Below are 206937 nucleotides of genomic sequence, written 5' to 3' on the forward strand. Positions count from 1 at the left end.
ACCCCATAGCTGGGCAGGGAGCAGGGTAACCACTCCCCCTGAAGCCCCTTTTGGCTCTCACCCCTCCCTCCTAGCCAAAGGTGGTGCTGCAGGGACTTGTGGCTTGGCGGGAATCAGATGACCTGGTCTCCTATCTCACACTCAAATACCTAAGTGAATGAAAGCTGTGAGTACTGTTGTAACAAGGGCTCCAGGGCAGGAGAGAGGCAGGTGCCTGAGCATGAGCATTCTGTCACGTGGCTTGGCAGGAACCTGCGGAAAGAAGTGAAAGCGAGACCACATGCTCACAGTGTCCTTTCTGTTAATACGGCTGAAATCTTCCACAGCCTCAGGAGAGGAACACGGACTTGTCTAAGGAAAACAACAGGCTGCCGAGAAATCAGCCCTAAGGGTAACACTGAACCTGGCGCTCTTCCGGCCACCACACAGGAGGCGACGCCTGGGAAAGAAGAATGCGCGGCTCCTGTCTGAAGACGTCTCTGTTAGTCCAGCCACCTGGTGTCACTTGTATCTGCGAACATTTCCTGATTCTTCATATTTTGTGTTAAAAAATGTATTTTGTGGCTGTGCCGCTGGCGGGCCAAGTGACAGGTTTCCAGCGAGGGCCGCCCATCGATGGTCTTTGTTCAAGGCTAATCCCAATTTTAGCTTCAACACTTCATCCTGCAGCTCTTTGGCCTTGTGGGAGACAAGGAGGGGGAGACGTTAGAAAGGCTGGCAGGACTTAGGGCGTCCATATGTCTCTGGCTCAGATTCCACGTGGGGCCCAGGCCGTGTGGGAGTGAGCAGAGCCAGCCCCGCTCCCCTGGGGCCCCTGCAAGCCACATCATGGCATGGTCTCCCCTGCAATGAGGCCCGGCAGCCTATTTCCAGCCAGCTCCCAGGCCTTCCACCTCATGAGGACACCACCCTCTGCAGGCACACACGTGGCCACTCATCCTGGTGTCCCCACAGCCCCACCCAGGTGTCCTGTGCAGACGCAGGTCAATGGATGAACAGAGACTCGGCATCATCCTGTGGACAAAGGGAAGGCTGGTGCCACACCCTGGGCAGTGTGTTGGAAAGCATCACCACAGCCATGACCACACCTGAAAGCCATAACTGCCCTGGGAAGCAGTTGGGGCCACAGTTGCCACCTCCGCCCCACAGACACAGAAGCCATGGATCAGGGATTCCTACAGAAGGAACTTGCCAAGCCTGAAACCAGAGGCAGGCTTTCTGTTCCAAACCCCATGGTCCATGGCCAATCCCCTGGGCAGAATAAGGTGAGGCTGAGAAAGGCACTGCAGGGGGGCCTCAGGTGGAGAAACTGAGGAGGGGCTCTTCCTGTTCCTGCCCCTCCAGCCCTCTGCAGAATCCCAACTTCCCCACTCCAAGCACAGGAGCCCTGGGCTACCCGGCTTTCCTCTCCCTCCCCAGCTTGCCTCACTGGGGGCACAGGTTGGATACGATCTCCAGTGCAGGTCCCGGGAGACCCCTGCAGCCTCCCCCCCAATACAGACAAATCACAACAGGTCCCTGGAGAGCACTGCACCCCGCCCCCCATACAGCCGTAATGACAGCAGGTCCCCAGAGACCCCTGCAGCTTTCCCCCCACCCCATACAGCCATAATCACAGCAGGTCCCCAGAGACCCCTGCAGCTTCCTCCCACCCCATACAGCCATAATCACAGCAGGTCCCCAGAGACCCCTGCAGCTTCCCCCCACCCCATACAGCCATAATCACAGCAGGTCCCCAGAGACCCCTGCAGCCTCCCCCTCCATATCACAATTGTGGCCTAGAGCAGCACTCACGGCTTCTGGCTCTGTGACTTGGTCAATATTACTTGTCACTGACCCAGTAAATAGTCATTGATAACGTTTTTCACTTCCCATAGAAACCTGTATTCCCTGTAGGATTCATAACTGCCTCCTTTAAAAATGTTTACTTTGTTTTCTATATCTGTCATTATATCCTCTCAAACTGTAAAACCTCTCTCAACATCCTCCTCCACTGGCCAAGTCCTCAGACTGACCTGGTCTCCCTGGGGAGACCCCCGACAGGCTCCTCTCACAGCAGCGGGTGGCCAGGGGCTTCTGGGTCAGCTCCCTTTCCTCCAGAACTCTTACCTTCCTCTCTCAGCATCTACTCCCTTGTTTTGATAGAACAAGTTCTACAGTGGCTTCTGGAGAAAGACTCTCTAGATGGGAAGCAGCATTTTGAGTCCTTGCATGTCTGAAAACGTCTTATTGTGTGCTGGCCCCTGACCCTGCACTCGTAGGACCAAATCCCAGTGCCTGCTGAGGGCAGTGCCATCACCGAGACCAGCTCCCTCCCAGTGCCTGGTTCTGTGTGGGCCTGTCTCCCCGCCCTCCCTGGAATCTCGGGGGGTCTGTCCTGCTCTGGTTCAGGATGCTGAGCCATGGTGCCGGCACGTGTGGGCCCTTCTGGCAGGAAGTACACTGGTTCCTTCGGGAAGAGCCCTCCTGCACCCTCTCCCTCCATCTGCTCTCGCCTCTCCTGCTGGAACCTGCCAGATGCTTTGCTCTGCTTGGGTCGTCCTCTAACTTCCTTTCCTCTTGTCTCATCCCTGTTTCCCATCTCCCCTTCCTGGGGAATTTATGCATCTACTAATTTAATTTTTAAAAATTTTTGCCACATTTTAAACTTTGCTTTGGGAGTTCTGGGTGATCTGAGTGTTCACTTTCTAAAACAGCCGCTGGGTTTCATGGCAGCAGCCTTGTCTGTTCCCGTGGGGGGATTTTAATTCTGGCTTGTCATGTTTAAGTGTCCCCTAATGTCCGCATCCGTCTGAAGCTCACTCCCAGCCAGCTAGCTTTGGCCTCTCCCTCACCTTGGGGCTTCCCTCAGTAGTTGAGCAACCACTCATGACTGAGGCCCTGGAGCGAGGCTGAGATTGGGGTGTTGGTGGAGAGCTGCTGGCTGCTCAGTGCAGGCCGGGGCTGTCTGGGGGACACCCAGGTGGCTTCTGTCTTGGTTGGTTGATATCTCAGACAGCACCACGGAGCTGGCTGGCCCTCCTGGTCGGTTGTGCACCTGATCTTCTGCAGGCCTCTTTAGGTCATACGTGGCCGCTGTCACCACCACGGTGCCTGGTTGGTCAGCTTCTCTAGAGGCAGCCCTGTCTCCTGCTGGGTAGGCTGGAGGAGTCAGTGGGCTGGGCGGAGTAGGGAAGCAGGCCCAGGGCCCTATCAAGACCTGTACAGACTCCACTTCATTTTTCTTTTTTTTTTTTTGGAAACAAGAGTTTCGCTCTTGTTGCCCAGGCTGGAGTGCAATGGTGCCATCTCAGCTTACTGCAACCTCTGCCTCCCAGGTTCAAGTGATTCTCCTGCCTTTGCCTCCCGAGTAGCTGGGATTACAGGCGGCGCCAACGTGCCCAACTAATTGTTTGTATTTTTAGTAGAGACGGGGTTTCACCATGTTGGCCAGGCTGGTCTCGAACTCCTGACCTCAGGTGATCCACCCACCTCAGCCTGCTAAAGTGCTGGGACTGCAGGCCTGCGCCACCGCGCCCCAGCCTCCGCTTCCAATCCCTCTGTGGTTGGTTTTGTCTTCCTGTGCTCTGGGGCTGCATCACCTTGCATCTTTGCTGGCATTTTGTTCGGCAGGCCCTTCACGTTGCACCACTAGGGGGCTTCCTTCATGCAAAATCGCCCGGGCCTCCGTGTGTGAGGACAGGGCTCGCCTGCCAGCCTCCAGACGACAGCAACTTAGACCAGGTGGAGCAGTGTGTCTGAGAGGACAGCACCCGCACCAGAGACAGACTACTGCACACTGGCTCTGCAGCCCTGGCCCACGGCCTCCACCTGCACCCGCACCAGGGACAGACTACTGCACACTGGCTCTGCAGCCCTGGCCCATGACCTCCACCTGAGGGCTGAGGTGGCTGCCCCTGCTCTGGCCATCATGTTTGCATTCCAGCCAGGAAGGGAGAGGACAAAGCTCAGGAAGTCCACGCTCATCTGCTCACATCCTGCCGGCCGGAATAGAGCTACAGGCCCACGTCTGGCTGCAAGGGAGGTAGAGAAATGTGGCCATTTGTGGGGCAGCCTGTGCCCAGCTGAGACGTGAGGCTCTATTATTACAGGAAAGACCATGGGGAGCCTCCTGACAAGAGGGCAGGCTCCTCTCCGTTTTCTCGTCCTGAGGAGCGAAGGTCGTTTTTGCTCCCTCTCCTGTCATTCTGGTGGCTTCTGGGCAGAGTGGAGACAAGTCTATGTGCAGAACGGGCCGTGTTGACCTGCAAGGGCCACGTCTGGTCTGTTGGCTGGTTTGTTTTCAGCATCTCTTTTTCATCCCTCTAGGCTTTCTTCTCTCTCTCCCCTGACCCGTCCATCCTGGCCCTCTAATCAAACGCAAGCTCCTGGCTCATAGGCTGGACTCCAGCCCCACCTACTTCCCCCATTTGGCATCCCCTTCTCCCACAGGCCAGGCTCCAGGGCGCACGGGGTGGTGGGGGGTGCTCCCGACGCACACCATGTCACCGAGGACTCCTCACTAGCGCTACGCCATGCACGGCACTGCGCAGAGGCCTTGAAGGAAACACGAGGGGCCGGGGAAGAAGCCAGCAGAACGAGACTCTCTGCTTCTAGAGGCATAGTGTGAACTTAGATGGTTGTCTGCCTGGAACATGCCAACTGTCTCAGGCACGTGCGTGCCCGCCTCCATACAGGCTGGCGGGCTGCACAGCCACGGAGCCAGGACTGGTCTCTAATGCTGCTGCAGGGTTTGCTCAGGCCCTACCTGGGGGCCCCAGCTCTAAGGAAAGTCACACTCTTCCGGCAAAGCCCGAGGCTTCACCTGCAGGGAGGGCCAGCATGATCCTCTCGCCAGGATTATACAAATAGGTTCCCTACTGAGTCTAAAGAACACAGCACTTTCTTTTTTGCTAGTGGGCCTGTGTAGACAGCAGAAAAAGGGAGGGTCATTTGAAATGGACTGAGCCTACAGGAGATCCAGGTGCTCAGAAGGCAAATTTCAGAAAAAACTATAATTAAGATTGTTTCCTAAAAATGAGGCCATCAGGTGGCACAGACGCCTGCCACACTGTTCTGGACTGTCTCAGAGGGTCCCTTCTCCCTTGCCCTGCCCACCCACCTGGTCCTCTGTGAGAGGCAGTGGGACAGAGGAGAAGGATGGCTGGAGCTTATGGACAGCCAACACCACCTGTCTCAACACAGTTCACCTCCAGGGCTAGGATCAGCTGCTTCCCAACTCATTCTTGGGAGTTTTAAAACCCCTTCCTCTGGCTCTCCCAGCCAGGACTGAAACGAAGGGAACCGCCCCATGGGCATCCCCAGGGCTCAAGCGCTGCAGGAGCCTGTCATGGAAAGTTAGCGGGTGTTCATGTCCCTGTCTCCTGGGCAGGGTGACACAGCACATCCCTCCCTGCATCTTGGCAGTAACTTGGAGTTGGCACATGACAGGAGCCAGTGCTGGTGACCTGAACCCTTCATCAAGAACTTCACGTGAATTTTTTTTAATCACAGAAAAACACGAGACAAGTATTAAAGCACAACGTGAATTTGTGGCAATTCATGTCCCCAAGAAGACAGTGCAGCATTTGGACCTTGGCTTTGCATTCAGACATACCCAGGTTGGATGGAAAGCTCCACCATTCACAGTGTCACCGTGGGGCCAGTTACGGCACTTCTGTGAGTCTTATTTTCTGACCTGTGAAATGGGTGGCAGTGCCTTCCTCCTAAGGTGGCATGAAAGTCAATGAAGAGACAGGCGTGGCCTGGGGTAGGCATTTGAGATCAACTGCCACAGTGTCCTTCTGGCTCATTCTCTTTTGCCTCACGGCCCCCCTCCTCTGCGTGTAACCAGGGCAGGGGAGCACAGGAGAACCGTGGGGGACACAAGAGCCAGCTCTCAGGTTTCAGATTTCTAAGCAGACTTTAAAAAACCAGGACTTGATTTTTTTAGAGCAGCCTTCATCCCACACCGGAGTGGTACACCTGATGCACGCACATGGACATAGTTTCCACCACCCAGAGTCCACAGTCGACACGCGGGCTCACGTGTGGGGTGGCACAGTCCGTGGGGCTTAGACAGACGCATCACCACGTGGATCCAACAATACAGCATCACGGAGAGTAGTTTTACTGCCCTAAAACCCTTTGTGTTCTGCTGATTCACCCCTCAGTATCCTACTACCCCCACCCGGTCACCACGATCCCTTCACCATCTGCATCTGTGTATGGCCTTTTCATGCTGGCGTGTCAGCTCCCCTGTGTCTTCTCATTGCTGATGGCTCGTTTCCCTCCAGTGCTAAGCAATGTTCCGCTGTCTGGATGTTCCAGTTTATCCAGTCACCTGCGGAAGGACATCTTGGGTGCCTCCAAGTTTTGGCAATTATGAAAAAAGCTGCTATCTCTATGTGCAGGTTTTGGTGTAGACGTAAGTTTTCATTTCCTTTGGGTAAACACCAAGGAGTGTGATTACTGGATTGTAAGAGAGTGTGATTTATTTTGTAAGAAACTGTCAAACTGTCTTCCAAAGTGGATGCACCATTTTATATTCCCAGCAATTAATGAGCATTCCTGTTGCTCCACATCCTCACCAGCATTTGGTGGTGAGTGTTTTGGATTTTTTGTGTGGTGAATCTCCTTGTCTTAACTTGCATTTCTGATGACACACAACGTGAAGCTTCTTTTCACATGCTGATCTGCCATCCATGCATCTTCTTTGATGAGGTGTCTCTGCAGATTCTTGGCCCATTTTTTAATTGGCTTGTTTGCTCCTTTTTGTTGAGTTTTTCAGAGTTCTCGGTATATTTTAGATAACAGTCCTCTATCGGGTGTATCTTTTCCAAATATTGTCTCCCAGTCTGTGGCCTGTCTTATCCTCTTGGCAGTGTCTTACATAGAACAGAAGTTTTTGATTTTAATGAAACCCGGCGTATCAATTATTTCTGTCACGGATCTTGCTTTGGTGTTGTATTTAAACATCATCACCATACCCAAGGTCACTTAGGTTTTCTCCTATGTTATCTTGTAAAAGTTGTACAGTAACACATTCTACGTTTAGGTCTATGATCCATTTTGAATTAATTTTTGTGAAGGGTGTGAGGTCTATGTCTAAATTCTTTTTTGTTTTTGGCAGTTGTTCCAGTACCATCTGTTGAAGACTATGCTTTCTCCACTGAGTTGCTTTTGTTCCTCTGTCAAATCAGTTAACTATATTTGTGTGGGTCTATTTTGGGGCTCTCTATTCTATTTGTCTATTCTTTGGACAATATCACACTGCTATTGTAGCTCTAGAGTCTTCAAGTTGGAGGGTGTCAGTCCTCTGACTTGCTTTTCCATCAGTACTGTGTTGGATATTCTACGTCTCATCCTCTCCATCTATGCTTTAGAAACAGTTTGTCAATATCCACAAAACAATTTGCTAAGATGATGATTGGGAATGCATATGAAACCTAAAGTTAGGAAGAACTGACTACCAACAATACTGAGTCTTCCTGTCCATGAACATGGACTATCTGTCCATTTATTTAGTTATTTATTTCATTGTTTTGTACTTTTCCTCACATGGATTTTGTATACATTTTGTTAGATTTTTTTACTTAGTACCTTTTTTTGGTGCTAATTTAAATGTTACATTTTTAATCTTAAATTCCACTTGTTAATTGCTGGTTCATAGGAAGGTGACTGACTTATGTATATTAACCTTGTATCCTGTAACCTTTTCTATAATCACTTATTAGTTCCAGGAAATTTTTGTCAATTCTTTGGGATTTCCTCCATATATAATCATGTCATCTGAGAACAAAGACAGTTTTATTTCTTGTTTCCCAGTCTGTATACCTTTTATTTCCTTCTCTTGTCTTTTTTTTTTTTTTTTTTTTTTTTGAGATGGAGTCTCACTCTGTCGCCCAGGCTGGAGTGCAGTGGCCGGATCTCAGCTCACTGCAAGCTCTGCTTCCCGGGTTTACGCCATTCTCCTGCCTCAGCCTCTTGAGTAGCTGGGACTACAGGCGCCCGCCACCTTGCCCGGCTAGTTTTTTGTATTTTTTAGTAGAGATGGGGGTTTCACCATGTTAGCCAGGGTGGTCTCGATCTCCTGACCTCGTGATCCGCCTGTCTTGGCCTCCCAAAGTGCTGGGATTACAGGCTTGAGCCACCGCACCCGGCCTTGCCTTCTTGAACTAGCTAAGAATTCCAGCATGAGACTGAAAAGCAGTAGTGAGAGGGAATACATTTGCCTTGCTCCTGATCTTAGTGGAAAAGCTTCTAGTTTCTCGCCATTAAGAATAATGTTAGCTGTGGGTCTTTTCTGGATGTTCTTTAACAAGTTGAGGAAGTTCCCAGCTTATCCTAGTTTGCTGAGAGTTTTCATCATGATAGGTGTTATATTTTGTCAGATGCTTTTTCTGCATCTATTGATAAAACCACCTGATTTTTCTTGTTTAGCTTACTGATGTGATGAATTGCATTAACTGATTTTTGAATGTTGGACTAGGGTGTGTGATTGCTTTTATATATTGCTGGATTTGATTTCTGAATGTTGATAATTTTTGCATCTATGTTCATGAGTGATACTGGTCTATAGTTTTCCTTTCTTGTAATATCTTTGTATGGTTTTGGTATTAGAGTAATGCTGGCCTCAGAGAATGAGTTAAAATGTTTTCTCTCTGTTTCTATCTTCTGGAAGAGATTATACAGAATTGGTATAGTTTCTTCCTTAAACCTTAAATGTCTGATAGAATTCACCAGTGAACCCATCTGGGCCTGTGATTTCTGTTTTGGAAGGTAATTAATTATTGATTAAATTCCTGTAAATGATACAAGCATATTCAAATTGTTTATTTCTTTTTTTTTTTTTTTTTTTTTTTTGAGCGGAGTCTCGCTCTGTAGCCCAGGCCGGAGTGCAGTGGCCGGATCTCAGCTCACTGCAAGCTCCGCCTCCCGGGTTCCCGCCATTCTCTGGCCTCAGCCTCCCGAGTAGCTGGGACTACAGGCGCCCGCCACCTCGCCCGGCTAGTTTTTTGTATTTCTTAGTAGAGACGGGGTTTCACCGTGTTAGCCAGGATGGTCTCGATCTCCTGACCTCGTGATCCGCCCGTCTCGGCCTCCCAAAGTGCTGGGATTACAGGCTTGAGCCACCGCGCCCGGCCAAATTGTTTATTTCTTCTGTAAGTTTTGGCAGACGTTGTCTTTCAAGGGATTCCTGTATTTCACTAAATGTAACAAATCTGTGGCTAGAGTTGTTCATAATACCAAATCGACTTTTGTGTCCATAACGTGAAGTGATGGGTTGAGACACAGATGTTCTGAAGCCCTAAGAGGCAAGGTTTGGGTGTCCAAGGACAAGGTCATACTCATAAACGACAGATTCAGAGAGAATAAGAGTTTATCTAAAGGCAGATATGAACTCCCTGGGCTGAGAGGAAGAGAGTCTCAGATGAGGGGTCCGGGTCAGGCTGGGTGGGGTCTCCACGAAGTGGCTCCACATCCTGCCCTCACACCTCGTTTCTCCCATCTCTGGCTCTAGGAGAGAAGGAAACAGTGGAAATGGTGGGAATGGAGCCTGCAGATGGGGTGTGGGGACAGGAAGGCCAGGGCTGCTTCCTTCCCCGTGACAGTGCTGCTTGCTCTGGGGGCAGCCCGGATGCAGCCCGCACCAGCCTGACCTGTGTTCGGGCATGGTACACTGACCTGAAAGACGCCACCAGCCAGGGGCCTTGGGTAGCCCGAGAAGACAGGCCAGTGTTCTTATGGCTGTAAGAAGGGTGGGGACACGGGTATCCAGGTTCACTGCCAGGGAGGGCAGCTGTGTCCTTCTATAGCTGGCTGGGCTGGCCATGGAGCAATTCGGGTAGCAAAGCACTTTCCTTCACTCCTGTGTGTCTCCCATGGCCCAGGACACTCCAAGTACCAGGAAGTGGGCCTCAGCGTATGCTGAGTCAATAAACACCATTGGCAGTGGCTGAGAGGATGTTCACATTCTAAACATACAGGAGACACTTCTGTGAGCAGTTCTGGTCAGCAGGCTCCTGGTCAGGAGGCCTTGGATCCCCATGAATACTGGCCTCCCGACATAGACACTGAGCCTGTCAGCCATGGTCCAGGTGGCCTCAGCCAGGCCCCTCTCTGCAGTGGCACCCCTCATGGCCCAGCCCTGGGCCCAGAGCCTGGTTCAGCTGGGTGCAAAACCTCCAGCAAGGACCCCACAGACATGTGCAGAGGACGGGTTCCTGGTCCCTGTCAGCACGCCACCACTCCTGTCATCAGATGCCCAGTGCTGAGATGCCAAGGTCCGTCTGCCATGTGGCCTGGCACATTTGAGGGCTCAGCCCCTCAGCTGAAATGTTTTCCTTCTCACGTGACCAACTGTAATTCTGGGAATTTTCATACCCTGATAAGACACATTCCACACAGTCCCATGGTTTTAGAGAGCGCATGCTCTGAAGAGGCACAATGAGTTCCCTTCATTTTTAACAAAACAATGTTTTAGGCTGGGCGCAGTGGCCCAGCACTTTGGGAGGCCAAGGCAGGTGGATCACTTGAGACCAGGAGTACGAGACAAGGCTGGCCACCATAGCAAAGCCCCATCTCTATTAAAAATACAAAAATTAGCCTGGTGTGGTGGCGTACATACACTCGTAATCCCAGCTACTCAGGAGGCTGAGGCAGGAGAATCTCTTGAACCTGGGAGGCGGAGGCTGCAGTGAGCTGAGATTGTGCCACCGCACTCCAGCCTGGGTGACAGAACAAGACTCCATCTCAAAAAAATAAAAAACAAACAAAACAAAACAAAACAAAAACCCCACAATTTTTAAACAGAACCAAGAAATCCTTACAATTTCCAGATCCTCGGCAGCCTTCCTCATCTCCTCCAGTGGGGCTGGGCCATGGAATCTTCGCTCATGCATTTGGTGGATGTGCTGTTTTATCTTCTTTTCTAAATCTCCCACCTGGAGGGTACTGAGAAACAAAGGGCAATGAGGGAAATGACTTGACACATTTACTTTCATCCTAGCAACTCCCACCATAACCAGGGAGAAAGCGTGTTCCTTTCTTCCCAGACCAAACAGCGGTCCTGAGGCTCCCGCACAGCAGGGCCAGTTACTGTGGAGCTACCCTGGGCCTCCCTGGCACCCACTCTCCTCCAGACTCATGCCTGGGGCCTGGGCTGCCTCTCCCATCCCTTCTTCAGTAGTTCAGAAGCTGCCAGAACACACACTATTCTTATTTAAAAACCTCACATTGATTTAAGATATGACACATTTAGGATACTGCACACTGCGCCACATGAAGGGAAAAGCAGGTTTTTGTTCTCACATGGAATACACGGTTTTCCTAAATCCTTAAATAGATGAACAGAAAAGTGTATTCAGTTATGATTTTAAACATGTTTTCTCTGTTACTATTGGGGCTCAGGGGCTTGGGGTTCCTTTAATTTTAAAGACAATGACTCAGGGTGGTAGAAAGAGCCAGGGATCTGCTGCAGGTGAGCTGTGGGGTGGCGAGGTCCACTCCAGTCTGCATGAGTGTGGGGCCCCAGGGTGTGGGCATGGATGTAAGTGTGGGCGTGGAGGTAGATGCAAGTGTGGGTGTGGTGTGGGTGTGGGTGCGGGTGCGGGTGCACGTACTGCTGTGAATACAATGGCACACACTCTCACTGGGCCTCCTCGAAGACCCTCTCTCTCCCAGCAGCAGGGTTTGTGCTGGTTTTGCTTTGCTTTTCAGAATAACTATGGAAGAGACAGCATGATGCCCTCTGGAGTCCTACAGAACAGAGCCCCCAGGTCAGGGCACGCTCTGTGTCAGTGTGTCAGACTCCAGCTCTCACTGGGCCCCAGGGTGATGGGGGGTTAGCGGGCCACTGTGGTCTGCTGTGGGCTTTTTAAAGGCCAAAGATGGCAGGTAAACTCCTTGGAGGATGTAAGAGAACATTCAAATGTTTGAGACGAAATGGTTTTAGTCTAAGCCATTTTCACAAGGCTGGGGAGTTAATCCAACCTAGTTGGCCGTGCAGATTTTCCCCAAATACTCTCAGTCTCCAAGAGGAACAAATTCTGCAGGAACAGAGCATGCCCTCTGTCACCCACATCTCATCCCACCTCGCCCTTCCTCCAGGCTTGTTACACCACAGCCGGGGTCCAGGGTATGGTAAACTGAGTAGGGAGCCCCCTGGCAGACGGAGGCTGAGCAGCAGCAGGGCCAGGGGCCAGGCCCGGGGCCTTCCCTTCCAAGCTCAGGCCCCACGGTCTCTTCTGCTCTGGCCTCTGAGTCCACTGAGGCACCTTCAGTGAGAGCCACAGCGAGCCTGGTGCAGGACAGAAGAGAGCGGCCAGGAAAGTATGGGGACACCGGAGAGCAGTGCTCATGCCCCAGGGTCTCCAGTGGTGTCCCTGAGGCCACCCTCGGCTTCCCAGCACGCCTGGGAGGTGTGAGGCAGGGGCCCAACTGAAGAGTCAGCATGAAATGCCTGGACAAGAAGGCGTGTCCACACTGAGGTTCCGTGTCAGCTTGGTCCTCATGCATGGCTCAGAGGAGGTGCAGACAACTAGGGAGCCCAGTGATCATCCCCAAGACGCAGCCACTAACCCAGCTATAGAAGCTGTGACCGCGGAAAATGAAAGGAATGCTGCTGTGAGGTGAGAGGGGTGAACCCCGGACCCCCGAGCTGCTGTGAGGTGAGAGGGGTGAGCCCCTGGGAACCCTGGGCCGCTGCTGTCACCCTCCCAGCGAAGCCCCTCCCCTCCCCTCAAGGCCCAGACAGGGACCCACCCAGGGACCAGCCTCCAGCTTCTGTCCTTGCCTTGTGTCCTGACTCTGCTCTGTCCAGCAGTTGCTGCGGACTGTGTCCTGCCCCGTGAACTTGTCGAGCCACTCAGTGCTCCTCAGCCCCATTTGCTCCATCCATCCCTATTCCCCGCTGCCAAGCGCAAGTCTCTGAGCCCCTACCCTTCCCCTCACATTGGTTCCAGGTGAGCATCAGGCTTCCCAAATATCCCTCCCCGCTCTCCTGAACTCCAGGCCCCTATGTGGCCCGCCAACGATGCCTGATGGGGCTGTGGTTGCCTGCCTCTCCCGGGGACGACAACCTGCCCAGCAGCCTGGCCACCCCCTGGCCAGGGACTCAAAATCAAAATGTCTCAAGTGCTTCCCAACACAGCTTCTCGATTCTGGCTGTTTCCTCCACCGCATGGTGGCTACCTTGCCTGGGTCCCCTTCACCTGGGTCAACGCCTGGCCTCACCGCCTCACCCAACACCCCATGAGGGGAAGGGCTGAGCGGCCCTGAGGGTCAGGTCTAAGGAAGCTGGGGTGGGAAGGAGTGAGATCAGAACTCAGCATGAGAAGACCGAGGGAGGCAGAGGGGGTGCGGTGGGGAGGGCATGGCAGGGACTGCAGCGGGTGGGTCTCGGATTGCGTTTCCCCTTAGTGCCCACAGCAGCACCCACTACAGAGGGCTCGGCAGCACTCTGTATCCTGGTGACCTACAGGAACCATGGCTGGGCGACGGCAGTTCCCTGAGGGCAAGGACCCCATCTTTCAAGCTTACCTGGCTCTCCCTGGAGCCCACCACAGCCTGGAGCCCACCACAGCCTGGAGCCCACCACAGCCTGGAGGTTCAGGGCTCCTCAGTACATGCTCATGAAATAAACAACAGCAGCTGCCCGTGGGTGGCTGGCTGAGCCCTGGAAGGACTGAGCCCCTGTCGCAGTTACCAACCTCATTTCTTGACTTGCTCGTGGCGATTTCTTTTTGCTTGGTTTCATTTTTCTAAGTGGATTCAGTAGCACTTTCCCGTTATCTATCAGATCTGTGGCAGAGGAAATCTTTGATGCCACCTAGGAAAACGCAATGAGATCATTTCTGGAATCCCAGTAAATGCTGTTTTCCCACAAAGCTAACCTGCCAGGTGTGTTAGACTCGTTCCTCGTCATGAAGAGGTGGGTCCGAGGTCGCCCCGGGTAATGGTCTCTGTGTAACGCGGTCATCCCCCCAGGTCTTGGCTAGCTCTCGTGCCCTGCTGGGATCTTGGTTTGGACATCTTTTTGGGGCCTCCCTGACAGCAAAGGCTGGGGTAGGAGGCAAAGATGCAGAGTGAGGGGAACCTGGGGTTGCTCAGAAGGCTGCCCTGCATGCCCTTTTGCCCCCCACACCAGGTTTGCTGCAGTGGCTGGCTTCCTACAGGCGTCCTGAGATGGCCCCTCTCCACAGGGGCCCCAGATCTGTTTCTCCAGCTTCAGTGCCAGAGCCTGGGAGGCCTGGGGGGACCCGACACTCGCTGTGATGTACACCCTAGGCAGGAGGAGGTCAGGACCCCAAGGGCGGTGTGACCAATGCTGCTCGCTGCTGCCTCCAGTGGACACACCTGAGAGCCATGCTGACCCCTCCGGACCTCAGGGAGCTTTGGGCCTGTGTGGGTGCCTGCAGTGTGCAGTGTGCACGTGTGTGTCTGTTGTGTTCCCTGGGACTGTCAGAAACCGTAGGATGACAAAAACAGGTAGGAGGGAACCCTGGCAACAGGGTGGGAGAGAAGAACTTCCAACCAGGGGCTACTGCAACGTGGAGACTTGTAGGATCCGTTTAGCATTTACCGAGATGATGTCTGGAACTCTTCTGCCGTTCTCTCCTCTAAATGAATTTCTAGGCCTGGGCCCTTGTCTGGCCATTAGCTTAACCCTAGTACATGCCTGACACTTAAAAAGTATTTGGCAACCAGAAAGGGTGGAAAGATGGGAGGCAGGGAGGACCAGGGACCACCCACCAACCTTTCCCTATCCCTCCCACCCCACCATAAAGCAAGGCACAGGCTGCAGACACAGCAGAGGAAACTCTTGGCTGACTGAGAGCTGGGACACTTTCAGGTGATCAGGATTCTCCCAAAGATTCTTCCAACAGAAAGAAAAGAACAAATGCTAAATCCTGGCCGGGCACAGTGGCTCACGCCTGTAACGCCAGCACTTTGGGAGGCTGGGGTGGGCGGACTGCTTGAGGTCAGGAGTTCAAAACCAGCCTGGCCAACATGGTGAAACCCCGCCTCTACTAAAAACACAAAAAATTAGCCAGATGTGGTGGTGCATGCCTGTAGTCCTAGCTACTCAGGAGGTTGAGGCAGGAAAATCGCTTGAACCTGGGAGGCAGAGGTTGCAGTAAGCCAAGATTGCGCCACTGCACTCCAGCCTGTCTCAAAAATAAATAAATAAACAAATGCTAAATTCAGTGGGTGTTTTTTTCTTTTAAAATCAGACATTTAATTTTATTTTAAAAGATATTAAAAGTATGTATTTGGAGGGAAGCCCACCCATCCGCACTTTACTCCTACTCTAAAATATAGAGAAGGAAGACTTTTTCAAACATCCAGATCTCGAGTGAGCAAGCAAAGAAGCAAATATAAACATGAACACACAGGCGAAGTCTACAACAGGCTGCCGCTTTGGTGGCATGCAATGGGCTTTGCGCCAGGGTTTATCTGTTGAGTGTCAAACATGCAATTGATCTGAAGCCCAAAATATGGGCTCGAGTCATGGCTGGTTTCAGAGCGACATGAAGAGAAGTGCTTTTTACAAAGCAGGTGACGCCCCAGGCTTTACCCAGCCACAGGGTTTAGCTCTGCAGCCCTTTCTTCAGCTGCAGCCTCAAGGCTCCCACCCCATCGAATGTACTCGGGTGTGACCTCACAGTGACGGATCGGCAAAAGCACATGCAGGGCAGGGGGGCACACCCCAGGACCAGGCTGCAAAGCCAGTGGCCATGATACCCCAGGCCCACCCGGCCCAGCCCAGCCCAGCCCGTGGGTGCCACTGGCCAATGGGATCCACCCAGCAGCGGCCGCCTGGGGCTGTGGCGCCCTCTTGTGTCCTCCTGCCCAGCTGCAGGGAGCTGGGAGGCGGGAGCTTGGGAGCTTGTGCCCCCGGGCCGATGCATGGAACCACTTCCCTGTTACGGACATGGAAATCAGAGTTTTATTTATTTATGCTGGTCTCTCCAACAATACTGAAATACACAGATACACATCTGTGTATATACATGCTTATATGATTGCTTTTATTTCTAAAACATGGACTCCTAAATGTGTTCAAAGAAGAACACGTTCTTAACCTGAAAAGATGCAGTCCGAGCAGCTGGTGGCAGCAGCCTCCATGCCCTATCCAACGCTCCACCACCCCGGCTCCTTCCCACGCTGCTCCACCACCCCGGCTCCTTCCCGGCTGCCTCCACCACGGCTCCTTCCCGCTGCTCCCACCACCCGGCTCCCTTCCACTACTCCACCCGCTCCTTCCACCCTCCACACACTACTCCAACCCCCCTCCCTCCCTCCCCACACTGCTCCACCCCCCTCCCTCCACTGCTCCACCAGCTCCTTCCCGTTCTCCCTCCCTGGCTCCTTCTGCCGACCACAGGCGCCTGCCTCCGTCCTCGTTTTCCTGCCAGACTAAAGCATCTTTCGTATTTCTGTTGGCTTAGTTCCTCTGTGGACTGCCTGCCATACTTTTTGCCCATTTCTTCTACTGGATTCTCAAATTTTTAAAATCAATTAGTAGCCATTCTTTGTATATTGAACCGCGAGCAGTTTATGGCTAAAGATTTTCCCTTGGACTCTGACGACAGCACTCCGGGCCATACCAAGTATCTCACCAGTGCCTGGGGCAGCGCAGGCCCAGAGGGCGGCACAGGGCAGCAGCAGGCCTCTCCGTGCGTTCAGCTGCCTCACCCAGGGCCTTGTGGGGTGTGCAGAACAGCAGCCAGCTACCACGGAGCTCTGCCTGCTGCCACGGCTGAGGGTCTGCCTCTGCAAGAGGTGTGCGCTCCCGCGGGCGGAGCCTGTGCCTGGCCCTTCCCTGCTCAGAGCAGGCCATCGATACTCGCTGACTGAACTGCTCTATCTCATGATGGGTGAGTTTCTAGAAAACCTATTTTTTTCTTTTTTAAGAAACTGCATACACTCTCGCTGTGATGGGCTCACAGGACTCAGAAGCACACACTGTGGCAGCACTGACCCCTCTGCGCCCCCTCCCCGGAGCCACAGCCCCCTCCACAGCCACAGCCCTCCCCGGAGCCACAGGCCCCTCCGCAGCCAGTGGTTTGCTGTACATTCTTCCAGACCAAAGTGAGTTTTTGTGCACTGTCCTGCAAATCGTGCTGTTTTCACTTACAACGATTCTTCAAGACACTTTCAGGCCGGTGGATATGGTCACTGACCACCCTTCTGTCGGCCACAGAGGGAGCTCACGGTCTGGACGTGACGATTTAGCCGTCTCCATCTGTTGGCATTTAAGTTTCCCATAGTTTTGCTATAATTCAGCTCTGAAAGCATTCTTAGTGATGTCTAATTGTGCAAGTATTTTTATTCTGGGAAGTGGCAAAATATGTATTTTTAAACTTTTCCACATATTGGGGAAATTAGGAAAAAGGTGACAGCAAAGATGATGACTGAATGTCCTGTGGGACCAGGGACCTGAGAAGGGTGAGGAGGTGCAGTCCTGGTTTATCCACCGCGTTGGACACCGTGAATTCCTAACTCTGAGCCTTGTTCTGAGGTTATGTAAGATGTCACCATCAGGGAAGCTGGGTGGGGGGAGATGGAAACACTATTTTTGCAACTTTCCTGTAAGTCAAAAACTAGTTCAACACAAAGTTAAAAAAAGGAAACAGTCCTGAACTGTCCCAGCAGTCCACGCCTGCAGGCCCACATGACCACGCGCCCTGCTGTGGGGTGAAGCCTTCGGGGGCCTCACCCCAGCTAAGGGGGCTGCAGAGCCAACCCCTGGCCTTTCAAAGTAACACACAGGGAGCATTTCTTAAAAGAAAGAACCAAAGAAACATCTGTGACCAAATTCAAAGGCACATTTGCCTAACTACGCTCACAGGACAGAGAAGCAAGCCAGGTGCATTCTGGAGGGAGGAGCCGCCAGCTCCCACCACTCTGTGCCCATGGCCCATGCCCGCAGCTCTGTGCCCACTGCCCTGCGCCCACTGTCCTGTGCCCGGCTGGACTAAGACCCCATACAGTCTGGGGATATCCCATGTCCCATAGCTTAGGAGAGCTGGCAATCTTGGCTTCTAGGGAAACTGCCTGCCCCGAGGTCCAGAGACCAAGGGTGAGGAGCCCAGAAAGACCTCTGTAGGGCCCACCTCAACCTCAGCTGCTTTTTATCTTTTGAATCTTTTCCCCCATCTCCTCTTCCCCCTTCCCTCTGAGCTTCTAATTCCTCAGACAAGAGCCAAAAGTCAGTGAGCCGAGAGGCAAGCCCTCAAGGCTGGGACAGGAAGCTGTCCCCTCCGGCTGGGCAGTGAGCAATGGTTCTGGATGCTGCACTCCAACCCAGCCCCACCAGCCAGCAGCCTGCACAAGCAGCTTCCTCCCCAGGTCTGGGCTCATCCTCCACAGACAGGGATGCGTGTGAGCACCCACCCACCCCCGGGACTGGACTAGTGTCCGGTCGCCGCCCATGCCTGCCGTACCATGCTCCTCCGCGGAGGCAGGAGTTTGCTGAGCTCTTCCTTCCTCTTCCTCATCCTCTGGGCTCGCTCTCTCCACTCCTGCAGTGCCCTTTTCTCTCTGGAGAAAGGGAAGGTTAATGTCATAAGTTACAGGCAGCTTTGAGCCAAGGCTACAGGATTTCTCTGTCATTTTACAGCTTGTGGTGCACCTGTCTCCAGGGAGCACAGGCTGGGGGTGTGCATGCCCTGGGTGGGAGTCTGAACCACAGCCTCTTCCTCCCGGCACGTCTGGGCAGAGCCGGGAATGCCGGGTTCTATCCCGAAGCTCTATGTGTTGGTGCTGCCAGCACTGACTGACGCTGGGGGCCAGCCCCACCCAGTGACCGAGGAAAAGGCATCACGACCCCTTTCAGGTAAGGGCACCAGCTGGGACTGCCACCGCAAGCACTGCACGACCGGTGGGGGTGCCTGGCTGCAGGTACTTGTCGACATAAGGTCTGTCTGTGGAAGATCTGAATGCTTGTCTCTAGGTCTCTCCCTTCAGACACTTGAGTTTCACTTTTAAAAACAGGCATCTGGCCGAGGCGGGTGGATCACAAGGTCAGGAGATCGATACCATCCTGCCTAACACAGTGAAACCCCATCTCTACTAAAAATACAAAAAATTAGCCAGGTGTAGTAGCAGGCGCCTGTAGTCCCAGCTACTCCGGAGGCTGAGACAGGAGAATCACTGGAACCTGGGAGGCGGAGGTTGCAGTGAGCCAAGATTGCGCCACTGCACTCCAGCCTGGGTGACAGAGCAAGAATCCGTCTCAAAAAATAAAATAAAAATAAAAATAAAATAAAATAAAATAAGACAAAAATAGGCATCTTCAGGCCTCCCCAATCCTGAGCCAGAGTCACATGCTCCTTCCTCACAGCTCGTCGCCTAGGACTGTGAACATCCCAAGTAACGCCCACATCTGTGGCTGGGCTGGGCTCCTCGTGTGTGGCTGGGGTGGAATCAGGTCCCTAAGAGCCATCGCCCAGGCCCAGGGCTCCACCCCCGGAAGGCCACATCTCCAGCATGCAGGACTCCTGTGGTTGGTACCCCCTCTCCATCCTGCCCCCAGATCTGGCCTCCTCTTGTCTCTCCCATCATCATCCTGGATGCCTGAGCCCTAGCCTGGGTTTTCCCCGACACCTCCACCCGACCTCTGCTCTTCCTTCCTTGCGGTCACAGCAGCTCAGCCCTCCTAGGCTCCACCCGGCCTATGGCCCACCTCTGACCACCTTCCTGCTGAGGGCTCCATCCTGAGTTGGTGCTGCCAGGAATCAGAGCCTGGCCGTGTCCTCCCCCGGTGCCACCTCAGGGCACAGGTGGTCTCACCAGCTGCCTCAGGTAAGGCCATGTCCTAACACCTGCCTGAGTGGGTCCCAGGCCCCAACTCCCAGCCCCAGCCAGGTTGGTGCCCCCCATGTCCCCACTCAGCACCGTGTGTGGCACTGGCCCCGCTGCGCTCCTGGACGAGGGCCCCCACTTAGTGTCACTGTCTTCTGGTCATACAAAGGGGTGACGCTGTTCACAGGGTTGATGTGAAGGGGCCGGATCTGCTGGGTCTGGACCCTCCGAACAGGCCTGCGGAGCTGCTCACTAGGAGACTACAGGACACTGGCTCTGGGCTCCAGGCAGGAAAATAAAGAAGAGAGGGTTCACTTGCTCTTTGTATCCAAGAACTTCTCTTCCATGAAGGTGTGGGACGAGCCTGATGTTTGGGGGTGAGAGTGCCCTTTCTGCCCACCGCAGTTGGTGGTGCCCCAAGAGCCTAAGGCAGGGGCTGTGCCTGCGGAAGGTCTCACCACAATCACCTCCATCACAGCCATGGCCAAGAGGGTGCGGGTGAGTGGGACTCCCACAGGCAGCCTCCTGGCATGGCAGGTGATACCTGAGGAGTCAACAGGGCAGGTATCTGGACCGCCCACTTCAGAAAATGGTGCCCTGAAATTGGCAGAGCCGAACAGGAGTGGGACCCGCCTGCAGCAGGGAAGGGCGGTGCCTGCTGGGGCACACAGAGAGGGGAGGGCAGCTGGCATGCTCGATAGGCAGGGCCGATCCTGAGGGGCTCACCTCGCAGTGAGGGACCGGCCCGGCTCTGTAGAGCTACCCCGAGGGACAGTGTGGGGCGACTGATGGGCACCAAAGGAAAGCCTTCCCAGTGCTCCCTGGGCCCCAGCAGCTGTGGCCTGTGGCTGGCAAGACCTGGTCCCACAGTGATGGGCTTTCTGGAGCAGCCCAGACCATACTCCCATGTCCTAGGACAGCCCTAGAGCAGTCAGTCAGCCTCATCCCTGCCCTTCAATATGACAGCCTAGGGCAGGGGACCAGCTCGGAGGGCTTCACCTCACTCATATTTTTACTGAAAAAAAGACAACCAACTACAATGTCTGTCTGGACATCAGGTGACAGCTATGGACAATCACAGAATCTGTGTGCTAAACACAGTCCCTATCACATGGTCCCAAGAGAAAACAGCACACACGCAATGGGGTGGCTTCACGAGGGTTTATTCATGTTGGGGAGGGAGCAGGTGAGCCACAGGGGCAGTGCAGGAGCCCTGTGCCAGTCAGGACCGGGCTGCAGCTATCCGCAGGACAGACCAGGGAAGGAGAGATTGCCGGAACCCAGAAGGAGGGAGAGGCTGGACTCGGCCAGCTCCAGGCAGCTCAGAGAGAAGCTGGGCAAGTAAAGACGAGGCCCTCGCTCTCCTCTTCCTCCTTGGCCTCCTGCTGGGAGCCCCCACTGGCCAAAGCCAACCACCAAGTGAGGGCCACAGGGGTGCTATGGCTGCGGTCCATGCCGGCCGGACTCCTGGGGCCCAGGGATGGGTGGAGCCAGGTGGTCAGTGGAGCTGGAGGACAGAGAAGACACTGAGGACACTGAGCACGTTGGCCGACACGCCTCACAAGGTGGTGGCACTGGTGGCGGTCACAGCAACACAAGAATGAACCTCCCCGACGACTATGGCAGGGCCTGGGACACTCCAGGGAAAGTGAGGAGGAGAGGACTGAGGAAAAACAAGAAACGAGGGAAAAGGACAAGCAAGCAGGCAGGTGTCGTGAGGAAGCCAGGGCAAAGACGGACACAAGGGGGTGACCACAAGCACTGCACCTGCGCCTGCCCCCCACGGAGGCCTCGGGGCTGCAAACAAGGGAGCCCATGCATGCAAGGCCCTGCAGACCATGAGCACCTGCGCCTGCCCCACACGGAGGCCTCGGGGCTGCAAACAAGCGAGCCCATGCACGGCGCTGCAGACCACAGGGGCACGTGCGGCTTGGCTTCCAGGTGAGGAGGAGATGGATCCTGGATCAGCATCAGTGAGGGGAGAACTAACTAAACACTTCCACAAGGGCTGCCATAAAATCACAGCCCAGCCCCAGCTCCAGGTGCACTGGGCCAGCTGCGCGGACCCCCGCCTTGTGTGGACTCACCGTCTCTGCTGCTCCATCAGAGCCTGCTTCTCCCGGAGCTCTCGGAGCGCCGCCGCTCGGCTCTCTTCCAGTCTTTTTGCTCGGATCGCCATTTGGTACGGTGACAAGAGGTCGGGTAAGATGTCCCTGGAGGAGGCCATGTTCCTTCTAAAATTAGAGTATTTTTAGCCGAATGTTTAACAAAACCCTGTGACGGTAACTCATACAACATGTGAAATATAAAAGGAGGGCCTGTGGCTCATCTGCTCATCAGAACAACTACCACAACTAGAAGCTGCAGTCACCCCACAGAGTCCACAGTCTTGACTGTTGATTTCAGGACATGTAATGAAGATGCATGGATGGCAGCACGACATTGTCCCAATGCACCCACTGCCAGCCAACTACTTTCCCGGGATGCTTGACAGTCAGCCTGGGAAATGCACCTGAAGGACATCCAGCCTCGGCAGCTGCACCTGACCTGCTTGAGACCGATGCCACCCCCTGTCTGAGCTGGACAGATGCCCACAGAAGCAGGGGTCCTGGCCAGCAGCTCACCCGGGCTGGAGGATGTGACATGCCTGGAGTTCAGGTGCACGGGGTGACGATACAGGAGGTCGGAATCCTGCTGCTGGGTGATGTGGGGGCAGGGACGGGGCAGGCAAGGCCATCAGAAGGCGCCTGGCCTCCATACACACATTCAGGCAGGGTCAGATACTGGGTCCCGCTTGAGAGAAGCCCGCAGTACAGCAGAGGGGACAGCCAGTAACACCGTGGGGCCTCACGGTGCTCGGGACTCCCTCTCCCTGCCCAAGAGAGGGAGCTGATAGGTGTGCCCTGGTGTTTCCTCCCAGGGAAAACGCCTGGGGAAAACCAGGCCAGAGGTAGGGGCTCTGAGCCCAGGACTGACAGCCAGCCAGGTTCCAGAACATGACACCTCCTCGCCACGACCCTTGCACCAAAGCAGCTTGAGAAACACAATGGGAAGCCCTGCCTGGTCTTCCCTCCAGAACCAACACCTCGCCCAGAGGAGAAAGGCCCATCCCATTCCAGACCTGCCCTGTACAAGCCTCACACCAGCAGCACATCTTGGGAGGCCACAACCAAGCATCATGCCTGGTGGCCACGTCCCAGGAGGCTGGCCCGCACCCCCGCCCCCACACTGCACGACCTCCCACCCTCGCCTTCCCCGTCTGCACGGGAACAGCAGTGACTGTCCCAGCAGAGCAGAGAAGGCAGGCACAGCCTGTGCTATGGGACAGGGGTCACCTGGGCTGTGTGCTGGGCACTGGCCTTTATTTAACTTGCTGCTTTTGGAAGGGCAGGTGGCCCAGGCTCTATGGAACACTAGGTTTCCCCTTGTGGTCTCAGGGTCCGGAGGAGTGTGGAGGAGCTGCCCCAGAGGAAGGCCTGCTGGATGTCAGAATTAGGCTGGGGCAGTGATGCTCTGTCATACTCCAGCTCCATGTCTGATGACTTCAGAATGCTTTTATTCCCTCCCATTATAATTGTGGGATTTCAGGACCAGACCATTATTTACCTACGATTTTTACATAACATTACTTTTCTTGTAAGTATTTTGGACACGAGCACTCAGCCTCATAAACAGGCCCAGGCCACGCGAGTCACCTTGGACTGGGCCTGCTGCTCCCACCATGCCCACTGCTCCCCAGCCAGAGAACACAGAACGGCGCCAGCTTCCCGAGTCCCAGACCCTCAGGAAGGGCCACCATTCCGAGCGTGGACCAGGGCCATAATCTCAGAGCTTCTCCTTAATACCTATGACCCCATGACAACCCGACCAAGTGGGGAAACTGAGGCCCCGATAATGCATGTGACATCACAACCACCCCCGTGGGAAAGCTGAGGCAGAGCAGCTCTCTATGGCTCACTCTGGGCAGAGGCAGCAGAGGGGAAAGACAACGTTCAGGGCCCACCCAACCATGGGGCACGGGCTCCAGGTTGAGGCTTCCTGCCAGAGGCTCCAGGTCTCTGCTCCAACTTCCCAAGCCACCCAAAGCAATCTCCGAAGGCTAGGGTCTAGTATCCAAATCTGACGTATTGATCAAATTGTAAGTACTACTAATAAGCATACCACAATTCACTTGGATTAACTATTATTAGAGTTCCTCACAACAAATAAATAAACGAAGGGAGGAGGGGAGAAAAGAGGATTCTAAGCAGCAGGCCCAGCGTATTCCTGCCCTTTCACCGCGCAACTGTGTGGACTGAGAACATCACGAGTGTGTTGGAGCCTCCGAGGCCTCACTGAAACTGGGAACCTGCCGTGCGTGCTGCCAGGACATCCTACACTTTAATTTGTTAGTAATGCTTCCAAGGTTTGTTTTGTTCTGTTTTGAATGTCCAAACCTACAGGACAGCTGAAAGATCAGCGCCGTGAGCGCTCCATGCCGACGCCTCCAGGAAGGTCTGGTGCCATCGTGCGCCTGCCCATGCTGGCTGCTGCGTGGAGCCTGAGGGCCCACAGACCACCACGGCCTCCCAGAATCTGCACCCCCCTTAAGCCATTGTTGTCCCCTTGGCTATGACAATGTGCCTCTCGAGAATGCATGATCTAGATTCACCAACTGTTATTTTACAGCATTCTCTCTCTAGATATTTATACACACACAGGCACACACATGCACACCACAGATACACACCTCCTATATGTGTAGGCACACGCCCTACCGCACCCATGACTCAGTGTTTCTCTCATGTAGCCTCTGCAGAGCCTGTTCTCCAGGGACCCTCGCCCTGGGTGTGAAAGGAAAATAAAATCTCGGCCCCAAACTCACTGTGCCAAAGGGAAAGGTAAGCTTGGGAAGCGGGCCGCACAATGACTGCCTTCCTTTTGTCCCCAGGCAGCTGCCATTTATTTTCTGCATAACTGACCTTTCCCCCAACTCCTCTCTTTTCACAGGTAAAATGTGGATTCAGTGAGCGCTGATCGAAGCCCCACAGGAATGTGACCACTTGGCTCACCACCTGCCCCCACTTTTACTTTTCTATTCTCCTTCCCCTGCTGCCCATTGTTTCTCCTTTAAACGCTGACGTCCTCAAAGCTCTCTCTGGAGAAAGCACAGGCCATAGATCTTACTGTCACTTGTGTTTCTTTTCCCTGGGCGCATCCTCAACCTTGGCAAACTCAGCTTCTGAATGGACTGGGCTCTGACGCAGACACGCTGGGCTTGATGCAGGTCCCCATTACCCTAAACCCGGGACCGGCACTTGCCGCACGGTAAACAGCGGCAATGTGGAGGGACACTTTAAAAGCTGGACCTGATGTTTTAAAAGATAATTTAAAATAATTGTATGAATTCGCAAAGATCAAGAAAATCCCTGTTGCTTTTAAGTTTTACCTGAAAACGTGTCTTGGCTTTGGCAGTTCTTTCTCACTGTTCAAGGCCGCCTTGAGATTTGGAGGTAATTCCCTCGGTAAGAGCTGATTTCCCAGAGTGTCTGCCTTCACGTGCTCAACAATCTCCTGCCTCAGCTTCCAAAAGCGCCTGATCTCCTCCTCGCTGGGCCACTGCTCTGAGGAGTCAGCAGACTTCCTGAGCTCACTCAGGTCTGGCTTTTCCACAGGCGGGAGAAAGCCGGCCTTCTCTTTCATCACAGCCCCCTCTGGGCCCTGAGCGTTCACAGCTCCTTCGTTAGACGCGTGGTCTCCGGACAACTCCAATCTTGGGCTCGGGAGGTCATGGAGGGTCATCTCTTTAACCGGTGGAGCCTCTAGTAGAGGAAGAAATCGCTTTAGCAGCTACCATCAACGCCATTCCTCTATGACTCACTCAAAGCCAGTGATGGCGCCTCTCTGTGAAGAGCACCTGGGTGGTGGGGGGTGGGGTGCCCAGATCCTCCATGGCCACCATATTCCCTGTCAATCCAAACAATTCCTGTCACCCCACCTGCACCATGCTAGGCTTCTACGCTGCGGCACGCAAAGCAGTTACACGCGGAGGGAATGGAAACAACACTGCCAGAAGCACACCGGGACCCTCCCACGCAGGCCCCGCCGGGCGCACCTGACTTTCCCACGCAGGCCCCGCCAGACACGTGTGACCTTCCCACATAGGCCTTACCACTTTGTAGCGACTTTTTGTATGTGTACACAGGGTAATCTCACCACATTTAATCAACATTTCTGCTTCCCCTCAGATCACTTAGAATCTTTATTTCTAAGTAATGTTTAGCCCATTATGCCTGCTTTTCTTGTTTGGTGATGCTTTTGTTGACTTTCTCAAAACATGACTTCAGGAAGGTGCTCCAGGCACTTCGGGAGCCACTGGGACCTAGTGGCCAGTCTTCTCCCAGCACGTGCCCATCACGACCTGAAGGCTGAGTGAGACCCCAGGTGGCCATCGCAGTGGACACAGGTGCATGGACATCACGCCCCTGGCTGCCACACGCTCCTGACTGCTGCATGCTCAGGGTCTTAAGTTTGAAAGGAAAAGTTTTAAAAAATGGGCAAACGTGCTTCAAAACGTCCTAAGAAGCTGTAAAATTTCCCCTGGGGCACAAGTGACTAGAAACATGCATATTTGAACAATCTGCCTGTGGTTGGGGCCAGAGACAAATCTGAAATTCATGAAAATGTAAGCAGACAGGAAAAATGGGATACCAGCAAAAAGACTTTTTTTTTTTTTTTTTTAAAGATGGAATCTCGCTCTGTCACCCAGGCTGGAGTGCAGTGGCACCATCTTGGCTCACTGCAAGCTCCGCCTCGCAGGTTCACGCCATTCTCCTGCCTCAGTCTCCTGAGTAGCTGGGACTACAGGCGCCGGTCACCACACCCGGCTAATTTTTTGTATTTTTAGTAGAGACAGGGTTTCACCGTGTTAGCCAGGATGGTCTCAATCTCCCGACCTCACGATCCGCCCACCTCAGCCTCCCAAAGTGCTAGGATTACAGGTGTGAGCCACCGCGCCCGGCCAGCAAAAAGAGGTTTTAAAGTAATTGAAAGGGCAAAGTGCTAAAAATGTACATAGTAGCTGAAAAATCACTCCAGGTGCCCCTAAAAACTAATAGAGAAGAGTTAGAAAATATTTATTTTTGACTAGTCACTTAATGTATTTTTTTCAAACTTACAGAAAAGTTGCAAGAACTCTGCTGAGAAGTTGGTGGGCCCTGCACTCCCTCAGCAGCTGCTGCTGCCTGGCCCCCGAGGCTGTCCGCCCCCGTGAGCCTGCCCGCCCCTGCCTCTCTGTCTGGGGGTGCTCCTGCATGTCCTCAAACACTCAAGCGTAACTTCAGACATCCTGCCCTTCCACCCTCAGATGGAGACACTCACACATCACCATAGCGATTCACCAACCAGAAGCGTCCCATCGCTGACTTCTGTCATTCACTGGCTGGCCTTCCTCACGCCTTGATAACTGTCCCAGTAATGTCCTGTATCATATTTGTCCTGGCCCAGGATCCAATTTAGGATGAAGCATCACATCCAGTTTCCTATTCCTTTAGTCTCCTTCAATCAGAATGAACCTTCAACTTCCTTTATCCTGATCCTCCAGCGGAGCCTGTGTCCCCTGAGCCCCCTACGTCCTGGCTCCGGCTGTGCCTGACAGTTCTGCCCCTCCATCCTTATCCCGGCTGTCTCCAGGTCCTGGTCCTACCTCTCCTCTGCCACCCCATGCCCTCAGCTACCTGTCCCCACTCCTGCCAGGTGCCCAGTGCCCTCCACACTTCCAGTCCAGTGGCTAATTTTCTTTTTCTATTCTTATCACAACATCTTGGCAGCGTCAGGGTCAAGGGTGCCAGAGCCAGGCAGCTTCAGTGCGATGCACCAACGGAGGACACTACAACCTGGTTAAAATATGTTTACAAACAACTCAGCAAGCACAGGGCCAACTCCTGATTCTTAATCATTTAAAATAATTTCCAAATGGAGGCCATCTGGGTCAAAAGTGCAAGGTCAGTTATTTACAAAGACCTAATTATTTACACAATTCAATTACGACATATATATAATTATCTCGGCTAATTGTTCCAAACATATGCATTTTTCTTAAGTATCAAAGTACATCACAAATAGTAAAATTTTAAATATTCTGAAAATATTTCAGAATATGCACTTTTTTGGCGAGCCTTCATTATGATTCTCCTTTATCACCATTTAACTTTACTTTTTCCAAGTGTAACTACAATGCATACTCAAGACCAGAACACATCATGAGCATCTGAAAATACCTGGCTGGTCAGTATGTTGAAAGAATGGAACAGGTTAGTGAGCACCCACCGACGAGGTGATTAGATAAAACGTGTCTACAGGGCCATTTTCCTGCCAATTTCCTTGTACCTCGTTAGGAAGGAGGACTATTCCATTGTGCTTATTTTAAAATCACTGTCTAATGGAGCGTCGAGTGTCTAATGGAGCATCGAGTCATTCCTGAAGCAGCTGCCTGTGGGTGGCTTGGAGGTGATAACTGTTTCATTTGATCGATCACAATAAAATTCTACCAAAATCCACTCAAGACAGGATCCATAATGTGCCCAGATTTACAGAACCAAGGAAAAGACACAGAGATGACTGGGTCGGCCTGAGATCAGTGTACACTGTGTCAACTCAGCAGAGGACGCGTGGCTCCCGTACGTCTCAGGATGTTACTAAAGAGAAGACAGGTTCTAACCTGATTTTAAAAAGCTGTAACTTCAACGTTAATGTGATTTGTCGTAAATCACCTCCTACGAACCTTGAGAAGCTGGGTTTCTGGGGAGAGAGTGTTCTACTGCCCACGTCCGCAGGAAGTGCTGGATAGCCACCAATCCCTTTTGCACAATGAGCGGCGGAGGGAATTCCAGAGGGCAGTGTCTTAAGTTCAGTGCTTTCAGCGTGGTCACACTCCCTGCAGTGGAGAAAAAAAAACTGCCAGCATTTTATATACCATTCTTGAAATGAAAATGAGGAACAAATAATAGTAACTTTTCACATTTTAAAATATGATTCTACTCAGTATTTGAGGTACAATGATGTTAACAGAGTCCAAGATCTGCTTTAAAGGTAACTGCAGGAGACAGATTCTACAAATTAAGACCAGGATAGTTACCAAAAAACAAATAAATAAAATCAAACAAACAGAAGCAGCCACAACCACCATCACAATTCTGTAAAATTCAGAATACGAAGTTGCTATATTATCTAAAATGCCCATTTTCAACATAAAACTACAAGACATGCAAAGAAAAGGAAAAGGTACCCTACACGCAGGAAAAGAGCAGACAATGGAAACTGTCTTCGAGGAGGCCCAGATGTTGGGTTTAACAAAGACTTCAAAGTAGCCATTTAAATATGTTCAAGCGAATGAAGAAAATCATGTTTAATTAGAAGAAAACAAAATACAAGGGCTCCACAAATGTGAAATGTCACTAAAAATGGAAATTATTTGAACACTTGGAGGCTGTGGAAATGATGGCCACTGAGAGATAAGGCTCCCATGGTGGGCAGTGGGCTGATGGGGGCTGGGTCACTCCCCAGGCTCGGGGTGAAGTCCTTGGAATGAGGAGCACTGGGGAAGCACTGCAGGGGCCCTAGTCCTGTGGAGTTTCCCAGTTTGGGGGAGCCAGGGTTCAGTGTGAAAGACGGATGCTTAGATTTGGGGTATTTGTTCTGCCTTTCAGTTGAGCTTGCTTTTCACATAGGGTAAGTATTAGGATCTAAAAACTGCAGACGCTTTATTGGCCCTGTCCGTTAATGGGCTCTGCCCTGAGCTCCATGGTCCAGTTGGAAAACAGAGACTAAACTAGAAGCTGCCTATCTAAATGAAATTAGTTTCCTTATCAAATCCTGTGGCAAGTGACTTTGTATTACCTTGTCATCCATTTTTAGTCTTCAAACACACCCAAACTCCTTCTTTAAAAAGCTTAAATTCTCTCTGTTCTTTGAGGTATAAATTTGTTATTCTGTTTTCTCTAAACCTGTGTAAGGGTTCCAGCCATAACTTGTTCCATTTACAAAGGCACAATTTAACCCAACTGTTTTTTTGTGTTTTTTTTTTTTGTTTGTTTTTTTAGGGAGAGGGTCTCACCCTGTCGTCCAGGTTGGAGTACAGTGGTGCAATCAGAGCTCACTGCAGCCTTGAAGTCCCGGGCTCAAGTTAGCCTCCCCCCTCAGCCTCCTAAGTACCTACGAACACAGGCACACACTACTGCACCTGGCTAATTTTATTTTATTTTACTTTTTGTAGAGATGGGGTCTCACTGTGTTACCCAGGCTGGTTTCAAACTCCTGGCTTCAGAGGATCCTCCCGCCTTGGTGCCCCAAGGTGCTGAGATTACAGGCATGAGCCACTATGCATGGTCTCAACTGTTCTTTTCTTTCTTTCTTTTTTTTTTTTTTTTTTTGAGACAGAGTCTCACTCTGTTGCCCAGGCTGGAGTGCAGTGGCCAGATCTCAGCTCACTGCAAGCTCCGCCTCCCGGGTTTACGCCATTCTCCTGCCTCAGCCTCCCGAGTAGCCGGGACTACAGGCGCCCGCCACCGCGCCCGGCTAGTTTTTTGTATTTTTTAGTAGAGACGGGGTTTCACCATGTTAGCCAGGATGGTCTCGATCTCCTGACCTCGTGATCCACCCGTCTCGGCCTCCCAAAGTGCAGGGATTACAGGCTTGAGCCACCACGCCCGGCCTCAACTGTTAAACTGGTGAGTTTTACCCGATTCATGGCTAATAATAAAATCAAAGCTATAAAATCTTAATGTTTTTACTTTTACGTAACCATGTGTATACGTGTCTGTTTTTATACTGTCCACATGGTAGCAACTGACTTATCAATAAACGAGTACTCATAAATTAGTTCTCCAAAATGCTTTTCTGTTTTGTTTTGTTTTTTGAGACGGAGTCTGGCTCTGTTGCCCAGGCTGGAGTGCAGTGGCCGGATCTCAGCTCACTGCAAGCTCCGCCTCCCGGGTTTACGCCATTCTCCTACCTCAGCCTCCCGAGTAGCTGGGACTGCATGCGCCCGCCACCTCGCCCGGCTAGTTTTTTGTATTTTTTAGTAGAGACGGGGTTTCACCGTGTTAGCCAGGATGGTCTCGATCTCCTAACCTAGTGATCCGCCCGTCTCGGCCTCCCAAAGTGCTGGGATTACAGGCTTGAGCCACCGTGCCCGGCCTCCAAAATGCTTTTCAAGTTCATAATAGAAATGCCTTCAGAATTTTAGACATTTTTCCGGGGCTACTAGTCAGACAAATGTATACTGTTTCTGCTAGTTATTTTAAAGTCATAAAACTTGCTTCTGTGATAGTTTATGCTTGTTTGATTTGTCTGTCAGCGTATGCCTTTGGCTTTGAGTGTTTAGATTCTGAGGTCTAAACAAGTGCTCATGATGAGGCCTAGGAACATACATAAGGGGTCAAACTTCGCAGGAAGGCCAGCGAGATGCGGCGGAGACAGCACGCGGGGCCTGCAGAGGTATGTGCTGGGCCTTCGGTTTCTTTACCTGTGTGACTGTGCCTCACACAAGGCTCACATGTCACACCTCCATACGAACAGCACGTGCTATATCAACTGCTCTTGAGAGCTACATTTTCTTAGTCCTAGAAGTAGGAAGGATTTTAAAAATATCTAGCTTACCCTCCTTTGTCATGCCTGATATTTCCATTACAAGGTCTGGTAAGTTCAAAAAATAGCATTTTAAAATCATCTTTCTATTGTTTTATTACTTACCCAGCTCCACAGGTAACATTTTGATAGGATTTCTTTCTAAAAGCAGAGTTTTCAAATGCCTTTAAAGCAAAACAAAACAAAAATATTTAAAAAGCAGAGAATTAAATGACCATCTCCAAAATATACCATCAAGTTTCTTCATTTTTCTTCTCTTTCAGGGGCAACTTCAATACAGATACACTTAAATTCACAACATGGACACACAAGTGGTCTGCTGCCAAACATAAACACAGGTCTAGCCCTGCTCCACTGACACGCGGGACCAGGCAGTCTGTAGGGGTGGCGGTGTCCCTGCTTTGCAGGGTATTGTACACCTCCAGCCTTTCTCCAATAGATGCCAGAGGTACCACCCACCCCCAGGTGTGGCAACCACAAATGTCTCCAGACATTACCGACAGTCTCCTTGGGGGCAAAACCTCCCCCAGTTCAGAACCTCTATTTTAGGCTTTCATACCTTCCAGTTACAACCTCACTGTAAACCAGTCTTTCCTAAGATGTGCTGTGAGGAATCCCAGTGTTTTATGATGCTCTGTGAAAAAAGTTTTCTATGGCCAAAATTGCTTGAGAGACTTCCACTGCACAGTATATCCTGCCCTGCTTGGAGATGAATGATTCGTACACTGGGGACTCTGAGAAGCCTCTACATAAGAAACTCGGCTAAGGCAGCATTTCGGGAAGGCACCTACTTTCATTTAACACCTAGTAACATCCTTACAAAATGCAGCCCAAAATATCTCATGGACGCCTGTCTGTCTAGACAGGAAAGAATGTAAACATTTACTAGTTGAATGATAGAAAAATCCATATATTCTATTAAACTCTATCTCGTACCTTTTACTGTACTATGCTTCTTGGTTTTCACAGTTAATTATGATTATTTTTTGAGACAAGGTCTCCACTCTATTGCCCAGGATGGAGTGCAGTGACATAATCTCGGCTCACTGCAACCTCTGCTCACTGCAACCTCTGCCTCCTGAGCAAACAAAGCAATCCTCCTGCCTCCTTTACTGAGTAGCTTTGAGACTAATAAGTGTGTACCATGCCTGCATACAATGAGCTGAGACTAATGGTGTTATTTTACACACAATGAGCTGAGACTAATGGTGTGTGCCACCCCACGTCTGGCTGAGCTGAGACCCCAATGGCATTGTGCCTACATGTCTGGCTAATGTTAATTATTTTTGTAAGCCACAGAACCTTCCTATGTTGCTCAAGCCAGTTTTGAACTCCTGGACTCAAGTGATCCTCCCGCCTCAGCCTCTCAAAGTGCTGGGATTATAGGTATAAGCCACCATGCCCAACCCTCATTTAAATTATGTTTAATTTTTTTATTACCCTACAGGAAAATCAGATTATTTAAGGTTTAGACAATTTTCTTTCTACTTACTTTCTTGAATTTTCCTGGTTATTTGAATCTTTTTTTTTTTTTTTTTGTGAGATGGAGTCTCATTCTGTGGCCCAGGCTGGAGTGGAGTGGCGTGCTCTTGGCTCACTGAAACCTCTGCCTGCCGGGTTCAAGCAATTCTCCTGCCTCAGCCTCCCGAATAGCTGGGACTACAGGCACATGCCACCATGCCCGGCTAATTTTTTTATACTTTTTTTTTTAGTAGAGATGGAGTTTCACCATGCTGGCCAGGCTGGTCTTGAACTCCTGACCTTGTGATCTGCCCACCTCGGCCTCCCAAAGTGCTGAGATTATAGGCGTGAGTCACCGTGCCCGGCTGTTACTTAAAGTTTTTAAGGAATAAACTTTATGAAGTAAACTTTTCTTCAAGTGCACAAAAGTAGATTATTTCAATGTGGTTCTTTCAGTTCATTGTTTTTGGTTTACTCCCTCTGAATTTTGCTCGTATAAAACCAGCCAACAAGAACAGCATCTGCTCTCTGGAAGGTGAACAGAGGCCTCCAGATGCTGAGGAGAGCAGCAAGGGCAGCGCCATGCCCTCGGCTTCTCCAGCACTAGGGCTTCGTCAAGGCAGAAAGGTTCTGGCCACTCAGGTGCTGCTGGGTGGGGCTGGGTTGGGTTTTGCCTAAGAGGGATTGCAGGGGGTGCATGTTTACTATTAATCTGAAAGTACAGCACGGGTTTTTCTACCTTATGTAATAATATTATTAAAATATTCTGAAAACACTTTAAATGACAAATTTATAAATGTTAATTCCTTAAATACTATCAATAATTCAAAGCGTACCCACTGATTCTTTTGTTTCATTGATTTAAAAATGAATATATAAAAGTAAATGCTGAGTTGGACTTGTTTGCCTAAGGAGGTAAATGAACTGATCCACGCTTCCCACATCTTCTCTCTGCTAGCAAGCTCACACATCCAAGACGGTGAGAAGGGGGCACGCTAACACCGTCACTGTTTTAATTATGTTTCGAGAGGTTTAAGGCTTTAATAAGCCCATAATCACTTTGCATTTCTGAGTAATATGTCTCAGCTCTGCAGCTGATCTAATTGGAATGTTATCATGGGTTACAAATCACAAATAAAAGTGTATCTTCAAAAACATTAGGCAGCCAGCTTTGGCAAAATCAAAGAATTTTCAAATTTTGAGGACTGTATACTTATTTTAGGGAAAAGACGAGTAGTTATGGGAACAGGTCTTAGTGCACTTACATCCTCTGAGTAGCACTTACTCTCCAGAACTGTGTAAGGCTAAAATGATTTGTAGACAAAATAGCACCCAGTGATTCTAAACCCAGAAGACGATGATCACGTGAAGAAGAAATCCTTCCCAAAGCACTCTCAGCCACAGGCTCGGAAACCTCCCGAGGCCGTGAGGACAGGGTGGACAACTGCCCAGAGAGTACCTAGCTCCCATGCAGCTCCCATAACACGAGCAGCTGGCCGGGCTCAGCAGATGCATCAGCTGAGTCCCGGGACATTCTTCTCCTCGAGGTCCATCTGATCCGCCCTGCAGACCCCGGAGTCCCCAGGAGCCCCATGCAGATGCACCGGGTGTGTTTCCACCTGCTCGAGACACCACTTGTCATTAGGTAAGTAGCTTCCTCGCAGAGCCTGAAGGGTGAATGATGCGTGGTTCTCTTCTATTACGTGTGGCAAAATATACTGACTTCTTATAAAACATTTTTAAAACCGGTGTGAAGGGCCTCCTACAAGCCTCTATTCTACTGTCCCACAGAGGCCACCATGGCTCTTGGGAGACACAATTCCTCATGTAGGAACTGGGGGTGCCCTGGACACCCCTTTCCTTCTTGTGGCCCCATACCCACCCGCATCCCACCAGCTCTGAAGTCCCACCAAAGCCCTGCCATGGCCAGCCATGCCCAGGCTGCCCCTCCTGCATGGGCTGCTGCTGTGGCCCCAGCTGGTGACCTGCCCCACCCTTGCCCTGGAGCCCCCCTCTTCACAGAGTGACTATAAGCCAAGTCTGATGCCACCCTCTCTACTCAAACCCTTCTGTGACTTCCTTTCTAAAATAAAATTCACAAAGAGACCCTGGCCTCTGAGCCCCACTGCCCCTCTTTAGAGACTTCCCCCACCAAATAGGCCTCCCTGCCAGCCTGCACCTGCCAGGCACATGCCCACCTCAGGGCTGTGCCCAGACACACTCATATCAGAAGAAGGGCTGAAGCACTGGTCAAAAGAGGTTCGGGCAGCCGGGTGTGGGGGCTCACACCTGTCATCCCAGCACTTTGGGAGGCCGAGGCAGGCAGATCACTTGAGGTCAGGAGTTTGAGACCAACCTGGCCAACATGGCAAAACCCTGTTTCTACTAAAAATACAAAATTTAGCAGGGCACGGTGGCGCACACCTGTAATTCCAGTTCCGAATTGCTTGAACCCAGGAGGCAGAGGTTGTAGTGAGCTGAGATCACGCCACTGCACTCTAGCCTGGGGGAGAGAGCGAGACTCCATCTAAAAAAAAAAAAAAAAGAAAAAAAGAAAAGAAAAGAATAAGAGGTAAGGCGATCATGGCTTCAGAAGGAGAAAAAGCCACGGTGCCAGGGATGTGGACACAGAAGCAGAAGGCTCAGGAAAGAAGGACGTCTCCACAGTGAGAGTAGATTCCTGGCTGATGGGGAAGGGCCAGGCTGAGGAGGGGAAAGGAGGTGTGGCATTTCCACCATGGGCAGGATTACACCCCACAAGTCCACAAGTGGGAATGCAAGGAAACCCTGGGAAGGGAAGTGGTGGGGATGGGCAGGACACCCGGGGCTTGGCTGGGTGCTCCCAGTTTTCCTAAGTGAGAAGAATTTCTCATTATATGCCAAGAACCAATGTGGGTTACACAAGAGCCCTCAGGAGCAAAGGAGCTGGTTTATTTATTTATTTTTTTTGAAACGGACTCTTACTCTGTCGCCCAGACTGGAGTGCAGTGGTGTGATCTCAGCTCACTGCAACCTCTGCCTCCTGGGTTCAAGCAATTCTCTTCCCTCGACCTCCCAAGGAGCTGGGATTACAGGCACCCACCACCATGCCTGGCTAATTTATATATATATATATATATATATTTTTTTTTTTTTTTGTCAGGGTAGATTTATCTTTTTTCCAGGCTGGGGTGCGCCGGTGTGATCTCCGCTCACTGCAAGCTCTGCCTCCTGGGTTCACGCCATTCTCCTGCCTCAGCCTCCCAAGTAGCTGGGACTATAAGCGCCCGCCACCACGCCTGGCTAATTTTTCTGTATTTTTAGTAGAGACAGGGTTTGCCATGTTGGCCAGGATGGTCTTGATCTCCTGACCTCAGGTGATCTGCCCACCTCAGTCTCCCAAAGTGCTGGGGTTACACGCGTGAGCCACCGCGCCTGGCCAAAGTTGCTGGTTTAACTCGTCAGAGGTATTTCTGATTTTCAGGCAGCTTCATACAAGGAGAGTCAGAGCTGGAATCAGCTGTGATAAAAATCACACCGGCCACCCAGCAAAAAGACACTGTGGCTACCAGCATTTGTTGTGGCACCAAATATCCCAAGTTAAGAGTTCTGCATGTCAGGTACATTCAACTGTCGCACCTCTTAGCTGGATTTAAAAATACTATTAAATGTGTCTATTCCGAAATAAAAATTCAATCAAGAGTAAAGGACAAGGATGATTTTAAAATCTGGAAGCATAAACAACTTACCTGTGGGCTCCGATCCCGGAAGGAAGCACCTTAATTCTGTTGTACCGGAGGTCCAGCCAAGTCAGGTTCGGCAGCAACTGAAAGAAATCTTGAGGAATCACACACAGGGAGTTCCTTTGCAGATGCAATTGCTTCCGTGCAAAAGAGAATCAGAGAATGTTTTGTCAACCAACTAATTTTTAAAACATGATATACCCAAAATCCATTTCCAAAAGAACTACTAACCACGTATACTAAGTCAAAAAACAAAAACCCAATCTCTTACCCTCAAAAGACGTAAACAGTAAACACGAGAATCAGAAAGAAAAGAACCAGGGCTCCTTCCAGCGGCCTTCCGAGCGGGGACTGGCTTCCTGAAGAGCCGGCACTCTGTTGCTGACCAAGCACATCACTGTTTCTATCCCAAAGCCTGTGACACGGTCTGAATCCTGGGGCTCCACACTCAGTGTCTCGGCCCTTTCTCCAGTGCCTGCCGCAGCACCTAGCCCTTGGCAGCCCCCGAAACCGCCTGTTTACTGAGCAAATAGCCAGAACCATGTCTGGTCTGGGGGACTCAGCCCAACTCAGTCATTAAGAGGAAACTAAAAGACAGGGACAGAGACGTCTGCTGTGGTGTTGTCTACGATCAGCAGCACACAAAAATAACCTCGGCAAGCATCATTTCAGAAGCAGATCAACACATCAACTCAGTGATGCTTTAAAGTCATTATAAATAAGGGAAGGTGGAAGATGAAATGTATACACATTGATTTTAGCTGTGTAAAATGCATATAACATATATATAATTTTACAGTCACAGTGTGGGAGGATAATAGCTAATTTTTACAATACCATCATTAGTGCTGCTATGTTGTTTATACTCACATTATTATACATATTTATATCTATATCCGTATTTACTGAGGGAGTAGAAACAGATCATTGTTCAGAACAATGATCTCGAAGCCAGACTGCCTGGATTCACATCTACGTTTCAAAATCTATTGGCTGTGTGACTTTGAGCAAGTTCCCGAACCTCTCTGGGCTCCAGTGTCCTCATCTGTGAGAGGGGGCAATGTGGGCAGCACTAAAGAGCAGTGAGTGGATTGGCTGCTGTGATTACGTTGCCTTCTCTATGAAACACACACTGCATATTGCACAGAGCGCCACCGTGCCTCCCCATTCCACCTTCAACACCGTGTCCCTGATCCAAATCATTGACAGATTCCAACTGAAGAAACACTGACTGGAAAAATCACACTCCTCATAAAGGCATTGGAAACAGTGTCTTATCCCTGTGAGGAAATTGCTGGGGTCACTGCTTGCTGGCAGCTGGCTCGGTCTCCAGAAAGCAGCCTGGCGATCACAGATCACCGTGTGTACCGCCACGTACACGGGCATGCAACCTCCACATACAGGCATGCGCATGCCACCGCGTGCTGCCTTTCTCGGGCCTCTGCAGGAGTGGCTTTACGCTTTTTGGTCCTGTCCTTTCCCTCCCAGGGCACGCTGATTCCAGTGCTCAGCTTTGAAACCACGTCGTCCTCAATGCCAGTAAAAGGACCCTCAGAAAGCTAACACTCTTCTTCCTCCCCAGCACCTCTGGAAATGCAGGCACCACCTGCGACTTGGAGCTGGTTATGGTTGAAGGAAATAATGTATACAGTGGTCCATTTCCAAGACAAAGTGCCTTGAATCGGCTTAGGTCAACAAACTACAGAAGAAACAGGATGTACTAGGCCCCTGCTTGGATAGCCACACGCCTGCTTCTCGGCACCCCCCACCCCTTAGTTGCCCTCACCCGAGACCAAAAGGTTTAGTCTAAGATGGTTTTACTGGCCTAAAATATCTCGTTGTCTGTTCTTATCAGCCTGCCCAGCTACTTAGGTCATAAGTCAAATACTGGAAGAGCCCCTGAGCTGACTGGGAGTGCAATGCATTGTGGGCCACAACAAAATGCAGCAGGACAGCCCCAAAGAAAACACCTGCAGCCCCTACCCAACAACCAATAGGCAACATCCAGGAAGGCTGTGACCCCCCCCCCACAGTACTCACCCTATGAGGAAGCGGGGGTGGGACCTTCACCCTCCAGCCCCTACCCAACAACCAATAGGTGAAGTCCGGGAAGACTGTGACCCCCCTGCACAGTACTCACCCTATGAGGAAGCGGGGAAGGAACCTGCACCCTACAGCCCCTACCCAACAACCAATAGACAACATCCAGGAAGACTGTGACCCCCACAGTACTCACCCTATGAGGAAGCGGGGGTGGGACCTTCACCCTCCAGCCCCTACCCAACAACCAATAGGTGAAGTCCAGGAAGGCTGTGACCCCTGCAGTACAGTACTCACCCTATGAGGAAGCGGGAAGGAACCCAAACTACAGCCCTACCCAACAACCAATAGACAACATCCAGGAAGACTGTGACCCCACAGTACTCACACCCTATGAGGAAGCCGGGTGGGATCTTCTACCCTCCAGCCCCACCCAACAACCAATAGGTGAAGTCCAGGAAGGCTGTGACCACCTCCCAACAGTACTCCAGCCTACATAATCATGACAGGACTCCACCCTACACCCCTACCCAAATAAACTACTTAGACAACATCCAGGAAGACTGTGACCCCCATTGCAGCACTCAGCCTATGAGGTGCTGGGTGGACCTGCACCCTGCAGCCCCTACCAACAAACCAAGAAAACACCAGAAGACTGTGACCCCCCACAGCCCAAGGAACCGGGTGGGCAGGACCCGCGCCGCTTAAGGGATAAATGGCTTGTTGTAACTCCTCTGCTGGGTGTGGTTTCGCCCACCAGATAACGCAATCTGCAAAACCGGGCCATTAAAAGTCGATTTCCACTGCTCTCTGGGTCTCTGAGTCCATTCTTTGGGTTTGGACGGGTGAGTTTGTTTCTCACAACCTGGTGGTCTGTACGGGGAAGAAATGACGTCTTTGATCGACACTGGAGGGGCTGGCTTCTCCCCAATGTACCAACCAAGGGGCGCAAAACTCTCTAAGGAGAAGTTAACGGTATGGGGGTAAAGAGGGAGGGATTTCAGGTTCCAATATTTAAGAAAATGTTAATTAGCTTGGGATCAGAACAAATTAAGTGGTTGTTCTTACATGTTCCTGAAGCAGGAACTAACCTCCTTGGTCAAGACCTGATTGTCAGATTAGGTTTAGGATTAGGAATAGAGAAGGGACAAATAAAAGTAATGATGGGCCTTCTAACAGAGGAGGAAGAAAGTAATCCCCTTGTGTGGATTAAGGAAGGCAACGGGGAGGATTAAAAATCACACCCTTACAGATTGAACTAAAACATCCAGGAGAAAGAGAAAGAGTTTGCAGGAAACAATATCCCATACCCACTGAAGGGAGAAAGGGTCTCCAAGCGTAACAGAGGAATGAATTAAAGATGGACTACTGGAACTCTGCATGTCACCATACAACACTCCAATTCTCCCCGTAAAGAAACCGGATGGGTCCTGCAGATTAGCGCAAGATCTAAGAACTATAAATCAAATTGTACAAACTCACCATCCTGTGATGCCTCACCCCTACACCCTTCTTAGTAAAATACCCCATTAACGTAAGTGGTTCGGTGTAGTGGATCTGAAAGATGCATTCCAGGCATGTCCCCTAGACTCTAGGAGTAGGGACCTCTTTGCCTTTGAATGGAAAACCCTGTAACTGGGAGAAAGCAGCAGTACTGTTGGACTGTGCTGCCAAAAGGTTTCACGGAAGCCCCAGACTTATTTGGTCATGTCTCAGAAAAAGTCCTGGAGGAATTCCAACCTTCCAGAGAAACCCAGTTATTACAGTATGTGGATGATCTTCTAATTTCTGGGAAAAGGAGGGACAAGGTATCCGAAGCCACCGCAAGCTTGCTTGATTTCCTAGGGGAAAGGGGGTTGCTTAATTTCCTAGGGGAAAGGGGCTTGTTCTTGTTTCTCCAAGAACAAACTCCAATTTGTAGAAAAAGAAGTTAAATATTTAGGACATCTAATTAGTGAAGGGAAGCGGAGAATAAACCCAGAAAGAGTATTGGGAATAGTGGGTCTGCCCTTGCCTAAGACAAAGAAAGAACTCCAAAAATTTTTAGGTTTAACTGGTTACTGTAGATTATGGATTCATTCATATGCTCAAAAAAACAAAGATTTTGTATCTTAAGTTACTAGAAGACGAACTTCTAGTAACCTTCTAGTAACCTTTGCAATGGTCCCTGGAAGAAATCAAGGCAGTGGAGGATTTAAAGCAAGCTCTCGCTACAGTCCCAGTCCCGGCCTTTCCATCTTTAAAGAAAATGTGTTATCTGTTAATAACAGTAGGCCAGGGCGTGGCCCTTGGGGTGTTCACTCAAATCTGGGGCGGGGAAGAGGCAACTGTTGTTTTTATCTCCAAGCTTCTTGATCCTGTCCCTTGAAGGTGGCCCGAATGTGTGCAAGCAGTAGCTGTCACAGCCCTGCTGATAGAGGAGGGTTGGAAGCTGACCTTCGACTGGGCCCTGGTAGGGAGCACCCCACATCAGGTCAGGCATATATGAAATCAAAGAGCTGGGAGATGGTTGACTAATTCCTGGACATTAAAATATGAAGTCCTATTACTAGAAAAAGATGATTTGGTCTTAATAACAGATACTTGCTTGAATCCAGTCAGTTTCTTATTGAAAGGACAGGAGAATAAGGTGGCATCAGACTGTAACTGTTAGGTATCATAGAATATCAAACTAAAGTCACACCAGACCTTCGAGAAGCTCCCCTACATGATGGAATGAGGCTGTTTGTGGATGGGTCATCCCAAGTGACTAATGGTAAAAGACACAATGGCTATGCTGTCATTGATGCAAACAATCCTCATGTGAAAAAGGTAGATTACCCAACAACTGGTCAGCACAAACCTGTGAATAATATGCTCTTAACCAGGCCCTAAAGCTCCTAGAAGACCAAGAAGGCACTATATATAGTGATTCCAAATACGCCTATGGAGTAGGACATACCTTTGGAAGGATCTGGACAGAGTGGGGCCTGATAAATAGTAAGGGGAAAAAACTGGTACATGGGGAACTGGTCAAGCAAGTTTTAGAAAGCATCCTGCCTCCAGCGGAGATAGCCATGGTTCATGTAAACGGCCGTCAGATAGGAAACAGTATAGAAGCTGTAGGGAACAGGCTTGTGGATGAAGCTTCTAAACAAGCCTCTCTAAAGTAAGAAGTTAGACTGTTTAGCCTAATCCAGATATCCCTAAGGTGGTATTAAGACCCCAATTTTCTAAAGAGGAGGAAGAGCTGGGCAAGATAGGGGCCACTCGGCTGGGCACGGTGGCTCAAGCCTGTAATCCCAGCACTTTGGGAGGCCAAGACGGGCGGATCACGAGGTCAGGAGATCAAGACCATCCTGGCTAACACAGTGAAACCCCGTCTCTACTAAAAAAATACAAAAATGGCCGGGCGAGGTGGCAGCGCCTGTAGTCCCAGCTACTCGGGAGGCTGAGGCCGGAGAATGGCGTGAACCCGGGAGGTGGAGCTTGCAGTGAGCTGAGACCCAGGCTGGTCTCAAACTCCTGTGCTCAAGTGATCCTCCCTCCTCAGCCTCCCAAAGTGCTAGAATTATAAGGCATGAGCTACCATGCCTAGCCAATATTAGTTTTTAAAAATTTTTATGGTCGGGCGCGGTGGCTCAAGCCTGTAATCCCAGCACTTTGGGAGGCCAAAGCAGGCGGATCACGAGGTCAGGAGATCAAGACCATCCTGACCAACACGGTGAAACCCCGTCTCTACTAAGAAATACAAAAAATAGCCGGGCGAGGTGGCAGCGCCTGTAGTCCCAGCTACTCGGGAGGCTGAGGCAGGAGAATGGCGTGAACCCGGGAGGTGGAGCTTGCAGTGAGCTGAGATCCGGCCACTGCACTCCAGCCTGGGCGACAGAGCGAGACTCCATCTCAAAAAAAAAAAAAAAAAAAAAGAACAAGATAGGGGCCACTCAAACTGAGGATGGGAGGTGGGTGCTCTCTGATGGGAGATAAATGATAAACCCATAATGAGAGAACTGATGTCCATACTGCACAAGGAAGTCACTGGGGTCCCAAGACCACGTGTGATGCAATACTCAAGAATTAAGGGTGTATAGGGATTTACACACCTGCTAAACAAGTGTGTGGGGGTTGTGTGACCTGCCAGAGAATAAACAAAAAGGTAGTTCGACTACCAGCTGGGTGCGGAGGCTCATGCCTGTAATCCCAGCACTTTGGGAGGCTGAGGCAGGTGGATCATGAGGTTAGGAGTTTGAGACCAGCCTGCCCAACATAGTGTGAAACTCCATCTTTACTAAAAATACAAAGAATTAGCTGGGCGTGGTGGCAGGTGCCTGTAATCCCAGCTACTCGGGAGGCTGAGGCAGGAGAATCACTTGAACCCGGGAGGCAGAGGTTGCAATGAGCTGAGATTGCACCACTGCACTCCAGTCGGGGCAACAGTGCGAGACTCCATCTCAAAAAAAAAACCAAAAAAAACAAAAGACTACCAGAGGGAGACCTCCTTCAAGTAGATTTTACAGAAATGCCCACAATAGGGAGACGAAAGTATCTGCTGGCAATGGTAAACCACCTCTCCACCTGGGTAGGGGCCTCCCCCTCCCAACTGCCACCACCACGTATGTGGCCAAAATAATCTCACAACAAATTATACCCAGATTTGGCCTGGTAGAAAATATTGATTCAGACAATGGGAGCCACTTTACCTCGAGGGTGCTAAGGGGAATTCTGGAGGGTTTGTACATTAGATGGGTTACCACACCCCTTGGCACCCCGCTTCCTCTGGAAAAGTAGAAAAAAGGAATCGGACTCTCCAAAAGCGTATTTACTAAACTAATCTTAGAAACTAAAGTGCCTTGGACCAGACGTCTCCCCAGAGCAACTCCTGAGGATTAGTACAGCCCCGAGGAAAGGCCTGGGACGGTCCCCTTACGAGTTGTTACATGGACTCCCAGATTTAGGTGGGACTACTGACCTTCCTGCTATGAAAACCAAAGACGAATTTTTAAGAAATTATACACTGGCCATATCCTCCACCCTGTCATCCCTCAGGTTGAAAGGATTTCTGACTCAAACCCTGCCTCATGAGTTCACGGTTCACCACTTCCAGCCTGGCGAAGCTCCGCCCAAGCTGGGAAGGTCCCTACCAAGCTCTCCTGACCACTGAGACAGCCGTACAAACAGCTGGATAGGGGTGGACACATGGCACGCAGTCAAGAGACTGGTAAAAGAACTCCTGGAAGGAAGGGAAAGGGGAAATGGGAAGTGTATCGATCTCCTAAGGAACCCCTAAGCTAACTCTGAGGAAAACCTAGAAGGAAGCCACGAGCAGGCTCTGTCATTGGGGTGGACGTAGTTAGAATTAATCGGTACACAATTATTGGATGGAGCCTGGTAGAAGAATAGCCAATCAAACTAATAGTCAATATAGCTAGAACCTCCACCTCCCGGACCATAAGTTTCGATGCCTGCCAAGTCTTACCTTGTGGGAATTCAGGGAATCAAAGGCAGCTGTCACGAGCAAACAAGTATCTATGTCCTGAAACAGGTCGCTGCGGGGAAAGCCCTGTGCTAGCTGGAATGAGGTCTGGTGGACCACCCAATTTTGAGGCTGGGTGAGCCATTCTTCCAAAACCAAACCCTTAAGGAATAAAATACAGTTATATAAGAGCCCCACACCACCTAACTGTAGAAATTTAGAGTGCAATCCTATATTAATTAACATAAACACCCTAGCTACTCTAGACCAGGAACCTTGGAGGTATGGATCAGGAATAAGTATCTCAGGAAGGGATCCCGTGGAACAGTTAGCTTCCAGGCACGTCACCAACTCTACCCCGAGCCCACCCAGGATTACTATAACTCCCGGTCCCACTACTTCCTTTAACCCACCGGACAATGCCCTAAGAGAGTAAAAATAACGAAGGTCACAGATTTGAGGCAGACTTTAGAAACTGAGACTGGATATGGGATATCAATGCCTGGGCCTAATGGGTCAGATTTTCGGTACTAGCTCTTAATAAGAGCTACTGTTACGCATGTTCTGCTGGGCAGCCTCAGGCACAGGTGGTTCCAGTTCCCCCAGGATGGGATACCAATCCTAATGGAATGCAATGCATATTGGCTTTATACCAGGACAGGGATGCATGGGGAAATGAGATTTGCAAAAGTCTGTCACTGCTCTTCCCGCTTTGTGAAAATTAGACATGAGAGCAATCCCCTCATCCTCCATAGGGAATACAAACCACTTCTCTTGCCTCTCTAGGCAGGGGCCAGAGTTCAATAAGGCTGTGGGAGAACTCTCAACTTGTACCCACATCTTAAACATTACTGGTGAGTCAAACAATGGCAACTACTCGGCTCTTCATACACCCCAGGCTGATGTCTGGTGGTAAGTGGGAAGAGGAACCTCTGTGACCTGTTACTGTCCAAATGGACTGGGACTTGTGCCTCAGTTCAACTGGCCATTCCATTCACCTTGGCATACCATAAGATCCCCAAGAACCCCCATGGCCACCTAAGTCAGAGAGATCTAGCAGATTCTTTTGATCCCAATATTTATATTGACTCAGTAGGAGTCCTAGAGGAGCACCTAACGAACCGAAGACCCGAAACCACGCAGCTGCTGGGCTTGCATCAGCACTCTTCTGGTGGTCAACTATTAATAAAAATGTAGACTGATTAATTGCATCTATTATAATCAACAAAGATTCATCACCTATACTCGAGATGCTCTCAAAGAAGTGGCTGGCCAGTTAGATGCCACCAGCCAAATGGCATGGAAGAACAGACTTGCACTAGACATGATCTTGGCAGAGAAAGGGGCCGTACGCGTCATAATGGGCGGAAAGCATTGCACTTTCATTCCTAACAATACTGCCCCAGATGGAATCATCACAAAAGCATTACAAGAGTTAACAACTTTAGCCAACGAATTGGTGGAAAATGCTGGAATTGATGATTGGCTAGAGAGTTGATTGGCTAGAGAGCTGGTTCGGGAAAACGGAAAGGAATGGTCGCCTCCATTCTGACATCCCTTATAATAGGGGCTGGAGTCCTGAGAGCTACAGGGTGTTGCATTATCCTCCATATTAAAGGGTTAACCCAAAAATTAATTGAAACAGCCATCAACAAACAAATACCCATAACATATCAACTATTATTAGAAACCAAATCAGATCTACTCTGTTATGATGAAGACAGTCAACAGCTTTTGAAATGATGTGAGAAACAAAGGACACAAAAATAAATGTGGAAATGGGACTAACAGGAGTAAAAAGAGAAAGAGGAGGGAATTGAAGGAAATAATGTATACAGTGGTCCATTTCCAAGACAAAGTGCCTTGAATCGGCTTAGGTCAACAAACTACAGAAGAAACAGGATGTACTAGGCCCCCTGCTTGGATAGCCAGCGCCTGCTTCTGGCACCCCCCACCCCTTAGGTGCCTCACCCGAAACAAAGAGAGTTTAGTCTAAGATGGTTACTGGCCTAAAATATCTAGTTTGTCTGTTCTTAACGGCTGCTTGTACTTAGGTCATAAGTCAAATACTGGAAGAGCCCTGAGCTGACTGGGAGTGCAATCCATTTGTGGGCGCCCAACAAAATGCAGCAGGACAACCCAAAGAAACACCTACAGCCCCTGCTTAACAACCAATAAGTGACCTCCAGAAGACTGTGACCCCCAGCTTAGTACCCAGCCTATGAGGCCCAGGCGGGACCTCACCACCCCTGCACCCAGCAACCAATAGGTGAAAGTCGGGAGGCTGTGACCCCCCACAGTACTCAGCCAGGAAGTGGGAGGCGGGACCTCACCCTGCAGCTACCCAACAGCCAATAGGTGAGTCGAGGCTGTGACCACCCCCACAGTACTCAGCCTATGAGGCCCGAGGCGGGACCTGTACCCTGCAGCCCCTACCCAACAACCAATAGGGTGAAGTCCGGAAGGCTGTGACCCCCACAGTACTCAGCCTATGAGGGAGGCCGAGTGAGGACCCCACCAGCACCCTGCAGCCCCTACCCAGCCAATAGGTGAAGTCGGGAAGGCTGTGACCCCCACAGTACTCAGCCTGAGGAAGGTAGGGACCTGCACCCTGCAGCCCCTACAACAACCAATAGGTGTGAAGTCGGGAGGCTGGCCCCCACAGTACTCAGCCTATGAGGCAGTGGGACCTGCACCCTGCAGCCCTACACAACAACCAATAGGGGTGAAGTCCGGAGGAATGGCAGTACTCAGCCTATGAGGCGGGGCAGGGACCTGCACCCAGCCCTACCCAACAACCAACAGGTGAAGTCCGGGAAGGCTGTGACCCCCCCCACAGTACTCAGCCTATGAGGAACTGGGGGCGGGACCTGTGCACTAGGGGATAAGAGGCTTGCTGTAACCGTGCTGGGTGTGCCTGCCCACCAGACACCCAATCTTGCAAAACTGTGTTTAAAAGTCTCATTTCCACTGTTCTCTGAGTCCATTCTTTGGGTTCGTTTCTCACATGGTGAACAGTGAATCGGCTATGTCATAACACAAGTTTCATCTTTCCTATTAGGTCCTGGGAGCCTCATGTGAGGATGGGGGATCTCTGGAAGTGCTGTTTATGACTTCAGTGAGAAAGTCTACCACTCTGATTACCTCATTTAGAGACTTGATGTCATGGTAATAAAATTTAAACTGACATTTGTCTTCTGAAAGCTATAAGCAGTTATCAAGTTTCTTCATTAAGCCTGAAGACCTCTGGAATTTCCTCCTTCTCCCATTATGCATAAAGGTAACAGAAACCTCAGGGCTCTGCTGGATCCGTAATTCAGGGCTGAGGATATCTGTTCATTAAAAGTGACACCTGTGTAACAGGAGCCAGGACAAGGCAGGTCCCCGTGACCAGTGCCTTATCCTAGATGTCAGCAGGAAGGAAAGAGCGAGACCAGTGCTGCCCTGACAGCAAAGACAAGGCAAATGTAGAGTTTATAACTTAAGCAGCCACTAAAAATGTAAATATGTAGCTCTGGTAAAAGCACTCAAAAATGTCAATCTGGCCAGGTGCGGTGGCTTACACCTGTAATTCCAGCACTTTGAGAGGCTGAGACAGGCAGATCACCTGATCTCAGGTGTTCAAGACCATCCTGGGCAACATGGTGAAACCCCATCTCTACTAAAAATACAAAAAGAAAGTCAATCAATATCATAACCGTGTTTCAGACACTGAACTTTCATGTTATTCATTTTTACAATAAATGATGTGAAAATGTGATCGTTCCCACATTCCAGATTAAACCAAATGAGGTTTAAGGAAATTCTGTGAGTCCCAGCAGGGACAGGTGCTGCAGGGGGAACCCTCAACTGTCTAACATCAAAGCTGTGCCCTCACAGAAGCTTTCTCTAGAAATCATAGGGACAAGACAGCATCTACTGCGGACTGACCCGGAGAAGGGCCGGGCACGAAGTAAAACCAGTGTGTAACATGAGCAAAACCATGGGTGAGAACAAAGTTTTTAACTGTTAATGTTGCCTGATTTTCTTTAAGGTTTTGTGTTTTAATTAAGAGATCAAGGGTGTTTGGCAGTAGTTACTACCACAGGTTTTGAGAGGTGAACTGCAAGGAAGAGAACAGACGCCTTCATCTAAATAGATGCACTATTTCCATGGGTTGGTCCCCATCATGAAATTTCCCATTTTGTTGTGATCGGCATATGAAACTATGAGTTAGCCTTTCCTCTATTTCATTTTAGAATTCATCACTTCCAAAGAGAAAGAAGCCTACAAATAAAGCCCGGGGTAGATTCCCATTTCTGCCTCCCAACACAGCCAGAGGAGCAGCCCCACTTACTTGAAGGCTGGGGATTCTAAAGACCTCCTCCAAATGGCACAGACCACTTTCACTCAAGTCTAAAATCGGTGAGGAGGAAAAGATGATGCCTCCAACACACTTGTGAACATCTTTGGAGGGGGTGGCAGGCAAGCTCCTAGTCTGACCAGCACCCTCCTCCAGATCAGCAGCAGCCACAGAGGGAACTGTGTAGGAGCCGCTTCCCTCCATCCGTTCTCTTCCAGGGACAGTAGCTCATCCTCCTTGGTCTGGAGTCACCTGGAGACACAGGAAGGGAAGATGTAGAAACAACTAATTACACTGAGGCAAAACAGAACAGCTATGTGGCAGATCTGCAGTAATTTAACTTGCTTTAAAAGCTGTCATTTTTCATAAGCTGTAGCAAAAATCTGACTTTTAAACATGTAAAAAAAAAAAAAAAGGAATACAAAGAGGTTCAGATTAAAATTCTCTGCTTTCACTTTGTACAATCGAGTTCCAAGATTTAACTCCTGGAAAACGCAAAGGCGCACAATAAATAGAAATGATCATTTTAGGGATATAAACAGATCAGAACACTTCAAAGCCTGTAAATCAACTGTAACGCTTCCATGAAATGATTGGGGGGGGGGAAGTTTGCCCTGTTTCTTATCTCTGGTGTGGTTCTGTGCCTTTTGAAATATGTTTTTAGTTCCTTGAGGCCAGGAAGCCTGTCTTTTGTTTACCATTTTGGCCCAGTGACCAGAACTAAGTCTGGCTAACACCCAGTTAAGCACCGGGGAAAAACCTGTTAAATTAAGAATCTTGAATTTTCGTTGTCCAGCAACACTTTTACTCAGAACTATTGTTCACCAAAACCTCATTCAGCGAGGCACACTTCCACTTGCAATTTCCAAACAATTTATTCGGCAATAAGAATCAACATTGGAATGCACCAGTTCATCTAATTCAAATCACTCAACCGCCCAATGATTGGCACATGTGTGTGTACTTCATTCCCGTTTTAAGGAGGAAGAGGCTGAGGCGTAGATCAGTTAGGGAACTGCTGCAGGGGCGCAGTTAATTGGGAGGTAGCGGCGACACTGAGACCCAGCAGGGTTCGACCCCAGGCGGCCTACATTCCATGGAAGCCTGTGGGCTTTTTCACGGTCAGTTCACTTGTTTTCTCCGGATCACGGAACTTAAAACAGAGGACGGGAGGCTTCAAACCTCGGAACAGGGAAAATATCTTAAAACCAGGAGTGAAACGACAGCCTGGACTTACACAGCGCCCAGGCAGCGCTGGCTCAGTGGGGTTTCCGAGGCTGCCTTCAAGGGATCCCCACGCACGCCCACCCCTGCTCCCTGCCTCTGTTTCCCCATCCGGGCGAGGCAGAGTTGGATCCGACGCTCTGGGCCTCACATTCCAGGCCTGAGGAGCGTGGCCTTTGCCGTCAGCATCGGGGCTGGAGCTACGCGACAGGGCACCAGGGGCCTCGGCACCACCTTCCTGCCACCGCCCGCCTCGAGGGCCCAGGGAGCTGGCCGTGCCCGCCCGTCTCACCTGCCGCTCCCCGGCCCACTGGAGCGCTAGCGAGTCACGCCGCCGAGAGCTGCAGCCCAACGATGGAGGCCACCCAGACAACGCGGTCGCCATGGAGACGCCGGTACCGAAGCCCGCAGGCGCCAACCCGAGCGTGGGTGTGTCCGTGGTGCGCCTGCGCGAGGGGTGTGCTGCGCCTGCGCGCGGGGGTGTGCCTGTTGTGGCGGTTTGTGCCCGTATGCGGGGGCGGGTTGTGGTGCGCCTGCGCGGGGAGGGGGTGCTTGCGCCGGCGGTGGGGAGGTTGTGGTGCGCCTGCGCGGGGGCACGGGTGTGGTGCGCCTGCGCACGCACGCGACCAACGGCAGCATCCGTTTTTCCGCGCCAGCTGCGGCGGAGGGGCGGTGACCGACGGGCAAGTAGAGACCCAGGGGGTTTGGAGGGGCGAGCGGCCTGGCACAGAGGGGAAGGAAGACAGCGGGATGCTGAGTGCTCCACAGAGGGGAAGGAAGACAGCGGGATGCTGAGTGCTGTCTGGGGAGCCGGAGGGCCCGGGGCGGGCGGGGCTGCTCGAGGACAGCCGAGCAGAAAAGAATTGGTGCTGAGGCACCATCTTTGGAGCCGCCCTCGCTGCCTGCTCTTCCCGCTGGGCTCACTCCCCGCTTCTCTCCTGGGGCTTCCTGGAGTCACTTCCCACGTGAGCTGCTTGTCCCCAAATCTTGCCTCAGGGCTTGTTCTCAGGGGAACGCAGACTCAGACCGTCCTCCTTGGAGAAGTAAGGCTCCTCTGCTGAGTCTCCTGCCGTGGACGGAGGAGTGAGGGGGGCGAGGAAACGCAGCGAGTGTCCTGAGGAAGGGTTTTGAGAATTTGTGAGAAGATGAAATGACACGGGCGGAAGGGGAGGTGCTTCGTGGTCATGTGGAACCCTGTAGTCCCGTGCACCTTCATTCCTGGATCCAGCTGTTAATGAAAAGTAGCACCCTCCATCCCGTCCAGAAACACTCTTGAAACCCGGACAGTTTAGCTACAGCCAGCCATAATTTCTTTTTTTTTTTTTGAGATGGAGTCTTGCTCTGTCTCCCAGGCTGGAGTGCAGTAGCGTGATCTCGGCTCACTGCAACCTCCGCCTCCCAGGTTCAAGCAATTCTCCTGCCTCAGCCTCCCCAGTAGCTGGGACTACAGGTGCCCGCCACCACGTCCAGCTAATTTTTGTATTTTTAGTAGAGACGAGGTTTCACCATGTTGGCGAGGCTGGTCTTGATCTCCTGACCTCGTGATCCGCTCGCCTGGGCCTCCCAAAGTGCTGGGATTACAGGTGTGAGCCACTAGGGGCCGGCGTGATTTCACCTTTTTAAGGAAACAACATATATGGAGAAACGACTACCCACTTACGGGAGTTACATTTTATTTTTGTGAAGATCACAATAAGAAATGTTTTCAGGCTGGACACGATGGCTCATGCCTGTAATCTCAGCACTTTGGGAGGCCACGGTGGGAGGATCACTTGTGGCCAGGAGTTTGTGACCAGACTGGGCAACCCAGTCTCTACAAAAAATTAAAAAAAAAAAAAAAAGTGTGGTGGCACACACCTGTAGTTCCAGCTGTGTGGGAGGCTGAGGCAAGAGGATCGCTTGAACCTAGGATTTTGAGGCTGCAGTGAGCTATGATTGTGCCACTGAATGTCAACCTGGGTGACAGAGCGAGACCCTGTCTCAAAAAAAACGTTTTCGTACGTACCCAACTATCGTACCAGTCAGGAAGCTGAAGGCACAACCAGTACCTTCCCAGGAGCGTGGGGAGGCCAACCTCCTGGGCAGAGCAAGGAGAGAATGGGGAGTGGCATGGGTGGTGCCATGAGCAGCAGCGAAAGGGATGGAAGATTTCAGCACAATGCTGTTTCTAACAAGGTTCAGCATTCCAGTATCTCTTTTCACAAATAAAACATTTACCAACAATTTGAGCCTGTTCCCTCTTGCTTGTTATTGTTGCCTCAGGTTTTTGTTTCACATTTTTCATGCTAAATTAATTTTTGTAGTCAGTAGTTAATTGTTTGTACGAGCATGTTTTGCCCTTTTCTGTTCTCAGTGTTTACCCAGGCAGATCACATCCATTGGTAGCCTTTTGGCAAGCATTCTTGGGTGAGCCTCCCAACGTAGGAACAAATAAGTGTTCATTTTGATCTGATTATTGAGTGGCTATAAAGCTGGTGCGGCATGTGGTGGTTTTAGGACCTTCCTCTGGGGCAGCAACTGCTGCTACCCTGCTGAGAAGTTTGCTGCCCATGGCATTGCCACTTCCATGAAGGAAATCTGTCTTCTCTTTTCATGTCTTTGTTCTGAAATTCTGCTGTGGTATTTCTGAGTGTGGGTTGGTTTGGCTGTGCTGCCTGGCGCTGGCCGTCTCTTCTCACCTGAGATAGCAAGGTTCCCGGCCATCTGTCCTCCCGTGGCACCTCTGCACCCTGACGGAATTCTTGTTCTGGGATCTCCTAAAAGGGAATAGGTTGCACCCACTCAGTGTCTTGTCCATCTCTCAAACTGCGCTTCCCAAGGTTGGCCTCTGTGTTCTGGGTTTACGAGCTTCCAGTTTACTAGCTCTCTGTTCGTCCAATTAGTTTGTTTCATCGATTGAGTTTTTAAATGAAACTGCATTGGTCTATATTTCTAATTTTCTTTTTTGTGTCCATTTGTTCTTATTTCTTCCAATTTTTGTTTTATAATGTTTTTAATGTTCATTGCTGTTTTCTTTCTTTATCTACCATGAGAATCCTAAGCACATCTATTTATTTATTTTATTTATTTTTTGAGTTAGGGTCTCAGTCTGTCACCCAGGCTGGAGTGCAGTGGTGTGATCTTGGCTCACTGCAGCCTTTGCCTCCCAGATTCAAGCAATCCTCCCACCTCAATCCCTCAAGTAGCTGAGACTGCAGGCATGTGCCACCATGCTGGGCTAATTTTTGTATTTTTTGTAGAGACAGGGTTTTACCATGTTGCCTAGGCTGGTCTCGAACTCCTGAGCTCAAGCCATCCACCCGCCTCGGCCTCCCAAAGTGCTAGGATTACAGGCGTGAGCCACTGCCAGGCCTGAGCCACTGCCTGGCCTAGACACACTTATTTTAAACTGTGCTCTATTGTTTTCTGGGCTGAATTTACCAGTTGATGCCTGATATCATTATCTGTCTTCTTGGAGTCCTGTGTTTTGAAATCTAGGCTTGCAGGCTTCTGCAAAGGGTTATGTTCTGTTTCCCTGGGTATTCACTGTGTGTCATGCTCTGGCAGGAGCCTCCGTTCAGCCTTTTGGGGTCATGCTTGGGTGCTTGCCTGGCCTTCCCGTTGGGAGCTGTAGATCCAGTCCTGGAGCCAGCAAGAGGCTGGGCCGAGGGCTGTCCTCGTCTCCATCCCCAGATACTGCTGCAGAAGTTGTATGTTTTTCCACATTCCTTTCATGGAAGTGAAACTGCCTTAGAAAATTATAACTGAGGAAATTATGATAGTGAAAGAGATCAGACCTAACCGACTCCATCTTGCTTCTAACTTAAGCTGTCCTTGTTCATTCCTGGGCGTAGGCCGAACTAACGTTGGGAGGGAACTCTGAAACAAAATGGGTAACAGCCCTTTCCCGAAAATACCCGCTTCTTGCCCAGGGACCCGTCTGTCTTTGCAGGACTGACAAATTAGCTACAGTATTAGAAATTACAGGTTAGGGGTCCTGCGACTCTGGCTCCAAGAGTCTAAACCTCCCCAGATTGCTCCTGGGTATAACATCACTATTGTAAAACCCTAGATCAGAGCTTGAGATATTTTGCAAACCCAGCACTCCATAGATCAGCTGACACCACCCAGACCCATAATCTGGCTCCACCGGTTCTGGCGCCCACCCGGGAGTAGAAAACAGCAAGGAAACCTCACTTCAGCCCCCTATGATTCCATCTCCAACCTGACCAGTCAGCACTCCACATGTCCCAAAGCCCCACCCTCCGAATTAGCTTTAAAACTCTGATCCCAGAATGTGCGGGGAGACTGATTGAGTAATAGTAAAACTCCAGTCTCCTGCACAGCCGGCTCTGCTGTGACTCTTTCTCCATTGCAATTCCCCTGTCTTGATAAATCGGCTCTGTCTAGGCAGCAGGCAAGGTGAACCCATAGGGCAGTTACAGAGGCAAGAGACTTCCTCCAGCCCTGGTTTTCAGCGATGCTCTTGGCTGTTCTCCACTACTCTCAGGCACTTTCTGCCCCTCACTCTTCAGGGACAGCCTTCCCAAGCACCTTTCCCTGTTTCTGGGACCAGAGCCCCCACAGGCCCAAAGTCTGGGTCCTGTGAGCTGCTATGTGTTTCCGATTCATTTTTGGTCTATGGACTGTTGTTGGTTTTTAAATTTGTCTTTTAAAAATTATCTATTGTAGGCCAAGCATGATGGCTCACACCTGTAATCCCAGTGCTTTGGGAGGCTGAGGCGGGCGGATCACCTGAGGTCAGGTGTTTGGACCAGCCTGACCAACATGGTGAAACCCCCGTCTCCACTAAAAATACAAAAATTATCTGAGCATGGTGGTGCATACCTGTAGTTCCAGGTACTCGGGAGGCTGAGGCAGGAGAATTGCTTGAACCTGGTAAGCAAAGGTTGCAGTGAGCCGAGAGCTTGCCACTGCACTCCAGCCTGGGTGACAAAGCGAGACTCCGTCTCAAAAAAATTAAAAAAATAAAAATTACCTATTGTAGCCATGGGTGGGGAGAATTGTAGGAGGGCCTCTGTATTAGTTTGTTTTTATGCTGCTGATAAAGACATACCCAAGACTGGAAAGAAAAAGAGGTTTAATGGACTTACAGTTCCACATGGCCGGGGAGGCCTCACAAGCATAGTGGAAGGTAAGGAGGAGCAAGTCACATCTTAAATGGAGGGCAGCAGGCAAAAAGAGAGAGAGCTTGTGCAGGGGACTCACCTTTTTAAAACCATCAGATTTCGTGAGACATGTTCACCATCACGAGAACAGCCTGGGAAAGACCTGCCCCCGTGATTCAGTTACCTCCCGCTGGGTCCTTCCCGTAACGCATGAGAATTCAAGATGAGATTTGAGTGGAGACACAGCCAAACCGTATCAGTCTCTAACCTTGAACTTGCAATACCATCTTGCCTGGAGAAAGTAGTATTTTCCAAAACAGGAAATAAGTCAGTTTTACTCTGCTTTAGTTTTTTATGTAATACCTTATTGTGAAGCTGCCGTAAATTATGTGTGATGTTTTTCGAATAATTAATATTCTTCTACATTGTAAACCAAAAACAAAATTCTAAGTCCCCCAACCAACTGAATGAACCCCTCTTCTCAGTCAAGGGGATTCCAAATAAACCTGAAAAACTAGGTCAGACCATTACAAGCAGTGAAGGATTGGGCATGCTTCATGATACTCCTCTCCTTTGTGGGGGTTAGGCAAACTCACCAGCATTAACATTAAAATAGAGATCTTGGCCGGGTGAGGTGGCTCACGCCCGTAATCCCAGCACTTTGGGAGGCCAAGGCAGGCAGATCACTTGAGGTCAAGAGATCGAGACTAGCCTGGCCAACAAGGGGAAACCCCATCACTACTAACAGTACAAAAATTAGCTGGGCGCGCACCTATAATTCCTGCCACTTGGGAGTCTGAGGCACAAGAATTACTTGAACCCAGCAGATGAGGTTGTAGTGAGCCGACAGTGCACCACTGCACTCCAGCCTGGTGACAGAGTGAAACTGTGTCTCAAAAATAAAAATAAAAGAGATCTTAAGACTGACAGAATAGACTGTAGCAATAAGATACCAACTCCAGCTGACTCTGGCATGATATCACATGGCAGATAAAGAAGGAAAGCAAGATAATTACCCCCAAATTTGTTTCTTTTCCATAACTTGAAATGGTCCTGCAAAGCTGTCTTCTGTGGGGCAGAGATTTGTATCTGTAAAGAATCTGTAACATAACTAGATCTTTACCCTTCCAGGCCTTCCCAATCCTGAAGAGATGAACTGAAAGTCTAGCATCTTTTAAAGATCAACACAGGAAACCGTGTTAGTCCATTTTCACGCTGCTAATAAAGACATACCAGCCGAGTACCGTGGCTCATGCCTGTAATCCCAGCACTTTGTGAAGCCAAGGCAGGCAGATCACGAGGTCAGGAGATTGAGACCATCCTGGCTAACACGGTGAAATCCCATCTCTACTAAAAATACAAAAAAAATAGCCGGGTGTGGTGGCAGACACCTGTAGTCCCAGCTACTTGGGAGACTGAGGCAGGAGAGTGGCATGAGACTCTGTCTAAAAAAAAAAAAAAAAAAAAAGACATACCAAAGACTGGGCGATTTACCAAAGAAAGAGGTTTCATTGGACTTACAGTTCCAACTGGCTGGGGAAGCCTCACAATCATGGCGGAAGGCAAGGAGGAGCAAGTTGCGTCTTACCTGGATGGCAGCAGGCAAGAACTTGTGCAGGGAACTCCTCTTTTTTTTTTTTTTTTTTTTTTGAGACGGACTCTCGCTCTGTCATCCAGGCTGGAGTGCAGTGGCATGATCTCGGCTCACTGCAAGCTCTGTCTCCCGGGTTCAAGCCATTCTGCTTCAGCCTCCCGAGTTGCTGGGACTACAGGCGCCCACCACCACGCCTGGCTAATTTTTTATATTTTTTAGTAGAGACAGGGTTTCACCATGTTAGCCAGGGTGGTCTTGATCTCCTGACCTCGTGAGCCACCTGCCTTGGCCTCCCAAAGTGCTAGGGTTACAGGTGTGAACCAGTGCGCCCGGCCGGGGAACTCCTCATTTTAAAACCATCAGCTCTCATGAGACTTATTCACTGTCATGAGAACATCACGGGAAAGACTTGTTCCCATGATTTGATTACCTCCCACCGGGTCCCTCCCACAACACGTGGGAGTTCAACTTAAGATTTGGGTGGGGACACAGCCAAACCATATCAGAAATGTCAGAATTTACCATCAATTGTCTCTAATGGTAGCCACCAATGAGACTTCATCTACTAATGAGAACCTTGGTCTCCACAACCCTTTATCTTAACCCAGACACTCCTTTCTGTTGATTCATTCCAGGTCTTTAGATAATAATTATTTCAACCAATTGTCAATCAGAAAATCTTTGAATCCACCTATGACCTGTAAGCTTACTCTCCTGCATCTCTCCCCATCCCACTTTCAGTCGTCCCATCTTTCTGACCAAACCAATGTATACCTCACATGCACTGATTGATGTCTTATGTTCCCGTAAAATGTATAAAACCAACTTGCAACCCAACCCCCTTGGGCACATCTCAGGGTCTCTTGAGACTGCCTTGGGCCATAGTCACTTGTATTTAGCTCAGAAATAAACCTCTTGAAGTGTTTGACAGAACTTGATTCTTTGTCAACAACATCAAAAGAAAGGCAGTCTGTTTTTTTAAATGTAAAATATACTTTATAGAAAGTTGAATGTAAGGACAATACACATTTCTATATAAGTTTACAGATTTCAAAATGGCCTAAAATTGTTTTTTGGAAGATGTTCAAAATGCCGCTGGCAGCTGATTCCATTTCTGCTGTGCTGTGCCTGCTAAACCAATCATCATATACAATGTGACAACTGAAATACATTGCTCTTCCTTGAAAAGAGTTCAGACTGCAAAGTGAACATGACCTCTGTTTCCTCATGTAGGTCTTCTGAGAGCACAACACAGGACTGGGATTGTGCCGGGAAGATGTGGAATGGTGTGGAAAGACAAGAAGCTGCAGCCTTCAGGCTGCCATGGAAAAGCTGGGGGTGTGTTCTGTGGCCCATCAGGAGGGGGTGTGTGATGAATTATTAACGAATTTCTCAGATGAGCCAAAGTGGTGAACTTGTCTCAGTACCCAGGGAGACTCAGCCTCGTCCCCAGCTCTTGGCCTCCACTTTCCCAGCGGCTGTGGTTGGAGTGGGTCCCTGGAATTCATCTGTTGGAAATTTGGTCCAGGTGTGGGGGTGTTGGGAGGTGGGGTCTTTAAGGTGTGGTTAGGCCATTAAGAGATTCAGGCTGCTCTTTAGGGACTGGGCTAATTCTTGAGGGAGTGAGTGGGTTCCCACTCTCCCCGGACAGCATTAATTTCCACAAGGTTGGGTTATTATAACATGAGGCCATCCCTCATGTTTTGTCCCACTCCCTCTTCCACTTTCCTTCCGTGTCATGATGCAGGACAAAAGCACCACCAGAAGCTGTTGCCGTGCTCTCGGGCTTCCCAGCCTTCAAAACTGTGAGTGAAGTAAACATCTTTCCTGTATAAAGCATAACCCAGTCTCAGGTATTCTTTATAGCAACAGGAAATGGACTTAGACAGTGGCCTTGAGACTTGGGTGCAAAATGGTTTATCTTCATCCATCACCCCATCCCAAGCCAATTTCATTGCCTGTAAGCCTCTAATCCCCATGCACCCCACCTTCTATCTTAATTCTTTAACTTGAATTCATGTACCTAACATATAGACAGGTTTTGGGGATTCAGACATCGACATCTGTGAGGGCCATTATTCTGTCTACCACAATTAGATCAGCACATCTCTTGGAAAGGAACTATCTATTGGAGGAAATACATTGATGAGGTGCCAGGGTGGGCAACAGTGTGTGAACATTGGTGTTGGCCTAGGCCAGTGAGAACGCTAGGGATGGAGTCTTAAGCCAGCCAGTGATGGCCCTATTCAGTCCATACAGTTAAGAGAGATCAAGGATGAGTGACCAGGAAGCCAAGGGCAAGCGCCCCAGTAATAATCATGATTCCTGGCCCATTTCCAGACTTGAGCCAGGTTTTGGACCCAGAATGCGTTGTGCAAGGAGAAATTGATTTGGTGGAAAATTACATGGTAAGTCTATTGTAAGGGGGAGGAAGAATTCCCAAGAGGTTCAACGAAAACTAAGCAACTGAAAAAGTCATTATTTCAGGAAGGACAAGCAGTAGGACAGGAAATAATCAGTACACAGAATGAAAGGGTGGTGAGTCCTACTCAGGGCAGCACTCAGACCAGGGAAGAGACGTCCTCTTGCCCTGGGCTTTGTGTTTTAGAGGGCCTGCATTTCACAGACACAGAACCAGGTGTCTGTTCTTTTTGGTTTCGTAAAACACTCTGGGATTGAGTAAGTGATCAAATGTGATCAGGAGAGGGACGCATGAACCAAACCGGCCCCTGGGCCAAAGAGAATGGGGCTGAGACATGCACATGTTCGTGGAGAGAGGAGAGAACCACGACCTCCATGCCAGGACACTGGAGGAACAACAGTGGCCACTGCAGATCACCCCAAGTGGGTGTCAGGCAGGAGGGCTTCCCTATCAGGGTGCCGCCTCCCCCTGCTGGGTAGTATGGTCCTGGGAAGGGCTTAGTAATTCCAGGGCTTCTCAGATGCTGGCAACATTTTACTTCCTGTGCTGGTAGTTACACTGGCATGTTTCCATTGTGAAATTTGGTTGAGATGCATGCCCATTACCTGTGTAGTTTCCCACAGGTATGCTATGCAAGAGTTTATACACATCCTTAGGAGAAAATGTCAGGGAATTTTACTTTGTTCTTAGGCTAAGAAAGGATTTCTTAAACAAGATATAAAAATACCATAAAAATAAATATTGATAAATTCACTATACTAGAAATACTCCTGTTCATCAGAAAGATACCACAAAGAAAATTAAGTCAGCCAAAAACTGAGAGAAGGTATTGGCGATTCTTATATCCAGTGAAGATCAGTTCCAAAATCTATAATCCGATAAAGATAGCATTCCTGTGATTCAATAGGGAAGATATAGATACACATTTACAGTAATAGATAAAAAGATATAAACCAATAGCTCACAGTAGAGGATAAATAAATGGCCAATAAAAATATAAAAGATGTTTCACTTTACTAGCCGTCAGAGAAATGCAATTTGATCCAAGATTGTATTTCAGATGAATGAGTCTTAACACTCACTCAGCTGGCACCAGCAAAGCAGCTGCCATGTGTTGGTGTGCTGGTGAAGCCCACGGAACCCGCTGCTGTGTGTTGGTGAGCTGGTGAAGCCCACGGAACCCGCTGCCGTGAGAGGGCGTTTGTCAGTATCTTGGGAGCATCTGGGGACTCCTGTGCAGGGTTGAATTCTCAAGTGCAACAGCCCCACAATTCCCCCTTTGGACTCTTCGGTAGAGAAACAGATGGAGGCATGTGCCAGGACACAGGTGCCAAAATGTGCCCTGCAGGATCATGCATTTAAGCAAAAGCACTGGAAAGGCCAGGACAAGAGAAAGCACAAATACATCACAGTGAAGCCAAACAAGGAAGCATATTACAACCTCAAAATGAATGAACAATAGTTGCTCGCAACAATGAGAAAAAGTCTTAGAAACAGCTCTTTCCAGAAAAAAAAAAGTGGGAGACCTCATACAGTATGGCACATTTTTACGAGGTTTATAAAGCCAAGAAAAACTAGATGGCACATTGCATGTGTGAATTATAAAATTCTAAAACAAGAAAAAATTCCAGGAACGTCCCACAATCCAGGCTGGGGAGGGGGCAGGTAGGGGATGGTGGGGGGTGTGCAGGGTGGGTGCTATTGCCGAACGTGTCCTCCGCTTTCATGCTGATTGAAGGTAAACACAGCCCGTCACCACAGTGGTGAGGGCAGATTGTGATTAGTCATAGCTGTGGCAATGGAGAAGAGTCCAGCGTGACCTGACTCAGCTTGAATCTGCACAGCAGTGACGGGGGGTTTTAAAGGGACAGGAAGGGGTGGGGGTCCACTGGGGCTCAGGAGAGCCGGGGAGGTGAAAACTTAGAGTGGGAAGTGGGTGGGTCCACAGGAGACCTGTCTATAATAGGTTTGTTGACTGCGGTTATGGAAGTGAGGCCCCACCCCTGCAGAGGCTGGGGCATAGGGCCGTATTCTCAGGGGTTGCTGGAGCCAACAAGAGATCCTTTCGGCAGCTTAAGATTTCTCAGGCAGGCATTTGAGGGACTAGGTCACCCTAGGGATGCAGCCTGGAGTTCTTAGAAATGATGTTGGCGTCTGTTCAGTCCTTCGTGGGCCATGTTGAGGCCTGGTGGAGCAGAGGGCCTGGAGGAGCCTGGCTTGTGTGGAGTCAAGGGCAGACTTGATGTTCTAACCCCTGGCTCCTCAGAGTGTGACTATATTTGGAAATAGGGCTCCCTGTCCCCAGGAAGGCCAAGTCCTTGCCGCCATTGTGATTTCTTACAGTCCTGGAGCATCTGGCTGTCCTCACCCTCTGCTGGAATCTGTAAATTATTGGTCCACCTTATCTGTCCATCTTACAATAAATGACATCTCCATACCCTGCCATGGCCTTGGGGTGGGTGCAGTGCACCTCACCGTCCTGGGACTGGCTTGTCGTGTGGTTTGTTTGGCCAATGGGATGTCAGGTGGGAGGGAGCAGAGAGGCCCAACTGGAGAGTGGGATGGAACATGGTGAGGCCCGACTGGTCAAAGGGATGTTGGGGGGATGCCAGCAAGGTGGGCCCTGTATGCCCTCCCACAGCTACCCTCTTGTACCTTTGCATGTTCATGGGAGGCACATGGCGACCTGCTTGTCCCAGAAGAATGAGACACCCATGGAATAGATGTGAGCTGCATCTGTGGCCCAGAGCCAAGGCTGACCAAGCCCAGCCAAGCCCAGCCAATCCCAGCCCACCTGCAGAGTGAGAGATAAATGCTTGGCGTTCATGTTACTAATTTTGGGGTGGTTATGTAGAATTACATTGAGACTAGCCAACTGGAGTCACGTCACCCTCCACATAGCCTGCTGGGACAATGTCTCAGATGACCCAAGGCCAACTCCCCAGAGGGTCCCCAAACTAGTCCCAGGCCAACATGTGCCTTCTGTAAACAGAGCCACTTAACTCACTCTCTGGTCTGTAACCTCTTTAAAAATTCCATCTAAGGGCCAGGCACGGTGGCTTACACCTGTAATCCCAGCACTTTGGGAGGCTGAGGTGTACACATGGCTTGAGTTCAGGAGTTTGAGACCAGCCTGGCCAAGATAGTGAAACCCCATCTCTACTAAAAGTACGAAAAATTAGCTGGGTGTGGTGGCAGGTACCTGTAATCCCAGCTACTGCTGAGGCAGGAGAATCGCTTGAACCTGGGAGGTGGAGGTTGCAGTGAGCCTAGATCGTGCCATTACACTCCAGCCCGGGTGACAATGTGAGACTCCATCTCAAAAAAAAAAAAAAAAAAAGGCCGGGCGCGGTGGCTCAAGCCTGTAATCCCAGCACTTTGGGAGGCCGAGATGGGTGGATGGCGAGGTCAGGAGATCAGGACCATCCTGGCTAACGTGGTGAAACCACGTCTCTACTAAAAAAATACAAAAAAACTAGCCAGTGAGGTGGCGGGCACCTGTAGTCCCAGCTACTTGGGAGGCTGAGGCAGGAGAATGGTGTAAACCCAGGAAGCAGACCTTGCAGTGAGCCGAGATCCGGCCCCTGCACTCCAGCCTGGGCAACAGAGTGAGACTCTGTCTCAAAAAACCAAAACAAAACAAACCAAACAAACACAAAAAAATCCATCTAAGGTGCAATAGATCAGTTTTATATTATGTAAATTATGCCTCAATAGAGATGACAAAAGGAAGGGGGGGGGAAAAACCCTTGGCCACAAGCCATTGTGAAGACAAAATACCAAGATTTTTATTCAATGTGCAGTAAATTTATACCATCCCCACACTCCCACTTTAGGATGAATCCCTCAGCCCCTGCATTCCCACAGCTGTCTGCAGTCCATTCCGCTCTCACCCCAGCCCTAGGGGAGCACGGCCTCTACACATTTGCCTGGACAATGGGGTGCACACTTTAGGTAAATAGAGTCAGGCAATATGTCATCTTTTCATCTGGCTTTATGTAGAATAATTTTGAGGTCCATCCATGTAGTAGAAGGCATCAGTATTTCATTCCTTTTTATTGCTGAATACTATTCTATTGTATGGATATACTATTTGTTTATCTGTTCACCAGATGATGGACATTTGGACTGTCTACAGTTTGGGGCTATAAAATCATGCTGCTATGAATAATCATGCACCTATCTTTGAGGCATATATTTTATTTTTCTTGGGTAGATTCCTGGTAGTGAAATTACTGGGTCATCTGGTAAGATTACGCTTAAATTTAAAATAAATTAACTGTTTTCCAATGTGGCTGTATCATGGCCGGACGTGGTGGCTCAAGCCTGTAATCCCAGCACTTTGGGAGGCCGAGGTGGGCGGATCACCTGAAGTCAGGATTTCGAGACCAGCCTGGCCAACGTGGTGAAACCCGTCTCTACTAAAAATACAAAAATTAGCTGAGTGTGATGACGAGCGCCTGTAATCCCAGCGACCTGGGAGGCTGAGGCAGGAGAATTGCTTTAACCCAGGACGCGGAGGTTGCAGTGAACCAAGATCACGCCACTGCACTCCAGCCTGGGTGAGAAGAGGGAAACTCCATCTCAAAACAAAACAAAATAAAAAACAAATTAGCTGCATCACTTTAGCAAAATATGAACTCCAGTTCTGCCACATCCAAACCTTGGTATTGTCTGTTTTTTTTTTTTTTTTTAAATTATGGCAATCCTAATAAGTGTGTAGTTGTATCTCATGGAGGTTTAAATTTTTATTTACTTTTTCAGAGGTAGCAACAGTGGGCAGGAAGAAGAAAAAATAAACTAAAAGCAATTTTAAAAATTTTATTTGCCCAGTAACTCATAATGTTTATCACATTTTACATGTGTATTAGCCATGTAGCCATTTGTATGTCTTATTTGGTGAAATGTTTTTCTTCCCTTTTTTTTTTCTTGAGACAAGGTCTCGCTCTGTTGCCCAGGCTGGAGTACAGTGGCACGATCTTGGCTCACTGCAACCTCCGCCTCCCAGGTTGAAGCAATTCTCCTGCCTCAACCTCCCAAGTAGCTGGGATTACAGGCGCGTACCACCATGCCTGGTTAATTTGTGTATTTTTAGTAGAGACAGGTTTTCGTATGTTGGCCAGGCTGGTCTTGAACTCCTGACCTCAAGTGATCTGCCCGCCTTGGCCTCCCAAAGTGCTGGGATTATAAGCGTGAGCCACCAAACCTAGCTTTTCAAGTCTTTTACCTACCTTTTTATTAGGTTGTTTTCTTTCTCTCTCTCTTTTTTTTTTTTTTTTTTTTGAGACATAGTTTCCCTCTGTCGTCCAGGCTGGAGTGCAGTGGCGTGATCTTGACTCACTGCAACCTCTGCCTCCCAGGGTAAAGTGATTCTCCTGTCTCAGCCTCCCAAGTAGCTAGGACTACAGGCACCCGCCACCACGCCTGGCTAATTTTTGTATTTAAGTAGAGACTGGGTTTCACCATATTGGCCAGGCTGGTCTTGAACTCCTGACCTTGTGATCTGCCTGCCTTGGCCTCCCAAAGTGCTGGGATTACAGGCGTGAGCCATTGCGCCCAGCACCCCCCTCCCTTTTTTTTTTTTGAGACAGTCTCGCAGGCTGGAGTGCCTTGGTGTGATTTCACCTCACTGCAACCTTTGCCAACCGGGTTTAAGCGATTCTCCTGCTGCAGCCTCCCGAGTAGCCGGAACTACAGGTACGCGCCACCACGCCCAGCTAATTTTTGTATTTCTAGCAGAGACAGGGTTTTACCATGTTGGTCAGGATGGTCTTGATCTCCTGACCTTGTGATCTGCCCACCTTGGCCTCATTTTTAAATTTTTTTAGACAGTGTCTCACTCTGTCATCCAGGCTAGAGTGCGGTGGTGCAATCCTGACTCACTGTAGCCTTGACCTCCTGGGCTCAGGTGATCCTCTAACCTCAGCCTCCCAAACTACAGGCACATACCACCACACCATGCAAAATGTGTGTAGAGTTATCACTGTGTTGCCAGGCTGGTCTTGAACTCCTGAGCTCAAGCGATCTGCCCGGCCAAGAGTCCTATATGTTCTGGGTATAAGTCCTACACCAGAAATACGATTTCCAATCTTTCCCCTTGTCTGTTTTCGTAACTGTATATTTTTGAGCGCCAAAGTTTTTAACTTTAGTGAAGACCAACGAATGAATTTTATGTCTGGTTCGTGCTTTTGGTGTCACACGTGATAATAACTCTTGGCCTAACTGGAGGTCATAGAGATTTTCCCCTGTGTTTACCTCTAGAAATTTTACAGTGTTAGCTCCTACATTGAGGCCTCTGATGCAGTCTGAGTTATTTATGTAAGGGTCTAGGTTTATTGTTCTCGTACAAATTTTCAGTTGTCTCAGTACCTTCAGTTTTCTTTGGGAAGGAGTTGTAAATTACAAATTCAGTTTCTTTTATAGATAAATTATATTTTTCAAATAGTTTCTCCGTTTAATTTGAGTTACAAATGTAATGTACTGGTACATTTTCACAACATCTTAATCTTTTAAGTATCTTTTTTTTTTTTTTGAGATACAGTCTCACTCTGTCGCCAGGCTGGAGTGCAGTGGCACGATCTCGGCTCACTGCAACCTCTGCCTCCCAGCCCAGGTTCAAGTGATTTTCCTAATTTTTGTAGTTTTAGAGACGGGGTTTCATTATGTTGGCCAGGATGGTCTCAGTCTCTTGACCTTGTGATCCACCAGCCTTTGCTTCCCAAATGCTAGGATTACAGGCATGAGCCCCCGCGCCCAGCCTCTGTTAATTATCTTTAGGCTCTGTAGTGATCACCTCTTCTTCCTTTCTCATATTCTCATTCCTCTTTCTCCTTATTCTATAATCCCAGGGCATTACACATGTTAATGACTTTTTAAAGGATCAGTGGCTTGCTTTGTTGAGTTTCCTGATCTTTTAGACAGGATCTCACTGTTGCCCAAGCTGGAGTGCAGTGGTCCGATCATGGTTCACTGCAGCCTCAACCTTCCAGTCTCAAGGGATCCTCCCGCCTCAGCCTCCCGAGTAGCTGGGACTACAGGTGCATGCCACCACGCCTGGCTAAATTTTTTTATCCTTATTTTTTGTAGAGGTTGGGTCTCACTATGTTGCCTAGGCTGGTCTTAGACTTCTGGGCTCAAGCAATCCTCCCACCTCAGCCTCCCAAAGTGTTCGGGTGACAAGCGTGAGTCACCGTGCCTGGCCTTATTTTTTTTTAACTTTTTATAGCTCATCTTTACTCTCTTATCCCATGAATATAACTTCCCATCTCTGCTACATTGGCTTATAATAGTGATTTTTAAGGTATGTAATTTATTTTTTAAATTTATTTTTTACAATTTCTTTTCTTTTTTTCTTTTCTTTTTTTTTTTTTTTTTGAGACAGAATCTTGCCCAGGCTGGAGTGCAGTGGCGCGATCTCGGCTCACTGCAAGCTCCGCCTCCCGGGTTCACACCATTCTCCTGCCTCAGCCTCCCGAGTAGCTGGGACTACAGGCGCCCACCGCCACGCCCGGCTAATTTTTTGCAATTTTAGTAGAGACGAGGTTTCACCGTGTTAGCCAGGATGGTCTCGATCTCCTGACCTAATGATCCGCCCGTCTCGGCCTCCCAAAGTGCTGGGATTACAGGCGTGAGCCACCGTGCCCGGCCACAATTTATTTTCTTTTTAATTGACAAATAAAAATGATATATACTTATGGCATGCAACAAGATGCTTCAGAATATGTATACATTGTGGAATGGTTTTTTTAGCTTCTTAAGACAGAACCTATTTTTTAACATCTCTTATTTTTCTCATATAGGCATTTAACACTAGCTGCATCTCATACATTTTATTAGTTTGGTTTTTATAATCATTCCATTTAAATATTTTTTAATTTCCCGGTGATTCATTATTTGATAATGCATTATTGTTTAATTTCCAAATGTTGGACTATCTTTTATAATTGATGCTTAATTTCATTGTATTCAGACAACACATTATATATTATTATTTCAATCCTTAGAGATTTATTGAAAATTTTCTTTTTGTTTCAGGATATGACTTATCCTGTTTAATATTTCTTGCACACTTAAAAATAATGTGTAATATGCAGTTATTGGTTATTGTGTTCTATAGATGTCGATTAGGCCAAGTTGCTTAAAAGTGCTGCCCAAACTTCTATATCCTTAGTCATTGTGTGTGCGTGTACTCGTTCTATCAGTTCCTGAGGTGCAAGAGTTAAACTCTGCTACCATGACTGTGGTTTGTCTGCTTTTCTCTCTGGTTGTCAAATTTTGCTTTATATAGTTTGAAGTTTTCTTATTAGGCACATACACATTTGGGATTGTTAGGTATTGTTTTTTGTGCTATCTATTTATTTATTTTACTTTAAGTTCTGGGATACATGTGTAGAACATGCAGGTTTGCTACATAGGTATACATGTGCCATGCTGGTTTACTGCACCTATCAACCCATCATCTAGGTTTTAAGCACCACATGCATTAGGTATTTGTCCTAATGCTCTCTGTCCCCCCTGGCCCCCACCGCCCGCCAGGCCTTGGTGTGTGATGTTCCCCTCCCTGTGTCCCTGTGTTCTCATTGTTCAGCTTCCACTTATGAATGAGAACATGCGGTGTTTGGTTTTCTGTTCTTGTGTTAGTTTGCTGAGAATGATGGTTTCCAGCTTCATCCATGTCCCTGCAAAGAACATGAACTTATTCTTTTTTTTTTTTTTTTTTTGAGGTGGAGTTTCGCTCTTATTGCCTAGGCTGGAATACAATGGTGCGATCTCGGCTCACTGCAACTTCTGCCTCTTGGGTTCAAGTTATTCTCCTGCCTCAGCCTCCCAAGTATCTGGGATTATAGGCATGCACCACCATGCCTGGCTAATTTTGTATTTTTAGTAGAGATGGGGTTTTTCCATATTGGTCAGGCTGGTCTTGAACTCCTGACCTCAGGTGATCTGCCTGCCTTGGCCTCCCAAGGTGCTGGGATTACAGGTGTGAGCCACTGTGCCTGGCCAAACTCATTCCTTTTTATGGCTGCATGTTAGGTATTCTTAAAGAATTGATGCTTTTATCATTTGAAATGTTCCTTTTTATCTCTGAAGTCTACTTTATCTGATATAAATATAGCTACATCACCTTTCTTATGTTACTATTTGCATGGTATATCTTTTTTCCATCTTTTTACTTTTAAACTCTTTTTTAGTGTTTAGGTTATAGTTCATCTTTATATTTAAGATGTAGCTTTTAAAATCAGCATGTATATATTAGGGTCTTGCATTTGTATCCAGTCTGATAGTCTCTATCTTCTAATTGAAGTGGGTAGTCATTTACATTTACTGTAATGATTAACTCTACCACTCTGCTCTTTATTTTCCTTGTGTCCCATGTGTTGTTTTCATCTTCTCCTGGTGATTTTAGTTTACGTTGTATCTCCTCTGTTGGCTTGTTACCTGGGCCACTTTTTAAAGGCATTGCTGTGGATCGTGATAGCCACCTTCAGTCTGTCACAGTCAAGCCTGAGCTGTAAAACACCACTTCCAGGGAATGTCAGACAAGCTCGGCAGTGTCATCATCTCTTTGCCCTTTGTAAATTATGCAGTTTTACATCTGCACATGCTATCAGGCAGAGTGTTATTAGTTCTGCTATGAACGGGTGAATTGTCTTTCAACATGAAATTGATTTGCCCCTCCTCTATGTAGATACAAAAGGGCAGAGGGGCAGAGAAGGGCGGGGCCCACGTAAGGTGGCACATCCCGGTGCTGGCTGAGGGCTGACTGCTGGCTGACAGCTGACTCAGGCTGCTGCTCCATTGGTTCCCTGCTTGGCCAGGTAGGATGCCTTCCCATGGGCAGGAGAGAGACTCTGCCTGGGAACTCTTGTGGGAAAGAGGAGGGAGAGGTGGCTTATCCTCCCAGCAGCGGTTTTCCACTGGCCAAAGTTCACTGCATGGGTCTTAAACAACCCCCACTTCAGCAGCCTTTAAGGAAGCCAGAGCCAGCATCTTCCACAGAGCTTATGAGGCCTCTTGACCTGGTTCTTGTCATCTCCTTAGCCTCATCTCTTTCCACTCCCTGCCTCAGTCTCTCCAGCTTAATCAGCCTGGCCTTTCATTCATTCCTTTCTTCTAAAGCATCACATTCCTGCTCACCTCCTGGACTCTACCCATGTTCTGCCTGGAGGGCTGCTCTCCTGCTCCCCCTTGGCTGACGTCTGCCCATCTGTGGGTGTCAGTTCTGCTGTGGCTGCCTTGAGGGGGTATCCCTCATGCTCCATCGGGACTCGCGTCCACTCCCGCTCTTACAGCCCTCAGTGCTCCCCTCTTTGCCTGCTATCCACCGGGTGCCCGTCTCCCTCGCTGAGAGGGGTGCACGCTGCATCTGACCACTCACTGTGTCAGCCGTGCCCACTGCAGTGCCTGGCATGGAGCAGGTGCTTGACAAATGTCTGTCATGTGGCCTGTGTGGCAGGGTCCTTTTCAACCTTAGCGGCTGCCTATGTGTGAATGGTAAACAGCTACGGTGTTTAATGTTGCTCTTCTCAAGGCCAGTGCTTGTTAGCTGCTGTAAGGGTAGGGTGTGTGACTTAACCCTCACCTGGCATGGCCTTAGGTTCTGTTTATAATTTGGTATCTTACTGCCACGAAGAGCCATTCTGTTTGTCTTGTGGTCTCCAGCTTAACATTAATGTTGGTTGGTTGTTGAGTCTAAACCAGGGGGTATCAGGAGACCTATCTGACCTCCCATCCCGCCATCATAGCCAGGAACTCAGGTTTTTTTATTTTTATTTATTTATTTTTTTTGAGACAGAGTCTCACTCTGTTGGCCAGGCTGGAGTGTAGTGGTGTGATCTCGGCTCACTGCAATCTCCATCTCCCCGGTTCAAGTGATTCTCATGTGTCAGCCTCCTGAGTAGCTGGGATTACAGGCGTGTGCCACCACACCTGGCTAAGTTTTGTATTTTTAGTGGAGGTGGGGTTTTGCCATGTTGGCCAGGCTGTTCTCGAACTCCTGACCTCAAGTGAGCCGCCCACTTTGGCCTCCCAAAGTGTTGGGGCTACAGGCGTGAGCCACCGCGTCTGGCCTGGAACTCAGTTTTAAGGTTTTTCTGGAGTTTCCTTGGCCAAGAGCGGGTCAGTCCCATTGGTTGGGGGCTTATGGTTTTAATTTTAGTTTACATAGTGCAGCACTGAGCCACCAAGAAGTCTTGCCAGGCCTTGAAACTACATGGAACTTGCCCTGCTGGATTCGAACTTACTTGGGACTGATGACTCTTATTTATTCCTTCTTATTTCTCCCTTTTGAAATGGGAATATATATCTTATGCCTATCTCATCACTGTACCTTGAAATATATTTTCCGGTTTCACAGTTGCACAGATAAAGAGGAATTTTGCCCAGAATGGATTGAACCGGGGTCTCACCCATGCCTGATTTAGACAACGAGTCTTGGGACTTTTGAGCTGAAAATATTTAGATGAGAGGCTGGGTGCAGTGGCTCACACCTGTAATCCCAGCACTTTAGGAGGCTGAGTGGGGTAGATTGCTTGAGCCCAAGAGTTTGAGATCAGCCTGGGCCACAATGCAAAATCCTTGTCTCTACCAAAAGTACAAAAAAATTAGCCAGGTGTGGGGTCATGGATCTATAGTCCCAGCTACTCGGGAGCCTGAGATGGGAGGATCGCTTGAGCCTGGGAGGTTGAGGCTGCAGTGAGCCATAATAGCGCCACTGCACTCCAGCCTAGGCAACACAGTGAGACTCTGTCTCAAAAAAAAAAATCGGGAGCTGGGATTTTGGACTTAGAGTTGCTGCTGTAATGATTGGGACTTTGGGGCTGTAGGGTGCAGTGAATCCATGCTGCCCATGGATGTGGTGGGTTAAATGGTGGCCCTTTGCCACCAAAGTACATGTCCGTGCAGGCCCTGTGAATGTAACCGTATCTGGAAAGAGGATCTTTGCAGATGTAACTAAGTTAAGGATCTTAAAATGATATCATCCTGAAGTCAGGTGGGCCCTAAGTCCAATGACAAGTGTCCTTAGAGAGGAAGGAAAGGGCGGAGCAGACAGATGAAAAGGCAACGTGATGATGATGGTGGCAGGGGCTGGGGTAGTGGGTCCTTAAACAGAGCTGAGCGGTGAACTCGTGCTCAGCCCTGGCGCACTGCAGTGGGGGCAAGGGCTCCTTCCCAGCGCCTGCAGCCCGTCCTGCATATTCTCCGTCGCTGTGCTCCTTCCTGAGTCACCGGGTGGCCACATGACCTTTAGAATCAATACTGTCACCATAGCAACCAAGTGTCCCTGCACGTGAGCTCCAAGGCCCTGGCCTTCCAGGAATCCTCAGTCCCACGTCCCTTCAGGGCTGAATCTGAGGGCGCCACGGCTGGAACCATCTGTCTTCCATTTCCCGGGAGGGAGGCTGTCCGTGGATTCTCCGCATAGGTGGACACCAGCATCGGAGTCCCATGGGAGCCCATTTCCTGTTTTGGGGGTCAGTTCTGAGATGTGTTTTCCAGCAGGAAACAGCACACAGGAATTGTGTGATCTGAAGAGTTTTAATAAAAGGACTCTTAACAAAGGCGTGGGCAGAGCCACGTGTTAATTTCAGAATGATGACAGAAGATGAAGCACACATTTCGGTGTGACCGAGCTGTGTGCCAGTTATGTGGCAATGGAGGACCCATGTCCAGGGCATGTCCCTCAGGAGGCGTGGCTTTATGGATGTATCACAGACAAACGCACATGAAACCTGGTGTCAGGGACTGCACCTTGTCCCCCAAACCATCCCCAGCCCTTTGCCACATGCCGCGACCACACACTTGCTGTCCTTCAGGACCTTCCTGTCCTTCCACACGAGCCTGTTTCTACCTTAGGGCCAGTGTCCTCCTGCAGCACAGACCCTCCTGTCCTCCCGCACGAGCCTGTTTCTACCTTAGGGCCAGCTCCTGCTGCGGGAACCCAGACTCCTGGCCTCCCTTGGACTACTTGTTCATGCTCTGGCCTCAGCATCAAGGCCACCTGCTCAGAGACTCATGCCAGACCACCCAAGCTAAAGTAGTCCCACGATCATGCACGTGCTGCCCAGCCATGTGCCGTCCTGTGTGCTCCTGCGTGCTAGACGTCAGTGCACTGAATGCATTTATCTGTCACATTGTCACTCGGTCTCCTGTCACTGGAAGGGGCAGACACGGTTGCTGCCCTAATAAAGTTGATGTTCGTTGGCAGCATGGGCACACAGGGGAGCTCAGGAATTCTCTGCTGGCCTCACTGCCCCTTTCCATCCACAGCTGGCTCTGTCCCAGCCTAGGTCCCTCCCAGGGTCCCCCTAGAACTTCAGAGCTACCTCCTGTGAGGCACCAGGGGTTGGCATGCTCTTGGGTGCAGCAACTCCTGACTCCTCCTGTCTCGTGCCTGCACTGTGCACCTCTTAACGCTCAGTCTTGTGCTTGTCTGGACCCTGAGCCATGGCTGGGCAGGGGGTCACCTGGACAGTGCAAGAGTTGTGCCCTGAGCCCACAGGCCCCTGCAGGGCTGATCTGCACTGGCTAAATCTTAGGACCCAGCATTCTTTTGGGAACTTCTGTTTCCCTACAGATCCTGTTTCCTGACTGAGGGGCAGGTGCCTGGCTTGGTGTTTGAGACTCACAGCAGGGTTGGGGTTGGAGGGTCTCTAGTTAAGTGTGCAGATGTCCCCATGAACCCCCTCTGTACCCCCTGCACTCTTGTCTTCTGCAGGGTTTGGTGTCCCTGGGTCAAGAGCCCCTTTGGACCCTCAGTCCAGAGGACTGTCCATCCCTAGCTGCCCAGGCTGGGGAGGCGTCCTGGGCTCTGGCTGTATTCACATTCTCCCGCCTTTTGGGGTCCTGGTTACCTGCAGGTCCTCAGCCTCTCTAACTTCAGAGTCACCTTTCTACCTGCTGTCTGAAGTCCATTAACATGCTTTGCTTTCTCCTGTTCCCTGTTTGGTGGTGGTGGGGACGTTATACCTTTTATTCCTTTTCTGCCACTTTTGGGGGTCAGAGGGAGAGGAGGAGAGGATGTATGTTCAGAGGCTGTGTGTTTTGGGAGGAGCCCTGGGGAGTCTGATGTGTGTGCCGGGTGCACAGGGTTCCAGGCACTGCCCTGCCTCGGTGCCTCTCCTTCCAAACGCTCCTTCACCACTCCTGCCGGGATGGGCACCGAGGGCTTCCTCTGAGGCAGGTGCTGAACCCGCTGCCTCTGTGTGCCTGTGGGAGAATGGCAACTTTGAGAGAGAGCAGAGGACAGAGCTTGGCGGCTGCGGCGGCTGGGAACTGGGCTTTGTGCACTGGAAGTTTAGTCAGAGACCAATGCGTCTGTACTGACCGGGCAGGGAGACCTGCGGTGGCTGGGGGGTCAGGTAACCTAGGTTGTGCTGCCATAAAACTACCCTCTAAATCTCAGTAGTGAAATGCGTGCCATGTGTCCTAGGCGGGTGCGTGTCCAGGCGGGTGCATGTGTTAGGCGGGTGCGTGTCCAGGCGGGTGCATGTGTTAGGCGGGTGCGTGTCCAGGCGGGTGCATGTCTTAGGCGGTGCATGTCCAGGCGGGCGCACGTCCTAGGTGAATGGGCAGTGATTCCATTCACTGCAGTCCCCAAGGGATGGGGGCTCCTGTTGGCCCAGAAGCCGCACAGACTTCCTGTGCTCACATTTCATGCATCAGGCGGTTAGGGCAGTGGCCGTGGGGAAGCAGGCTGAAGGACAGGATAGACAATTGTGCCGGCGGGAGGGGCGGGGGCGGGAGACATCGGCCTTGGAGCCAGGTGGGGGATCCTCTTACCCTCCCGGCGGGCAGCAGGAAATCCCATCCAGGATTTCACCGGGGAGGAAGGGACCCCGTCTTTGTGGCCTGGCTACAGGGCAGAACCTAAGGAGGTAAAGGCTTCCTAAAGTCAAACAGCCCGGTAGCAAAAACCGATTTTTCAGTGACAAGCACCAGGGGCAGGCGGCGAGGCTCCATGCAGAGCCGCGCCTTCTCCAGGGCACTCAAAGGCGCCCAGCGCTTTCCGCGCAGGGTCGGAGGTGCCCGGAGGTCAAGCCGCGCCCCAGGCCTCCGAAATACGCCGAGTGCCGAGGCCCCTGTCGCATCTGGACAAGGGGACCCTGGGCGACTGAGGCACGCGCTCTCAGGCCGGACAGGGGTCGCGAGGACTGGACGCGGGTGCCCGAGAGCGCGGCCGCACGTGCTCAGGGCTCAGCGCCCACTCGGGCGCCCGCGTGTGCGCGCTCGCAGCCAGGCCCGCCCCGCCCCACCCTCTGGCGCAGCGCTGGGGCGCAGCCTGCAGCCTCTTGACCGTGAGTCCGGCCCTGCCCGGCCCATTTCCGCCGCCCGCATCCCCGGCCTGCAGCCCGACCTCACCCTGCGCAAAGGGAAAGGCTGGAGTTTAGGTCTCCTCGTACTGGGCGGCGGAAGCCCGCGCGCCGGCTGTTTTCACGAAGGAGGCCGGGGGAGGGAGGCCCGCGGAGACCGCGAGAAGGTCCAGCCGCCGTGCCGGGCAGAGCCGTCCCCGTGCCAGGGACGCCGACCTCCGGGGCCCCAGGATACCCGTGGGGACGCTCCCTGCCTCCCTCACTCTCGTCCCCGCCGTCTAGTCTGAGCCGCGGTCCCCGTGTCCCGGCGAACCACAACCCCCATTCCTAGACTGGTGGCAGCCACCCAGTCCCGAGCGGCACTCCAGGCGCGAGCCCCGCCCCTGCCCCACCCCCGGCTCGGCTCCGCCCCTGCCACGCCCCGGCGCTCAGCTCCGCCCCTCCCCCGCCCTTTCCAGAAGCCCCGCCCCAGCCCCGCCCCCAGCGCTCGCAGTCTACTGGGCAGGTTCTGCCGCCCAGGAGAGCTCGCGGCGGACGCTGCCGGCCTTGAGCGCTCCTGCTGCCGCCACTCCCGGCCCTGAGGGCCAGCTATGCCCCCGGCTCCGGCTGCAGCGCGCACCGAGGCCCGGCGATGAGGAGTGGCGCGGAGCGCAGGGGCAGCAGCGCCGCGGCGCCCCCGGGCTCGCCGCCCCCCGGCCGTGCGCGCCCCGCCGGCTCCGAAGCACCCTCGGCCCTGCAGCCGCCCGCTGCCGGCCAGCCCCGGGCCCGGGACTCGGGCGATGTCCGCGCGCAGCCGCGCCCCCTGTTTCCTTGGAGCAAGTGGAAGAAGAGGATGGGCTCGTCCATGTCGGCGGCCACCGCGCGGAGGCCGGTGTTTGACGACAAGGAGGACGGTGAGTGCGGGCGCGGGGACGGCGTGGGGGCCGCGCGCTCTCGCGGGGGCGGGCGGGGCGGGGCGGCTTTTTCCCGCGGGGGTTCCCCTAGTGGAACGGCGTCCCGGGGCGCTCCGGCTTCCGGAGAAGCTCGCGCCGGGCGGCTGGGACCCCACGCGGGTCCGGGGCGCCCGCCCAAGTCCTCCGTTTCCAGTGGCGGCGCCGCGGGAGGAGCAGGCTGGGCCCGGGCCCTCGGGGCGAGGGTCTCCCCAGCTGTGGCGGCTCCCGGCTTGCGAGCGCCTCCGCCCACCGCCCGTGGCAGCCAGGCTTTCCGCTTTCCGTGATCCGCTGGGGCCCACGTGCGGCTCGTTTGTACTTTGCAGTTAGGGAGGCGCTCACCTGTGCTGCGGAGTCCGCGTGAGGCTCCTGCCCCACAGGTGGCGGGGCCTGGCCGCTCAGAGGCTCAGTCTCCTTGGTGACCGCGCCGTGTCCATTCTCTGCTCACACATGTGCGCTGGAGGCAGGGCCAAGCCGTTGTGAAGAGACCTGCCCTCCCAGGAACGAGTGCACTGTTCAGTCCTGCAGATAGAGCTGCCAGCCCCGGGGACTGGTGTCTCCTGAGGGACGATGCAGCGGTGGGCGCCGTAGAAAGCAGAGAAGGCAGGTGAGATGACATGGGACAGGCCTACAGGGACACCTCCCGGGGTGCCAAGGGACCCCGGGGACCCCCGACTTAGCACCTGCAGGGAGGTGCGGTGCAGCCTGTGCCTGTGGGCACTGTAATACAGTCACATGCGAACTTATAGCTGTTTTACAGATACCATGCAGATCATTTAAAATGGTACATTGATGACACATTTCATGTTTTTTGACATTTTCTTGAAATACTTGAAATGTGCATTTTTCATTTGTAGACAGCCTGCAGAGGTATGATGGATCCTTTATAATTTTAGAGCACAGCGCTCAGGAGCCCAGGCTATTCATTTGCGATAAATAATTGAAGCATTATGGGAAATTACAATAATACGACCTCAGGCCAGCGTTGGTGAGTGTGGGGCCGTGCACCGGCATTCCTCCCGGAGACAGCACTAGGGATTTCTGTTGTGCTGCCCAGAAGGAGGGCTGAAGGCCCAGCCACACCAGGCCCCGCACGCTCCAGGGTGGCCCGTCACTGTGTCCTGAACTTTGGGACGGCAGAACTCGCGGTGGTGAATGTTTGATAAATGTTTTTGTTTTTAACATAACTATTCAAAGTAAAGAAAGCCCAGAGTGAACTAGGAGCTGATGAGGAGGCAGATTTGCATCTAGTTTCTGGCTGCAGGATGAGAGAACATCTGAGAAACGCATCTGGTTCAGCACTGGCTGGTGTCAGCCAAGAGCTGGCTGCTCTTCTGGGTCTCAGCACCGTGCTCTCCAGGGGTGGGAATGGAGACAGCGGTGTGGCACTGGGCTGCCTTCAGCTTTGTAAGGTAGACTTTCCTGCGTGTTCACCATGTGTTATGTCACAGAATTCAAGGATCACTAGAAAGGCAAAAAGAGCAAGCACAGAGTCTGTCTGTGGGGCTCATGGTCTGACTTGGGAATTATTTCACACCCTTGGCATCACCGTATTTGCCTGTAGTAGGACGGCAGAGATCTCGGCTGATGGTGTCCCACGGACGCCGCTGACTCCTTATGGCGTGGCATGCAGCCACATCCCCAAACTGAGCACTCACCGGGACTTAGCTGGGCTTTGTGTGGTGAAATGAGGAGGGCAAGACTGGGCCCTGGCCCAAATAGCAGAAGACATTCTCTGGGCGGTGACCGCTTCCCTCCTTTCTGTCACTGGCAGGGCACAGACATCTTGGGAGTCATAGCACAGTGTTTGCAGAAGAATGTTGTGCCCCTCTGAGTGTGAACGCTGGGGACTCAGTTTGGAAGGAGAAAGAGTCTTTTAGGAAGGGACTGTGGCCCCTAAGTCCCACCCCTTTCAGGTTGGTGCAGTCATTTCCCTGGTACTTTCTTGGCTCGCAGCAGCACTGGCTTAAGAAGGCCCTGGTGCTGTGTTGATGTCTGGAGTTTACTGAATCTGCACGGTTGCTATGGCAATGCGAGACCTTCTGATGAATTTTTTATATTAAAACACCTAATTAATATATCAAATTTAGTATGCAGAGAAAAGGAAAAAAGAAAGTAAGAGTGCTGTTTAACAAAGTGCCAGGTAAATTTCAACTGATAGGCATAGTTGTGACGTATAGGATTGTAAATGTCCTCTGTTCCTTTTAATCTTTGTGGACTCCAGAACCATTTTCCTAATTTTGCAGATATTTGGTGCATGTACAGAATTCTCTGCATGTCTTTGTCATGCCAGAATTGGGGGGGGGGGTCCAGTTTTCCTTCCCCTCAGCCCTTCACGTCCTCCCATTCTATCCCTTCTCTGACTTTGGTGAAAATTTTATTTGGGGGGTTGAACTTGGTTAGGGAGTATTTCTGCTGCTGCTTTGCACCAGAGCTGCGTGGTGTTGAACGAGCCCCTTCATTCCTGTCTGTCTTGGTGTCCTGGTGATACCAAGTGAACCTGAGAGGAGGCTCCGGCACCTTCCCACTGAGCAGCTGTGCGACCTGGGGGGCACTCGCCTGTCTCAGGGGGTCACAGCGTTCTGTTTCTAGCCTGACGTGGCATTAGCCCACCAGCAGGAAGCAGCTCCTCACTGAGGGGGTTTGCCTTCATCTGTGGAAGGCTGGAGTGGACAGGACCTCACAGGCTGTGGACAGCCTGCCCTGGGTGCCGGGCCAGGCAGGAAGTGAGGCGGGACCAGAATGCCAGCCTGGGCATGTAGTGAGGCAGGACCAGGGGCTCCCAGACTCCTCAAGTCATCTCTTAAAATTAGAAACACCTTTGTTTTTTTCCTAATTATAAAAGCATTAAAATGTATGCATTTAGAACCATTCTATACTTTATGCCATGATATCTGTAACTTTGGCATTGAGATCACGGTGTCACCTCCCAGCCTTTTTCTGGGACTACAGTCCCAGGTACAGCCGTGGAGAAACATTCTTTCTTTGTTAGCAGAAGTGGGATCCTGCTCTGCACGCCAGTTTGCTGTAATGTGCTTGTTGATTCAGCAATATGTCGCCAGCCTCTTAGACCTGAGGCATCATTTGTTGCCTGAATTTACAACAGTTCTCAGCCCCAGGCTGTATACTAGAGTCATTCACTGGGCACTCTTAAAAAATGCAGATGCTCAAGCCCCACACCCGAGAACTGCGGGGCGGCGGGGGGGTGGGGGGGGGGGCGGAGCTTGGTGGGTTGGGGGTGGGGCTCAGGGGCTCAGGCTTGTCTTCAGGTGCCTCTTGAGTTTTACCAGCAGTCGGGGCTGAGAATACTGACTCTGCAGTGCTCCTCTGAGCAGCTGTGACATTCTCTGCTTACTTAGTTTTAGGTCACAGGACAGTGAGGTGTTTCTGTTTTATAAATATCATAAACGACGTATTGATGAACATCATTGCAGATTTGTCTTTGTGCACTTAGCATTGTTTCCCTAGGATACATTTTTAGGAATGACATTGCTCAGGCAAAGGGGTCCATGTGAAATACCTTAACACGTGTGGCTGCTCACTTGGTCCCTCCGTGACCATTGTTTGTGAGTCCTGCTGTCATGGGGTGACCAGGCAGAGGGGAAGCAGGGAGACTGACAAGACAGGGAGGCAGGCGCGAGTGCAGCGGGCGGCAGGAGGCACCTGGAGGGGAGAGAACCAGGAGACCTGCTCCCAGTGGAGCCGTCGGGAAGGGAAAACCCATTTTCGCTTGCTCCAGAAGCGGAGGGTTTGATCACCTTTTCCCCTGAATCCTCTTCAGCTTTAGGTATCAGCAATATTTCTATTTTTTGCCAGTCTAAAAGATTAAAAGATGGTACTCATGCTTTGAGTTTATTTGATTACCAATGAGGTTAATCATCTTTTTACCTTAAATGTTTAGAGCATTCAGCTCCTAACACATTTCACGTGTTTCCACACTGTTTGAATTGCCTGCCCGTGCTTGTTAGCAGCGTGTGTCCTGTGTCCTGTGGGATGGCAGCTGCAGGTTCCTCTCGCCCTTCCTGATAGACAGGCTGAGCCTTCAGCAGCTTCCCTCCCGTGTTCCTCGTTTATCTTTTAATGTTGCTACTTGGCTTTTTTCTCTACGGATGTGTTTAATGTGTGTGTGGTCAGACTCACGTCTGCCTTTGTGGCTGCGTCCGGCCTTGCTGTTATGTGACAGACGTCCTTCCCAGCATAGTTAATAATAATTTAATTCATAAACCTGCATCTGCACTTTCTTCTAGTGCTTCTGTGGTTTCACTTCTTGTGTTGGAAATTGCAGCCTATAGGGAGTGTCACTTGACTGAGAGTGAGAAAGCTCTCTCCTTGTGTTAGTTCTCCGCTTTTCCAGGGTGAATGTGGTTAGGATGTTTCCCTGTGTAGAGGTCTGAGGCCCCCCGGGGCAGGCTGCGCCCTTGCTGCTCCTGGTCTGTGGGACTGGTTGCTTGTTGGTGTTGGACTGAGTGTGGCCGTTTCCACACTGGGTGCTGCCGATGTGAAGGAACGCTCCACTTTTACAACATTCACCTTGTGTGTGGCCAAGACTTGGCCAGCTCTTGCACATGACTTCACTTCGCTAAATTCTCGTTAGTTCTTTTAGCTTTGAAGTTCATTTTTTTGGCTTTCTGGGTGGTCGGTCACGTTGCCTGGGAGCGACTCCAGTGGCCCTGTGATGACTTTGCCTCAGTCTTTCCTTATGGTGTTGCCGGAGCTCATGGAGCAGAGAAGAGAGAAGGTCCTGAGCCCAGGGGTGGGCTGCTGAGGGCTGGGGACTGCTCCTCCCGCACAGTCGGTGTGGACGGGTCATCCCTCCAGAGCGTCAGCTTAGCCCTAGTGTGGAAAGACTTCCCAGTCAGGTGTGGACTCGCATTTTGGAGGGTGCCCTTTTCCTTTCCTCCTGACCCTGTGAGGCAGGGGTCGGGGGGTGGGGGTGTGGCTCTCAGTGTGGCCCAGACACCCGTCCCCCACAGTGCAGGGGCTTGGTGGTCAGAAGCCTGGTGGCTGCAGAGGCCCCTGGTCTGGGGTGTGGACTGAGGAGGAGGCGTATGGTCCTGGCCTCCTGCCGGGCACCCCCTCACGTGTTTGCTCCTGGCTTCCCCCGTTCTGGGCCCAGCACCGGGTCTCCTGGGGGCCCTTGGGGCAGCTGTGCAGCTTGATGCCTCTTCTCCTTCCCAGCTGTGAGGCTGCTCCAGAATGGACTTGGGACCTACTGTCATGCTTTTTATGTAACAAATGTCAGCTCTGCGTGTCTATCCATCTGGTTGTGCATTTTACAAGGCTAAAAATAAGCCGGCTTTTCTTTTAAAACTTGAACCACCCAGCTTTCCAGTTGAGAAGTAATGCAAGGATGCATTGGAGGTGATTTTGTTGAGGGATTGAAGCCCAGAGGGACTCCAAGGTGATCTGAGGGAGGCGAAGTCACAGACAAGTGTTTCTTCCACACGGAGCCGGGACCACTCAGAGCAGCTTTCCTGCCTGTCCTGGACCCCCAGTCACCCAGGGCTTGTGAAAATGCCGCAGATCCAGCTGGCCTGGGGAGGGGCCAAGAGCCCACATTTCCAGCCACCCCCAGGTGGTACTGGTGCTGCTGGCCTGCGGACATACTTTGAGTGCGAGAGCTTAGTGAGTATACAGCCGGTACCTCATGGTGAGTGAGGGCAGGAAACCCATAGGGCGCTGGTCCCTTGGCCCAGGCTCCCGATTGGCCCGGAGCGGGGATCTCTAACCCTCTTTACCACGGGATTGCCGGTTATCAGAGGGCGCCTCGTGGTGTGGACTCTCTTTTAATTTGCTTTTCCTCCTTCTGTTCCTGTTGGTCCTCTCGAAGGCCCAGCCTTCTCCTCACGTGGCTGATGTGCAGCTGATGGTTCACATCCTGCAGTTTCACCCAGCCCAGCAGCCCGCACCGTTTCCTTTACACTGGGATGCAGCATCTCTCTTCTGACCCGGATCTGAGGCAGGGTAGTCCGGTGTGTCCACTGGTGGGCTCCTGGGGGGTGTGGCCCCATGCTTTTGGGCAGAGCATCCTGTGTCCCCGAGCCGACTGTGGGGCCTTGTCTTCCCCGGGGCCCCCACATCTAACAGGCGCTCCCTGCTATGTTAGGCAGGACCCTCCTAGGGAGGAACCTGGGTTCCGGGCCAGGCCCTTCCGGACCACTCAGAGCAGCTTCCCAGCCTTACTCTTGAGCCCCTCGGCTCTTACATCAAGTAAGGGCCTGTGCCCTGTGGCCCTGACCCTGTCTTTTCCTGGTTGGGAGGCTCAGAGCTGAAACTGGGCTCACGTTAGTGGAGGACCAGGCCTTCTACTTGGTGTTAGGAAGCTCAGAGCTGAATCTGGGCTCACGTTAGTGAAGTACCAGGCCTTTTACTTTGCATTAGGAGACTCGGAGCTGAATCTGGGCTCACATTAGTGGAGGACCAGGCCTTCTACTTGGTATTAGGAAGCTCGGAGCTGAGTCTGGGCTCACGTTGGTGGAGGACCAGGCCTTCTACTTGGCATTGGGAGGCTCGGAGCTGAGTCTGGGCTCACGTTGGTGGAGGACCAGGCCTTCTACTTGGTGTTGGGAAGCTCGGAGCTGAATCTGGGTTCACGTTAGTGGAGGACCAGGCCTTCTACTTGGTGTTGGGAAGCTCGGAGCTGAATCTGGGTTCACGTTAGTGGAGGACCAGGCCTTCTACTTGGTGTTGGGAAGCTCAGAGCTGAATCTGGGCTCATATTAGTGGAGGACCAGGCCTTCTTCTTGCTGTTAGGAAGCTCGGAGCTGAGTCTGGCCTCATGTTGGTGGAGGACCAGGCCTTCTACTTGGTGTTGGGAAGCTGAGAGCTGAATCTGGGTTTACGTTAGTGGAGGACCAGGCCTTCTACTTGCTGTTAGGAAGCTGAGAGCTGAGTCTGGGCTCATGTTGAGAGGGAGAGCCGAATCTGCCCACGTTAGTGGAGTGACCAGGCCTTACTTGGAGTATTGGGAGGCTCGGAGCTGAGTCTGCTGGGCTCACGCTGGTGGAGGACCAGGCCTTCTACTTGGTGCTGGGAAGCTCGAGCTGAGTCTGGGCTCACGCTAGTGGAGGACCAGGCTCACAGGCCTCTACTTGGTGCGCTGGGAAGCTCGGAGCTGAATCTGGGTTCACGCTAGTGGAGGACCAGGCTCTACTTGGTGTTGGGAAGCCTCGAGCTGAGTCTGGGCTCACGTTGGTGGAGGACCAGGCCTTCTACTTGGTGTCATTTCCCTTCCCAGCCAGATTTTCCTCCTCACCTAAAAAGCTCCGTTGAGCTGTGTGTTTCTCTGAACCTCCCTCCCTCTGCTGTCTGGGTATAACTGGAGATAAAAATAAAGCTCTGTGAACCACCATTTCTCCTGCTGCTGCTGACTAATACTTGGGCACGTGGCTAGACCTTGGTCTTCTCAGCCACCCTCCGTGAGCAGGATGCCGCCTTGTTCGGCTTTGGCTGTCAGTGGGGGTGAGTGGCCACCCGGGGTGGCATCTCTGTGCCTGGAGCGCTTCCTTAAATGTCTCCTGCCTGCCCTGGGCATGGGCAAATGCCAGGCCCCTCCCCTGTATACAGGCAGTATACAGTATACAGGCAGACCAACCTGCTGATTGATGATAAAGATCAGAACTTGAGACAGTTTGGGGGAAGCTATAAGCAATACAATTATTATTATTTTTATGGCACACCTGCTTCATCAGAAAACAGTTTCCTCATTGATTTGAAATCTATTGTTTTAAAAATCAAGGCTGCTGCAGAGATCAGCATGGCTGGGCAAGAGTGCAGATGGAGGTGCTTGCCCTGGCCTAGCTTTGTCCCCCCAAGATTCTATCCAGCCCCATCTCACCCCACCTCTCCACCTGTGAGGAGGGAGCCCCAGGGTCTCTGCTGTGCTTCCTACTGGGCTCCGGCCCTGCCGATCCTGTGGAAACCCAGCTTGATGTTATTTAAGTTCTGAAGCCAAGGAGATGGTGTAGGTGGGAGTCAGTGTCGCCCCCAATTTATTAAAAATAGGAACTGAGCACATTCCGTTTCTCACAGTGTTTTAGAAAGTTGACTTTGCAAAGGTTTCTCCGCTTTTGAATTCACATCATGACTCTCCGTCCTCCGAACGCAGAAGGCAGAAAGTGTGACAGAGCAGGAGAGAGACGCCTCTGTGTTTGGAATGTCTGCAGGAGTCTAGCACAGGCGTTGCGCGCATTCTGGGGCCTTGGCAAGGATGACATTTGTCTTGTTTTGCCCACGATGCTGGGATGTGAGCAGGAGTCTGCAGGGGTTTTGGTGCCGCCTTCTCCATGCACCTCTGCCTCTCCCTGTGCCAGCACCCTGGGTCCTGTCCTCAGTTACTTTGTGATATCTGACCTCAGAGCCTCTGTTCACCATGGGAAAGCTGTTCCTGGCAGCTCTTGTGCCCAATAACAGGGCTCAGGGTCCTGGCTCCGCGTTTCTTAAACGGGGTCCTGTTTGTGCCCAGGGGACGCATTGTTCCAGTTTTCTATTGCTGCTAATAAACTACCCCACACTAGTGACTTGTCAGCCTCCTTGTGTTTCTCACGATGCTGTGGGCTGGAAATTCAGACGGGGCCTAGCGGGGATGGGTCACTCTGCTCTGCATGATGTCTGTGGGACCAGAACGTCCACGGTGGCTCCCTTATCCAGGTATGTGGTGCCTCGGCCAGAACGACTCAGAGAGCTTCGGGCTGGTGGAAACCTCCCCAGGGGTCTTGTCCTGGGGTCTCGGTTCGCTGTTGGCTGGTGGATCAGCTGTCCGTGCTGCTGGGTCTTGTGCTGGGGTCTCAGTTAGCTATCCATGCTGCTTGACAAACTTCCTCAAAGCCTAGTGACCCACAGTGAGCTCTGTCTTGTAGTTTCTGAATCAGTGACTCAGGAGTGGCTTAGCTGGTGAGTCCTCTTGGTGTCTCTTATGAGGCTGTAGTGAAGATGGCAGCTGGGGCTGCTGCCACTTGAGGGTTTGACTGGGACTGGAGCGACTACTTCCAGGCCAGCTTCTCCATGTGGCTCTTGGATGGAGGCCTCTGTTCCTTGCTGAGGGAGCCTCCCCACACACTGCCTGGGTGACCCCACACACGGCACTCAGCTTCTCCCCCCATGACCCCACACACGGCACTCGGCTCCCCAGTGACCCCGCACACGGCGCTCAGCTCCCCACTGACCCCGCACATGGCGCTCGGCTCCCCAGTGACCCCGCACACGGCGCTCCACTCCCTCCCTCCCCAGCAAGCTGAGCAGGAGGGTGAAGCCGGAGCGAGGATCTGAGCCCCAGGCTCCTTGCACTGCATTCTGTTAGGAGCGAGTCACCAAGTCCGGCTCATCCTCAGGGGAGGGGAGCTGGACCCCACTTCAGAAGGGGCTGCCATAGGACCCGTGGACACATCTCACACCACCGCAGCTGTCCTGAGTCTCGGCTTCTTCTCCCCGCTGGGCCCCTCACTGGGGCAGCAGGAATTCCTGACAGGCCCCAGGGCGCCCACAGACGCAGAGTAGAAGATGCCTGCTTGACGCTTAGGCCCGGGCTGGCACCGTGTTACTTTGAACCCCTTCTGCTGGTTGGAGCCAGTCACAGGCCCAGCTCAGATTCAGGGGAGGGACCACACAGGACAAAGTCTCTACGTCTAGGGGTGGGCTAGGGCTGCTGCGTTTCAGCAGGGCTGTTGGAAAGAGCTGGACATGGGGCCGGGAGAGCAGGGATGAGTTGGAAGTGTGACCTTCGGGGAGTGGGGCCGCTGCCTGCCACCTGCCGGCATCACAGGAGTTCTGTCTCAGCCGCCTCTAACCCCAGTTTAGCCAAGTGGCCAAGCACTCTCCAGTGTACCCGGGTTGCTGCTGCAGAGCCCCGAGACCCCAGGAGACACAAAGCGTCTTCTGAGCTTTGAAACTGAAAGATCTTGGAGGGGAGGCTGTTTGTACTTGAGAACAAACAAACAGGAAGTTGGAGTGGAGTTAACATCCTCCTGAGTTTGGAAAATAAAGCCCCAGGGGCCAGGCCGGTGTGCACCTGCTCCTGGCCGCAGGGTGGGCTCCTGACTGTGGGGGCTTTGCTGGGGAGTCTTGGAGCTCTGGCCCAGGGCCCTGCACTGCCCCTGAAGGACACACCTGTGATTGCCAGGGTCTTTGTTTATTCTGCCCCCAATTCTTTTTCCTTTTTCTTGTAAACATTAGTCATCTTGTGTTTCTGAAGTGACGTTTTATCTCCAAAGGCAGAAAAGATAATCTGTAAAGTTAGCACATGACTGAAAGAGGGAAAAAGATGAAATAGGAAGAAAGATACAAAGGAAAAGGGGAGGAAAAAAATCTGTTCTGAAGAAAGGGTTGGACCCTGGGATCCCAGCCCCAGAGCGTGTGGCCCAGCTAGTACTGGGGCTGGCATGGCCCCTGGTGGGGCTGGGAACTGTAGGTGGCAGTTGGAAAACCCGGGGTGGGCTAACCATGAAGAGCCACTGCAGGCCTTTCGGTGGATCTTCAGGGTCTGCTGGCGGCAGGGGCGGAGGCACGGGTAGGGTGGCAGTGAGGACTGGCTGCCCCGGACACGCTGGGGACGGTCACGGAGGAGGGGCCGGGGCGGGTCCTGCAGAGGGTGCGGGGTGGGGGCCCAGCAGGAGGGGAGTCCTCTGACATTGGGTCCTGGTGCCCCTTCCCCAGAGCCACAGCAGCCATAGGCACAGGAAGTAAGCTGTGACCGTCACCTGCCCAGAAGCTGCACCTGCTCGGGCACCACAAGGAAACAAAAGGTGAAGGGGGTGGTGAGTGGCGGGAGAGGACACTGGGCAGAGCTGTGCCCAGGCCTTGGCCTCTGTCTGCGGCGACGTCTGCCTCCCTGTCTCTGGGCTGCCTCTCCTTCCCTGCACCCCCTGCCGTGGCCTCCCCACTGGCCCTGACACTCCTTTCCAGAGCTGCAGAGGCTTTTGGCATCCTGGAGGGCACAGGCCTGTGAGTCCTGCCTCTGTGGCCACTGTGCCCTGGGGTCGCCTGGGACATCTGCTTCCTGCCGGCTGACCAGTGTCGTTACTGACAGCGGCCCCTTTTTCTCTCCAAGTGGCCTGGTTTGGATGATAAATTATGTGGTTGCCCTGTGTAACCACCAGATGCTGTGCCAGAATGATCTTTCTTCTTTTATAGCTTTTTATTATATAATGAAAGTGGCAAGAAAAAAAATTAAGAAATCCAGCATCTTATATAATCTCAGCACTGATAAAACAACCATTTGTAGTTTTTCATATGACCTCCCAATTCATACTGGAAAACATGCAAAAATATTTGTCACCTTTTAAAAGTGCTTTTCCTAAAAAAACTTATTCCAGGATAGTTTAGATTTATAGAAAAGTTGTGAAGCTGATACAGAGAGTTCCCATGTTCCCCAAACCCAGTTTCCCCTCACGTTACCGTCTTGCATTAACTGGGTGCATTTGTCATACTAGAGGACCAATATCAACACCTTGTTATGAACTGAAGTCCACACTGGATTCAGATTTCCTCAGTTCTTCCCTAGTGTCCTTTTTCTGTCCCAGGATCCCATCCAGATTCCGTGTTACGTGAGTCTCCAGGCACCTTAGTCTCCTCTGTGCTGTGACAGTTTCTCAAACTTGCTTTTTATGACTTTGATGGTTTGAGGGGCACTGGTCAGATGTGTCATAAAATGTCCTTTAACTGGGATTCATCTGATGTTTCTCTCAGGGTTATGGGTTTTTGGGAGGAAGACCACAGAGAGAAACGCCATTCTCATGACTTCATAATGAGACGACATGCTGTCCACACACCTCCTTGCTGATGCCCTGTCACTGGTGACGTGTCTCCACCATGACGTCCCATCTCTCCCTTTTCCACACTGTCCTCCCTGGAAGGACGGCACCATATGCAGCCCACACTGGGTGCAGGGGGCAGTTATGGTCCCCTCGTCAAGGGGGCTTATCTGTATACATTATTCAGAATTCTTCTTTTTTAGACGGAATCTCGCTCCGTTGCCCGGGCTGGAGTGCAGTGGCACAACCTCGGCTCACTGCAGCCTCCGCCTCTGGGTTCAAGTGATTCTTTTTCCTCAGCCTCCCGAGTAGCTGGGATTACAGGCAGGCGCCACCACACCCGGCTAATTTTTGTATTTTTAGTCAAGATGGCGTTTCGCCATGTTGGCCAGGCTGGTCTCAAACTCCTGACCTCGTGATCCGCCCGCCTTGGCCCCCCAAAGTGCCAGGATTAGAGGCATGAGCCATGGCGCCTGGCCTGGAATTCTTCTGCATAGATTTGTCTCTTCCTTGCATTAATTTTGTTACCCCATCGTTGATATCACTGTGGACTCGTGGGTGCTGGTTTTACACGTTGGTTGTAATCCATCATTTCTTTGGTTTCTTGGTCACCTCGTCCCAGTCTGGCCACTGGGAGCTGTCTGTGGCCCTGGCTCCTTCGACACCCCTTCATCGGTGCTTTTGCTGTTGTTGTTGTGAGTTTCTGATCACTTTCTTGCTTACATCTGGGCATTGCAGGATGCTGCAGGCTTACCCCGTGTGTTTCCTTACCCAGCCCTACAACTGGCCTTTTCTCCAAGGAGCCCTGGTTTCTTTGTTAGGAGGATGGTGTTAGACACTGAGCTCTGGGTCCCAGTGTGCTCCTTGCTCTGGGGGGGACAGTGACCTTTTTAAGGTACAAAGCCCATGGTGTCACTGCTGGCTGAAGACTCTTAGCTTTTCCTGTCACTTTGTTCGCTCAGCTTAACATGTTTTCCATGCACCTGCTCCATGCACTTCCGGTGGACGTGTGAATTGACAGGCCTCCTTTGGAAGCTGTTTCTCTGGGTTTACTGAAGTGGCACAGTCCACACTGAGAGGGGCAGAGGCTGCTGACATCTGGAGCTGTCCTGGCTCTGCTGGCCGGACCTCAGTGTTCCCCTGTGGACCCCACATGATTTCACAGAACACCCGCATCATACAGGGGCAGGACAGATCAAGACAAAACAAAGCCACCACACGTGGCAGCTGCGGGGCCTGTGGCCTGACTCCGTGGTCAGGACCTCCGGGGAAGGGGAAGGAAGGCACTGCAGGGCTCTGGAATCCGGAACCTGGAGCTCTGGGGAAGAGCTGTCCACGGTGCTGGCCCTGGGTAGGGGCTGGTGCACCGAACTGTGCCCTGATAAGAGGCTGAGCTGTCGGCTGTAGATGGTGCGAGGTCAATGGCTGATAGCTGTGTCTACACCTAGCTGGAGCTCCCCAGGGGCTAAGGGCGAGCCGCGCATGTTCCCAGAGTGGAGAAGGGCACCAGGCATCACACGGCGCTTGGTGTGTGGCTGTTGAGGGAATAAGCAACGTGCTTTATTTCCTGTGCTGCAAAAGCATCAGCCCACAGCCCTATTTCTTAGCAAAACTCAAACTCACTCCCTCCCTGCCGTCTGCAGGCCTCCCCTCCAGTTCTCCAAAACCCACTGGAGCCTGGGATCTGCCCCGCCTGCTCCAAAGCAACCTTGGGGCGGCCCCTCCCTGTGGCTGTGCTCTGTTCCCAGCCTTCCTTGGCCTCGACCTATGGCAGGGTCTGACACTCGTGACCCCCAACCTCCTTCCCCGTGTCCCCTCCATGTCCTCCTCGGCGGGTACCCCTCGTCTCTGACTCCGACTCTGCCATGCTGGGGCCTCGGGGCTCTTTCCCTTCCCGCGCCACCCACAGGCTGGTGATCTCATGGTTCAAATACTACCTATATGGCAGCAACTCCCAATTCCCATCTCCAGCTGGGACCTGTTTCCCACGTTCCAGGCTTTTCCGCCCACCTCTGACTGGACATTGCCACTGGAGCGTCTCAGTTCAGCAGGTTCAAATGCGAGTGCTGATGCCCCACGCCGGCCCCGCCTGAAGGCCCTGCATGTGCCCACCTCTGATCTCCCTTGGGGGCCCCTTCCCTCGTGCCCGCAACCGTTGGGTGTTCTCTTGGCTCTCCCCGCCGAAGGGCTCCCTCTGCCTTGGCTCCTTCTGCATTCCCAGTGCAGCTCCGCCCCGGCGCTGGCAGGACTTCCTCGGGGCTGCCCCCCGTTCCCGAGGCAGTGGTTGGTGTGGCCCAGTCTGCTGGACCTGCCGCCTGCTGGGCTCCTGGTTCTGCTCTTCAGGTCCAGGCTCACCACATGCCTGGCTGTGTGATCTCCCCAACCCCCCTCTGGCCCTGCCTGCCCTGCATTCCCTCTGCTGCTTCTTAAAGGAGCTCTGCCCATGGCACCCTCCGTGTGCCTGGCCGGCTGCCTCGCTCCCCTGGCCCAGTCTGGGTGGCAGACGCTCTGCGGTAACAGCCACCCCAAGCCAGTAGCTGAGGATGAGAGGGCCTTCATTCTGTCGCCTGCTCTGTGTCCCCATGAATCCAAGGGAGGGCTTGGCTCACTGTCACCCTGGCCCGTGTGAAGGTGCAGCCACCAGGAGCTGGAGTGGGAGAAGGAGTGTTCTGAGACGTCTTTTGCTGGCGACGAATTGCCTGCCCTGACCCGAGATCGGCTCACAGCTTGCTGGCCAGGACAGTCGCTTGGCCCTGGGACATCTCAGAGCCAGGAGGGGAGCCCACCAGGTGCCGGGCCTGGGTGGAGGGACCGTGAGAGCAGCGATGGCTGCCCCATCCTCCTCTCAGCCAGGCCCACTCTGAGTCCTGCCCCAGCCCGCCTGGCCCCGGGCCTCTCTTGGCTCTTCCCCAGCACTTCCCTCCCCACACACATGCATGTGCTGCACTGACCTCCCCTCACGTGCTGTGCCCCCCCACTTGCTGATGTTTGCTGTTCACTGCTCACCTCCGGGTCAGCCTCTTTCCCTGCACGTTGCATGGGGCAGGTTTCGTCTCCTTGGTTCAGTCTTGTGTCCTGAGTGACTTGCAGCACTTGCAGCACCAAGTCAGGAGGGGGATGTCTGCATGGGGAAGGGGGGGGGAGAGGGACCAGGGAGGGACCAGCAGTGGCCGCGAGGCTCGGGGAGAGGGACCAGGGAGGGACTGGCAGTGGGCCGCGGGGCTCAGGTACCATCTCCAGAGGGTGGGAGGTTGGCAATCTGATGCCCTTCCTCACACCTTTCCTATAGAAGAGCTCCAGGGGATGGTGTCAGCCAGGCCTCTGAGAGCGGCTTCCCAGGTCGGGTGTCTTTTTTTCCGATAATTCCAGGGCCCGCTTTGGGTGGGGGTCTTGCATTGGGTGCCCCTTAGAGCACCTGGGCTGTCACCAGGGATCTGTGGATTAGTCTGTATGGGTATGAGCACAAGTGCGGGAGTGCATGAATATGGAAGCATGTGTGCATGCACGAATATACGAATGTGTTTGTGTGCATGAGCATGTGTGTGAATGTGTGTGCATGCATGCATGTGTTTATGTGTGTATGAGCGTGTGTGTGTGCATGCATGCACGTGTTTATGTGTGCATGAGCGTGTGAGTGTGTGAATGTGCATGCATGAATTGTTTACGTGTGTTTGAGTGTGTGGATGAATACATCAGACTGAGTGTGGATGAGTGTGTGACTGTGTGGGTGAGAGAGTGTGTATCGACGTGCATGTGGTGAGTGTGTGAGCATTGAGTGCATGGATGGAGAGGCAGAGGCTGATACCCAGGCCCTTGGTGGCAGTGAGGGGACCCTGCCTGGCTGATGCATGGTCCTGGGCGTGCTTGCGAGGGCTGGGCTTGGGTTCCTGGGCTCAGAATGTGCTGCACTGGCTGTCTACTCCTCGTGGAGGTGCCTATGGTGGCACTGGATGTCCAGGGTGGCAGTCTGCCTCCAATGTCCTTGCTCTTTGTGACTTTGGGAGTAGCTGAAATGTTGAGGCCCGGTGCTGACTGGCATCTGAGGCCCGTCCTGGGAGGTGCTCAGTCCCTGTAGGAACCTTGGGCCCCTGCAGGGGAAGCCTCCAGGTCTATAGAGGTCAGCGCGAGGGTGGGAAGTGAAGGCTGTATGGCCATGTGTGGACCTCACTGCGGTGCTCTTCTTTCCCGCTCCCCAGTGGTGTCTGAGAGGGAGGGGAGACACACCACCTCCCGCTGTCAGCATCAGGCTTGCCGGGGCAGGAGGTTGGGGATGGCCATCTTGTGCACACAGGTGGACATGGAGGCCATGTGGTCTGTGTCCTTCAGCTCTGCAGCCTGAGGTCTTCAGTGCAGGACGGCAGGCATGTCAGAGCCAGGGTGGGGGGGATGGGGTCTCTGGGACCTGAAGGTTCTCTCCCGAGGCCTGCTGCATGAGCCCCGTGGCTCTGCTTGAATGCTGGCATAGCTCAGGCTCAGCGTTCCTGCAGGAGTCTGGATGAGTGAAAGATGGTACCTGGTGTGATTCTAAACTCAGACTTGCAGAGGGGTGCTCTGGAAGGCTCCTGGCCCACCTCCATTGGGCGGGCTGGCATCTCATGGGCTCAGCCCTTCTTCCCACTAGGTGGCCTGGGCTCTGCAGGTGACCATGCCTCTGGACTTTGTTCGGCACAGCTTGACCATGGACTTCTTTCTTCCAAGGCCACGAGGAGGTGTCCACAGGGCTCCTGGGTCTTCAGAAAGCAGAGCCCCGTCCTCACAAGGATGACACACATCTCGGACCGAGAACATCTGAGGGGACAGGGTCACCCACAGCCAGTGGAGCCTGTGCTTCCTATGGACCTGTGTGGCGTGTCCAGGGGCCCAGTGCAGTGGATCTCAGGAAACCTGTGCCAAAATGAACTCCTCGCATTCCTTTAATTAAAGAGCGGTAATGCTCCAGAGAGCACAAGCCAGCTCAGCCACTGCCGAGCTAATTGGAAGATTCAGAAAATTTCCGTTAATTACACTTGCCCTCCAGTGGTTTCTTCTCTTCTACGTGCAGTTGCTGTGTTGATTTTGTCTTTTCAACATGCAAACAGTGAGGTCCCACAGCCATGAGGGCTGTTATCAGAATGCAGGAGAGAGCTGGAAGGGAGGCAGGGGAGAACCGAGGCAGCAGAAGCCGGTGGAAGACTGGCTGTGCCTCTCCTGCCCTGTTTCCCTTGGGTTGCCCCGAGGTGGCCCTGGGTGTGGCAGTTCTGGATGGGTGGCCCTGGGTATGGTGGGTCTGGATGGGTAGTGCTGGACATGGTGGCCCTGGGCTTGGTGGGTCTGGGTGTGGTGACCCTGGTTGGGTGGCCTTGAGCATGGTAGCCCTGGGCATGATAGCCCTGGATGTGGTGGCCTTGGGTATGATGGCCCTGGGAGGGTGGCCCTGTGAACAGCAGTAGAGCCACCTTGGGCCCTCAGGGCAGCAGTGCCCAGCGCCCCAGGGCTGTGGTCAGGAGGATGCCTCAGGACACTGAGCATGCTGTGGTCAGGAGGGTGCCTCAGGACACAGCATGCTGGACACTGGCTTGGTTTTGGCATCCTCCTGGGTAGTCCTGGGGACCTTAGCTTCTTAGGGGTCTCTTGGAATCCATCCTTATAAACGTCAGAACAGTCAGATGATCTGGCCAAGAGGATCTGGCTTTGTGTTTGGAGATGTCATTCTCCTGTAAGCATGCATGCACACACACGTGCACAGTAATCGCATCCTCTGTAGGTACTACCTGCTGCAGGAACACGTCTCTCTCCTTTGCAGAGAAAGCCATGCAGGCAGGGGCCGGGTCATGTTCACTCTGGACCCCATATTGTCTTGCACATGTAAGTGCTCAATAAATGCTTAGATTTAACTTAACTGGGTAGAAAGAGGAAGTGGATGAGTCAACGTGGAAGGGAGCTGGGTACATGGAAGTCGGCCTTTTTGACCATGAGTGTTGCACAAGGCTGTGTCTCCCTTAGGGAGTGTATTGCAGTGTCCAGCAGGCAGGCATGGCCCAGCCCTGCTCTCCTTTCTGGCTGGGTCCTGGGGTTCTTCTTGGGGTCTGTGGTGGAGGCATCTGCTGGCCCATAGGATGGCCAGCTGGTATCTTAGAGGCACAGCAGAATCTCTTTGGCAGGTGTGGCCAAATCTGATTGCTGTTGGATGACCATACAGTTATCAAGAAAATTATGCATCCGAGGTTGGCAAATAATGGGCATTTCCAAATGTAATAAGTTTGGGTGTTAGGAACATTTGCATTTTCCTGATGACTGATGATATTGACGACTCTTTCATGTGCTTATAGAACATTGCAATGGACCAAATGTTTGTGTCCCCACCCAGGTTCATATGTTGAGATCCACCCTCCAGAGTGATGGTATTAGGACCTAGCGCCTTTGGGAGGTACTTAGGTGGTAAGGGTGGAGCCCTTTTGAAGGGGATTAATGCCTTTGTAACAAGGGACCCCAGAGGGCTCTCTCACCACCTTTCTACCCTGTGAGAACATGGAGAGAAGACAGCTGTTTATGAGCCGAGAAGTGGGCCCTCACCAGACACTGAGTCTTCCAGTGCTTTGATCTTACACTTCCCAGCCTCTAGAGCTGTAAGAAATAAATCTTTGTTGTTTGAGGAACCAAGTCTATGGCAATCTGTTATAGTAGCCTGAACCGACTAAGACAGTTACTTGTATGGCTTACTTTGTGAAGTGTCTGTGCACGTCTTTAGCCCATTTCTGTGTGTGTTTTATTAAGTCGTTGGAGTTCTATAACGATTCTGTATTCAAGTCCTTTGATGGATAGATGCACTGTATTTTCTTCCAGTTTATGGCTCACCCATCCATTTTCTCAGTGGTCTCTTTTGGTGAGTAGTCTGTGTCTCCTCTAAGAAATCTTCATCTATCCTAAAGTCAAGTTTAGGTCTAAGATATATTTCAAATTAATTTTTGTGCAGAATGTGAAATGGGAGTAGAGATTCATTTTTCCATGTGGATATCCATTTATTCTAGCATCATTCATTGGAGAGACTTAACTTTCCCCGTTGGATTACCATTGTGCTTTTGTCAAAAACCAATTATGTTTGGTTCTGTTTTTTTTTGTCTTTCTTGTTACTGGTAACACATTGTCTTGATTGTTGTAGCTTTATACTAAATCTTTAAATGAGACTTTTATGTCCTCCAACTTAGTTCATTTCCCAAAATTGTTTCAGCAATTCTGGATCCTCTGTATTTCCGTATAAATTCTGAATATAAACTTGTCGATTTATACATACAGAAGCCTGCCAAGATGTTGATTCAGATTGTGTTTAAAAATATAACTCAATTTTAGGGAGGCTAGACATCTTAATAATAATCAGTTTTTCAATCCATGAACATGGTACACCTCTCCATTTATTGAGGTCTTTAATTTCTCTCCGCATGGGTTGTAGTTTTCAGTATACAAGTCTTGTACGTCTTAAATTTGTCCCCAAGTAATTTTTATTTGTTTCATGCTACTGTAACTGGCATTATTTTAGTTTCATGTAAACATTTTTTATTGCTGGTGCATAGAAATATGGTTAATTTTTAAAATCAGTTTTATTGAAGGCTAATTTACATAAAATAAAATTCACCCATTTTAAGGTTGAGGTTTAATGAGTTTTGACAAAGGCATACAGTCACATAACCACCGCTGCAATAAAGATGTAGATCGTGTCTGTCACCTCAGAAAGTTCGCCCTTGGCCCTTCACAGGCAGCCCAGCTCTGGGTTAGAGTTGGCTACACTGGCTCACAGGAGCCAATTCCGCATCTTTGTCTCATTCCTCGTTAGTTCTTAATGGTGGTTTTGGAGAAAGTTTTAAATTTTGATGAAGTTCAGTATATCATCAATTTCGTCCTTTATGGTTTGATCTTTTTGTGTTCTTTCTAAGAAATCTTTGACCAACTCATGGTTGCAAGAATTTTTTTCCTGTGTTTTCTTTTAGAAGTTTCATAGCTGCTAATTTTTGTTTATGTTTCACATGAGGTGAGGGTTGAGGATTTTTTTCCCTCTTCTTCCCTCCCCCACTCTTCTCCTTTTTTTAATCTGGATGTTTTTACGGTCCAGCACTATTTGCTGAAATGACTACCGTTTCCTCTTTGTATTACCTTGGCACTTGTTTTTTGGGGTTTTTTTTGTTTTTTGTTTTTGGAGAAAAAAGAGCTTATAATTGTGGGTTTGTTCCTGAACATTATTATTTTTCTGTTGACCTGTATGTCTGTCTTTACCCCAGTACAACACTGTTTATTACTATAGCTTTGTAAGTCTTGGAAGCAAAACCCCAGTTTTTTTTTTTCTCAGAATTATTTTGGCTACTCTAGATTTTTGCTGTTTTATCCCAGTTTGTCAATTTCTGTAACTGATTAGTGTCATTTGTACTCTTCTGGAGGAGAGACTGTTTGGGATTGCATTGAAACTAGAGATCAATTCAGGGAGAATGGATCTCTTGAAAATTGAGGTTTTTTGGCCAGACGCGGTGGCTCACGCCTGTAATCCCAGTACTTTGGGAGGCTGAGGCGGGCAGATCACCTGAGGTCAGGAGTTTGAGACTAGCCTGGCCAACATGGAGAAACCCTGTCTCTGCTAAAAATCACAAAAATTAGCCGGATGTGGTGGTACACGTCTGTAATCCCAGCTACTTGGGAGGCCGAAGCAGGAGAATCACTTGAACCTGGGAGGTGGAGGTTGCAGTGGGCCGAGATTGTGCCACTGTACTCTCTAGCCTGGGAACAGAGTGAGACTGTCTCAAAAAAAAAAAAAAATTGAGGTTAAGGTTTTGTTTTGTTTTGTTTTGTTTTGTTTTGACTGAGTCTGGCTCTGTCGCCCAGGCTAGAGGGTACAGCGGCACGATCTGGGCTCACTGCAACCTCCGCCTCCTGAGTTCAAGCGATTCTCTTGCCTCATGCCCACCTAACTTTTGTATTTTTAGTAGTGACGGGGTTTCACCATGTTGGCCAGGCTGATCTTGAACTCCTGACCTAGTGATCCGCCTGCCTCGGCCTCTCAAAGTGCTGGGTTTACAAGTGTGAGCCACTGCACCCAGCCAAAAAATTGAGTTTTTTAATCTATGAATCTGTGGCAGTTGGGACATTTTATTTTGGTCTTCTTTAATTTTTCTCAGCACCATTTCCTAACTTTCAGTGTGCAAGTGTTGCAGATATTTTGTTAAATTTATCCCCACGTATTTTATGCTTTTTTAAAAAATGAAATCTATTGCTTATATTGTCTTTGTATTCTCTAGCCTTGCTTACACTCACTCAGAACTTCCATTATCATATTTTTAGATTCTTGAGGGTTTCTTAAATCATCTGTGAATAAAGACAATTTTGCTTCTTTCTTTTAAAACTTTCTGCCTCATTGCACTGTCTGGGATCTCCAGCACAATGAGTAGAAGTGAGAGCAGACATCCTTGCTGTTTTCTGGTCTTAAGGGGAAAGCATTCAATATTTTATTATTAAGTATAATGTTAGCTTTGTCATAGATCAGATAGAGGAAATCTTCTCCTCTTAGTTTGCTGAGTTTTTTATATTTTTAATTTTTAACAGTTGAATTTTGTCAAATGCTTTTCCTTCTGTATTTGTGGATGTGATTTTTCTCTTTTATTTTGTTTGTGTAATAAGTTACATTGATTGACTTTTGAATATTATACCAACCTTTCATTTCTAGATTTGTTTTTATGTATTACTGAATTCAGTTTTCCAATATTTCATTAATAATTTTCACATCTGTGTTCATTAGGGATATTGGTCTGTGTTTTCTTTCCTGCAGTGTCCTTGTTGGGTTTTGACATCAGGCATGTGCTGGCCTCACAAAATAAGTTGAGAGGTGTTCTCTCCTCCTCGATTTTCCGGAAAAATTTGTGTGAGGTTGGTGGTGTTTTTCCATTAAATGTTTTCTAACATTCACCAGTGATGCTGTTTGACCCTGGAGCTTTCTTTGTGTGAATATTTTACTAATGAGCTCAATTTCTTTAGGAGATATAGGATTTTTCAGATTTTCCATCTCTTCTTGTGTTAGTTTTGATAATTTGTGTCTTTCAAGGAATGGGTTTTGTCCATTTCATCTAAGCTGTTGAGTTTGTTGTATGAAGTTGTATTTACCTTTTTTTTTTTTTTTTTTTTTTTTGAGACGGAGTCTTGCTCTGTCGCCCAGGCTGGAGTGCAGTGGCCGGATCTCAGCTCACTGCAAGCAGCTCTGCCTCCCAGGTTCATGCCATTCTCCTGCCTCAGCTTCCTAAGTAACTGGGACTACAGGCACCTGCCACCATGCCCGGCTAATTTTTTGTATTTGTTTTTAGTAGAGACGGGGTTTCACCGCGTTAGCCAGGATGGACTCGATCTCCTGACCTTGTGATCCGCCTGCCTCGGCCTCCCACAGTGCTGGGATTACGGGTGTGAGCCGCCGCGTCCGGCCGGAATTTCCCTTTTAATGTCTGTGGTGATTCCGCCCTTTTATTCCTTACATCAGTGTTTTGCGTTTTGTTTCTTGTCTGTAATAGAGGGGAATGATATCATCTGTCGCTGTATCTGTGGTTAGTCCGTTCCTTCCTTTCACTTTGTCTATTTTTGCTCCATATATTTTGGGTTGTTATTGGGTGCATTGACATTGAGGGTTGGTGTCTTTCTGGTGATTAAATCTTTTAGGAAAATGTTCCTCTACAAATTGGTCAAATATCCCTTGGTTCAAAGTGTCCTTTGATAGAGTCACTTAACTTTATGATCAGTGTTTTCACGATGTATCGTTTTCCACCCTTTTCCTTTCTTAATCTGTGTCTTTAAATAGGAAGCACATCTTTTACAAATATCGTATAGTGGCGTCCTGCTTTTAAAAATACGGTCTGAAAATATCTGCTCTTTAATTGGAGTGTTAGCGTCATTATTGATATGGTTTTCCTTAAGTCTACAGTGTTGTAATTTTCTCTGTGTCCATCTGTTAGTTGTTTATCATCAGTCTCCCAGGGTGAGAATATAGACTCCAGAGGGTGGGGACATTGAGCTCCTGGTGGAGCTCCACAGGCAGATGTGGGAGTGTGTTCCGGGTCCAGGCCTGGTCTTTGGGCAGATGTGGGAGTGTGTTCCGGGTCCATGCCTGGTCTTTGGGCAGGTGGTTCCCAGGGCTGCGGCTCTGTTCTTCTGAGGGGAAAGCCCCTTGCAGTCGATGCTGCTGGGGGCTCTGTGGGTGTCATGGGTGCTCAGAGTCCCTGTGGAGCCTGGCAGGTGAATCTGCTGCCCCCTCAACCTCACCTGCCCCTGTTCTCCACCTTGGTGCTGCCTCCTACTCTGTCCGTCTCCTGTGGGGCTTCCCCTGGGGCCCGGCAAGCTGCTGTGGACCCTGCAGACCTCAGGCATGGGTGGATGCGGGGCCTGTGGTTGGTGTCTGCTCTTCACCACCATCCTCCTGTGGTCCACATGCCCTTTCAGTTGGCCAACTCTGCTTGTGATTGGTCAGAAGCTGTGGGATGCACTTAAAGGCCTCAGCAGCAAGTCCTGGTATTTGGAGAGTCTGTGACAGAGAAGGGCACATTCCGTGGCCAGACAGGTGCCGATTCTGTGCCATCGTGTGCTTCCCTCTGACCATTGGGAGGGGCTGTACCCATCTTCTCCTTTGGGGCCCCTGGACTTTGGATGGGGTGGGGCTGGACTCAGGGAGGCCTCCTGGGCAGTCTGGGGTGGCTCTTCCCAGCAGAGCGTAGGCAGAAGTGGAGCCACAGCCAGCCCTGGGGGTGGAGGAGGAGGCGACAGCTGTGTTTCAGTCTCAGCCGCAGCAGAGTCAGACGTGTATGGCACCACGTGTTCCCTCCTCTTAGCGCTGGGGTCATCTCCATGACAGCCCACAGCCTCTCCCTGCTCCTCTCCTCGGCTCTGCAGCAAATGCTGGACCCCCAGGTGTTCCTCAAACCCGGGCCCAGACCTGCTCCTGCTTGCAGGTCACAAACCACGCCCCTCGTTGGCCTCCTGTGCCGAGGCAGATGGCGGCCTGGAGGGAATCTGCCTTTCTAGAGGCTGGAGCCCTCCCCGCTGCTCATCTGCCGGGAGCCTGGTCCCCATGACACCCCCCTCCCAGTGAGTGCATCCAGGACGCTGCCTCTGCTGGTCTCACGGTGAGGGGGCGTGGCTGCCGCTGGACCTTCACAGCCTCGTCTGTGTTCTGCCAACACCTTCATGGCCTGTTTGCTCCTCTCAGATTTCACAGGGCAGGTTGTGCCATTTTTTCTTTTGACTTATCCGTGTTGTAGTCCTCCCCGGAGCCACTGACCAGCGTATCGCTCTGTCCTGAAAAACGTTTTGCTGGGGCATCTCCCGGCAGCACTCACAGAGTGAGACAGCGGAGAGGCCTGGTGCAGTGCCTGGGGCCTGGGGCCTCAGCCAGCCTCCCGCTGGGTCTTAGCCACCGTGGCCCTGAGGTGCACACTGCTGTCCCTGCTCTGCCTGGTCTCCAGATCCTTCTCTGCGGCCCTGGGTTGGCTGCATGGGGTGGGGTCCGCCTTGGTGGTGGCCCTTTTGTGGACAGGACCCCTGGGAACGTGATCTGTGCAGCCTTGGCCCGAGAACACAGCAGGGCCAGCCTCCCCGACTCCAGCCTCAGAGGAGCTGGGACAGGAAACAACAACACCCCCTGCTTCTGACCAGCAGAGTTGCTGTAGCCTGTGCTGTGTTTTCTCCAGAGAAACCACGTCTTCCCTTCACTCCAGCAGCTAATGGGGTGCCGCAGTCACTTCTGGCCAGTTCCCCAGAGGAGTGGCTGCTGGTGGCTAAGACGTTTAACTGGTGGCCCCAGCCTACTCGGGCAGCTGGGTGATCAGGTGCTCCGTGTCGGCTTCCTTAACGGCAAGCTGACTTCGTCGTCGTTATTATTATTTTGTTGTTATTTCTTTTTTCAAGTGGGGGTTTCAGTGTGGTGTTTAGTATGTCACTTTCCCTGGCGAAGCCATGGCTGTGGGTTAGATAAGTGAACTGCGGAAGGACAGGCACAGGTACAGGTGGGTGCAGGCACAGGTGGGTAGCTGACGCCCGGCACTGCCCTCTTCATCAGCCACCAGAAAACTGCAGGAAACCACCCAGGGGCTGTCTCAGAGAGGACTTTATTCCAGTTCCAGCAGCCACTCCGGACAGCCTGGGGAAGCTGGCGCGGCCAGCTGGGAGTGTGGCGGGGATGGGCGCTGTGAGAGCCGGGGTGGGCGGCTGCGAAGCCTCTTGGGCATGGTGTGGGCTGGTTGGCACACCTTGGTCCTACACCGGGCATTTTCAGCACATCCGCTCTTCCCAAGTGTAGCGTGGCTGCTGAGTGTTACACAATTTAGCACCTCCCTGCCCAGCACCTGTCGCCCCCACCCCCGGAGCCGCTGGGCTGCTGCCTGGCCAGCTGGCGGCTCTGCCTCCAGGCCGGGATCAGGGAGGCGCCTCCCTCTGAATGCCAGCGCTCAGCAGGGATGCTGCTCTGAGAGTGGCAGTGGACAGCATGAGGAGAGTGGCTCCCCATAAACAGGCTCCCGTCTGAGAAGCTCTCTTCCCCCCAGACCCCACTGTCCTGGTTGGGCTGAAATAGCCATCGTCCGAGAAGGTGCCCCGCGGCCTTGGTACCATATCTGATCTCCAGCTGGGGCTTCTCCCAAGGTGGAGCTGGTTTCTGTGGGTTCTGGAACCAAAGCAGAGGGGCCTGCAGGTGCCAGGAGGGAAGCTGCCTTTTCGTCTTGTGGGGACCTGCACAAACCACCAGACCGGCCCAGGGGGATACTCCCTGTCCACAACAGTGCTTTCCAACCAGAGCCCTTTTCTGATAAAAGATTTTAATTTTCCAGGACAGTATTTCCTGGGCTGGGCTTCATGAACATGCTCTTTGGGCTATGTGAGAATGTTTTTTTCCTTTAAAAAAAGACAATCATATTAAGCTTGGAAGACACTGGCCCAGGCCCACTAAGACGGGAGCTGGCAAATGGCTTTCTTTTACCCAGCAGGAGGGGACCTGGTAAGGCACATTAGGAATAGCTGGGGCACTGCCTGTTTTATGTTGTATTTAACAGGCTTTTGTTTTTTAATAAACAGAGAAGCCCAAAGAAGAAACCAGAAAAGAATCCATAATCTCACACCCAGGTAACCCCCAGTGCCGACAAAATAGCTCAAGTAGAAGGTTCAAACATGGACATAGTGTAGAGAAGCAGAAGATGGGACCTGAAGGTCACTGTGTCTGTGCACCAGTGTGTGTGTGTGTTTAAACATAGGTCTTGCTCTGTTGTCCAGGCTAGAGTGCAGTGGCGTGATCACGGGGTGCGGTGGCGTGATCAGGGAGTGGAGTGGCGTGATCACGGAGTGGGTTGGCGTGATCACGGAGTGGAGTGGGGTGATCACGGAGTGGAGTGGCGTGATCAGGGAGTGGAGTGGGGTGATCACAGAGTGGAGTGGCGTGATCACGGAGTGGAGTGGCGTGATCACGCGGTGGAGTGGCATGATCACGGGGTGCGGTGGCGTGATCAGGGAGTGGAGTGGCGTGATCACGGGGTGCGGTGGCGTGATCAGGGAGTGCGGTGGCGTGATCAGGGAGTGGAGTGGCGTGATCACGGAGTGGAGTGGCGTGATCACTGAGTTCAGGAACGTGATCATGGCTCATTGCAGCCTTGACCTCCTGGGCTCTAACCATCCCCCTGCGTCAGCCTCCCAAAGTGCTGGGATGACAGGTGTGAGCCACTGCACCTGGCCACATGTGTATGTCTTTACACACATGCATGTTTGCCACATACAGTCTCTCATTTACGTGAAGAGGAGTGTGATGTGCAGTGTCCTGGACTCCTACAAAGGCGTTTTGTTGTCTCTGGGATATGTTCTGATCAGCATGCCGCTCCACCTAATTTGTAATATCTGCACGAGGGTCCGTGTTACGGCTGTGACATGGTCACATCACCTCGCCTGTCATGGACACGGGGTAGCCCAGGGCTTTTTGATCTTACAGTTCAGTTGTGAAAGTCACTGCACATCGGTCTTGATAAATTTTTATGGGCTGGCTGACTGTGGAACTTCACAGTTGCGATCATTACTGTGTTAAACTGGGTGCAGCTGGACTATTGATCACTGTTGCCAATTGCTTTTAGAAGGGCTAGGCCACTTACATGCCTCATCCCCTGCCCGCTGCATGGTATATGGGCAACTGACACTGGCTGTATCCAAGACAAAAGGCACGTCCTTGCTATTGTGGCTTGGACTGTGAAATGGGGACTGAGGCAGGGAAGTCTCAGATCTGACGCACTCTTGTACCACGAGTGTCCCTCGTGGCCTCTGCCCCATCTCCTATTGGGTTGGTTTTCTCAATAATCTGTATAAGTTCATTGTAAGAAAATTAGCCCCTTGTTTGTCATGTGTATTGTAAATGCCTTTTCTCAGTTTGTAGTATTTTGATTTTTAAAAACGGTGTTTAGCTCTGCATTTTTGTGGGTTCCGTGTATCTTCCCGGTCAAGGGCCCTTTCCCTGTAGCTTTTCCAGTTTGTGTCCTCCTTGGAGAGGCTTCTCTCGCTGCAGGATCACAGATCAATTCACCAGTAAATGTTTGGTTTTAGAACCCACGGAGGCACGGCATAGGTGCAGGTCTTTGCTGGCTTTGTGGTTTCTTCTGTCACTGGACATGAAGTGGGGATCCAGTGTCTTGGGGTCTCTTTCCTGACCCCACAGGGTGATGGCGGAGCTGCTCTGAGAGCCAAGTCAGAGGGCAGAGTCTGCAGAGAGGGGTGTGAGCAATGGGGTCCCGGGGGTCTTCACGGTAAGGGGTCTGTTCCTAAACTGTCCCCTCAAGACCACCCCCACCTCTCCCTGGAGGGACCTGAGAGGAATTCCGAAGCTTTGCCGCTGCAGCCTTCTGCCGCCGACAGGACGTTCATGTGATTTTATCATGATTTGGGAGGTGAAGAAAAACCCGCTCCCAGGCGAGCCAGAGCGCAGGCTGGCCCTGCACTGAGACAGCTGATGGAATGGTCAGGAGGGTGGGTTGGGCCCCGGGTGAGAAGCTAGGTGCCTGCAGCCTGAAGGCAGAGGTTTGGAAAGGAGCGTGTGTGCACCTGTGTGTGTGCACTTGTGTGTGCAAGGAACTCAAGAGACACCCTGCTCCCCACAATGCTTTGCCCCGACCAGCTTGGGTCAAGGTCGAATAAAGTCCCCTGCAGGCCTGGGGTGTTGCCTGCAGCTGTCCCAAAGGCTGCAGCTGTCCCAAAGGCAGTTGCAAACCTAGGCTCTGGACTCCTCCCCGATTCCCTCCAGGGCCACGGGCAGGCAGGTGATTGGCCACTGAGCTCTCAGTGAGCTCCAGCTGCCATCCAGCAAGGCAGTGGGCACAGAACTGTGGCTGGGGGCCAGGCTGGCTCTCTGGGCTCCTGAGAAGGAAAACTGGTCAGTGGATAGGAAGGGCAGCCATGTTTCCGGATGTTCAGAGCCCTGGTGTGATCCCAGCCTCCTCAGCCTGGCCACCTCCCTGCACAGGAATGGTGGCCTGGAGCCCAGTTTCGTGGCCATCTCTGTGCTGCGACTCGGGAAGTCCAGGTGCTGGTGTGCTCCCTGGCTCTCTCTCCAGCGGCTTTCGTGGAGGGCCCTGACTCCCCTCGGCCCATCATCAGATGGTTTTTATCTCCGGCCAAGACGTGCAGCCAGAAACCACAAACTTGTGCATCCACGGGAAGGCCGACTGCTGGCCCTGCTCAGCTCTTCTGACTCTGATTTTTGGAGACATAAAAGAGAACAGAGTCTTACGCTCTGTCTAGAAATAATGCCTTTCCTTACTTCAATTCAGTTGGTCAAAAATAGGCACATCCCTTTCCCAAGGTGATAATCCAATCCCTTGAGCTGGAAGGAGGAACAGAGGGGAGGGGAGGCTGGGCTGGCGAGGGACGAGCACGGAGGCCGTTCAGTGAGCCCAGATGGGGCACAGCCACGGCCTCGAGCCCTGGGAAGCCATAGCCTGCGTCTGACCTGGACTCTTGGGGACTGTGGGCCGTGCTGGGGTAATGGAGGAAGCCTTGGGAGAAGACACTTTGTGTTTTTTTTTCTTTTTTTTTTTTTGAGACAGAGTCTCGCTCTGTCGCCCAGGCTGGAGTGCAGTGGCCAGATCTCAGCTCACTGCAAGCTCCGCTTCCCGGGTTCCCACCATTCTCCTGCCTCAGCCTCCTGAGTAGCTGGGACTACACGCGCCCGCCACCTCGTCCGGCTAGTTTTTTGTATTTTTTAGTAGAGACGGGGTTTCACCGTGTTAGCCAGGATGATTTTGATCTCCTGACCTCGTGATCTGCCCGTCTCGGCCTCCCAAAGTGCTGGGATTACAGGCTTGAGCCATCTTTTTTTTTTTTTTTTTTTTTTAGATAGGGTCTTGCTCTGTCACCAGGCTGGACTGCAGTGGTGCAATCATAGCTCACTGAAGCTTTGAACTCCTGGGCACAAGCAATCCTCCTGCCCCAGCCTCCTGAGTAGCTGGGACTATAGGTGCATGCCATCACATCCAGCTGATTAAAAACATTTTTCTTCAGACATGGGGTCTTGCTATGTTGTCCAGGCTGGTCTCACACTCCTGGCCACAAGCAGTCCTCCCCGGCTTGGCCTCCCAAAGTGCTGGGATGACAGGTGTGAGCCGCCGCGTCATGCCCCTTTTGTGCTCTGAGCGTATCGGGTGGACGGGGATGCTCTGAGTTCCTGTGTTGATGGCCTTCTTGGCATTCACAGGTGCACAGGACCACATTCAGACACCATGTAGCTGGCACAGGTGCTGACCCTGACCCGGTTCTGGTGCCCAGTGCCAGGAGGTCTGTGGGATGGCTGGTGTCTGTAGGATTGTGCGCCCGATGCCAGCTGATCCCAGACTTGGCCTGGTGGCATCTCATCACTCTGCTCAAAGCTCGCCAGACTTGGCCTGGTGGCGTCTCATCACTCTGCTCAAAGCTCGCCAGACTTGGCCTGGTGGCGTCTCATCACTCTGCTCAAAGCTCGCCAGACTTGGCCTGGTGGCGTCTCATCACTCTGCTCAAAGCTTCGCCAGACTTGGCCTGGTGGCGTCTCATCACTCTGCTCAAAGCTAGCCAGACTTGGCCTGGTGGCGTCTCATCACTCTGCTCAAAGCTGCATGAACTTAGCCTGGTGGCATCTCATCACTCTGCTCAAAGCTCGCCAGACTTGGCCTGTGGTGGCGTCTCATCCTTCTGCTCAAGCTGCGCCAGACTTGGCCTGTGAGTAATCTCCATCACTGCCTCTATCACTTCGCCCAGACTTGGCCTGGTGAGGCGTCTCATCACTCTGCTCAAAGCTTCGCCAGACTTGGCTGCAGTGGCGTCTCATCCCTTCTGCTCAGCTGTTAGCCTTTCTGCATCTTCCCTTGAAAATTGTTTTTCTGCTGCGGTCATGCTGTTCTATCTGTTTGACTGTGGGTCCACCTTCTGATTTGTGTGGACTGGAAAACTGCTCACCAAAAAGCTGGTCCAAAAGCTGGACCCCCAGAGGAGTGCCTCAGGCTCATCAGGGAAGGCTGCAGTGCAGGCCTGAAAGTCACCGGGCAGCAGCCTGGTGGTGCAACTCGGGGGCCTCCCTTGCGGAGGAACCTTCACGTGACCACTCCCCACACGAGGGTGGAAGGCAGCCACCACTTGCGGGGCAGGGGGCTGAGGTTTCCTAGGCAGAGGGGATTTATAGTCTCCTACCCAACACAGGCCTGGGTGTCTGCTTCTCAGATGCCGGGAGGTGGGGAGAAAAGAGGGGCAGGAAGAACATGGAGCCGCTGAGGAGGTTTTCGTCACAGGCTGTGGTTTCTCTAATGGAAGGGGATGTTTGAAGGGATTTCCCAGGAAGACAGACCCTGGAGCCCGAGGGAAGGTGGTGTGGGAAGCCCATGGGCCCAGGTCCTCATCCCTGCAGTGGGATGCACCAGTGATGGTGGGTGGCTCTGCACTGCGCTGGCCCCTGGCCCCGTGGCCTGACTGTGCTGTGACTCTGCATTGAGGTGACACATCAGTGGAATGGGCCATGGGCACTGAGACTCCGAGGTGATTCTGGAGCAAAATCCTAGGATGTCCTGGGCTCTTGTGTTGCTCAGATTCCAGGAAAGGGATCTGATTCTCATCCTACATCCATGGCATGACATCTAGATGTTTCCAAGGCCAGAATGGCTGCCTCCAAGGGCAGGCCGGGCAGATTCATCCCAGACCCCTGGACCCTCCCTTGACCTCTTGCACCTGCCAGCCTTGCTACTGTCGCTGACTCACCGTCTTCCCTGGGAGTCCCAGCACCCACCCCTGCCAGTGGCCCAAAGGGGCTGTGTGTGAGTAGCCGTGGGGTCTGGTGGGGTGGCACCGCCTAGAGACATAGTGGGCACAGGGATGCCGGACCTCCCATGGCTGCTGTCAGGGCTGAGGCCAGACTGGCCGATGGTCTGGATGGCAGCACCAGGGACAGCACCCACTGCCTGGGCCCCCTGGGTGCTTCCAGGAGGAAGCTGGTTCCTTGGCCCTGGGGGACGCTGTGAACCACACACTGGTCCTGCTGTGCCATGGTGCTGGGCCCTCAGAAACTGGAGCTGGCGCAGGGTTCTCAGTTCCTTTCCTGGCTGTCACCTTCCATGTTGTGCCCTCTCTGGAGCTGGGGCGACCTCCAGGGAGTGGAAGAACAGGGTGGATTTAAGGCTCTCACTGAAGGAGTCCTGGGGGTGAGCCTTGCCATGTCCCTGGGGAAGGAGGCGCCTGCTGGCTGCCTGTGCGGCAGAGCGGCAGGTGACTTGGGGGTGGAGGTAGCCGCCTGCCGAGGAGGCGTTGGACTCAGGGACATCTTGGGGCCCTCCCAGGTCTGGTTCCCGTGGATTTTGCGGTTTGCACTCAGCTGGGTTTATTCTGTAGACAGACCCACACCTGAGGGACCAAGGCAGCCTGAGGATCCGGCGTCCGTGGCTTCTGGTGGGGTGAGGGCAGGGCAGGGCTCTGCAGCCAGGCCCTGTTGGATTTCCAAGCCTCAGGTGAACGTCAGCTGGCGGTGCAGCCCCCACAGCTGGTACGAGGCTTTGCCACTCCACATTTCCTGCAGAGCAACCGTGAACAGTTGTCGATCTTCATCTATTGACCGCCCATCAAACACGTATGAAAATTTCTCTGTAAAGAAATGTCCAAAATAAAACCATGCACTTAACCGGGAGATAAGATTTGAAACAGCAGCCTTTCCTTAGCAGTGGTGAGTTGAGATAGGATTTAAAATGGCAGTCTTTCCTTTGCAATGGTGTGTTCCTTCTGTTGACCCACATGTGGTGTGGGATGGGCGTTTGATTCAGATGCCACATTACCCTGTGTGAGTCCCGAATCCGGGCTGTTGGCTGCTCCCCAGGCCCTAGGACAGCAGGAGCCGACCCCTCCTCTGAGTCCCAGTGTGGCCACACCTAGCGTGGATGGTGCTTGCTCTCTGGTCCCGTCCTGAGCAATGACACCGCGGGCATCTGCAGACTGATGTGTTCTCCTTGTCGATTGCGTTTCCAGCCCTAACCCCTGCACCTGGGCTTGCCTCACCTCGCATACCTTTAAGTCAATGTGCGCCTCCCGCATCTTGCAGATCTTATGGAAAAAGAGAACAGAGCTCAGGGTTGCACCAAGAATCAGCTGGGAAGTCAGAAGTGCGGTTGGCAGCCAGGCCCAGTCGGTATGGGGCTGGGGTCAGCGCGCGCATAGTTGGCCTTATGATCTTTCACTTAGATCTACTCTCATTCACTCACTCACCGTGCGTTCATTCATTCACTCACTCATCTCATTTGCTCACCTCATTCATTCACTCACCCACCATGCATTCATTTACGTACCGTGCGGTCATTAACTCACCATTCACTCACCATTCACCGTGCGTTCATTCACTGACCGTGCGTTCATTCACTCACCGTGCGTTCATTCACTGTGTTCATTCACTGTGTTCATTCACTCACCGTGCATTCATTCACTCTGCATTCATTCACCATTCACCATGCATTCATTCACTCACCTCATTCATTTACTCATTTCACTCATCTCATTCACTCATTCATCCCATTTACTCATTCACTGACTTCACTCATTTACTCCTTCACTAACGTGCATTCACTCATTCGTTCATCTCATTCACTTATTTGCTAACTCATTCACTAACTCTGTAACTCATTCATTCACTAATTCCTTCACTCATTCACTCTTTACATTCTGACTCTTTCAGTTTCTCATTCATTCATTTACTCATTCATTCACTCAATAGGGCTTTGCTGGGAACAGAGATCTGGAGGAGGTACTGCAGTGATATCTCCCTCAGCCCCACAGACACCTGCAGTTGCCCCACCCTGGAGCTGCAGGGACTTAGAGCTCACAGGACCTTTAGGGCTGAGCAGCTTCCTTTCTCGACTGGGGGCTGCCCTCTTGGTGGGGTCTCTTAGTAAGCAGAGAAAGCTCTATCAGATGCCCCATCAGCCTATTGAAAGTAGTGGAAAGGCTGAGTGGATTGGAACTGATTTGTGTGAAGCAAAGTAAATGTATAGGATGTTAACAAACAAATACTGTTGTGGGAGGACAACTGCAGTCTTCAATGGGGTGAATCTTGGTGAAAATGACACACAAAGTGGGGATGTGGCGAGCCCAGGGCACGAACTGTGAGGCTCTGGGGAGAGGGCTCCGGGCAGAGGGCCCCAGGCAGAGGGAGCTGCTGGTGTGCAGGCTGCATGGCAGGCACACTGGGCTGCTTCAGAGAGTGCCACAGAGTCAGCCATAGGGAGGGTGGAGGAGCCGAGGCCGGAGGGGTCTGGGGCTGGGTCCTGGACGGCTTGCTGGCTGCCAGGAGGATGTGGGCTATTACTTGAGAGACATGGGAGCATGGAGCCTTTGAGCAGAGCGGGGCATGACATGTGTGTTTCAAAAGGACGACGCCTGCAGCTTTGTTGAGAATAGATTCTAGGGCGAGGGTGGAGGCGGGGAGACCAGGCTGTTGCAGGAATCCAGGCGCGAGTGGACGGTGGCCAGAAGCAGAGGAGGGGCAAGATGCGGTCGGAGTCTGGAAACACTTGAAGGAAGGGCCTGCAGGATTTCCCGACAGACGGGCCGGGGTGTGAGACAGAGAGGAGTCGAGCCCATGCCAAGGCGTCAGGCCGAGCAGCTGATTGAGCTGTTGGTAGCTGGGGCTGTGGTGCGGCGTGAGCTGGGGAGCTGGGATTGGGGTGTGTTGTATTTAGGTTTTAGTTTCAGATACTGTATTTGTTTGCTCAGGTTGTCTGTGGGTGGCCTAAACAACAGCCGTTGTGCGCTCTCACGGATCTGGAGGCTGGAAGTCCGAGGCCACGCGCCAGCAGGGTTGGCTCCCTCTGAGGCCTGGCTCCTTGGCACGTGGGCAGTGTCCTCACATGGCCGTTCCTCTGTGGGTGTCTCCATCCTGGTCTTTTCTGTGAGGACACAGTCCAGTGGGATCGGGCCCACCTGCGTGACCTTGCTTCACCTTTACCAACTCTTTGAAGATCGCATCTCCACACACAGCCATGTTTGGAGGCACGAGGGGTCAGGGCCTCAGCTTAGGACTTTGGGGGCACAGCACAGCCCATGACACACCTACCCTGTTGGGGCTTGCGTGCACACCTGGTCTATCCTTTCCCCACTTCGGCTGAGCTGGAGAGAAGCTGGGCATGCATTCAGGGTAGGGGCCTTGCCCACCAACACACACACAAACGTGAGGAGGTCCCGGCGTCCAGGCACTGAGCAGTGGCGTTGTCTGTAAGGCAGCCCCAGTGCTGCCTGGAAAGGGGCCCGGCCGTGGCTCTGAAAGCCACACTGCAGCTATGTGGCTCTGAGCACAGTGTGCCCAGGAGGCCTCGGGAGTCTGTGGAAAACTCAGACTCCAGATCCCCACCCAGACGTGGAAATTGTGTTCTGTAGCTGTGGGGTGTCAGGGAGGGTGCAAGTCTGGGGTCAGGAATGGGTGCTTGCAGGTCACTCCGATGTGTGCTTTGGCCACCTTAGGGAAACACCGCCGTGGTTCTTCAGTGGCGGGGGCTGGATCCATGGTTGCAGGTCTTACCAGCCCTCCCAGCCGGACAAGCCGTGTCATGCTGACGCCACGGCCACGCTCTTCCCACCCTGAGCGCTGTGTGTGGGGTCAGATTTGGCCACAATTGATGGGACAATGTCTTTCTATGTGAGGCCAGGTGTGGGGCCAGCCTCAGGTTCCCAGTGAGGCAGAGTGTGGGCGCAGCACAGACCCACACTGTTGGGACAAGGAGCTGGGGGCTCTGGGAACGTGGCCTTTGTTATGACCCTCCATGCTATTCTTGCAGCTCTCTGCCTGGGCCTCTTGCCAGGTGCACTGGTTTTTTCCTGAGTGCCAGGGGCCTGGGAACCATGGCTGTGGGGTTCCCAGGGTGGGGTCTGGAGCCTGCTTTACAGATGGGGTGTGTGGGCCACTGCCATGTAGGGGCTGACGCTGGCTGGAGGTGCCTGAGCCCAGGGACACCCTTCTGGATGCCGGGGTCCTCAGCCATGGGTGGGGGGTGCCGGCTGCTGAATGGAGGACCCCAATTAGGACACTCCTCACTCCTTGTATTTCCATCTGATAGTGAAGCCCCGGCAGCTGCGTCTTTGAGTCACTTTGGGGGTGCCATCCTCCCTGTACCCCATCTGACTGTGGTTGAGAACCCCCTTGGTCTCGCCCCTGGCCCCGCCCTCAGGACAGATCACCCCCTCTAATTGGTAGAAGGTGAGGCCCCAACCCATTGCCCTACCCTTACTGGCTGTTGCTCTGGGGGCGGGGCTGCACCCTTCTGGTACTGCTTCTGCCCTGGGCTGCAGGTGGGTCCTAACCAGATGTGTTGATGGATGCCTCCAGGATGGGAAGGAGCCCTGGGCCGCTCCACAGCCTCCTCCTGGCCAGGATGGAGCTCTGAGTCCGGGATGATGCACAGGGCTCGCTGTGGTCCTCTTTGGGCTGTCTGTTGGTTCTCTGCTGGTTACAGATGCAGAGGGAGGGAGGGGTGTCAGGCTGGTACTCCCAGGCCATTCTGCAAGGCAGCGCTAGCAAATACGGCCGTGGGTTCATATCCGGCAGGCTGGCAGCAGGTGTGGGACTCCAAGGGAAGAGGCCATGCTGGGAACTGGGGTTGCCGTAACTCACGGCCACACCCTGCGGTTCCCACAGAGCACATTCACTTTTGGTGCCAGAGTCTGACAGGGCCACCTGCCCTCCAGAGGTGCCAGGGAGGGTTTGCTCTCACCAATTCCAGCTTCCAGAGGCCGCTCCCCTGCAGCCATGGCTTGTGACCCCTCTCTGCAAGGCCAGTGGTGTGGTTCCGTGCTTCACTTGTGGCATCACCTTCCCTGGTAGCAGCGTCTCCCTACAAGGCCAGCTGTGAGCAGTTAGGGTCCACCTGGATAACTCAGGAGGCCCCCCCTCAAGATTGTTCACTCAGTCATATCTGCCAAATCCTTTTTGCCACATAAGGTGAATCACAGGTCCAGGGACTGGGGCCTGGACATCCCCAGAGCCATTGTTCAGCTACCCACAGGCCATGTGGGGTGGGCTGTCCGGGCCTCCTCCTCTCGCAGGTGCTGCCCTTGGTCCCCTGCTGCCCTCAGTCCTCCCCACAGGTTGAGAGGACGCTGTCCCAAGGCCCACAACAGTACCAGTCATCAGCTTGTAAACACCGCAGGATTCTCAGGAGACCATGAAAGCAATCAGGGGAGGGCCCAGGCCGTCAGGCGTGGAGGAGCGGGGGCCTGGCTCAGGCATCCGCGGCCCACATGGCTTGGAGGTCACTACTGGGTGGGTGTCAGCTGTTATGGCCGTGGCAGGCTAGGGACTCTCACTGGACGCCTCCTCCCAACACCAGCCTCTCAGGCTCAGGAGGACTGATCCCGCTCCGCTGCTGGAGTCAGCCCTCCCACAGGCACTCGGGGGAGGCCAGGGCTGAAGGGGACCCCAGGGCCCACCTCCACCTTTTTCAAGGTGAGGCAAGGGTCTGGAATGCTCCCAGGTGGATGTGGTTGGGGGACAGCCTGGGGTCTGGCTCATAAGCCCATGTGTGGAAAATAAGACCATCCACGAGCTGTTAGCCCCGAGCAGCCTTCCTGCCCTTGGGGAAAATCAATCCATCAGCAGCCAGCCCAGAGGCACTAGCTCTTAGCAGAGCAGTGATGGTGATAAATGGCTGTGAGGCTGCAGCTTGCTGCCACACACTTTCCCTAGGTCCTCCCGCAGCAGCCAGCAGCCAGCAGGGCTGGGAGGCAGCCCTGAGCTCAGGGGAAGATCTGGTGCGGCCAGTGGAATCGAGGCTGCATCTCAATCCTGCAGCTCAGCAGTGAATTTTCCAGGCTCCAGGCACCATGTATCGGTCAGATGAGGCCAGGCACATAATCGGCTCACTTGAAGAGACCCTGTGCGGCACCCTGTGCCCACCACTGTGTGCACACACATGCACAGAGACACACGCACAGAGCTGTACCCACAAGTACAGGCATGCACACACATACGATGTGACATATGCATGCACACAGGATGCAACATGTGAACCCACAATGCATGCACACACACCGACACACACACACACACAGTGTGATGCATGCACACAGGCACAGAGCTGCGCCTGCATACATATGCATGCACACCCACTGACACACACACACAATGTGATTCAGGCATGCACACACACAGGCACAGCTGCACCTGCATACACATGCATGCACACACATCGACACACACACAGGATGTGACACATGCATACACACGCACTGACACACATGCACAGAACTGTAGCCCCAGAAACATACATGCACATGCATGCAGATGTACATGCACACACATAGGCACAGAGCTATACCCACAGGCACATGCACACATAGGTGTGATCTGAGGTGTATCCCAGGCCTCCAGAATACAAGTGAATTCTGGGCTGTGCAGACTTCTCCCATTTTGGCCAGGTTTCCAGGGACCCCAAAAGGAGAACTTCACCCCACACTGGGCATGCTGCTTCTAAAGGGGGCCTGGTCTGAGCCCAGCCCACGTGTCACAGGCCAGAGAAGCCATGTGGGGAGCAGGGCCTGGGAAGCCTGAGGACAGGCTGGAAGGGGCTGCTCCGACTGCTGACCCAGCTTGGGGTCTCACCACTGCAGTGGGCTGGGTGGGGGCTGCCCACTCAGTGACTGCCGAGCTCCCAGTGCTTATGGTGGTTGGTGGGGTTGGAGCTGCAGTTCCTCCGCGGCCTCGTCCTCACAGCCCTCCCCACCGCCAGTGTCCGTTGTCACTCCCTGCCTCAAGGCTGGCTGAGAAGTCCTGTCGTTTTGACCTCAGGCCGCCCCCGAGTCCCGCTTGTGTGATGTTCTCCTTGGAGCCCCCCCCGCCCCACCGGTGGAGCCCCCACCAGTGCCCTCCTCCCCGAGAGCATTTCTGATCCATTCCTGCCATCCCACGGAGCCAGCCTCCCTTGCCCAGCGCCTCCCCCACCCACACCCACGTTCCTTCCTTCCTTCCCTCCCTCCAGCCCTGGCTCATTCCTCCCCCGGGGCACAGAGTTGTCCTGGAGACAGACGGAGGGCTCCTTGGCGTGGGCAGGCCATGTAACCTCGGTGAGCCTCAGTTTCCTGCTGCCAGAGGTAAACATCCATTTCCCGAAATTCAGATAAGATGCCTGAGACGCTCCCACTACAGAATGTCCCTGATCTAGATCATCTATTTTTATTGAGGTATGATTACAGGGCACAGATGTGAGTGTGCAGATTGCTGTTTTGACAGATGGGCACACCTGTGTAACCAAGACCCCCATGGAGACAGAGGGCGTTGCCCTCCTTCTGGAAAGTTCCCTGGGCTCTGTTCCAGGCCTCCTCTTCCTACCCCCGGAGACAAACACTGGTGCAGCTTCTCACTGTGGATCCGTCCAGCCTTGTTCTTGAACTCACACAAACAGAATCGCGAGACGTGCTCTTAAGACGCACTCTTGTAAACCTGGCTTCTTTCCCTCAATGTAACGCCTTTGAGATTCATCCACGTGGCTACAGATCAGGAGTTGGTTCCTTTAAAAAAATCCCCTTGTGGTGTTCCATCATATGGATATGACATAATTTCTTTATTCATTATCCTCCTGATGGACGTTTGGGATATTTCCAGTATTTGGCTGTTGTGAGTAACGCAGCAAAGCACATTCCTGGGTAGACGTCTGTTTCATTCCTTTTGTGTAAATATCTAGGAATGGAATTGCTGGGTGGCACGGCAAGTGTAGGTTTCACTAAGATGCTGCCTGGGTTTCCCAAGTGGCCGTGCATGGCACCCCCTCACCCCCAGCGTGTGGGTCAAGGTGCCCGGCGTCCTTGCCAGGCCTCGCTGCTGCCACTCTCCCTGGCTGTTCTGGGGGGCTGGAGGGAGCCCATGTTGGATTTTCCTTGTGTTTCCGTGGCGACTAAGGACAGCCTCTCTCCTGTGCTCATTGGCCTTCTGGAGCTCCTCCCCTGTGAAGCATCTGCCTGGGCCTCTTGCCCATCTTTAATGCGCTACTTGCCATTTATTATTGCCTTGTGTGTGTCCCGGCTGCGTGTGGCTGAATCCTGACCCAGAGCCTTCAGCAGGAAGGAAAGACATTGTCCCAAGCCGTGAAAGTGAGAGGCCTCCCAGGGCTGTGCGGGGCTGATGGGCCTGCCCTCCATCTCTCTGCACCGTGTCCTTTCCTCACACCCAGGCAGGGCCCCAGAGTGTAGTGAGGACCCCACAGGCTCCTCCAGGCCGTGTGTTGCCCCTGCAACCCCGGTGGACGCTTCTCCCCTAGTTCCAGAGGCCCAGGACTGGCTGTTCCTGGACACCCTCGCTGTGATGGGCCAGGCCCGGGCTGAGTGTGGCAGGGAGGACCCGGGGCTGTCATTGGAGGAGAAGAGCCAGTGCCCAGCAGTGTCCCGGGTCACTGCAGAGCCCACCTCACCGCCCCTGAGGCTCCCCCAGAGCCACCTTGCCGCCCTTGCAACCCTCCCAGAGTCACCTCACCACCCCTGAGGCCCTCCCAGAGCCACCTCGCTGCCCTTGAGGCCCCCCCCAGAGCCACCTTGCCGCCCTTGCAGCTTCCCCAGAGCCACCTCGCCGCCCTTCCGGCCACATCTGCTGCTCACACCTTCTGCTGTTCTGATGCTGCAGTGGGTCAGGAAGATGTGCTGCTGCCACGAATCCTCTGAAATCAGGCTGAGTATAAATAAAATATAGGTGTGATGGATGAGGCTTGGACTTTTATGAACTTAACATAGTTTAACGTCTTTCCTAAAGTCAAAGTCAGAACGACGTGCTCTATTTACTCACATGCTTTTTTACGTCTTCCATCAAGAAAACCTGCTATGAACGACTGTCCTGCCCCTGCCTCCCACCGAGGAAGCTCGTGTTGAAAAAGAAGACTGTGCTGTCTGCTGGGTCCATCACGCTGGGTTTGGGGCGACAGTAAGGCCCTGTGGGGGTGTGCCCCACGGGAGCCCCGTTGGGTGCTGGTTCTGGGAGTCCTCTTCCCCTCCCTGCATCCATGCCCCCCATCAGCTCAGGCCCCTGAGGATGGCGTCTGGCCCCTCAGCTCCCTGGTGGGAGAGGGTCCTGGCCCGGGTCCCTCCTCCTGCTGAGGCCGTTCTTCCACTGACCTCTCGGTCCTGCAGGATGTGCCAACAGTGCTGGGGTGCAGCAGAAAGCTCTGTCCCTGTCTCCCTCAAGGCCCCCGGCTCCCTGTGTGTCCTGCCCACCTAAGGCCTACTCCCAGCTCGAGGGGGCCCTGCGGCTCAGTTCTGCCCTGACCGCCTCCCCGACCATGTGATGCCATCCACATGGGGCCACCTGACGACCAGGCTTCCTTCCAGCGGGCCGCAGCCTACAGCCCACTGATTGTGGGCCACTTAATTTATTTTGTTAATTGAAGTGAAATTCATAGCACACAGAATTAACCACTTTAGAGTGAAGAGTTCCGTGGTGTTTAGTGCATCGACAACGTGGAGAACATACTCTTCACACCACCTCTAACTGCAGGTGTCTCACCAGTCCTAAGGGAGACTCCATGCCTGTGGATTATACCGTCCCTCGCCACCACCTGCCCCAGCTCCTGGGAGCCACCACTGCCTTCCGTCCCTGGGTCGTGGCCTGGGCATTTCACAGGGACGGAGTCACACAGTGCATGAAACTCTTCTCTCCAGCTGCCTTCACCTGGCGCCGTGTTTCTCTCAGGGTCCTTCCAGCTCAGACCATGTGTCACTGCGTCACGCTTTTCCTTTTCAACTTTTTTTTTTTGAGATGAAGTCTCGTTCTGTCATCCAGGCTGGAGTATAGCGGCACAATCTCAGCTCACAGCAGCCTCTGCCTCCCAGGTTCAAGCAGTTCTCCTGCCTCAGCCTCCCAAGTATCTGGGATTACAGGCATCCACCACCATGCCCAGCTATTTATTTATTGATTTTTGTATTTTTCGTAGAGATGGGGTTTCGCCATGCTGGCTAGGTGGGTCTCGAACTCCTGACCTCAGGAGATCCACCTGCCTCGGCCTCCCAAAGTGCCAGGATTACATAATCTCAACTTTTATTTTAGATTTGAGGGTGCAGGTTCGTTGCCTGGGTATATTGCGTGATGCCAAGGTTTGGGGTTCGATTGATCCTGTCACCCAGGCACTGAGCATGGTAGCCAGTGGCTGATTTTTCAACCCTCAACCCCTCCTCCTGTCCCCTGCCTCGCAGTCCCAGTGTCCATTGTTCCCGTCTTTATGTCCACTTGTGCCCAGTGCTTAGCTCCCACTTACACGTGAGGACATGTGGTATTTGGTTTTCTGTTCCTGCATTAATTAACTCAGGATTACGACCTCCAGCTGCATCCATGTTGCCACGGAGGCCATGACCTTGTTCTTTTTTACGATTGTGTAATATGCCACAGTGTATAGGTACCGCATTTGCTTTAGCCAGTCCACTGTGGATGGGCACCTGGGTTGGTTCATGTCTTTGCCGTTGTGATTAGCACCACGATGAACACGAATGCACGTGTCTTTTTGGTAGAACGATTTGTTTTCTTTTGGATACTTGCCCATAATGGGATTGCTGGGTCAAATGGTAATTCTGTATTTTTTGAGAAATCTTTAAACTGCTTTCCATAGTGGCTGAACTAATTTAGATTCCCACTAATAGTGTATAAGCGTTTGTTCTCTTTTCTCTGCAGTTTTGTCAGCATCTGTTGTTTTGTGACTTTTTAATAATAGTCATCCGGACTGGTGTGAGATGGTGTCTCATTGTGGCTTTGATTTGCATTTCTCTGATGATTAGTGATGTGGAGCATGTTTTTCATGTGCTCGTTGGCCATTTGGATGTCTGCTGTTGAAAAGTATTCATGTATTTTACCTGTTTTGTTGTTGTTGTTGTTGTTTTGTTTTTTGAGACGGAGTCTCGCTCTGTTGCCCAGGCTGGAGTGCAGCGCCATGATCTCGGCTCACTGCAACCTCCGCCTCATGGGTTCAAGCAATTCTTTGCCTCAGCCTCCTGAGTAGCTGGGGTTACAGGCACCTGCCACCATACCCAGCTAATTTTTGTATTTTCAATAGAGATGGGATTTCACCATCTTGGCCAGGCTGGTCTTGAACTCCTGACCTCGTGATCCACACACCTCAGCCTCCCAAAGTGCTGGGATTACAGGCGTGAACCACCGCGCCCAGCTGTATCTTACCCATTTTTTTAATAGGTTTATTTGTTTGTTGCCTTGTTCAGTTGTTTAAGTTCCTTATAGATTCTGGGTATTAGAACTTTGTCGGATGCGTAGTTTGTGAATGTTTTCTCCCTGTCTGTAGGTTTTCAGTTTACTGTGTTGGTGGTTTCTCTTGCCATGCAGAAGCTCTTTAACTTAATTAGGTTCCCCTTGTCGCATTTTGTGTTTGTGTTAATTGCTTTTGAGGACTTAGTCATAAATTATTTCCAAGGCTGATGTCAAGAAGGGTGTTTCCTAGCTTTTCTTCTAGAACTTTTATAGTTTGAGGTCTTACATTTAAGTCTTTAATCTACCTTGAGTTAATTTTTGTATATGGTGAAAGGTAGAAGTCCAGCTTCATTCTTCTGCCTGTGGCTCCCCAGCTCTCCCAGCACCGTCTATTGAATGGGGAGTCCTTTCCTGATTGCTTGATTTTGTCAGCTTTTTCGAAGATCCGATGGTTGTAGGTGTGCAGCCTTAATTTTGGGTTCTCCATTCTGTTCCATTGGTCTGTGTGTCTGTTTTTGTACCAATGCCATGCTGTTTGGGTTACTGTGGCCCTGTAATATAGTTTGAAGTCCAGTAATGTGATGCCCCTGGCTTTGTTCTTTTTCCTTAGGATTGCGTTGGCTGTTTGAGCTCGTTTTTGGTTGCATGTGAATTTTAGAATAGTTTTTCCTATTTCTGTGAAAAATGACTTTGTAGTTTGATAGGAAGAGCATCGAATCAGTAGATTACTTTGGGCAGTATGGCTATTTTAACAATATTGATTCTGCCAGTTTGTTAGCATGAGATGCGTTTCCACTTGTTTGTGTCATCTCTGACTTCTTTTTTATTTTATTTTTTTGAGACAGACTGTCTCTCCACTGCCCAGGCTGGAGTGCAATGGTGCAATCGTGGCTCACTGCAACCTCTGCCTGCAGGATTCAAGCAATTCTTATGCCTCAGCCTCCTGAGTAGCTGGGATTACAGGTGTGCACCACGCCTGGCTAATTTTCTGTATTTTAATAGAGACAGGGTTTTACCATGTTGTCCAGGCTGGTCTCAAACTCCTGACCTCAGGTGATCCACCTGCCTTGGCCTCCCAAAGTGCTGGGATTACAGGCGTGAGCCACTGTGCCCGGCCCCTGATTTTTCCCGCAGTGTTTTGTAGCTCCCCTTTGTAGAACTCGTTTCATCTCCGTGGTTAGGTGTATTCCTGGGTATTTTATTTTATTTTTTGGCTATTGTAAATGGGATTGTATTCTTGGTTTGGTTCTCAGCTTGAATGTTACTGGTGTATAAAAATGCTGCGGGTTGTTGTATGTTGATTCTGTACCCTGAAACTTTACTGAGATTGTTTGTCAGTTCCAGGAGCCCTCTGGAGGAGTCCTCGGGGTTCTCTAGACATAGAATCCTGTCGTCAGTGAGGAGAGGTGATTTGGCCTCCTCTTTTCTTGTTTGGATTCCTTGGTTTCTTTCTCCTGCCCGACTGTGCTGGCCGGGGCCTCTGCCCTGTGCCTCGGAGTGGCTGATGCACATTCCCCGGGGTGGCTGTGCCGTATCAGGTTTACCTGCTTGTGCACCGATGGTGCTGGAGTTGCCTTCACCTTGTGGCTGCCTCGTGGGTCGTGTTCCGTGTGGCCCACCTCTCATGAGGAGCCCCCACTGTGGTACCAAGGTCACTCAGCTGGCTTCTGCCGGCCGTCTGCCCGCGGTCGGGGTCTGTGCCCCTGTGAACCTGGCCCTGCATGGGGGCCACACGTATCTCCTCGAGGGAGGCAGACTTGTTAGTGACTTCCCCATGTGTGTTTGATTCCTTGTCTGCTCCCACGGACCGTGTCGCCACAGAGTTCGGACACTGCCATAAGCCCCTGCTTTGTGCTCTCCCCGGCAGCCGGGATTTTGTGACTGTAGTTCCTTTCAGGGTGTTGAAAACTTTGATGACGTGTAGATCCCTGCCCGAGTGATACTTGCTCCATCCTGCTTGTGTCTGCGCTTCATGAAGAGGCTGCCGTGCTCGCGGGGTCTTCTGGGACTTGCTTGCAGGAGCTCAGAGCAGGCCTGCAGCGTCTGGTGGCTCCTGTTGTCCGTGTCCACACGAGGATCCTGAGCTGCCTCAGTGTGCGGAGCCAGGGCTGCTTTCTCCCCGTGCCTCTGCCCACTGGTAATTGAGGGTGTGGCGCTGGATCTGGGGCTGTCTCTCCTTCCACTGGAAGACCTGGTGTGGACGCACAGGGTTGAGGAGCCTGGGCAGCTCCCTCTGAAGACCCGCTCCTTCCTGTCCTGTCTGTGTGTCCTGATGGAGCTGGCCGTGCAGAGATGTCCACGTTCCAGACCCACCCATCCGGAAGCCAGCCTGGGGGTGCGTGACTCTGCGGATTGTTATGTTGGTTCTGTTTCCTGAAACTTTACTGAGGTCATTTGTCAGTTCCAGGTGCCTCATTCCTTCCCAGGGAGATTCTCCAGCCACCTGGCAACCCTGCGGCCTCCCCACGGGGAAGCAGTGATCGTCTCCAAGTCCTAAGCTCGTAGTCCTGGCGGCCTCCCTATGGGGAAGCAGGGGTCGTCTCCAAGGCCTAAGCTCGTAGTCCCGGTGGCCTCCCTATGGGGAAGCAGGGGTCATCTCCAAGGCCTAAGCTTGTAGTCCCCACAGCCTCCCCGTGGGAAACAGGGGTCGTCTCCAAGTCCTAAGCTTGTAGTCCCCACAGCCTCCCCGTGGGAAGCAGGGGTCGTCTCCAAGGCCTAAGCTCGTAGACTCTGAGGCCTGCGGGAGGTGGGGACACCAGTCTGTCAACTTCCCGCAGCCCCAGGGGCCAGACTGAGGGGAGGCAGAGCTCTGTGGGCCATGGGCCTGCTGGGGCCCCGAATTAACGTCCTGACGGGATTCTGGGAGGGAGGGTCTGGCAGCTCTGACCTCACGGCCTGTCCCCTGTGCTCCTGTGGGCCTTGGCACATCCAGGGGCCCCCAGGCGCCACTGTGGTGCTGGGCGCAGGCTTTAACTGGGCCCCGTCTCGCCCCCTCCCTGCCCTCCAGGTGGTGACGTGCACGTGGTGAAGCAGTGCCCGCCCGGCCACTGGTGGCCCCCGTGAGCACTGCATGGGGCCCAGCCTCGACCACGGGGCGCTGGGTGCAGAGCAGTGGGGTATTCCTCATGGGTGTCTGCTGGCCCCTGCTTGCAGGTGGGCCGAGGAAGCAGAGCGGTCCCCTTGAATGACATGATCCAAAGGTGAGGGTCTGGGAAGCAGCCCCTGCAACACCCAGGACCCGACAGCGGCACCCAGCATCCCGAGATGGTGGCCTGTGTGTCCAAGGGTGTGGGGGGTGTTGGGGTTTGGAGTGGAGCCCGTTCCCTGGCACCGCAGGGAGGGTGTGGGGAGCAGGGGTTGCGGTGGAGCCCGTTCCACAGCACGCGGGGAGGTGTGGGGGGCATTGGGGTTGGGGTGGAGCCCGTTCCTAACACCTGGGAGGAGTGTGGGGCGTTAGGGGTTTACAAGTGGAGCCGTTCCTGGCACATGGGAGGAGGTGTAGAGGGGTCATTGGGGGTTGAGGTGGAGCCCGTTCCTGGCCACAGGGAGGGAGGTGTGGGGCGTTGGGGTTTGGGGTGGAGCCCGTTCCCTGGCACACAGGAAGGGTGTGGGGGGCATTGGGTGTTGGGGTTTGGGTGGAGCGGATTTCCTGCTTAACACGGGGAGGGTGTAGGGGGTTGGAGTGGGAGCCGTTCCCTGGCACACACAGGAGGTGTGGGGCATTGGGAAGGATTGGGGTGAGCCTGTTCCTGGCAAGGAGGGTGTGGGGCGTTGGGGTTGAGAGGTGGAGCCCGTTCTAACTGCAGAAGGGGAGGGGTGTGGGGGCGTTGGGTGTTTGGGTTTGGGTGGAGCCGTTCCCACAGCACGGGGAGGAGGGGCAATGAGGCGTTGGGGTTGGGTGGGAGCCCGTTCCACAGCAGGGAGAGGGTGGGGGTGGGGTTGGGTTGGAGCCCGTTCCCTGGCACACAGGAGGGTGTGGGGGCATTGGGATTGGGGTGGAGCCGTTCCACAGCACCTCGGGAGGTGTGGGGCGTTGGGGTTGGGGTGGAGCCCGTTCCCTGGCACGGAGGGAGGGTGTGGGGGCGTTAGGTGTTGAGGGTGGAGCCAGTTCCCTGGCACGGGAGGGTGTGGGGAAGCGTTAGAGGGTTAGAGGTGGAGCCCGTTCCACAGCACACCAGGAGGAGGGGTGTGGGGAAGTTGGGGTTTGGGGTGGAGCCGTTCCTAGCACAGGAGGGGTGTGGGGGCATTGGGTGTTGGGGTTTGGGTGGAGCCCGTTCCCTGGCACAGGGGAGGGTGTGGGGGGCGTTGGGGTTGGGGTGGAGCCCGTTCCCTGGCACATGGGAGCTGGTGGAGGCAGAGGGGCCTTGGGGGCGGATTTCGTGCTGGCTCCAGCTTGACCTCCTGCCCCTCCCATGCGGTTGGCTCTCAGTGGTGCCACGTCCTTGTCTGCAAGCCGGACACCTGCGAGGACCCTGGGCTAGAGCTGAGGGTGGGCTTTGGTGCATCCCCCAGTGGCTGAACAGGGCCAGGGGTCAGGTGGACACGGAGGCCATTGCTGTCCCCGACAGCATGGCTGGGAGGATGTGTCAACATCTCATCATCCTGAGCAGTTATTTCTGGGGACGGCTTTGACTCCGGGGTCCCTGAGCCAGGTGACCCTCTCTCAACATCACCAGGGTTTAGCTTGGATTCTTTTTTCCTGAACCAAACTTTACGCAGTGCGTATTTGTGGCGTGTGTGCACGGGGCCTCCATGATGTGCGTGCTCACCCTTGGTCTGGAGCCCATGTAGGAGACTCACCCCTAACAGGAAGCTGGCAACCCCCACCCCGCAAAGCCTGATGGGCCTATTCAGGCCAGTTGAAAACACACAGCTCCTTCATTCAGGCGACCTGCCCTGCGAGGGTCCACATCCCAGAGAGTCTGTAGTGAGTGTCACAGGGAAACTGCAGGGGCTGCTCCGGAATGCCAGGCGTGGTTTCCTGAGATGGTGGTTATTAGTCCGTTCTCACATTGCTAGAACTACCTGAGACTGGGCAATAATTTATGAAGAAAAGAGGTTTAATGGACTCACTTCTGCAGGCTCTACAGGCAGCCTGGCTGGGAGGCCTCAGGAAACTTACAGTCACGGCGGAAGGCCAAGGGGAGGCCAGCATGTCCTCATGGCGGGAGCAGGAAGGAGACAGTGAAGGGGAAGTGACCTACACTTTTAAACGCCCAGATCTCATGAGAACTCACAATCACGAGAACAGCGAGGGGGAACTCGGCCCCCATGATTCAGTCACCTCCCGCCAGGACCCTCCTCCAACACTGGGCGTGACAATTCAGCATGAGCTTTGGATGGGGACACAGAGCCAAACCATATCAGGGGGTTACCTCTTACCCTGGATAGAAGGAGGGTCCTGCAGGGCCCATTTTCCCACCTGCCCCAGGGCTTGGAGGCTGGGATGGGGAAGGTACCCACGCGGTTGAGAACAGTTGGCTATGGTCCTGTTCATGCCCCAGTACCTGGTGCAGGGCCTCCCAAGCCATAGCCCTGTCCATGCCCCAGCTGTGCCCACAGTGCCTGGTGCAGCGGCCTCCCAAGCTATAGCCCTGTTCATGTGTTGTTGAGTGAATTCTTTTAGTTGGAGATATTTTCCTACCATTTGCCATTAGCATTTCTAGGATAAAATCTTTCCTGATGAACTGGTCATCCTTAACCCCTGTCTGCGCATGGGCGGGGACCTTCATGTTGTGGAAGAGGCCATGCCCTCGAGGCCCTTCCAGCCTCTCCTCAGCACTGTGGTGTTTGGGGTCCTTGTCCAGCCCTGAGGTGTGCGACCGCCTGGCCTGGGCCCGCTCAGGAGAGGCACTGGGAATACGTGTGAGTCCAGAAGCAGCTCCTTTCCAGGGCCTGCCAGCCCTCACAGCGTCAGCGTGGACAGCGGTTGGTACCCAGGGTGTCAGGTGCCCGGAGGACCAGCCGTGAGCCCGCTGCCCTGTTCCTACTGGGTGGGCTGGGAGGAATTCCAGAGGAAGGCCTGTGCACTAGCCCAGCCACCCAGGAGAGCACGTTGGACCCGTCCTGAGGATGACACGGGCTCCGCCTGTTCTTCAAAAAGAGCCCTGGAAGGGCCCCGTGGGGTGGTGGTGGGGGAGGGGGTGGCCAGGGCCGTGCTTTGCGTTTTAGGAAAAGGAGACTGTGCGGAACTGCTGTTGACGGTTTAAGGAAAGGTGCTTTCCACTCTACCAAGTACTAATGTGTGTGAAAATCAGACAGGAGCTCACGCCACCTTAGAGCAAAGTTCCTGCTGTGCCCGGCAGACACCAGCCCAGCCTTGGCAACCAGGCCCTCTTGCCCATCCACTGCAGATCCAGCAGAGGCAGCCGCCCCCCTCTCTAGGTCAGGTCAGGCCGATGTCCTGGGGCTGGGACACTTGGTGTTGCTCCCGGGGTGGTCCTGGGGGCCACTCAGCTGGCATTCATCACACATGTGTGTGTTGGGGTGACAAGGAGAGGGGCAGTGAGGGTACTTGGGATGTGGAGCCCTTCGTCCTGACTGATTTTCCGGGGCCAGTGGCGTCCGTGCACTGAGGGGAGCCTCGCTGGCCTTTGCAGCCCATGCCAGGGGCTGTGGCTTTCAGGGGCCTGCTGGGCTGTGGCCTCCTTTGGGCCTCAGGCAGGCTGCACAGTGGAGGCTTGAGAGCCCTGGACTCCACCTCCAGGTGCAGAGGAGACCCCAGCCCAGGGCAGCTGGTGGGTCTCCTGGGGGGTATTTGATTCTGGAGCCCCCTCCTAGTGTCTGCAGAGGGGCCTGGTGGATGGTGGGAGGTGGGAGGATTGTGGGGGTGTCAGGCCTCGGCTTGCCATCATTGGCTCACAGTGGGTGTCCCTGGGGACAGAAGCAGAGAGAGGGCAGGGCAGGGGGCCAGCAGCAGGGGGCCGGCAGGCGGGCACCAGATGGGGTGGGCAGGGGTGATGTGGCTTTCCGTGCCAGAACAGGCGGCATCCTGCCACCCCCTCCTTCGCAGCTCCGCCGGCCCGTCACTTTGGCTGCAGGGGGCGTGACGCCCCCTCCCTGCTCTGAGTCACTCCTCCTCCAACTCCGCCCCACCCCCTGGAAGCTCTCGGGCACCCCGAACGACCACAGCCCGCTGGCCTAGGGGCCTGTGGCTGCCGGGAGCCACCTCTTCCTAGGAGCCCCTCCGTCTCCCTCTGTGGGAGACAGTGGCATGGATGCGGGAGGGCTGTGCCGTCTCCCTCTGTGGGAGACAGTGGCATGGATGCGGGAGGGCTGAGCCGTCTCCCTCTGTGGGAGACAGTGGCATGGATGCTGGAGGGAGTTGTGCCGCCTCCTCCGTGGGAGACACAGCATGGATGGAGGGCTGTGCCGCCTCCTGTGGGAGACAAGTGGCATGGATGGAGGGCCAGCCGCCTCCCCTGTGGGAGACAGTGGCATGGATGTGGGAGGGCTGTGCCGTCTCCCTGTGTGGGAGACAGTGGCATGGGATGTGGGAGGGAGTTGCAGCTGCCTCCTGTGTGGGAGACAGTGGCATAATGTGGAGGGAGCAGCTGGGCTCTCTGTGGGAAGGTGGCATGGATGTGGGAGGGCTGCGCAGGACCCCAGGGGCTGCAGATGGGAGGATGGAAGGGTGGATGGGTGGACAGGGCTTTTTCCAGCCTTGGCCTAGCCACACACCTCCCCATCTCATGCTGGCCTCTGAACACACTGACCTCTGGGGTCTTTCAGGGGATTTCCCGTATCCACAGGCCTCCTCCCACTGAGGACCCAGCCTCATGGGCAGCCCCCAGCTGGCCCCACAGCAAGTCCTGAGTGTGGCCCTTGATGCAGCTGCACCCCAGGACACAGGGCCCTGCCCATCCATCTGCTCCCAGGCCAGGGCTCCTTGCTGGGCTGGTTGGCTTCGATCCCCAGCCGCGGGAGCAGGAGTGCCCCGGGAGGGTGGGTGTCACTGACGCAGACGGAGCGGGGGTCCTGTGTGCGCTGCCCTTCCCCTTCCTGCGCTCCACACCCTTGCGTGATGTTCGCCCGTGTGGGTCCATGGCTGTGCCCTGCATCAACCGCGAGCCTGTGGGGCTCCCATCTGCTGGGGCTCCCTGCAGTGCTGTGGAGGGAGGGGAGCTCGAAGGGATGGGGTTGGGATGGTTCCAAGTGGAGAGACCTCCCAGAGGCCTGGAGATTGGGGAGGCCTGAGCAGGGTGGAGGTGGCCTTGGTCCCTACAGTGGATGTCTCCAGTGGCAGTGACTGCAGTGGTTTTGGGGTGGTGGCATCGGGGCAGGGAGCACCCTTCCCTTTTCGGGCTGGGCTCCAGCTTCCAGTCTGCACCTTTAGGCCCCTGTCAGGCCCCTGCGAGCCTCGGGCCCCAGTGGCCTGGCCCTGCCCCAGGCTGCGGAGACCAGAGCCAGCCCTACTGGGCTGCTCCTGCCTTCATCCCTCTGCTGTTTGCAGCCCTGGCCCCCACAGGCTGAGCCCGGGACAGCAGGACCCCCTCCACCTCTGGACTCTGGATGGGCCTCTAGGCCTCTTGAGGAAGGGTGGGGGACCTGAGCTGGAAACGCTCCTCAGGTGCTGCCCCTCCCAACTTGGAAATCACATGATTGTTCGTTATGGGACAGCTCCTGGAAGACGATTCACCGAGGCCGGGGGCGTGGGTACCTCCCTGCTGGCCGGGTACCTGCTCTGTCCTGAGCACCTGTTCCAGGAGCCGGCTGAGGCCCAAGCTTGGGGGAGATGGAGCCGGCCCAGGCAGTATTGGCGACACAGGCCAGGGCACCCTTTCCACTGGGGTGCAGGTGCCAAGGCCTTGCCAGAGCAGGTCCAGTGTGTACCGCTGACCCCACCGGGGCCTGAGAACTTGTGGATCTGTGTTTGGGGAGAGGACAGGCTGGGGCAGGTGCCTGGGCTTGCTCCCCCTTATCCAGTGCTGCTGCTGCTGCGGCCAGCATCCTCCCTACCTGGCTGGGCACACCTGCCTCAGGGTTCAGGACCCAGGAGGTGCCCCAAGCCCCACCCCGAGTCAGGGCCAGCTCCGTTTCTGCTCTGGGGTCCGGGGCGCAGCCTGAGTGTCTGTACCTCTGGGCGGGGTCCGGGGCGCGGCCTGAGTGTCTGTACCTCTGGACGGGCAGCCCCAGGAGCAGGCTTCTCAGCTGCTGCAGGGCCAGGTGGCCTCGGAGTCCTCCAGGTGTGCCCCTGTGGGTGGTCCTGGAATGCGGGGCCCTGTGCAGTGAGAGGCAGGAGTGGGTGGGGCCAGGCCTCGGACAGCAGGACCCCTCTGGGCGGCCCGGGGGAGGCGCCACTGCCCACCACTCCAGCGGTGGGGGGAGCTGGAGGAGCCTAGGTCCCTGCTGCTGTGGGCGACTCCCGGCGGTCTCAGGCACCGCCCCTCAGGCCCTGGAGGGCCTGAGCCTCCGCTGCCCGGAGATGCTTTGTTGCTCAGGCGGTTGCCTTAATCACTAATTGATGGCAGTTCCCCGTGTTGTCTGAGGATGTCGATATTAAACCCCAGAACATGGTTCCAGACAATTTCAGACCAGACAGGACCAGGATCCACAGAACTGGCCGGGAAGTTGCCCCTGAGCGTGTTTCATGGGTGGAAGCTTTCACTGTAATTAAGGTGGGGGAGGGAGATGGCAAGAATGCTGCCCTCAACAGGGTCCTGCCGGGGGTGCGGGCACCAGGACCCCCGGCTCTGCGTATGTACCTGGGCAGAGAAGCCACGATTGTTTCGGAGCCCGGGGCCCCACAGGCCTCAGCTCCGGGCTGCTGCCACATCCTGGATGTGTCTGTTTCACAGAAAAGGGTGAGGGCATTGCTGCCAAGACAGAGCCTGGGGCACAGGGTATGTTCCCAGAGTAAGACCCCAGTTGGCTCCCCGAGGCTGGAAGGGCAGTGGTGCCGGCTGGGGACAGAGCCCTGTCCTGGAACTGCTCGGGGATGCCGGGAAGCTGCCAGGCCACCTGGGCGAATCCGAGCTGGGCACCAGGGCTCCAGGGTATGCAGAGGCTGCCGGCTGCTGGTCACGGGGGTCTGGCCGTCTGCTCCTGGGTGAGGGGACAGTGGAGAAGGGGAAGGTGGCCAGGTGGGCCCTCTGAGACACGTGGGCGGCATACATAATGCTGGGCCGTGGCACTGGCACCCAGGCATGACCTCGAGGCTCCAGGCCCCCTCTCGACTGAGGAGTCCAGGGTCAGAGGCCAGCACCCACGCCCACATCCCCTCTCCTGACCTCTGACCTTCCTGCCCTGGTGTTTCAAGACATCCTCAGTGGTGCAGGAAACTGCGTGGGGCCCAGCAAAGATTGAGGGACTGGCTTCCTCCAGGGCCCTGTGCTCCTTTCCCGGGCGCTGCGGCTGGACACTTCTGCTCCATGTTCCCTGCTGTAACTCGGGAGCCTCCCCACCCCTGCCCAGCGGCTCCGATGCCTGGCTCTAGCCCCACCTGTCTTGTCCCCATCTGTGTCGATCCTGCCTGTCAGCCTGGTGAGTCTTTGTCCCCACAGGCCGTGGCGAGAGGGTGAGGGGTCTGTGAGGTGATGTCTGGTGACTCCTGTGGCTCCTGTTCACCCAGTGGGCCAGGGTGCCCCAGGGGCGGAGGGTGGGGGCGCACCCATTGCCAGGAGGAGCTGTCGGGCCGGTTCCGACTCTTCCACCCAGCCCGGTGTTTCCTAAGGCAGGAGCCCCGTGTGGGCCAGACATCCCCAGAGGCTGCACAAGCTCTGCAGGGCCAGCGTCTCGGAGTCCTGTGGGACAATTCTCCTCATCATAAGCCCTTCCCGGGTCATAGGAGACGAGACGGCATTTAATCAACTTCTGCGTGCATTTCAACCACGTGTGACATTTGATCTTTGTGACACTCTCCTAGTAATGTCCACTTCTGGTGTGCAGTCCTCCCATGGGTGAAGGGGCTGGTTCTGCCTGAGGACACTCTGAGGTGGGGGCCTTTCCTGGACGAGTGGGTGGGGTGAGCTGTGAAGGGAAGTGTCCCAGGCCTGGGACATGCCTGCAGCCGTGGGCAGCTCACCTACCACGTGGCAGCTCTGAAACTGTCCAGCGCCCACTTCCTGGGCCTCCAAAGACATCAGGAGGGGACCTGGGGTGTCGGGAGCAGAGCTGATTCTCCAGCTCTTGGGGCAGCTTTCGTCAGGGGTGCACACATTGTGCTGGGGTGACATGGCACTGGCTCCCAGTGCCCTGCAGCAGCCTCTGTTTACTCTCCTGGGCCCTCACTGGGAGCATTTTCTTACCAGTTTTGATACAAGCCCTGGCTTATGAAAAGACTGGGTTTTAACCTGAAACCCTGCTGGGGCTTCGGGCTTTCCCCAGATGGTTTGTTATTTGAAGTGCTCCTTCCACACCCACGTGGGCCAGCTGCTCGGCCGAGTGCTAGACGCAGAGGCGGGTCCCTGCAGGGCAGGAGGAAGGTTCTAGCCAGGCCCACAGGAGGGCAGATCATTGTTTATTCTTGGGGAAAATGTTGAAATGTCACCTAACGCTTTTACCTTGGACTCGGTGGTGGCTGTGCCAGAGGCGACGTCTTGGCTGTCTCCTACCTTGAGCCGGTGTCTGGCCTTAGATGTGCTGTAGAGGGGCGGCTCCCTCGGCTCTCCCCAGCTCCCTCTGCTCCCTCCAGCTCCCTCTCGCCCAGTTCCCAGGCCTGGCAGGACCTTCCCGGCAGACATGTGGATGGGCCACCTGTGCCGGCAACCCGGAAACCAGAAACAATTGCAGTTGGAGAGCTGCTTTCTGGAAAAGCTCCTTACCTTTTCTCTGGTTATTTTGTTGCTCCTAGTAAGCCTGGGGATGGCGGCGAAACTCTGAGAACAGTCAAATGCTGCGTTAGGGAGGACGAACATCCATGCTGTCTGGGTGCCGGGCTTAGTGCTAATGAGTCTCGAGACAACCTATCCCTGATTGTGGGACCTGGTTCAGGGACTGAGACCCCAGCCAGCAGCCCTTGGGGAGGACCTGGAGACGCTGCCAGACACCGTGAGAGGTGTGGGAGGCTGGTGTTGGTTTCTCAACGCACCCGTGTGGACACAGAATCCAGAGTGAACTGGGAGGAGGCGTTCTCGTGCTCAATTCTTATAGGACTGCTCTCAGTTGCCAACGCCAAAAAATAAAAGCCTTCCATGAAGAATGAATATTTTTAAAACCCTCGATTCTAATGCATTTGCTGTTCTGGGAAGATTGTGTCTGTGGCCCTTTGGTCAAGTTGCACAATGAGGGTGGGTGCTGGTGGGCCTGGAGCTCCGAGCTGCTCTGCCCCACGCCGTCGTGCGCAGGCAAGTACAGAGGTGCTTCCTTCAGGCAGTCCTGGTTCCTGGGAAGGAGCCCGCTGGCTGTGAGATGGGACTGTGGGGAGCCGCGTCGCTTCCTCCTCTTACCTGCATCCTAATTTGAGAGGTGGGCAGCACGGGTAGAGGATGTGCTGACAGTATCACACGGCGTAAATCACGCTGAGGAACGTGACAGACCAGTCTTGGCCCCCATAATCACGACCCGTGCCCACACTTCTTTGCCCGGAAGTGCAGGGAGCTCCGGGAACTCCCATGAGAGGACTTTGATGGACTCTGTAGACACTGGTTCCTGGTGACCATGGTGGTTGCAGGGCCACTCTTGGGACACCAGGCTGATTTGCCCAAATGTCCCCTTCAGAAGTGTCTCCCGATGGCCTTGTAGGACGGTGGTCCCCTCCCCCTTTCCTGCTTTAGCTCCCTCCCTGGCACCTGGCGCCACCCTGTTGGCTCTTTGAGTGTCTGTTTCCCCCACTCTGAAGAGTTCACTCTGGGAGGGCATCTCCCTCATTCCCAGGTCTGGAATGGGCTTGGCCAGTGGTTCACGCGGTGACCTCTGACCTTGGCTGGTTAGCAGGCCCCCATGTCCCCAGCGGGTCCTAGACCAGAGCCTTCTGGTCAGACAGTGCCAAGGTCCAGCCCTGAGTGGCCCAGCAGGATGAGATGGGGATGTGAGCGGGGGGCGTGGGTCGGAGGCCCCAGAATGTGCAGGGCGTTGACCTGCATGTGGTGGGTAGGGAAGGGTTTGCATTCAGGGCTCAACCCCCAGAAGCCAGGGTCAATCTGAGGTGGGCACCTACCACCCTCTTGGGGTGCTCACCCAAGTCCTCAGGGGCTGAGTGTGGGGAGAGGTGGGGTAAAGAGATGGTGCTGGGGCTCCTTTGCCCCCCTTTCCCAGGGCCACAGGGCTCCTCGGTGGTTCACAACAGACTTTGTGTATAAGGAAGGGGCCATGCCCACTTCCCTCTGAGGCCCAGATCAATTGACCACCCCAACCCTCTGCACACTCACTCCTTCTAGGGGCCTGCCTGGCTCTCTTGGTGACCAGGGCTGCCCACGGCACCCCCACACAGCCCTGTTCCTCTGCTCCCTCTCCTCCCATCGCAGGAGCCTGGCCTCCGCCCCCTCCATGGGCCCCCGTGAGAGGGGACTTGGGACTAGGGACTAGGGGAAACTGGGTGGGGTCTGGGGGCAGATGCATGGCCTGGGGGCTCAGGAGCGGGGGTCAGCCCTGCTGTTGGGTGACCACGTGGTGGCTCCCGGACCCCCCAGGCTTGGTCCTGTGGCAGGTAGGAGGCAGGTGTGTGGGACCTGGGGCTCAGGGCTCCTTGAGGGTGACCCCAGAGATGGTGGGGTCCTGCTGGGATGTCCCTGGCTCACCTAATGCTCCATAGGCCCCACCCAGGCCTCTGCTATGCAGACCCTCACTGTACCCTCCCACTGGCAGATGAGGAAACCGAGGACCCAAGGAGGTGGGCTTGGGGGTGGCCTGCATGGAGCCCACCATGAGGCAGGGATTGGTTTTGGGGGCTCCGAGTGCAGCACTGGCCGCTTGCCCAGCTTGGAACCAGACATTGACCTTTGCCTAGAACTGTCTCCGACTTCTGTGCTGCTGATGGAAGGCCGGGTGGACACCTGGACGGTTCAGGAACGCTTGCCCGGGGCTCCTCACTGCAGTGACCTGTCCCAGGCGCCTCACACACACCTGCCCTCGGGGTACTGCCGCTTCTGCCGGTGCCACCCCGGGCTCTGCGGCCTCAGTCCCTTCCCTCCCCGATACAGAGCCAGTGTGCAGGGAGCTCCGGGAACTCTCATGAGAGGACTTTGATAGACTCTGTAGACGCTGGTTCCTGGTGACCGTGGTGGTTGCAGGGCCACTCTTGGGACACCAGGCTGATTACATACTGTTCTCCTCAGAGCACACAGGGAGCTGTTTTGACAGATTCCTGCCAGTGGACTTCCTTCTCCTTACCTCCTCTGCTGAGTGCTGGAATGAGAGCTGACCTCTTCTTTGGGAGCCGGGAATGGGGCTGGGCCTAGGCTTGCGTGGGGCAGAGCTGGTGGTCATAGGAGGTCCTGGCCCAGCCTGGGGCAGTGCAGAGACCCTCATGGGTTGCTAATGGCAGGTGCGGTGGGCAGGGACCTGAAACAGCCACTGGGTCTCCAGTTCCACTGGTTTGGAGCCTTCGGGGCTGGGGTTGGGAGGGCATGAGGGCCGCTGTGCACAGTGGCAAGGCCAGGTGTGTCTGACCCGGGGGCAACAGGAGCTGGGCATCAGGGTGGAGCCATGGTCATCCGGAGGATAGCTACGATGCCGGTCAGCCTCCTGCCGGTGCCTGTGACTCACCTGGCAGGATCTGGGACGGTGGGTCCCTGAGTAGGGATCCCTGTGGACATGGCTGGCAGAGACCACTTGGCTGGGGGCTTCTCATGGGTGCTGGTGCGGTGAGCCCTGCCCACAGGGTTCCACTCTGCTGCTCACATGGTGTCCTGGAGCCACATCCGGGATTCCTGTCCCACCTGCACCTTCCCTGAGCAGCATCTGCATGGCTGTCTCGGGTGCCACTGTCTGGGACTTGGTGTCCCTGTGGCCGCCCTCCTGGTCAGTCTTAGGAAGCGGTGACAGATGTGTTCAAATCACAGGCACTGCAAAGTGGGGGCCGCATGTCCCTAACCCCATGGCCCCACCCTCAGCCCCACCCCTGACACTCCCCCAACCCCATGGCCCCGCCCTGGCAAGTCCCCCCACCTCACAGCCCCGCCCCTGACACGCCCTGACCCCCCACAGCCCCGCCCCAGCACACCCCTGACTTTACAGCCCCACCCACTGCATGCCCTGACCCCCCACAGCCCTGCCCCCAGCATACCCTTGACTTTACAGCCCCACCCCCTGCACGCCCTGACCCCACAGCCCCGCCCCGGCACACACTCACCTGCTGCTGCCTCCTGGCCGGGAGCCCCTGCCGGAGCTGCCTCCTCCTCACACTCTCAGGAGGTACTGGCTTCGCAGGTGTGCAGGCACAGGTGACACAGTTGCCGTGACTCCCTTATGCTTCTGGCTTGTTATTTAATACATTTTGCTTCCCATCCCTTTCCTTTCCAGGAGGGACTAACCTCAGGAACTTGTGCTTATTCTCTAAGGTGGAGGTGATGGTGGCTGGGCTCTCTTGCTGGTTCACAGCTCGGGGGGCCGGAGGCTTAGGGCTCCACGCTGTGCGGGCTGCTTGGGGTCCTGGGGGAGGCCACCAGAGCACGCGCCCATGCACAGGAAGATGCTGGCTTCGTTTCCCAGGGCAGTATAGGACTAGATTCCAGGTACCCATGTGCCAAGTGCCAGGGTCAGGGGCCTGGCACAGCAGGTGCCATTTGGCCGTCCTAGGCATGCGTGTGGGCGTGGACCACTAACCTCGTCCTCAGCTCTGTTGGGAATGGCCAATGCTGTGCCAACCATGGGCTTCTGTGCCCGCTGGGGCTCTTCTGCCTCTACCGGGTGCTCCAAGAAGGAGCACAGGGGTCTCTAGGCAGTGGCGGCCTGGGTGGAGCCTAGGTGGACAGAGGGTCCTTGGACCCAGAGCTGCCCAGCAGAGTTCATCTCCCCAAGCTGTAGGCAGCCAGCTCAGCCCTGGGCCTTGCCCTGACACCCCGTCCCCTCCCCACTGCAGAGGGCAGGCCCCGCAGACTCTGAGGTCCATCCCGTTGGGGTTGGCTGCTGGATGGCATTGGTGTCTCTGTCTCCCCTGCCACGGCCCAGCTGCCCTCTTGTTCCCTTCCCTCCTCCAGTTCAGCCCCGTCCATCACACGTGCTGGTTCACAGCCCACTTTCCTTTAACATCTGGTGACATCGGGTGACGCCACATGGCGGCAGCTGCTCCCTGCCTGTGGGGCTGTGGCCCGGGCTGCCTCGGAGTGGCTTTGCTGGTGCCAGAGCAGCCTCTGCCTTGATGACATAATCTCTGTTTGGGCGTAGGTTTTCCTGAGGGAGGAGGCTGGGATGCAGGGTGGGGTGGCTGCCGCCTGGAGCTGGGGATCTTGGGGGCTGTGCCAGCTTGTGGGTGTCGGCCACAGGTCTCGTCTGTGCAGCACAGTCTGTCCTCTGCCGCCTCTCTGCCCAGTGTCCAGCTCTGATGCCTGGCAGCCTCTTCTCTCACCCCTTGAAGCCCCACCCCCTCCGTCAACCTGGTTCTGACCCCCTGTGCCAGTCAGTGCTCCTCTAGGCACTTGCAGAGGGGAGGTGAGGAGCGCCTTTCTAAGGCGCTTAAATCAGACCGCTCTCCCCACCTCTGCAGAGTCAAGCCCCACTGCCGTCTTGTGCAGAGGAGACCAAGGCCACAGGTCACAGCCCCTTTCTCACCCCTAGGTGCTCTGCTGACCGCCCTCCCACTTCACCCACTGACCAGCTTGTGGATCTGTCCATACACTGCGGTCCTTTTCCTGCCTGTGCCCAGGCTGGCCCCTCACCTGGGCACCCTCTCCCTGCCCCCCGCTGATGCCCACTTGTCTGGAGGGCCCAGCACAGGCGTCCTCTCCCCAGGATACGACCCTGCACCTTCATGCCAGCTCTGCCCTGTGCTCCAAGCCCTGAAGCCTCCATGGGTCCTTGTCATGGTGCCCGTAGCTCAGGCTGAAAGACCTCTGGGTGTGTGACTCTCCCCAGGGTCCGTGAGGATGGACACTTTGTCTGCTGTGTCTGTGCTGAACCCTGGTGCTATCCTGGAGCACCCTGGGAAGGGAGTGGGCATTTTCCAGTTCAGAGGAAAATGTGAAGAAACCTTTCTTCTAGAAACCGTTCTGTCTCCTCCTCCACACACCGAGTGCCTAAAGCACTTGCCCCACCAATGGCACAGGGTACCCCCAGGGAGCAGTGGAGATGAGATGAGACTCCAGGCCGTGCCTCCTAGGAGTGGTCAGTACCCACCCGTGTCTCCCTGGGTCTGCCTCTGGCCTTGGCTGTGTCTTCCCTGCCTTTAAAATAACCATGTTTGTGTGTTGTGGGGGTGGGTTCCAGATGTCAAATTCCCCACAGAATAAGTGAACATGAGGCTGGGGTAAAAGTGGGTAAAAAAGTGAAATGTTGTGAACCAGTGGGTGTCCTAAACCTGGCTCCAGGACACAGGGCCTTGCAGTGAGAGCCATGTGCAGGCCCTTCATGGGTGCAGCACACTGGGAGTACAGACCCGGGGACACAGGCTTGGGGGTACAGAATTGGGGACGTAGGCCTGGGGACACAGGTGGAGGCAGCTGCTGGCCTGAGAGTCATCTGGAGGGGCTCATCCTGGAGGCCAGTGGGTGACATTGTGGGACCCCCCGTCTTATGTGTATGGAGAATGTCCTGGGTTTGAAAGGCAAGTGGAGGCGGTCTGGAAAGCCCATCAGAATCCCTTTCCTTGGTGTGGATAGAGGCTCCCTGGGCAGGGTACATGGGCAGGTCTCATGAGTGACAGTTGGGGGGCCGTCCTTCTCCCGGAAGGGCTTGCAGGTGTGGGAAACGGTGCCTTCTGCAGCTTTGCATAGGCCTGCGGAATGGCCCTCGTGCTGGGCGCACGCACTTCCAGGCCACTCAGGTCACGGTGGACACAGCTGCAGCCCTCAGCCTCCTCTCGTTCATCTTGGGGCCGTTTGCAAACTCCCCCAGGCTTGCCCAGTGAGTGTCAGCAGGGCCGACGCCCCTGTCCTCTGGAGACGCGGAGCAGGGTGGAGGGGAACCAGGAAGAGCTGCCCACGCGTGCATGACTTCCCCCAAAACCCCGGGCCTGCCTGTTTGGGGGTGTTCACGGGACGGAGCAGCTTTCAGTGGGGGTGGCCGGTGCCCGGGACGGCAGCCCAGTGGAGTCGGACTCAGGCGTGTGTCGCTCGTTCTTGCCGTGTCCCTGCTGTGGTGGGCGCCTGCCTAATCCTGTAACAGTCCTGGGAATAGAACGTGCGTGACCCCAGGCCCATGTCTTCACTGACTGGGGCTCAGCCCCTCCTGCCTCGCACAGGAGCGAGAGTTCAGCCCGCCCCACGGCGACCCTCTTCTAGGGTGAGGGGCCCTGGCAGCATCGGGGTGGGGGGTGTTGAGGTGGAGGAGCTGCTCTGGGGTGGGGGTTTGTGCCACATGGGGCCTTCCTGCCACCTCACCAGGTATCCCTCTGTTTTATTCTGCAGTGAACTTTGACCACTTCCAGATCCTTCGGGCCATCGGGAAGGGCAGCTTTGGCAAGGTAAGGCAGGGCCTGGCGTGGGGATTGGGCTGAGGGCTGAGGGGGCAGAACCGTGGAGTCGGACATGCTGTCCCCTGAGTCCACCTACCTCCATCCTCCTCGGGAGAAGCAGCCTCACCCGGGCAGAGGCTCCAGGTCCTTTAGGGAGGGCGTGGGCGCACCTCCCATGGAGGCAGCGGGCTGTGCCGCCGTCAGACTGGGCCCCATAGTGTCACCAACACCGCAGCGTCCACGAGCCACGGGGACAAAATCGCAGCTTTGGCTGAACCGGAGCCCAGAGGCCGGGCTGTGCCTACGGCTGCTCCTCAGGGCCTGCAGGGGACAGGATGGAGGGTGGGTGCTGAGCGTGCATCCTCAGCTGGGCCCTGTCCTCTTCCCCATCCCTGTCTCCAGCCGCGTCCAGAACGCCCGGCTGCTGTCCTCCACGTGGGCCTGTTGGCTGGCCTGGACGGAGCCCGTTCCTTTACGCTCCCTTTGTTTTCTCTTGGCCAGATCTAACTTCCTGATTGCCGCCTTGTAATATCTAGAGATCAGGGGCAATTATAACTCAAAGAGGCTTAACGAGCACTCGGGAAAGGTTGAAATTAGCCCTCCGGCTTCTGCGCGCGGCTCTGTTGTGGATGAATCACTTCGGAATGGACAGTTCTTTTCAGCTGTCCCGGGAGGCTTAGCAGATGGGCTCTGCCTCCCTCCCGCTCCTGGCTGTACAGCTGCCTGGACACTGTCTATTTAAGCCCCATAAGCCCTTTTTAAAGCGATTGCCGGGCTACCGGACTATAATGCGTAGGGTATTTGAATGTGATTAATTACCTCCATTTCATTGTATCGCAAGCCATGGCTCTGCTAGGTTACTTGCGGCCTGGGGTGATGAAAAGTCAGAGCGAATGAGGCCCTTTGCGCAGTGCGTTGAGAAAGCTCCTGTGCACCGAGGAGAGAGTGCTTTTGAGTCCCTGCGTGTGGGGAGGCGCCCGTGGACCTGCACCGTTTTGTTGCTGGTGAGGCCGGTTGAGCGTCGAGGTGAGGTGCTGAAGCTGGCGGAGTCCGTCAGAGACACTCAGGGCTGTTGGGACTGCGTCAGACCCTCCTGTCCTCCCAGCTGAGCCTCAGTTCTATTCCCCAGGCCTACAGCCGGTGCACGAGGGGCAGGCAGGATGGAGTTTGGGGGGGACTGCTCCCCTCTGGCAGCGGAGGACGGCAGCTGCGACGGGGTTCAGGAGAGGTGGCTTAGGGGGACCCTGGGAGTCACCAGGCATCCAGAGATCAGGTTCAAGGAGGGAGGCTGGGAAGCCTGGGCCCGGCCAGCACATCTGGAGAGGGCCAGGCCAAGGGCATCTGAGGAGCAAAGACCTGCCCTGGGGAGCGAGGCTGGTGGGTGCAGGTGCTGTTTCCCCATTGCCTCCGTTGCCCCCGCCTCTGCTGGCCCTATACCCCTGCCTGGGAATGGTCCCCTCCTTCTCATGAGCACAGGTGGGCAGCCTTAGCCCTGCCACCGTCTGCAGATCCCCCCAGGGTTCTGCTCCTCAGACCAGTTCTTAAGAGGCTCGGGAAAGCCAGCTGGCCCAGAAATGGGCAACTGTGGAGTGTGGGGAACAGGAGGGAGTCACTGGGTGCTGTGCTCAGATGCAGGGTAATCGTGCACCTGGAGGGTTCCTTCTGGCTCCCAGTTAGACCTCCTTATCAGGCCTGCAGGGGCCCTGTGCAGCACTTGCGGATGGATGCCTGGCACCGAGGGGAGGGTGAGGTGACGCCTTTCACTGACCTGGAGGGGTCCTTCCAGCTCTTTCACTGGCCGAGGCAATGACCCCATAGCCGAAAGGATGAGGGCTGACAAGGGCGGCTCTGAGTGTGGTTGGGCTGTAGCTGCATCTGCCCACACGTGGCCTCAGTTCAGAGGGGCTGCAGCAGCAGAGGCCCCAGCCACCCCTGTTTCCCTGCAGGAGGTGGTGGGCCCAGGCTCAGCTGCACCCAGGCCCTGCCAGTGTTGGAGCCACCTGTGAAAATGGCTCCGGGTCGAGGGGTGGGATACCCTGGCAGGGCACCGGAGCCCACCCGTTCAGGACGGCACAGCGTTTGGAGTCCGACCAGGTAGAGTCTGGTCCTGCCAAATGGCCGTGGTGCAGCTGCTCTACCTGCTGGGGCCACAGCTCCACTACTGGGGCTGCCGCTCCTGGAAACAGATTATCTAGACCTAGCCCTTGGCTTTTGTTTTTGTTTTTAATTTTTAAAAAATTACAGTGAATTACACATAACAAAATTTACCATTTTCACTGTTTTGAAGGCAGCTCTGGGGTCTGAAGTACATGGTGCCCCCCAGTTCTGTCCAGCTGAAAGTGGTGGCCTTGGTTAATTCCAGGACTAACCACTTAGCGGGAAGAATCTAGACTTGGAGAAAATCTCTTTCTTCCTGCCATGGACATTCCTCCAGCCTGCCCTCCGCCCCTGCCTGCCCCCTCACCCGGCATAGACATTCATCCAGCCCACGCTCCACCCCCGTCTCGCCCCCCGCATATTCATCCAGCCCACGCCCCGCCCCCACCCCGCCCCGCCCCCGGGCCACTCAGTGTGATTAAATTCTTCCTGGCGCCTTCTCAGCTTCCAGCCGGGGTTACAAAGGCCTCGGTGTCTGAGGAGCCCGCTGCCTCCCCAGCGCTGCCTAATTGTGCGTGTTCAGAATCCAGGACAGCGAATTCCAGCCTCAGGCTACGGTTATCTCAGGCTGTGGGCTGTGATCACAGGAACCACGGGTGGGGGCAGCCCCTTCCCACGTCCTTCCGGAGCTGGTGGGTGGTTGGCTTGGATGCTGCTGCCCCAGGGAGGAGGGGAGGTCGCTGCCCCAGGATCTCTCTGGGACCAGGCTTGGCTGGGGGGCGCAGACCAGTGCAGGTTGGGCCGGGCATGAACCCCAAGTCCATGCCGAGCCCCGGCCCCTCTGGCCTGTCAGGCGGGCCCCATCTCTGGACACAAGTCTCTTAAAAGCCGTTGACTTTCCGGGCTGTGGTTCCCCTGGGTCGGGGTACAGCGTTTCCTGTTCTTTGGGCCAAGGTTTCCTGAACCAAACGCGCCGTGGAGGCGCTGCCCCTCCCGCTGCCTTCTGAGGCTGAGCCGGGTCTGTGAAACGTGCTGGCAGTGGGCACGGGGGCAGGAGGAAAAGCATACGAATTTATTGTTAGTGTTACATGTGCGGGGCATCGTGGGGGAAAAAAGAAAATACCCAAAACAGTGGTGGGCCCCGAGGGCTGGCGGGCAGGCTGGGAGAAGGTGGAGTGGGGGCCGCGTGGGGGGCACACAGCTTTTAGGGACGACTACAGGGCCCCCAGAGACGCAATGGGGACTGTGATGGTTTGTGACTGAGCCTGAGGCGGGGGTGGATCCTGGCCTCTCTCCAGGGGGAGGGTCCCTCTTCCTGGGACGGTGGAACTGCAGAGGGGGGCTGAGCTGGCAGTTCCTCTTGGAGGGTCTGTCTTTAGACAGATGAGGGGAGTTCGGAGAGAGCCCCCCACCTCAGGTGCTGTTTTCCGGTGGCTTCTGCTCCAAATAGTCAACAAGGCAGAGTCTGGTGGTGCCACCAGAGCCCCTTCACCACCCATGCCCTTCTGTCCTCCTGCTGCACTCCCCCCACCTCGGGTCCTGCTCCACTGGCCCCATGCCCCAGTTGCTCTCAGCCGCCCCACTCCCAGTAGCTCCCAGCTCACGGCCCCTCTCAGAGGACGACAGACCCTGGCCCCCATACAGGCTGGAAGGCCATCTGCACCCAGCGCTGCCTCATTCACGATCAGGGCAAGAAACATTCTGTTCCTGGGAGAATGGAGTCCATTTGGAATTCAGCTTTTTTTTTTTTTTGAGTCAGGGTCTCCCTCTGTCACCCAGGCTACAGTGCAGTGGCGTGATCTCGGCTCACTGCGACCTCCGCCTCCCAGGTTCAAGTGATTCTTGTGCCTCAGCCTCCTGAGTAGCTGGGACTACAGGCGTGTACCCCCACAGTTAACTTTTTTTTTGTATTTTTAGTAGAGACGGTTTCACTGTGTTCGCTAGGCTGGTCTCAAAGTCGTGACCTCAAGAGATCTGCCCGTCTCAGCCTCCCACAGTGCTGGGATTACAGGTGTGAGCCTCCACGCCTGGCTGGAATTCAGCACTTTTAAATCGGTAGGCTCGAGGTCTGGAACTGCTTGTGGACAGCCTGTTGCGGGTGTGGCTGTGCACAGGCCTCTCTCTGGGCGTCCTGCACTGTCCCCTGCAGGGTGTGCTGACCAGCGAGGCGCAGTATTCCAGAGCCTCTTCTACGCTCTACCAAAAATGCCGGTTCTTCCCTTGTGTTTATTTTTCCACAGGGATTTTTGAATATGTCTTGTCAAAATCGAAAGTAACCCCGCTGGGATTTGGGTAGGATTTACGTTTTCAGATTAATTGAGAGCAAAGTTGAGATCTTACCTCTCTAGGGGTCTAGGGCCTTTTACCCAAATAGGCGTCTGCTTTTTTATATTGATTCTTCGTATTTTGCTATGTTTATGCTACGTTGTTCCTGTAGTTATTATTTGTTACGTTGTTACGTGTAACTTTTTGCTACTGTGACTAAGAGACTTTATTTTGTAACTTTTCCCAGTGTTAAATTGTCAGCTTTGTTCCTGAGCTGCGTGACCCTGCGTCCTGCCTTCTTGCACCTGTCAAAGGGGCAGTGGGCGTCCTCTGGAGCCACGGCCGTGCTTCTGGCTGGAGGAGTTGGGTGGGCTGGGCCTGTGGCTCTTGTACCTAGCCTGGGCAGCAGGTGTGGGTGGAGGGTCGGCTTTGGCTTTGCCAAGCTGTGGCTGGTGCTCCTGGGAATAATAGCCAGACCCCCACTTAACTAGGAGTGTTTTGGGTGTGAGGTGCTAAGTGCTGGGAGATCACATGTTCCTGTTGACGTCTGTAGGGGCAGAGGCTGGGTTTCCACTCGGCCAGAATGCTGCAGGGAGCACCAGGACACCAGCTTGGTGGTGTCTGATGGGCACAGCTATCAGGAGGCAGAGGCGTGTCTCTAGGGGTGTAGTGCTCCTTTGGGGGTTCGAGAGCCCCCTGCCCAGATGGATTTCTCGGTGGCACGGCTGGCTGTTGGGCAGTGGTTATAGTTGGGTGCAGCCCCGCCCCTTGACCCTGAGTGGGCCTCTGCTGTCTCCTCTCTAACCCCCCTAGCTGGCTGGGCTCCTCGCCCTGCCCTGCGCACCCCTTACCGCAGGCCATCCCCCTTTCCAAGAGAGAGAGAGAGAGAGAGGGAGGCACAGGCACATGGTGTCCGCATTTCCTAGGCTGTGCGGAAAGAACTAAGAAAACGGGGGTCAAAAGGCCTTCACCACAGCCCCCACCCACCCTGAGGAACCGCCTGTCCTTGCAGTGACCCCACGTCTCAGGTGAACCCAAGAGAGAGGCAAGAAGAGGGAGAGCACGTCTGTGGGTAAAGAAGGGCTGCCTGGCCGGGCTCCCCAGCTCCATGTCCCTGTGCAGGGCCTGTGGGCGTGGCCCCTGGATTCCACCTTGCCTGGGCCCCCTGTGCTATCTCAGCGAGAAGACAGTGCCTGTGGTCACTATGGCAACCTCCAAGCGGCTGCTGCAGGACCACCCTGCCCGGTGTGGCCGTAACACAGCGGCTGAGCCTGTGGCCTCTGAGTCCAGGCTGGGAGGAGCTGGTTCTGAGGGTTCCTCACATCCATCGGGGGGATTCGCTGCAGGTGGAGAGCAGCACTGGCCGAGAAGAGCTCAGAGGCGTCTGGGTTCTAGGATGAAACTCAATTGCCAGCTTGGAGTCATGGGGGTCCCAGACCACCACCTGGGGGGCTCGAGTCAACGCTGCCTGTAGCCCAGGCTCTGCCCTGGGGGGGCTTCCCTGGGGGGCCTCATGCTCTCCAGGCCACCAGGATAGCAGCTCCACCGGAAGGCAGCCTGGGTGACCTCAGCCTGGCAGGCAGCTCTGTTCCTCGCGTTCGCAGCCAGCGGACACTGCTGCCGATTGGAAGCTGGGTGTCCTGGGGGCTGCTTATTTGTGATGTGTGTTCCCATGGTGAGCGATGTCCACCCTGTTCCTGAGATGTCCAGGCCTGGATTCTGGACTTGGGATCTGAGGACCCTGGGTCTATGTGCCGTGGGTGACCCTCACGCGACAGCCCCCTAGTGTCTGGGAAGCCTGGCTGAAAGGGAGCCAGCAGTGGCCTCTGAAAGTTGATGACGTCCAGCAGTGTCTGCAGAAGCCCCGTGATGCTGGCCTGCTGCCAGGCTCCCGGGGCAGGGGCTGCTGCAGTCACTGCGGGCGGCTGAGCCTGGGTTTCTCCCCAGACGCCTCTCACTTCGCAGCAGCACAGGCTCTGGCTTCCTCGCCAGCCCGCCGCCCGATCACCCCACTCAGGGCAGCAGGAGCCCTTTGTGGCGGCCACAAGTGCGTGGCACAGAATGACCCCCATCTGGCAGGGAGTGTGCGGTGCCCCCGGGGACCTTGCAGCAGTGGTGTTTCTGGACTTCGTTAGTTGGGACTAAGATGGTTGGATACAGGCTTTGGGTTTTTGCTGACTTTGCTGTGGTTTTGTGATTGTGTGTGTGAGATGGGCTCCCCCCGCTTGGGGAGGACCGTGTGCTGTTGCTGGGTCCAGAGAATGTTTACTGGGCTGAACTGACCTGTCCTCCTGTGGGGACCAAAGGAATCTGCTGGCTGGACCCAGGGCCCCAGGACAGGCTGTGGGGAGGTTCAGCGCACACAGTGCTCTTGTCCTGAGCCCTCACACAATCTGTAAAATGCCCATCAGCTTCCCGAGGGTTCTGGCCTGTGGCTCTCAGGAGTGTGGAATGCAGTACTGGGCACCGCAGACCCTCTCTGGCTTTGGGGTTTAAATGGTTAAGTGCAGCGTGATCTCCCTGCCTTGGACCTCTGATGGGGAGTGCTTGGCCCCACATTGGCCCCACATGTCCAGCCTGGCCCAGGGCGAGGGTTTCAGGAGCACTGGGGGCCCAGACAGGGCTGGATAGTCACTCTGGCACTGCAGCCTCGTCTCTGCCCAAGTGTCCACCCAGCTTGCCCCCTCCTCCGCGTGTATGGACGCGTGTGTGCATGCATGTGTGCATGGCTGTGTGTGTACATGAGCATGTGTATGTGTGCGTGCATGTTTGTGTGTTTGTGCATGTGCGGATGTGGTATGTATGTGTGCATGCATGTCTGTGTGTGCATGCCTCTGTGTGGATGTGGTATGTATGTGTGTGTGCATGCATGTCTGTGTGTTTGTGTGTGCATGCCTCTGTGTGTGTGTGCATGAATGTATGGGGTATGTATGTGTGGGTACATGCATTGCACATGTATGAACTGTGTTTCCAACGCTTTAATGTCAGGGCTTTGCTGACCCTGGAGAGACTGCCCCTCTGGGACCAACCACTTCCTAGAGATCACAAACACTTGCCTTTGGTTGCCTTTCAAATGAAACCCCCAACCCACCCCCAGCTGTCTCCTCTGTGTGCTCCCAGGCTCGGGCCCACATCCCCTGCACGAATCACGGCCTGACCCCAGACGCCCAGGGCAGGCCTGTATCCCCATAGGCCAGCCTCCAGCATGCTCACCCAGCTTTCCCCACCTTTCCCGAGGAAGCCTCCGCCAAGGCTCTGCCCGCGTTTCCCCATCACGTCGTCTGTCTCTGAGACCGTGGTCTTCCCCTGCGTGGCCCCACGGTGTGGCATGCCCCTCCTCCTATTGGGAACTGTAACAAATGGTCTCATCAATGGCAGGCGTCTCCTGATCTCACTCACCTGCGTGATAATAAAACCTACATTTTAAAGCAAGGGGCGTCTCCTGGATCGTGTGGATCTCTTGGGCCTGCTGTCCAGCTTCCCATGGGGGCCTCTGAGAGCAGCTGCCGAACGAATCACAGTCCTTAGTAGAAGCTGCCTCGGTCCCAAGGAGGCTGCCCCGTGCCCTGACCAGATAGTGGGAGGAAGCCCCCTGCCAGGGCTACTGGCAGTTCTCCAGGCCTCATCCACTTGCCTGCCAGACTGAGGGACCCAGCTTAGCAGCTGCCGTTTCTCTGGGAAGGTCAGGGCTGGAGAGTCTCGGGGGTTCCAGGCTGTGCTAGGTCTGACCACCATGGCTTTGAAGGAGACAGAGATGCTAAGGATTAAACAGACCACCCTCCCCGCCAGGCCAGAGTTGGGACGGGGGATGGCAGCGCTGATCAGAGAACCCAGAGGAACTCTGTGTACACAGCAGCTACAGGCTCCTAAAAGGTCGGGGGAGGGATCGTGCTCTCCCTGCCGTGGGGAAGCTGATTCTGCCAGGGCCGGTTCCGCTCCAGGCTCCAGGGGCAGAGGGGTGAAGCTGCACCAGGAACAGCCCTGCTGGCACACTTAGGTTCCTCTGTGCCTTGCCCTCTGCTTTGGATTCGCCTCCACCACCACTGCAGGACCAAAGAAATCCTGTGTGGGGGCCTCGGTGCAGAGTCCGCATGGAAGAAACGGTTACCACATGCTCCTAAATGGGCCAAAACACGGTGGGAACTTGCCGGGCCCATCTCTCTGGGTCGCCCAGGCTGCACCTTTATGCCTTAAAATAGCTGTTTCCCTCATGACTGATTCAGGAGGAGAAGAACTTTCGTATCCATTTTCTCATTTTCTTCCCTCAACAGGCGCGTGCATGGTCCTTGCCTTTGCTTTGGAGCTGCAAGGAAGCTGAGGCCAGAGAGGTGGCCCTGCTGGCCTCAGGTCAGGTCACCTGGCTTGGGAGGAACAAGCACCAGTGGAGGGCTGAGGGGCCCAGCCTGTGAGCCCAGGGAGCACAGTCCAAGGAGTGGGAACCTGGGGAGCACAGTCCAGGGAGCACAGCCCAAGAAGTGGGCATTTAAAACGAAACTGCCCACCCAGCTGTCAGCTCTGGTCTCAGCAGCCGGGAGGCCGTGGTCAAAGAACAAGGGATCCATCCACCTGTGTGGGTCCCTGAGGGCCGGCCTCACCTTTGGGGATAGAACTGGGGCAGGAGGGTTTCCATGATACCACCACAGCGTGGAAGCTGAAGATCTTCTCATACTTACAGACCTTGGTGGGTATATTGCAGGTCTGGTGCCCACAAGCGCTTGGAGTTTGGGGGCACAAACAGACAGGGAGTGCAGGGACCCTGGGGCCAACACGTTTGTCGGATCCAGAGGAGCTCTGCTTGGTGAGTGAATCCCAGGCACCAGGTCCAGGGTCACACCGTGATTGACATGTAAACTGGCAGGCAAATGTCTGAATGGCCCAGGAAAGGAAACCTCTGTTAGGTGGCAGACTCGCCTCTAAGTTTCTATCTCTGGCCACCGGCTGGAGCCGCTGGGGTGAGTGGGGGATAGTACTGGAAACCGTGTTGAGGGTGACTGAGCCGTTCTGGTGTGGAAAGTTAAACTTGTATTTGAGACTGACCTGAGGCAGCATGACGTCATAGGCACCCCTCCCGGGCCGCCTCCCTGGCTGTCCTGCAGCGAGCCCACAAGTGAGAAGCTTCCTCGCCATCCCGCTGGGCCCACGCGTGGCAGACACAGCTGCCCAGTGTGTGTGGGGCCCGTGCATGGTGGGGTTGCCACCTGCCACCCAGCCTCAGCTTCCTCATCTGGACTGGGAGCTCCTGGCCACCCCATCGGGTCACCCCCTTCTGGGAAGCTCATGACAGGTTGTGGCATCCAGGACCACAGGGACATCATTGACCATTTCCGGGGCAGTCGGGCCTCCCCGTGGGCCCAGAGCCCAGGTCCCAGCACTGACCACGTCCCTCTGCTGACCAGGCCATCTGCAGGCCCTGCCACCTGGGGAAGGGGCCGGGGTCCTTTCTGTGCTCGTGACTGAGGCCCATGCATGGGTTTTGGGGCCACGGAAGCATTGCCTCCACTCTTCTCTTTTTCTAGTTTTTAGAAGGTGCAACTCACATGGTATAGAGAGGAGCACAATGACCCCCCGCAAGCACCCGGGTCCGGCCTCACCAGGAACCGACGCGGCGCAATCCTGTTTCAGCCACAACCTTCGCCCACCTCCCACCGTGCCCTGGGTATCCGACATGAATTCCAGAGAGTGTGTCATTTTATCCATCGATAGTTCAGTGTGTATCTTTAAAAACGAGGACTCTCTTCGTAGCCACCACCACGGTATTTTCCACACCTGAAACAATGGTCTTTACGATCCCGTCACACTGCGCCAGGCTCGTGTTCTTCCAGTGCCTGTGACTGTCTTCTGATGGCTTCTCTGAGTCAGGATCTGGATGAGTCTGTGCAGGGAGGTGGGCCCATGACCGCCAGTCACCCTGTGGGCCCTGTCCTTGCTGTTTACTTGCTGAGGGCCCAGGTGGCTCCGTGGTTCCGTATCCTGAGCATCCCGTCTGCTTCTGCTGCCCACGTCACCTGGAGGCCCGGGCACTGTCCCGTCCTCCTGCCTTCTCCTTCCTTCCAGAAATAACTCTTGTAAGAAAGATTTTGGTTCGTATTTCCATTGGTTGGTTTCTTTTTTTTTTTTTTTGAGATGGAGTCTTGCTCTGTTGCCAGGCTGGAGTGCAGTGGTGCAATCTCGGCTCTCTGGGTTCAAGATATTCCCCTGCCTCAGCCTCCTAAGTAGCTGGGACTACAGGCGCGCGTCAGCATGCCTGGCTAATATTTTGTATTTTAGTAGAGATGGGGTTTTCACCATGTTGGCCGGGATGGTCTCGAACTGCTAACCTCGTGATCCACCCGCCTCCGCCTCTCAAAGTATTGGGATTACAGGTGTGAACCACCACACCCGGCCTGATTTCTTTTAATATATCCGTTTAACCTGCTTCTGGCATCAAGGGTGGCACACCACTCACACCACTCACATCACTCATGCAGTTCATACCAGTCACATGACTCACACCACTCATACAGTTCATACCACTCACAGTTCACACTGTTCACACCACTCACACTACTCACATGGCTCACACAACTCATATCACTCACATGGTTCATACCAGTCATGTGACTCACACCACTCATACAGTTCATACCACTCACAGTTCACACTGTTCACACCACTCACACCAGTCACACCAGTCACAGCTTCACCTTGCTTACTCCCCCAGCCGTGTGTCTGGTGTCCCCTGTGCAATGTGCATCCCTGCCCTAGGTCCCATCACATGGCCGCATCATTCGCCCTGGTGGGCGTGCCACACGAGCTGCCCACCCGCCCCGGCAGGCACGCTGCACACTGCACAAGTCTCCAACGGCTGCTGTAACAAATTAGCCCATGTGCAATGGCTTTGAACAACATAGACTTCCTGTCTTTACCTGACCTCCAGCCCCTCAGGCCTCCCCAGCAGTTCAGGAGAGCCACAGGCTTGAGGCAGCCAGAGGTGCGAGAAGAGGTGGTCCCTGACTGACAGGAACGGATGGCAGCCACACCTGCCCCAGCCACCTACCAACCAGGTAGGGGAGAGCCATGACATGAAGGGGCCAGAAGCTCAGAAGGGGCCATACAGAGCACGGGGTGCAGAGTGTGGAGGGTGAAACCCTTTGGACTCACAGCTCTGCAGAAACAGGTGAGAGGGAGCTCTGGCTGTGAGTGAAGGAGCACCCAGAGTCCCCCCAAGAATTCATAGAGACCTCATCTAGCAGCAGGGATGGCAGAAAAAGCGAAGTGGGCAAACCTGCTAGGGGAACCCCCCGTTTCAGAGGGGACTGCAGCAAGGCATGGGAATGTGGCGGATGAGGAAGGGACATGGAGGTGCCGCCCAGGACTCGGGGATGTATTGAGAGGTGTCAGGAGGGTGCAACGGAGAAACGGCTGGCAGAGCTCCCCTGGAAGCAGCTGTCAAGCTTGGGCAGCACGGAGGGTGGCCCTCAAGATGGGTCATGGACTACGCATATCCTGTGCACAGGTCCTGAGTCCCGGGGCGAGAGGAGAGCTGGGAGTAGCAAGGCAAGGTGTTAAGAGTCTTGGTTATCCCCAAGTGGGAGAATGCACGTGGCCACAGGTTCTCAGCCACTCAGAAGCAGCATCTCCACGCTCCGTTTGAAGATAGCCCAGAATCCCAGACCTCATCAGAATGATCACTTGTGTGCAAGCACCAGAAAACAGTATGTCCACAGTGGTTCCGCATTGGCGAGGACTCAGACGGCGCCCCAGCCCATCTGCTCTTCCAAGCCCAGCAAGGTTCCAGCCGGCGTGAAGCAGCTGAGGGGTGGCGGCTATTGCTGAAGGAACCGTCCTGCAGCCCCAGCAACTGCGTGCCCCACGGCGATGTTCTGATTAAACGAGGGCGTTAGGTGGGAGCCCAAGCACCCCTGCACGTGTGGGCCTGGGAGGTAGCTCCGTCCCCCAGGAAGCCGGTGGGCTGGGTGCCCCTCCCTGGCCATCAACACCTGACAGCCATAGGGCACGGGGGTTTCCAGCCTCTTGGGACAAAGACCCCCCTCTGCCATCTGCAGCAGATGGAAGAAGAGCCGCAGCATGACCCCTACAGCTGCCACCCTGGCCTCTCGGTGAGCCCACCAGTGTCCACGTCTTCCCAAGAGGTTTGTGGCCTCATGAGGCTTCTTAACTCCACCAGCCATGGCCTAGGAAGCAGCCATTTAGCGTCAGGGGAAAACCGAAACCCCAAAACTGGTTCCCACTCACCACGTTAGAATCCTGAGCTCAACCAGGGAGAGGGGCCTGGGACACGTGGCCCGTGAGACACAGCTTCTCAGGGACGTCAAGATAACAGCTTCAGGGGGGGCTCTCAGGAGGGACAGGAGAAGAGAAGAGTGGGAGATAGAGCAGCCTCTGGAGTGCACGGGAGCCCAGCTCTGCCTGGGGGACCCCTCTGCCTCCAGTGCCCTCCCCAGAGGCCCCATACTGGGATGCACCTTCCTCAGCCCCTTCCTGGGCACTGACCCTCCCATTTTTGTGGTGCCCAGCACTGATCCCTGGGAGGAAGCCTGCCTTGCCCTGTCTCGCCCTGCTGTCCCGACGTCCCCAAGCTCTGCTTCTCCTTGGGACACCAGAAGCTCCCCCAGGTAGGATTCGGAGGTGGTTTCATACTGTTTAGAGGCCTTAGGTACTTGTGGTCAGGCATTTGCTTCTGGGGAACAAAAATTACTGGGAAAGAGGAAGAGCTTGGGTGAATCACTGAAATCTGCAAAATGCATGAACAGCATCCAGTTGAAATGGCGTCACGTGGCTGCAGGTACCAGCCTGTTGCAGGTGGCGGCGTGGCCTCCCTGTCAGTGGCGCTTCGTGGGGAAAGCCCAGGGCTCCGGAGCCCGGCGTTGGCTTGTTCGTCTTCATGGCGAGACCTCTAACTCCATTTCCTCTTTGGGTTTAAGTCGATGATTGGAGGAAGCAGCCGGGAAAGCCGGGACCAGTTTCCTGGAGGAAGTGGTTGAGTCAGACCTGCCTGTCCTCAGCCCCCCAGGCCTGGTCATAAAAGGCCGCTGGGTTTCCAGTCTTTTTTGTAAACACTGCTGTGTGTGATCTTGGGTGCTGATGTCCCTCCAGACAGAGAGACTGCACCAACCCCAGGGCTTTACGCCACCGTTCATTGGAGCCTCCCGCATCAGGGGCCCGAGGGAGCCTGATGGACCTGCCCTCTGTTGTGTTCACCTAAGAGCACTTTGCTGTGATTGACTTAATCAAATCCATTTCAACGGAAAACCCCACACCACCCCCAAACCACCTTGAGCGTGCCCGAGGGTCCAGGCCTCGGAGGGGGAGTCCTAGTAATAAGGGGCGGGGCCAGGCTCCCCACCTGCTGGCCTGGGTCAGAAAGCGGTGAAGGGGATTGGGGGAAGTGGGCTGCTGGGTTGCCAGGTGCTTGGATGAGGGTGCAGCGTGAGCCCGGTGAGGCGGCTGCCTGAAGGCGTGGCCGCGGGTGGTCAAAGCCTGCAGGGTGTTTTCAGGGATGCGTACACACAGGAGGAGCGAAGAAAGTGAGTTTCCCGCCAGAACCAAGTTCCGTAACTCAGGGTCTCTTGTAGTCCTGGAGATGGGAAGCCTGAGACCTGGCAGAGTGGGTCCTCTGGGTGGCTCCGTGGGAGAACCCGCTGTGCCTTCTCCTGGCGTCTGGTGGCTGCTGGCCACTCGTGGCATCCTCAGCTGCTGCCGCGTCACTCCATCCCCAGGCCGGCATCTTCACATCGCTGCCTCGCCCCCATGTCTGCGTCGTCTCCTCGCCCCTGCGCCCGCGCTGTCGTCTTTTTTCTGTCTTTTGTAAGGATGCCTGTCATTGGCTTTAGGGTCCATCCCCATTCAGGGCCTCCAGATCCTCAACTTAATTACATCTTCAAAGACCTTTGTTCCCAATAAGGCCACATTCCGAGGCTCCTGGTGGCTGTGTCTTTTGGGGACACACTCGGGCCTGCTGCCGGGGGTCGAGGCATTCCCCCCAGGGTCTCCAGGGAGCGACCATGGCAACTCAGCCTGCCCTGCCAGTACCTCGCATGGGGCTGGCACAGAGGAAGACTTACAAGCTTTTCTTGAACTGCAGTTGAGCTGAGAATGTTCCAGAACATTCTCAGAACACAGAGCCCAAAGACTCGGGAGACCTGGGTGTAACCCTGCCTCCCCTTGCTCCTCAGGGCAGCTCCTCCCACAGGGCCAGACCAGGGGCTTCGATCGTGGCTGATGACTCCACTGTCCAGGGCAGTTTGTTTCCCAGGTGGGGTAACAGGCTGGAGGGAACTGGATCTGCTGCTTTGTTCTGGTGGACAACGGAACTGTGGGTGTGCGAGGCCAGGCCCTGACTCGAGGCAGCTCTTCTGTGCCTGCTTCCTGGCTGCGGGTGACAGGATGTGTGTGATGGGGAGAGCAGGCTCGGGTCACAGGGCCAAGGGGCTGGCCCCAGATGGAGCCCAAGCCCCGCGCTTGGGAAAGCAGGTGATCCTGGGTGAGCTCGCTTGGCAGGAGGGTGAGGTCCTGTCTGGAGTAGACACCCTGTGTCTGGCTGCCGCACCTGTGACTGGGCCCAGAGGGCACGGGAAGCCCAGGTGCCCTGTCTCCTGGGGAGTGGGCTGTGGGGGTTTAGCACCCCAAGGGAAGGCATGTTCTTCCAGAGATTCCTCCATGAGAACTGAGCTGCAACGTGAGCGGGAGGGGCAGAGGGACCCTGGGGAGGGTTCGGTGGCTTGGGCAGGCAGCTTTCTGAGGCTTTGCACAAGGGACAGAAAGCCCGAGGCTTGGGACTGGCTGGGGACGGCCTTGGGCTCTGGGCATTGGCGCTGCTCCAGGCAGAGGTGGGCTCTGCAGCTCCGCCGCCAGCTTCCCCCCAAGCAGCAAAAGCCCTGGCCCCAGCCAGTGCCCCCAAGTCAGGCTCCTGAGGGGCAGAGGGTGGGGTCCGGATTTTCCACCCTGTTTGTCTCACAGCCTGTCTGGTCCCAGCCCCAGGGCAAGAAACAGCCCTTCGGGAGCAGTTTCCAGATCTGCAGTCGCCACCTTGAGCGTGCAGTGGCCGTCTGCGGGAGGCCACGGGTGCTGGGGCCGGCGCGGGAGAGCACTGCTCCTTCTGTGCCTGTGCAGTGGGGCTGGGGCTTCCGTCTGGAGCACGGGATGCCTCTGCCTCCTGCGGCCGTGTGCGTGGGAGGAAGGCCGTGCTGCTGAGCCACGCGACTCTGCCCCGTTGGCGGCGGGAAGCAGCAGGAGAGGGTCCTCGGAGCTGAAGTGGGCAGCCAGGGGCTGCTACAGCTTATGCTGTCATTCTGAAACCCTCAACTGGCTTTCAAAATAACAATTTTGAAAATGGTCGCAGGAAATGCAGGAAGTTCAGGAGAAACCCCGCCCAGCCCAGCCCTCCCAAGGCAGCCTCGTTCAAGCTCAGTCTCCGTCTGTTCTTCTCGGGCTGCCTGCAGTGCCCCCGCTCCTCGCAGGTGTGGCCGTGTGTTCGGGAGCCCCCGTCAGCACACGCGCCTCTGGGTAGCCCCCAACACAAGGCTCTTCCTGTCCCTCCAGGCCCAGCTTTCCCCACCCACCGGTCGGGGAGGTGCTGAGGCCACGCCTGGTACCAGCTTCTTGGAGAGGCCACACTTAGAGCCCATGGTGCCAGGCCACGTCACTGTCTCCCATGCCATGGTGCTGCAGCTGGATCCACCCAGGCCACTGCTCGGCACCATCACATGTGCTTTCCTGGTTTGGGCCAGCCCTGTGCTCTGTGCACAGTGTGACTCCCAGTGGCCCCCAGGGGGAGGGAGGGTCACCACTTTGCATCACAAAAGGACTGAGTCTCAGGGAGGGGTCTCCAGTAACAGCCCCGGAGCCAGGATGTGACTGAGACAGGTGCCTCCAGGGCCACACACTAAGCAGTACAGGAATCTCTGGGGGCAGACTCATGGCCTGCAAAACACCCACGTTCAAATCCCCAGAACAGACGTGTTACTGTTTGTGGCAGAGAGGGATGAAGGTTGCACATGGAATTCAGGCTGTTAATCATCTGACTATTTTTTTAGAGACAGAGTCTCGCTCTGTCACCTAGGCTGAGTGTAGTGGTACAATCATGGCTCACTGCAGCCTCAACCTCTCATGCTCAAGCAATCCCCCCTTCTCAGTCTCCTGAGTAGCTGGGACTACGGGTTGTGCCACCACGCTTCCAGGGCATGTGACCAGGAGCCGAGGGCCGTCTGTGGCCCACCTTGAGATCCAGAATCGTCCAGTTCCTCCAGGTCCCCCGCTGGGCTCCAGCTCCTTGAGGACCAGATAGCAGAGGTTGTGGAAGGCCTTGGAAATGGGTCTGGGTTACCTGTCCTCTCCCAACCTGAGTGGGAGACAGGGGTGTTGGCTCTGCTGCTTACAACTTTGTGCCTTAATTCCTGGCTTCCCATTGGGGATCTTTGTCCTTAATTCTGATTGACATTCCTTGGCCACAAGGGACCCCCGGCTCATTGATGCTTCTCACCCTTTGCCTCACTTTGATCCTCACTGCCAAGCAATTAGCTGTGTGTTTGCAGCGTCAGTGTTGACACTGACGATCCGTGCTCAGAGGGCACGGTGCCTGAAGAGCTACGTGGGGACCGGTGCCACGGAGGCGTCCCGCTCTGGTGGCAGCGGTGGCCCCCATGCCCCATGCTCACTCCGTGTGTCTCCTTGCAGGACAGGGTGAGGGGCCTTGGCCTCACAGTGTTGAGACGGGAGGCGGTCTCTGGAGTGTGGAATGATGCCTGTCCAGGGTGAAGCTGCAGCCATGGTTGATGAGGCTTCCTGGGTGCAGAGCTCTGTGCTGAGTGGGTTTTCGCATTCATTCCCCAGTACCCCTCCAGGCTGCTTGCTGCTCCAAGCCCTGGAAAAGGATGTTGGGGTTTAGGAAGGGAAAACTCCCTGCCCAGGTCATGGCTGGTGAGGGGCTCTCCCCGCACAACTGGCCACTGCATGGCTCCGACTCACGCCTGGGTGCTCTCAGGCCCGGCCCTGTCCGTTTGCAGCTAGTGCTGTTCACAGATGTGTCCTGCTGCAGACTTGAAACGCAGGACTGAGTCTCAGGGAGGGGTCTTCAGTGACAGCCACGGAGCCAGGATGTGACTGAGACAGGTGCCTCCAGGGCCACATGCTAAGCAGTACAGGAACCTCTGGGGGCAGAATCGTGGCCTCCCAAACACCCAAGTCCTAATCCCCAGAACAAATATGCTACCACATGTGGCGGAGAGGAATGCGTCTGCCACGTCTAGGAGGCAGAGGGGCTGTGGCGCGTCCCCAGGTGTCCCCGTGTGTCCTGACGATGTATCCCCAGGCATCCCCATGCATTTCCAGGTGTCCCCATGTGTCCCCAGGCGTCCTCAGGCGTCCTGCCGAACAGCCCTGTGCCCCCCAGGTGTGCATTGTGCAGAAGCGGGACACGGAGAAGATGTACGCCATGAAGTACATGAACAAGCAGCAGTGCATCGAGCGCGACGAGGTCCGCAACGTCTTCCGGGAGCTGGAGATCCTGCAGGAGATCGAGCACGTCTTTCTGGTGAACCTCTGGTGAGCCTGCTGTGGCCTCTCTGCAGAGAGACTTGCCGCCCTGAAGCTGGGAAGGCACCGGCTGTGCTCTCCTGCCCTTGCTGCTCCCTGGCCCTTGTGCCTCGGAGATGCCCCTGCCACCCACAGGCCCTTCCTACCCCTCCCCATCTGTTCTCCTTCCTGTGCCCCAGGGCTGGCAGGGGCCCAGGTGGCCATGGCATGCTGGGGTTAGTTAATGCAGTCTCTTCAGAGCCTGCTGAAAGCCCAGGGCTTCCCTGCGATGGAGATGTGCCCCCGTGGAGCCTCTGGCACTAGTCAGTGGGGGAGAGTTTAGGGACTGAAAAACTCACCACCATCATCACCATCACCGCCATCACCACCACTGTCACCATCATCACTCTCATCACCATCATCACTGTAATCAACACAGTCACTGTTGTCACCATCGCCGCCACCACCACCACGGTCACAATCACTGTTATCACCATACTATTACAGTCACTGTTATCACCATCACCACCACTACCATCACCATCACTGCCATCGTCCTCACCATGGATGCTGGTTATTAAATGCCAGCTCTTTGCCCAACACTGTGTCACCAGTCATCACGCTACATCACCGTCATTTCACTGTAATCAACCCACTGAGTCAGCTGATTGTCACCATCGCCACCACCACCACCACGGTCACCAATCACTGTTATCACCATACCATTACAGTCACTGTTAGCTCTACTCATGCATCCACCACTCCTCGAATCATCACTATCGTCATCACCATCACCGTCACCAACACCACCATCACCACTGTCACCATCATCACGCTCATCACGGTCATCACTGTAATCAACACAGTCGCTATTGTCACCATCGCCACCACCACCGGGGAATGCCTGGTGACCGATGCTGGGGTGGGCTGTGGTCCTTAGGGGGAGTGTGTCAGCGGTGGGAGCAGCCATGACTGGCTCCCCAGCGGTGCACACACCAGGCCCTCCGTCGGTGCCCACAGGTACTCCTTCCAGGACGAGGAGGACATGTTCATGGTAGTGGACCTGCTTCTGGGTGGGGACCTGCGCTACCACTTGCAGCAGAACGTGCAGTTCTCTGAGGACACGGTGAGGCTGTACATCTGCGAGATGGCGCTGGCCCTTGACTACCTGTGTGGCCAGCACATCATCCACAGGTGTGTGCGTGGCAGACAGTGCGGGCACCTGCTGATGTGGGCAGGGCTTCAGCAACCTCGGGTCAGACTGCTGGCAGGACGTCCGCACTCCCGCAGAGCGGGTCTAGCTCCTCTGCCCCACCCTTGCCTGAGTGCCTGCCCCCAGCTGTGGCACCTGCGCCAACCGGGTCAGCCCCATAGCTGTGTGCCTGGTGTCCATGTGGGGGGCCTCGTCCCAGTAGCCCCAGCCGAGACTGGGCACAGAGGGCTGTTAGCCCTGGTGGACAGACACGGGACCGGGTCACAGCAGGTGGCCTTCACCTGGTCCGTTTAACTGAAGGCTCCCGTTTGCCCATCCACCGTGTCCCAGGGAATCCAAACTAATTTTAACATTAGCTTAAAGCAGATGAAATTAGGAAGCAGAGCCGGTGTGATGGCTCTGAAAATAAAATTTAAAAAAAGAAAATAGGAAGCAGATTATGAAGGAAGTGAAATTGGGAAGCAGAAATTAGGCTGAAATTCCGCAGCTATAGAACAAAATGAAAATATCTGTGAGATATATTTTAAAGCCGAATAGACTGGTGTTTGCATTTCTGCTTTTGGGGACTTGGATGTCTGGTTATGACCTGGTCGCTGAGCACTGGCTGCGTGCCTGGAAAAGTCGGGGCAAAGCGAGAGCCGAGGCGGCTTGGTCTCCTAGAGGCTGAGTCGTGGAGGGGGAGGGCAGGCCCTGGCAGCAATTGCTCTTGTCCTCTGGGGCTCCAGGCCCCCTCCCAGCGTCTGGTGCCAGGTGTGTGCTGCTGTCCAGATGCCACAGGAAACAAAGTGGCTGACTTCATCGCCTCTGCCCCTACCCGGAGGTCCTAGTATCGTCCCAGGACCAAGTCAGGCTCCCAGGCCTCTGCCTCGAGTGGGTGACCGGAGGTTGGGGGGAGTGTCCTGGGGACTCCAGGAATTGTGGCAGAGATAACAGGACAGATTTCTCAACTCACCTTCCCACTTTCTGCCCTGTCTAGAGATGTCAAGCCTGACAACATTCTGCTGGATGAGAGAGGTGGGTGGGGCTGGGTGTGGGCAGCCCAGGTGGGTGGCAGCAGGGATGGGCCTGTGGGGAGAGGGGGGTCCTGCACGCAAGGATGCGTCTCTGGTCCTGGGACAGCCACAGCTGACCCCTCTCTGCGCAGGACACGCACACCTGACCGACTTCAACATCGCCACCATCATCAAGGACGGGGAGCGGGCGACGGCGTTAGCAGGCACCAAGCCGTACATGGGTGAGCCCGAGCTGGGGTTCCAGATGGGAGCTGGCTTCCTCCAGGTGGGAAGGACAAGACCTCGGTGGCTTCTCTGTCCCACCCTGGAGGCAGCCTGGTCTCGGGGTGTGGCCTCAAGGTGCCGGCCCTGTGCCCACGGGTCCAGGCTGTGATCCGTTGGCAGCTCAACTGGTCCTTCTTTCTGTCGGAAAGCTCCAGAGATCTTCCACTCTTTTGTCAACGGCGGGACTGGCTACTCCTTCGAGGTGGACTGGTGGTCGTTGGGGGTGATGGCCTATGAACTGTTGCGAGGCTGGGTATGGACCCCCTGCAGCCCCCGGGTTTGGCCGCCAGGCCCCTGCTGTCTGCCCCCACCAGTGGGTGGCCTGAGTGCCGGGGAGGGGGGCGGCCACCCCCAGTGCCCAGGCATGCAGGGATGTCTCCACTCTGTCTGAGGAGTCACGTTTTTAGCAAAGTGTGCAGTTGGTGATAGAATGCCTGAGCAGGGGGAGGAAGGACAGAGTCACTGTGGTTTCCCGGGGCCGCTGCTGGGGCCTGCAAGCTGACCTCTGGGGGATGGACAGGGCTGAGAACTGGCCAGCAGGGGTGCTGCTGCCTTGGAACTTTCCACAGAAAGTTTCTTTTGGGGCCCTGTGCTCTCACCCTTGTGGCCACGGCGAGGCCAGTTCCCGGAGACTGGGAGGCTGGGGCCCTCCTGCAGACCATACCCCTCAGCCCTGCACAGGACCCCACCTCTGAGGAAGCTCCCTCCTGGCCCTCTGGGGCTGTTCTCCCTGAACCCAGGCCCCTGGGATCCCAGCCAGATGGGCACAGCAGCCGTGGTGCAGGACCCGGGTGGAAACTTTTATCTAACCCAGGCTCCCCTGAGGCAGGTGAAGGCCAGGCTGTGCTCAGAGCTGTGCCTGCACTTGGGGTGGGGGGAGGGAGTCCTCTTAGGGTGATGCCACCTGTGTCTGGCATTGTTCTGGGTGTCCTGGGGGCCAGGAGGATCTGCTCAGCACTGCCTCCCTGTCTCCAGAGGCCCTACGACATCCACTCCAGCAATGCTGTGGAGTCCCTGGTGCAGCTGTTCAGCACCGTGAGCGTCCAGTATGTCCCCACGTGGTCCAGGGAGATGGTGGCCTTGCTGCGGAAGGTGAGCCCCCATCCCTGAGCCTCCTTGCCCACGGAGCACCCATTCCCTCCCTCATTCATCTGTGGCTCGGGGCACCCCCTCCAGTGCACACTTAGTGCCGCTTCCTGGCGGCCACAGGTCCCTTCACTGCAGCCTGTGGGGGCCTCCACAGATGGCAGCCCCGAGCCCCGGACAGCAAGCTGGTGGCAGGCTCTGTGGCCCTCTCACCAGGTGCGAGCCCTACCAGGTCACTGGTGTCCTGGTGATCCCCTGAGCTGTGTCCCCAGGCACCCTCACAGCAGGCTTGTGCACCCGCCCTGCCTGTCACCACACAGGAGCCCTGAGTCAGGTCCCTGTGTCCCACGTATTGGAAGGAGGGTGTGGGGTGGGTGGGTTCAAGCCCATGCTATCTCCGGGATGCTTTGCTCCAGTGCCTCCCAGGGAAGGTGGGCAACCACTGCCCACTGCAAATGCCTCTCAAGGGACGTCAGCCTGGCAGGGACACGGGCAGGGGAGTGGCCATCAGTGGTGCCTCCCATTTGTGATCTGGGACTAGGCCGGGGCTGTGTCTTGACTGGCCTGTGCGGCTCCCTGTTCAGAGCCTCACTGGAACATCATGGGGGATTCAGAGTCAGAGCCAGGCGCGGGCAGGGCAGGGAAGGGAGCGAGTGTGCCACACGGGCCCAGCTGTCTCCCGGCTCCCATGTCTCAGGCAGGTGGGGCCTCCTGCTTTGGAATTGTAGCCAAGCAGCCTAAAGTCAGGGAGGCCTTGCCTACCGGGGGCCTCTCCCCAGCCCCGAGAGAGCCTCTTAACTCTGCTTTAGCCCTATGAAGCTCGGCCACACCTGCCCAGGTGGTTCACAAGGTGGCACTGGGCTAGAGAGGGCCTGCGTGGGGACTGGGGATGACCCACACGCCTAAGCCCAGGCCTGGGAAACCTCGCACGGGGTCTGGGTCTGTGGCATTTTCCCTGGAAAGACGGGAGGTGCCAGGGCTGGGATGCTGCTTCCCAGGCCACGCACGGCTGCCCCGGGCTCACCTAGGAGGTCCCATGCGGTGAAGGGAGTGGCTCTGAAATAGTTACTGTGAGGCCAGCCGCGGGCGGAGTGTTAGCTGCTAGCTAGCCCTCGGCTGCCACCTCCTGGCAAATCCCGGCAGAGCCTTCCCTGCATATCCCTCTGCTGTCCTCTGGTGCCAGGAGTTTGGGCAGCACCACTCAGATCAGGCGTCCCCTGGGCCACATGCTGAGCCAACCACAGTGCTTGGCCTGATGTCGGCACCACCCTTCCTCACGTGGCCCTGAGGTTCCTGAGCTCTGAACCTCAGGCCTGGTGGGACACTCCTCAGGGTGCCCTGACCTGGGGTGCCGGGCTATTCCGTGCTGGTGGGCTGTGGGCCCTGGGCCCTCTAACTCATGCCTGGTTGCAGCTCCTCACTGTGAACCCCGAGCATCGGTTCTCCAGCCTCCAGGACGTGCAGGCAGCCCCTGCGCTGGCCGGCGTGCTGTGGGGCCATCTGAGCGAGAAGAGGGTGGAGCCGGACTTCGTGCCCAACGTAAGCCTGTGGGCGGCTCAGTGGGGGGGGCCCTGGGCTGGACGTGGCATCATCCACTGGCTGGGGCTCAGCACCCATCTCTCTGTAGAAAGGCCGTCTGCACTGCGACCCCACCTTCGAGTTGGAGGAGATGATCCTGGAATCCAGGCCCCTGCACAAGAAGAAGAAGCGCCTGGCCAAGAACAAGTCCCGGGACAACAGTAGGGACAGCTCCCAGTCCGTGAGTGCCAGGGCAGGCTCAGGGCGCGGTGGCGGGCTGGGCTTGGGGCTCCTCACCACCACTGAGCAAGGCGTGTAGAGACTCCTGGCAGCCCACACATCTTGGAAGTCCAGACCGTTTCCTGAAGTCCTGAGAAGGCCAGAGACCTCCCTTCTGCATTTCCCAGCTCCCACCTCGCTCCTATGAAGCAGCTGGGCAGGGACAACCAGGGCTGGGGTTGTGAGTGCACGGGGACGGCCATGTGAAGCCTTCATGCTTGCCCAGGTGTGCTGGAATTGGTTGTGTGTACGGGGACGGCCACGTGAAGCCCTCACACCCAGGTGCACCGGCTTTGGTTGTGTGTGCGGGGACGGCCACGTGAAGCCCTCACACCCAGGTGCACCGGCTTTGGTTGTGTGTGCGGGGACAGCCACGTGAAGCCCTCACACCCAGGTGCGTTGGCTTTGGTTGTGTGTGCGGGGACGGCCACGTGAAGCCCTCACACTCACCCAGGTGTGCTGGTGTTGGTTGTGTGTGCGGGGACAGCCACGTGAAGCCCTCACACCCAGGCATGCTGGTGTTCTGGGACCACCAGGACAGGTAACCACGAATCAGGTGGATGAAGAACAGCAGTGCGTCGTCTCCGAAAAGGATCTGAGTTGTAATGAAATGGTCTCCCGCACAGCTGGCTGTGTGTGAACTGCTCTTTGTCTCCTGCAGCTCCCCTGTCTTGGTAATTGGCTCTGTCTAGGCAGCGGGCATGGTGAACCCATTGGGCAGTTACGTGATGATCTCAGTTTCTGTAAACCGGAAGTCCAGGCATGGTGTAGCTCTGCCCCTGCTTCTGGGTCCCGCCAGAGTGTAAGCTAATACTGACTGAGGTCGTGGTCTCGTCAAGGATTTGATGGGTGCTGTGGTTGGAATGTTTCCCCTAAAACTCATGTTGAACTTTGTTTCTTATTGTGGTGGTGGTGGAGATGGGACTTTTAGGGGCTGATGGAGCCATGTAGGTTCTTCCAGCATGGATGGGGCTAATGCTGTTGTAAAAGGGGCGACTTTAGTCCTCTTTTGAGTCTTTGCTCCTCTGCCATGTGAGGACATGGTGTTCCCAATGTGGACGTGGTTCATGTTCTGTGTGAACGTGATATTCACAACAGAGCATCAACAGGCTCCCTTTTAATCAGCAGATTTAAAAAAGAAAGAAAAAGACGCTGTTGTCTCATGGTCTGGAGGCCTGAGTCCATAGTTAAGATGTCAGCAAAGCCGTGCCTCCTCTGAAGGCTCTCCAGGGAGGGAAACCAGTCCTTGCCCCTTGAACCTCCGACAGAGGCTGCCTTGGCCTAGACACATCCCCCCAGCCCCTGCTTCCGCTGCCGCGTGGGGTGTGCCTGTGTGTGCATCTCCACCTCCTCCCCTCTTCTCATAAGGACACCTGGCATTGGATTTAGGGCCCACCCTGATCCAGTATGGCCCCATCTTATCTTGATGATATCTGCAAAGACCTCACTTCCACGTGAGGTCACATTCACAGGTACCCAGGATTAGAACTCGAATGTATCATTTTGGGGACTCAGTTTGGCCCATACCACCAGGATGTGACTCATATTCACCAAGGAGTAGCTGCAGTTATGTGTTGATGTCGGGGTGACAGTGATGACCCTCGGTCTCTCGGTGGTCCCCTTGCCCCTGGGTCTGCCTCAGCCTGTGGTGGATGGTCTGGGAAACTCTCATGCCCAGGAGGAGGTACGAGCCCTCATGGGAGACTCAGGGACGGACAGTGTGCAGAGCCCAGCTGGCCATGCTGAGATCCCAGGAGGCTCTGGGTGGGAACAGGTGAGGCCAGGCACTCATGAGCAGGAGGAGCTAGGCTTTGTCTCGGGTTGGTTGTGGGGAGATGTTTTGGCTGGAGGGTGGTAGGTGTTCTGAAAGGAAAGCATTACTCCAAAAAAAAGTCCCACTGTTAACTTGAGGCTGAGAGAGGTTTTTGGAAACAGCTTTATTTTGGTATAATTCACATTCCATACAATAGACAATGCACCCATGTAAAGTATATAATTCTGTGGTTTTTAATACAGTCACAGGGCTGTGCATCCTCCATCACAATCTGATTTTAGAACCTTTTCACGTGCTGTAAGAGAAAGACACCACCTAGTAGCAGTCACACCCCATCCCCTTTCCTCCCCTCCCCTGGCAGACACGAAGCTGCTTTCCGTCTCTGTAGGTTTGCCTGTGGTGGGTGTTTCATGGAAGTGGAGTTACACACTATGGGGTCTTTGCGGCTGGCTTCTTTCACTTCGCAGGATGCTTTTGAGGTCCATCCACGTTGTAGCCTGTCAGTGCTTCATTCCTGTTGATGGCTGAGTAATATTCCACATATATATCACCTTTCCCTTATCCAGTCATCAGTTGATGAGTATTTGTTCTTTCCACTTGTTAACATTTTTCATTATTATGAATAATGCTGCTGTGAACGTTCACGTACCAGTCTGTGTGTGGATATGTACTTTTATTTTTGGGGGGCGCATACCTAGGCGTGAACCTGCTGGGTCGTATGTGACTCTTTGCTTCATGTTTGGAGGAAATGCCTACCCTTTTCTACAGCAGGTATGCCATTTTATGCCCCTACCAGCAGTGTGTCAGGGTGGTAATTTCTCCACACACTTGCCAAGTCTTGTTATTGTCTGGTTTTTTTTTTTTTTTAATTATAGGTATCTTAGTGTGCAGTGATTGTGTGGCTATGATTTGCATTTCTCTGATGATGCTGAACATCTTTTGAGGTGTTTTATCAGGTATTGTGTCTACAGAAATGTCTATTCAAATTTTTAAAAATTTTTATTGTCTTTTTTTTAGTCTACTCTGACAATGTATTTTAATTGGCATATTTTATTTTACTTTATTGTTTTTTTAGAGACAGGGTCTGGCTTTATTACCAAAACTGGAGTGCAGTGGTGCAATGATGGCTCACTTCAGCCTTGACTTCCTGGGCTCAAGTGATTCTCCCTGCCCCAGTCACTAGAATAGCTGGAACTGTAGGTGTGCGCCCCCACACCTGGCTCATTTGAAAAAAATTCTGTTGAAGAGACAGGGTCTCACTATGTTGTCCAGGTTAGTCTCAAACTCTTGGAGTCTTCCCACCTAAGCCTCCCAAAATGCTGGGATTACAGATGTGAGCCACTGTGCCTGACCTAATTGGTGTATTTTAGACTATTCACATTTAAAGTGACCATGGAGGCTGAGGCAAGAGGACTGTTTGAGTCCAGGAGTTTGAGACCAGCCCGGGCAACAAGGTGAGACCCATCTGTATTAGTTTATTTTCACGCTGCTAATAAAGGCATACCTGAGACTGGGTGATTTATACAGGAAAAAGATTTAATGGACTTACAGTTCCACATGGCTGGGGAGGCCTTACAATCATGGTGGAAGGCAAGGAGGAGCAAGTCACATCTTACATGGATGGTGGCAGGTAAAGAGAGAGCTTGTGCAGGGAAACTTTTGTTTTTAAAACCATCAGATCTCATGAGACTCATTCACTATCATGGCAACAGTACAGGAAAGACCCATCCCCATAATTCAATGACCTCCCACCAGGTTCCTCCCACGACACATGGAATTGTGGGAGTCATAATTCAAGCTGAGATTTGGGTGGGGACACAGCCAAACCTTATCATTCTTCCCTGGCCACTCCCAAATCTCATGTCCTCACATCTCAAAACCAATCATGCCTTCCCAACAGTCCCCCATAGTCTTAACTCATTTCAGCATTAACTCAAAAGTCTACAATCCAATGTCTCATCTGAGACAAGGTAAGTCCCTTTTGCCTATGAGCCTGTAAAATCAAAAGCAAGTGACTTCCTAGATACAATGGGGGTAAAGGCATTGGGTAAATACAGCCATTCCAAATGGGAGAAATTGGCCAAAACAAAGGGGCTACATGCCCCATGCAAGTCTGAAATCCAGCAGGGCAGTCAAATCTTAAAGCTTCAAAATGAACTCCTTTGACTCCATATCTCACATCCAGGTCATGCTGATGCAAGAGTTGGGTTCCCATGGTCTTAGGCAGCTCTGCCCTTGTGGCTCTGCAGGGTACAGCCTCCCTGCCGGCTGCTTTCATGGGCTGGCGTTAAATGTCTGTGGCTTTTCCAGGTGCTCGGTGCAAGCTGTTGGTGGATATACCATTCTGGAGTCTAGAGGATGGTGGCCTTCTTCTCAGCTCCACTAGGCAGTGCCCCAGTGGGGACTCTGTGTAGGGGCACCGACCCCACATTTGCCTTCTGCATTGCCATAGCAGAGGTTCTCCATGAGGGCCCCAACCCTGCAACAAACTTCTGCCTGGACATCCAAGTGTTTCCATACATCCTCTGAAATGTAGGCAGAGGTTTCCAAACCTCAATTCTTGACCTCTATGCACCTGCAGGCTCAATACCACATGGAAGCTACCGCAGCTTGGGGCTTGTACCTTCTGAAGCCACAGCCTGAGCTGTACCTTGGCCCTTTTTAGTCATAGCTGGAGCAGCTGGGATGCAGAGCAGCAATTCCCTAGACTGCACACAGCAGAGGGACCCTGGATCTAGCCCATGAAACCATTTTTTTCATCCTAGGCCTCTGGGTCTGTGATGGGAGGGGCTGCCACAAAGGTCTGTGACATGCCCTGGAGACATTTTCCCCATTGTCTTAGTGATTAATATTCAGTTTCTTGTTACTTATGTAAATTTCTCCACAGAAAATTTTTTTTTTTTTTTTTTTTTTTTGAGACAGTCTTGCTCTGTCACCCAGGCAGGAGTGCAGTGGCGCAATAGTGGCTCATTGCCACTACAACCTCCACCTCCTGATTTCAAGTGATTCTCCTGTCTCAGCCTCCCAAGTAGCTGGAATTATAGTCATGCACCACCACACCCAGCTTATTTTTGTATTTTTAATAGAGACAGGGTTTTGCCATGTTGACCAGTCTGGTCTCGAACTCCTGACCTCAGGTGATCTGCCCGCCTTAACCTCCCAAAATGCTAGGATTACAGGCATGAGCCACCATGCCCAGCCAGGATTTTCTTTTCTATTACATTGTCAGGTTGCAAATTTTCTGAACTTTTATGCTCTGTTTCCTTTTTAAAACGGAATGCCTTTAACAGCACCCAGGTCACCTCTTGAATGCTTTGCTGCTTAGAAATTTCTTCTGCCACATACCCTAAATCATCTCTCTCAAATTCAAAGTTCCACAAATCTCTAGGGCAGGGGCAAAATGCCGCCTGTCTCTTTGCTTAAAGCATAACAAGAGTCACCTTTGCTCCAGTTCCCAACAGGTTCCTCATCTCCATCTGAGACCACCTCAGCCTGGACTGATTGTCCATATCATTATCAGCATTTTAGTCAAAGCCATTCAACAAGTCTCTAGGAAGTTCCAAACTTTCCTACATTTTCCTGTCTTCTTCTGAGTCCTCCAGACTGTTACAGCCTCTGCCTGTTACCCAGTTCTAAAAAGTTTCTTCCACATTTTGGGTATCATTTCAGCAGCACCCTACTTTACTGGTACCAATTTACTGTATTAGTCTGTTTTCATGCTGCTAATAAACACATACCTGAGACTGGGTTATACACGAAAAAGGTTTAATGGACTTACAGTTCCACATGGCTGGGGAGGCCTCACAATCATGGTGGAAGGCAAGGAGGAGCAAGTCACATCTTACATGGATGGCAGCAGGCAAAAAGAGAGCTTGTGCAGGGAAACTTTTGTTTTTAAAACCATCAGATCTCATGAGACTCATTCACTATCATGACAATAGCACAGGAAAGACCCACCCCCACAATTCAATGACTGTCCACCAGGTTCCTCCCATGACACGTAGGAATTGTGGGAGTTACAATTCAAGCTGAGATTGGGGTGGGGACACAGCCAAACCTTATCACCAGCTCTATAAAATACTTAAAAAATTAGCCAGGTGTAACAGTGCATGCCTGTAGTCCCAGTGACTTGAGAGGCTGAGGTGAGAGGATTGGTTGAGCCCAGGAGTTTGAGACCAGGCTGGGCAACATGGCGAGATCCTGTCTCTACTCAAAAATTTAAAATTAGCTGGGTGTGGTGGGACACACCTGTGATACCAGCTACACAGGACGCTGAGGCAGTAGGATCACTTGAGCCCAGGAGTTCAAGGCTGCAGTGAGCTATGATCATGCCCCTGCACTCCAGCCTGGGTAACAGAGAGACACACTGTCTTGTAAATAAATCAGTGATCATTGATAAATTCAATATGATATCTACCATATTTATAAGTGTAGTCTATTTGTTGTTCCTTCTTTTTTCCTTATTTTTCTGCTTTTTCTGGTTTTAATTAAGCATTTTATAGGATTGTAGTTTATCTCCTCTCCTAGCCTATTAATTATACTTCTTTTTGAAATATATTTAGTGGTTGGCCTGGACATTGCAGTGTACCTTTAGCATACAGACTGCCTTCACCTGACACTCCGCCCCTTCGTGTGCAGTGGGGTGCCTTGTGACGGTACCTCTCGTGCATTCCTCCTGTTCCTGATGACATTGCTGTCATTTATTTCCTTTATCTGTATGCTATAATTGCTCACTATGCTATAAATGCTCACTTCGTTGTTACTACTGTTATTTTAAACAGTTATGTTTTGGATCAATTAAGAAAAATTTAAAATTTCATTTCACCTTTATTCATTCCTCCTCTAAAGTGCCTCCTTTCTTTACGTAGACCCAAGTTGCTGACCTAAATCATTTTCCTGCCCCTGAAGAACTTTGTTTAACATGTCTTATAGGACAGGTCTAACAGAGATGAATTCCTTCCCTTTATGTTTGTCCAAAAAGGTCTTTATTTTTATTTCACCTTTAAAGAATAATGTCACTGGATATAGAATTCTGGCTTGGTAGGTTTTTTACCTTCAACACTTTAAATAGTTCACTCTACTCTCTTCTTGCTTATGTGATTTCTAACAAGCAGTCTGCTCTAATTCTTTTTCTGTAAGTAGAATTCCTCCCCACCCTCCACCCCCAGCTCCTTTCAAGATTTTCTCTTTGGTTTTCTGCAGTTTGAGTAATGATATGCCTAGGTGCAGATTTTTTTTGATATATTCATTCTGCTTGGTGTTCTCTGAGCTTCTTGGATCTGTGGTTTGGTGTCTGTCATTAATTTCAGAAAATGCCCAGTCATTATTATTTCAAATATTCTGTCTCTTTCTCTCCTCCTGCTAGAAATCCAATTATGCATGTGTGGTGCCGTTTGAAATTGTCCCACAGCTTTTGGATATTCTGTTCATTTTTTTCACTCTTTTTTTTCCTCTTTGCATTTCAGTTTGAGAATTTTCTGTTGACATTTCTTCAAGCTCATAGATTTCCTTCCTCATCTGGATCCAGTCTACTGAGGAACCATCAAAGGCATCCTCATTTCTGTTACAGTGTTTTCTATTTCCAGCATTTCCTTTTGATCCCTCCTTGGAGTTTCCATCTCTCTGCTTACATTGCCCGTCTGTTCCCCATCTGTTCTTGCATACTTTTCCCTTGGAGCTCTTACCATATTAATCACAGTTATTTTAAATTTCCTGTTTGATAATTCCAACCTGGGTGCCATATCTGGATCCATTCTAATGCGTGCATTGTCTCTTTACACCATTTTTTTCCTTAAGACCTTGCAGTCTGCCTTGTAATGTTTGTTGAAATCCAGACATGATGCATCTGGTAATAAGAGCTGAAGTAGATGGGCCTTTAGTGTGAGGTTTATGTTTACGTTAGGCCAGGTTTGGGGCAGGGTTTAATGTCTGCTGTAGCTGTGGGTACCAGAGGCTTCACATTTGTTTTCATTTCCTCGGTTGCCCTTGGGCTTCCCTATATCGTCCTCCTCAGAGAGAGTCTGCATTTTGTGGCCCTATCTGCTGGAATCCCTGTCACACTGCAGAAACCCTGTGGGAGTGTTGGGAAGGTGGCGGGTAGGGAACTGTTCCACAGTCTGTGACCAAATGTCAGTCTCGGGGGCCTGTGCCCCTTCACAGTTGTTGATCTGCTTTTCCCCTCCCCTTAGGTGAGACAGGCTAAAGCGGGGTACAGGCTGAAAAACAGTCTTCCCCCAGTGAGATAAGCCTTTCCTTTGGTGAGCAAATTCCATTTGCTGTGAAGAATGCTCCAGGTATATTTCACGCGGCGACTGTCCCCATCCCATGCCAGAGCCGGGAAGGGATCGTCCTTGGCTTCATTAAGACCTGGCAGGGTTCCTGGAGGGGAAACGCACAGAAGGTTGGGGGCCCCATAAGACTGCAGCCCGGGAGTTCGGCATACAGCCCCAGCCGTTCCCCAGAGCTGCCTGGGAGGTGTTCGTGCAGCTCCTGCACCATCAGCTCTGCTCCAGGCCAGTGGGTCTTGGCTGTGACTCTGCTCACCTGTCTCTGTAGACTTGGGGGTCGCAGCAGTGCTTTGACCTCAGCTCTCTGATGGGTCCAGGAAAAGTCATTGATTTTCATTAGTTCAGCATTTTTCCTGTTGCAGGGATGGGAATGAGGCCTTCCACGGTGTTCGCGGCACAGCAGAAGCCAGAAGTCCTTGCTTGTCTTTGTGTTTCTTCGTAAGAGTTACGTGTTTTATTTCCTGGACGCGGGTGTCTGGTCAGACAGGTGATTGGCAGGTGTTTTCTCCTGTTCCGTGGGCTTTTTCTCTTGCTTGGGGGCATCATTTGCACCAAGGTCCAAGTCTTGGACCTTGACGTTGTCCAACGTGGCGATTTTCTCCTCGGCTACGTGGACCTTGACGTTGTCCAACGTGGCGATTTCCTCCTCGACTACTTGGACCTTGACGTTGTCCAACGTGGCGATTTCCTCCTCGGCTACTTGGACCTTGACGTTGTCCAACGTGGCGATTTCCTTCTTGGCTACTGTGCTTTGTCTGAGGATCCATCAGCTCAGCTGAGGTCACGGGGATTTACTCCCACACTTCCTTCTAAGTATCGTATAGTTTCAGCTCTTGCGTTTAGCTACGTGATTCATTTTGAGTTAATTTTTATGAACAATGTCAGGTGAGGGTCCAGCTTCATTCTCTCATTGGTGGATATCGGACTGTCCCAGCATTATTTGCTGAAAAGATGATTCTTTCCCCATTGAATTGCTTTTGACATCACACCTTGTTTTTTGACTTGCCATTTTGTTCCATTGGTCCAGATGTCTGCCCTGTGTCGGGACCCCACCATCTTGATAACTGCAGCTTTGTAGCAAGCTTTCAAATCAGGTTCTGTGAATCCCCCAATTTTGTTCTTTTTGGACATTATTTGACTATTCTGGGTCCCTTGCATTTCCACTGAATGCTGAGGGGTTTGACAATTGCACCTGAGCTGCCAAGCAGGTTTGTGACGGTGTTAGGGACTGAAGCCTGGTCCATTTCCCAGGCCCCTCATCGCTGTGGGTGACATCTGGGGTCCGATGCTGTGTCTCAGCACGTGTGCAGGCACCACGGGTGCCCTGAGACGGGGATTCCTGGTCGAGTTACTCAGAAAGTGCATCTGGGAGAGACCCCCACCCCCCACTGCCTGTGGGATGGGAGATGCCAGCAGAGCTTGGCTTTTTTTTTTTTTTTTGAGACGGAGTCTCGCTCTGTCGCCCGGGCTGGAGTGCAGTGGCCAGATCTCAGCTCACTGCAAGCTCCGCCTCCCGGGTTCCCGCCATTCTCCGGCCTCAGCCTCCCGAGTAGCTGGGACTACAGGCGCCCGCCACCTCGCCCGGCTAGTTTTTGTATTTTAGTAGAGACGGGGTTTCACCGTGTTAGCCAGGATGGTCTCGATCTCCTGACCTCGTGATCCGCCCGCCTCGGCCTCCCAAAGTGCTGGGATGACAGGCTGAGCCTCCGCGCCCGGCCGGCTTTCAAGCAGAAACCCAGAAAGCCTGTGGGGAGCGGCTTCAGCCTTCAGGGGACCCGGGAGCATCACCTGTGACTCAAGAGGTCCCTGCCCTGAGGGAGCTGCGCTTTCAGACGCCCACACCCACCAGTCATGGCGAAGGGCCCCTCTGTGGCCCGCTGGCTCTGTGTGTGCTGGCAAAGGGCTCCAGCCACCCAAGGAAGAGGCACAGGCAGGGCCGTCAGAGGAAGGGCAGGGCAGATCCAGGCCAGGCACAGACCCCACCATGGCATCCTGCTGGGAGCGCTCCACACACCTTGGGAGTCCCTGTGGAAAAGGGTCGCACTCGCACATCTCGGTGACTCATAGCCCGGCTTAGGCGCCGCTCAGAGCCACCTCTTTCAGATGTTTCTGGGGCAGCTCCTCAGGCTTCTGGTGACCTCTCTGCCTAGGAAAACGTGGCTGTGGACGTTGCAGGGTGACCAGCAGCCCCTGCCACTGGGCTGCACACAGGGCCCCGACGGGCGCTCACATTCTGCATCCCTGGTGCCCACCCCAGCCCCTCCCACCCTGTGTCACTGGATTGCAAGATCCCGGTGGCTCAGTCAGACCCTCATCCTGGGAGGCGGAGTTGGCAGTGAGCCAAGGTCATGCCACTGCACTCCAGCCTGGGTGACAGAGCGAGACCAAAAATAGGATCCGTGGATAGTGGGCAAGAGTGTCCAGGTGGTTGAGGCACAGATGATACTGACAGGGAAGAGACCCCTTAGCCCTGGGTGGGGCCGTGAAAGCATGCTGTTGTCCATCTGGAGGGAACGCAGACTGTTGTCACACACTGCATAACGACGCTTCCTTCACTGGCCGATCACGTGGGATGGTGGTCCTGTAAGATGGAAACGCTGGATTTTGCTATACCTTTTGTATGTCTAGATAGGGGTGAGCGTTCTCGTGTGTCTAGATGGGGGTGAGCGTTCTTGTGTGCACCCACTCACACGTCCCCTCCGGCCTTCAGAGCCCAGCACCCTCCCTCGCAGGGCCTTGGCTGTGACATGGGTGACTTCCTGAGCCTGTGGATCTGAGGTTCTGTGGTCCTCAAAAGTGGGCATCCTTTCTCCTCAGCTGCAGATGGGGCCCTTTTAATGCCGCCCCGAGGCCTGCAACTCCCTGCACTCTCCATTGTGACTTGACTGATCTGGGTCTGTCATTTGCTCACACGTTGGTAGTGACCAGTGACTGACGTCACCATCCAAGTCCATGGTCACCATAATGATGCTTTCCCCACACCACGCCAGCGCTGAGTGACCAGCACCCCCTCCACCCCACCCACACCCTCCCGACCCCTGCGTCTTGGGAAGTGGTCCTGCTGCCTGAAGGAAGTAGTCCTGCCTGCCCATCACACACCACCAAGGGGGTGGGTCCTGCGAGGGGCAGCCTCAGTCCACAAACCTGTCCTGAGGGCTGGCTTCTAAGACAGCCCTGGTTCCAAGATTCTCTGGGCAGGGCCCCAGAAGCAGGCCTGGGATGGGCTTGTGTGTGCTGTGATGAGGGGCTGGGAGAAGCTGGTATGAGACAGGAAAGGCCTGGCAAGGGAGTGGTTTCCAGCAAAGTCCCGCAGAGAACAGCTTCCGCCTGGTCCTGCAGACCCCACGGAGCAAGTCCAAGCCATCCACCCTGAGGCAAGGGAGCTGGGCCTTGGCATCCCTCGGGGCTTGGGTGAATCACCCGCGGAGACGCGAGCTCCCTGGCAGTCTGGCTCCTGGAGGGCCGGGATGCTTCAACAGCCCAGAGTCCATTGTCCAAAGAAAGCCACGGGTGGAGGCCCGATGGGGATGCCCAGACACTCACTTGAGGGGAGTGGGCGGAACCTGGACAGTGTCCCCCACACTCACATGTGCCTTTCCGTCCACAGGAGAATGACTATCTTCAAGACTGCCTTGATGCAATCCAGCAAGACTTCGTGATTTTTAACAGAGAAAAGTGAGTGTGTTGGGGGTGGGTGGGCGTGGTGGCAGAGAGGAGGAAAATGGGGCTAAGGTTTAAGGTTTTCTTGGCTACATGAGCTGGCATCTGTGGGCCTGGGGTGTGTGGCCCCGCTCTCACACAAGCCCTGAGATCCTGCAGCCACATGACCTCTGTGGGCCTGGGGTGCACGGCCCCACTTTCTTTGGGGACTCTGAGCAGCAGCTGTGGAGGGGAGCGGCAGGAGGCCCCTGCCAGGCTCTGGCATGTTTGAGCTCCATGCGGGGCCTGTGGCTGGAATCTGGGGAGAGACTCGTCGTCTGCCCAGGTGAGGGGTGGTGACTTCCTAGGAGGCCCCATCAGAGCCGCATCAGACTCCCCCACCCAGGCACACTCTGTCTCTCACCTCTCCTGAGTGTCAGGCCCTAGAGGACAGAAGGGCACAGATGACTAGCAGCAGGCAAGGCAGGCCAGAAATAGCAGCAGCTGCCACCTTGGGGCCCAAGGGAGGATGGATGCCCCCTATGCCTGTGTGGGGCCAGGAGGGCCTCCTGGAGGAGGTGTGTCTGAGCTCTTGTGGGCAGAATATTCAGGGCGTGGGCAGGACTTGCAGGGCGTGTGCAGACAGGTGAGGGCACTGGCTGGCACCCCAGGGATCAGACCATCGGGTGAAGAATGAGGCTCAGGCGAGCCTTGTTCCCGAGTCACTGACCTGTGGCACCTGCAAAGAAGAAGGCCTTGCGGCTTCTGGCTGGAAACACCCCGAGCCTTGCCAGTGTGCCCACGTGCTGCTACCCGCCCCCAGGCTCCCTGCCGCACCCAGTGTGTTGGGAGCCTGGCCTTTCCAGCAGACACCCAGCCTGTGGCCCATCTTGGGCATCCACGCCATGGCCTGTCCCGTGAGCCCGTGGGCAGGTCATGGGACCGTGAGGCCAGGGAGGTGGGGGGCATAACGCCCTCCATGTGTTCCTGCCACCCCAGGTTGAAGAGGAGCCAGGACCTCCCGAGTGAGCCTCTCCCCGCCCCTGAGCCCAGGGATGCTGCGGAGCCCGTGGAGGACGAGGAACACTCCGCCCTTCCCATGTGTGGCCCCATCTGCCCCTCGGCCGGGAGCGGCTAGGCCGGGATGCCCGTGATCCTCACCCCTTGAGCTGCTTTGGAGACTCGGCTGCCAGAGGGAGGGCCATGGGCCGAGGCCTGGCATTCACGTTCCCACCCAGCAGCCTGGCTGGCAGTGCCCACAGTGCCCGGATACATTTCACACCTTGGGCTCGTGGTGGTGCAGGGGACAAGAGGCTGTGGGTGCAGCAGATGCCTGTGGAGGGCAGCACGGAGGGCATTGCCTGCGGGCCCCCGAGACCCGCCTGGATGGAGGAAGCGCTGCTGGGCACGCTCTCACCACTCATGGGGGGCCGAGGTCATGGATGAGACAGGAGTCTTTGTCCCCACTCAGCCCGAGGCTGTGCACAGCCCCCCTCACAAGGTGAGCCCTTGCAGAGCAGGCCGCGGGTGTCCCAGGCTTGGCTCGGTTCTTGGAGGTCAGGGGCGCGGGTTGGGGTTGGTGGGGAGGTGAATGTTTTCTAGAGATTCACGCTGCCCCAGCGATTTCTGTACAGTTTTCACCTCTGAGAATTACAATGTGAGAACCGCTTGGTGTTGCATATTCTACGCATGTCCTGTGCCTGCCTGGCCATCAGGCCCGTACCTGCAGTTTCTGGTTGGCCTGGACTTAAGGCAGCCAGTCGGGGGGCAGCTCCTCAGGGCAGAGGCCCCCAGAGTTCCAGGACCATGGCTTTGGGGTGGGTGCCTGTCTCCGTGGCCCTGGAGCCGTAAGGCTGTGGAAGGCAGAGACGGTGCTGGAGGCAGAGGAGCCCAGGACAGCCCACGCACAGGGGAGCCACCGCAGTGCTGGGCAGTGCTTGGCCCTCCGTAAAGGGACACGTCTCTCTCGCTGTGGCTGAGTGGTTCTGTCGTTGGAACTGAAACTGGGTAAACGGCCTGTGCGCTTCTCTCCGGTCTCGCTGGAGGAGGAGCCCGTCAGCCCAGCGCTCCAGACAGGCCTGTGCTGGTTTCCTCTGGGGGAATGGGTGTGTCAGGTCTGTGCCCCCTCCCGGGACAGCGGCCATGGTGGACACGTGCCTAGACCCATGTCCACGAGCCCCGCTGCACCCCTGGCAAACAGCTGCGAGATGACAACAGCCAAAGAACATTTGGGGAAGAACCGGCCGTGCCAGGAGCAGAGTGAGAAGTCTGAGGGGAGAGAACGCAGCTTCCCGCCCCCCACCCCCCACCCACCTCTGTCCACTGAATCAGGGCAGGAATTAGCCTTCCAGCCCCAGCAGCTGACATGGGGGACAAGACGCCCAAGTCACTACGAGGAAGGGTGGCCTGGTCCCTGCGAGGGCCCAGAGGCGCCGTGTGCTCAGTGGAAGTCTGGTAATGTCAGGGACAGGTGTGGGGGAGGGACAGGCTCGGGGGAAGGACAGGTGTGGGGGTTTGTGTAAGTGCATTTGGGGCACATGACATGGTGGTGCACCTTGTCCTTCTCCGAGACACTGGTGGGGTCTGGGTGCTGTCTGGTTCCCTAGATCACCCCCCACACTGGGGCAGAGCAGGAGATGCTGGTGTGGGGGACATCAGCTCCCCTATGTGGGCCAGAGGGAGCCCCAGGAAGGAAATGCTGAGGGCCCAGGGCCACCTCCAGGGCTGCTGCCTGGGCTCTGCACAGCTTAATGAGAAGCCCAGGGTCAGAGATGGACCCACCTGTGGTCCCCAGAGACCATGGCAGGAAATTCTCCATCACCACTGGTGCATGGGCAGGGGCCAGAGAACTGGCGGCATGAGGTGAGTCCCTGGCCCTCTGTGCTCGTCGGCCAACAGCGAGTGCCCGGTGACTGTGGCCAGGCCCTGCTCTTGGGGTGAGGACAACCATCTGGGAGCGTCTACACACACTTTTTATGAGGCACAGCATGTGCCAGCACTGCAGTCACGACCTTAGGGGGCTCAGGTCAGAGCCTCACAGCTGCCCGGCCTTGAGTGCTGGGCCTGCGTCTGTGGGCAGCGCCCACCCGGGTGGCAGTGGTGTGTGCTTCGCTTCCACACACTCCCGTGCATGCTGCCCAGCCTTCTGGGGCAGCTCGGGCTGTCCAGTGAGAATGTGTGGGGGGCCCCCTCTGCCCTGCCTGTCGGCTGCCCTGCCAGTCCTCTTCCCTCTGAGAGGTTGAGCTCTTCCCTGCCATTCAGGGGAGAAGAGCTGCGGCTGCAGGAGGAGTTGGACCAGCCCACAGCCAGCCGGGCCCCGCCTCTGCAGAAATGGCATGGGGGAGAGGCGATGGGGCCTTCCACGCACAGGCGGCTTCAAACCCAGACGTCTTTAATGGGCCCGATTCACATCAGAGGAGGGTGACTGCCTGTCCAGGCGGTGGGTGGCATGCACAGGTTCCTGGGTACAGTGTCCTCAGTATACAGAGCTGCTACTAAGAAGCCTACGGAAATACACAATCTGTAACGAGCAGTGTCTTCCTAAAGGATTGCAGAACTTCCCAGGACGAGGGCTACTACGAAAGCTTAGGTGTGGGCCTCGGGGTGTGTAAAAGGAACCCTCCATGGGCAGGGCTGCGTGGCACCAGGTTCTGATGGGTCTCTGAAGTCTCAGCAGCTGTGCCAGGCAGGAGGGCTCTGCTCCCACTCTCCTCCCTGGCCCGCGACGGGCACAGGCCTCCAAGGAGCGGCTGCAGGCTTGCGGGGCTCTGTGAGGCAGTGACTGGTGGTGGGGAGGTGGCAAACGCCCACCAGGCAGGACTCGGCCCCTTGCCGGTTCGCCAAGAAGCCCGGTGTCCAGCTGGTCCCGTACTCTTTGAGCCCGGCAGGTTCCCTGTCCCCATTGCCAGGCCCAGCGGGCACTGGGGTGCCTGGGCTCAGGCTGCCGGCACCATCCCTGCCATGTGGTACCACCTCACCCTGGCAGTGACATCTCCCCAGGTTCAGCCCTTCTCTCGAGGGGCTCTTGGCAGCAGGACCTGGGACCCCACAAGGAGAGCCTGTGGGGAGGGGGAAGGCAAGATCGCCAAGCACCTTTCTACCAAAGAAAACGCTAAAGGGGGGGTGAGTGCCCTAGGGCCCCCGCGGCCTCGGGTGGGGCCAGCACGGTTCACAGGGCCAGTCCTGGGCGTCTAGGAGAGAGAGGTGATGTTGGAGCGGCCACCGGGCGGTGCCATGATCTTCTGTGCTGTGCGTCGGGCGATGTGGTCATCAGCCTGAGACCCTGAAGAAAGGGCACAGGTGGGCAGGGAGAATGGGGCAGGGGCAGGGTCCCTTCTATTCAAGGCGAGAGGCAGAGTCAGTGGCTGTGTCAGTGGGGCCAGGACCGTGGAGCCCCTGCATGCCTGCCACCACCAGAAGGCCAAGCGGATGAGGTGCCCGGCAGGTCTCCCATCCCTGAGGCCCAGGGTGCAGGTGAGGCTGCTCGGGAGATCCTAAGAGCCGAGGGGACTGCGGGCTCCAGCTGACCCTGCAGGAAGCCCTTCCTGTCCCGAGAGGAGCCCGGGCCAGTCCTGCCTCGTCCCTGCTGTGGGCCCCGGGTGATGAAACGCTGCCCCTGGCCTCTCAGTGCTGGGTTCTCAGGGACCTGCCCCCAGGAGGTGAGCAGGGCTTTGCTGTCACTGCCCCGGGCTGGGAGAATGCACCAGAAGCACCGCTAGGAGCCCAGAGGCCGAACCCTGGCAGCCTGAGCCCTCCCAAGCATTCTCGCATGTCCCTCCGGGGCCCCAGGACACAGCTCGGATCCCTCCCTTGTGCCTCAAGCTTGGTTCTGGGGCCAGCTGGGTGGGGACCTGGATTCCACATGATCCTGAGGTCCTCGTCAAGGCCCCTCACCTCCCCTGAGGCTGGAACCACACTCACTCCTGGGCCCCATGTGACAGCCCCACCCCAGTGCCACTCTCTTCAAGGTGGGGGTTCATCACAGCTGCCCTGGGCAGACAGTGGGCAGGAGTGGCCTCCCCACACCCCCAGCAGCATCTCCTGCCCCAGCCCCCAGCTGGCTGCCTTCTGTGGGCAGCCCCTCTGGGTACGGGCTGGTCCCTGGTACCTGAGGCCCCAGGGCCCCTCAGGATGCTCCAGCAGAGCCCCTCACCCCACCTGGTGCCCCAGGCCCAACTCACCAGATAGGCTGAACCCCGACTGGTGTAGGTTGCGCACAGGAGGGACTGAGATCTTGCCTGGGCAGGACGCGCGGGCCTGAACACCACTCCCTGGCTTGGCAGGCACCATCACCTCGTGGACGGGCCCGTCATACAGCCCACGGGGCACACCATGGATCTCTGCCAGCTGCGGGGGTGTGGGGCCAGAGATGGGGCATGAGGGGCCGAGCATGGGCAGCTGGAGGGCTGGGCCTGCTCTGCGCCTCTCCAGTGCCAGCTTCAGGAACTTGGGGCTGCCCTGGGGGGGTGTTCACCCCACGTTCACACATGCCTCCCTCCTTGCAGTCCTCCCCACGCATGTATAATGCCCTCCTGCGATCCCACCTACACGTGTGTGTACGTCTCTCCCCTCAGTCTTACCAACACAAGTGCACACGCTCATCCTCCCTCCGAGGTCCCACGTGCACTTGTGTGTGCACAGACACCACTGCGAGTGTCCCTGTGCGCGTGAAGCACCTGGTGGTCCGGGCAGACCACACCGGCTGCACTGTCGGATACGGATGATCTCGGGCAAACGTGGTGTCACCACAGTAAGAGACCGGAAGGCCAGGGGAGGGGCTCCCATGGCTGAGCTCCTGAGAGCCCGTGTGGAGAGGAGCACACACCCCAGGCCACATTTGTCCACGGGGAATCCCAGAAGGACCCACGCTAAGGCCCACCTGGCAGCTCCCAGGGGAGGTCAATGTCTGCTCACTTTACATCTGTATTTTATCTAACAACCATGGATGACTCGGGTGGGACTCAGCTGCCGTTCACAGGCGCTTGCAGAGCTGATCCAGGGCCTGAAGCTCCCAGCACCACGGGGGCCTCCCCTGCCATATTTTGGGAGCAGGCTCTGCTCCACGTAGACCCACCAGGGCCCTGGGCAAGCAGCGGCCCCGCTCCATCTTCCTGACCCCTCCGGGGACCAGGCCAGGCTGACCAGGGGTGCGTTCTGGGCCCAGAACTCAGCGCCCACCCGCCTGCCTGCACAACACCCTCGTGGGTGCCGCCCTACCCTGTTGCGAGCTTTGATCCTCTTGTAGACGAAGTCCGGGAATGTCTTCCGAGGGATGAAGCGGCCCGCCCCCGGGGTGACAAACATCTTCCCGTCCTCCAGCACCACTCGGCCCTGACTTATGACCACGGCGGGCGCTCCCCGGCACTCCACTCCCTCGAAAATGTTATACTCCACGTTCTGGGGAGAGAGGCCCGAGGGTCCAGTGCCTCCACGCTGGCGCCCAACAGTCCCATCCCCACGGAGCCGCTGGAGCACTGCGGCCGCCCAGTGTGCCTGCACTGAGCCCCTAGCGAGATGCTGGGACTTAGGGGTTGGAACTATGTTCCCCTCAGCCTACAGACCTTGTTTCTGAGTCCCATGTTTCTCTCGAGGACAACGGGGACAGGCGTGGGCAGGCAGGGAGGGTCACTTCCCCCTTGGCTTGGCAGGTGCACATGGCACCACTCTGCCCTGGCCTCCTCCATGGCACAAGGGGACCACAGATGCAGCTGTCACGCAGCGAAGTGACGTGGACAGGGCCCAATTCAGTGCCTGGCCTGGGACACGCTGTGTGGACGGCCCTGGGATGGCTGAGTCCACTGCTGCTGCCACATGGGCCTCTGTCCTGCGCCTCTCCTGGGAAGGCTGCCTTGGGGCCAGCTCCACAAAGGCCAGCCCTGACTTACAGCCACCTTCTCTTACCAGATTGTGGCTCTTGGCAGAGATGATCCTGGTGGCCTTGGGGTTCCATATGACCAGGTCAGCGTCAGAGCCCACAGCCACTCGTCCCTTCCTTGGGTAAAAATTGAAGATTTTGGCAGCATTTGTACTGGTCACTGCGACAAACTCATTCTCGTCCATCTTCCCAGAGGCCTGAGGAACAAGAAGCCTGAGCTGAGGGTGACGGGTGGGGCTGGGGTGGGGCTCAACGAGGACAGACGCTGGGCCACCAGGACCCCGCAAGGATGGATGCCAGGCCACCAGGCCCCCGTGAGGACAGACGCTGGGCCACCGGGTCCCCACAAGGAGAGACGCTGGGCCACTGGGCCCCCCACAAGGATGGATACCAGGACACCAGGACCCTGCAAGGATGGATGCCAGGCCACCGGGCCCCTGTGAGGGCAGACGCTGGGTCACCGGGTCCCCCACAAGGTTGGACAGCAGGACACGGGGCCTCTGGAAGGTTGGATGCTGGGCTGCTGGGGCCCCACAAAGATGGATACCAAGCCCCCACGAAGACGGGCACTAGAGTGCCACCCAGGCAGCCAAGATCAGGACAGGGCTCCAGCCACGGCCCTCGCCATGGCAACACTCGGGGGGTAAGAACGCCTGCCAGGCTGCACTGGGGAATTAGTGAGCCCATCTCAGTGACGCCCGCTGGTCTGCCCCTTCCTGCACGAAGCTTTTCTGCGTTCACTTTGTGGGTAAAGCTTCCATGAAGGCTCAGCAAGGGTGAAGCTTCAATGTCGATACCCGTGTGCCCTGAAGGACTTGACAGTCTCCCTGGGGAGCCCTGGAGGCTGGGGAGGCAGGAGCAGCTGAGGGAAAGAGCTCAGTTGCTGGGTGAGGTGGGGCTGAGGATGTAGGAGGGCCCAGGACGGGGAGGGGACCAACGGGTGGGGCTGAGGATGTGGGAGGGCCCAGGATGGGGAGGGGACCAAGGGGTGGGGCTGAGGATGTGGGAGGGCCCAGGACGGGGAGGGGACCAAGGGGTGGGGCTGAGGATGCGGGAGGGCCCAGGATGGGGCAATAGGTCCTGAGGGCATTGCAGGCGGAGCACTAACGTCACAGCGTGGAGCCCCCATGCTGACCCCTGGGCAAACCCAGTGTCCAGGCAACACTAGAGTCAGCTGGGGGTGGGGGGGGCTACCAGCTGCCCCTGATGCTGTTGGAGTCTCATCTGGAGGGGCCAGAACCACGTGTCTGAGGCGCCCTGGGTGGAGGATCTGCCACCCCAGAGCCGTGTGCTCTGATCTGTTTCACGAGTGTGCACTGGTTAGGTGGGTTCCCTTCTGACCAGCCGTCAGAATCCCGCCCACAGCCGCTCCCCAGACGGCGTGCCAGGTCTGTGCTCACCACACATTTCTCCCAGACCACCGACATGCGCTCCTCAATGCCGTTGGTGCCCTCGGGGATCAGCGTGAAGTTGTCCTTGCCCACGGCCTTCTGGGCAGTGGTGAAGGTGCAGTGGGCACTGCCTGTCACCTGGAGGTCCCCACTGGAAACAAGCCAGGGTCAGAGGGGCCCAGGGGTCCTGGCCTTCCTGAGCCGGCAGAAGCCAGGTCAGCTCCAGCCCCCTTGGCCAGCACAACCGCAGGGACTAGAGGTCATCTGAGTGGCTCTCGCTGGGCAAAGTTGGTGCCTCTGTGCAGGGGAGCAGGGACTGGTTCCTGTCAGGGGAGCCCCAGCTGGGACCAAAGGGCTCAGACTTCCCCCACCCGCCACTGTCTGGGCTGCCCCACGGGAGCCGTGGGAGAGGCCTGGGGTGTCAGGGCCACCAGTGGGCCACAGCCTTGGCAGGGTGTGCAGTGCGCAGCCAATCTGGGGCCACCTGGAGCGGCTGCTTACCTGGACAGCAGGCAGGTGAGGTGGTCTGCCGTGGTGGGGTCTGGATTGACGGGGGGTGACGTGACGAAGGCTGCGGCCTTGGCCCAGTTCTTGCTCCAGTAGTGAGAACCGTCGGTGCCCAGGCTGGCAGTGATGGGCTCCCCAAACACGACCACCCCTGGAGCATGAGGCCCATGAGAGGTGCTCCGCTGACCACCTGCACCCCATGGAGCCCCGAGCACTGCTGCTGCTGACACCCCCGACTGCCCCTCACTTTCTTGGCCTCAGACAGCTTGTCCCCTGTCTAGAGTCCCTGGCCATGGGCAGGAGGGCAGAGGCCTGGGTCCTGGACAGACGTGGTTGGCCCTGGGGGTCCTTTCTCTGCCTACATCCCACCCCAGGACCCCAGGCACTCCAGCGGGGCCAGGGCGTGCCTGTGGGCCTCAGTGAGGCACAGTGAGCTGCATGGAGGCTGACTGGCCTGGGGTGCCCTGGTCATGGCCTCACCAGGGTTCCAGCTCACAGCTGAAGCAGCTCCCACCAGTTGGTGGGTGAGAAATGCTCCCAGGGGGTGGGGCACCCCCCGAGAAGAGCCTGGTGGGTGGGGCACCCCCGAGAAGGGCCTGGTGGGTGGGGCACCCCCCGAGAAGAGCCTGGTGGGTGGGGTACCCCCGAGAAGGGCCTGGCCTGCTGCCCCAAGGCTGCTTGGTGTCCTGAGTGAGGCCCAGGCCTTGCCCCTGCAGACCCCCGTTCACCTGCGCACCTCAGAGTCCTTTTCCCAGTTAACTGAGCGGATTTCAGTTTCAACCCTCGATGCAGGAAACACAGAGAAGGGCACCGCCCCTCCCCATTCCCTGCGCCAGGGACCTGCACAGCCCCAGGCAGGCCCAGAAAACAAGGTTTCAGGACTCAGTGGGGACAGCAAGAGGAGGGGAAACCAGACCAGACCCAGAGGCCTTCTTGGGGACGCCCCCTCATTTACCTGTCACCTGGGTTCTGCACCTGGATCCTTGGCCATCTCCAGCCCCAGTGATTGCTGGACCTCCCTGGACCCTCTGAGCCCAGTAGCCTCTGGGGGACCCCACAGTCAAGCCCCTGCCAATCACAGCTCTGTGTGCCCCCCACCCACCCTGCATCCCCGGGTCTAAGGCTCTACAGTGCCAGGCTCCAGCTGGCTGGCATTCTGTGGGCAGGTAGCACCCCGGCTCTGAACACAGCAAATACTAATATGGGGGGCCCTCCTTGGTGGAACTGGATTTCTCTCTCAGACACTCATCATCTCCTCATCATTCCATCCCCCCCACAGCCCCACTGGAAACAGGGTAAGCAGCTCCAAGTTTGGCCTCAGGGCCCTGGTGAGCAGCTGCCGCTCCAACGAGGCTGGAAACTCAGCCCCACCCCGACGCAGGGACTCAGGTCCAGCCCCACCCCGACGCAGGGACTCAGGGCCCTGGTGAGCAGCTGCTGCTCCAACGAGGCTGGAAACTCAGCCCCACCCCGATGCAGGGACTCAGGGCACCTGCATCTCCCCAGGGCTGCACCCAGGAGGCCGAGACCATGGCCCCCCGGCATCAGAGGCGGGGCTGGGCGCTCACCTCTGCGCTTGGCCTGGGCGATGGCGTCGGCCGCCCCCTTGCTCATCACCTTGGTGATGTACAGTGGGCAGTTGGCCTGCTTGGCGATGGTGACAGCTCGGTACACCGCCTCAGCCTCCACCTGGGGACGAGGTGGGAAGGATCAGGCCACACGAGGGCTCTAGACCAGTGTGGGCAATGGGGATGCCCAGGGGTCACCCACGGGATCCCAGGCTCAGGGCAGCCTAGTAGGAGCGCCCCAGCCTTGGGCTCAGTGCCTGGGTCTGCCCACGCCACGTTCTGGGCCTTGGGTACAGGCTGTAGGGTGGTGGAGGGAGGATTCATGCCTCCCAGATGAGGTCAGGGCGAGCACAGTGGCAGGGCCAGGAGCCCAGGGCCAGAGTCAGCACAGCCCCAGGCAGCAGCGGTCTGGGCAGAGTTCGCTCGGGTGTGCCGTGGTGCCCTAGGATCTTACCTCCTCGGGGTGGCTGAGCACGTGGCCCTCGGGGCCAGTGATGCCAAGCTCCAGCAACCGCTTCTGCTCCTAAAGAAACCAACAGGATGCCTTGCTCCAGCCCTGAAGGGAGCCTGGGCCTTGGATGCTAATCCCAAGGCTGGGAGGCCCCATTCCCCAAGTGGTCCTGGACCCTCAGGCCTCCCAGAATTTGCCAGCCAGAGAACTCAGTATAGAGGGTGGAGGGGCTTGGAGAGGCGCGATTCCTGATCCCTGAGTTACCAAGGAGAGGACAGCTTGGATAGGGGAAGTGGCTTGCCCGAGGCTGCAGAGCTCCTTACTGATGGCACCAAGACTCCACCCCGCCTCCATCGTGCCCATCATGCTGACTCCCCCGGCGGGGGCATGTGTGGGGGTGCACACAGGCGGGGAGGGCTCTGCAGGTCAGGAATGGGCAACCACTCCTTCCTCCAGCACTGCCCTTCCGCGGCGATGTGCACTACAGCGCCTGCTCGTGTCGGGCAAGACATGGTACTGGCCAGGAGACGCAGCCCCAGTACTGAGGCTCCCTCCCGCTGTATGTGGAGCATCTGCTGGACCCAGGACGACCTCCTGACGGTGCAGCCGGGGCCTGGCCTTGGGCCACAGAAGTGTCTGTGATGCCCCGATGCCCTCACAGCTGGACGGGTGGATGAGGACACTGGGGACCGCCCACGTGCCCCTGCCCGAGTGCCACCACCTTCCTGTAGCGCTCAGGAGGTGGGCAGAGCCCGTCCCATCCCAGGAAGTCTCACTGTGGGTTTGCAGTGTCAGGGAGGTGTGTCCTGTGTGGTGACCCCCACTGAGGTCCCACAGGGATGGGGTGGCCCACTCTCTGAACTCCATCTGTACCCATGGGTGCCTGAGCTGGACGGGAAACAAGGTGCGGGGCCCAGGGGCCTGGGGGATCGGCGGCACCACACGTGGGCTCCGGCCCTCCCCAGCCCAATGGGATGTGTCTGAAGGATGTGGCCCTGTCAACATGGGTGCCCTTGGCTGGAAGGAAGGTGGCAACCCAAACCCCAGAGGGGACACCACTCCACAGGAGGGGCCTGGATCCATGGGGCTGACACTTTGGTTTTGAGGTATTTGGATAAGAAGTGTGGATCGAGGAGAAGCTGTTTTAAGGCCTCAAAGCTCCCTACCCCCGCGCAGTCTAACTCACTGGTTGACCTTTGACTCAGGGTAAGCTGTGACCCTCCCTCAAGGTTGTGTGAGATTCTGTGCTGATGTCTGCGTAACATGAAGGTCACCCTCAGACCCCCGCCCCGCCCCACGGCAGCCCCCGCCACACCAGCAGCCCTGCCCCACAGCACCTCCTCCACGATGTCCCCGTTCTCAGCGTGCACCTGGGCCAAGGCCCCCAGGTCCCGGATGATGCTGAAGATCTCGTACATCTGGGAAGAGAAGTGGTGGGTCCTGGGCAGGACTGCGCCTGTGCCAGCAGTGGCCTGGGACACACCTGCCCACTCCCTTCTCCACGCCTGCCCTTACCTGGCTGTCGCTGCACTGGCACCGGTCCTTGTATGCCATGAAGACCAGGAAGGAGTTCACACCTGGAGAAGAGGTGGGGATCAGAGGCTCAGCCATCACCAATCAGACAACCCGAGGAGGCTCTGCTGCTCCCTGCCCACTGGAGGGTCTTGGGCCCCTCTCCCGCAGTGCTTCCATGGATGGCTTGCCAGCCATGCGAGCAGACCTCTGCTTCCACGCACACACCAGCCAGCTGGGAAGTGAGGCGAGGCAGCCCTCACTTGCCTGCTCCTGTGCTCCGGGTTAAAAACTGATTGTCCACCCAGTGGCAAATGCAGGTGAGAACCCCTCACACCCGTCCAGCAGACCCCCCGTTACTGGAAGAGCCACTGTGCCTGGGCTCTCGGACTGAGTTCCACTGGCCCCCCACTGGAAGTGCAGCCCAGGCCGCGCTGCCCTGGTGACCTCCATTCTAGCCGACTAGCACATCCAGCACCTGCCTGTGGGGCCTTGGAGCCCCACTTGCCATGCCTGGCTCATGGTGCAGGCTTGTGGGACTGCCCAGATCTCAGGGCTGGGCCCTTAGGACGAGCAGAAGGACCAGGGGCTGCCTCTGACGTTGGGGCCCAAACAGGAAGAGGGCTGAGCTCTCCTGTTTCCTGGACAGCCAGAGCCCATCCACCTCCCCTGGGACTTGGGACCTGTGTGGGGACCCGCCTGGGCCTGGAGGCAGGATCCCAACCTCCCATCACTCAAGCCCACCCAGCCCATGGCACCCCCCTCCTGGCTAGGTGGAAAGTGCTAGTGTGACCCGCTAAGGCACGCTGGGGAAACCGAGTCAGCCTGTGTCCCACAAGCCATCCCTCTAGGTAGCAACCTGCATGTGACCTGGCATCTGGGGCCTGCCCCCAAGTGTCTGATGAAGGTGATGGGATGTGGGGCTGTCCCCGCAACACCACCCCATGGGCACAGGACCTACAACTCCTGCGTGGCTCTCAGGCAGCAGAGGCCCCAGCAGTGCCCCCGCAGGGTGAGGGGAGGTGCAGGCCCTGCTTCCACCTCCGCTCTGAGACACGAGGCCACAGGCCTCCTGGGTCCACTCACAGAAAAGCATGGGTGGCAGAGCAGCTGCCTGGAGTGAGGCCCAGGGACCGAGGACTGACGGGCTCCACCAGCCCCCGGGCAGGGAGGTGAGGGATCCTGACACCAAGGGGTACCTGTGTGATGACCATCACCCTCTGGGGAATGGGAACCCAGAGGAATGGCCTTGAAGAAATGCCCCTGCCTCCTTCAGGTCCATAGGGCCTGACAGCCTCCTGGGCTTGCTCGGACCCCATCCCGCCCCCACCTCCAGGCCGGAAGCTGTGGGCTGGACTCAGATTAGGAGAGATCAGTTATAATCAGATATGACACTTGTCAAACCCACTATGAAACTCTGATGTGGTTTTCGCTTCAGGGTTTTCTTGTGGGGAAAATGTTAAACTTGTTTATAGACTGATCTGTTTTAGCATAGATGACAACAAAAAGATACGGATTTAAAGGGTCTCCCTCTGAAAGGATCCCCAAATGCTAGGAGATGGGGAACTGCTGCTCTTCCACCCTGGGCAGCCTCTTTTCTAAGAAACCAGGGACCTGCTGTATCTTGTCATCAGGAGGATAATTCCAGGGTGGGTCCCTTGGATTGGGAAAGAGAAGGCCTCTTGGTCTAGAGCCTCTGAAGGTGGGATGGGCCTTCAACTGGCTTTTCTCCAACTTCGACTCAAACCTGGACACCGGCCCCTGGGGGAGATCAGCACCACCAGCAGGACACAGGGTCAGGGCAGAGGCCCCTCCGCCAGGCTCCATGCCCGCCCTCCAGCCCCTCCAGCCACCCTCACCCTTCTCCTTGACCAGGGCCTCCAGCTCCTCCTTGATGCTCTCGTGCCAGCGGGTGATGTCCACATGCAGGGAGTAGTCGCAGCAGGCCGCGCTGTCCGCCCGCTCCCGCCACTGCTCGTAGGCTGACAGCAGGCTCACACCCGTGTCGGGGAAGACATGGTCCACTGTGAAGGCAGCATGGTCAGCAGCTTCCCCCACCGGTCCCCGGTTCCCACCTCTGCCTCCTCCATGGGAGATTGTGTCATGTTCCCAAGAGACCAGAGGACCATTTGAGGGAGACACAGCAGAGGCCACCGGCCTCTGAGAGAGGATGACGCTGTCACGAACCTGTTGTGTCGCTTTGTTCAAAGAGGAACCTTCTGAGCACAGAAGGGAGAGGGGAGAGAGGAAGAGCCCCACCCAAAACCTAAACCACCCCACTCCCACATCGCACTTGGAGAAGCGCAGGAGGTCAGGGCTTTGCCCTGCCTCCAGCTCCTGTCTCAGCCTGGGTGAGGCACCCCCAGGGCGAGACAGGGCCAGTGTGCTGTCCAAGGTGCTGGGACCCGTCTCTCAGTGCCTTCCTAGAACAGTGGGAGCTGGGCTGGTTTCCTGAGTGCCCCACTGGCTCCACAAGACTTGAAAGGGGCCATCCTGCCCCCCGCACGTAGCCATCGTGCTGCTGCCCCACCAACCACACACCCAAGGCCCCAACACTGCTCACTGGCCTCTCCTGGTGCAGCCAGGAGAGAGCTCCAAGCCAGGTGGTCTGACAGGAAGGCACGCCCACCAGGGATGCCTTCCTCCAGCACAGCCCTCCCTCGGGCCCCTACGCAACCCAACAGGATGAAGTGGGCACCCACCCTCCCTGCAGCCACCCATAGTGCCAGCCTGGGCCTGCAGGCAGAGGAAGACAGAGGCAGGACAGAGGCCAGCCTCGTGTCTGTGGTGTTTCTCTGTCTTCGTGGGGACCCACAGCTGGCCGGGTGCCTTGGCACTGGCACAAAGCAGGTGGTCTCGACTGTGCAGACGTCCTGACTGGCTTGGGCCGCCGCCCGAAGGGCGTGAGCAGTGGCCAGTCTCCTCAGACTGCAAGGTGGGCTGCTGGTTTTCCCTCCCTTTGTGGCTGAGTAAACCAAACCGAGCCGTGACCTGGCAATGGCTAAGTGTCCCTGTGAGGCGTCTCAGGGTCCTCAGAGCTGCCCTCCCTGGCACGCCAGGGACACAAAGCAACTTACGTGCATTAACTCACACATGACTCACAAGCCTGTGAGGCCAGCGTTCTGTTTTACAGGTCAACGAAGTGTGGCTTGTAAAAGCCAGCTGAGTTATCTGGAGTCACATCGCTAGAAAACTATAGAACCAGGTTCAGCTAGGCCCCTCAGACCCATTCTCAACCACAGCAGTGATGTCTGCACCAGACGGACGCAGCGGAGAGAATGGCACCCAAGGCCACGCAGTGCGGTCAGGGTCTAGGCTCTGGGGCCTCGTCCTGGCTCCTGAGCTCACCACGTGCTCGTGGTGGGCAGGTGGACTCCCCTCACCCGCCTGTTAAACTGGGCTTAGCTGAGAGGGTTTTAGGAGGAGAGCATGTGAGCCGATGGGTGTCAGGATAGAGCCCGTGCCGGGCACGCAGCCAGCACTACAGAAATAGCAACTCTGGTTATTTTTTGATGGGATAATAATGAGCATTGCTTTTATCTTTTTTCTAAAAATACAGCCTCCATCCTTTACTCTTCTTGACATGAGCAAGAACCTTCCACATATCAAGCTTCCGAGGCATGTGGCTCAAGGTCAAACATGTATCTGGCATTTCAGAAAGCACGACCCATCCCCTTGCCCAAGGCATTTGAGTTTTCCAAACCCCAGCTCTGGGCCAGCTACTAGTGCCCAGGCAAGAACGAGTGGACACACGTCAGTCCACTGATTTCCCGTCCTGGAAATCCCAGGAGCATTCCAGAGCTGGCCACGCAGAAACACCCAGGGCGAGACACAGGGATAAGAAAGGCACTCCAGGTTCTCAGACAGATGCAATAAAGGCACCTTTAGATGACACTCCTCCTCCCACACACACCTGGACAGAGGGAGGGCGGCAGACGCTGGCTGTCCCCTGTAGAGGAGGAGACCCAGACACTCACAGATCATGGTGGTTCCTCCTGCTAGCGCTGCCTTGGTGCCCTGACAGAAGTCGTCAGCCGGGGTCATGCCCAGGACGGGCATCTGCAGCCTTGTGTGGACGTCAACGCCACCCGGAAGCACCATCAGGCCGTGGGCGTCAATGGTCTTGATGCCCCCAGGGACGATAAGGTTTTCTCCGATTTGTCTGAAAGCAGCAGAGATTTCACTGGTTACAGTGAGCCCAGGTCAGAGCCCAAACGGGCTCCCAGCAACGCCGCAGAGCTGAAGTGTTTGCGTGAGCTGCAGACCCCGGGGAAAAGACCAGCACGGCCGGCCACTCACTGGACCAGCTCCTCGGGAGTGCCAGGGAGCAAAGCATCCCTCAGCACAGCTCAGGACAGTCACTGCGGGGTCCAGCCTCGCGCAGATGCCACGCCCTGTGGTTTTCCACTCAGGTCCCTGGTTGCTACTTTTTTGACTACAGGAGGGAGCGGCTTGACAGACAGAAGCAGATGCGCTAACAGGTGTGGGCACCAGTATTTAGGAAGCACCTGCTGTGAGCCAGGCACGGTACTAAGTGCCATGATGAACAAAGAAACATGGAAGCTGGCGTCCTGCTTTTGCCCTACAGCCACCTGACATGCCTCTGCCCTCACCGAAGGCCGGGGCTCTGACAGTGGCCACCAGGTTACTGCTGCTAAGGATGGGTTTGGAAAAGAAGAAACCTCTCCCATGGATTTCACCCAGAAGTCAGTGCCTGGATACCCTGTGACCAGTGTGTACACACGAGCTGGGGACGTATTTTCAACGGCCTGGATACCCTGTGACCAGTGTGTACACACGAGCTGGGAACTTATTTTCAACTGCCTGGATACCATGTGACCAGTGTGTACACATGAGCTGGGAACTTATTTTCAACTGCCTGGATACCATGTGACCAGTGTGTACACACGAGCTGGGGACGTATTTTCAACGGCCTGGATACCATGTGACCAGTGTGTACACACGAGCTGGGGACGTATTTTCAACGGCCTGGATACCATGTGACCAGTACGTACACACAAGAGCTGGGAATGTATTTTCAGCAGAAACTTACTTTATCAAGCCATCTTCCACGTGCACATCAGCGTAAAAGGACTGGTCGTCATTCACGATCCTCCCACCTCTGATCAGAAGGCGGTCACTCTATTTGGAACAACAAAGGGTAATTTTTCTCCAAACTGAATTACTCAGCAACACCCTTCGTGCAACTCCTTTCTCTGGAATTATGATTGAAACATTCAGGCAAAATTTCTAGATGTAAAAACGAGCACGAAAGCCTGAAGTGGTTTACTATTCCCCAAAAAGTGGCACCAGGTACTCAAAACCAGTTGTCCCTGGAAGCGCCACGCACACCCCAGAGCTGCTGCCCAGGCCTCACTGAGGGCAAAGCCCGTGTTGGTGGAAGTGTGGCAGTGCCACAGGTCATATTTATATCTTCTAATTTACCATCGGATTAAGGAGCCCTAGCCTGAGGTAGGAGGTGAACGCTGTCTCATGGCCTCCTGTGCAGCCTCAGGGATCCTGCTCTCCTCCACCAGTCTTCCACCCACATGGGACCTGATAGAGCTGGGCTTTGGTTCCACCCAAACACTGCAGACCAGTGTTGGTGCCAGGAGGCGGAGGCAGAGCAGCGCCCCCACAGGCATGGTCCCCACCCCAGGAGGCTGCCTCCCACTGAGGGGAGACCACCGGCAGCAAAAACACACATGCACACAGACAGTGACGAATGCACAGAGCACAGTGAGGGCGCCATGGCAGGGCCATGAGACAGGGGCTGGGAGAAGGACCTCTGGGGCGGGGGTGGCTGATACAGGGGCAAGGCGGATATGGTGAGCATTCCAGCCAGGAAGCAGCTTGGCCCTGGGGCAGGAAAGGGCTTGAGCTGCCATCAGCAGACCTGGGAGGAGGCCGAGGTGTGGAACCTTCTGGTGGGGTAGTGGTGCCAGAGGCAGGTTGGTGCCCAGAGCTTGGCAGGGGCAGGATGTGTAAGCCTGGGGACTCCATGGCTGCCCCTGACTGGGGGCCTTAAGCAAGTTTCAATCCTAGTTTGATTGATGTTTTAAAGAGATCACCTTGGCTGCTGTGTTAGAAAGTAGATTGTGATGTGTAACAATGGAAGCAGGATCATTGCTGGAGTGATGTCTGAGTGAGATGAGGGGCTCTGGGACAGGACTATGGGAAGGGATGCGAGGACAGTGGATTCCAGAGAGGCTGGGAGTCAGGAGGGCAGGACCTGCTGATCAAGAGGCCATGGGGGTGATGGGGAAGAGATGGGGTGACCTCAGGTTCCAGTGCAGCTTGGATGCACTCCCAGTGGGGCACAGAGCGTCAGGCTGGTGAGGCCGACTCTCAGTGGGTCAGCCCTGGCAGCACAGAGCTGTGGCATTAGGCAGGGATTGACTCCAGTGCTCGGCAGTCATAAATCCCCCTCTAAGAATCCTACCAGATGGCCGGGAAGCAGAAGATTAGGCAGAAAGTGGGGTGTCACTGATGGGACTCTGCATGACCGTCAGAAGTGAAGATCTGACCTCAGTGGAGAATGTGGGAGAGAAACACAAAAAAGGAGCAAAAGGAGGTGGAGGAGGACGCACACACGCGCTGGACTTGGCAGCGCTTTTCCCTCCACTGTCTCGCGTGCGCCTCAGCACGCCCGACGACTGACCACGCAGGACTGACCATCTGCATTTAACAGGGAGGTCCAGCTGTCTGCCCTGGGTTTCCAGGGCCCACCCATAGGTGGCCAGGGTCCTAGCCCGGGGCTGCAGTCAGTCTGAAGCCAAGAGCATTAAACTGAAGCGCACAATTCGTAAAACTCTGGGAATGAGAAGGAGTTCATTATCTAGTAGCCCCATTACAGGATTCACTGCTGACATCTAACTGTGAGGCTGTATTTTCAGGATCCCAGTGACTTGTAAACCACTACCCCGTAGTCTACAAATGGCTGGCAGACTATGCCACAGGCCAGACCTAATCCTCTACCTATCTTCATGCAGCCCTAGGCTAAGAATGGTTCTCGTATATTCACTGAAAACAATAAAAAGAGTATATCATGACTCATAACAATTCTACGAAATTCACACTGCAGCATTCACAGATACACTTTTGTTGGCACACATTGGTGCCCACTGACTTCCTAAGTGTCCAGGACTGCTTTCCTGGCAGGGTCAAGCAGCTGCGACAGGAACAGTGTGGTCCACAAAGCTGACAACATTTATTCTTGGGCAGCTTGTGGAAGAAGTTTTAGACCCTTGGTCTACAGAGCTGTCCGTTCCCAGCTGCTGCACCCTCTCCTCCTCCTGCCCAGTCCCAGCTGAGCGCCAGGCCCAGCCCTGACCCCGCACCACCATGCATTTGGAGCCTCTGTAGCCGAATCAGGCCCTGGCTGCCTTCCCGGAGCTGTCCCTCCTCTTCACTTTCCACCCCTCCCAGGGGACCCATGCATTTTCAAGGAAGCCCTAGAAAACGCAACCGGGCAGAGGGAGGCTTGAGGAGACGTGTGGTCTGGGCTCTCTGCTCATAGACACCCAAGTGTTCAGGCACCCACACTCAGGCTGGGTTTGGACCCCAGAAGAGACACAGCTGGGGGGTGGGGCCATGCTCCTCTAACTGCGCTCAACCAGATGAGGGTGAAAGCTCCCTGGAAGCAGCTGCCCCCCCGCACTGACATGGATGCCTGACCTCCCTGGGAAGGGGTCCTCCTGCCACCCCCAAACTCGACCCCCACATGCCAGCTGGCTGGCAGGATCTCCTGCATCAAGACCAGACCCAGCCGGGCAGAACCCTCTGAAGGCAGCAGTCTGGAGAGGGGAGGGCTCCTTCCTCCCTCAGCGTCTCGGGGAGTGGAGCCCACAGCCCACGGCTTGAGCTAATGCCAGAGGTCAGACCCCACGGCCCTCCCGCCAAGGCCAAGTCCAGAGTCGAGTCTGGGACCCCATGGACTCCCCCGCCCAGGTGCTGCCGGGTCCCGAAGCCTCCCTTCCTCCCACCCCCATCTCCCGCCTCCCGAGTGGGGAGGCTTTGTTTCTGGCAGAGCGGGACCTCCCGCGCCGGTGCGTGTGGGTGTTGGGGAGGGGTCTCCGCTCTCGGAGGCTCGGGGGCTGCCGGGGCGCCCGGCCAGTGGCCCGTGACCGCCCGCTTTCCTTGGAGTCGCTGAACCCCGGTTAGTGGAGGGTTCGGGGCCACCAGGGACTCCGGCCAGAGCGGCTGGGGCTGAATCGCTTTGTCTCGGACAAAGGGCTCCCGACGCGGCGCCAGTGCGTCCAAGGGGCGGGCGGCCCACGGGCTGTGCCGGGAACGGCATCTCCCCGCGCCCCGGACCAGCCCGGGCCAACAAAGGGCCGCGTCCGCCCGCCTCGCCGGCCCGGCCGCCGCGGGAGGAAGGAGCCTCCAGCGCTCCGAGGGACAGGCCGCCCGGCCCCGGGTTCTCCCCGGGCTCAGCCGAGGCTCCCGGAAGCCGGCAGGGCCGGGCCTGGGCGCCCCGCTCCGTAAGGGGTTCTGCGCGGCGCTCGCGGGGACTCTCGGACCCTGGAGCGTGAAGAAGCCGGGCAGGGAAGGGCGGGCGCCGGGACGGGCCAGACGCGAAGGCAGGGCCCCCCCAACGCGCGAGGCCAGGAGGGTCCGCCCCGCGTTCAGGCCCCACTCCGGGCGGCGGGCAGGGGGCGGCGGGCAGGGGGCGCCGGGCGAAGCGGGGCCGGGCTCACCGTGATCCGGGGGATGCTTTTCTTGCCCTGGAAGGACATCCTGCTCCTGGGGGTCTCTGGCAGGGGCGGCACGAGCAGGGGCGGGCGGGGGACGCGTCAGCCGGGACGCGTGCGTGGGGGCGGCGGGAGACAGACTGCGAGCGCGCGGGGCCGCAAGGCTCCGTTCCGGTCCCGCCCCCGCTGGGCCCCGCCCCCGCCCCGGCTCCGCCCCCTACTGGCCCCGCCCCCGGCAGGCCCCGCTCCGCCCATGAGCCCCGCCCCCGCCCTCAGCCCCTCCTTCGCTTTAAGCCCCGCCCCGGCCCCCCCCCCCAACTCACCGCCCAGCGTAGCGGGGGCGGCCGCAGGGTCTGATCTCTGCACCCCGGGCCCCCGCGCGGACCCGCGGACAAGGGCTGGGTGGGGATTTCAACCTGCTGCGGCTGTGTGCGGAGTTTACACCCCGGGGGGACGAGGGAGAGAGTCCGGACACGTCCTGCCAGGCCCCGCCCGCGCCCCCGCTGCCCTCCAGCGAAACCCAGCTCCCGGGAGACGCGAGGCGCCCAAGGCCCCGGGATTCCCAGCCAGTCAGCCCCGGGCGGCGGCGCTCTGGGAGCCGCACCGGTCCAGGAAGGCGCCTTGGCCAAAGCCGGCTCCTTCGCGGATGACCCGGGCCAGGGTCTGAGCGCCAGGCTGTGACCCCGCGAGGCTGTTCCACGCCGGCCGCGAGAGACGGAGGGCAGGAGTGGGGGCGCGAGTCGGAGAGACACGGAGACAGCGAGACAGAAGGAGGCGCTCGCGCTCCCCAGGGACCGGGACCCGGTGGCGGGCGGGACCTCGGGGGGGTCGCAGGACCCGGAAGGCTCAGGACCGTCGTGGAGAGGGAGGCCCCGCAGAGGGGAGCGGGTGAGCCCCACGCCCGGCGTCCTCCGGCTGCGAGGGTCTCGGGGAGTCCGGGCCCGGGCCCGCGGCCACTACCTGCTGGGGGTCACGGGCCTGGGTCACGCCGGGCTGCCCTCGGGGACGTGCTGCGGCCGTTGAGGGGTCTCCGCAGTGCTGGCCCGACCGCTCCGAGTCGTCGCGCGCCCCGCAGACCGGCTCCCCGACCCGAGGGCCCAGGCGGCCGCCGCCCAGCGCGTCCAGCGGCAGCGTCTTGCTCTCGAAGGCGTCCTCCACGCAGCGGAACACGCAGCCGAGCTTGGGCCGGGCCAGAAGCCTCGCGGGCTCCTGAGGCTGCCGCGCGGTCATGGCAGGAGCGGGCGACAGGATCCGGTCTCGGAGCCTCCTGCAGCGAGGTCTGCGCTGCAGGTGCACTGGGCGGACCTGGCGGCCGCGCCCTCTCCCCGCCTCCTGCCGCGGAGCTGGCGCTGTCCACGTAGCGGGTGCTGAACGCCCCATTCTGGCCCCTGGGCGCTCGCTTCGTCCCAGCCACGCGTGGCTGGTCGCCCTCCGAACACGGTGGGCGCTGGGAAGACCGGGCAGGGAGCGCACACTGGAGAAACCGCTACGGGAATCCCGACCACATTTTCAGACCCCTTGGGCCGTCCCACGACAGACAAGAAGGCCCCGACTCCGAAACCCTGGGCGAGTGTGGAGGGCTGGATGGGGGTACCTGCCCACGCAAACTGCTGCTGATCTCCCTTAAAGCCGAGTTAGAGGCTTGGGGTGAGACAGGGGTGAGGGGGCTATGCTGTCACTCCATCTTTCACTCTACCCAGCCTGCAACGGCTGAATTTGAACCCAGAGACTTCGGGCCTTTGCGTTGTTAGCGCAGTCCGCACTTCAAAGCCAGAGTTCGGACACTGAGTCACCTCGAGTACCGGCGGGGCCTGAGCCAGCAGAGCTAGGTCGAGCAGCTTCCCACCCCCTCGTCCTCCTCTGGCTCCCCCACCCCTCAATGATTAATGTCTGTTACTCACCTGTGGGACCGTCCACGGCAAACATCACCAACTGTTCTCATGCATGTGCAGAAGTTCCGTCCCTTTCCTCTTCGATGGAATGTTCGATCTCTTCGATGGTTCACATTTGACCAACAGCCACAGGAGGGAGTCTCCCAGGTGGTCGACCTGAGCCAGGTGCTGCCAGGCACCCCTGACTGCAGAGCTTGCCCTCCAGGTGATCTCACAGGTGAGACCTGGGGCTTTCCTCCACAGTGGGCGGAAGGCGCAGACCCCGTTTTTGGTGTTCAGAGGCACTGTTCAGGGAATGAACTGAGAAGTGCAGAAATGGCTCATACGGCTTTCAGTTCAAACTTTAATACCTTTGAAGGGACTTTAATCGTCTAAGATTTAAAACATTTTTTATTAAAACTGTACAATAATTTACAAATGAGTAAAAATTCTCTGGTATATATCATAGGAATCACAATACAAAAATATGTGTAAAATCTCGTAGATCACCATACAAACCTACGTTAGGCCTGTGAATACGGATTAGCACTGAACAGAATGTCACGTGGTTAGAGGGTGACTATGAAGGGAGTGCCTGGGAGGACACACACACTGCTCGGCATGCTGCCATAAGAAAACGGGCCGGTTAGTTTTTGCATAAATTTACAATAAAGCTTTTTAAAAAATATACAGTAAACAAATATATGATTTGATACCTATATTCAGAATATGAGTTTCCTGAGCCTAAACTTAAATTCCACTCTGTGTTAAAACACATACTCCCTCTCAGGGTTTCAAGGATGGGATGACAGTGAGTGTTGGCGAATGCATCAGTGCCTCCAAACCCACGCTTGGGCACTCTCTTCTTTTTGACTTCTACTGTCGGTGTTCACAAGCCCTGTAAGGCACTCGGGGTATCCTGAAGGCTACAGATTCTGCCAGGGCAGAGACTTTAAGGAACAGCCATAGTCCTTCTCCAGCTCAAAATCTGGACCGTGGGCACAAGGTAAACACCACACTGGTGTCAACAAAGAAATCTGCGATTTACGTGGATTTTTACTTTAGACAAACTGAAGTATCTATGTTGTTCTGTGTGTTGAGCACAGAGTGTGATGATGTTAATACAATATGATGTAAATGTTGATGTCCTGGTTACACAGTAAGCATTTCTGGCCACATTTCAGGGTCCTTCCTCTTGCGTTATTAGCGGATGATGCATTTATACAGACTTCCCCTGTTAGAAAAGCTAGCAGTAAGACAGCTCAAGTACTCGGAGGAAATTCACTCTAGCCCATTGGTTTGGAAAAAGAAGGTATAGCCTACAATTTAGAAATGCACCTTATTTTTAAATACTTGAATTCTGCTGCTGCTCACTGGACCAGGAGGAGTCAGTGATAAATGTTCATATTTACCTTTTTGGGGGCAAAAACCCAGTTCTGAAATGCTGGATATTGTAATCAGATGTAAAGAAGGTGCCTATGATAGAAGAGTGAGAACAATGATATCTGAGGAGAGGAACTGACGCTGCAACTAGATGTGAGCTTTCAGGAATGGGACAGGGATGCAATGCAGTTTGCATGTTATTCAGCACGTTCCTTGTACCTTCTCCCTTTCGTATATACATACTTTTTACATATAAACAATTACAACTTCATAAGAATTGGTACATATTTACATGCTTCTCTTTGCTGTATAGTTTGCCTTATTACTATTACAGACTGTGATTAAGAGTGCCTGTGGTGGATAGAGGTGTATGAAGTGCTCCAGACATATATACAACATGCAAAACCATGATGACCCAAATAAACATGAGGGATGTGAATCTGAGTTTCACTGCACATCTTTAGATCCAAAACAGCTGGCCCATGCAGCTGTTGTTCCCATGCAGGACAACACTAGGACCACGCCAGGAGCTCCCCCAGAGGAGGAGCCAGGCTGGCAGGGAGGCAGGTAGAGTTACAACGTATTTCTGGATACCTGCATCGTAGAGTCCATCGGACTTCAACTCAGCGGTTCACCCATAGCGCTACGGTAGCTTTTATTAACACAAGGCTATTGTGTGCCATTCAGTTCTGAGTATAATAAATGTACCAAGAAGATGCAGTCATTAAAATGAGACAAAACTATGCACAGAGGACTGAACAAGATTTCAGACTTGAGACGCAAACCCCAAGGTCAGGCTCAGCTAGACACATTGAACTGGCCCAGTATCTTGTCTGAGTAAATCAGGAACTGTGGCTTGAATGACAACAGAAACGGATGGGTCTTTCTTGGACAAGTGCTGATTAATAGTGCATTTTCCAGCAGAAACCCTGCAGCCACCAAAGAAAACGCATACCTGTCTGACAGTATTAGCTTTTCCCTGATTTCAACCTAGGGAACCATGCCTGGGCCGCGGCCACTATGTCATCTGCCCTAAAGTCAGACATTTCTTCTGACACAAATATAAAATGAACCTAATACTTCCAGACAACCCAATCCTCCCTGCAGCAACCGAGTCACCTCCTTTATACAATGGTGCACGTTACATTCCAACCTGGCTGCACATCTAACTGCCTCAACTTCTAGGTGTCTCAAAACGGCTAAATCCCATGAATTGCTCTTCTGGTTGAATGAAAACACGCATAAACGCAGGCATGTGCACACAAGTGAGCGTGCACACACACACCTCCTGTCAATTCAGCTCTGAGAGCAATAACCTTAGACCACCAAGGGTGGGAGGACACAGAAGTTCCATCTTCAGGCAGTCAGGCTCCATCCACAGGCTGGACGAAGCTCCCGGGCTGTGACCTGGGTCTCCCAGCAGGAATGGAAATCACACCTGACGTTGCCTTCACCAATGCACTGCTTCCTCTCTGAAAAAGAGTGGAGAAAATACCATTTAGTGCGACGACCTGGGGCATGTGGGCACCACGGGTCAGCACTCAAGGCAGTTGGGGCCTTGACCAGGCACTGGCTCTGCACAGGACAGTCCTTGAGCCAATGGCAGGCGCTGCCCTCGTGGGTCCAGCACCAGCTACAGCACCACATCTTGAGCCTCCAGCCCGGGAGACGCACCCGGCCCACACTGAAGGCCACATTCTCAGGAAGATGAGTCCATGCTCCCCACAAAGCCCCTACAGAAGTGACCTTGGATCTTTCTCACCACGTCTGGGCCAGCGGCCCGGTTTCCACCCAGCTTTACTCATTACTTAGAAAGTGGGCCTCTGCTAGGTTCAAATTGTTTATTTCCTTTTGATTTTTTAATGTTTTTGAAGACGTTATGAAGGAGCTGCTTTTCACAAGGGCAGGCCCCGGATCAGTCCCTGGGGCACAGCAGCATTGGGTGGGAGGCCACGTGGGCTGAGGGGCGGGAGAGAGGGCACACTGGGACAGAGGCAGAGGGCCCGGCAGTAGAGACACCACGGTTTTCTAATCTCGGAGAGGTCTGAAGAGCTTTTTGGTTTTTCATTTTTTAACCTAACTTCTAAGATATTACCTCAAACAGAATGAAAAATAAATGTAGTCAAATGACACATACATGTTTACTTCTTCCCGTATTAAGCGTTACAGTTGAAATCTCTGCCGCAGTTAACATAGTACCTTGTTCTTTGTGCCTTTCATCAGGTTCATTTCTAAATACGTTGTGGTGCAACCATCGATTCTAGAAAGTACAGGAGGAAGGGGACCTGCCAGTCCAGCCCTCATATTTTACAGATGGAAAAGCTGAAGCCCCATGTAAAATAGGGATTTCCCTCGGTGACACTTCCAGGCTGAGCAGGGCCAGGGATCCGGACACCGACCTAGTAACACTCCCGCCCCATCAATGCCTCTCTGAATTATGTGATCAACTGCCTGGGGTATGAACTACGCACATGCAAATAGAGAACAGAGATCTTGTTGAAAATATTATGCAGAATTTTAAAAACTCACTCCCCAAACTGAAGGGACAAGACGAGAGTGTTTGGTTTCCTGTGGTCACTCGATCCCGCTCCAGAGCCAGCTGGTGCTCTCCATTGTCAACACGCTCCACTCACTACCCTATTTCCAGAACAGGAGACTTTCTGTCCCATCCATGGCTGCAACATACCACTCACACACACACACTGCATGTGCATGTACACACAATGCACAATACACATACATGCACATGCACAAACAGCACATACACACTGCACATGCATGTACACACAACACACTGCACATACATGCCCACACAATACGCACACATGCACTGTACATGTGTACACACAATGCAAAATACACATGCACATACAGCGCACAACACACATACACATACATGCACATGCCCAAAGACACCACTCACACACAGCCCACACATGCAGACAATATATGCATGCATACACAACACACCACTCACAGCACATGCATTCACACACTATACACACACACACACACACACACACACACACATCGTTCTGCTTCTAGGTGTGCAGTCCTCCCAAATCCCTTCCGCCCCACCCCATCTCTTCTCGGGGATGTGGTCTTCTCCCTCCCATCCTCCCTCCCCTTTCTGGTCACAGTGGAAGCAGCTGTTCCAGGGGTCCCCAAGACCACCTGCATGTCTGGGGACTCACTGGGATTCACAGGACTCAGCACACAGTCACACCATAGCAGGGCCACACCACGGCAGGGTCACGTCATGGCACAGTCACACCACAGCAGGGCCACACCACAGCAGGGTTACACCACGCAGGGCCCCACCATGGCAGAGTCACACCACAACAACCACACCATGGCACAGCCACACCATTATCGCAGCCCTATAATCAGGAGGCATGGCTGGATCTACAAGGGAAGCGTTCACAGGCACAGCCTAGAGAGGCCTGTGAGCAGACTTCCTGTGCTCTCTCCCCTCCCATACTCTTCCCCACTGCGAGGTGCACATGGGGCACACACTCCCTCCAGCAGCAAAACACAGCCCCACGTATGCAGTGTTTCTGTTCAGGGAATTCCAGCTGAGACCCAAAATTCATGATTTTGATTGGGGGACTACTCAGCTGTGCACCCCCGGCCCACTAACATGCCCGGCTCTCAGAAGAAGGCCGGTGTCTGCCATGAATCACGTTGTTTGCACAAACGGTCTAGACAGGAACTTCCTCACTAAAGGAATGCTTCAAAGCCAAGTTCCCAGACACCAGCCCTTGCACACAGGCACTTCTGCAGCCAGCAGCCTCAGGCCTGTCCACAGAGACACTCGAGTGAGGACTTCGGGGTGCCAGAGCTTGCATGGGGGAATTGAGGAGCCCCATGGAGCCACAGAGACCAAGGCCAGACCATGGGTGGCCGCCTCCCACCTATCCTGTGCCTGACATGGCTCCAGCTTGGATGAGGTCCTCAGCTGACTGTGAGGGACTGTGTGCTGAGTCCTGTGAATCCCAGTGAGTCCCCAGACATGCAGGTGGTCTTGGGGACCCCCAGAACAGCTGCTTCCACTGTTGCCTGGAAGTGTGGGGGATGGGGGGACATGGGGCTGCGAATTGCCTTCAGGGAGCGCATTCTTTTACATACTTGGCTATTCACATGGCAAATATTTACTTGAGTGTATCAGTGCCACAGCAAGGGTTCCACAGGAGAAACCCAGGCAACCCTCATCCCAAGAGCTCCCAATTCTCAGGGAGGGGGCAGGAAAGTGCTTCTCGGGCGGCTGAGCTTCGAGTGACAGGAGAGAGGCAGGATGTGGGGAGCTCAGGCATAGTGCAGGTGGGGCCCCAACCAGCTCACAGCCCGGGGAGCCCAAGAGTCCCATCGACAATGTCCATGCACACACATGGACACTACCCAGTGCCCCGTGGCCATGCATGATGCTGGGGGAGGATGAGCACTGAGGGCCCCTGCCCTTCGCACTGGAGGGGAAAGCCTGGGTAATTTTATCTTGGGCTGCAATAAGGATGGCTGATGAAGCATAGGAACAAGTTGACGACCACAATCATGAACTTGGCTCATTGGACAGTGCCAAGGGCTACAGCAGGGACAGGAGATGGCAGCATGCCTGGGGCACCACCCAGGGCTGGCACAGGGTACTTCTGCAGGTCGGGGCCCCCAGCCCCACAGGCACGAAGGCACCAGAACCTTGCTAAAAGTCACAGAGGCAGAACCCTCATCAATAACACCACGGGTACCACGTGCAGACGGAGTCGTACATATGGATCAGGAAACAGCATTCTGATTGATGTCAAAACAGAGCACGAGGAACAGGCCCCTGCCGTCTGTGTGTGTGCTGGAAATTTCCACTGGGATCTCAACTGTTTGGAAACATAACACAGTTGGCAAGGAAGACAAGAACCTTCCTGGGGTCCGGACCTCTGCTTGCTTCAGAATTCATCAGATGACGAATGCCACTGGAAGGCTCAGAACCTACAGCCTCAGTTTCCAAAAGTGTGCATGACACAAGCAACCCCAGGGTTCTCACACAGGGTGAGCCGCTTGGGAGGTGGTGAGACCCTGCAGCCTGGATCCTTGCTCTCTTCCCCAACACTGCCCCACAAATACACAGATTCCCAGCTGACAGGACATAGAGCGAGGGCCGAGCACAGGACCTTTCCCCATAGGCTCTTTTGTCTGAGAAACTTTAGCCAAATATTTTCAAACCAAACAGAAACAAATGGCAACCACTAAATCTGCTCACGGTCAAGGTATTTTTTTCTTGAAGTTCTGATTTGGGGAAAATATGAAATAGACCTTACCCAGATACAGACTTAGCCTCCTCCTCCTTTTCCTCCTCTACCCACTTCATGGGGTCTCTCTCAACCCTACAGAGGGGACCAGTGCTATTACCAACTCCCGTCTTCCCAGAGCCACCTTTGAGGTCCTCTCCCCAGCCACCACGGAGGAGCCCCATGTGGCCCACACGGATGCTGGGATAGTCCTCCCATCCTGGGACAGTCCTCAGGCATGTGGTGTTCTGCTCTGGGTCAACCTCCTGCTGATTTTGGCTCTACAGCTCCCTAATAAATAATAAAGGCAGAAGCCACTTTGATGGTGCAGGTGGCAGGTAGGACACTGAAGTGAGTGCACAGGAGCAGGTGCACACACACCACAACCAAATGCACAGTGTGCACACACACGCACACTGCCCAGGGCACAGAAGCAAGTGTATACACACCATGACCAAATGCACAGTGTGCACACACACACACACACTACCCAGGGCACAGGAGCAGGTGTGCACACACCATGACCAAATGCACAGTGTGCACACACACACACACACTACCCAGGGCACAGGAGCAAGTGTTTACACACCATGACCAAATGCACAGGCACACTCCCCCCACGCGCTGGCATGCACGCACACACACGTGTGCACACTTTCTCCCTATTCTCCATGGGTTCCTGGTTTCATTTTCTATCTGGTGGTGCAGCTGCTCTCACAGGCCTCCACAGCGATGCCCAGCTACCCTTTCTGACATCAGCTTCTCTAATAATGACATCCCTCATTAATGGCCCCATGGCCAGCCTAGTGAAAGGATCCATTATTGCTTTAACCAAGATGGTTGCATTATAGATTGCAAGACAGCTGGCCCGCAGGCTGTAAGCTGCTGACTGAAAAGAATAAATTAGACAATAGAGCAATAAAGGGGGAGGGGAACCCTTGGTTTCAAGTCAGTTGTTCAGTTTCTGAGATTTTGTGCAAATCACCCAGTAACATTTGAGAAACATCTTTGCCCTTGGTAAAAACAGAAAGATTCTAAACAAAAAGCAAGAAAAACAGCTCCAAAGCCAACAGGAACCAGATAAGAGGTTGGTATCAACTCCCAAAGTTGCAGATTCTGACTCCTAATGTGACCCAGGAGTAGCCGCAGCACCAGCACGTCAGGAGACTCCACAGGAAGCTTCAAGCAGCAGCACTCGCAACAAGCAGAGGCCTGGAAATAACCAAATGTCCACCGGAGGGGAGGTAAAGCCCCCGCACGAGCTGGCAGATTGGAGGTGCACATGGCTGAATCCTGCACAATGACTCCAAGCACAAGCACCCAAGGACGCCTTTTAACAAAGATTCAAACACAATTGGAGAGTCTGCCTTTTGGAAACGTGTCTGCTGCAAAGCACTGCACAAAGCCCTCATGGGGAGGGGAGGGGATGGGCCACAAGGTCAGAGGTCAGTGTTTGTTTTGCGTGGCAGAGCCACAAAATGAGCAAGCAGGCTGCTGCAGGGTCAGCAACAAGAGCGAGGCACACACCAGCACCAGGACCAAGACCATGCTGTGCACCAAGAAACACGAGGACAATGCTAGGCTTAGGATGCGGGGACCAGGCAGGAGCTGCAGGCAGGAACCCTCCCGCTGGTCCCGCCGTGCAAATGCAACGTGACCCCATGGGTGCCTGTGAGCTGGAGCCTGCACGGGAGCTGCCTCTGCCATCAGACAAGCACACGGCTGACCCCAGGGCGGAGCCCCTCCCCATTCCCTCTTGGGGCTGGAGCCCTGGCTGATGAAGCTGCCCTAACGGGCAGTTGCTGGGGGGCAGATCCTGCAGGGAGCACGGTGGGGCACCTGGAAGACTCCGCCCCCTGATCGGGGTCTGCAGCCTCTGCTTCCAAAGACAGGCAGTGCCTGGGCAGTACTCAGGGAGGGGAGCTTTCCCCAGCTCCGCAACTGCCCTGGGAGGGGACAGCCCCAGAGGACTAATTGTTCACACTTGGGTGAGCTGTTTCTAAACACCTCACCTTTTGTTTCTTTCTTTTCTTTAACAATATAGACAAATTCAGTAAGAAAACAATTTCACTGGGCTACGAGGCGGAGCATTAGAGATTTCTTTTAAGTGAAGGCTCCTGCTCCATCATGCACGATGCCCATGAACTGGATACATTCTGAACAGGGGCAGCCTTTTAAAATCCCTGGGTTTTAAGATGACCAGACAGACATCATCTCCAGCAGCAGAACGGCGGAAGCAGACTGTGGCCCAGCTCAGAAGCAGTCTGTGGCTGCTCATCGGCATTCAGGCACCTGCTCCGCAGAAGCTGTAAATCTGAACCTGCTGATGGTTCATCAACACACCTCGATCTTCCAGACCCTGAGCTGGCCCAGGCCCTAGAGATCCAGCCCACCCTGGGGTCAAATGGGGACCAGACACGCTGGCTCTGCCGGCTCAAGGGACCCCGCCAGCAGCCCTGCTCTCCCATCTTGTGGTAGCAGATTAGGGTGGACACCTCACCCAGGACGGCCCTGACCACAGAGCCAAGCAGAAGGGACTTTTATAACAAAGAGGAGGAGTTATTGACCCTGGGGTGGAAGGAGACAAGGACGTTCTCGTGTGGACATTCACATGCAAACAATGAACTTCCACCCGGACAGAGCCCCATGTGCAACGTTAACTCAAATGAATCGCAGGCATTTTAAATTTAAGACATAAAACCACGGATTCTAGAAGGAAATGGGAGAAAATATTTGTGACTTTGAGTTAGGCAAGTTTTTCTTAGTTCTAACATCAAAAACCACAATTCATCTTTTAAAAGCAGATAAATTAGACTTTATCAAAATTAAGAACTTCTGCCCTTTAAATGACACTCGAGAGAATGAAAAGACGAAAGAGACTAGAAGAAATACTTTTCAATGGTGTATCTGATAATGGCACGTATCCAGAGTAGAGGAAGCAGCTCTCAAAACTCAGAATAACAAAGTAAACAACCCAATTTAAAAACGGGCAAATGATCTGAACAGACGTTTCACCAAAGAAGGTATACGGATGGAAAATCAACACACAAAAAGATGCTCAACGTCATGAGTCAGTAGTGAAATGCAAATGAAACCCCAAATAAGATGCCACTCCCCCTCCATTGGAAGGGACCAAATAAGGAGAACCAGCCTAACCATGTGAAGACGTTGTGTGGGGGGCAACGGGAACCCTCCCAGCACCGGTGGAAATGCAAAACGGAACAGCCACTCTGGACAACAGTTACTCATAAAAGCAAGCACGCACTTCCCACGTAATCCAGCAGACCCAGTCCTAGGTACTTACCCAAGAGAAAGGAAAACTTGCTTTCACGAAAAAACCTGCACACACATTAGAGCAGTTTTGTTCATATTTGCCCCAAACTGGAAACCACCCTGACGTCCTTCAACAAGACCCTGGTGCACTGTGGTCTTTTCCCCCGAGGGGATTCTATTCAGGAACAGAAGGAGAACCCACGGAGCCACACAGCACGAGGAATCTTACGTGGGTTTTGCTGAACATAAACATAGCCAGATCCCCAAAGCTGTGCTACGTGACTCTATTTACCTGATGTGGAAGTGGCAAAACGGACATGATGAGAAACAGGTCAGGGCTGCCAGAGAGGGGCCACTGCACAGGCAGCAGGAGGCAGCTCGGGGATGGGATGGTCTGTGTTGGGGCTGGGGTAGTGGATGCATGTGCTGTGCATGGGCCACAACCCAGAAAGTCATCGCAGACACACCACACACACCGCAGACACACCACCACAAGCACAGCAGAGACCACCACAGAAACTCCACAGACCACCACAGACACCACACACCACCACGCACACTCCACAGACCACCACAGACACACCACACACCACCACAAAATGCACCACCATGAACATACCACAGGCCACACACCACCACAAGCATACCACAGTCAATTGTACTACATGTAAATTTTTTCAAAAAGTCATTATGTGAAGAAACACGAATGAAATACCAGCTGTACAAAGGCACCTGGCTGCATTACAAACGAACAGCCCTAGGGAGGGTGGGTAAGAAAAGAACCTACCTGAGTTGTTTGGAGAACAGTGTTGTGTGTGGACACCATGAGGCCGGGGGAAAAGGAACTGTGCTCCAGCTGGGGCATCTGCTTCCTGCAGGGTCTGGGCCATCCTGAGGTGACACGGGTGTATGCCAGGGCTGAACAGATGAACAGGCACATCACAGTGAGCGCCAAGTGTCTGCTGCCGCCAACATTACAAACAAGGAGAGCACGGCTGGGAAGAACCACATACCATTGGCCTGGAATTGGAGGCATCACTACGGACTTGTGGTTTCGTAACAGCATTAGATAGATAGGTAGAATGATGAGAGACAAGGGAGGGAAAGAGGGAAGGAGAGAGAGGGAAGGAGAGAGAGGGGGAGAGAGAGAGAGATATATTTTTGTTGTTTTAATAATAAGTTTTTAGTTTTTATCAAATTTTAGAGAGGAGAATATATATTTTTAATATTACTTTCTTAATATTTTATGCATTTTGTTCTTATTTATTTAATATATTTAATTTTATAAAATTCCATTATTTTATTTTATTTATTTTATTTAATATTATTTTATTATTATTTTATTTTATTTTATTTTTATTTTATTTTTATTATGTATTGAAGTTATATATGAGTACATATTTTATATTTATTTATTTTTATTTTACATATTTTACATTTTATTTGTTATTATTTATTTTATTTTATTTTGGCATATGATTTTTATTGAAGTTATATATAAAAATGAGACATGTTTCTTTCATTTTTAAACGACATTTTTACGCTTTATTTTTAAACAAACATTTTAATAACATTTATTTTACTATTATTTTAAAATGATATTATTATTATTTATATTTTAAAACACATTATTATTTTATTATTTTTAAAACGATTTTATTATTTTTGTTCTATTATTATTTTATTATTTCAAGCTCCATTTAATATTTATGTTCATTTTATTATTTTTAAAACGATGACATTTATGTCTATTTTTACATTTTAAACGACAGAAGTGTGATATATTATTTTAAACGTTACATTGTTATTATTTTTATTATGTTCATATGGTTTTTAAATATATATTAATATTTATTTTGTTCATATTTATTTTAAACGATGAGTATTCTTTTATCATTATTTTTATTTTACCATTATTTTACTTTTTAAAGTTCCATTATTTATGTCATTATTTTACTTTGCTCCATTACTTTTATTTTATCTATTATTTTATTTTTATCATTATTTTATTTTATTATTATTTATTTTTGTTCATTATTTATTTTTAAAGTCTATTATTTATTTTAAAACCCAATATTTTATTTTTACCATATTATTTATGTTCCATTTTATTTGTGTTCTAATATTTTATGACGTAAACATTATTTTGTCTATTATTTTTACTTTAAAATGATTTATTTTATTTTGCCCATATTTTATATTTAAATGCATTTATTTTATTTATTTTGTCTATTATTTATTTTTATTTTTACCTATTTATTTATCAAATTTATGATGAGATTTTATTTTACCTATTATGCATTTGTTCATATATTTTATTTTAAACCTATTATCTATGTTCTATTATTTCATTTTTATTTTAAAATCTATTATTTGAGATGCATGCAGTACCATTATTATTTTAAAAATTATTATTTTATTATTATTTTTATTAAAATGAGCATATAGGATGCAACTCCATTATTTTACTTTTTAAAATCTATTATTATATTTTGTTCTATTATTATTTTAAAATTAGTTACATGAAGCATTTTGCCTAAAACGACATATAAAACTTAAAACGACTATTATTATTTTTATGTTCATTATTATTTTTGTTCCATTAATACATTTTTAAAACATATTATATAAACAAAATCTATATTATTTAAAACACCTATTATTATTTTATTTATTATTTTATTTTAAAACGATGATGATGCAAACGAAGATGCAAAACGCAAATTCATTGTTGTTTTTGGAGAGAGAGGCAAGGAGAGAGAGGGAAGGAGAGAGAGGGAAGGGAGAGAGGGAAGGAGAGAGAGGGAAGGGGAGAGAGGGAAGGGGAGAGAGGGAAGGAGGGAAGCACAGGTATGTGTGTGGGTGCACAGTAGGTTGAGTTTGTGGATGATGTATTTCCAGGCTGTCTCTGAGAGGGCCTGGAAATACTATCACCCCAGTAGCAATGAGCAACAACTGGTTCAGAGAGACCTTGGTTTTTAACATCACCTCCAACACAGAAGCCAGAGCTCCTTGGGGAAGGAGTTATGGACCTTGCCTTGTGGGGACAGAGAGAAAGAGAGTGCTCTGCAGGGCGCCAGCCTGGAGGAGCGCTGGAGGCTCTGCGGCAGCATCTGGGTGAGGAGACATTAACAGCCTCACTGGGCCATGACCCAGGGACAGACTGAACGGCCGGATGCACACAGTGCAATACACAGGCAAAGAAATAGGAGAAAAGGGGCAGGTCTTCTCTATAGGAAAATTCTAACCAATGAAATAGAAGGAAGGGG

The 206937-nt window shown here is 54.2% G+C and overlaps 3 protein-coding genes across 15 annotated transcripts; 1 reads left to right on the top strand and 2 right to left on the bottom strand.

Annotated features, from left to right (window-relative positions):
- Window positions 1–281: 281 nt before the first annotated feature.
- LRRC27 (leucine rich repeat containing 27) lies at window positions 282–50091 on the bottom strand. 6 transcript variants are annotated; one of them, XM_009215661.3, is made up of 11 exons: window positions 49950–50091; window positions 48428–48685; window positions 36606–36736; window positions 31522–31580; window positions 28553–28705; window positions 25220–25592; window positions 21879–22004; window positions 18432–18528; window positions 13692–13810; window positions 10812–10935; window positions 282–678 (listed from the first exon to the last, which is right to left on the bottom strand). In XM_009215661.3, exons 2-11 carry the CDS (start codon window positions 48635–48637, stop codon window positions 502–504), a joined length of 1569 nt encoding a protein of 522 aa, XP_009213925.2. In that variant the 5' UTR covers window positions 48638–48685; window positions 49950–50091; the 3' UTR covers window positions 282–501. The 6 variants fall into 6 exon arrangements, with proteins under 6 accessions (XP_009213925.2, XP_009213924.2, XP_009213927.2 ...); XM_009215660.3 differs by having other exon boundaries at window positions 21879–22025; XM_009215662.3 differs by lacking the exon at window positions 282–678 and adding an exon at window positions 9344–9498 and having other exon boundaries at window positions 21879–22025.
- Window positions 50092–74586: 24495 nt separating this feature from the next.
- On the top strand, window positions 74587–172556 carry LOC101013733 (serine/threonine-protein kinase 32C). 7 transcript variants are annotated; one of them, XM_031651969.1, is made up of 12 exons: window positions 74587–74985; window positions 135879–135934; window positions 153678–153829; window positions 154820–154993; window positions 155989–156026; window positions 156157–156246; window positions 156439–156542; window positions 157265–157381; window positions 158789–158914; window positions 159003–159134; window positions 170841–170908; window positions 171872–172541. In XM_031651969.1, exons 1-12 carry the CDS (start codon window positions 74724–74726, stop codon window positions 172008–172010), a joined length of 1458 nt encoding a protein of 485 aa, XP_031507829.1. In that variant the 5' UTR covers window positions 74587–74723; the 3' UTR covers window positions 172011–172541. The 7 variants fall into 7 exon arrangements, with proteins under 7 accessions (XP_031507829.1, XP_031507828.1, XP_031507834.1 ...); XM_031651968.1 differs by having other exon boundaries at window positions 74607–74985; window positions 153663–153829; window positions 171872–172556; XM_031651974.1 differs by lacking the exon at window positions 74587–74985 and adding an exon at window positions 75334–75628 and having other exon boundaries at window positions 153663–153829; window positions 171872–172556.
- A 1686-nt stretch (window positions 172557–174242) lies between these two features.
- DPYSL4 (dihydropyrimidinase like 4) lies at window positions 174243–192060 on the bottom strand. 2 transcript variants are annotated; one of them, XM_003904427.3, is made up of 14 exons: window positions 191875–192060; window positions 188229–188317; window positions 187153–187337; window positions 185035–185199; window positions 183179–183240; window positions 183001–183081; window positions 181667–181735; window positions 181213–181333; window positions 179639–179795; window positions 179147–179288; window positions 177773–177943; window positions 177089–177268; window positions 176053–176218; window positions 174243–175154 (listed from the first exon to the last, which is right to left on the bottom strand). In XM_003904427.3, the coding sequence occupies exons 1-14, from the start codon at window positions 191911–191913 to the stop codon at window positions 175063–175065; spliced, it is 1719 nt and encodes a 572-aa protein (XP_003904476.1). In that variant the 5' UTR covers window positions 191914–192060; the 3' UTR covers window positions 174243–175062. The 2 variants fall into 2 exon arrangements, with proteins under 2 accessions (XP_003904476.1, XP_009213922.1); XM_009215658.3 differs by lacking the exon at window positions 191875–192060 and adding an exon at window positions 189072–189216.
- Window positions 192061–206937: the final 14877 nt, after the last annotated feature.

The sequence above is a fragment of the Papio anubis genome, chromosome 11 (assembly GCF_008728515.1).
Source record: "Papio anubis isolate 15944 chromosome 11, Panubis1.0, whole genome shotgun sequence".
Taxonomy (NCBI): Eukaryota; Metazoa; Chordata; class Mammalia; order Primates; family Cercopithecidae; genus Papio; species Papio anubis.

Coding starts and splice junctions, on each gene's coding strand:
- LRRC27 (XM_009215660.3), bottom strand. CDS start 48,637: ATGGAGGGAAGCGGCTCCTACACAGTTCCCTCTGTGGCTGCTGCTGAT. Junction 22,026..25,219: donor AAGCCAAGACACGTTTTCAG/GTAAAACTTAAA, acceptor CTCTAATTTTAG/AAGGAACATGGCCTCCTCCA. Junction 10,936..13,691: donor CGAGCAAGTCAAGAAATGAG/GTTGGTAACTGC, acceptor TTTGTTTCTCAG/TACCCTCCAGGTGGGAGATT.
- LOC101013733 (XM_031651968.1), top strand. CDS start 74,724: ATGAGGAGTGGCGCGGAGCGCAGGGGCAGCAGCGCCGCGGCGCCCCCG. Junction 153,830..154,819: donor GTCTTTCTGGTGAACCTCTG/GTGAGCCTGCTG, acceptor CGGTGCCCACAG/GTACTCCTTCCAGGACGAGG. Junction 154,994..155,988: donor GGCCAGCACATCATCCACAG/GTGTGTGCGTGG, acceptor TGCCCTGTCTAG/AGATGTCAAGCCTGACAACA.
- DPYSL4 (XM_003904427.3), bottom strand. CDS start 191,913: ATGTCCTTCCAGGGCAAGAAAAGCATCCCCCGGATCACG. Junction 188,318..191,874: donor AAAGCATCCCCCGGATCACG/GTGAGCCCGGCC, acceptor TGTTCCAAATAG/AGTGACCGCCTTCTGATCAG. Junction 179,796..181,212: donor CGCCCAGGCCAAGCGCAGAG/GTGAGCGCCCAG, acceptor CTCATGCTCCAG/GGGTGGTCGTGTTTGGGGAG.